This window comes from Acanthochromis polyacanthus, chromosome 23 (assembly GCF_021347895.1).
Source record: "Acanthochromis polyacanthus isolate Apoly-LR-REF ecotype Palm Island chromosome 23, KAUST_Apoly_ChrSc, whole genome shotgun sequence".
In the NCBI taxonomy this organism is placed as follows: Eukaryota; Metazoa; Chordata; class Actinopteri; family Pomacentridae; genus Acanthochromis; species Acanthochromis polyacanthus.
In genome coordinates this window covers 6,331,544-6,577,140 of record NC_067135.1, presented here as the reverse complement: position 1 = coordinate 6,577,140, position 245,597 = coordinate 6,331,544, and the positions used below count along the sequence as shown (strand labels likewise).

Here is a 245,597-nt window from a genome sequence, read left to right as displayed (position 1 = left end):
GTGATTTATGGCGCTGGGACTAGTATATGGTTGTGTGAGCGACTGTGTGCGAGGAAAGGAAAACTCTATTAAGATGACCTTGAGAGGAACTCCTCGAACTGCCTCTACATAAACTAACAATGAAAACTGAAAGTGAGGAGCTGACAGAGTGTGTTTATGTGTGTGTTTGCCTGTGTGTAACGTCTGGCACGGTGTAATGTGAGGGGATCTTGTACTGTGAGTATGGTGATACCTCAGATTCCTGGAGTGATATGAAAACCTGCAATATTAATACTGTGTTTCAGACAGACGTATTTATATAGATGTATTTACTATGGACTGTATATATCCACTGATCTCCTTAGAGTCTGTGTGTGTCTATATATTGGCTAAACAAGTAATTAAAAAGCTTTCTGCTTCTACCTTTACTTCTCACTTCCTATTGGATTCCTTAGTTTTTCTGTCATTCCATTTTTCCTCGCAGTTCCTTTGCGTCTGCCTCCCTCCCCCTCTTTGTTTGTCTGTGGTAATGTGCTCTTAGTATATTGCCAGGGGAGATCTGTCCGTTAACCACTGATCACCCGGTAATAAACACACTTCATTAAACCACAGCCTCTCATTCATCAGTAGCCTGCTTACCTCCTCTATAGGAGCCCGGCTTAGACACACACCAATCATTTACCGATAGATGTGTGCAGCTTCCTCCTGGTGGGACGTCTGAGCCCAACTTGATGATTTATTTGCAATTCTGACCATGTGCTTCTCTGGTAAATGCTTGACTTTGAAGGGAAGGATTACTTTCTGAAGCAAGGACACTGGGCAACAAGCCTGAGAGTGACTTGGCAAATGCTTAAAGTCATTGTGGAGTGATGGAGAAAGTACTATTTGAAAAACTGTTGACAAATAGCCAAATTTCATGGCTTCAAAACACCAGCTTGGTAATATGAGTCGTGTTCCTAGATGTTGGATAGAAAGGTTATTTTTCTTAAGTTTGCAATTTGCTGTGTGTCTTTTCTTTAGGATTTGGTTCAATACACACATACGTGTGAAGATATTGTGTTTTATACTGTATATACAACGCAGTAGAGACATCTGAAAACATAATCTGTTTCCATAGAAATGCTTTCCGCAGAGGCCGCTGAAACAAACCCACACCGAAAAGCAGTGAATGATGGAAATAAATTACCTTAAAGGAACAGGGAAACTTTTCCATGAATAATATAAGAGTCAGTCAGAGCACACAGATGGATTAAAGGCTTTAGATTGACAAGGACGCCTCTCAGCGGGGTTATTAGCTTAAAGAGGCCATACTGGCAGTTTTGCACATTTTAGCCCATTAACTACAAATCACATATATTTCACACCATTTCCAGAGTGCATTGTTACTTTGAAGACTGATTTCCCACCTCTCTAGCGCTGCAGCTGTGAGCACGTCTGCGTTTATAATTCTTTGCTGTTGTTGAATTCAGGGAAACACTGACCAAAACATTTCACATTTTCTTTCTTTCTTTTTCGCTGTTATACCCAACTACTCGCCGTTTTATTCATCTTAAGGGTTTAATGAATTTCTGAAAGCACAGCTTGTCAACATAAAGATTTTCAGACAGCTCACCCTCAAGTCGAGGGGAAAAAAGTGGTGGTTAAATAATTATTTTTCACTGTCAAATAATCGCATAGCTTCTCTCTCAATTAATCAGTTGATATGCTGTCAAAAAAATTGTGGAAATTTTTGTTACTATTGTAGATGGACCAATAAGGCAATTGCAATTTAATCAATCAGCCAGTTAAAGGGAAAATAACAGGGTAATTGTTTATTTTCTAGTTCTGTTTGAAGACACAGCTCGACTTCACAACACCATCTGCCCAACAGTGATGTGTGCTCTGCTACATGTGCTGCAGACAGAACTGAGAGCATTGTAAACTGTGGCATTTGAGCCCCATATTTCTAAAAATATAACACACACAAAGATATGTATTCAGATGTCAAGAGAATTTATATTAATCGACTAATAGTTACAATTGTGCATTTAAGCTAAATGGAATCTACATTTGAGAACTTGTGCGTTAAAGTTCCTTTGAGACGTGCACCTTGTTGGCAATTTAGCTGGTTTCATGTCTAAATAAGCATGAAAATGTCGTAACAGAGTAACATTTCTGCGACATACGTAACAAGCCAAAGCTGATTGTCTTCGCAATAATGTACCAGCTGCAGCAGCACAATGTGAAATACAGGAAAGATATCTATCAGATACCTATGTGACTTATAGCAAAAGACTTCACTTTACCAGACAGATGGAGTAGACAGTGTTGTTTATGGCATGTCTGAAGAGGGCACTAGAAAGGCATTGATTCCAATAAATAAAGCAAAATAATACCTACACAGTAAATACAAATTGCTGGAAATAGTTTGTGCCCTTTGTTCTAATAAATATGACTGCTATGTCCATATTCAACCCGGTCTCACGGGGATTCGTGAAACTGTCACGTAAATTTTTGTTTCGGTTTCGTGCGCACCAACACGATTTCGTCATGTTTTTCGTGCCGCTCACCACAAAATGTTTTTCGTGTTGCTCACAACGAAACCCGCTGTGGTAATCACATCTGAAAGTGGTTTATACCGGCGGATTCATGACGATCTAAGCTGTCCATCGGCGTATACTGCTTGTGTGATCGCGTTTGCGGCCGTCGGACATTCTTTAAATTCCTATGCAAATTGGTAAGTGTACCACCGGGTTATGGTTAGGGTTATGGTTAGGTTATGGTTTGGTTATGGTTAGGTTATGGTTAGGGTTATGGTTAGGGACGATGTCATGCAAAATATAGCGTTGGATTCGCCACGGTTTTACATTAAAAATATAATATACCCATTCGTTTGAAATATGTTCTGAGTGGCACGAAAAGTCCGCCATTTGAAATACATTGGTGCGCATTTCGTGGTGAGCGGCACGAAAACATAACGAAATCGTGTTGATGCGCACGAAACCGAAACAAAAATTTACGTGACAGTTTCACGAATCCTCGTGAGATCGGGCTGACATATTTGTTACCGAGTTGTTTGCATTATGTGTACAGTAGGCGTATTACAGTATTTGTAGTCCACATGTTTCTAAATGCTGTTCTAATGTGTTCTGAACTCGTCTCTATTCAAACCAGGCTTTCTGCTTCATTCTCATCCCGGCATGACGCATAGGCCTGTTTTGATTAGACAAAAATCTGTTTGAATGGCGTCATTGATTGGGTGGGAAGATGGATGGTGGTCAGACAGCAATTTAACGTGACCCCCTCCCCGGCCCGGCCCGTGTCAGAGTTAGAGCTCACAGTAAATCACAGACTTGGCTGAAGGCAGCATAGATCACCGCTAACAACACTGCATCAACAAGCAGACAAGCGCAGAATAAATACCACAGGAGACAGAGAGCAACTTTAATAAACATGTTTTTTTCTTTTTTGATCTCTCTCTGCAAAAATGTCAGCCTTTAAAGGTCAGCTAATGTTTGGATGGAATTGTTCCACTTTATTTTTTAGATTTTTTTTGTAGCATTTTATTGGGATGAAATGATCACGTCTTGAATGAAATCAGTGTATTAGATAGAGCGGTTCAATCAAACCTGGTTTCTTATTAATGTATCTTCCCTGTTTCTTCTGTTGAAACCTATTTTCTAAGCACTGGGATTCTGTAATCCCTCTGTTTACCGACTGAAAATCCCATTTTGAATAGTTTGCTTTGTGCTCTTCCAAGCCTGCTCTGTCTGTGTGAAACATTTCTGTCCATCAAAATAAAATACTATTCAGAGAAAACATCCCAGGGGTTGTCAAAGATGAGGAAATGTAGTCAAAATCAATACTGGTTATGCTCCATCATGTTTTGTCTATCTAATGTAAAAAAAAAACTATAATCAAATCATATTGTAAAGAGGCGGCTTTTTAAACCTAACTGATTGAATTACATCCCTTTTAGTTTGTTCTCAGCAACATGGGAGCCTGACTGAAAGAGCCTTCTCCTAATACAAGCCAAAGCTACTCATATGAGACAATGGCATCAAATGCTGCCACTCATCCATGATGCTATTGAGAAAGCCTTAGAGAGTGGAAAAGGAATATTTAGCGGAGGGTTTCTTTTTGTTTTACCAGAATAGGTTTCCATTCCGTTCTCTTGGAAGGCAATAAAAACAAACTGTGGATGTTAGTGGGCGGGGGAGCCTCATCAATTTATCTTGTTTATGGAAGCGACAGGAGACTGCTCAGCTATTGTGTCTGCCTCTCTGCCACAATTGGTACAATACTCAGGACAAGGATTTAACCAGCTCCATCTGCCTCCTCCTGCACTCCACTCCGTCTCACTCTCTAACTCCCCATCCCACTCATTTCTCCAATCCCAACCATGAGCCTTCTTTCTTTCTCTCCCTCATCCAACCCCTCTCTATATCCATCTCGGTTCCATTCCTCTTACTGTACAGACTCTATCCCGTCTCTCTCCTTTCCCTCTTCCTCCTTCCTTCATTGACTCCAGTGGCTCCATCATTGACTTCTCTGACCCTCTGACAGCCCTGACTTGACATTCAGACATCGTGTTCATCTCTTGTTTGTCCACGTCAACACAGCCCAGGGTATTTGATCCATGCACAGACTGTCAATAGGCAGCACAGCACGGTCTGTCCACCTCTGCACACGCTCTCTGGAAGACATCTATACTTCAAACTGGCAAGAACCTAAATCCTTTTTTCATACAGCTGTGAGCTGCTGTGACCTGTTTTCTGTGTCAGAGGCTCAGATTTGTAGAGCCACAAGCTGAAGCTATGGTTTATTTGTACTTTATGTGTCAGTGGTTCTTACTGGTGAATTAGCTACTAGGATTGCTAAAGCGCTTGCCTGAATCGAGGCTGTGCTTTTTGTCAGCTGCTGTGACCTGTAATGTAGTGAAGGGTAAACTGAACAATGCTAAGTTTACTTTTTATTTGCAAAAATATAACTTAGGCTGCTTTTAAAGATGATACATAAGAGGGTGTGGGCCTTATAAGATATTAGTGAACAGAATTATATGATGATGGTGTTTTTATACAAACATTTGTTGGCAAATTGCAACACAATTAAAATAACAACTCACAAATTAAAGAGATTAGCCTGGTCTCCTCTTGATATACGATTCTCCTCCCCTCCCCAGCAATGTTTTCCAAACCCTCTGGGGGAATCCTGAGGCGTTCCCAGGCTAGATGAGATATGTAATCCCTCCAGTGAGTTCTGGGTCTACCCCAGGATCTCCACCCAGTTGGATGTGCCTGGAAAACCTCTAAAGGAAGGCCCCCAGGAGACATCCTAAACAGATGCCTGAACCACCTCAACTGGCTCGTTTCACCACAAAGGAGGAACGGAGCTCTCCTCCAAGCTCCCTCTGGATGTCCGAGCTTCTCACCCTCTCTCTAACGATCAGCCCAGCCATGCTACAGAGAAATCACTTCCTCAGCCGTTCCAATTCTCAATCTCATTCTTTCGGTTGCTATCTAGAGATGTGTTTTTATGTGAAGCCTTTACAATGGTAACAATTTTTTCTTTGAAATTACTTGCAAAGCATTCAGATGCAAGTGAATTTAAGCTGTCATCATCTGTTTGTTTCTAGCTTTATAACCGAATACAATGAAAGTATGACTGCACTTGAAACCAGGAGCACGCTGGAGCAGACATGATCTACGTGCATCACACTCCTCATCTGTCCTGCTGGATTCTTTCCTGCTCTTGACTCGCCTGTCGGCTGCTGTGCACCAAGAGGAGGAATGAGAGACACCATTGACTCAGACTCTCCACAAATAACAGACTTCACATTACACTATTGATTGACATCATCATCAGCTGGAGCACCGTGGCGGACGTGTTGAATAGGAAAGGTAACAGTTTGCAACACGTGGCGCGCTCTTGGCTTTCACCTTTATCCAAAATATCCAGAAGGGATTTTGTTTTCTTGTGAAATGTTCTGGCGAATATTGAGACAGACAGTTAGTCATGGCACGCTGCACAGGCAACACAGGAGACAGTCTGATGCTACACAAAGGCTGTTCAATGTCAACATTTTTAAAATTACTTTTCCATTGTACATAATGTACTGCAGAATTATCCAATATGAATGTTATTTCTAGGATACTGGGTTGAAATGCAACCATGTTTTAAAAGTCAAACTTGTCTCCATACATCTGCTGTCCCTGTTTGCACTTCTCAGTCTGAAAACAGATAAATGGAATAATCACAGACAGGCACAAGACAGGTTTTAGAATGATTCTAGCATGGCAATCGCTAAAAACAAAACAGGGCTGACAAAGTGCCTGAAGTTCCAAACAGGATTCTAAAATAACAAATCAAATGAAAGCATTTCTAAATGAACTCTTATTTATTTAAAACCAGCAGCGAGCTAAAAACACAGCAACACACAGAATGTTATTTTTTGACAGCCTGAACACTAATGACAGTCGTTCACTTATGTTATATGCAGCATCAGCTAACGACATGAGCTATAATTTCAGCTACTTTCAGACACGCGCTCCTTCCCATTAATCTGACAGCAACTGACATGTTGTCTTCATGTCCCATTTAAGCACCCTAAAAACATCACAGAGAGGAAGAGACAACCCAAACCATACAACATATTTCTGCTTTCTCTGCAATCCCACGTCTACTGCTAATTGAAAAGTCCATAAAAACAAATCTGTACCGAATCTTTTAATGAAGACAGAACAGGTCAGATGAAGGACAGCAACACCGAATGGCAGAAAGACGACAAGAGCAGAGGATTAGTTTGTCAAGAAGCTGTTTGTAGGAGTCTTTCCTCTGAGTTTATTGAATACTGCAGCATCAGACAGCAGCCGGATCCATGAGAGCGTCTCCAAAGAGGGAGAGCTGTGTGCACTTATTTGCATGGAATATTGAGAACTTAATAAATTCTTTATCGTTTTAAATTAGTCTCGACATGGAGACAGGATCGATCAGGATCTAACAGTAAAGTCTACTCGTTTTATGTAGCAGCCGTCTTCCGGTTGAGTCCTGAGCTAAGCCACAGCTGTTGGGATATTTTCATTTCATTGTTTTTAAAGCAGGGAGGTAAGAAACCATGACACATAAATAGAATTTCCAGTGTTTAAGCAAACATAAATTAACTAGCCTATTAGATATGTGGACAGTTTGATAAGTTGCTACTAGTTTAGATTGAGTCTTTTGTCTATTAGTGCAGCGTTACTTATAATACATCACTAGATGTACTGTCCAATCACGCGTGAATGACAAATATTGTCCCGTGGCTCTGTGTGTCACTGTGGTGGGAGCATTTGAATAAAGCTGTGAGGAAAGGCGACCTTTGTCTGAATGACAAAGTGTTGTCACTTCAACAGACTGATGAAGCAGCAATGTTCTATATATTATGCCTGAAAAGAGCTTAAAAGAACTGCTAATGTTTGCCAACTGCAAAAAAAAAAGCAGAATAAAAAGCAGCATGAGATGCAGCTGTCGCAATTTACAAATAATAGTGGTACAACATTGAAGATGTGCCGAAATAGGAACAATGTGGCAACCCTAAATTTGTCCTTATCCTTTTTTCCAAATGTACCATTACAACACTTACATTCTAGCTTTTAACCCTCTTGTCCTCATTTAAAGGCACTGAAAAATATTCTTTCGTCGTCTGAAAAAAATCCAAAAATTCAGAAAAAAAAAAATACTCCAAATTTCTGAAAATTTGCAAAACCTTCAAGAAGAAAATTTCAATAATTCCTTAAAAATTTCCCTTAAAAGTTTTATTCTTAAAAGAATCCCCCAAATTTGGCAAGAAAATTCTTGTAAATATTTTCAAATAAAGGGTAAAATTCTTCCAAAAAAATCCTAAAAACATCTAAAGTGATTACATATATATCAGCTAAACTTCTAATAGTTTCTTTAAGAACATTCACAAAACAAATCTGGATTTTGGTTTATTTTTTTGTGAATGTTCTTAAACAAATATTTTTATCATTTCTTTTGTCCACTAAAAAAAATGTTCAAAATGTGGACATCAGAAGTTTCACTGTGAAATTTTTTTTTTTCCCCCCACATTTTCAAACTTTAAAATGAGTCAATTTTGACCCGCAGGTCAACACAAAGGCTAACTTGTTCCTGATCTTGCAATTCACTACATGTCTCTACATACATGACTTGAGACATTTCCTCTTTCTCGCAGACCTGTTGCTCCACCTGCCACCACCATTACACATCTTGTTGTTCTTGTCCACTTTTGGTACTTTTGGTGCCACAGAAAAACAAGTACCTTCATGTTTTCCAAATTTTGGTAAAAACCTGGTACCAAAGTGCTGGTTGTCATCCATAATAAGAAGCTTCAAAAAACATCGGAAACTGATATCAGTGTTATTTAGGCCACAAATCGCACACAAACAGCAGCTGAAATCTCAACTCCCAAACCCATCATTTTTCATCCGGCATCAGTGCAACCTGTCAGATCCGTCTTTATGCCACATTAAAATATTTGCTGGGAAGCACTACAACATGGGCTCAACTCCGAGCTGTGACAAAGTAGCATGCGTGATGGCAGCACTTTATTTCAACTAAAAATATCAGCGCAAATGCAGCGAAATCAAAGCTCAGGTGTTTTTCACGGCACCTGAATGCAGATGTGAGCAGCACTTCCGCGCGGGGGGACTTGCGCTCTATCTCACTTTTCCATATGATAAAACGGCGTACGATAAACACATCGAGCCGCTGAGTGACACGGCAGATCAGTGACGAGACCAAAAGACATTTCTGCCAAACAGCCAAGAGAGCTACAGGTAAATACACCCAAGATAACAACCTCCATCTCTGCTTCTTTTTTCTTTATTGCCACCTACTCTACCTCCTCCTTTCTCCCATTTCTGCCTCGGTGTCACCGTACCCCCTCCCTGTGTGTTGTCGTGGCAACGCTGCAGCCACCCCATTATAATGCCTGCGTGTTTGTAAGTGGAGTTGCTGCTTTGCCGCTGTTGGTTTCTCCCTTTTTCTCTTTGTCCCTTTGAAATAGAGAATAAAAAACGGGGGCCGACAGACGGGGGAAGAGGAGGAGGAGGAGGAGAAGAAGAGGAGGTAAGGGAGGTAGGTTTGGAGGGGAGGGGGTAGGATGATGCAGGAGCTCTGGCAATCATTTAGCACTTTCCTCTCTTGCTTTTATCTGTCCTCAGAGCTGCTTTCTACATTTCCTTTTGTCTTGGAGGTTGGAGGCTGCTCGCTGCACCCGTAAAAGTGGCGGTGGGAGAGAGCAGCTGTGAAGTTTATTAGGTTGATCACGCACACAGGCACGCACTTTTCCCCCCTCTATTTCCCTCTCTCGCAGACGCACGTATGTACTTTGAAACGCACGCTCACCATCACAGAGAAAGACAGTGTATGGAGCTATTAGATGCATTGATGAGGATGCCCGCATCAAAGAGAATCCACAATGAGAACAAACATACAGAGCAGATGAAACACCTCCTTTGTGTCTGACTCCAGGAGCACAACACCTTCTAATGAGGAGCTGCGTGCACGCGTACATGTGTGATTAGTACATTACTTGTCTTATATTTGTCTTTTTTGTACACCGTGAGCGTGCATCTTTTCACAGTTGTGTCTGGAAGTGTGTCTACAAGAGCAGACTGACAGGTGTGTGTGTGTGTGTGTTTGCATGTAATCTCCCAGATAAGGTAGGCAGATAGAGAGAGCAGATAGACAGGGGCGTTGGGGATGAGATTGCAGGAGGGGCTTAAAGTCGAAGCTGTAAATCACTTAACCTGGGGCTAATGGGCTTATAGGCTGTACTACAGTGTGCACACACACACACAAACACGGCGGTACACAAACACAAACTCAATCTCAGTTGCCCTTCCAAACACATGCACACACACAAAATAACTTCATTTCTGCAAAGTTGGGCCTCAAGGCCTCAATAAGTCTTATCTGAAATGCTAACTATTAAATCATGTCCACGCTGAATGTCATATTAAAAACTGACTAATTTAGAGCGTGCCAGTGATGTATTGCTCCACCACTTTAGATTGTGTAATGAATATTTGCATGCATGTGTGTGGATGTGCCGTTTTGCTCCATTTATCCAATTCCCCACCATTTGCATTGGTGCTGCGTCACGACGTGTGTGCATACGCTGGTGTCTTCATTTCACATGAATATGTAATATAAGCTTATATCTGATGTACATGCAAATCACAAAATGAGCTCGATGAAGTAAGTCTGTGCTTTTTTTAAGGCCGACATGTGAGTCATCAAGTCAACACACTCTTCCTGAGGCGCTCATGGAGCATTTGTGCGGCAGCATTTGGGGCTTTCATCTATAGTCACTTGAAAACCTGACAGTCGAGTTAGTAACCGATGCTGACGGAGAGCACACACACACACACACACATACACACACACACATGTGGAAAAGGAAATTGCTGTGAAAACGTGATGCAAGGCAGGCCTTTCCGTTTAAACACCCCCAAACAGACTCGCACGTACAAATAAAGGTATACAAACACATCCTTCCTTCATGTCGGGTCACATATGGCAGGCCATTCTCCTGGTCAGCAGCTCATTACATTTCTCATTATGTCTTTGCACACATTTGGCCGATCCTCTGCACCTGTTGAGGTGTGATATACCGGCTCCCTGTTTACACCTGCTCCTTCTCCTCCTCCTCCAGTTCCACCCTCCATCACTCAATCTCACCCTCTTGCCCTCAGTCTCACACTTCTCTCCCTATCACTCCATCTGTCTACCTGTCTCCCTGCCCGCCTCTTCATCCTCCCCGTGCATTCGACGGAAACCACGCTGTTGCCAAGGCTACCGCAGCCATTGTGTACCCGGTTGCCAGGTGACTGGTCGCCGTGGCAATGATCAAGAATTCTGAAGCACCGTCGCCGCCGCCGCCACTCCCCCTCCTCCTCCCCTCGACAGATAAATCTTCACCATTTTTCCTTCCTCTTTTTCTCCACTCTGTCGCCGTCCTTCCCTGCCTCCTGAAGACACTAGTCGAAGAAAAGCACGGCGACCTTTAAGTGGAACTAAGCAACAATAGAGGGACGGGATGGATGATGGCTTGTTTGTTTTCATTTCCTAGGTCTCTCGCTCACTCTCTCCCTCTCTCTCCCTCAGCCCCTAACTCAATTTTTCTTTTCCCTTCATCCATCTAGTCTCCAGCTGTCCAGCCTGCCTAGTTTAATAATGAATTGTCTCTGCTTTCCTTCTCATTTCCCTCTCTGTCCGCTTGTTTGATCACCCCGCCTAATTCTTCATCTCACTCTTCCTCCGTCCCTCTATTTTATTTCACCAAACAGCAGACCACAGAAGGCTCTCTCGTCCTCGTCTTTGTTCGTCGTGGCACTCAGGGCAAATCAGCCTTCTTCAGCCTGACACGCACACACATTTTTATGCTATTCACCTTTTTTTCCATCCCCTCTGCTCCCTCTATCCCTTTCTTTCCTCATCAGTGGACGATTTTGTCGGGCTTGTAGCGATGCTCTTATCCTTTTAATATGCTTACTCTAATGCAATACTTAATTCCTGCTCCCCCATCACAAAGAAATACGATGGCAGATAAAATTGGTGTGCGGCAGAGTTTGAACATTATGAGTTTTTTTTTTTTTTCAAAGACTGATGAGTATTTTTTTTTTGTCATTTCCATTTCCATTAGACTATTTGGCCTGAAATTCATTTTACATTTGACATCCCTCAGGCCAAGAAGAAGATAAAAGTATCCCGTTTTTTTGCTCTCAGAATTTTATTTGTGGCTTCAAGACGATGTGAAGCTAACCTCTATTCCAGGCCAACATGATGGCGAAGAAGAAGACATTATCCGCACATGTGGAATCTAATTAAAGTGTGAATCATATCTCATTTTTCATCAAAGGCCTGAATCGGTTCTCAGCAAGCTGATGCACTCGCTCAACCCAAGTGGGGATCAGACAGAAAGATCAGGGCAGATACGACAACACTTGAAACATAAACTATATTTATTGCATTGACAGATGTGCTTTCATGGCAAGTCTTAATAAGGAAAGGCTAAACGGAGGCCAGCTGTATATGAGAGGCAAACAGACAAACTTTATTGCTAAAAGTATGTGAACCCCCAAAAAAACACGAGAAATTGAACAACATCGTTTTTTTCCCGGGCAAATATCAATTATTGGCAATCAAGAAAGGCTGATAACTATTTGGAACCAATATACATGAAATATTATTGTCAAATAGCATGTGATAACAGATAATCTGTAATTTCTAACTAGATTACTTCATATATGACTGAGACTGAACAGTGTGTGAACACTTTCTTCTTCTTCTGCAGTTCCGTCTGCTGTTGTCTTAATCTTTCTCTGTTCTATTGCGATTATTGCCCACAAAAGTCTACGTCTTAAATCAATATTTGTTATTGTTTTCCAGACACCTTTTCGGGGTAATCTGTGGCTGCCTCCTAACTTAGCTGTCAGCTGTTAGTTTAGCCTTAGCTCCCATAGAAGTAGCTAGTGTCTGGATTTGTGTCGATGGATGTGCTTCTTGTTCACTCCTTGCAGATTGTGTCTCTGCTAGAGACACGTGTCTGTCACTTACAGCAGATTGTTAAAGTTAATCTTAATGTAAGAAGATGTTGGGGTACTCCAGATAGCGTAAGCCATGGGCTAAGAGGTGCAGCAAACCTCTTAGTGATAGCTTTAGCACCGCCAGCAAAATAAACCACATCGACACGAATAAGGAAAATATTGGGCAGTTTTTTTTGTGTATGTGTGTGTGTGTGTGTGTAGCATAGAAACAAGATATGTTTGTGTACGATTGTGGTGTTTATAACAACTTCACAGAGAACAGGCTGCATCGGAGTCAAATTAGTGCATTTAATTTAATTAGCAATAATCAATCAATAAAAATAACAATACCAAATGGTAAAGAAAATGTCAAATATCTGCCTCGATAATTGGTCCGTCCCTACAATACACCCATATATAGTGATTTTCAGTGGAGTTGGATGTTGGGGAATAATAATTGTAGTTGAAAATACAGAAAAGGGTCTTTTTGTAAGCACACTATTGTCTAAAACTACTTTGTATGATGAAAATTTAAAGTTTCTCTTCAATGAACAGTTTGACATTTTGGGTAGCAGACTTTTTTTGCATTCTTGCCAAGAGATAGATGAGAACACTGATACCACTCCATTGTCTGTAAATTCAATATTTATCCCCGGCCAGCAGCTTCAGTTGGCATAAAGAATGGAAACAAGGATAAATTATTTTGTCTGGCTTTGTCTAAAGGTAAAAAGAAACTGTACCACATATCTACCCAATGATTAAAATAATCTTCTTCAGAGTAGCATATTTACATTTTTTTGATATTAAAATAATCAAGTCTTACCTTTAAATGGCTTAGCTATAATTCTGCATCATTGCCTCTTTTCATTACTCGCTGCAGCTCAAGCACACCAGCTCACCCAACACTGTAAAACAATACAACTACTCTATGCTACACAATGAAATGTTGTAATATTGGAGTAATTCTGATCCAGGCTTTTTCGCTGCTTGGAAATTTACACATCTCTCATTTCCCATGACTAATCTACAAGAGAAGTCTGTCTGACAGAACATCATGTACTTCGATTTAAGGACGTTTGGATACACTGAGGTTTTTTGAAATGTGCTTTAAAAGACTCACAGTTTGTTGACTTGCTTCTAATGTGCACAGCAAAATAAGTGCATTGAACAGACTAGAAATACTTAAATTGAAGATGTATTAAAAAGCAAACTTCAGTTGTAGGGCTGCACAACTGATGGAATATTAACCGTGATTGTGATTTCGGCTTACCACACCTTGAAAAACATGATCAAGTGCAATACTGATGGTTGAAACGCTACGCTGATGGAAAACAGTTCGCTTAGAGAACGAGCTGAACTGTTGTTCTGCAGCAACCAAGTGGAGACTAGAAGGTTCTCTGTGCAAAGACAACTAGCTAGCATCTACTGAAGCCTGCATGTGAGGCGTTTAGGGAACATCGGTAAATTGTAGTGCCTATCAATAAGCATATGTTCAGCAAGTGAAGCATTGCTGGTACAGTTGTATTGATAATTTTCCTCAACCGAATTCAGGTTAGGTCTTATTTTGATACAGATTTGTACATTAACAGGGATGTAGCACAACATGGAAGTCTTTATTTAAATATGAAAGTGCAATAAAAATCAGTAATTGTGATGAAGAATTGTGATCTCAGTACTGATTAAACAGTTGTGATTATCATTTAAGCCATCATCATGCAGCCGAAGTCGGTTGTGTGCAAATATTTTGTCTGAAGAAAGAAAGATGATGTTGACCAGGAACAGGTACTCTGCCAGGTCATGCTACTAAATGAAGCAAGAGGACTAATTTATTTAACCATTTAAATCAGCAACACAAACTCTGCATACTGAGTGCAAAGCCAAGTTTGAATGCCATCTAACCAAAAAAAACAAAAACAACACCATTTCAGCAGCCTTTTGCAGAATAACACCATATGAGAAATGGTTCTCAGTAAAAGGTCACTTTCCAGCTTTTTTGAAATGCTTTTTTTTTTAATGTAGATGCACTCCCCGACAAAATCACCCTAACCTTTCTACAATTATTATTTCCAACTACAGCTACTAAAGTCTTCTGGTGAAAATTCTAGTATTTTTTAAATATTTCATATTTATATATATGCCGCCCTATTTCAACCGTTAAATATGAGGTTAACGTTAATGAACGTTTGAGGTGGTGGAAGGTTGATTATATTCGTTTGACGCAAGGGTATTTTCCCATTTTCGGTCTTTATGCTAAGCTTCGACAAATCTAACACACACACACACACACACACACACACACACCAATGCTTCCAGGGTGTTCCTTTGCCTTCAGGGGCAACTTGGGGAGCTTTCAGCTTAGCAATTTAGGGGACAACCAAGCTCTGCCACCTGAGCCACGGCCACCCAGTTCTGTTAATTAGAAAGTTGTCTCACCAAATCAACCGTGAACACCGTCATAGCATGCACACGGCGTTGTCCTTGTCCACATACTTCTGGCATATAGTCTACGGCGGAGTAATCAAACTGATTCGTTTACAAATCTGAGGTTTTCAGAAAGTAATCAGTACAGCACATTTTATTGCAAAAATAACCTTGCCTGCTCACTGATCCTGTAGACGTGCTATCATCAGCCAGCTGGCTTCGTGTGTGTGTGTGTGTGTGTGCGCGACACAGTGTAAAGGGCAGATGATTGCAGTTTCCTGTGCCTGCATGTCGTGATGAGATGTGTGTGTGTGTGTGTGTGTGTGTGTGTGTGTGCAGCTTCATCGCCTGTGTGACTGGGCTTGTCCCCTGATGTGTCCCCGAGCTTAGCCTGACGCTCCATTGATTTGTATGGAAATACTGCCTGTTCACACAGCAGGTCGAACGCCCTCTCTCTCTCGCTCATCAGTGCCCAGCTGTGGGACGCTCGCTGTCTCTCATTTGATTGTGAGTGTGTATGAGTGTGTGTGTGTGTGTGTGTGTGTGTGTGTGTGTGTGTGTGTGTGTGTGTGTGTGTGTGTGTGTGTGTGTGTGTGCAGGAGAGTGAGAGAGAGATCTATGTGATTGAGTGAGAGTTACAGTATGCGGCTGAAAGGATCAGACTGTGTGACTGGCATATGAGATCATCAGATGTGTGTATGTGCGCGCACGCCGCATACAAATTCAATGTGTTGTGGTTTCGATATAAGTGTGTGAACTCACATCTGTCTCCTGGCGATACTGTTGATCAATTCTGGATCTGTTAATTCACACACACACTATCTCCCTCTCTCATATACACACACAAGTGTGGCCATCCTGACAGAATCCATGGGGTGAAATATAATGCCCAGAAGCCCCATCCAACATCCTCCTATCGCCATCATCCGTCCTTTTGTTTACTAGCCATTCTTCCTCTTCCTCCCTCGCAATATGAGTCACTCCTGCCCTTTTTTATCCTCTTTGTCCTTCATTTCTTTCTCGAGCTCTCCTCCCTTCTCTGCCACCTAAATGCCTTCTTCTTTCTCCTTCATCTTCAATCTCTCTTCCATCCTTCCTCCCCTCATCTTTCCCTCCATCCTTCACTCTCCTCCTCCACTCCCGTCTCTCAGAGTATTCTGTTAAAGTCACGACCCTATTCCGTTCACGTGCTCATCACCAAATGACAAACCAGAGACGGCTTCCGCCTCTTAAAGGCCAAAGCGAGATGTGTGCAAATCTATGTCTCCTTCTCTCAGCCCCTTTTACCGCTCAAACAATATGTGTTTTTTTGAGCCACCCTCGGCTTCACTCTGTCAAAAACAACAAGTAATGGCACTATTCTCTTTGAGAAAAGACCACACAGAATGAAAAGGTCTTACCGGAGCCCGTGTGTTTGCCTTCTTTAAACTTAATTTTCCGTGTTAAAACACTAACAGCATGTTGTCCTCTTTGGAGGCAGAAGTAGGATGGAAGCCATTTCAGCTTTTGATCCATGTTGCAAGCAGAAAGAAAAAAAAACCCCGCTTAATCTCAGTATACACCTTCTTATTTGCTGTATAGAGTTTACCCGTCTTTGGAGGCTGACATAAATATTTATGAGATAAATTCTTCATCGACATCACAGTGAGTATCATCAAACAAATGCAAGTTATACGAAGACAGGCAGTTTTAAGGGAGCAGACGAAGAAATTGAATTTTGTTTACATTGGTTGTTGTTAGTCTCATGGCGCCCAGACTTTTCCATTTTCAACCGCATCACTGCATAAATCATGTTATTAAAAACACCGCTTTAATGTTGGCTTGTTTTGCCGGGAACAATATGATGCGCTTTTCGAACTTTACATGAGCCAATATTTTCTTTCTTCCCGAGTGACATCCAAGTGATAATTCCAACAAAAATATTTGCATGAGCGCTACATAAAGTGATCAGATAGGGTGTCCTGCCTACCTGCTCCACAGTAGGTAATCAGAGAAAAAAAAATATTCTCATTTATGCTGAGTTGTTTGGAGCTGCAGACAAACCTTTGAAGAAGATGGGCCAGTATAAAAGTGTATTATCGGTTTACTGCTGCACTTTGTACTGTAGCAATAGTTTGATTTAAATATACAACTGTGCTCCTGCAAATACTAAACAGGAGGCGGTGGAGCTCAGAGCAGCTCTCAGTGTGATTCAGAATCTTGTGGCCCAGCCTCACGGGGGTTAAAGAAAAACAAAGCTTTGAATGATAATGATACTGAAGACGTGGGGACGTCACAAGACTTATTTTTACTTTGCTATGTTACAGAAAGCACAGGAAGACTGGGATTTTCTCCAGAATGGCGTTGGCAATGGCAGGTGGAGCAGCAGGTTCGCTACAGAGAACAGCACACCAAAAAAACCCCAAAAAAACCCACAATGTATGGAGATATAATCATGGAAAAAAATATTAGACCACCCTTGTTTTCTTCGATTTCTTGTTCATTTTAATACCTGGTACAACTAAAGGTACATTTGTTTGGACAAATATAACGTTAACACAAATAGCTCTTAAGATTTTAATTTAATAGCTGATATCAAGCCATCTTCATGGTTAACACCCAAAATCCCTTAACTTCTTACATCAATAGCTATGGCATTCTACTGCCAAAAACAGCTTTTAGTTATTCCATGATTCCTTTTCCATCTGTTTTAGTCACATGACAAATGAAAATTTGGATTCATCCCTGAAGAGAACCTTAGCCCCATCATCAACAGTCCAATCCCCCAGCAAAGAGTAACTGGGCTTTCCTTTGCCTTTCGTTGATGAAGGGCTTCTTCCTGCTCTGTGTGACTTCAGACCAGCTTCAAGAAGTCAGTTTCCAACTGTCCTTTACGAACAAGTCACATTTCTCCACAATGTTCACTCATTTTTAAGGTCCCTGGAGGTCTGATGATGATTCCTGACACAGGAACGGATGAGTGACGGTCATCTGGTGGGTAGAAAGACGTTTCCTGCCGCGACCAGCAATTTGGTAGAACCATGTTCGGCTTGTTTTTTCTTGGTGGAGATCTTCAGTTTTTTTGGCTACCTGTCTCTCACTTACGCCAGTTTCCAGCAGTGCCAAGATGGCTGCCTTTGTGGCTTCCCATAATTCTTTTGTTTTCGGCATCATGTGAGAACTGACAACTTCGGAGTTGTGCTACGGCTTGAACGTCAGCAGGAAACCATTGTAGGTCTTTGCATGTGCAGTGCTGCTTATGACATGAAATGGCCTCTTATGTATTCTGGGAATACATTAAGATTGAAACGTGTCAAATATGACACAAAGGATTGCGTAATCAGCTGCAATTTTTGTCGTGTTCATCTTCAGGTAATATACCTTTAGTGGTATCAGGGATGAAAATGAACAAGAAATTGAAGAAACTAATGGTGGTCTAAATTTTTTTTCCATGACTGTATTTAATGTGTGAGCCAATGATTAGGGGTAAGTGATACACACTCAGAGTCACAATGCAAACAGCGTCCCATTTGGAACAAACGGAGAAGACACCCTAAACTGAAACTAAGCATCTCAAAGACAGACAATCGATCTATACATAGAATTCTCGGTGGAAGTGTTGCTACTTTATCAATCTAATAACTGGCTGTGAGCCATTAGGGATCTGCTCCACCTTGTAATTGGCACCTTACCATTCATTATGATCTCTGACAAACAGAAAGCAACCCTGATAAAGTGGGCAATCTTTTTGACTTTTGTTGATAAGTGCATGCAAAATCTTCAGTAGAGTCATACTTCTGTGGCATGTAAAGCAACAGGATGTATTTTAAACTAAGCCATGATTATTTTCTTAATCTAACAAGCAGTTTTTGGGCCCAAACTTAAGCAAACACAGACTAAAAAGTGAGTAAAAGCAAAAGTCAGAACAAGACTAAATTCAAAACCTCCAACCTCCAAATACAGACTTTTGTTTCTCTTTGTGAGCGCAAAATCACAGCTACCCCACCATTAAAGAAGGTAATAACAGAGTTCTGTTAAATGGGGTGATAATGGCCCACTGAGCCTAGTAGAAGCTGGAGGAGGTCCCTACTGGTCCATACGTATGGGAATGATCTGCACTGATAATGGGCCATTTAATGACACAATCCAAAACATCTGGATCCGTACATAGAATTCAAGCTGATGGTGTTTCTTTCTTCTGTCACTATATTTTAACGTGTCGTCTCAATGTTCACATCCTGAAATGTTACTTGGACGGATTGTTCTGGCACTTTTACCTCTGTAACTTTAAGAGACATCTGTGTTCCTTTGTTGCTGATGGTTTGTGGCATTTAAAAATTGACTCTGGCAACTCCCACTCTGATTTATCGTTGAATAGATCTGAAACGCTGCTCAACCGATTACCTAATGACAATTGTGCGCCTGGTTTAGACTGAATACATACATTTGCCTCACTTCTTTGTCCGCTTCAGTAGTGTTGAAATGTCTGTTAGCAACGTTTATTGTCTGTGAATTAATCAACGAGCTTCAGCCCCCTTTTGTACTCTGGAAGTCTGTTACCGTGACTGTTGGTGAACTGCAACAGCTGCATCTGTTGTTGCAATGCTCCACGCACAATGTTAAAGGCTAACTTAGCAGTAGCTCATCATTTGAGCTGGATGTTGCTGCATTCATTAGCGGCTTCTATGCTGTTCAATCTGTCCAAGCATAGCTGTGTGTCACTGGAAACTTTATCTGTGGCTTTGTAGAGACTCATAAAATATGACAAAAACACACATCAGCATCCTCGGGGAATTGGATGAGTGAGTTTTTAAAATATTAAATATTTTAAATACTTAAAAGCTACAATCCACTATTTTTGTGATGTCAGTTCTTTATTATATATTTATTACACCTTGTCTAGTTATTTAAGTTCTCATTTTCTTATATAAGGCAGATGGCCACTGCAGTAGAAGTTGTATTTTACCATAAAAAAGCTCTTCTTTTTGGCATAATATTGTTTTAAATAACAGTAATGTCTTTTTTATGGCTTGAAAGCTCCATCCCAGTTTTTCTCCTGTAAATTTTATGAGTTTATTTTTGCAGTTGTTACAAAACTGTAATTGAGAATCACAGAATTTGTTCTATTTTTACAGACTACCAGAGTATTGTGACGTACCCAGAAAGATGAGACACTTAGCTCCTACATGTGGCATCATCTCATGAAGTCATCAGGACATCAATATAAAATGATGCTCTTCCAATTCCCTCTGCTTCCGCGCTATTATCCAAACAGCATTTTCTGTTTTTATTCAGAACTCGGCCTGTTCAGCTCCAGCCAACCATCATTTATGTATGATGACATCAGAGAGAAATTCACTTTATAGCTCAATTTTATGCCGCTACTCCTCTACGAACTATGAAGTGTGCACAATGGGATGAAGTATAAGACAAATATGACCCTATGTGTGGCTGTGCATGGAACTACAGCATAAATCGAACCATCATAAATTTGGTTTATTGTGCTGTGTCTTTCTATGTTTGTGTAAGCGTAGGTAGACTGGGTTTTTACTATCCTGTGACACCAAAAAATGCCCCTGTGGGAATAGACAACCCGAGGAAAGTGGTCTCCTGTGAGTCCTTTATCGTGCACTTTATTAGAAAAATGTCTGTTTTTAGGATTGAGAGTACAGGTTAAGGGCGAGGATAGTCCTTACTAGTAAATTAAATCGTGTGTATTTACTTTAGTTAAACAGAAACATGTGCAAGTCAAACACTTGAGCCAAAACAGTGCAGGAAAAAAAAACGAAAACTTGACTCTCACTGTGGCCTTTGGTGTGTGTGCGTGTGTGTGTGTGTGTGTGTGTGTGTGTTTGGGAGTGAGTCTAGTATTAGCTGGTACTAGCTGGCAGCCACGTAGCTCAATAGTGGAATTAGTGTGATATTGGATATTGGATGGACTGCAACACATTACACCACTTCACTGTCATGGACGGCTGAGTGCTTATAGCAAACATCACTTACTGCACACACTCAAACATGCACTCTATAAGACACACACAAACAAAGTCTGACACATGATAACATCCATTTAGCACACACTCACACGCACAGCTTTTATGATATTTGGAGCTTAACCGGCAAACGAGGAGGACATTTAAGATGTTTTTCGGGGAGATTTAGGGAAGGAAAGTGCGTACCGCACATTAAGCATGTTCTTTCTTTTATGCAAGCTGCATAAAGCTCTTTTATATCATTTTAGATAATTTCTTGCTCATACAAGCTCCAGCTAAAGCGTATTTCTCTCCTTTTATCAGCTTTTTTTATCGCTCCATCCTCTTTACAAGCATTTTCCTGTCTCCTTTTGCTAAGTACAGCCTTTTTTTTTCCTACAGCCTCTCTTCTCTCCCTTTCGTCAGTCTCTCATTCACAGTCATCGCACACACACTCTTTTTGTCTTTCCTTTCATCATCAGTCCAGTCCTCCTTCAGCATTTATGTACGTTTTGCATTGCTGACATGAAATAGTGTAAGTGCACACTGTCACCAATCAATCCTGACCTTTTGGAGTGCATAATATAATCTTTGTGATGTTTTTATGTGTTTTTAATGCTTTCTCGCAGTTATTGCTGCCTGGGGAAGAATAATGGAGATTGAATTGTAATGTTTGAAATTGAATCTCGTCTTCTTTCTCAGCTTTCCAATACGTCTCTTGAGACTCCTATCTCCTGTCTGTCTGTTTTCTCCTTTTTCTTTCATAGCCTTCATTCACCTGTCTGTGAGGTTGAGCTCTGCAGATACCTGGTTCTTAGACTCGCTAAGCTCCAAGGCCAACAAAGGAATATTTTAACTTTTCTTGCTATTTTCTAGCTAGCCAAGAGAAATGCATTATTCAGGCTTCTCATTCTTAGCTGGCGCCAGCGATCAGCTTTCACAGGTCAAAATGACAAACACCGGTGGAAGATTGTTACAACTTCAGCTCATCTAATTCTAAGAAACATGGCAACCCTAAATATATCTATATATAAGGATAGACAATGAAGTTAACAAAAAGTTTACTTCAGGACCACGAAGGGACACAAACTTTGGTCTTCTACAGAGCCGTCCACCACCTGGACCTCCAAATTCTGCTCTGCTATTTAAGGGGTACTTCCTGTGTTTGCACTGAAAGTCAGCACTGGATTTGACAAAATGTGTGTTTGGTCAAGAATTAAGCACCACCTGTGCAACCAAAAGCGGAGTGTGAGGTTGTTTTTTTGGCAGAAAACGACATCGCTCCCCAGCTGATCGACTTCCTAATCAGATGTAGAGTTTTAAGTAGAAACAAGTCGCACGAAAGCACATGGGTTGTTCATTTAATGTGTAAAATTCATTCTCAATCCCCATGATTGGGCTGAACTACGAGTAATTGAAATATTATTGAAAACATAAATGTGGACAATCGCGATACTCAAATCACAGGAGCTGCAATGTTTTGATTAATGTAAAAAAATGTCACAAAATACTATTAGAAATGAAGCATTGTGGTGCTACTTAGACGCTCCTGACTGCAAATTATATTCTCCAGACATAAGAGAGCATGTTTGTTTGGTACACATCATATTTTTTTACATTTCTATTAGTAGAAAAGAAACTAAAAAAAGCATCATTCACACCAAAATCATAACTAATATAGACATCTTTGTCAGAACAATCCAAATTATGCTTTGTTTTATACTGCTCAGCCCTACATGGTATCATTTGCTGTTCATTTCATTTTCATGTCATAGTAAGAGCAGGTACGCATTAATTAGCCTGACACTACTAAGTGTAGCTTTTTGCTTTCACAACAAGCAAAAGCTGACTGCAGATCTCATGTGAATGCGAGTTCAGTTACTTGTAAATTTCACTCTCTGAAGCGGGGCTGTGGGCTCATTTTTCACTGATATAAATTTCCTGTTTGAAAACAGCACAACCATGGTTAAATGTAGAGAGAATGCAGAAATGTCCTCAGTGCAATGACAAAATTATAGCGCCATAAAACATAAAACAACACCATCATGAATCAATTTCTTCAATTATTTCTTTTATAAAAATTTAAAACAAAAAGCAGATTTGACATTTACAACCTTTTCTAAGTGTCCACAGGTGTTACCAATACTGGGGTAAAAATGGTAATGGGTATTTTCTAAGTTACATTTTTGATTTTTGTCCTCATATGTGTAAAACACAGCCTGTGATTAGCTAAAAGGTCTTCGAGTTTCTGACATACTGCTGGTCACAGCCAAGTCAGCACTGGCATTCTGATATCACTGACGAATGCAATTGGTTTTTGGTTTGTTTTTTTTGTTTTTTTACAGGATTTGACGCAAAGGGTTTATTTTTTGGGAATTTTTCAACGATGAATTCACAATTAAGTGATTTTTTACATTTTTTTTACATTTTCAGCTTTAGCTTAGGTAAGTTATTTGACAACAACTTCTCACAGATGAGTAGTTTAAGTAACATTAGAAAGCTGGGAATCAGCTGTTTTAGGTTCTGATAAATGATGTAATTTTGGCCATTTTTTCAGACAACATGGTTTCCAAGAGCTATGGGGCTCAGACAATTAAGGTTGAAAACAGAATCTAGTGTGATTTTAACAAGCACTGAACCATGATTGTACCTAGGGCAGGGCGATAAATTGAATTAATTCGATTAATTCGCCTTTTTAAAACCTGACGATTTGAAAATTTGCCTCATCGTAAAATCGAGGCAAGCTTAAATATATAACAAGACAGATTCTTCTTCTGCCTTTCATGACTTGTGCACTGGCGTTTGCTTCCGCCTCTCATTTCCTTCCACCAAAACACTCACACCCCCGTCATGGCGGACAGAACAGCAGACGGAGTGTTGGTCGCGAGAAAAGGGCCTCATGTTGCATCGATTATATGGAAGTGGTTCGGCTTTGACAAGACTGACACAGAGCAAACTACAGTCATGTGCAAGGTTTGCAAAAGTACTGTGAAAACGAAGAGTAGCAGCACAACTAACCTCTTTCAGCACCTCCGGCAGAGGCATCCTAAAGAATGGGAAGAGTGCTGCAGCTACGGGAGTGCAGCATGGCTAGCACTAGCCATAGCAAACAGACTGCAAAGAAACAACAAAAATCGATTAAAATCGTAATCCTCCAAGATGACTTAAAAAAAAAAAAAATCGAGATTTTATTTTTTGGCCATACTGCCCAGCCCTAATTGTACCTGACAATATCTTAAAATTTTGCCTCCTTAAACCATGTTGTGTTTACAGACGTGCAACAAATTTAAGATAAAGCCAGCATTTGGTGTCTTAGTAAGCTTGTGGGCGACTAGCAACAGCTTCGCTGCACCTTAGCATTGGCCCTCCAAGTCTCTGGAACTCTACTGGAGGGAGTGTGAAGGTCATGACATATGATTCACATAATTTTCCTACTCGTCAAAGCCTTCAGTGGCCTCTCGTGCCCTATGGACGGGGGCACTGTCATCCTTGAAGAGACCGCTCCCAGCAGGAGAAAAATATCGCGTCACAGGATGAAGCTGATGACTCATAACAGCTTTGTACGGACCTGAAAGATGCCAGCAAAATGGTCCCACAGCGTAACAGAAGCATCATATCTGGGGTGAAGGGTTCAGGTTTTTGCAATGATTTGTACACGTTTGAAATCCACTATTATTTGCTTAAATTTCTTAAAAGTTCATGCCGTGTTGTATCATCATCTAGTGAGCTAACCTTCTGCTTCTCCCCAAATTCTTTTTACTTCTTACTTCTGTCTCTACTTCTTATGTTCCAGTCTTATTCCCTCTTTGATAAGTAATACGCTGACCTTCTTTCCAGGCCTGGATCTATTGCGGGACTCGCCTCACCCTCTCCCCCCCACCTCCATCATATCTGAAGCAAGGGGAAGAAATGGGGCAGACGCTGCATACATTTAACACACACACCCATAAATACGCACAGGAAGTGACAGACAAGGGAAGCGTGGCCACAAGGGACGGGCAGAGAGAGAGTTGTGTGCGTCTTTGTGTTTGAGCGAGAGAGAGAGGGAAAAAAAAAGGACAGGCAGATAGCTGACACCAATATGGTGTTCTGTTTGTCTGTTCGTACTAGTAAACACCACCTCATCTGACTTTAACGCTGTTTTCACGGTGACACCCGGAGCATAATTATGACACATTGTCCTGCCTCTTGCCGTTTTTCTTCGGCAGCTACCACATGCTCATCATGTCACACACACACACACACACACAATCAGACGTTGTTGCAATCTACACGCGTGCACACTTCGATAGGGAACAAAGTGCAAACACAGACACAAACACAGACGCACAACTAAACAAACACACTCACACGGTGACTCACACACACAAGCATGTCACACTTGTCTTGCATTGTGTTTGCTTACTGGCTTTGTTCCATCCATCACACCATGACAGCCAGTCACTGTGGATTAGAGCCACATCAGCCTCAGCAGAGAAATCAATGGTGAAATATATAAATAAGAACACAATTAAACCAATTGAGTGGAGGGGAGGCAACAAGTGGCCTGCTGAGGCGGCTCATCCAGCCAGCAGAGGGTGCTGATGAGCTTCCAAGCGTCAGTGGAGGGAGGCAAGAGGGTGGTCTGAGGTTTTCTTTGTTAGGTCTCCATCATTGTCCCCATCGCCTCAACTACAATGTGCGTCTGATTGGAGAGAAATATCCTTGTACGCATGTGGAAACTACCGATAACGACTTCACCCTCATATTATTTTCATCTGAACTTGAAAAAAGTTAAAGAACATCCGGTAGAAGAAGAAAAAACATGCAACCTTGTCTCACACAATCGATCACTACACAACGCTCAAATGCACAGTAGGACCCTTGGGCCCCAGGCAGCATCATTCAGAGGCCTGTCTGATCATGAATAAAAATGATTCATGTGTTTTGGGGTCGGTGAAAAGCGAAGCGTCTGGCCTTGGAACTCTGAGAAGTCGGTGAGTTTTTCGAACCTTGCAAAAAAAAAAAAGAAAAAGAAAAGAAAAGTCAGGGATAGAGCACAAGACAGGCAGACAGTGAGGATATAAACCAAGAAATGCACAAAATGAATGCAGGAAACTAAAAATAGAGAAAGAGACTCGTGAAGAGGCAACTAGAGTGGCCTGAAAAGGAGAGAAAAGAAAAGGAAAAAGGGAGAAAATGCCGCCAGCTGCTCCTGATTCCTGGTGGAGGAGTTGAGTGGCATTTTTATGAAGAAAAGGCACGCAAGCCAGGACGTCGAACTGCGCCCACTTCACGACAGCCTGACGCACACACACACACACACACACACACACAGATACACTCTAGGGGTATAAAACGGCCCGCAACACTGCACACACACTGCTCAGTGCATGTGTGGAAGTGTACGTGTGTTTGTGCGACTAGGAGCAGGAATGCACTCAAAAATGCTAATGCAAACCACATCTCTGTAGCCTGCATTTTGGTGTTTGCGGAATTTCAAAGCTTCTTGTTTACGGCTCTTAGCAAGTCACTTTCAAATCAAATCTCAAACGGTCAAACACACACACACACATATTCAATAAGTAACAACGCGGCGTGGTGTTGCTAATAGCGCTAATTAATAGGCTAAATTCTGCTAATTGAACTCGCTTATGCTGAACCTCTCTCTTCCTCCTACTCCTCCACTCGTCTTTCATTCTCTCCGGACTTCAAGACCACGCTGTTAGCTTTAATTTAAATTTGCATGGTGATTACATTACTGTTCCACAGACTAATGCAATCGCTGTTCTTTCATCATTACCGTAAATAATTCCCCAACACTAATCCCGCATTCACCTATTTTCAACCTCATTTTTAGCATTTTCTCTCCCTTTCTATATGTCTCAGTGTCATCCCCTACGACACACACGTTGCACACACACATACACCTGCTTCTGTTTGAAGCCGCGAGGAGGAGAGAAGAGCAGCAGCAGAGGCAGCAGCAGCAGCAGAATGAGTAGAAGAAGAAGAAGAAGAAGCAGTGTTCAGTTGAATGAGCATGGTGTGGAGGAGAGGACAGGATCTGGGAGGGATGCAGGGAGGGACAGCCATTAGCCACGCCAGCTGTTTCTCTTGCATATTAATACGCAAGCAGGAAGGCAAACACACACACACACACACACACACACACGCACACACGCCAGCAAACATGCAAACTCATGCTGTGTCTGCAAAACCTCGGGTGAGAAGCACAACATTCAGACAAACTGTACTCTACATTCAACATCAAGTCATACAAGAGATTTATAATGCTGTACATGCTGCAGATAGTTACTGTATGAGCACGTATGCACACCCACACGCTTCCAAGACGAATGGAAAAATCACAAATGCATAGCAGAGAAGTGAAAAGACATGTCGCAGATTTATAACAGATATGTCCATATGCATAAGAAAGCCACCACTTGCATGCAAGGGTGCACGCAGACATTCGGGCTATAAAGACCATCCCAGGAATCACATGCATAAAAAACAGATGCATGAGATTTACAATGTCGAGACATGCTGTTCAGATTCGTAGCAGATACAGTGGAACCAGCACACACACACACACACACACACACACACAAACCCAAGCCATGAAGACAAGCGTAAAAATCAGACATCTAATATATATATATATATATATATATATATATGTATGCCTAAAAACCTGAGGAACACACTCACACAGGAGACACATGCTGTGCAGATACATAGCAGATGCGGCAGCACACACACAGACACACACTGGAGTGTGTAAGAGGAGGAAGAAGGCAAGCAGTGCGGTGTGATGGGCAGAGAGAGAAAGAAAACAAAGAGAGGAGGAGGAGAGAGAGAGAGAAAGAGGGCAGAGGCAGGCAATGATTGTGGCTGTGGCTCAAAGAATTCCCCGAGTGAGCATTATGTATTGAAAGGGGGATAAAGTGCAGAATTGCCTCTTTCCTTTTCATCTCTGTTGTATTTCCGCCAGAGCGAACAAACACTGTCACATCCCTGAAAGCTTTTCATAAATGCTGTGTACTATATGCTACTATGTAATATTTTACGCCACACATAATGACATTGTAGTGTACAGAACACATTCAGTAAAGAATGAACATATTGAACGTAACGTTTGTGGGCAAGTGTGGAAGCTGTGAAGAGTTTGTAGTGCTGCTCACTACTTTAGCAAGGGTAGACTGTTTATTAGAAACATCTCTCAGTGTAAGATAATACAGTTACGCAGCAACCCAAAATACATCCTCCAAAATGACCACTAAATTGAAAGAACACCTCTCAGTGCAATAAAAAACTGAACATTATAACCTTGAAGGTAGGTGAGATTTTTTTGCCAGACTGCATTACAGAAGTTAGACGCCTTCCAAGTGAACATCATCTACAGTACATGTCAACAATAATGAGTCGTTTAACTACAGCAACACAAAAGCAGAATGTTTTTCATAATATTAAAATGCATGTGCTCTAGTCAAGTTCCACATTAAATCAGTGAGGCAGCAAGACAGCCAACATTAATAGTATTAATTGCAGCTGTGTTTTTCCTACAGTCTCATAGGAAATGTCTTTAATGTAGACATGATTATGATTAATTGTCAATCCATTATTTCTGTTGTTATTTAAAGCGAGAATTTTCTGCACAACAGCAGAAATCCTGTCAGAAAATGTGCTGAACATCTGCTGTAGTACCTGGTTGTTCCAACAGATGGAGCCTCTTATTGTTTAAAGAGATGGAGTTACAGGTGTGTTGACTGACCACCCGTACAGGTCACATAAGACTAGTAACCCTCCCTGCTGTTTAAGGCCTGTGCTGCAGTTACCACATCTGCAAGGGTTCACATGATGTAAATTTTACCATCTCAACAAGTCTGCACGAGCCTGGACCAAAATTTGCGTTCGTGTGGTTACAAGTGTAGTAGTAGACATGGTCTGAACATAAAGATACAACCTACTGCTCATATATGGAATGGAGTTTTTCGAGCGGACTCCCATGAACTTCTCAAGAGGAAAATTTACTTCAAATTTTTCTAACAACGCTGACGGAGACGTGTGGAAAACACCCAGTCTATGGGAGAACATGGCGGAAGAACATGAGCTCCTAGCAGCAGAAGTTCAGAAATACATGCATTTCTACAATTCATCACACAGAGATCACCGTGATAACCGGGTTATGAACAATTCATGCAGTGAAATTTAAACTAACTGATGAAATGCAGCTATTTGGTAAAATGCCATGTTGGTGTAAACAATTGCAAACTTCTACTCTAGTTTAGTACCGTGGTAGATGTGTGTGTACGATACACTGTCACGATGAACGGAGTATAAAAGCCACATACGTTCTCTCGTGTGGATTCCGAGCGTCTCATTTCCGTGCATCACGTTCTTGCAGAAAGCATAACCCAGGCTTAAGACTCACCCTGTCAAACACTGGTCAGGAGCTTAAAGTCTGTCAATAGAGAGCAGCGAACACTAAAGCTGCTAATGTTCAGGAGCAGCAGTACTCTGATTGCACGATAAAATTTTATATTTTAGACATGGCACTATATACTGACAGATTTTGTGGACGGATGAGAAACGTGCCATAGTATTAGTGACATCTGCTGCAGCTGGATTAACTACAGAGAACAAGTCGCTCCATCATGTAGATCAGGTATTAGGATTATTTTGATATCAAACAGCTGTGAAGACATTGGTAAGGTTATTTATAAACACCACAATGGGTCAACTTTAAGCTATACTAATTTAACCTGTTCTACGAAGTCTGTAACTAATGTAGTTCTGTGGCAAACCATCAGTGGTTTAAAATGGTTTTATCAGAATAGATTTTTGATTATTAATGTGTCTATGGAAAGTGCTTTCATCTGTACTTCCATGTGAAACATATTTAAAATTTCAAATAGGAAGCAACTGAGACCCAGTACTGGCATCTGCTACATCCTGAGGAAACTTTACATATGTCAAGATGTAATATTAAGCATAACCATGAGTGCTTAGTGCCACACTGAAACATCTTCACAATACAGAAATGTCAAATGACCTTTATATGACATAGCAGATTAATAAGCAGCAACTGTTCTGCATCAAGGACAAGAGCTAAGTATAACCGACTAAATACGCTTGAGGATTCTCAGCCAAAATTCTTGCAGTTTGTGTTCATGTTGAAAGATAATTAGCAGCTGAGATATTGGCATCAGACTTTTCCAACTCAAATGTTGACATCAGTAATGAATGGGTTCTTATATATACATATATATACATATATATATATATATATATATATATATATATATATGTATATATATGTATGTATGTATGTATAAGCCATAGAAAGAAAATGGAATGTACACTGTAGTAGATATGGTGGAAATACTCCCTTATGCATTTCTGCTGCATCATCTATAATGCATTAGGAGACTGTCTTTTTCAGTGTTGTGTAGGAAAGTCACATAAGTATATTGAAATATAAAACTGAAGCTTCTTTCAGCCTCCTTCCATGCCATTCCTTGTGACTTCTGACAGTTAAAAAGAGAGGAAAGCCTGTTTTTACCAAGCAATTGCTCAAGGGGATGATGCAAAAGTGTAGCATTAGTTCAGATATCATGTGGCAGATAGCATCAAGACCATAGAGACGGTGCACCCAAATGGCAGCGATAACAAACAAGAAAAACACCTGGATAAAAGACAAAAATAGGGAAAGATAGACAGATAAATGAGGAAAAATAATATGCCACCTTACCCTAGACACAAAGCAGACAGGCTTATGAAAGAAAGGATAAACAAAGCGACGGAGGGAGGAATTCAAAGCAACTCATATTCAGAGGCTCCAAGTATGCTTTGTGGCAGATGTATGCAAACACACACAAACATGAACACACACGTCGCAGAAAGTAATAAGTGTTGCGACACAGACGCAGAGAGAGTGAGACGGGGAAAGAGATGATCGGTACGTTAGTAGAAACACACACTCAGGCGCGCACACACTCGTCTCCGGTGTTAGCTTGACTTATGAAATCCTAACTGTGGCTCAACACCGCAATATTGTCTGAAAATGTCAAGGCTTAGATGGAAGCCCCACTGGGACAAAATGTACTGTCAACACACACAGGGCTCAATCTGTTCTCGCAAAGACATATGGCTTTCATTTATCACATTCTATGCTGAGACAAATTGTTTTCCCAAAACCTCGACGTGCAACACAACAAGAATGGTAAAGATTAGGGATGGAGGAAATGTCACAACAATGGAGAGGAAGATGGAGAACAAAGTCAGGGTTGACAGCGTTCCTGTGTAACTACACCACTAATATGTCAAGGTTCTTAATGTATATCCAGTTTAAAGCTGCACTAGACTGGAGTTTTATCTACTGATATGCTATGAGCAAATTAGAGTTGTATTTGGTTTAAATCCTGCAGAAAGCCACATATCCACATGCTGCTTTAGGTACAAAATATGAAATAATAGGTGAAGCGAGAAAATTAAAAACAACTCAGAAGGCTTTTGCACTGGGTTGTGTATTTGTCCCTAGGGAGACACAAAACAAATCTGATTCTAGTCCTATAAACTTCAGCTTAGCATAATGCCTTTGTGCTCTTATAATTAACCTTCTCTGCTGTATAAACCAGTTAAAAAGTACATACAAAAATAGAATCTGAGCATCAGCCCAGACTGCAATCTGCCCTCGGCTATTTTTTTCTGTTATGCTTTCCAAGCATCAGTGACTTGGCTTTAAGACGTTATAATCTGTCTCCATATACCCATAAACCCTTGCGTTCCGAAGCAATTTCCTGTTCAGATTATGTTCTCACTCCTGGTACAACATGCTGCAGTTGTCTGGGGCAGAGAAAGCTGCGTTTTGAGGCGTTTCTGTACAGTCCAATGCTTCCATCTCACCTGGACAGGCGAATGAAACATGAATGAGTTCAAGAGTTCAAATAAACTTTTGCGCTCATGCTTGATGTGACCCAAAACCATCCCTGTGATTCACCCAATTTGAAAATGAGGGTTTAGGCTTATTCACCCACAGGAAGTCTTTAATCTTTCAGTTTATTCCAAACATGTGAGGTGCCTGTTTAACATGTGCAAACTCTGACAGCAGTGATAGCATTACCTGAAACACCACAGGGATTCTGACATACCTTACATACTGTGAGCAGAACGCACTCACATACACCATATGTGCAACACACACAGCTTCATCCCGACTTTAATTACAGTTGCCTATATTTCTCCACTCAGTTTCACACTAATTAGACAGAAGTGGTCTGTCACGAGATAAACGATCCCATGTGGCATCCTTATTTTGACTTTTATCACAACATCGCGCTCGCACATGCATGTGCACGAACACACAACCCAAATGCAGCAGTTGGTGTGCGCATCTATGGAAGTGTGAACGCACACCGGAACGGACAGCTGCACACGAGCATTTACGTAAGCCTGCACACAAACTCAAATATGCATGCGCACAGGGTGGATGGTAATAAGGACGTGCTGGTTTTGATGTTTATAAAAAGAAAAAAAAATCCATCAGCAAACCTCAGTTTCCTGTTGAGCGAGGCTGTTGGACTTTAAAGCGCCTTTACGGGCTCTCATGGCAGGGAGGTACAACACGCTGACTGCATGACGCCAAGCTCATAAGGCTCACCGCGGCGCTGCCACTGTCGCCACCAGCCTCTAACCTGTCCCTTCTCCCCCTCCGCACACCACCCCGACGCTGGCCGCAGGACCGCACCCTATTCTGGGCCTCTGTTTATAGATGGGAGGTGAGCGCTGTGTGTGTGTGTGTGTAAAAGCTTTCACTTTCTTCTCTTGGAGCAAAGTCTCGCATTGTGACTCCCAGCTTGTGAAAGCCTGCGGTGTGGCAGCAGGACACTGGAGACACTGAAATGGCACTGGCACTTAGGTTTTATTTGCCCTCAAATTGATCCAAGATGGCAGCAGAGATTCCTAACGAACAGATCGCTGACTAACAATGCAGATGTGAGCCACTGTTGTTCATTAAGAGAGGCCATATTGGTTTAGCCTCAGGTTAAAGCACAGGAGATGACGAGGGATATTAACTTTGGTCTCCTTTTCAGTGGGGTCTTAACCTTCCTCCCCCTCCTCCTCGTATTCTCCTCTTTCCTCTCTCCTGACCTCACCCTCTGCCAGTTTCACTTCACTCGACCTCTAACCTGTCAGCTCCACCGCGGCCCTCCGTGTCAAACACCGTCTGTGAAAACACCGCTGTTCAGATAAGCTAAAGAGAGAGCGGAGGCCAAACAGAAGACAACATTCAGATGTAGCAAACCGCAGCAGGGCTCCAAGACCCCGCGGCCCTCCTCTAACGTGGACAACACAGTAAGATAAGCCTAGTCAAGTATCAACACTGTGGCAAAACCGATGCAATGTTGAGAAAACACTGCACTGAGATAAGAGGAATAAAGTACCACACATTATGACTGCGTTTATTTCCAAGTCGCAGATAACAAGATGCTGCTGGCTGGAAGATAAGCTGCTGCAACTAGTCAGGCAAACATATAGCTGTGAGGCTCCATGCATAAATGCAGAGTACAACACAGTGCTGCAGGAGGAGCTCTGGGCCGGTCACATGACACGATACACTTCATTAAAGGGATTAATCAACTATTTCAGTTTTCTGTTTTAAGCTCAATTTTGCCAAACTGGGAAGTGGAACCTTTTTTCCGCTATCCGGCTTTAGCTTCTCCTTAACATTGCGACCATGAAAGTGCATCCTCCCTGACAAAGTCCTCAGGAGCTGAAGTTTGCCCAATCGTGCAGGTTCAAATCAGATTTCATTTTCTGTTCCTGTGAGGACTTCCAATCCGATCTCCTCACTTTCACTAACAATTTCAACCATAAAATGTCCGAGCGTGTTGGGGAAAAGCTCATTATAAATTCCAAAAGTCCAAAAATATTCTATTAGTAATGATTTAATAATGAGAAAAGCAGCATATCTTTACATTTGAGAAGCTGAAATGACAGTTTTTCTTGTACATTACTTAAAATGATTTCTATATTAAAACCATTTCAATCAATTTTCATCTTCCAATCAAGTGTTTTTCAGCCCTAGTAATGTGTCACACAGTCTATTGTCGATGTAGTATTAATTTCTTTCGTAAAGCAGCACGCTATTTAAGCAATTTTAGATATCACTCTGAAGCTGTATTATCACTCCCTTCATTTTCTTCTGAATTACCAGTCAATCTCCTCTGCTGGGTTCTCCCGAAATTGAAATAAAAATATTCCTCCGAGCTTGCATTGGGAAAAGAAATACTATCAGTGTTGAAACGAACAAACAGAATGAGTCATGTGTCACTTTTTTCAGGTTTACAAGCCCAATGCGGCTCCCTGCTATCCCCTTTAAAAGGCAAAAATGTCCCACTCTTTCATTCTGAATAAGGAGACTCCAACAGGTTTCTGTCACTGGGATGAAAAACCAAAGCCCAGACACTCACTGCTCTCAAATAGAGAGCCTTTTAAATCCTCTGACAATGAGCGGGACAGATAAGGAGAGGGAGAGAGAGGAGGGCAAGAGAAAAAGAGACACACAAACAGAGGGAGAGAGAGAGATAGAAAGGTGTAAAATGGAGAGGATAACGAATGAGTGCGCCGCTGAGAGGGAGCCTTAATGATGTCAATGTGATAAGTCTAAAACGAGGTGAAAATTGAAATGAGTGCTGCCACGGTGGTGGTCGGCGGGGAGAGTGAATAGGAGTTTTGCCGAAGCCGCCGCCGCTGCATTCATTCGCTTAGATTAGCTGGAGGAGAAAATAGAGAAGAGGTGAGAAAGAAGTGAGAAGGAGAGGAGGCGGGGAGATCTGTGAACCTGTAAACGGAAAAAAAATGCAAAATGAAAAAGAAAAAAGCAGGTGACAAGGAGGGGACACAGTAGGGGCCACAAAGGGGGGGGGGGGGGGAGAGAAGCAAGAAGGGGGAGAAAAAGAAAGAAAACACAGAACATGGGGTGAGACAAAGGGAGAGTAGGAGCTCTAAGTTCAAGCCAAAGTCAATTGAACAACTAATGTGAATCGATTTGTTGCCTCTGCTTTGCTCTTTCGGGAGCGAGTGACATTTTAAAGGCATATTTTATTATTGGGGGGAGGCGGGGCTGTTTGCCTGGCAACTGAACACACTGACAGCCTGCTGACAGCTGGACGAAACACACTGAATAGAAGAAATACTGCAAATGGCCTGTGTGTGTGTGCACTCTGGGATCCATTGTGTGTCTGCTCACGCGCATGTGTGTATGTGTGTAATATGTCAGATCGCATACAGCAGGAACATGGAAGTGTGTGGGAGGGCACAGTTGCTTCTGTGTGTCGGTTTGTCGGCATTCCTGCATAAGACCTGAGCCCGTGTGTTTACTTAGATGATAAATACCGCAAATGGCCTTCGTTATAGTGGCCGTGTTGGGTCATTAACAAGCATGTGGGCATGTACAGTGGTCATATTTTATCAGGTAGGAAAGCACGCGCGCTTCCATATGTCTACTGTGGGTTTCATACTTCCACGTGTGTGTTTCTGTATCCATGTTATGTGTACAAACACGTATATGTGTCTATGTGAGTCTGAGCATGTTCTGTGAGAATAATTCATGGCAGCGAGTGAGTGAAATGTGGTGGCCGTCCACGGGCAGCCTGGAGTTCTGCCAGTATGGAGGGCCAGCATTAATAATTAAAAACACTTTTACAGGGAGGATCTCTGCAGCGTCTGTTGTCGGCTGCTCTCTTCAAGGGCACATTCAGGACAATCACACAGAGAAAAAGTTTGGAAACACTGAAGAGAAAAAAAATACTCCAAAAGACAGTTGTGTTGTATGGAAAGGTCATCATGGGGAAAGGCTCCAAAACATCCATAGAACACTACTTTTGTGGCTTTTTTCGCCACAGCTATTTGGCTTACTGAGTAATCCAGCCCTCTATTTTGTCTTTGTAACTGATTCAAGGTGTTAAGTCAGGCCTTTTTCTTCCCCAGTGAGCATGCAATCATTTTTTGCTCAGGACAATGAAAACCAAAAGAGGCGTCTTAGGAATTCACTCATTCGCTAGGACCTACATCCAGAAGCAGGGCGCCAAAATAAATAATTGAATCGGAGTAGTCTTAGCAGACCCCGGCAGACCTCATCTCTCAGCAGTCTTTGGTCGGAATCCAGTGAGTGTAGTAATCTACTTTTCATGGTATATGTAATCCTGGGGAAAGTCTTCCAAACAGCATGCTGTGCAAAGGAGTGGATCAAAACAAACAAACCAACATAGCTGTTCACCAGAGTGGCCACGTTCCAACCCAAAGGAGTCATTCTTAAGCCCAAATGGCTGGCCAAGTATCTGCGCTGGGCCAATCCTCAGTTTATTGGAAACACTAATGACTAGCGAGGGAAATCAGCTTTCGCATATTACAGATTCTCAACCACACACATTATCGCACATTGTGGATGCTGGCGCATTATTTTTTGATATGCAGCTAATCAAAAATTAGGACATATTCTCCTTAAAGTCATAAACAAAGCTTTTTAGCGTTGTCTTGCTTCTCTCATTCAACATACTTGCATCGGAAGGCAGGATGAAAATATTAAACGCGACTCGTAGCTTTTAACATTTTCAATAACAACTTACATTAAATGTACAGATATTATACAGATTTTTATCTCATGTAAACAGCGTATAAATTAGATTTAAAAAATCAACATATGTGTGGTGAAAGTTTCATCAGCTGGTCTGCTACAGTTAGCCAGGTTTTGTCGTACTATGAAGGTGCAGAGTGTAACATCAGTCCTCACCACGTTTGTCAGGTCATTGGATTTCGGGCTTGCAAACATCATCTGTGGCCGATTCTCCCTCTGATGTATATTACACTGGTGGAGTTTCCATTTAAAACGGTCCTTTGCATCATACACACCGGATGTTGCCACCTTGATGTCTCACACAGAGTGCAGTGTCTTCCTCTTTTCTTTTTTTTTTACCAACAAAATGACACAGTTGAACACTGTTTTTTTTTTTTTCAAATTAAGTGTATAAATTATTTGGCTGCCATGTCTTTAGATCCAACAGGATTTTACAGATTGTTTCAGGGTGATTCAGGTGAGCATCAAAAAGCGTTGACGTGTACACATTATCTGTCCTAATCCTAACTCAGTCTTAGCTGACTTAATCAACAAGGTCAGTAAACACAAACACTCATTAATGCCCCCAGCATTTATAACACAGATCCATGATCAGTCCTAAGCAGACTGTCTTTTTGCCCAAACCTTCCATCCATTTCTAGTCCTGTTTGGCTCTTGCCTGCATTTGACCTCTGTCTGCTCATCTGGAATCACATGTCTCTTCTACATATAATTCTCTCAAGTGAACTACTGGTGGGCATTTACCTGCCTGTCTCTGAGTCGTGCATCTTCTGAGCCGTGACAATCACCAAAGAGCTCACCAAGCCATATCAACCTTGTGCAGCCAATCTCAAACTCACCGAGATCTGTGCAGAGCTACAGCTACTGTAATAATGGGGAGGAAAAAAAAGCAACCTGAGACATAATGTCATGTTTACCAGCTATTGACTACAGTTAAAGTTCAATTCATCGGGCTTAATGATGAAGCTTCTGTGACATTTTAAATAGAACAGAGAAGTCTACAGTCTGAAACAACAAAAGAAAGGGGGAAACACAAGAGGGAATTTAACTTGGGAATAGTTTCTGAAGTTAGGCTCCTTTGCATTCTAAGCAGACAAGCTGCCAAAAATGGAAGTCTTAGCATAGGTTCAGACAGGAACATGAGGTCGTTCAGTGTCACTCACTCTCAGCAGTTGATTAGCAACTCATCAGCTCCTCTCCTTGTGCAGTCAACTATTCACCAACAAAAACAGACTACATTGTATTTTATACTTTAATGTCCATACATCTTTTTGCTACTGTTGTTTGTGTGCTATTAGTGCTAACTGCAGTAAATCACCAGTGGCTGCTACTGTGCTAAAATCTGAAATACACCACCAATCATCCAAGACTTCAGTCACACAGCACATTATTTACTGAACATTATTTGCTGATAAATACACACTTGTAAGTCGCTGGAAAACATGCCTTTCATACACTGAAAGCTGGAAAAACAAAACATCCACCGTCCAAACCTCCAGCTATCTTATTCAATTTATGGTGCTGCTCTTGCAAACTGCTATTGTTGCTGCCAACATACTATCAGCATCCACTGCTGCTCCAAATTCACATAACTTAATTTGACCTTATCGGTGTATATGACATTCCAAACATTTGGAGGCATATTTCATCGAGCATGCTGTCAAAAATAACGGTGTTTACACAGAGGATGTAGGTTGAGCGGCCTGTTAGCAAAGCAGCAGCTCCCAGCGTTCCTTCCTGTCTGCACAGGATGCAATCAGACACAGCATTGAGTCGTAGGCCACCTGCATTTTGGCTCAATACGCAATCGCCAAGCCTGTCATCCCCCAAAAACGACAACATAAGTCATTGTGTAAGCAGCATATTACAACCTCCAGTTAGGTTTTAAAATTAGGCAACCTTCAGCAATCATGTGAACATAGAAAATCGCTGTTGTTGCCGTCACCTTTTTGTCATCATGGTAACCTAGAAAATGAAGCTTTCTAGCATGTGGTTAACAGTGATATGTCCCCAAAAACTAAGCAAGTAGTTCCTTGAATAAAGCTAGTCATGCATGGCTAGATCTATGTCCACAATGTTGTATGAAAAATGTATAAATGCACCTCATTGTAATTGTCTCTATTCCTTTAAATCAGTCACTATTATCTTGGGCAAAATCGAGGATGCAGCAACAGTGTTCCTGCAAAACAGCAACAGGTGAAACATTTGCATGCAGGACGGCAAGCATTACTATTAAAATGACTAATTCATTAAAAGAACAAAGCAATTCAGTCTTATTGCATAATCCAAATCCTTGGTAAATCTGTCATTTCTGGAGTGTAGGTTGCTACTCGGAGGTGGTTTTTTTCGTTTCCCGTAGCAAGACAAAGAGAAGCGGAGAGAAATCACTAAATGTTGAGCAGATACCAGAAGTCTATACTTGTAAAGTGAGAAAAGACAAATCCTTAGCTTTGACGCCTAAACCTAACCAAACCAAGTAAAAACAAAACTTAAATCAAAAAGTAATACAAAACTATTTTCAAAAATTTAGCTTAGCCACATAATTCACATTCGGATACAGGATTTATTTTGTTCATGCTTTAATATCTGATGCTCTTTTTTGCATTGCAGGTGAGAGCTACTAAAATGCAAATTTCATATGTCTCAACAGGTTTATGACCAAGGTGCAGAGAAGTTAGCTGGCTGTTATTGTGAGCTTTAACTCTAATGCATCATAGTTAACCAAGCTACAACCCTCATTTTAACCATCACATGAATTGCATAGAAAACATCAGCACACATCAAAACATATACAGCGATATTCATTTAACACCGCCAATATATATAGTGAAAATAATACTGAGGGCTTTGCTTGCTTAGTTTATGGTACCGTATACGTTGGAGCTCATTTAAATACCTCAGGGGAAATGCTATCTGTACTCACAACTCAGTGGAAATGCAGACAGTCAGTTCAAAACCTTCCTGGTTATTCATTACAGTGCGCTTCTCTAGAGCATCTCCCCTGCAGCCCACTGTCAATAAAATTCACAAGCTCGAATAAACTTCCTCTATTTTAACCATAAATGTTCACAAGGTTGCAGTTTTCTAATCCACTCAGAAACTTGACGAGAAACCAAAGTGCTTCCCACATGCAGGCACTTTGTTTTAGCAGCTAGTTAGCTACCAACAGTCGGCACTTTTGTTCCAATTTAGCACCAACACGGACAGAAAATCCTCCAAACACACCTCAGTCTTCGATTTTAACATGGTACGCACTTTTATAAAACTACCACCTTCAAACCTCATTAATAATATAATCATTTAACCATTTAATTACCTTGCTAACAGCGATTATCGTCTTTATATTTACATTACATTACATTATCCACCCACATTTACAGGAGTCCATGCAGACTCCTATGCAGACATCTATCCATCAATTTGCGACTGCGTGAACCATCCACAATATAAACCTGCTGTGCATGTGCCAGGAAAACAAAAGGTGCTTAAAACTATTGTTTCTTATGAAGAGAAACTGTACAAGGTGATTCTCCAGACTTCAGGGATGCTTTGATTTGTACATGCTTTCCATCGATGGAGCCCAAACACACTTAAATGTCCTAAAATCCCAAGATATCCTGTGTTATGTCCACCCATTGTGCTCTACACAATGCAGGAATAGTCACATAAACACGGTTCAAAGGTGTTACATCCCTGTGTATATTCCTGTCTTTGAAATGAGGGGCAAGGCGACTGCCTGCACAGCAGACCGACACATATCTATTATAGTATGAATAAAAGTGCATCCAGGTTCGCTTTCTGCTTTCAAAAACCACATAAGTCAGCACACATGGACATAGAAAGCATGAACTGGCCGTGATAATGATTTGAATGAAGCCACACGTCAATATTTTCATATTATCATCCATCATAATCAGAAGCTATGGCGTAACATAACACTTATATGTTGTTCTGAAGTCAAATTTAATGAGTTTTACAAGGAGACTGGCTTTCTGATGGGATACACGACAGCCGAGCGCCACCTTTTCTCACCCACTATTGTCTAGCAGCTCTTCTGCTTGACATTCTCCTGATGTCTGTAAGGTGAAACAGAGGTGTGGCTGCGCAAGTTTAAAGGTCATATCGACTTATTGTTATCGACACATCAGTAAACTGAATTAAAACTGTACCAGCACCGGCATCATGGTTCATCATAGTGAGTGGAGGAGCCTTGTGTGTCAGGCAGCTATACATGTGTGTGTTCAGTAATAGGCACAGATGTTTGTCAAATGTGGATCTCGGGGAAAGAAGAGAGAAAAAAAAAACACACAAACATGTCAGTGCTCAGAAGAGTGTGATAGAAAAGCTGAAAATGAATCCCTTTTGCACACACACAGACACGCAAACACACACACTTGCATCCATTACCCGCCACCCGAGCCTCCCTCCCCCCGTTCTCGTGGGTGTCGGAGTGAGAAATTAAATTTTTCTGATGAGAAAGTTTTTCCTGCCCCCATTCCTCTCCTCCCATTCTCTCCTCCCATCCATTCTTTAATTTATTCGCTTATTTATGAACTATTAATTTATTCACTGAGAGAGAAATTAACAGTTGTGCAGTCAAGTGTTCGGGCTGCTGCCACGCTCACAACTGATGATCATCACCGACGGACTGGCATGAGTCACACACACACACAGTCACACACACACTCACAGAAGCGCACCATACACTCACTCAAAAGCCAGATAGGTGATGCATATCAATTGGAACTGTGATATCAGTTTTGCATAGAGGAAACAATAAAGTTCCATTTGGTTTTAATTATTTCTCCTAGACCTGGGTGCCATTATTCTGATAGTGTGAGAACGGAAGGTGGCGCAACATGTCTAAAGTGAGGAAATTAAGTGAATAAACTGTTTCTCCCACACACTTTTATTACATTCTGTTGACAATGTGCTCACTATCACACTAAAGGCAGAGGAGTAGAAAAACACCGAGTCTGTCAACACTTCTGTGGTGAGTAAAGACCACAGGAACAGTGCAAAGTCCACTTCTTTGGGTTTTGTGACCATGAAAGTATGCTTGATTTTTTTCCCCTCAAAACAAAAAAAGCAACCTTTTAAAATTGAACCGAATAAATTTTCAATTTCACAGTAGTCTTAAAGCAAAACTGCACAACCCTCAGAGGAAACACTAAAATAGTCACAAGATACGCAATAATCATCTCAATGTCCTGTGAGTCCATACAGGAATATTACATTATTTAAGTGATTCTCTGCTCTGACAAAGTCTTTCTCAGCTATACTGCCATCTACTCCTTCCCACGCCAGTCTACGCCCATAAGCTCCGCTTAAAGTTCCCACGCCCACGCTATCCCAGCATGCTACATGTTTATCCAGTCAGTCATCCAGACGGTCAGTCAGTAATTTAGTCGCTCAATTAGGTGAAGCAGTCCATCAGGCAGTCAGCGTGGGCGCGAATAAAACCAACACGCAGACAGGTCGGCCTTCCCTGGTGGGGGCGGGCAGTCGAACACGACACGACCCGTGCCGCCTCATTAGTAGGTTAACTGGCACGTGTGGGCGGCCAATGACTGCGTCTACGTGTGTGGGCAGTTAGAGAGGATGGGCGGAGCTACAAGTGAGTGACAGCGGTGTGGGCGGTGGGCCGCATTTCGGTGGCCCCCGAGGGAAGGTGACAATGTGAGTTTAAGCTTGTGTCTGTCTGTGAAATTGAATGCATTGGGTTAGTCCAGCTGTGGTGGCGGCGATGAGGTGGTCGGTGAAAAAAGCCATAGGCGGACATGCTGTCTGTCGAACATTCTGTTCCCGTTTAACTCGGACAACCAGGCCAACGCAGGGCACCAAAGTGACCATTAGGACCGAGCGCTGACCCCCTCTGACATGCTTCAGCCTGAGGTCAGCTTCAGTCAGCATGAATTTGTACCTTTCAGTCTGATTTCAGAGCCTGCGTCTAATGAAATCTTGGATGTCGTGGTTAAAAGTATCACGACAATCAGTCTTTAGAAATATAATTTTCCTTGATTTTGGCTTTGCAGAACATTTTCCTCCTTAAGTTTTGATTAGCAGTGGAAATCAGAGTAACTTAGGATAAGTTACTATCGTGATACTTGCACATGATAACGATTCATGTCGGGTTTATCCAACGATCTATCTGGCAAATTATCAGAACTGATATTCAGCATTTTGTAGATTATTGCTATTTTGTTTTTTAGCTCCTGATAAAATCCCAAAATAAACCAAATAACCACATTTAAAAATGGGCTATTTTTACTCTTTCTTATTTGTAGTTGCCATTCAGTGGTCTCAATGAATCCAAGCCCCACCCACAGCACTGCCTGATTGGCTACCAGCCACAAGTAACAGCCAATCAACACGAACAGATAAACTGTAAAAAGTTATAGATTAATTTTTCATCAAATGTAAAACAGAAATGAAAAGAGGCACTCAGCAAAGTTTTGTGTTCCACTTTCATCGCAAATATACATGAATCTAAATATTGGTTGTTGATCTCATTGATTATTAATAATCAATACAAGGTCTGACAAAATTGTATCGCTCAATCCCCAATATCCCAATACAGCAATTCTGTGATACACTGTAAGACATATATCGACAATACATCACAATATATGTGAAGGTGAAGAAGAAAAACAGGTAAAGAGCAACATTTATTCACTGCACTATGGTGTGTCAGTATGTGGGTGAAGCATCATTATGATTCAATATTAATTATGTGCGAGTTCAATAATTAGCTTTCTGATTAGCTTTGAGTTTCTTCTTCACCACAGGTTAGCTAACTTGTGTTGACCCCGATTCATTTGATAAGTGCCACCACAACGAGTCGCAAAGTGGATTTCTAATCTTGGTGATCCTTTAGATATTTTGTAGCACCCCCACTTCATGTGGAATCTTTCATCACAACTTCAACTCACTGCAAGTCGGCTAACAGTGCTGAAATGTTTGGCTATAGGAGGGGTATAACCTAATATGGCTAAATGTTTATTATAATGGACATATTTGATTTGAGCCTGCCAAATTCTAAATAGCATCTGCTTTTTTTATTCAGCTGGTAGTACACTGATGCTTTTACAAAAGCTGTGCTGTGTTAAGAAAGAAAATAAGGAGCAGCATCCAAGTATTACGCATTCTGCAATCAAATTTAAGTACCAGTAATAAAAAATAAAATCTGGGTCATCCTTAACTTTTGAAGAGTAAAAAGAAAGATAAAAAATTCAGTAACAACCTTGTGGTCTTTTTTTTTTTTAGTAAAATATGATAAATTCTAGCACATTAAGTCACTATGGAGTTGATAATGCTGGTAGTGAAACAGTGGAAGAGGACATTTTTCAGATTTGTGCTTTAAAGCGGCTTTCCAAATCCGCCCTGTCACGAAACTCACCTGAATTATTTATTACCGTTAAAATATTTTTACTTTTTGAACTCATTCAAAAGTGGACATATAACTGGTGGGATAATTAAAACACTAGCCTTTGTTGTGTTTATTTGAACACGCGACCTGCATAAAGCTGCTGTTTTCATTATTTAATGTCTTTTATCCACTTTATAAAGCTGCAGGTGGTCGCCTAATGGTTCTTTTGTTCCAGCCGTTCCAATTACAGGACCACATGGGAAAATTTGGATGATAAAACACTCCAACTTCCCTCTACAATTAATGTCAAAGTGCCCTTGAGCACAGCGGTGAACCTGGTAGCGAGGTTGAACTGGGCGGCGGCATCAGTCGGCCTGCGTGTTTGTGTACGTAGGTTTCCCAGTAGTTGACCTACAAGTCAAATAAGGATGTTTCTTAAGCGACCACACCCATTAAATTAATTTTAAAGGGCAAAAGAAAGTCTGTTTGATTGCAGGATTACTGGCACCTGCCCATATCGTTCCGCCGTCATTAGCATTTCTAACAAGGAACGTGAACTAAGTGGAGCTCACACATGTGCACAAGACAGATGGGCTGAGCAGACACAAAATATCTCATCCGCATAAACACACACACACAAGAACATAAGCCCCTCCAGCGTCCTAGATAGGCAAGGCCAGACTGGACCTGTCCACACTTTGATGATTGACGGCTTGGCCCAAATGAACTGCTGCAGAGCTCCGAGCATGTGTGTGTGCATGTGTGCGTGCTCGAGTGTGTTTGAGTGTGCAGAGCTGAAGGGGGCTACCAAAGTCGGTTATTGATCCACAGGGCCCCTTAAGGCTACTAATCAAATGAGGTGGATGCTGAGGGGACACAAGAGGCACTTGAAAGTTTCTCAAGTTTCTTAGACTTACAACACACACACACACACAGTCTGTCAATCTGTTGTTCAGTTTGCCTCGTGTGTGTGTGTTTGTGTGTCCACATGTACCCCGACAACCTCCCTGTCTGTCTGGGCAATCCATCAGCCGCAGTGACTGATGGGTTAACTCCAGTTGGTCTGCAGATGGACTTTTCCCCGCCGCTGAAGCCCAGAGGGAGAAGCAGTCACTGGGCAAGGCCTCTCAGAAAGCCTGGGAGTCTGCACAGGCACCCTGTAGCTTTGGAAGTGACAAAGAGAAGGATCAATGGTAGACTTTGAGAATCTCAAGGCCTAATAGAATAAATGTGTGGATAGGGGCGACGGTTGATGACAGATGTGAATGTGTTAAGGATTGAAAAGTAGGATGGATAGACAGAAAGCTGTGATGTTGACAGTAAATCTATGAGACAAAATGAAGACGATTGCAATTTAAACATCAGCGAGATATGACAGAGGTGATGAAGGAAATAATGCACAATGCCAGCTGACAGAAGACTAAACACAAATCAAGAGAAAATTTAGCTCATGACTCAGTTTGATGTCAGTCTATTTCTCCCAACCTCCCGGCTGCAGAATAAAGAAGAAAAAGATTTACAATAATCTCCAGAAAGAATAGCAAATTGCAACCATTTGCAAAAGACTACCCAGTGTGTTGCAATATGCCAGAGTGCAGGGCAACAATACAGCACAATCACTGTTCCCACATCTGCTGCCGGGGTTAATCAATGACTATACAGTGACAGCGAATAGACTGCTGATTCCATATGCCCAGCAAAGAATAGACAATCATTGACTAATCAGAACTTGATAGAAGCCACATAGGATGGAGAACAGCTGCTGTGCCCAGTGAGCTCAATTGTAATCACATTATATATTATTGATCTGCTAAACTGAGGATTATGGCCACTGATATTTCTGCCTGGAATGAGGACAGTCACAGTTCTCAAGGTTACAGGTGGAAAAATACAGAGCTGGGACTGTACCAGCGACCTCTGGGACTGTTGATATCAATCCAGAGCAAAGCCATATAGCTCATTTCAGTGGATATAATTATTGATCATTTTGAAAGACCTATTTTTAAACACAAGCAGAAGAAAAAAAATGGTTGTTTTTACTATTTAACACCTTACTTTAGTTATGATTTTAAACACAACAATTATAAACACACAAAAATAAATACATTTACACACATTAATACGAATACAGGAATGACCTCAGCTTGACACACAAAGAAAGAAACAAAGTAAAATCAACTTTGAGCTAAACTCATTAAATGTTTAGCTCAAACATTGAATAATTGAACACCATTTACTGTAAATTAAGGCTTCTTGGAAACAGACTTTTGTTTGTTTGTGCGTTTTACTTATAAGACATGGAGTATTTCTGACATGCAGGCTCCTCATGTGCACAGCAAAAATGTTCATTATTCAGCTATTTATTAAAATATTTTGTCTTTTCTATGCAACTGCACTGGCCTTCAAAATCACTCCAGTCATTCTTGAATGAGTCATTTTTTTCCAAATAGTTATTCAAGTCATCTGGCATAAAATAATCCAGTGTCTTTTTCATATTACAATACATGTTGCCACACAAGGAATACATTTAAAAAGTTTTCTTGCTTTTAATGAATGTCTAGTACATACTGCTGTTGTTTCATCATCAGGGTCTGTGTTAAAGAGTTTCACCCATGCTATGAAATATAAAAAAAACTACATCCACTTCTGTGTTGCATTGAGAGGAAAGCTAATCCTAATAACTTTCCAATTGTCCTCTCACACACATCTAGAAGCACTGCTCTCTGTAAGTTTACACTTGCATAAAGCTAGACACTCGGCTACTTGGATATTAGAGGTGGTTCTTCAGGCGTTAGAAGTGTAGCTGCAAACTGTCCACACTGCACTGCAGAGATATTGATGTCTTAATACAATAAAAAGCAAAATAAACATTATTATCCTGATCGTTATAATTATCTTCAGCCCAGAGGCTCAAACTGAATTATTCATAGAGTGCTTAATTAAATGGGTAGACGAGGCTGTGTGTAGATGTGTGCGTGTTTGTGTATATGTGCCTCAGCTGCCTGTTGTCTTTTGGACAGTAACATTAAATGAGAGTAAATATTCAATCATTCTGGGACTTAGAAAGATGATGCTGTGACAGACAGAGCGGGGGAGAGAGAGAGAGAGAGAGAGAGAGAGAGAGAGAGAGAGAGAGAGAGAGAGAGGGGGAATGGATTACATACGCATCCTCGTTTGCCCTTCACTGTGGTCCCTGTCAAGGAAAAGGAAGACAGACAGCCGTTTTAACGTTCCAGAGCGACAGGGCTTCTCTGTTTTTTTTTTTTTATAGGCTTCTTACATTTAACAGCTGGCACAATAAGCAACCAGTCGCTGCACTCCACAGAACGACTCATAAGGCCATTTCACACACACACACACACACACACACACAAGCGCATAACGAAGCCGAACGCAACGCTTCTAATGCAGTCGATACTGAAGTCAAGGCCACAGTAGTTAAATGGTGGCGTAGTCGACAGTTATTACTTCTCCCTCGCTGTGATTACTGTATCAACCACTGAATGAAAGCACTTCCTCTGGCCCTGCTACTGATATTACTCCGGGAAAATGCAGATGGAGTCACAAAGCCAATAAACAGACACACATCTACGCCGATGCACACACACACACACACACACACACACACACACACACACACACACACACACACACACACACACACACACACACACACACACACACACACACACACACACACACACACACACACAGACAAAGGTAAACTTGCATATACCTTTAGACAATACATACATTCACTGTATATATTTGAATACTCTCAGTGCAGGTGTGTGCCTTTATTTGCACAAATAATATATTAAACACATCTATGAGATCTTTTACTCAATCTTTCCCTTCTGTCTGTCACACACACACACACACACACACACACACATATATATACACACACACACTCATGTTGGCATACTGTCAGCACTAACTTTGTTGCCGTCATCTTTTCCTCAGATATTTCATTCAGGGTGGCTGCACACGCACACATATATAAAAACCAGTGAAGAGCTGATGTGCCAACAGGCGTAGTCTGGATGCTGTGGTAATGTAACAGACCATTCGCTTTATTATGCATTAGTACCCGGGCTGCTTTTTCATTACACCCTAATGACATTTGGTAGGGTCCACTAATCAGACTCAAGGGACCCCCGCTGACTCCCCAAACCTATTACGCTCACACTGTATATTAAAGCAGAGACGTGTGCACACTGCTGCTCGCTCAAAGATATACTTGAAGACATGCTGCCAGGCATACAAGGACATATGCGAGCATAAAGGTGGAGAATACGTGCATTTATGGCATGCATTGTAAAACATAGTTAGCTCATAGAAAAAAAGCAATTTTGAACTGTCCTCCCAAGGCTACAGTGCATTTATTTACACAAAGAAGCCCACGCAGTAGAGGGGGGCTGGCATTGCTGGGGCCCCTGGGTTTGACGCATTATTCAGGTCCCTCCTGCACCATGAAATGCTACTTTACAACTCCTTCATATGAGAAATGTCATGCCAACAGGATGACAGAAATCCTATGTGAGCGTATGCTAAAGCTTCTGGGTGGACCTGAGACATTATGGTAACAAGACATGTAAACGGCAGCTAAGATGATGAAATAAATAATGGAATAGACAATCAGAAACTTGCACAAACGTATATCGGGAACGTGGCAGAAAAACAACAAAGTGCATGATTAATTGATCCCTCTGCAGAGAGACAAACACTCCAACAGCGTCTGACTGTCAACAGCAGTCCTCCAAGCATGCAGTTTCTAAGAGGGAAAGAAAGCAGCAGAGTCGAGATGGAAAAAAAAAAACCCGCCTCAAAAGACACAAATACCCGCAAGTCATAAGTAGCCTGGCATCACTGAACAAGTCGATAATGTGGTTCAGGAACACAGCAGTTCAAATGATGGTAATAAAAGCATTATTTTACCTTTTAGACGGGGTGTTTTGCAGAAATTTGAAACAGTGAAGTTCCTCAAGCAGCATCAGTCAGTGTTTTAGCTGCACTTTGTGCCGCTGTGAAACATTTACCCCATTTCTTTCTTGACTGAACTCATGGTCGAACTCTGGTGCAATGTTTCCTCATATAAACGGTGGCGTGCCAAAAAAAAGTGATCGCCTGCCAAAAGCTAATTGCCATCCATGGGCCGATTATCCTTATGTCTGTGTATTATTTTACCTGCTTTGTGCCCGAGATTCTAACCGATCCAGTTGTTTTTTATCAGCTGAAGTAGCTTTCAAGGACCAATTCAAATCCAATAGTGCAGTTTTCCACCTGCTTGCGGCTCCTACATGGAGACTGAAATGTTATTAATTCATCAAGACTATTTAATTCAATCCATGAGGGTTGAATTTTAAAGAGATTATTAACAAAAGAGATCATTTCTGTGCTTTATGTGTGGAATAAAGCACAGAAACAAGGTCAGACAAACCAAACACATAGAGCCTAAATATTAGAAACAGTACTACAGTAGTGCTTCTAATCATCCTAATGTTATGCCTGGTTTCAGTAAGAACTGTAAACATTTTTTGTTACAAGAAGCATTTTTTTCCTGGTATTGATCCCTCACTTTCTGATTGGCTAGCCCCAACCAATCAGGAAGTTTTTAGTATCCAATCACAGGATAAGGACATTTTCCTGATTAAATATGAAGCCTGCATTTTCTTTGTCAAGTTATTTGAACATGTAAGAAATTTCAGTATGCACGAAAAGAAATAAAATTCACCGAAATCGATGAAAATGTATTATTTTTGTTATTTATGCTACCCTGGGTGCACATGTGTAATATTCAAATATTTCATTGCGATCATCACAAATATATTTTACTTTAAAAACAATTTTATGTCCCAATTTGCCATGTAGTTTGCTTAATAAACTCTTTAAATATTATTTTTATCAAACGTAGGAGTATATTCTGCACATTTCTGCATTCCAGAGAGACCTTAAATCCAGCCCAGCCCACATATACTGCATAGCCACAGATACAGACACATACACTGCACGCTTTACCCAAAAGAAAACACATTACAGACAGGATATCAACACCCCGTCCAGTAGTTTACTTTGATGCTGCTACACCAGAGTTCTACACTTCCTAGATCCTGTACTGAGCTCATTTAACTACGCTGGCCCATTTGTTTGGAATCAGTTTGCAAAATTGCCCGAAGCTTAAAGAGCTGATCTCCAAAATGAATTCAAAGCAACTTCACATGACTTGGAGGCATTCAGATGCACATAATATGACTCACTCGCATTGGCCCTGCCTCGTTGTCCTGCGTGGATAGATTTCTATCAGCTTTGCACATCTGGACACTGCAATCGTACCCCGTTCTTTGCAAAACTGCTAAAGCTCCGTCGAGTTGCACGGGAATCAAGATTGAGCAGCTCTTTTCAAGTCCAGCCACGAATTCTCAATTGGACTGAGGTTCAGAGGCTCCGACTAAACCAGTCCAACATTTTATAATTTTAATTAATGGACATTCCTTTGTGGAAATCTGTTTTCACTTTGGCTTGAAAGAGTCTTTTTTTTTAGTCAATTCTGGTTTAAAAATCCAAATTATATTGATCATGATTCAATATTAAAAAGCAATAAAAGGAGGAAACTTCTAAGGGGGGTGAACGCTTTTTATAGCCACTGTATATTTAAGTGATTTTATGATACTGTAATAGACTCTAAAACTTTATATAAACCTTATTCAAACTGTTTATGCTGGTTAATTTGTGCTTCTGTCTGTTTTGCTCCCGTTAAAGAGATTCTTAGCGGCATTCAGTGATGACAAAACACAAATAAAACACCAGTATCTGCACACAAAAGTGGGACACGAACCTTTACCATGTAAGCATAGGTGCAAGGCATCTGCTTACATGCAAACACAACTCCCTGCACACACAAGAAAAGAAAAGTGTGGTGAGACTAGGCTGGCTGAGTGCAGGAGTGTGGCCTCCACTGAGAACCCAGTGATTAGGTTTAGAGTTTCAACCTTGGGGCGACAGCAGGCAGGGTACATAGGAGTGCCTGTTTATATGTGTTTATGTGTATGTGTGTTTGCCGTGCCCGAGGCCAGAAGCATTATTGTATCAGGGCTGAGTGTATTGTTTCAGCCCTGAAGTGTTTCTGTAAACAGCGATCTGCTGACCCCTACGTGAATGCTCTTAAAATTGTTTTCACAGCCAAAGCTTCGGCACACTTTCCCATAACCACCCAGAGAAAATGTATCATTCTGAGGGCGGCTTCGCCAACACGGAGCAGCAAGGACGTTCTTTTATTGCACTTTTATTCCTCTTCGTTGTTGTTGCCATTAATTTTGTCACTAATACCCGAGTCTGTTAACAGCAGTATTAGCAGTCTATAATGTATGAGCTCCATTGTCTCTTAACTCTGTTACCTTATTCTAAACATTAACTTTAGTGCCTCTCAGCTTAACTTTATTACTTCTTCCCATTAATGTTGTGGTAAATAAAAAAGGGGGCTAATCAACGGCAATTTAATCGGGAATAATGAGGCTAAAATATACAGTTTCAACTACTAAATGCTTTTTTTCTGCTCCTCTTTAACATCAGTGCAGTTTCTGGATGTTTTTTGCTCCTATCACATCTTTATTCACTCATTTTTGATGTCCTGCACCTCTTCAGAAACAGGACAACCATGAGAGAACTCAAAAATATCTTAAAAGAAATCCAATAAACGAAAGAAGAAAGGAAAGCTGAATTTCTTTGATTATTTATTTGACAAAAACTGAGTGCCCACAGGTCTGGCCAATACAAAGAAAAGTTGGTGGCTCACTATTTACATTTTTACAACCTCTACCAGTTACGCGGTTTTCACACAACTCTGCTCAAAAAGACGTTTCACCACGCAGAAGGTATCTTTCAACAACTCTCTGACAACTTGTTCCTCTCTAAACCCTTTATGAGCCACGTTTCATTCATTTTGATCCTCAAATACGTTTCCTTTTGTTCTCAATCACTCTAATTTGTTTCCATACTTGTCTCCTCTCTGCTTGTTCAAACAGGGCCTGTGGTTTCCAACGAACAGTCTTTGAATTTTTCCCACGTAACTGTTGGTCGCTGCCGAGTTAGTCATGACTATTTGTTTTTGCCGAGGAATTTTGTTTGTTTGTTTAATTTTGGAAGATTTTTAAATGAAGAATAAAATACAATAAATTGCTTTTAGTTTCAGATTTGGGTAATTTTCCTGATAAAACCGTATGGCACACATGATACATTCAATGACCGTTGGAAAGCTGCATATTTTGTGATTTTTCCTTTTTTAACTGTTTCCTGTTATGTCAAATAGTGTAATTTTCATGATTTTTTAAAAAAAGACAACATCACAGGTTTTGGAACCCAGAGGGTGAATGCTTTGTAGCTTAATAAATATAACAAATCACAGCAAATCAATCAAAATATATTGGATTTCAGCCAAAAACATAAGATAAGATAACCCGTTATTAGTCTCACAGTGGGGACATTTGCAAAAAAATATGCCATTACATTCCTTTTCTGCAACTGTAATGGCAGATGAAGTTGGTTTTGAAGGGTGTACCTAGCCTCACATGGCTTGTTGTTACAGTTTCTTTAACCACAATGCTCTCTCAGCGACATAAATCATCGCTGCAAATTCAGTTGTGTTCCAATAGAGCAGAGACAACAGCCACCCCAAAGCCAATATCATCTCTTCCTTTATCTCTCTGGAATGCCCTTTCTTTGTTTCTCTTTTTCTTTTTTGTTACCTCACATAGTGCAATAGAGCTAATCTAATATTAGCTCTGCTCAATGGAAGGAGATGACCTTTGAGTCGGGGTACTTTTAAGTCCACCATGACCTGAACAACTAATGGCGTATGTGTAGTCTAAGCAAGCGGGCACAGAGAGCTTCATTGGCTACTTAATGGTGGCTGTTTAATCGAATCACCCCCCCTCCCTCCCCTCTAATTCCTTGTATCTATTTTTAATGGTAATGTTTTTTCAAAGGGAAGGATCCACTCCACAGAAGAAGGCGGAGGTGGGAACCAGATGTACACTCTAAGTGTGTGTGTTTGTGTTCGGGCCCCCACGGCTCGAAGAGGATAAGACAATGGTGTTTGCTGCTGGCTGCCTCCTCAACTCGCACACAAACACAAGCATATATGCGCTCAGAAACAACACACTCCAGCTGGGACGCGACCCAGTGACAGGCACTGGGAGTCACAGATGCCCAGGTGGTGCAGGAAAACCCTGGAGCTCTGCCCAGACTGGCATAGTAGGAGACACTGCCTACACACTTAAAAGAAACACACACTTATAGGAAAGCATACAGTGGCGGCGGCGTACACACACCCATAAAGCTCATGTTCCACACACACACACACCCATGCTCGCTCCCCACCTTCTCGCAATTAACACTGCTCCTATAGCTTGAGGCGCAGAGGAAATGAGGTTTTGGTTTTGTAACTGTGTGTGTGCGAGAGGGAGAGAGAGTTGTAAGAGGTAGAAGGATTAAGGAGGAGGTGGGTGGAGGGTTATGGTTGGTGGAGGAAATATAATGTGTGGCATGGAACTATGTACTCAGGGCACGGTAATGACTGTGCACGGCGAGGCTCTGGTGTGCCGGTGCATACGAGCGCCCGGATGTGCGCATGTACGTGCATTAAGCCGTTCCCACCCCGTTCCCTCTCCAAGTGTCGTGTTCAGAGGCTGCAGTTCATTCCTGTCTGTCTGATTGTGTTGTTGTGCAGTCATGGCTAATTACCTTGATAGTCTGTTGACAGCGCTGAGACAATTAAACAGCCAAATGGAAAACAGGAGGGGGAACTTGTCTGAAATGTCCTCTCTGAGAGTCGAACTAAAGAGTGATTCATCTCCAACATGTGTTTATAATAGGAAATCGTTTACAGGCGAAAGGGATGAAGTTTGTTTAGCGGATTGGAGGATGCCTGCTCCGGCGTTGGCTTCGGAGTCGCAGTGATTAAGGTTTTGTTTGTCTTGCCGTTAAGACATCTCGGTGTATACATCTTAAGCGGGGAGAAGAACAATACTGTCAACAAAATCATCCATAATCATGAACTCCGGTTTGATCTGCTGCTACCCAATACATTACATCCAGCATGGTTGACCACCAGATGAACAGATACAGCCCAGCATAAGACAAACCAAAACATATAAAAGAGATCCGTCCAAAACAACTAAATTAAACAAAACCTGTTTGTTTGATGCAGACTCACAACCACAAGCATTCAAGCATTCCAAGTGAGTATTTAGAAATCAATTTTAAGGCTTTCATCCATCCATCGATCCATTGTGGTTGGCTGGAGCCCACCCCAGTGAGACGTGGGATACACCCTGGACAAGTTCATCCCAGGTTGAACACAAAAAGACACACTCGCTCAGTTTAGAGTCACCAATTAACCCAATGCAGGCGCCTTTGGACTGTAGGGGAAGGCAGGAGCACCTGGAGAAAGCCCACATCGGTCCAGGGAGAGCAACTTCTTCCACAAAGAAAAACCTCCAGTCGACCAGCAGGTTTGAACCTGGAGGCTTCTTGCTCACTAATTACTGCAGCGCTGACACTGAGCCACCAAAGTAGCCGAAAACAAGCTCGAAACTTTATTCTGCATTTCTCTTCTACTGTTAGCGGTAACCAAATCCTGTAAAAATAAAAAAAATTCTGGCACAACTAACTTAACTTTTTAGGGTGAACTGCAGGCTGTGTAGCAGATAGGAGGCAAGTATGGGAACAAACTGGAGAGCATGAGGGGAAAAGAAACGCACTTTAACGCACAATTAATTAAAAGCGGCATGGCTCAAAAATAATGTACAGAGGAGCATAACGCTGGAAAATATGTTCAGCATGGTGAAATATCTTGAGCTGATGTACAGAGTAGAGTGAAAGACAGAGTTAAATTGCCTATCTGTTGTATTTGGAGATTTTTTTTCCCAATTTCAGAAACACCCATGCAAACTTATATATGTTGATTCCCATTTTCCAATTTTTAAAAAACAAATAATCTAAAACATACATAACAATTTAGATCTCTTCTTCTAGCTATGGCTGTGTCTTTTCTCTAGAGGTGCAAGACATTATATACCACAGTGAAAAACAAATAAAAATGTGATGGGGAAAAAAACACAGACAAAGCTAGGATTCAGCGGGCTAAACTGAAGACCTGGTTTTTAAAAATGTTATAGGATATTTTAAACTTGTTGTCAAATATTATTTATTTTTGTTTTTGTCTTACTAGAGGCGTGACTCTACGAATGGCAGTTCATGTCTGCTTGTTGATTCATCACTTTGGCCAAGACTCCAACATCACAACAACTCTTGAATGTATTTAGAGCAGACATTCATAATCACTAGATCCTTTTCACTTTGGCGATCCCCTGAATTTTCACCCCAATATTTTTGGCTGATGGTCAAATACCTGCAAAGCTAATGGCATGCCAATCGGACTCAGCTGTACTTTGTGTTTAGCACTAATTAACTAATTTTAACACATGAAGATAAAGCCTTTCAGTTAGGGATGTCCAGTATTGTCTTTCTTGCCAATAACCGATATGCCGATATTGTCCAACTCTCAATTTCCGATTCCGATATCAACCGATGCGGATACTGATATATGTGGTCTATTTAACTAATTTTAGGTAACATCACATATCTCCTGTTGATCAACACATCATGCCTAATTTTAGTGTGATGCCCCATTGGATGCATTCTCAAATGCAACAAGGCTTTCCAAATGTAAACATTGTCTGTGCAAAATAAGAAAACTACTTCAACCTAAGTTATGGAAAAAGTGCCATAATAATAATTGTCTCAAACAACAGTTCACACTCTCCCTCCTTCCATCAGTCCAGCAAATGTCGGTGAAATCCAGAAATTATTTTATTGGTTTTCATGATTGGCAAAAAAACGATAACGATATTGACCGATATTACATTTTCATGCCAATATCGGACCGATAATGTTGGTGAGCTGATATTATCGGACATCCCTACTTTCAGTTAATGTGACAGCAACTGAATTTGTTGACTTTATGTCTGAATGATCAGGACGGTCACTTTTCCATTTAAGTTGCAACAGCATTACATACAGCACTAGTCTGTTTTGTTTTTCTTTTTCATTTTTGGACTAAACAGGAGCTAAAGTTCAGTTTGTTGCTTCCGGCTGTTTGTAGGAGTCTTTCCTCTGAATTTACAAAGTAACTGAAGCATCAGTAGTAGGAACAACAGAGTCTGTAAATTCATTAAATACGTATAAATCGTAAGTGACATGGAGACTGGATACTCAGGATCTAACAGTATGAGAGCTATCTTGTACATCCCATCGCTTTGTCCAACACAGTGAGCAGCATTAGCATAGCCGCTAGTATCTAGTATCTGTAGATTGTTGCCTGGTCTTTAAATATGCAAAGCCTCACCTATTTTTCAGGCCACCCTTTTGAGATTTTTGTGAAATATTTAACTCCTCTCATTTGATCAGCATCACCTAAATCGCTTCAACTATGACTTTTCTTGCCGAACTCAATCTTTAAACATGAATCTACACAGCACCCGAGGTTACAGTACGTTCTTTACATAATCAGATTTGGAAGCCGAGCTTGTCTGAAATACACATTTCACATTTCTTCCATCTGCAGACTCCATAATCTTTCTCAGCCTCTCTGTAATAGAGAAAGCTGCATATATATAAGGCCGGTCTGTCCCATAGGTGATAGCAGCATTCATTATATACACATGCTACATACAAATAGAATTTGCATAAACATGATTAGGGAATTAAGAGGGTTAGGGGTTAGTGTCATTTGGAGGTGGGGGTTGGGGCTGAGAAGAGGTTTACAGTTGCATTATGGGATTTCCAACAATGATGTTTGAGGCATTGCTCATGCATTTGATACAAACATGGGAGAAATAAGAGATGACATGCATCAAAGGTTGTGAGCAGAATGTGCAACATCAGCTCTAAACGGTACATGTGTCTGCTGAACCACCACTTCACCCCTGGGAGGGAATAAATTGCAGGTGTGCACACAGAGGTTCTCCCGGCTAATGCTTGCTTATGGAAAACAATCTCTTCACAACTTACTGCTCTCAGCGTTACACAACATCCAGATTGATTTTGCTCTGAAGAATACAAATATTCTCCCAACGATTTGCAGCTTCATCAAACGCATTTTAGAAAAACCCTCTGCGGTGTGCACTCGGGCTTTGTGCGGTGAAATAAGCACGAGCACGGCCGGCAGCAGCAGGGGCGAGCTTGGCACCGGAGCTGTCGCCGATTCCAGATTGGGTCTTCGGGGGTTGTGGGGTGGATGCGTGGTGGTGGGGGTACAGTTGGCAGGGGTGTTCACACACTTAGGGCCAGGCCTGAGGGTGTGTGTGTGTGTGTGTGTGTGTGTGTGTGTGTGTGTGTGTGTGTCTGGCTCCTGGTGTGTTGGCAGGATGTGTGCTGGCAGAACCCCCGTCTGACACCACTACAGTTGGTCCCCTCTGGATATCCTTTGCACCCCCTCTGCTCTCCTGTTCCACAACCTGCCCTCCCTCCCTCTCTGCTGGGGAAGAATCTTCCCCCTTCACCCTTTTCTTCCTCCTCTTCTTCCATTGTCTGTCCCCATCATCTCTAATCCCGAAAAGCCTAACATTTTCAGCCCAAACGTGTCCGATATTTGGATTATTTATAGCCGGCATTTAAACGAAAAATTAATTCACCCAAAAATATAACTGAACAATAAAATAATGAAACATAGCCTGCACAGAAAATAAAACTTTACTGCAGGGTTTTACAGGCTGTTTTCGGGGCAGCTGTGGTCAGAGAGGAACTGCCATCATATTGGCAGTGGATGCCAATATATGATACGTAATAAAAAAGCAATAACGTCTTGATGTAGCTGCAGATCATATATCTAACTAACTATAACCAGATTGGCACAGCGGAGTCATCCACTCTGCCGTCGTTTCTGTTCAGGAGCTGCGCTTTGTGCACCCAAAAAGTTTCCATGAAGCCAAACTTCCCATTGCCTGGAACTGATTTTCTATTAATATTTACAAGGGAAACCTCATATCTCCAAAACTAACCGCTTTGTAGATCGAAAATCTCACATTTTAGATTACAAAACAGTGTTTTAGAAACACTTAGATAAGTCTGCAGAATTAGGCTGATTTAGTGAGCAACACAAAAAGTGGAGATGCTGGGTTTTTACGTGGCAAAGTTCCTCCTTCCCCCATCAACTCTCTCGTGCCTCTTTGTGACGTCTTTGTTCCCTCCTTGGTCCTCATCTGTTCTACATTCAGGACAGTAGTCGGCCTGCTTCCCTGAGTATTTCCTTTATTTACCAGAGGAAGCCTGAGACGGATCCAGTTTAAAGGAGACAGCGGACAGGAGGTTCTGGATATATCAGCCCCAGGCTAACAGGAATACATTTTGTTCCTGAGGTGCGCGCGCGTGTGTGTGTGTGTGTGTGTGTGTGTGTTTCAGTGTGAGTGTGTGTTGCAATGGTAAGAAAAGGAGTGGGGGGGAAGTAGTAGTAGTGCAGGGAGAAAAGAATTAGAGGGGGGTCTAAAACCACTAAAACTTCTCCGGGCACCAAATGGCACATCTGTGCAAAAATGAACTCAAAATTCACCGTGAAGACACATTCTTTTCTTCAGCTCCGTTCTGTCCCGAGTCGTGGCTTTACCCCGAAAACCGTCCCCTCCTCCTCCCTCCTCCCTCAACACAACCTCACCCTACCTCACCCCCTCCCTCTGTGCCTCTCTGTGGCAGATGGGCACTGTGTGTGACAGCAGGGTCATCGGGTCACATCCACATGGGGTAGGGGTCTCCTTTTGTGTGTGAGTGTGTAATTTGACCTTTCTTTGCGAACACACATGCGCGTGTGTGTTGTTTGTGCCTGTGTGTAGGTACACAGATTTGTTGCGATGCTTTTAAGTGTGCATTTTTGTGCATATGTGCTTCGAATACACAAAAACGCTGCCACTGTGTGTGTGTGTGTGTGTGTGTGTGTGTGTAAGAGGGTATCTCGCACAATCATACATATAAGGGAACTGGTTTGTAACCTTAAGTAGCCCCTTCTAGCCTCACTACACACACAGACACACACATATACACACTCACAGATACACACATCCACTTCCCTGCCGTGTCTCCAGTCTCAGACATGATATGCGTGACTGTGTCTGTGTGGCACAGTCACGCATGTTTTCATGAGTGTCTGAGCATGTGTGCATCTGAGTGTGTGTGTGTGGGTGTAAAAAAAGAGAGAGAGAGACATGGACTGCATGGATGAGAGTATTTATATGCGTGAGGGTGTGTGACAGAGATGGAGTGTTTGTGTGTGCGTGCATGCGAGTGTGAGTGCCATTGTCTGTGAGACAGAAGCCTGAGGGCATGCTCATCAGCAGAGAGACATAGATTTGCATAATGAAATTCCCTCTATCGCACTGCCGCAGAGGACAAAATAAAACAAGACCCTTAACAAACCCTTTAAACACCGAGGTGAGCACAACAACGCACACACGTACGCTCACTTATCCGTCGGTCTTTCGATTGTACCTGGAGTCTTGCAAGTGGCTTTGGGGAGTTTGGTACTACAGGTAGGTGTGCTGTGACAACAAAGCTTTTCTTCTTTTGCACTCCTGCTCCAGCATGCGTGTGTGTTCCTTCATAACTCAAGCAGACATGAGGAATCAGGAACCTTTCGTGGCTGGAGTTTTCTAGAAAAAAGAAATCATGCGTTGATTCAGTCAGTCGAAGATTCTCCCCTCGAATGAGTGTCATGTGAGTGACCCAGTCATGTCTGGCTGTCTGTGCGTGCTGGGGAGAGTCTGCGGTTTGGCGTGCCACGGTGCGATCAGTGTATCTGTCAGCCGAGATGATAAAGGCAACCCGGGACCTTCACATGTGCACGCCTGGCAGACAGGAAATCTCCCATCACCACTGTTCTCTGCCTGCCTGCCTGCCTGCCTGCCTGCCTGAATGTAATGTGGTACACGCTTCAACTGCAGGGAGGGTGAGGGGGAGGGAGGAGGTTCAACTGGTCGATAGAGGAGAGGAGACTAGAGGAGGTGAGGGCACAGAAGGAGATGGAGAAGGAAAGATCAGTTGTTCCGGACACGCATCATTTTTCCTCCAGAAGACACTGGCAGCTGTTGTGTGTAATTGGGGTGGGAGTGGATTGAGGGAGGAGGTGGTGGTTGTTGGACGGACAGACGAAAGAGAGGAGAGCATGTGTGTGTGTGTGTGTGTGGGTGTGTGTGTGTGTGTGTGTGTGTGTGTGGAGGGGGGGAGACGGGGATGCCGAAGAAGCATTGGGAAGGAAAAGCCTCCTTTAGCTATTATGGAAGAAAACCTAAAGGGAGTAGAAGTGTGGGTGAGGAGAGGAGCGAGGAAGGAGTGGGGGAGGAGGAGGATTTATACAGAGACCACCTGTTTCATCCGACGGAAAAACAAAAACATAGATCGAGCATGTCGGCAAACAAGGACAGAAGCAGCCGAAGGATTTCACAGGTCTTAAGGATGTTATTCCTCCGTGTGCTCATAGGCAGCGTTTAACTCCGGCTGGCAGCAGGTCTGTTGAATGAGGCCTTCCATACGCACCCGCTTGGCATTTTCCAGCTCCCCGAGAAACGGAGCTTTTCCAAAAAAACATTTAAAAATGTGGATGAATTCATATTGTAGTGTGGGTGAAGAAAACAAAAGCTTTTTTCCCGAAACACTGTGAAATCTCCCCGACGCGATTAGGTACTTCAGCGTGGCAGCCGCGTTAAGGTTTCTGTCGGCTCCAGCTGTCTCCGTGATTGCTCATTTTTTTATATCAATAAAGGCAATCATGAGGTCTCACTGCAGCGACTCAGGAACTACTGTCAGACCGCATGGAATAGTGCAGCCACGTCATTCATTTCAATAAAAAAAATGAGAATGGCCACAAAAAACAGTCATCAATTGCATTTATTGGTGATAAAATCCTTCTTTGTACTACTAGTTAATGCTGTGCGGTGTTTTAGCAGTGGATAAGCCTTTAAAATCAAGAGTCCTCCAATGTTTCCACACAGGAGGTGCATTTTAAAAGTGCTAAGAACCCAGATAAACAAAAAAAAGGCCTAAAATATACTTAAATGATAAAAATACTCGCATTATCCATCTGACCCGTGCAGACAGCAGGATTGATTTTAAAAGAAGCTTATCTGTTCGGTCAGACGTCCATGAGACAGACAACTGAAAAATGCAGCAAAAACACCATCTATGTAGACTTTTCAATGATCCCGATTTGGATTTCATGCCAGCAGCTGACAAACCAACCCTAAGCAATGCGGGCCAAATTGCGTTTCTTTTTTACCACATGCGTATTTTGGTCTGAAAGCTTTGGTTGTTTATGAGCAAATCATTCGATACTCATCCAACATCAAAAACCAAAAGACATGAGAGCAAAGCAGCGTGTTGTTCTCTTACCTTGTTGACATGTCCATATGGTGTCTTTATGCTGCAAGACATCATGAAAAAAACAGACATGCATGAATATTTCAGCCTCAAAACTGCAGCACACCAATAATACCAATGACAAAATGTGGATTCAAACTTCCAGGGTTTCATTGAAAACAAAGTTAAGGAGCTAATCCTTTCAGAATGAGGCCCTTTCTGTCTGGATCAAATATCTATGGCTGGATTATGCCACCTCTTGTGTAGTGTAGAAAGTTTTTTTTTTTTTTAGCAGAGCTGTAGGTGAGCTGTTGTGCTGAGCTGCAGCGAGTGCAGTGGGCTGGACATCATTTAGAGTTACATCTAAGTCATATTAAGGCAGGAAGGGAATATTTTCACAGAACAAATCCTCTAAATATGTAACTTTACAACACAAAGATGAGTTTTTAACGGTTAAATCAGTGACCACAGAGGAACTTTAATTGGTTGTTTACTGTTGAAATGTGAAGTGATTGCAGTACAAGTATCCACATCCAAAAGTGAACATACACACGTGGACAAAATTGTTGGTACCCCTCAGTTAAAGAAGGAAAAACCCACAATTCTCACTGAAATCACTTGAAACTCACAAAAGTAACAATAAATAAAAATTTATTGAAAATCAAATAATCAAAATCAGCCATCACTTTTGAATTGTTGATTAACATAATTATTTAAAAAAACAAACTAATGAAATAGGGCTGGACAAAAATGATGGTACCCATAACTTAATATTTTGTTGCACAACCTTTTGAGGCAATCACTGCAATTAAACGATTTCTGTATTTGTCAATGAGCGTTCTGCAGCTGTCAACAGGTATTTTGGCCCACTCCTCATGAGCAAACAGCTCCAGTTGTCTCAGGTTTGATGGGTGTCTTCTCCAAATGGCATGTTTCAGCTCCTTCCACATATGTTCAATGGGATTCAGATCTGGGCTCATAGAAGGCCACTTTAGAATAGTCCAACGCTTTTCTCTCAGCCATTCTTGGGTGTTTTTTGGCTGTGTGTTTTGGATCGTTGTCCTGTTGGAAGACCCATGACCTGCGACTGAGACCAAGCTTTCTGACACTAGGCAGCACATTTCTCTCCAGAATGCCTTGATAGTCTTCAGATTTCATCGTACCTTGCACACTTTCAAGACACCCTGTGCCAGATGCAGCAAAGCAGCCCCAAAACATTACTGAGCCTCCTCCATGTTTCACCGTAGGGACAGTGTTCTTTTCTTCGTATGCTTGGTTTTTGAGTCTATGAACATAGAGTTGATGTGCCTTACCAAAAAGCTCCAGTTTGGTCTCATCTGTCCAAAGGACATTCTCCCAGAAGCTTTGTGGCTTGTCAACATGCATTTTTGCAAATTCCAGTCTGGCTTTTTTATGAGTTTTTTTCAGCAGTGGTGTCCTCCTTGGTCGTCTCCCATGAAGTCCACTTTGGCTCAAACAACGACGAATGGTGCGATCTGACACTGATGTACCTTGGCCTTGGAGTTCACCTTTAATTTCTTTGGAGGTTGCTCTGGGCTCTTTGGATACAATTCCAACGATCCGTCTCTTCAATTTGTCATCAATTTTCCTCTTGCGGCCACGTCCAGGGAGGTTGGCTACTGTCCCGTGGGTCTTGAACTTCTGAATAATATGAGCCACTGTTGTCACAGGAACTTCAAGCTGTTTAGAGATGGTCTTATAGCCTTTACCTTTAAGATGTTTGTCTATAATTTTTTTCGGATGTCCTGGGACAATTCGCTCCTGCGCTTTCTGTTGTCCATGTTCAGTGTGGTACACACCTTTTCACCAAACAGCAGGGTGACTACTTGTCTCCCTTTAAATAGGCAGACTGACTGATTATGAGTTTGGAAACACCTGTGATGTCAATTAAATGACACACCTGAGTTAATCATGTCACTCTGGTCAAATAGTTTTCAATCTTTTATAGAGGTACCATCATTTTTGTCCAGGCCTGTTTCATTAGTTTGTTTTTTTAAATAATTATGTTAATCAACAATTCAAAAGTGATGGCTGATTTTGATTATTTAATTTTCAATAAATTTTTATTTATTGTTACTTTTGTGAGTTTCAAGTGATTTCAGTGAGAATTGTGGGTTTTTCCTTCTTTAACTGAGGGGTACCAACAATTTTGTCCACGTGTGTATCATGTAACACTCTTAAGGCAACACAGTGCTTCCATAACAAATTTTAAAGTGCATTTGAAGTCAGAAAAAGTTACTGAAATGGTCAAATTTGAAGAACACTTCTTCAAATTTTGACAGAAACACTTTTAGTGATGTAGCAAATATTTAACGTACTCTATTCTTTCCACTTCTAGTGACTTCAGACAACATAAAACATGGTCAGAACCATCTGATCCAAAAGAACAAGAACATCTCACCCAGCTGAAGAACACTTCTGAAGACCTCCCCTCATTTTTCTGTCCAAGATGACACATCTTGTTCTCCTTCTTCTTCCACAGTTTTTGGTGCTTTTCAAACATTTGGTTTAGGTTCCAGTTCATGACCTCCACTTCTTCTTCTCTGCTGTGTAACGTTGCCTCAACTGCCACCTACTGACAAAGCTCCACAGCTCAAACCAGTTAATGGGCATTTCAAAAGTTTGCTTCAAATTTGCTTGACAGCTACAAGAAACCACAGCTGCTGTTGCCTTACAGTAAGAAGGCTCCTGGTATCAACCAGCTGGCCAGCCAGGGCTTTCCTGACTGGAGTGGCATTGATTTCCTTATAGTTCAAGCTCCATCTCACAGCCCCAAAACATGCAAAAAAGGTCTAAATTGTCGATAGGTTGTATGTCTTTCTGTGATTGACAGCTGGGATAGACTCCAGCCCACTAACAACCCATCCATGAACAAGAACGATGACACTCAGATCTAAAACTGCGTTTCTCCCTTACATAACTATCACAGAGCAACTATTACACAACAAATGTCACCAATTCTTACTTCTTGTATCATCTCACTTCCAGCCAACTTAAATGATCGGGGAGCGACTTTGGAACAGAGCGTCTCGATTCTGCTCAGGCATTATAGTTTTAACACGAAAGACGAGCTGTGGTAACGCAAGTGTGGATGAACGCACACAAAGTATTTTAAGACGCACTTAATGTGAAAGTATGTTGTCTCGCTCAGCCTGTATGTGCCTTCTGCAACAGAAACTATGTGTGCATACTGTACAGTGTTTGGTAACATGATTGCATGTATAATTGTGCACACACATGACCACCATATGTTCAGTTCATGCACATATGTAAGTGTACATGCAGCATTTGCAGGTAGGTCTGTGTAATTATGAGAGCACCTTAAGCGTCTTTGTGATGTGTTCATGTTTTTGCATAATGCATTTGATGGCACAACAGGATCATATTCCATTACTCCTGTGTACCTGCGTGTGTGTTTAGTGTTTAAGTATGCACAAGTGCTTGGTGGAGGCTTGTGTTGGTACATAAGTGTGCTTGTGCATGTTGGTGCATAATATCCTCCATGAATATATCAATGTATGTATTTTGCTGTGTGTGTATGTGTGCATGAGAATTACATGTTTTTCCAGCACCAAAGTCCCACATGCATGTACTTCGTGTGAGCGCATACCAAACATTGCCTTTGTAGATGCTTTATTTGAGCTGTTTTAGGGATTTTCACACCTCTCTTCCCCATTTAGAGACACTGGAGTGTTTTTTGACCTCCATCCATCTCATCCCATCAACGCTGCCCCCGTCCCAGAGATAAAAAGTCTACCCAGCAGCCAAACTTCTTAACCCGCGCCACTTCACAACACTCTTCTCCTGCTATTACCAACCACTTACCACACCTCACACACCGGCTAGAAAATCAATACTTTTACCGTGTGTGTGTGTGTCGCCGTCCCTCCCCAGTTTGCTTTCAAAGCAAAACACCCTATCATTGAACCCCCACCACACACACACACACATTCAAAGTCTCCACTCGACTACCAACACCCCCGCGCTCTCTTCCGCCCCTGCAACTGTTCAAACACTCACACACACTCGCCCGCATCTTTGAAACAAAGCACGGCGAACACCTTTGTCCGCGGCCAGCTGCGCGGTGTGCAGTGTGAAATGTGCGGCGTTTGAATGCGGGGCACGCACACATGATGACACACTCACACAGATAAACTTAATGAGGCCTCGGTGAAAGTAAGGCGCTAACCATACTGATGTCATTGGTACAGTGAGGACGAGAAAGAGGAGGAGGCGGCCCCCTTTGGTATGCTGGCCACACACACTCCAACACACACACATGTCCCGATACTGGGCCTTGTGTTCTGTTTCCTTTGGCAACGGAAGTTCAGTATTTAAGAGCGCTGCTAGACAAAACAAATACCCTTCTCCTCTCTTCTGTCCCATCGTCCCCCCCACCTCTCTCGCATTCTCAACCTCCTCTAACCCGGCCTCCTGTACGTCTTTATCTCATCATCTTCCCCTCTCCTCATTAGTTCTCTCATCCAATTTCAATCTCCATCATTTGTCTATGTTTTTTTTTTAATCTCCCTCTTTCTTATGCCCTCTCGCTGCCCAGTTCGCACACAAACACGGCTCAGTGCCTCCCTGGACACACACCATTCTCCATGCTTATTGTTCCCCCTGACAGCTTTTGTAGTAGCAGAGAAAAAGCGACTTCTCCCCTCCTCCCTCCGCCTCCCCAAATTCACCATCCTCCCCCACCTCCTCCCTTCTCCATCGGCCCTCACAACCACTGGTCCACATTCCACAAGCGTAAAAGGTCAAAGGGTGCAGCTGCCTCAATAAAGAGATGGAGGGGGGAGGGAAGAAAAGAGGGAACAGAGGGGGAGAGAGAGATGGAGAGGGAGGCGGGTGACTCATTCACTTTCCTCCCTTTCTGCAGTGGGCAGAAAGAGAGTTGGAGTGTTGGGCTTCTGGTTTTTTTTTTGGAGGGGTGAGTCGGAGGAAGAAGGGGGGAGATTGGCTCGTTTCTTGGCTCGCTGTGTGGCGTTTGGAATAGCGGTTGTTGTACCTCTTTCTCACACTCTGTTTACTCTCTTTGGCTGCAGCAGATGTAAACACAAACGGGTTGGTTACAGCCATTTACAGGACAGGATTCTCCGCCGCGCCTTCTTTTGTGTCAATGACGACCAACATGCTGGATCCGTTGTTGGCTAATGGACAGAATCCTCCACCGTTTGAGACTCATACGTGGGGCTGATATTAGCCTTCTGATGGGATCTCAGCTGCCAGTCGAGACCAGTTAGAGCAATATCTGTAAAGGCAAACATTTCTATAGAATCACTAAATACTGGAGAGAAACTCAGGTGTTTCCCTCCACTTGAGTTTTTCCCTTTCTGCTAAAGAGCTCTTAGCATCATTAGAGTCTCAATAGTTTCTGTTCCAGGACAGATTCCGATTAGTACTAAATAGATGGTTGAGGGTTAGCAGGTTTCCTCAAAGACTTTAATAGAGCCTTGTGAGACCACCGGAGCATGATCTGGAGCTTCATGGAAACCCAACATGCAACTTATCCTTTATGACCATAGACTATATATAAAGATGGATGACGTTGCCCAAGATGTAATGTGGCGGCTCCAGGAACAACTGCAGTTAAATGTTTGTTACAGCCTGTGATCTGCCTTTTACATTGCCATAGAGGAATTTTAACCAACTGTTCTCTACAGTATAGTTTTAATTTGGCCTCATTAGATAGTTTCCGAGTATGAATTGACCTTTTAAGGACTTGCCACAGCATCTCAGTTGGATTGCAGTCTGAGCAGTCTTGGCAACTCCAAAACCTCAATTTAGTGGACTTGCATGTGTGCTTTGGGTCATTGTTATGCTGCATAAACCATTTTGTGTTGAACTGATGGGTGGATATTCTGATAGAGAACAAAGGGGGGGAAATACTTTTGCATGGCACTGTCACTTTAAGTCATAATACAATTGAAATGGCTAAACTATATAAAAAGTCACCCCTGCACTTTTGTCATTAATGGGAAAATTATATATAAAGACCAAAAGTACCAAGATGTAAACATGTTTATTTCCACTGTAAAACTGATGCATTTTAACATGGGATTGCGTGGAGATTGATTTATGTTTTGAGTCAGCCTCATGTGGCCATATGAGGGACTGCAGTTTTTGGATCATGCCACAATATTCAAAGCACAGACAGGTGTCAATAGCAAAATGAATCCTGACTGAATTCCACTAAGTTGCTTCAGGTTCCTGGAGTTGCATGTTGGATCACAGTCACGCTGTCAAGGCTTGCTGGGGCGGTTGAAAAGAATAGAGGCTTTGTAATGCTATTAGTATGTCAGGTCAGAATGTCCTGTGGCACTGTGTCTTTTTCTTTTTGTATTTTAGACTTTAAGTGAAAAGCTTGCTGCATAAAAACACCCTGAGTCTGGTTCTCATGTCAAAAGGGAGTTTTTCCTCCCCACTGTTGCCAAGTGCTCGCTCAATGGGATGCTGTTGGGTTTCTCTCGAGAACATTGCCAGTTCTTGACCTGACTATGTCAAATGCCCAGAGATGACATGGTTTGAGGCTTGGTGCCATATAAATAAAATCAGATTTACACAAGCTGACATACAATAATGTTTGTTTTTCTTTTTTTTTTTACCTTGATGACATGTCCATATGGTGTTTTTATATGCTAAAAGACAGATCATGAGGAAAATAAGTCACCACCATGGAGGTTTACTGCAATATTACCACTCACCATTGTGGAGCATAAAGTAGTTTTAGAGTGTCAGAATCAACAGCCAGAGAAGGACTTTCACTATTCTGTTACCACCCATGCTCTGTCATTTGTTATGATTTTTTTTTACTGTTTTGAAAATGAATAAAACCCTAGTAGTAAAATAAAGCTGTTGTAGATTTAATGTGAACTACTTTACAGGCCCTGTAAAGAGAGGGGTAAAGAGAAAGCCACCGTTGAAAAAGCCTCATATTAAATATAGACTACAGTTCACCAGAAGGCATGACTTCATGTCTGAAGTCAACTGGAAGAAAGTTGTTTGGTCTGATGTGATTTTTTCTAAAGTGGCTTTCTCTTTGCGACTCTCATAAAAGTTTGATTAGTGAAGAACAAGCAGCAGTTGTTGTATGAACAGTTTCTCCCATCTCAGCCGCTGAAGCTCCTTCAGAGGACTCATTGGAGTCTTGGTGGCCTCATCAACAAATCTTTTTCTCAGTTTTGGAGGATGGCCTGTTTCTCGTCAACAGACCTGCTTGTGCCATATTCCATGAGATTCTTAATGATGGATTTAACTGTGTTGGTGGAGTTACAGTCTGTACTGATTCACCAGTGACTGGACCTTTCAGATAGAGGTGTCTTTATACTACAATCACTTGCGACACATTCACAGCAGTCAGATAATCTCCATTTCAATAAGTACCTGGAGGAGGCACACGTGTTGAGTTAAATGAGTCATTTCATGGTGGAGAAGACTTATGTACTTATTTTATGTTTTTAATTAATTGACACTACTTTCCAGAAATCTCTTTTCGCTCTTTTTTTTGTAAATGTTTGTTCAAAAAGCAAAATTAAATTGAATATTTCAAAAAAAAAGGAGAACATTTCCAAGTGGAGATACTAATTAGGCGAGTGACTTTAAGGTGTTGAATTCTTATGCAATCACTTATTTTACATTTAGAAATAATTTACATTACTTTGTAGAAATCTGTTCTCACTTTGAAATGAAAGAGTCTTTATTGTATTATTTTTCCTCAAAAAGCCAAATGAAATGGAACATTTAAAAATAAAGGGGCAAAATTTCAAAGGGAAGTTATTAATTTGGTAAGTCACTTAAAGGAAGTAAACTGTTATGCAATTACTTATTGTACATTTTGTGATTATTTGACATTACTTTGTAGAAATCTGTTCTCACTTTGAAATGAAAGAGTCTTGCTTGTAAATTTTTGTTCAAAAAGCAAAATTGAATTGAACATTTACAAATAAAAGGGGGAAATTTCAAAGAGGGGGTTTTAGAAGCAAAAACAGTTAAAATTATGTGGTTGAATAATTACAATCCATAATATTATAATAACATTCACATTGGGCACAGATACACTCTAAGCTGGTGTATTATCAAGAAGCCAAATAAGCTTTCTTGCCAGTTGTGCAGAAAAACACGATAAACATGAGGATTCAGGGGGGGGTTTAGCCCGGGGACAACAGATTTGACTCACATGTAGCCGCAGGACAACACTACAAACCTGGGAGTGATAGTCACTTTCTCAGGTTGTTGGCTTCTCCTGTCTTTGTTGACGCTTTTCTTCTCTCGGTGTGAGCAGTTCAGGATTCGTTGTGGTTTAAAGGAGTGAATGGCAGAGTCCACAGAACGGTTCCAAATTTAAAAAAACAAATCAAACTACTCATTCCTTCGGGATCCTCTTGATGTGGCTCAACTCAACATCCTGACGGCTGAGTCTCTGTGATGTGACATGCCTGGGAGAGACCAGACATGTCACATCAATGCTTTATTATGAGTCAGATCCACAACTATGGGTGCCATCACTTTAGACCCTTGGATCTCTTCATGCTGTCATCTAAGCCAAAAGACTTTAATGCAACATTCAAGTAATGTTAAAGAGGGAAAGGCAAGTAATGTTCAGGTTGTGTCAGTTTTTGTCCTTAAATTTGTATTCACTCCAGTATTCCTACAGGGACGGATGGCGCCTCTGGTCATTTTAAAATGACGCACTAGCCTTTGTAATACTGCCGCAAACTGTCACAAAATGATTGATATCTTTAATATCAAAAACACAGCGGGATGCTAGTGAAGATTAAATATATTAAATTGAATATCTCTGAAAACACCTGTCACTGGTTTACAGTAGGTGTCCAAAGACTGTAAGCTCCAAAATCAGGGAATGAGCCGGAGAGCTGTGAAGAGAGAGAGAGGGAAGGGCTAGCATTTTGAATAAAATTCCCACTGACTGCTGCTACCTGCAAAAGCTAATGGGAGGCTGCCACAGCACAAGTGGTGTGAAATCCTTCTTGATGGATTGAAAAGTGTCTTTAGGGATCCAAAAGCTCGCCTTCTTGAGCATCTCAAAGGGTGTGGTGCTAACCAGGATGACTTTGGCATGATCACATTTAGACTTGACTGAGTGAAAATGAAATCAGATTTCCTTTGAACAGGATTCGCTTTGAACTCTGCCCAGGCATCATTTAGAGAAAGGTCTCATGACACAATTTGATCGTGGAAATGTGTGCAGGTAGAAATCCGCCTCCCTGTGGTTAGTCCTAAACTTTGAACTTAACATGAAAAACTTCCCAGCTCTTCATGCAACCTCTCATCTTGTTATGCACATACTTCCTCGCGGGCAATGATGATGCATTAAAGACTTGAAATAGGTGTGACATGCACAAATTGGTATGATGAAAACCCTTCTGTATCTTGCATGTTTCACATTCTTTTGCAAAAAAAAAAAGAACAAGTCTGTCATTGTTAATTAGCCTGCTTTTACAGTACATAAATCTCCAGCACATATTTGAACTGAAATACGGCAGCAGCTGTGAATTCTGGTAAGAAAAATTCTGCCTTTTCTTCCTCCTCTGCAGGAAGGTCAGAAGTCAGGTTCTGGTGCACACTCACATCCAGAATCACCAACAATGCTTTGTGAAGGGGCATCTGCATATTTTTTTTGCGCTTCAGTTGCTTGGACTATATGTGGAGGGTTTTTTTTTTCATTGCAGTCAAATTATGCAAATCAAGTTGTGGCACAAACAAGCCCTAGAAGACGAGCACTGCTCATCCAAGAAGCCTCCTTCATCACCGATCGCGAGAGCAAATTGCGTGCTTCAGCTGTTAAGACTAATCCAGCAAGTCTGGCACCCGTACACCCAAAAGCCCCCACGTAACTAGGGCTTTTTCTGATCTGATTGAGGATTCTAAGAAGGAAAACCTGTTTTCTATTGCTTCTCTGGCTGCCACCGACGGAGATTTTACGATGATGAGAAACAATTCTGGATGCTTCATGCTGGCATTTATTACAGAAATATGGTGCAACCTTGATTCTCGATTGTCCCCTTTGCAAACATATCTGAAGTATTTCGTGAGTTTATATTTGAAATACTGTAGTTTTAATCTGTTGCATTCCCCTGGCTGCGTATTCATCTGACTGAATAAGGTTTAAATAAGTAAAACGTGCAATAAGCTTGAGTGCAATCACAGACACAATTGCTGTAAAGACTGTCCATTTTCCAGTTTTGCGGTAATGTGCAGTTAGTAATACAAATGTTTATTTTTGTACATTAAACCTTTAACTGCGCTCGATATGCAGTGATTGTTTCATCATTACTTGACTGGCAGCGCCTTGGGCTTTTGTGTCCCTTCATATAAATTTCCTTCTTTATAAAGCACAACAGCAGCCGTGTGTGAAGCAGTTAGACCAACTACAACTCTTCTCACAGGTTTGTGCAATAGTCGTGTAACACCGTGAAAGAAAATCAGCCTTCACCATTGATACATGCTTCCATACTTTCAGATTTGGTCATTTTGTGTATTCTTCCTGCTTGGAGAAACTGTGCAGCTCCAGCGTCTTGCTCAAGGACACTTCAGGCGGGTAGATGTTTGCGAACAAAGAATCCGCGATCCTTCGGCGAAACCACAAGACCACCCCGATGCCGGGAACACGGCTTCTTTGTCAGAAAGCGAGAGCATTCTTACAGCTTCACAATGAACTTGAAATCCAATCCATAAATGAGGTTCCTGGTGAACGGAGGGATGAAACAATAGAAGGGTGTTTTGGAAATAAACTTCAATCAGGACACACCAGTGTGTGAAGGGTTTGTTTTGCTGGGTTAGATTGGAATCTCTCCGAGAACGCGGTTTATGTAAAGTCTGCTCGGCTTTGTTTATCTGCTTGGAGTGTCTCTGTGCCAATGTGGAATGTATTTGTGTACAATATCATGTCGTGCTGGAATAGTATATTGTTGCTGTGTGTGAGTGTGTAAGTGACACCTACAGTACGATCACGGTGTCGGCTGTTGAATGAAAATGCAATCAGTGATATAATCAACCTTTTTGGGGGTATTAAAATTCAAGTAAAGACCAAACTGTGGAGTGCTGTCATGTGCAAGCAGCAATTTTATGTAAATTTAATAAGTTTCAGTACAGTTTACAGTGATGAGGGCAGATTTTAAATTTCTATTATTTTAGAAACAGCAGGTCTCTGACTTTGTAAAAAAGCAGACAGAAGGAGGCGTCTAATTCATCGCCATTGGTTAAACTGTTGATTTTGTCGAAGTGACATCTGTTGCCCGCAGATTTTATCAGCTGTAGATAGCTAGCCATCTTTGGCAATAAAAAGAAACCAATTTAAAAGGGCCTTAAATCTGAGGGATGCACTTGACATGATGCTAAAAGACTGAGGCACAAGCGTCAGCATCGACACCCGCTGATGATTCACTTAAAAGATGTGGAAATAATTAGAAGCAGCTTTTTTTCTAATATTATGCAATGGATTTAGGATGAACAAGTATTACAGTGGAGGGTGCCAAGGAATACAAAGATCAGATTAGTTATTTTGAGGTTTAATTTGATGTTTTCCTTTGATGAGGGGAAGGCTTTGATGGCGAGGGTAAACTGGTATGCTATTTGGCAATGAGTTTGGCAGTGGTTGCTGGAGTGTAAACTTCAGGGCAGAGTATCAGAAACTCAGATGAAGTCCCACTGACTTCCAAATCTCTTCTAAAAGAGAGACCTCACAACATAGCGGCAACATACACCAATTGGATACGGAATCAAAACCACTGATTTGAAGTGTGTAACATTGCTCATCTTGATAAATGTGACGTTCTGCTGGGAAACATGGAGTCCTGGCCGTAGACTGTATACAAAGATGGGTGAAGCTTCCATGATGGCGTGCAATGGTTTCTGAAAGAGTAGGCTGAACACAAAATGACTAAACAGGTGGAATGTGTGGAGCTAAGGTGGGCTATGCAAACGTTTCTGGGCCACGAACTCTCCTTTGATGAGTCTCAAAGGAACCACACACTTAATTATTTATCATTTTTAACCTTAATATAACTGAAGCAGATGAGTTATATAAAAAATTCACCCTCAGGAAAAGTGTCATGAATTCTGAAATTAGCTATAGGGAACAAAATAGTTTTTTATACCAGGTGATAAACTTGTGTATTTCTGTTGTAAAGTTGGACATTTTAACATGGAGGTCTATGGGGATTGACTTGCTTTTAGAGGCAGCCCCTAGTGGTCACTTGAGGAACTGCAGATTATGATTGCTGTTATTCACAACCATGCAAAGATCTACTACCAACATCCCAGTGCAAGAGCTCAGGTGGGGCTAGCTGGTCTAAATGTTGTGTCTCATCCATGTGTAGTACATTATACACAAAAATCCACGGTACAACAAACAAAAGCAGCTAATTAAATGCTGTGGCCTTTCCTGGAAAACATTCATACCTCCTTCACCACATTCTTAGCTAAATTTAGATCTTCCTGCAGATTCCAAAAATGCCAAATAATGCAATATTAAGGTAAAAATAACAATACCGTCACTCAGGATTTTTGTTTTTTGAAGACGCCTGTTGTTTGCAGCCCTGTTGCTACGCCCTATGCACACCAGAGAAACCCACAGCTTGACAAGGCTGCCATGCCTAGTTACTGTAAATTATGATTGGACAATTGCCGCTCATGCGAGGGGTTTACCAAACTGTCAATTTGATGTAATTACTCAGCCGAACCGAACATTACGCTTGTCTTCATTTTTTAAAAAAACTATTTGCAAGCGAAGACAAGTAACTAAAAGTAGTTGGAAAATGATGTCCCTTCTAAAACAGCCGATGATCAAATTTGGACGCAAAGCTCTGTTAATTGAACACAAGCCACTTTGTTTATTTCCTTCGGCCTCGGCTATGCAGGAGAGAGGGAGGCGGAGGGGAGGATGTTTGCGTGACAAGCAGAGGCATGGCGAAACTTTAGCGACTTCAGTGCTGCAGTGGCTCCATCCACTCAGGAATATTAACAAGCTAATCATGTGAAATTAACGCTGTTATATCCTGCAGCCAAACACATAATGTACAACATGTCCCCTCTGCACCCCCACCTACTGCGCAACCGAGCTATTTTCTAAGTGTTTTCCCCTCCCCTCCCTCGCTCTCTCCCCATCGGCTCTGCATTTGCACATCGCAGCTGCACTTGTCATCGCGCCTGTTATTAAGCGTAACATTTTTCTCACTCGGAGATGGAGGGAAAGGTACAGAAGGAGTGAAAGATTCAGGAGAGCAGGAGAGAAAAAAAAGACAAAAGACGAGAGAGAGTCAGGTGGTGAAAGAGAAAGAGAGAGGGAGGGGAATCTTGAGGCGCAGAGAAGTAGCTGCCAGCATCGCTACTGTAAAATCATGGATTTTCTACTGATAATTCCTTCTCTGCTGCGGTTTAATTACTCTCTGCCGGAGCTATCTGTCCGCCTCCAGATCTGGCCACACGCACTGAAAGGCCTTTGCATCCAATCAAACAGCTTGACCTTTTAACCCTCCGTCTCTTCTCCAATCATGACGTGACATTTCAGGTCTGTCAGGTGAAAGCCATCCCCGCTCTCTGCTCCCTCTCCTCCTCCGGGTGTTAAGGCCCTACACTACATTAATCACACTGACATTGTAATCACAGCAATTTCACCCCGATTCCGTATGCAGATTCCTGGGGTACATTTCTTTGATTTAGAGCATCTCACTCCCTCTCCTCACTTCTCCCAGACTCTCCTCTTATCCTTGACCTTCGCCCATTCCCATGGTAAATGCGTCTTACTCGAGGATTGTTTCGTTGGTAAGTCAAGTGGGCCAATCCTTGAGTTTTAAGTTGCGCATCAGCAGCGAAGCTTTTCAAAATCTAATTTAGGGGATTATCTCTCTATTGATTTCACTTAAAACTGATTCTTTTCTCTTTCCTGCCTTCTGCGGCTGTGATAAAGTATCAGGGAGAAAAGGAGGCTGGTGTGCTGCTGTGTGTGCGACGTATCAGGCTTTTCCTTCCTCCACGGAGTTGAAGAGGAGGCTCAGCCGTCTCACTTGGCAACACACGGGGAGCACGCAGGAGTGTGTGCGAGGCTTCGTCTTAGTGTACGGCGTCGCCGCAACTTTCGGCGCCTATCTGCATCCGTCTGTGTGTGTGTTCATGCGGCGCACACACACACACACACACACACACACACACGCTGCTATCATCCTCCGTGGCATTAATATTCATCTGTGTGTGCATTGAGCAGAACAGATTAGCAGGAGTAATGATGAGCATGTAATGATAAGGGGACCACAGCAGTCCCGATAGTCTAAACAGGCCTCTTTTAAACCCGACTGGAAAGAAGCAAGCAAACTCATTACGGCTTAACAGTCATTAGATTAGCATTAGTTCCTCTTTGAGGCGAATATTGCTGCTGGTTTCCATGGATTAGCAACAGTAGTGAGCCATTCAGGGGACATTAAAACTACCAGTTTGGTATTTGAGTTAGTGATTTGTTGGCAGCTACTATTTGCTTGATTGTTAGCAGCTATCCAGTGATGGTTGGTTGCTTTAGATGAGCCTCTAGGTAGACTACATGCAGAACTAATCGACTGCTGGCGTATTTTCTGAACATCGCAGTGCAAAAATATGCCAAAATGATTACTACATACTCTCTCTATATATAGAAGCTCTGAGCTATAGCCTTGCTGTGAAGCACCAGACACGGCGGTGCTTCCCCTGAGGATGTGAGAGCTACTTCTTCAGTTCAGTTTTTTGGAAGAACATCACTCTTTCTTGATATTTACTAAAACAACATGAATCATTTGCTGTCCCAAACAGGTTCACACAGCAAAAACGTGCATTTCTTTGATGGAAAATGCAAACTTTGTTACTTTCAGTCGCATTTCCAGATTTTGCATCCTGTATAACTGATGGTTAATTTGTGGAATCTGTGCCTCTAGTTTTAGTACATCGTGCTCAAACTCCAGGAGTTTTGGGCCACAGCTTTACCCCTCCTGATATTTAGAGAAGAAATCTGGTTTGGGATCTCACAGATTATTTGATCACGTGAGGGATTTAAAGATCCAGTCCTCACTTCCCGAACTGCTCCGAAACATGTTTGACATTTAGGAATCAAAATGTGTCCAAGCAACGCTAAACATTCAAACTTTTGAGGCTAACAATAGTTAAATCTTATCTCAAGTTCAAAATGAACAATGTACAATCTATAATGACCACATTTTCTCTTGCAGACTAGTTTAGTCTTGTCCTTTATTGTTCCGCCACGGTCTCCATTTCATTTACATCTGCTTCCCCCCATGAGATGCCAATAATCTTATTAATATCCTGTAGTCTCTGATGCACCATTATTTTCCAGTCTTGCAGTGTGTGCATGCCTGAGATTAGAGAGAATATCTGTCAAGTTATTCTTTATGTGCATGACGCAACTTCAGGTCAAAACCTGTAAGGATTTTAAACTCCTATAGTCTGAGCTCGGCATTAAAACTCTCACATAGATGTTTTTTTATACTTCCCCTGAGTGATTAGCTGTGTTCAGGCTGAGGCTAAACCAACACAAATACATTTTCATTTACAAGTGCTTTACCTCAGTTTCTTCATGCATAATAAAACACGCATGTCATGTAAGCATTCAGGCACACTGGGAGGATGAACAATAATGGGTGAAAATGAGACGAGATTTCCTTAATTGTACAACAGCTGATTGCAGAAACAACAAGGGAAAGCCTGAAACTGGGTAGTCATGTTGAATTAACCACCGGTACTTAAAGCTGAGGTTCTGCTTTCTTGTAGAAAACAGCAGCACGATGAATCAGGGAACCAAACGATGAAAATTTCAACGTTATTAGGTGTTCACATCATGGTTTCCGGAAAAATCTGCCCGTCCACACCAAGGAATGTGGATGGAATGGGGTCAGGAGCATTTCAAAAAGTCTTAATCCCAGCTTTTGTACAGCTCTTTGCATAGACGAAACAGCATTTTTTAAAAAAGGAAAATGCATTAGTGTGGATGCAGCAGCTGATGTGGAGCTATGCAGAGTATATATATGTATGCATGTGTCATGAAACTCTTAAATAATACAGGTGCTGGTCATGATAGTAAGTCGATCAAAACTAACTAGAGAGACTATGTGTGTGTTGTTTTTTTTAATAACTATAGATCTCGGTCAAAACAACCATATGGGGCTTTAATATGTCTCACTTTTTCTTTAAAAAGATGTCATTCCTTAATCAATATGTGTCACATTAAGCCTGAAGCAGATGTTTATAATAAAATGGATGCCGGCTGAATTCCATTTAGCTGCTTCAGTTTTAGGGTCCCTCCCGGCATGTTGGTCCGCTACAACGCTGTCATGATTTACTATTAAACTGTCTGCTGTGATAAAGGGTCTGTGATAGCAGCAGCGGTTAGTCAGATAAATAGACACTGCTGGACTGGGCCTAATTAGAAATCTGTTTTCAATTACACTTCTTCGACAGAGTAAATAACCTTTTTTAACAAGCAAGTTATACTTAAAGTTTATAGCATGATGGCTGGCTGGATACTACCTGCCGGATTGTAAACACAAAAAGATGGAAAAGGGGATGAAAATGACAAGATTGCTGCAGAAGGAAGCAGTGACAGCGAGTGCAGGTGTTTGGTAGATTAGCAGCCTTAGCAGGGTGCAGCTGAATGGATGTTTACTGTTTGCCAGCCTTCATTGTACTTGGCCTCAGTTACAGTGACAGGTTGTCATGGCAGAGGCAATGACAAGTGTCTCTCCGGATCAATGGCGGTGTGTGGCAGTGCATAAGATTGCATTTGTGCAGTGTTTGCGTAGGTGGGGTCAGTGAATGTGTGTGTGTGTGATGACTTGTAATCTACTCTCACACATCACAGATCAAAGGGCAAAGGCAGCAGCCTGGTCATCTCACCCCGGGCCACCCTGGTGGCACAACTCGCTCTGGAAGGGGCTTGAAAAACACACAAACACACACAGATACACAACCGGATGAAGCAAATTTTGGAAGGGAGCAAAAGACGCTAATAGTTGCCATAGAAATTGTGCCACAAAGCTAGAGGGAGAGAGAGAGAGAGGGGGAAATCGAGGAGGAAAAGGGGTGAAGAGAGGGAGACAGGGAATGAAATCAGCTCTGTCAATACGTTGCCAAGCAACACTCAACACTAACGAAGCTGGGGCTTGATAACTTGTTGATAACACCGGTGGGAGAGCCTCCATGTGTGTGTGCGTGTGTGTGTGTGTGTGTGTGTGTGTGTGTCTGAAATGGCAGTGTTATTAGCAGAGGCAGTGAAAGAGCCCCTGCTGAGACAAGCCCAAAGCAGAGATAAGGGGAGAGACCTTCTATTAAAGGCAGGGTTAGCGGGCCTCAGGAGCTCTCTCTCACACAGACACAGGCAGAACAAAAGACCTCAGCAGACCCTCACACAATAATGAATCACACAACAGGACCAAAAGAGTGGTGCTTAAACATTTTTGTTTGTTTTTTTTTATTCAACCTTTTTTTTTTTCCAAACCAGGAATGTACTAGTTTTTTCCTCTCTTTAGAGGTGTGTTGGAGGGGAGGGGCGGTGGGGAGGGAAATGGGAAAGAAAGGGAGGATCAGGGGTCGCCGTGATGAGTAGACAAGAGGAGGGGGGTGAGGAAGAGGAGGAGGAGGAGGAGGAGAGAGGAAGAGGAGGAGAGGACACAAAAAACCCTTCTCACACAGAGGTGTCCCAAATACAAAGTCTCAACACATCACATATGAGAGCCACCTTCGCTCTGCGGCCTCCGATCGCCGGCTATTGGCACAAAGAAACACACACACACACACACACACACACACACAAACACACACACACACACACTCACACACACACTTTCACCAGCGGAGAGGTGAGGGAGCTCGGCAGTAGCTGCTTTTTTCCTCTCTCTCTCTCTCTCTCTCTCTCCGGTTCCATAGAAACAGCACTTTCTTCTTTCTCTTTTTAACATGACAACCAGTGGCCGTGTCCGTGGTTTTCAGAAAAGCCAACACGTCGAGTCGACCAGTCAAACACAAACAGTGAGAGCCAGAGACACAACTTTTGAAATAACATCGACATGAAAATCAAACAATCAAAAAAAGAGAAAAAAAATAAAACAAAAACTGAGTCCGAGAGATACTTGACATTCTGCTGAGAGGGAGGGGGAAGCGGGAGCGAAATGGACTGAAAACAGGACTTTTTAGAGTCAGAGTTTTGTTTTGTCCCCCTCGCGGCGGCAGCAGCGGCCATTTCTGAACAAAAACAGTCATTTTGGATTCGAGTGCTCCAAAGGGTCGCAGAAGTTGTTGAAGAGAGAGTAACAGACACTTCATTTGGCTTGGAGGATATTTTAGGTACTCTGAGCATGTTTAAATAGACACAGACTTTAACAGCATACATAAAAAACACAAGTCGGTAGTTACAAAATAAAAGAAGAACTGGAGGTGTTTTCTCCTCTGGTTTCATCTTTGACATCAACTTTGATAGTCAAATACAATCCAAAAACTCCTCCATGGCATAAAACAAACAAACAAAAAAAGAACATCTGAACGTCATCATCATGTGTTGAACAAAGTCATATCAGACGGCCGTGACACTTTAGTATGAAAGATATCTCATTATATGATGTTAGATACAAAACACAGCTGAGAAATGTTGTAAGGTCCAGATTCAACACTGGCTTCACACACAAAACATGGCGACAACACTGGAGGCTTTGTGTGTGCGCGCGCGTGTGTGTGTGTGTGTCGGAAAAAAGTATAAGCTCGCCACTGCCACCCAGTTTACACATAAGCCATAAACATGTTTGAGCAACACAAAACAGCTTTATTAGTATGCACATGTGAACATATTGCACCTCTGAACACAGCGATGTGTTATTGCCCTCCGAGGTTGAGGTGCCGGGCACTAGTGTGTTTGTGAGAGAGAACGTGTGTGTGTATGTGTGTGTGTGTGTGTGTGTGAGGGCGTGGGAGTATGGGAAAGAGAGGAGAAAACACGTCGCACACAGTCACTCTTTTCATCTCTCCCATATCCATCGGGTTAGTCTTAATCACAGAAACACAGAGTCATATGAAAGTAATCAGCGTGTGAGCGAGTGTGTTTGCGAGAGTGAGAGAGAATGCATGTCGTTTAATGCAATCAGTAGGCATTTGTGACAGTCATTAAAAGGTGTGATATTCGTGTTAGGATGTGTGGGAGAGTGTGTGTGTGTGTGTGTGTCGAACAGAGAGAAAGCACTGACTGCCGAGGGGATTTCTCTCGTGTGTGTCCGTAGCTAGCAGCGTACCGTGTGCACTTTCGTAATAAACGAGAGTGTGTGTGTGAGATACACAGAGATGCGTTTCAACACAAATTTTGGCGGAAAAGAGGAACAAATCTGAAATGTGCCACCTCACGTTAACGTAAAGTGTGACCGAGTCACAGTGGATGCGTGTGAGAGAGTGTGTGATGTAATCTCTCCGTCCCGTGGTTAGAGTTCAGCTCCTCCAGAAATCCGTTTAGGCTGTCGGTCCATCACCTCCGTTCAGGAGACGCTCCGGTCAGAGAAGAGGTTTCTCCTCTTCGCCAGCCACTCTTTCATCTGCTCTCTCTCCATCCTCCCTTCCTTCCTTGGGATCCTTCGTCTCTCGCTCCTGCCGCTCCCATCCTCCCCTCCCCTCAGCTTCTTTTCTTTAGTGTGCAATTCCTTCACAGTCTTTTCTTTCCTTCGTCTCCCTCCCTCTCCCTCTGTTTCTTTTTTTTAAAGTTCTGCATTCAGACGCCGCTTTATTCCTCCTCCCCAGACAGCACTCTCTCTTGCCCTTTTTCCTTTATTCTTCTTTTTACATTTCATCCCCTCTCGCCTCCCCTACCCCACCGTCACCACCTCTCCCCCACCCCTAAATTCTTTTTCACTTCTGCGTTTTAAAAAAAAAGCGTTTAAAAAAAACAAAACAAAAAAAAGAACTTTCATAGATGGTTCTACCTCAACACTTCCACAAACGAGGTCTAAACTTCAAAACTACGGCATAGTACAAGGAGCTATAAAAATATACACAGAGTTCAGAGACCCTAGAGGGGAGGGGAGGTGGGGGAGGAGGAGGGAGGGAAGGAGGGAGTGAATGAGAGAGAGGGAAGAGAGGAAGAGAGAAACAACCTCTGTTCACCGGGAAAAATGTGTTTTAAAAAAAGGGGATTAAATTAATATGCAACGCAAAGGGAACGGGTGGGAAACAAGGTCATTCTAAGGTGTGAAAACCCAAAAAAACAGCAGATAAAAATGTCTAGCAACAGAAGTGTAGTTTAACAGAGTGGGTAAAAATAATAAAACAATAGAAAACAGAAAAAAACATCTAGAAATTATTTACTGGATATTCATATATATAATCTATAAGTGTTGATAGCGATAAAAATCTCACTTTTTTGATATTCGCTCACTATTTTGTGTTTTGGTATTTAAGACAAGTCTAAACAACGCACACACAATCACTCACACATAAAGCGCGCACGCGCACACACACACACACGCACACGCACACACAGACGAAACCCCAAGCACGCTTATGCAAACTTGCTGTACTGAAGCCACTAACTGCACACACATCTCTAATGTGGAGCAGCAGCGCCATAATTATTATCCAAGTCGTATGCACACTCGCACAGTCGCACGCACACACATTATTAAAATATACAAGATTCTGAGTGTCACCGATTGGTCAGACCTCCTCAGGCCTGGGCTTGGTCATGTGACCGCCGCTCGGACGTGCTGATTGGGTGAGTCCAAGGCCCCTGTTTTCTCAGGAGAAACAAACACAAACAAACTAGAATCCTATTGTTGAGTTAGTGGCAGGGGCCGGTCTCCGGTTGGCTGATGGTGCTCTGAGGGGCGGGGTGGTGGGCTAGGCAGGTATGGCCTCTGCGAATCAGAGTTCTCCGGTGCTAAGTGGGGTCAGGAGTGTAGGTTCTGTTTTTTTTAAATATAAGTTGTAGTTCTTTCTCTTTTTTAACTTTTTTAAAACATCACAAGTCCCAACGCCAGGTCCGTACTCCTATGAAAAGAGCGAGTGCTGCACAAGCACGCTGGCGTTTAGGGATAACTCTTCAATTCAGCACGAGTTGGGCTCATTTAGCTCCAAGTTAACAAGAAGGGGGCACTCAGAGGCTCTTGCCCATTCGTAAGGGCCTTGTTAAGAAGGGCTACGTACGGTCGCCCTTAACACACACTTAGTGGCCCAGTTGTGTGAGGATGGGGTGGGGTGGTTTATTCTGCTAGAAACATGACTGTGTCCCGAGGGTGTGGGCTCACAGGGCGGTGAGTGGGGGTCTAGGGGGACAATACTGGTAGTATTGAGGGGATCAGGGTTGGAGCTGTGATGGCAAGCTTTGCTGTGGCTTCATTTGGAGCGGGGGGATCGGTTGGCAATGGGTGGAGGGAGGTGGGTGTGTCCAGTCGGCCGGAGCGGCGGCCGTCTCATACTTTGTAGTAGATGTTGGCCGGGCTCTGAGGCGGCATCTCCTGGACTATGTAGACGGGGTGTCCGTAGTCCCCGCTCACCTTCTCGTAGTGCGGGCAGTAGGCCGAGTCCGACGTCCGCAGAGGGATGATGATGTCGCTGGGCTCGGAGCCGTTGTTGTTGGAGCTGGTGATGCCTCCGCCGCCTCCCCGCTTGGGGCTGGTGAGGGAGGACAGCGACAGCGGAGGGTGGTGGGTGTCTGAGTGCTTCGCGTGCCGCCTCCGGTAGCACACGATGCAGATCACGGCGGTGACCAGCAGGAGGAAGGCAGAACCTCCTGCGGCGCCGGCGATGAGGGCGATGTTGGAAGGTGGGAGAGGCCCGTTCGCACCTCTGCCATCATCTCCGAAGGGTCCTCGAGGCTGGGTGGAGTTTCCTGCACCACCTGAAACAAACCACAGAACAATCTTACTCCAGTATCAACGGCATCTCAAGCTGCTCTGAACATATACAACAGAAGTGAGTATACCGCTTTGCAAAATCACTTAAATGTCAAATGATTGACAGTGGTATCACGTTCCTCCTCAGAATGAAGCATACCAGAGTTGAACGAATTTCTAAAGACATGTTCCTGCGATCCTTTAAAGACTGATTTTTTCCCCCCTTTTTCTCAAAGGTGTTCTATTGGATTCAAGTTAGGAGACATGCTTGTCCAGCCATTGTCACTTTTCTTTCTTTAGAAGCCTTTGTGTGATTTTGGCTGTGTGCTTTCAGTCATTATCATGCTGGAATATTCCTCTTCTGCAAAACTTCTTCACACTGGTAGTCATCTTGTCCAAGAGTATTTAGGTATATATCCACAGGCATTCATGATGCATCTATAAATGTCATCACCCCAACACCTTTTGCACTTGTGCAGTCCCATATCACCACACTCTGTCTGGATGCTGCACTCACTGTGGTTATGCTGGTAACATACTGAGCCAAACTAATTTATATTGGTCCCATCTGATCAGAGTACTCATAGTATTTATCAGGCTTCTTTTAGTAGTATTTAGCAAAGCCTAATGTGAGAAAGCTTCGGTTATTTTCTTCAACCCCATCCATAGATGTTGACCTTATGCATTTTTACACCACCTAAGCTGTCAAAGAAACCCTTATTTCCACTGATAACCAGTATGCCAAATCTAAAGTATCTGTCCATCTGTTTTTAAAGGTACATTGTGCAAGTAGTGCACTGTCAGAGGCATCATTTTAATAGAACGATCACTACAGCTCTGATTAGTGGCACTATGACTCGTTCTGTACTTCCTGATTACAGCCGCAACTGTGTTTCCACAGGTATTTAAGTGGTCACACAAATCTCTATATCCGTCTGAGTCTTTGTAAAGTCTCATAATCAGATTTTGAAATATAATCTGGCAACTCTTATCCATGTGGAGCCACGATGTAGACAAGCAGATAGACACAGCTTATGTTTGTATTCACCTTTGTTGTATCAAGTATCTACACAAGCACTTGTATTTTTGATACAGTCTTTCCAAAGCATTGCTTGATTGGTCCTTAGAGAAAATACTTGTTAATTTGGAAATAATACAATTATTGAAAGATGGTACAAGTTTGAATGATTTGACATTTAAGTGATATTGCATGAGGGTGGACACGAATATCCGAATATCTCCCCCTCCCACGCTGTATCACATGGACCTACTAACCCTGACGTCATGCTTCACTTAGTAACCACAAGACAAAAGCCGAAGACGGACTCTGACGATGAACACTCTGAGAAGCAAGATGAAAGTTCTCGAATATGCGCTTCAACCCCCCGAGCTGAATATTCGTTATTAATTGGGCCCGAATATCCGGAGCCCAGAAATTGCTATTCGGACCTGCCCTATATTGCACAGGGGTGTCCACAGTTCTGTTGTGTACTCGATAAAGTATGTGTATTAACAACAACAACAAGCAATAACACTGCTTGATTTCACAACTTGTGTTTCCATGAGCTTTTACATACCATTCCTTATGGCTCTGTACCGCAATAACATGAGTAATAGTCTTGGTTTAGTTCAGCTAGCTCAGACTTAACCCAGTGGAATGCAGGAAGTACGCAGCGAGTCTCACAGAAGCTTATATGTGGTCTCTTTACTGATGTGATGAAGTGGACAGCAGTGCATATAAAATGGAGAGGAACATCCATAGTGAATGTGAGCGCACTGTACAGTATATACTCTTGTGGACAGTCTGGCTAAGCCGCAGCGGGTATCAAGGTAACACACTCTATTTCCCTAACCTTAACAACTGTATTTACTTAGTATTACAGCCAGCCACATGAAGCAAGTCTCCCCACTCTGCTTCTACCGCCAGACCACACACTCCGCCTGCCTGCTGGCCTTCCTTCCTGCCTGCCTGCCTGCCTGTCTGTCTGTCTTTTTATCTGTCTGTCTGTTTATCAAACTGTCTGTCACGCCATCTATCTGTTTGTCAGCCGATTGCACCCTCTGTCTGTTGCGTGTCTGCCTGAAACCTAAGATCTTCACAGCCTCGGTTTTCTGTGCAGGAGGTCGGGTCAGAACTCAGCAGGTGAATGATGGTCGTGAAGCGTGTGTGTGTGTATGTGTGTGTGTGTGCATCTGTGTGTATGTTTATGGAAAGAGGGCGGTGTGGATGGCTCCGACACCGAACCGTGTGAATGTGAGTTGCGAACTGGTTAAGGCCGGTAATGTGAGTCTCTGCTATAGAGCCTTTGGATTGGTCCATCATTATTCTTGGCACATATCCCTTTCTTTTCTCCCTGTCAGTCTCTCTCCTGCGTCTCCGCTGTTTCCTCGCCCTCCCCTGCTCCGTGGTTCTCTCTATCTTCGGGTTATTGTAGCTGTAATGACCTGCCTCGCTTTGAGCTCGGCGCCTCGCAACACAAACACATATGCAGACACACACACACAAAGACACGGACGTACACATCCGAGTAAGAAAATACACCTCATCCTCCCCCCCGCGGCTCTGCCCCCCGTTGCGCTGGACTGGATGGGAGCTAAGCGCTAATGCCGGACGTCGATTACTCTCCCTGCTCCTCCTCCATCTTTCTTCCTCCCTCCATTAACCCACCATCTCTCATTCTCCAGCACCATTATGACGGCCGCCTTTCACCGGCTCTCATTATTACATCCTGGTTCTTCACCTCTCCTCCTCCACCTATAACTCCCCCTATTTTGCTCTTTTCCCACCATTCTATGTTCCCCCATTTTTTTATCGCACAAGTTCAGACTTTGAAGCCTTATTTCCACCTTTGCTTCTATCTACTTCATGTCATTAGTGGATCTCAACTCAGAGAGAAACATGCCACAGGTCAGAAATGAAAGAACGGGTCAAGGTGATAACACAGTCCTATCCTTGTTTCGGAGGCAGCTGTCCTCTCTCTCTCTGCGCTGTACTTCTTGAGTATAATTCACATTTCAGAAAGAGAAAATTGGCCTCACATTCAGTTTTTAATATATTTTTGGGACTGTTTTATAATGCTAGGCACACATGCTTCCGCTAAGCTGTTGCACATGTATGCAAATTTCAGAAATTTTGTCAAAATAAAGTGTGAATCAATGCGTGTTTTCATCAACAACCTTCGTATGAATACATTCAAGAGGATGTGACAAAATTACGCAATTACTGGCGCAGCAGCAACTCATGCATTATGGCATCTCATTGCAGCTTCCCACATAACATGGATTTTTATTTTTTTTTTTGGAATTAATTTGCCTCTTCCTACCCCTGTGTACTTGGTGGTGATACAGAAAGGGCTTGTCAGGAATCACACCAGGAAATGACACCCTTGCTGTTTCTATTCTGTGTTTTTTTTTTGTTTTTTTTTTTGCTGCGATTTCTGAAAAAGTGAGGGCATTATATAAATACCTTCCTTTACATTAAGGGAGGTACAGGCAGTGTATTAGAAAAATCAATGTCTATTTTAAATAAAGTGCAAAAGAGTAGAACAAAACATCATTCTTATGCCAGTAGCACTGATAATAGGAGATGAAAATCAAATCATGTCTTGACCAATGGCTGCACGTGAAATCACACAATTCAACTGCAGTGACTTAAATTTGGTTGGATTACAATCAAAGTATACTCTGATCACTTTTATACATATTTGAATGTGAAATTAAATGACCTAACTGATCATGTTTTAATCCTGACTGTGTTCCTTTATCCTATGGAAGGCCCTGTCTGACAAACTGAAGTCATGTAATATGTCATAATAATTAAAAAAAAAAGCTTTTCATAATGAGGATTTTGTAACTTACAAGGATTAGAAGCAATGCCTTTGACATGACTGTTTTTAGTAATAACAATATGAACTGAAATATGAAATAATATTAACTTTTTTTTTCATAATTATCACAAAAGTGTTCAAAAGAAGGACTTATAATTTAATAATAATGGCAAGCTGAGTTTTGGGATGATATTCTAAGTCATTATTATGAAAGCTAAAGCCATAATTAGAAAATAACTATGTTGATACTATTAAGTCTTTTTTTTTTTTAATTGTAGCTGTTTCTTTCTCCCCTTTGCCGCCGAACCAAACCAGTCGAGGCAGATGGCCGCTGTCCTTCAACCTGGTTCTGCTGGAGGTGTCTTCCTCTAAAAAAAAGCAGTTGGCTAAAATGGAAATGTGGATTTCTCTTCAGCATGCAAATTCAGGTCTTCACCTCAGTATGTTAAGTGCCCTTAGTGCTGCATCTATAAAAAAAAAAACTAAACTGAATTGAACTGAAAAATTATGACATAATAATTACGAGACACTTCACACTACATTGTTATGCATATTATTATACATACATACATTATTATGGCATATTGCTCTTTTTTTCAAGTGGCAGAAATGGGCTTCTATATATTAATAACACTACAGTACTGATAACCTTATACTTTCTAATGAGGAGATTATACCTTCAATTTGTTTTCCAAGTGGTCGAAGCAGGCTTCCACACATCATGGCTGTCACTTTTAAACATTTCAATTCCCTTTTTGAGACATTATACTTTTTCTGTTGAGTCGGTTTGAAAATGGCACCAAATACCCATGAGTCCACCAACCGGTGCCCTTTCTGAGGTGAAGATCAGGGCTGTAAAGCAAAGCTGCTACTTGATAATGATTTGTCTGTATTTGTTTATTGTATGCATTTTGATTTATTCTGAAGGCAACTAAGCGTTCCCCTGCTGAACAGCTCTGGTGAAAAAGGATGAATGTCTTAATGTAAGTACACTCCTATGTTTTAGGACTGTAGAATTTCAGTGTACATTGTGGCCAATTTGCATCGTGAAAACCGAGCTGCTTTGGATACTGACAGCTCGTCTTCACAATATAACAAATCATCTGGAGCCTCTTTCTCTGATTTGAAACTAATTTATGGATGTCTATCCTCGGTGGACATCTGTAAAGAGTGAATTAGCAGCGAGTATATGATTGTTTGTGTGTTTTGATTTGGCTGAGTTGAGTTTGTCGCAAATTGGGTGATGGAGAGAGAAAGAAAAAAAAACTCTTAAAAATTCCGACGCTGTTCACATATTCAGAGAGCATTACTTCTTCATACCCCAATAATGTATTTCTATTTGTTTACATCCCAAGTGAGGATCGGATGAGACAAACAAACACAATGAGAAGCTGTGCATAACCAGCAGTATTCCAGTTATTAGCTGGGATGATTTCACATGAGGATTAGAAATTCTGCCACAACTGTTGTGTCAGGAGTCAAAGCAATCATTCTGGATATGTTGTTAAGTGTGTGTTAATATGTGCTTGTCTGACAGTCAAAAATGTGTAAAACCCCTTGTTATATATGTGATTAAACCATTCTGGTCGGGCGAGTTATTTCCCTCATTTGACTAAAAACAATGCATACTATTGTTGCTTGCTTCACACATACAATTCTCACCTATATGAGGTATGGACAAGTGATTGGAAAATGTGCGAATGGCCCAATTCACACATTTGGCATAGTACACAAATTCACCACCGCCAAAAAGGAAAAAAAAAAAAAAAAATGGAATTAACACAAGTGAGCGTGAATCATGTTCGTTCTCCTCCACTGAATAACTTTGAGGTGGTGCATGAATCCAGCCTCTCTGCATTTACATCTCCTTGTTCTATTCCCCTCTCCTCTTTGCTTTTCAATTATTGGTTTCTTTCTCCTCCTTATGTGCCTCCCACTTCTACCCACTCTGCTGCACCACTCCCCAATGCTTCTTCTTCTTCTTCTTCCTTCTCCACTCATCTTTCAGTAATTCTTATTTCTTTCTTTCTTTCTTTCTCTCTCTCTCGACTAAACTACAGAATCCAGGCCGCCCAAACTAATGACAATAATAACTCTCTGAAATGTGGCCGCCGCTCTTGCCCTCTCTCTCCTCCTTTCTCCTTCTGCCTCTTTCTTCATCCCTCTCTTTTCTTGTCCTTCTCCCAAGGTAGCTATTAGCCATCCATTCCCCGCCTGCAGCACTTAGCTCGAAGGGCCGGGTGCAGAGATGAGGAGGAGAGGGATCGAGAGCAGGGGGAGAGAGAGAGAGAAATATGGAATTAAACAGAGAGATCCGCAGATGTCACCGCTGCACATTCTCCATCTGTCGCCTCCTCCCTCCCTCTCCCCGCTGCTTTTCTTTTTTATCTACCAGTCTTTGCTCATTCCCTCCATCCATTTTGTGGATGGATCTGCCGTGGATTATCTCCATTTGGTTTCCCGCTTACCTGGGTTTCTGCTGGTGGTGCGTCCCGCTGGCGGCTCCTTCTTTGGAGGCAGTCCATATGGACCTAGGGATGAAAAATAAGAGCGGAATTACGGAAATACCGAGGCAGGCTCCATCTTCTGCAACAACCCAAGCTCTTGGAATTGGAACCAATAAGTGACATGAGCAAAGAGAGAGCCAGCCAGAGAGAGAAATAGAGACAGAAGAGGTTTAATAAAGCTTCCCTCCCTTCCCTTCCCATTATCGGAGAGCACATATTGATTGGGCTCCGATGTGCAGCGTATGAGCACTTTTCCATTTGTTTGAATGGGAAACTAAAGAGAGGCCGTTTGTTGTTTTGGCCTGAGTGAATTTACACAAGGCCATAACGGCTTGTAATCTGTAGTCGCTAAATCAGGCCATCTGTCTAGCAAGCCCTCAGTAATGGTGATGGCATTAAAGTGCGTTTATGTGACACATGCAAAGGCATACACACGCACATGTGCGTGCACACGCACACACTCACACAAATCCAGCAATTGTATAAGTGCTACTCCTCAGAGCTGAAAGAGAGAGTTCAGAAAATACTAATTTGGTTCTCTTCTGAGCCATCTGGCCTACAGTAGCCTGCAAGGATAGCTTTATGTTGGGCTGTGACAATTAAGCGCCGCAGTTCATGCAACACTTTAAAAAGAAAATCTGTTATTGGTCATTGTAGCAGCAGGGGAGAAGAAAATAGATATGACCATAGAGTGCTTCTGGATGAAACTGTACAGTAAACCTACAAGTACACACACTTCACTCATGCACAAACTAGATTGTGTGTGTGTGTGTGTGTGTTAGCGCACAGGCATCAACCTATATATACTGACATTTAGAAAAGTATAAGGCTATTGGCTGGCGGCTCCCTCTTGACAGTCGACCAAACAGAAGTTGGGGCGGTGCAGGCTGGAGATCAATAGGAACTGCTGTGTGGTCAGCAGGGGCGACCAGAGGGAGGTTCAGGCTGGATGTGTGTGTGCATGTGACAGATCGAGAGAGCAAGCAAGACAGATAAAGAATAAAATAAGAGAGGACAGGTCAATGCATGTGTGTGGGCCGAGGGTGCAAGTGTGTGTTTTCCGAGTGTGTGTTCCTCGAAGCGGAGCAGAGAGCCGTATCTCATCAGAGATCGCCATGAGGCGGCACGCCGCTTATTTAGACGACAAACAACACAGACGTGACCTTTCAGCCACAGAGCAGATAAGATGGAAAGACAGAGGAAAAGAGTGAAAATAACAGGGAGGGGGATTCAGAGGGAGCGTTGTGAGGAGAGATGGCCGGCATGCAAAGTGAAAGGGAGGTGATGAGGACGGGGAAACAGGGAATTTGTAAAGGAAGCAAGCAATGTTGTTTGAATGAAAAGAAAAAGGCAAATGCAGAGGGAATAGAAAGGAGGTAGGGGGGAAGGACAGAGCAGAACATAGAAAAGAACAAAGAAACGGGAAAGAAAGATGGAAAATAATAAGGTTTGAGTGTGTGTCTATATGTTTCTTCTTTGGATTTATGTAAAAAAAAATGTGCGTGAGAGAAAGGTAGCTTTTCCAATGCCCATGTGGTGAAAGAGCCAGGGGAAATGAAGTGTGTGTGTGTGGTGGTATTTCTATGGAGCTAAGCTGACTACGCTGATGTTATGGGCTGATAGAGCCACAACAGCGCCACTTGGCTCTTTGCTGAAGAGCACCTACAATACACAAGGCCTGATAACACAGCATAGATCAAAGAAACAGAAATAGGCTGGTGTGTTTGTGTGTGTGTGTGTGTGTGTGTGTGTACGTGCGGCGGGTCATGTGAAGGACAGGTGCCTATTATGTGTAGGAATGCGCAGGTCAGTGAAAATGCTTAAATTAGCCCTTTTTTCTGCTGCTTTTCTCGAAAAACCTCCATGTGAGGGTCATTACCTGTGAATATTTTCCAAACAAATTAGGAGCGTGTGCAGCCACGAGTCATTAAAAATCACTGACTGTGTGCTTTAACAGTGAATGGAGTCATTTTGTTATCATGCGGTAGCTGGCAGGTCTGCTGTGTGGGGGGGAAATGTGTGTGTTCTGGCGTGTAGGTGTGTGTTCGTTTCCCTGCATGGACACCTCAGTTGCATGTCCGCGTCCATGCTGCGTGCTAATGTCCTCATGTCTACGCACAGGCAGGAGTGTGTGTGTGTGTGAGTGTGTGTGTCCAGCGTGAGTCAGTAGCAGTTAAAAGGCAGAGTGAGAAGGGAGTCAACAGGGCTCATTAGAGCTGACTGATCCCACACTTCTCCACTGTTCTCACCACTTAACGAGCCCTAATATCCTCAGTGAGAACACACGCGCACAAAGAAAGGTACGTGTGCGTCTGTATGTGTGTGTAAGAAACGGGAAGATTAGAAAGATGGCTTTAAAGTGGAAGAAGCCGCACGCAAGATAAGGTGCACTAATGAATGTGTGCCGCTCTGTTCCGTACAGATGTGAGATCATACCGCGATTCCATTGTGTGTGATGCATGAATAGCAATGCACGTGCTAGTGAGCGGAGGAAAAGCGCTCCACACATGGGCTACATATGGGAGAGCTAATGTGTGGCTGCCTGAGTTGTTGCTGCTGTTGTTGTGTGAGAGAAAACAGAGAAAGAAAGGTGAGAGAACTTACTCTGTCCCACTTTCAGGACCACCTTCATGCCTTGCGTGGCACACACTCCGCCTCTCATGCTATCCAGGCCTTGACGCGTCCCATCTGACGTAGCTGGAGGGATGGAAACACAAAATTGCATAATTAGACAAGTAGCAGGGAGGTGTACAGACACACAGAAGCACCCCCACTCATCGGTTCAAGCCACAGATGCACTCGCTCTCTTCTCAATCTACAGCTAACACCAGCCTCTATTCATACGGTCAGCCGTTCCAGAGAGTCGGCGAATGACATTTGCAGAGGCAGCGATTTAAAACTCTACCAGAAGCTCTGAAATGTCAAACTACGTGGCGGCAGCGCTTTAATAAGTCCTCATTTAGCAGTCTGCTGGAATTCATTAACACCCCCGCTGCGCTGCATGGACTCAACCACTTGCAGTCGACTGGAATCGCTGCTTGGGCTGGAGAAAGAACAGGAGAGGGGGGGCACTGGAGAGAAGCAGAGACTGGCTATGGAAAAAAAAAAAAAGGGACGGTAATCCAATCAAGAGCGTATATGAAATAAAATGGAGCCCCAGAGACACAAATCACTGTGATTTGAGTGAGAAACTGGACTCGATTGGTAAGAATACAGACTGTGACGGAAGAGTTAAAGCTCCAACTGGTAATACCTCATTACTATTACTGCTTATGTTTTAATTAAGAGAATTAAAGAGATTTTTTTTATTTAAAACTCAAGGACTGATGTGTTAATACAAGCAATGGGGGATTTAATAGCTAAGAAATAAAAGCTTTTCTTACACTGGAAGAGAAATGCAACAAATGAAAACAGTCGAGGCACAGTGTCAAACTTCACATCAGCATCGTAACCTGCTCGAGAATCAAACAAACATGAAGTTACAAAGGAAGGCAAAAGGAGTTTAAACAATGCTGACATAGTGTACAGACAAGAAGTGTGTGTGGGCAAGGATTACTCACTCAATGTGGGGACCAACATGAGATAGTAGACTTACTTTAGTGGGACTTTTCTTTCTTATGGGGATGAAAAACCAAGTCCCCTTAATGCAGATAATTAAATTTTAAGATGTTTCAAGGTTAAGCTGAGGTCAAAGTTAGGGTGAAGCAAGTAGTTGTATCTGTGTGTGGGTGTGTACTCTTCACATTGTGGGGTCCTAAATATGTTTACAGAGTTTTTGTAGGGGGGCTTGCCTTAATGTAAATTGTTAAATTTTAAGGTAACACATGTTGTAAGGATACGCTGAGGTCAAGGTTATGTTAAAGGCATTATGGAGGATGTTTTTTTTTTTTGTTTAATTTGTCTGATTCACATAAAATGAATATACTGACCTTTAGTGGACTTGTATGTATGGTCTCTAAAAGAATTAAAAAAAAAATAACTGTGGACATGGCAGGACCTGAAAAACATCAGACAATCAAAGCGCTCGGACCGAGGCGTTTGCTTTGCTCCCTTTCCTGTCACTCAAAAATCTTCCGGCTCAGGCCTAGTTACGTAGATTACGTACGCCTTGGACTTACGTGTTTTCTGTATGTGTTGCTTTGGTATAGCTTCGTAGGTAGCTGGCGACTTGTTTTGCTCATCTTTTTTTACATAATGGCAGATAAAGATCCAGGGGGACCCAGCCGTAAAAGACAACTTCACGAGTCCTACGCAAGTTTCTGGAGGGGGGGCATTTCTTTGTAAATGTTAAGAGGGGGAGGTTAGAGGGGGGTGAGGGAGAGGTTGTATGTGCGCATGTGCATGCTACGTTCAAAGTCGTAGGAAATTAAATCTCCTCTAATGCATTTAAGGCAAGTAGCAGTAGTACTAGTAGTGTGTGTGTGTTTGTGTGCTGCGGATACTGCTGATGTGGAAACCTAAATGTGTTAATTGAGTTACATTATGGGGAACTGTACTTCATATAGAGACAAAAAGCTCTAAATTTTCAGCTGAGGACATGTTTTAAGGCTAAGGGTGCATGCAGATAGTAGCTAGTGTTGACGTTAGTCTCTAGGAAATGCATGCAAGTCAAAGTAATGTCCTCTGAAGTCACTGAAACAACAGTGCATGTGTGATTCCCTGACACTAACACTTCCAGCACTGGCACTTCTTCTTACATAAAGCTTGTCAGTGAATGCATTAATGATCGCTGGCCTGCAGGTCACAAATGGTGGCAGCGGAGGAGGAGGAGGAAGAAACCTGCAGGGGCAGCTTCAGGATGGAGGAAGAGTAAAAACAGAAGGAGAGAAATATGATGAGACAGTCAGAGAGGAGGGAAAGAAAGATAGAAGAAGTGAGGGGTGAAGAGATGAGAGGCGCTCATGGTGAGAATCACACCTCTGCAGCCAATGTACCATCGGTTGTGCAGCCGGTCTCAATCATTCGTACACAAATGTTCTCTCAGCCTCTTGTGCTGCTTTCACTCACCACCCCACATCACAGCCTTTACGAGACACAAACTTCTGTAAGTGTCTTTAAAGTTTGAGTAGACGCAGAGGCTGATGAGAGACACAGTGGCTCAGAAAAAATACTGTAAATATATTCTTCCTCCTTCCACCACCCCTGCACACATCACCCATCTATCCTTATTTTCCCTGTTATAGCCCTCGGGGCTAACCCTCACCTCTTCTCCTTTTAAAAAAAAAATAAATTATTTTCCCCGTCATTTCCCTTCAGGCTATAGATTAGCCTGTCTGAAGCGAAGCAGAAAGGGAGGGATGGCGGATGGCTCGGGAGGGAGAGAGAAAGGTGTGAAAAAGAGGCAGCTTTACTTCTAACACCTCCCTCTCTCTCTCCCTCCATCCCTGCAGGATGCAGAGTGTGAAAGCAGGAGGAGGAGAGAAGCAGGCGGAGGTCAAGGCGAACAGCAGCATGGTGGGAAACCAGGAGACAGCGATGGATGAAAGGATATATAAAGAAGGTTTAAATAAAGTGCTGTGAGAAAGTTTGTACATTTCTCAAGCTTTTTTCACTCTTCGGTGTGTTAGAAAATCATTGAAATCCTCGTATTTTTTTATGCCTGAGACGTGTGAATATTTTCTTTTACACTAATGTAGGAGGACAGTTTCATTGATTTTAATGAAGTTCATACAAATGGAAAGAAGTAGAGTGTGCTAAATTAAGTGCAGCATTTTCATCAAAGCTGTCATTGGAAAATCTATTTTCCTACTGTCTTTGGCTTAGATGTCATGTTAATGTTGTAGCAACACACTTTGAACATGATCCATCATCCACGGAATTTGAGGATTTATTCTGTGCTTTTCATTTTTTTAATGAAAGAAAAAATAAATATCATTTCAAAAAGCAAGCTGAAACAGCATTTCCAAATCTATTAATCAAAAACAGAATAACCAGCCGAGTGAGGAGAAGTGACAAAAAATACAGAAAACTCTTACTTACATGGAAACTTGATATTTTTATTCTTGTATAGCTCATATAGAACTATTTACCTCTGATACAACACTTGTGAATTTTTTACTTTTATGTGTGGCCTTGGCCCTTTTTATATACAAATACTACTATTAACATTCGTCTTCTGAGCAAAAAATAAATTGCACTGAATAATGTATACAAGTATAATAATTTAATAAACTGATTCAATGCAGCTGCACTACACAACATGTATTTTTTAACATAATTAATTACATATTCATGTCCTGCGGCACGTTGTACTTGAAAACACGATTCTGAAAATGAAAGATATGAAACATAATTATCTTAAAACTAGAAAGTAGATCATTATATGATGAGAACAGGAATCTTCTTACAAACACTGCTCTATATGTAGCTATTTAAACATGCCCTTAATGGACCCATGAAAGAATTAAAGGTGATGATATAAGAGAGATGACATGAAGGGGAGATAAAGCAGGACTGTGATAATGAAGGACTGTGGCAACTAAAAAAAGACAGAAGGGCGGAGGACAATGATTTCAGAGAGTAATAACTACTGACACACGAAGGAGGACAAGAAGGTGACGGGAGATGAGGGAGGTGAGGAAGATGAGGGAACCGAAAGAAGGAGGAGGAGGTGGTGGTCGCTCAGCGAAGTGAGGCGGGAGACTGATTGCCTGTGACAAGCTGTTGGTGATATGATGAGGACAGGAGACTATATGAGACGATAGAGATGACCCCGAAGCCTGGTGGACAGGGCCGGGAGGGAAAAGGACAAGATATCCAGAAAGAGTGAGGGGAGAAAAAGTTAAAAACAGAAAGTAAGGAAAGAGTTTAAATGACATGATAGACAGCAGAGAGGTAAAAAAGTCTAATGTCTCCATTATGGAAAAGTGGAGCGGTAATGGATACAAAGAAGAGGGAGAGACAGAGAGAGACAGGAGAGCGAAATTGAACCAGGAGAGCTTCCACAAATGTGATTTTGCAAATGCAAGCTATTTTTTTTAACATCACAATCAACAGGTCACAAATATCACAAAGGCAATTTTTGTTAAAACAGTGAACCGCATTATGACAAATCCTCTTAAATCCATTAGACATGTTACAGGTGCCACTATTTCTGTGAATCTCAATTTCACAGGAACAAAGTGAACAAAGAGATCAGAGCTGCTTTGCCCTTGGATTGAAAATATTACCCTCCCAATTTTTGGTTGCTAAACATGGAAAATGCTTCAAATTTCCCCGCACTTGAGGGGGAGGAGATATCACTGAATCAAGGTGGAAATAATCACAGAACATCCTGATGAGAGACGGAGATGAGAGCGGGAAAGATGGGGGAGATGTTGGAATTGGCGTGCTTCAAATCTTTCCCACCTCACTTTGGGGAGGACGGAGATAAAAAAAAGAAGAAGAGAGAGAGAGTGGGGAGGAGTGTATCGAGCAATTTAGGTTTAGATAAGAAGAGAAAGTAGGAAGAACAGCGAGACAGGGGAAGGAGAGGAGGGATGAGTAATTGAGACAATGATCAGCAGTGATGGGGGGGGATGTGAAGCGCCAGAGGACAGAGGAGAGGAAGGGCGTCGCTCCGCCACCCTCGTTCGACAGAAAGACAGGAGGGAGAGGCGGAGGAAGTGGAAAAACTTAATTAATGAAATAATACTGCAGTCAACCTCAATCAGACTGCACAGCATCATGGCCTTGCACACAAGGAGGCGGCAGGCAGGGGGAGGAGTGTGTATGTGGACCGTAGCAAAGATCACACAGCGGATGAGAGTCCTTCTCTGTGTTTTTATCACCAAGGGCAGAGCCGGGCCAACACTCTCCTCTGCCTCCACCTCTGCTCAAGTTTGCCCACAGTGTTGAAAAAGTGAACGATGACTCCACTGGAAGCACATTGTTCATTCATTCAGGGACTTAAACCCCAGGTCTGACTTGACACTTGCGGCGATGGTCTATGCAAAGTTACGGCATTTGCATTAAGGCACACTGCAGACCTCAGTGTTTGCCCTCCCACTCTATTCCGTCTCAGCTCTCCTGGTTATATATTCCACACATGCTGAGTGACAGCCGGCCGTCCGCAGCAAAACACTTGCTTCCCGTGTGAGTGATGTGATTTTGTGTACATGCTGATGTTTGAATTTCCGTCACGTCCTTTGGTCTAGTTTGGGACACGAGTCACATTTCACTCTGCTCAAAAGTCATGAGAAGTGCTATTTTATTGCCTGATTTCCCATATTTCTGGTTAAAATGGGATTTTGCTCTGAGACAGCGTGAATATACATTCTAGCTCTTGGTGCAATATGCTATTGTGGGAAACTGATGCATATTTTTGGGTGGCATTTAAACCTAAAATGTATCCTTGAATGCAGTGTTGGATTTTTAACCCTCCCAATCCCAAAACCTGCTTGAAAGGCATGTGGTTTGATTTTTGAAAATCACTAAAATAACCCCATTTATCACAGCCAGAAACTGTAAAAACACAGAGAATTGTCAGAGTTTCAATTTTCCAACTGTCATTGAACTGATCATCTGTGACATGGTATTCTGATGGGGAAATCTAAGCTTAAAATTATGATAGTTCATCAACATCACTTTATTTTACATGTCTCAGTTTTGAGAAATTGCCAAAAATGGAGCATTTGTTTTATCCAGATATTGTAAAAAATAAAACTTGTGACAAACATTCTGAGTCTTTGCAGCTGAAGAGGGCTAAACTGTAGGCAGGTGAAAATAGGATAAAGGTATGAAAACAGATTAAAAATGTAACTAGTTGAATATCTATAAAATGTATAGTCCTAATTTTTTCTAGTAAAAATTGCAACTGTGGGCACTTAGAAAATGTTGTACATGTTGATTCTGTTTTTTATTGCGTAAAAATGAATAAGCAAAGCAATTTAACTTTTTGTTTTTTTTTTGTAGAATGCACATAAGACATTTATGAGTCCTCTCCATTTTTAGCCATGGTTGTGTTGTTACCATAGAGGTGCAAGACTTTATATTCCAGTGGAAAAAATAGTGCACAGTGAGTAAAACTGTGACAGAAAGTTAAACAGATGGAAGTGGACAGCTACCTCAGAAAAACAGGAAATGAGGTCTAATAAAAACACATCATTATTGATGCACTAAACGCTAATGAAACTCCATTCAGTTCACATTTAGATACCTCATACATCCCCTACCCTACATTAAAAAAGACCAAAAATGTTTGCAAATTTGCTCCTTTATTCTTGTGTTCAACTGATAATCAAATCCAGCTTTTTTTTTTTAATGAATACTGGATAAAAAGTTTTTCGTTTGCAAACATGGAGTAGTTTTCCCGCCTATGGAGTGACTATGTTCTTTCTTTCAGGCTGCAATTACATCCTCCACCAACTCGGAGGATAGGACAGCAACTTGCACAAACCCTGAAAGGCAAAACCCAGGGCAAGGAACAACTGCAAAGCGCTTAGTGCTGCTTGAAAAGCTTAGATTTGTGATCAGACAGCAATAATATAAAGTGACAGACATGAGCACAGCCACATTTTAATACTTTTTTTTCTCTAAACTGAAAGATAGTGGCTTTATAGGATGAGGATTATTTATAGACATTTCCATAAAATAAATGAAAAAATTATGTGAAACAATAAAAGTGAGGGTGACTTGCTGCCCACATACTACTTTGTGCCACATCTACTTTAAGATTGTGGATATTACTAAAAAAAAAAAAAAAAGGATTTTGCTTTAAGATTACAGAATATAAAAGACACAAAGAAGAAGAGAGGGGTCAACAAGGGCCTAGAGTCGTATTTTCCCCCAGGGCCCCCAAGCGGATTAATGTGACTCATGTCATTTGAAAAGTTATGAAAGTGCTGTGTTTTTCAGTGTGTTTTCAGAGGGATTGTGATGCAGTTTTCTCCACACTGCTGCTGTATATGAATACTGCATGTGTGGCCGAGCTATTGCAACAGTTCAAGCTAGCTACTGTACCGCACTCTCAAATTACACACGCGCTTTGTGAAGTGGCGACGTCTTTTTCCGATGACAGCGAGATTAAAGGGAGCAAAAAATGGGAACGTGGCGCGCAGCAAAAGACCAGATTAAACAACAAACGGAATAAATAAAGAGCAACCGAGTGCCAGCAAGGAACAAAGCTCGCTCGTGCTGTGCCGTCTCTTGCTCCGCGAGCACGGCGGCGCCCCCGCTAGCCTCTGGTGGGTGATGGTGTGTTCGCCACGTCACGAGTGTGTCAGGCTAATGAAGGCAATGATCGAAAATGCAAATGCAACGTGAAAAACACAAACGAAAGTGGGTGTTTTTGTGTTGCTCTGGGCACAGTGTGGTGCATGTTAAGGCTGGAGTGTGCATGTCTGTGTGTTTGTGTCACTGCGCGTTAATTGTTCTCATCTGTGTAAATCGACCAATGTAGAATCCTGCTTTTAGTTCCACTTGATGGGTTTTTGGACCACGCTAACCGGAAACAGCCACAAAACTAAGTTTGTCACTCGGGTGGATTGCGAGGTGTGTGTGTGTGTGTGTGTGTGTGTGTGTGTGTGTGTGTGTGTGTGTGTGTGTGGATGCAACAGGGTCCTGGAGGTGAGATTTACTGAATCCTTCCTGTTTAAATTTGTAGTCCTCATCCTCTAAAGGTTCTATGAGGTCCATGTGTGCCATCGTGATGATGAAGAGCATATAACCTGATCCCCTCTCCCTTGAGGCGCAGCTCAAGGATTCATTCCCGCTCCCTCCTCCTCTGCGTCCCCTCCTCGCCTCAAAAATCCAGGACCTCGCCACTGAAATTTCCTGTAACTAAAAACGTCTTCATAAATCTCCTATGGCGCTTTTATAACCTGGCTATGACGCATTAACGAAGCTATCACAAGCCATTACCTCGCCGCGGTGGCGAAGGCATTAAGTTGTGTACTGAGACAGAACAGGCATTATTTTAGCTCCCCCCTTTAAAAACACACAAAAAAAACACCAACCCAGTATTATTTTCACTCGCATTCCAACTCCAAATACACAACACACCATTACTTCCAATATAGCATGAGGTTTTCCAAACTTGTTTTTCTGCAAAGGGTGCAAGTTTTGTTTTCTATTGTTGCAGACAAAGGCCCACTGTTGACTGTGTTGTGGCTGCACTTGATCCAAAATGGGAACGGCTCAAAACAAGGACAACACAAAGACGTCTGCATGTTTGGCGCCTCAGTGACAGAAAGGTATGTGAGCGGTTTGGAGAGGAGTATGATACAAGTATGTCACATGAGGTATTAGAAGAATGGTAAGAGATATGACCTGATAAAAGACTTGTATTGTGGAAACATTGGTTTGGTAACTCATGCTTTGTGTCACAGCCAAAGCTCCTCTCTAATATTGATGTATGATGCTGGTTTGAGTGGAAAGAGCATTAAAATGTAGCTTTGAAAGATATTTTGGTTGCTATGGTGACTCATAACTATTTAAAAGTCGACTCTGCCCATTAGTGAACATTTAATCGGCGCATGCAGTACTGCGTCTGGGCAAGATAAATCAAATTACTCTACTAGTGCATGAACAAATTAAAGCCATATTTCAAATTTCCGCCGGTAACCAAATTGGCTCATTTCTGATGGGAATTCTTCATAATTTGTATTCTGTAATAATGCGACGTTAATTGCAGACAAGTTGGACTGTTACAAAACAAATGTACTAATTTAGTCTGCATCCTTTAAATGTGTGAAGAGAACCGGAGGTGATGGAACCTGGACAGGCCGACTTTGGGAGGCGAGTCGTGGTCACAGGTTGAACTCGTGATGTGTCACATGTCGACCGAAGGGAAATTCACAGAAGGATCTCACGCAAAGCCCCCCAATTTCACACATGCCTCCACACAGGAGACACCATTACCTTAAAACTCAGCTCACACGTGCACCTCGCATCCATGCACACGTGTAATCCACCAGGGGAAAATGATCTCGGTGTCTTTGCTAGCATGCCGTTGATCTCTCCTCTGTGCTCGATGACATTTTAATTCTCAGCAGTTACTCTCCTTCCAACCATCCCGTTCTATTACAATCACCACCACCCTCCGCCCACCTCTTTATTCGCCCCATCTCTTTCTCTCTCTACCCCTCCCTCCCTCCGAGCCTCCGTCTTTCGATGTCCCCGTGCGTTTGGAGGGTGGGCGACTCCGAATCACATCGTATTAACCTCCAGCACCAAAACACACACACAACAAACTGGGCCGCGGCGCAGCAGCGTCCAACTCCCCGCCTCCTTTGCACTGCCTGTCAGAGCTCCAAACAAAACGGGGAAAAAAGGAGGACTTGAAGTGAGGAACGTACCTGATCACTACATCTGACACACATGCACACGAGGCGCTCACAGCAAAAGTCTGATTGCATGTGACAGATTTGTTGCCATTTCTGAGGCGCACAGCGACGAACGGAGTCAGAGGCCTGAGAATTGCCGCCGTTTGCTGTCACACTGTAGCATCCCTTTGACTGAATCCACATCATAATTCATTAGACAGCACTGCCTGTGCCATACTGATCATCCAGTCGGGGATTGTCGTGTCGGATGTGTGCGTTTCATGTATGCAAGGGTCAGCGATGTTTACACGTCACTGTGTGCGTTTGCATGGCAGATCGTCCGGTTCGTAATCTGGCTTGATGCACCGCAGGTTAATGAAAGCTGAAGATTGCAGCATTAAAGCAGCATGTGTGTCTTTTCATCAATAAACAACGCATGCATGACCTCTTAAAGCGACTTACGGCCTCTATAAGCGCTGTACAGTACATAGGAGGGGACTCAATGTCAGAGGGGAGGGGAGTAGAGGGCATAAATAAGGGCATGGACACAGAGGCCGGTTTCCCCCTCGTTCATTCTCACGTTAATTAAATGACGAAAACACGTCATTTAAGTGTGACTGCCCAGTTTGGAAAATAATCCACGGCAAATAAATGTGACCGCCGGAGCATAGACGTGCATAATGGACCAAAAGAAAGACGGGCAGGGACAAAGGCGGGGGGGAAAAAAGCAAAAGCAAAAGAAAAGAGGGAGCAGGGCCATTAAAGAGAGGCCTAGTGACTGGGTGGATGAGCCTTGTGTAACGTCAGTAAGTGCTAGCCATGTAGGACAGTCACGACCAATGTTCCTTACAACTGGGTCAATGTTCCCGTCCTGGGGCAGCGAGGGCATTCTCTGTGGTTTTCTGTGAGTGTGTGTGTGCAGCGAGTATCTATCTGTTAACTTCCACTAACCTGCTAGAAACTGCCATCCCTGCAATCCCTGTCAAGTGCACCTCCGAGTGGACCTCTATGCATATTGAATGACTACTTCAATGACTACTTATCAATACTTAATGAATACTTATCAGTATCCCTGAGTGACTTCTACAGCAGTGATTTTTTTAAAGCCTTTTAAAAGGCATGCGAAGCCTTTTTAGATGCGGCTCAGTACGTAACGCACTCCAACGCTGGCGGGGCAGAAGAGAGGAGGCTGAGCTGGCACAGCGGGCCAGCGAGTTCATGGTCGCGTTTGAATGTCTGAATGTGATATTTTCCACTGTCGGCTGAGGTGATGCCGGATTTGCCGCAGTTGCGCAGACTGAGAAGTAACACTTGAAGCTATCATGGGGAATCTAGCCGTCTGCAGACCCCCGTGTGTGTCTGTGTCTGCCTCTGTGTGTCCTTGTCTGGTGGTGTCTGGCGGCGTGTGTCCGTCTTAAGGATTGTGTGTGCATGTGGGTAGCCGTTCTCCATTATATCAGCCACAAGATTGGAGGCCTGGAGAAATGGGTCAGCGGCAGCCTTGTCGTTCCTTCTCACTGTCTCTCCTGCTCTTTGCTCGTGTTTCTTTTTTCCCAGCCTCTCTTATTCCCAAGTTGCTCCCAGAATAAAAACGAAACACCTCCGGTTGTCCACTCCTCCTACGGCTGCCTGGATCTGGGTTAAACTAGCAGAGTCCATCACTTCTTTCCCCTCCTTTTCTATCTCTTTTTCGCTCTCGTTCAGTTGCATCTCTAAGAAGTCTCCATTTGTGTGTTTTGGTAATCTTGTATGTGTGAGGATGAAGACATACACTGTAATAATGTGGACATTCTGAGGGGGAAATAAGACGTCCAATTTGTGGAGTAAACAAGGCGAGCTTTCATGTGTGGGGAGACGCTTGCTGTGTCTTGACATTTAGACTGCAGAGGTCATGAACACGAGGAGTTACAATATCAGCAAATCCTGCCAAAATCGTAAGATCAACAATGATTCTGATTAAAAAACCCTCACAGACCTCAGACCATTCATTTATAGTAGCTCAGGGAATGGCTCATAGGGGCTGTTGGTGTTTCATCAAGGTGGTCACACTCGCAAACACACACCTGTTGCCACACCACAGGTAACAGGATAGCACAGTTGTGACTAACAGCACTGGAGCGACGTGTCCCTCTTTTATATTAACACCTCCATCATTCATCCTCTTGTCATTTTTGGGCCACTAAGTCGCCCTCCCCACCCCCAGATCTCATCACACACACAGGATTGCACATCTACACACCTGTACAAGCACACAGTCACTCCATAAAAGCCCCCAGTCTCACATTAGCCTGATTTACTGGCTCAATTAAATCATGAATTCTGCGCAGTGAAGGGGAAAACAAGAGACAACTACACCTAACTCGCACCTAACGTCTCCTGTCACTTTGTCATACTTTCATCACAGGGGAAGGGAAAAAAAAGCCGTCTGTGGCAGCAATCACTTCTCTTCAGTAGCAGCTCTTGCTTTTCCTCCTCTCCGACATTTCGCTCTGCCTCTCCTTTCAATTATTGCCTTTATGTTTCCAGCCTTCCTGCCGTCCCCCCTCTTTGCAGGGGCTTCCTCTCAAGCAGAACCTCGCTGTGACATTGTTTGTCATTGCAGGATTACAGCGCTGGCGCCTCGCCACGAACATGCCGAAGACGACCCTCACCGCATGGCTTCTGCTCTGCCACAGGGTGCAAACCCTTCGACGATAAAAACAACTCATGAAACACTGTATGTATCTGCAGCCAAAACTTCCCCACTGGGACACTGAGCAGTCAGATTTGCTCACTGTAAGTGACTTTGAGTCAACTTTGTAGCTGGTGGCGACTTTTAGACAACAGATATTGTTGCAGAATTGGCGTGGTACACTTATTAAGGTGCAGTACAACTATATTTGGGTTGAGTTTTTGGCTGATATTTTGATACTATTTTGTGTCTTTTCTATTTCTTTTAAAGCCAAAGCAAATCACAGCGTTCAGTGTTCCCTTGAAATTTCATGGCAGACTACAAAATGACTCGAAAATATGTGAAACAGTACTTTGAGCTGCTTTATGTGCATCCAACACTGGCGAATATCCATTTTTAATAACATCAACCATATAAAAATAGTCAGAAAACCAAAAAAAGATAGCAGCATCGTGGTGAAACATCATACGCAAAGTAATTTGGAAATCATTTAAAAACCTCCTGAAGGACAGACTGTCTAATAACTTGAGGCCGGTTTCTTGCTTTTGGGTTTGATATGTAGGTTATGCGACTTTTGGTAAAATAGAAATTGGGAGAAGAGGGGAGCAGGAAGGGGAGAGAAGTTGCTCGAGTGAAGGGCAAATGTCTGGTAAAACAGAAAGCTAGGAATGATGCAGAAAAGAGGGAAGTGGGTCAATGGTCTGAAGGGAGGGATGTGACAGCGATCTGTGACATGTAGCAGGAGAGAAGGAAAGTGAGAGCAAGTGGGAAGATGGCGGCGGCGAGAGGGGAGGGGTTTCTAAATTAAGAAGAAGGGAAGCAGAAGGGTGTGAAGGAGGAGGAGGAAGAGTGAGGGTGAAAATGTGAGAAAAGACGAGATCCAGAGGAGGCAGCAGGGGTTGCTGGAGAGAAGTGCCTCAGAAATGTCACACCTATCTGGGTGATATTCAAGTCAAATCAAAAACTCAGAACTTACAGGAGGTTAGGGCTCTGAAACACACACACAATCACTTGTGCGAACGCTAGAAAACACAGTTTTTTCCCTTCGAACAATGACTTTTGAAAGAAGGCAGTGACGGAGTGGGCCTGCAGAGGAGCTGTACATCTTAAAGACTGTAATTACACATAACTGTCAGTCTAATTAAGGCTTTTAATGAACTCCACGAGAGCTCAGAAAGGACAAAAGCCGCCAGCCGCTGCAACACGAGCGTGTTTGTTTGCGTGTGTGTGTGTGTGTGTGTGTGTGTGTGTGTGTGTGTGACAAGTGATGCGCTCAAGGAAGAGCGTGCACACAAACACCAACACAATCAAACATTTTAATGAGCCCGAATGCAGCTATGAGGTTCACCATCTAATAACCATGCTTACCTATAAGGGTCTTTCACCTCTTATTGCAGCACATTCGCACAATAACACACACAGAACTAATTACTCCTGTCGCTTTCGGTGGTGATTGAATGCTAGAGTCCGGCCCACTGACTGGACCTATAGGAAAGACCTTTGGAACAATTGGATTTGCCATTAAGGAAAACTTTAAGATTTAGCTTCACAACAGAGCTTTAATCTACATTATACATCATTAAGCTCTGCTGCTAAAACTCTTGGCTGCCCTCTCTTGTTGGCTGGCCTGGCATCGGAAAATAGATTGCAGTCAAAGCCTGGAAAAATGTTAGGTCTTGATCTGGTGGCAGATACAGAGCAATAACCGAAATCAGACGAGATTTTCTCGTGGGTGGGCAACCTCCATTAACGATGGCTTAGATAGCACTATGTTGTTCTGCTGCGTCTTTGAAGTTTTTAATGGAAACGTGCAAATTCTACATGCCTATTTTTGACAAAAAAATAAACTTTTCACAGGTTTTGTGGTCAATCCAACACAACACAAGTAGCGAGGACTTCAACAGCAACATTTTTGCTTTTATGAAAGATAAAATATAGAACATATTGTCAGCGGCGTTCCCATGAAAGAAGAAAGTTTTATTTTATTTCTTGTGTTTGAAACGTGAGTGCTGGCAAGCTGCTGGTTAATTCACAGTGCTGAATCACTAATTTTCAACATTTGTACGTTATTACTCCTGACCGTATCGTTCTAATAATCACTATTTGCTGCAGAGACTAAAACCGCTGCTGCTACAACTGTACTGATAATAATGTGATGTGACTATATTTGCACAGTGCACTTGTATTAACACATTTTCTGGTAGCTTTGCAGCATTGTAGCCGACTCACAACCCCATTTTTCAGTAGCGAGCTATTTATTTAACTGAATAACTGGGTAGCACAACAAATGCAGCATCACTACTTTTCATTTTCTTGTGCAGAAAAAAAAAAGAAATCAAAGGCATTACTGGGGCCTTTTATGACTTTATTGGATAGTAACAGTAGAGAAATGAGGGGAAACAAGGTTAGAGTGAGACGGGGAATGACAACAGGTCCTCGGCGGAACAATAATCAGGGCTGTGCGATTCGTGATTGGCGCATTAACCCCTAGGCCACCAGGGCAACCCCAGCATCGGTGCATTAAACTACTTTTTCTGAGCATCCCTTTTCTACAGCTTTCAATAAAAGCTCAATATTGCTGTAGCTTTACCATTCCTAATGATGTGTAGCTTCAGGAGCGACATTAGCTTCCCCAACACTGACTAATGGACTTTGGCTCCTCGGTTACAACTCCCTTTTCTTGATATAAAAGTCATATTTTGACAATCACTGCATTATTCCACTTCCATTACTCTTACTTTTGTGCCATTACAATAACAATTTCCTTCTCTTTCAGGAGCTAAAGCTATCAGCACTATCCATTTTAAGGCTTCAAGTCGGAGGTAAAAGACACACTGGTGACAGAGAAAACAGTCTCTTTGCTTCTCTCATTGCATGCCATTCCTTCAACCGGCGGCTATGTCATACCCTGTCGACACTGTGTATGCAGGCACACACACACATACACGGGAGCACTTTAAACCTGGCTCTGTTTTAGTGTTTAAATGCACCAGCCAAGACTCAGCTCTAACACAATCCTGACGATCATGGAGGTCCTTCTAATGGATCAACACGGATTCGATACAATGCGCCAGTGTGTGTATGCTTGCCTTAAATGTCCTTGAACCATGACTATAATGCCTGAGTACGTAGTTGTGCCTCTGTCTGTGTGTGTGTGTGTGTGTGTGTAAAACGTAAGTATTAGCGTATACGTTGAAATTCTGAAACATTTCACTAATCTTTACCAGAACAATCCTGTGCCTCGTTTTTCGACACCCCCCACCATTATTCTCGTTTCCAAAAGAGGAAAGCGGGAGAAACACACACAGTCACATGCACACACACAAACACACACACACGCACAAAACATGAGAGCCAGCCAGCCGAAATAATACATCTTGACATCTGTGCCTGCACACTGCTCGAGGGAGAGAGAGAAAGTGGAAAGAAGAAGGGTGAGATATGAAGGGGAAGATGATGGACAACAGAAAGCATAGGGCAATTATATACGTCATACGTGTGTGTGTGTGTGTGCGTGTATACCGAATGTGTGTGTGTGCATATTCCGATAAATGTGCAACAGCGAGAGAAAGAGATTGATGACAGTTGTGTTTGCTTTGCTCCTCTGCGATTAAAGCAGCCTGCTAAAAAACTGTGTGCTTAGCTGTACGGCAGTCTGTCTTGTTTTTTTTTTTTACTGGCTGTGCGAGTGTGTGTGCGTTTGTGTGTGTGTTTGTGTACACGTTCATGCATGTGCTTGTCTCTGCTTTTCAGAAAATGCGGGTGTATTTGCACTCTGCATGTGTCAGTCTGTCTTCAGTTTGAGTGTGTTTAGGTTTGTGTCTTTAATCTTATTTGCCCGTCATGAGTATGTCTTCAGGTTGATGCACCGGAGAGGGTGTTTGTGTGTTCGTATGTTACTGTGTGTGTGTGTTGCGGTCTGTCTCCTCCCCCAAATGTGTGTTTTAGTGCCTAATCTCCCAGCTCGCGTTAGCTTAAGTAAAATCATCCACGGATGTCTGGTGCATGCAGGACTGGAAAAACCTGTATGTGTGTGTGTTTCTATTAGTGCATGGTTTTTCCTGGTTTGTTTGCATTCCTGTCTGTTTTGATGGAGAGTTTATTTCGCCTGACAGCTAAGAGATATCTGTCTCTTTCCGTCACCCTAGTTTTCAAGTTCAACAAGCTTTATTAGCCTGATAAGATCATTCTCACGCTGCAAAAATAAACCACACAACAACCAGCCCGTTGAGACGGATGAAAACAAGTGTGTTAAACAAATCTGTGCAACAACTGTATCTGTGAAAAAAAAACGCTCAGCGGTGCATTCCTGCAAGTCAAAACTATTTATGGATGGATTAAAAATGACTATAAAATTATACTTGAAGGATCGGAGAACTTGACAGTGAGTGATCCACGTGACTGACCCTTAAAAGAAAAGGCCAAAGGGCTGATCGTGTGTGCAGGCAAAAGGCCCATGAGGGAAATACTGCACTGTTCACTCAGCACGGAAATCCTTGAAATGATAATATTTCATTTCTGACTTTATTTTGTTAGCAATAAATCATCATGTCTTGCTTAAGCACACTTCAGCAGCTTCTATTTATTCCCTTACAGATAAAGCTGCTAAAATCAATTCACATCCATTTGCTTATTTCTATTGTTCAGGTCAGAGAGATTTCATTAAATATAACTTCTTCTGTTTCGTGTGTATTTTTTGAGGATAATTTTATCACTATGTCCTGTAAATATAGAGAAATGTCTGTTTTGTGCTTCCTCTTTTCACTAATGCATGCGAAATTTGTGAAAACTCCAGGGTTTTTTGGTACACCTGACAGCAAAAAGAATGCATGTATCTGCGCCGTCTTCGACTTGCAGCAGAAAGCTCAAACAGGGAAGGAAGAGCAGCATCTAAAAGAGTAATAAGAGAGAGAGAGAGCTGCAGACGGAGTGACAGACACAGAGGATGAGACAGAGAGGCAGAAGAGAGTTTCCCACCTGAGTGAAACTTTTAACAGGGTCAAGTGTGAGGTTCTGGTGTAAAGAACAGCTAGGGCTAATTCATATTTTAAATGTGCCATTCACACACGGCGCTGACAGCACACCAACACGCCAGGCTCCCGCAGGATCACAAGCCCACCAGTCTTACCTCCAAGGACTGCTCGCAGCTCTTTTAAAGGCCCGCTTTGCCGCGGCATACCAAAACACGGCAGATGGGAGAAATTTCCGCTCACAAACGCGCTGACAAAACCTCACATAACAAGAAGTGATTACTTGGTGGAAGGATTGATATAAGTGTGATGTACTCTCTACACTCTGGGAGCAAAAAAAGAGTGCACTTGAACGTCTTCGATGAGGGGCACTTACCTAAAAATATCAGTTCCACAGGAGTACTCGGTGATAAAAAAAAAAAAGCCAGCAGAAATCCCAGCAAATAGGCAGAATCGCGTTAACATTTCATGTAACACGCGAACCCTAAATAAACTGTGCCTAATTTGTCACTCGGTGTCATGTTTGTGGGTTGAGCGACCTTTTTCTTCCCGAGCACCGCCGCCCAAACTTCTTCGATTACTTTATCTGTAATCCGTTTAAAACGCCGCGCTCCAAGTGCTGTAAATCTGTCCCGCTCCTCTAATCTTCAATTCATCACACATTTTCTAATCACACTCCAAAAATAACAAACCTGGAATTACTTAGTCTCTTCTTTCTGTGCAGCAAGATCTGAGCCAAACGCAAGCTATCAAAGGTTTATGGCGTGCATATGAATCACCAAAGACTAACAAACTGCCCCGTTTGCCCTGTTAAAGGGTAAAATAAAAGAAAAAAATAGGTCTCTACTCTTAATTCAAGCCTTAGATAATTTGAAAAGAACCTCCAATAATGTAATAGTGCTTTTTTGGCAAGGTCAGGCTTGTAAAAACAGTTCTTAAATCTTCAAAGGGACAAATCTGGATAAATAAAGGTTAAACCAATAAAACAGACTGAGCATTCTCCATTAAACTTTGTCTTTCCTCCCAGGCGGCCGGCTTCCAGAAGCAATGGCAGCACAACTGTTTCTATAGATGAGGTAAGACGCTTTTTTTTTGCCACAACAGGGCCCTCTTCTCTCGCAGCGCCACCAAGAGAGCAACCAAGCAAGGCCTGGAGGTGCCAATGAATTAGTTCACTGTTTTCACTCATTATACCGAACTGACTGCCTCACTTTTTCTCTGTCTTTATTTACACCCTTTTCTTCATCTCCGACTTCTCTGGCACCACACACACACGGCCAACAAAGACCCCGCTCATAATGAGGGCATAGCGGTGTCTGAGTGTGTGTTAGTCATTGTGTGGCTAGCTGTGTGTGTGTGTGTGTGAGTGCAGAGGGAGGAGGATTATGGCAATTCCAAAGCTGTGAATAGGGGCCAGGCTGGGCTTTGGCCCTGGCTGAATTAATTACTCTAATTAGCTTCTTAATTGCATATATTAAACCAGTGGTTAGCAGGGCTGGAGCCGTGGTTAGGGCCTGGATCTGAAGCTGGAGTCGGGGGTGGGTGCAGGCGGACAAAAGGGTATTACACACACTCATAAACATACATACGCACACACACAGAAGTGGAAAACCGGCCCCACCTTCCCCCACCCACTTGAGATAGTCTGAAGTGGAGAAACGAGACCAAGCGCTCCCCTCCATGATGAGGGTATTCAATTATCCCACCCCCCCCTCATCAATATATAATCAGCGCATACTGCAGCAGCAGATGTGTGGTGCTAATATGGATGATAAGCCCCCCCAGAGGGAACAGAGAGGATTAATATTGGAACTACAGGGACTACTTGAAGTCGTCTTCATCTCAAAGTCTCCACTGTATCACTTACTCAGCGCTCCTCTCCCCGTGACATTCAAGACGCCAAACCCTGCCGCTGATTTGTGGCCATCGAGCCTCGCCCTGTCTGGCCCTGCAACACATCACACTCACTCGCATGGGCCATGAGGACATCGGGACCATTAAGTTCCACCGACCGTCCCAAATCCCCAGCTTTTTTTTTTTTTTTTTTTTGGCTCGCAAGTTTTGTGCATTCTGAACTATTATCAAACCCTTGGCTCTCCGGAGCGGACAACATGCATCAAATTAAGCTTTTTTGGCTTCAGTTGACCCTTGAGTACAAAATAAGCCAAACTGAGAGCGAGAGAGGGGGAGAGATCCTCAAACCAGTGGAGGTGGAGTGTGTGTGTGAGTGGGTAGGAGGGAGGATTTAGGCTCTGATGGTGGGAGGCGGGGGTAAAAAATTGCCGAAAATGCCTTGTTGTATTTGTGAAATGCACCAAAGTATCTCACAACAATGACGATTAGGGGGAACAAGTAAACAGCCAGTCCGCTAATGAATCTCCCTTCAATAAACAAGTGGAGTACACGTGCACGCACGCACACAGCGTCCACGTGCACGAGGAAAGAGTGATAATGATGTTCTTTGTGGGCTTTTTTGGGGTAATTAGGGCTGCTTAAATGGTGGTTAAAAAGGATTTGCGGCTGATTGTTTGTCCTTGTGTCTTTGAGCCATGGGCCCTCCTGCTCTGCTGAGTGTCAACACCGTCTTCATCCACTGTCTCCTCGCAGCACACAAAAATCCTTCTTTCGTCATCCCGTCCGCAGCCGACCCTTCCTCCGCTTCCCTCAATTCCTCCCCTCGCTTCTTCTGCGTGCTCGAATTATTCCAGCTTGTCTTTCCCCTATAATTTCGTCGATCCCTCTCTCACTTTTTCTCCTCCCGCTCCTCCTCTTCCTCTCCATCTACTGAACAGCTGCTGGGTCCAATCATTCTCCAAGAACACCATAATCTCCCTCGCACATGCCAAAGATCACGCATGTTACTTATAGACACACTCTTCCAACAGACGACATCAACAGCGACTCTGTGTTCTCTTCAGGGAATGACTCAATATTTTGGTAAACATGCTAATAGGAGCTCGATGAGAAGATTGAAACCAGATTCATGCAGTGAGGACGTGGTCAGCTTGGCAAGTGGAAACTGCAAGCCCAAAGCTCGAACATTAACTTTCTAACACTTCAAACTTCTTTTATTACATTCAACACCACAAATTAAAATTCCTAGCAACTGAGAGTGGAGATGTTGCCACAGTTGGTGCAAGTGAAAGCGGCATTAGATGACAGAGGGCTGTGCTACTTGTCCATTAGCATCAAAAAAGTGCAAACAACACAGTTTGCATGCTTTCAGTTAATGGAAGGATGCACACAAATTTATAAACAGGAGCTTAAGTTGAGTTTGTTGCTTCCAGCTGTTTATAGGAGTCTTTCCTGCAGCGTCAGGATCCACATAAGCATCTCCAAAATGAGAAAGAGCACAACCCAACACATCTGTAGCTTCTTTAATGACTTCATAGTGACAGTTTTGTATTTGTGTGTGTGTGTGTATGGATGTGATAGAAATTCTGATGTCTCTTAGCTTACAAAATATGGCAACAGGCAGTGAAAAAACAGAGAAAAGGTTGTTTATGTTGAGTTAATTATCATCACACATGTAAAGAATTTTCAGTGTTGAAATAACCAACAAACTGTGGACCTTATGGGTGAACATTTTCCTTAAATACTATGCTGAAATGCTGACTGTATCTACGCTAGATAGAAACATTAACTGCAATTATAATGACAGTTTTCATCTCGCCTCTATGCTACAACAGCATAGTAGAATTTCTGAAATTCTAGTGATGTTTTTTTCTGTCTAACTTCAACCATCTCCTCAGTTTATTCTCGTAAAGAAGAGCAAATATTTCTCCATAAATACACGGCAGTGTTTTTGTTTAGGTTCCGACAGTCACAGCGAAGCGGCTTCCTCCTGTCTCCAGTCTTTACGCTAAGCTGAACCGACCATACGTTAACCACAGGCAATTTCTATCCCACTCTCAGAAAGAGAATGCGTGTATTTTCCAAAACGGTGAACCATTCCATTAAACGAAAACAGGAGGAGGACAGATGGGTTATTGAGGAAAGTTTCGACACAAAACAAACACACTCACATGATGTCTGCATGTCTGCGTGGAGGGTCACACATCTGTCTGTGTGAACACGTTCATTATGTTGATCAGGGGTCATGTTTGCGTGAACCTGGGCACTAAATCAAGGCTATATTAGCAGGGTAATACGTTCTGCTGATGGCAGAGGTCAGCCGAGAGGTGCGCTTGTTTTACACCCCCTCCCCATGCCTGATTGCTGGGTAACACATCCTTCTGCGAAAGGTTCCTCAGCAGAAGGCAGCAGCACAATGACGCCTTTGTTTGTCAAGCTGCGAGAAAAAGTTTGTGTATCTGTGTGTGAGCGCGTTTGTGTACGTGTGAGACATACAGGCGGTGTAGGAAGGTTAAATGAATCATACAATGTTAACCAGGCCCAATCCAATTAGGGTGGGATTCTTCTTGTTTGACCTTTAGCGGGAGACGTATTCACACTCACTCACGCAATCAAGCCCCAGCCCACCGCCACAACCGCACACACAAGCTACACCGCTGCACAGAAAGACAGACAGACACGCAATCACACGCAGACACCCACAAATGCACCGGCTGCCCACACACACATAAGCTCTGAACCAACATCGCACACATACCAAAACACACACACACACACACACAGCCAATCTCGCAGACAGTAGCGCAGCTCTGATTGCTGACCTAAATCGGCCAGGCGATCTGTCACTTTCTCTTACTCACACTCAGCACACATCTTTTTCCTCCCCTTTCTCTTCTCTCTCTCTCCTTTTTTTTCTTGCCCAAATATCCCTCGCTCCCTCGCAGTGTCGCTTCACATCAGCTCATTCCCGCCCCTCTCTCTTATTATCTCTACCAGAAATGCCTTGGCCTTATTTGTATCGCCAGTATAGGTGTCGGCGTATGGTGCGTGTTTAGAGCGGCCTCACAGCGATCTGCAGGCTGTATTTAAGCATGTGTGCACAGACTTATGCATACAATAAAGACGCTCATAAAGAAGCTCGGGGGAATAGCAGACGTAATAATTTAAAACACTTGAGTCGACTACTGTTATTTCAACAGAGCCATGCTTCTACTATTCACTTCCTCTTATCCACAGAGAGATGCAGATAAACTTTATCTCTGGAGGGGAAATTAGTCGGATCCGTTGCACTATATCCCCTGCTGGCCTATTCTATTCCATTTTCCACTTTTGCACTTTATTTGAGGCTATTTTCACACATGAGGCTTTAACCGAAAACCCCAAGACTTCGATGTGTTTAGTGGAGTGTGAAAAATGTGTTGCGGCCTAGAAGAGCAGTCTCAGGTCCACCTCAAAATAGTTGTCGGGGGCTAGCTCGGAGCGAACTCGAGGCATGTCCCCCGAGGGCCGCAACGGATGTGAAAGCATAAACACACTCGGATTTGAAAAACGTAGAACACAGGTCTATTCCGGGTGGTCAGGATGGGAAAGCTCTCGACTCAAGGTGTGTATTTTTAAGTTGTAATGAAGAAATTAAATCTGTAAACTGTATTTTTTGCAGAATTTTTGCACACCAAACTGTTAAATTATTTAAAATTAGCATTACCTTCTAGTAATTGCATCACTTCGAAGTAGAACAGAAGGGTAATTGCTCTTGTAGTTTTCTCTTTTGTCTTCTGTTGAAACTCTTGTGTGGTTTTTGGCAGTGTGTTTTGGCTCGTTGTCATGATGAATATTTCTCTTTTGCCAAGCATCTTCAGACTAGGAGTCATCCTGTCAGTCAGTAATTTGAAATTTAGCACAGGCATTCATGGTGCCATAGATAAATGTTATCTCTTGCACACCTTTTGCACAAACGCAACCTCATATTATCACACCCTCACCTCTGTGCGTCACTGTCAGGACGATGCATTAACCGAGGTAGTCCCGATTTGATTCCAGACTGCATCCAAATCTGACTTTCTCTTTCCTCTGTCATTGCTTTTCCATGATTCAGACATGACTGACACATCCCAGAGGTTCAAAACTGATAAAAATCCTGATGTTGAAAGATTATTTTAAAACAAAGGCTGATTGGAAAGCACAAGTATTCTCAATTTGGAGTTTTTTGCGGTCACATGTTTTCTAACATAGATGCTTTCACTTGTTTTTGCACTGAGCTGATACATAGGTTCTGTCTTTTAGTATGCATTTCCAAAGTATTTGTTTTTGATTACTTATAAATAATGCAATTATTGACAAGTGATACAATTTTATAATTATTTGGCATTCAGTTGAAATTGCTTCCGCCATCTGTTGATAACCTACAGTGTTTCACTTTCTAAACCTTTACATTCAGATTTATGAAGCTTGCCAGATGAAGATCTCCAGCCTGAATCATCAGAACTACACAAAGTTAGTACAAGTGACTGACACTGTGTGGGATTTCTGGTTCTCACTTGATGAGGAAAGTACATAAATAAAACATATCACGCCCTTAAAAAGCCATGCAGAAATGGATGAGGAGGTTGTTGCCTAATTTAGATAAAATGTGGCTGAATCCTGATTTGACTTTTCAGTTACTGGTTAAACTAATTCAGCTTTTTCCAGCTATGCCATGCTATGCAATTATTTCCGTTCCTGTGCAAAAACAACCCCTACCCCTGCCCGAATCCCCTCACTGTGGTCATCTTGTTTCTCCCCTCTTTACCCTCTGCTCCTCCTCCTTTCTGCAGGTCTTCCTCTTCTCTCCCTTGTGTCTGTGCTTGCTTTACAGCCCGGCAGGAGGTTTAAATCAGAGGGCTTAAACTTGATCAAATATTCAGGAGATATAGATTTCTCAGAGTCCCTGGATTCCCCACCTCTTTCACCCAGCTGCTTTCCATCCCTCCATTCGTTCCCTCAATCCTTCAATTTTTCGCCCTACTCACTGCAGTCACAAAGTTGTGCTTGGCGCACACGCACGGCCATGCACGTCTGCACACGGGGAATCATAAAGTAACAGGCAGAGAGGTGCAGCTCATTTAGGCTGCAGTGCAGTGTTTCTCTACGCTTCCTCTCCTCCTTTGTCTGTCCTCCTCCCCTCTCCTCGCTGCTTCGCTGTCGTTCTCCATCTTTCTCTCTTCATCTGTCTCTCACTCTTCTACTCCGTCTCCACTTCTCTTCGTCCTCCCTCCCTCTCCCCCATCTGGATTCTGTGTCATTTATTTCAGCTTAACCCTGATAAATAAACCAGTGAGTACCTCTGCATTATTGAACACTTCGACATTGCTGTCTGCACGCGTTATGCCTGCCCCTGCGCTGTCCAACAATTAGACCACACACACGTAGCCCCACCCTGTCCAAAGCTGCACACAGAAACGCCGACCGAAAACTTTCCATTGAATGCTGTAAGGCTGCAAACGCAAAATGAGCCAGAAGAGAAAATAAAGACAGCTGCATATAGAGAAGAAAGATATACACAGTGACACAGAACGGGAATACAATATCAAAAGAAAAGGAAACAAAGTGTGCAGAATGGAGGGTGACAAGCCGTGGCTTTGCACAAAATACACACGTTCGTTAAACCCGCTGTTAACCCTCCCACAAAAAATCACAAACTTATCCATATGCACACACATGCAAACATGCACAAACACACATTTTTCTGGGTTTGCAGGCTCCAGTCTGCTCTTCTATTATTCATATTAGCAGGGTGGGGTTGTTTATCTCTGCCATTGTGCGACTGCAAGCACCGGGCTCTCTGCAAAGCCCCAGGGGCCCTGCACCATAAACACACCACTGGGAGCCATTCATGCACACACGCAAACACAAAAGTGCCTTCATGTCCATCCTACATATCTATACATGCACCTGCTGGCTGCATAGGCACACACACGCACACACACAAGGCAATTTCATACCTGTATCTGCCCTAAAAGTGCGCAAACACACACTCACACCATCTGTCTCAGTGTGCAACAACAACAACACTGCAGTCCCGCGGCGGCTGACCCATTCAGAACGACAGATCTGACCAAACTTTGTGTGTAAGCGTACATATGTTTCGGTGTGCGAGCTATTTCGAGACTACTTTGTGTGCGTTTTCAACCACAGGCCCGTGTGTGTGTCAGTGCATACATTTATGAGAAAGCCTCTGTGTATGGCGATGTGAGCGTGCATATGTTATGGTGAGCACCAAGGAAAATTACTGACATGTGCATGTGTGTGTGTGAGAAAGACGGAAAGAGATCAGTCACATATGAGGTCACATGTATGTTGACTGGAAGCCTGCAATCATTCACTGCACGTTGCTGTTCCATCGTGTGTGTGTCCTAGTCCCATGATGGCAGCGGCGGTGATGGAAAGTGGCCGCTGTGTTTCAGTGTCACCCTGCAGATGAGATGGAGTGGTTGTGTATCAACTGACACTCACATCTCATTCACATCAGCCACGCACAAAACAGAAAATCCATGTCTGTCTATTGTCATCTTATTTCCCCCTCTTACTTTGATCCCTTCATCCCCGAACACGTGAAGTATATATTAAAATTTCTTCGCACTCTTTCCCCTCCTTCTCGGCCTCCTTGCATCTTTCTGGGATTCACTTCCGTCACTTAACCTCAAAAGAATATTATTAACTCTCCTGTTGTATTCAATTATGGGCATCAAAAAAATATTGTTTCCTCGTCTGAAAAAAATCCAAAAATTCAGCAAAAAAAATTCTGCAAATTTCAGAAAATTTGTAAACCTTCAGGAAGAAAATTTTCCAAAAAAAAATCCAGAAAATATCTAAAATGTTTGAATATATATCAGTAAAACTTCTAATATTTTCTTTAGGAACATTCACAAAAAAAAATCTACCTAAATCCAGCAAATTTCACTGGATTTTGGTTGATTTTTCTTTTTTATGAATGTTCTTAAGAACCATTTTCAACATTTCTTTTTTTCCACCAAAAAATGCTCAAAAAATTTCCCAAAAATGTTGAAAATGTGGACATCAGAAATTTCACTGTGAAAATATATATTTTCCCCCCACATTTTCTAACTTTAAAACGGGTCAATTTTGACTGCAGGACAACTCGAGGGTTAATATTTGGAGAATTACAGGCAACTATGTTTAACCCTCTGAACCCCAAAATGCACCGATGTAAGGCTTGAAAGGTATTTAAAACCATCAAAACTACACCATTTGTCAGAGCATGAAACTGTAAAAACTGTCCATGAACTAATCACATGCAGTTCCATCGTGGAAATTAACCAAAACTGAGCTCAAAATCGTGATCTTTCATCAAAATCACTTTACTCCACGTGTGTCATTTAAAACTGAGCCAAAAACAAACTGTTTCTTTGAACCAGATTCTGTAAACAACAAGACATTTGGTGCTCTTCAGTGCAGAAGCCAGGAGTGACTCACCAATGACTAACAATCACAAAACAAAACTTCCTGACTACTCAGCTGAACTGCAGGTTGTGTTTACACAGAGCAGTTACTACGCAGTATTTTTAACACCCTGGAAAAATAATGTAGTACATGTTGATTTCATGGTTTTTGCATTTTTGTACAACAAAAAAAATCAAAGTTAAGGAATTATGATATACTCTAATGTATTTTATGATTGTTTGTTTTAATGATTTATAGCATTATAACATTTTATAGTTCACAAAGGACATGTTGGAGTTTTTGTTGTCTCCATAAAGGTGTAGAACTTCATACTGCAGTGAAATCTGAGCCCACAGTGAGCAAAAAAAATGAACAGAAACTGCTTTAAACCCTCCGTCTAGTTACACACATGATCATTTTCTTTCCTCATCCTTCTCTGTAAATACATTTTAATATCACACTGATTCTTTTTGGGAGACAAACATTTGAAAATAACACAGTCTGCACCATGTCGTTAAAAATTCAGCGCCGGAAAGCCGCATGCTTAAGGACACGTTCACCGAAATTACACAAAGCTCTGCATAATCCACAATACACGTTGCCAGTCAGGTTTTACAAGGACTGACTGTTGCTCCACATAAAAACAGTTCACAGTGAGGTCAGTGGATTATGCAGATTTACAGGGGAACTGGTCCTGGAGGTGTTGTTGATCGCGTCTGATAAAAATCAGCAAATATGTGAAAAGAGCTTTCCACACCTGAGCAAACAGAACGAGAACGTAACACGGTTCCACTGACGCTGAATGAACTGGCCCTTTAACATGAACGGATCCTGGGCCAGTCTTTCAAGCTGCAAGAAGATGGTTTCCTCCTGACGTTCTCATTCAGATGATGTAGCCTCTGAGCGTGCATGTGTTTGTGTGCGTGTTGCACTAAGCCCAATTTCGAATGATTCATTAAAAGCAGTGAAAGGCTTGATCTGCAGATTGAGTGCATGTACTGAGCATGTCTCTCTCTCTCTCTCTCTCTCTCTCTGTGGCAGGATTTAAATGGTGAAAGAGACGAGGAGAAAGAAGGGCGGAGAAGCTGAAAGAGCGACGTAGACAAAACAGAAGGCCAGAGAGGGAGCGAGAGAGTGACGGAGAAATGGGTTTATATAAACTCTGACCTCATGTTATGAATGAAAACATCCATCAATAAGTAGAACTAATCCATTTTCCCGCTCTTTCTCTCCTCTCCCCAGGATGTGGAAGTAAAGAATTACATTTAATGGGTTTCAAGTAATGTGATTACAAAACAGTGGCAGCTGTGCGGCATTAGAGAGAGCAGAGTCTCATGTAAGTTTCTTTTTTTGTCTGATTTTCTCAAGAATCGAACGTTAATTCCTCTTGAAAACATCAATCGTGCTACTTGTTGATGATCAGAATGAGAACATCTAATAAAACAGAGATTTAGTATGTGTTGACCAGCGACAAACCGCAAAAGCAACTAACCCTCCTGTGTTGTCTTCACTTACGGGCAGCAAAAAATATTGTTTCCTTGTCTGAAAAAGATCCAAAAATTCAGAAAAAAAAAATCCCCAAATTTCTGAAAATTTGCTAAACCTTCAGGAAGAGAATTCCAATAATTCCTTAAAAGTTTTATTTTTAAAAAATCCTCAAATGTGGCAAGAAAATTCTTGTAAATATTTTCAAAAAAATCCTAAAAATATCTAAAGTGATTACATATATATCAGAAAAAACATATTTTCTTTAAGAACATTCACAAAAAAAAAATCAACCAAAATCCAGCGAAATTCGCTGGATTTTGGTTGATTTTTTTTGTGAATGTTCTTAAAGAAATATGTTTAACATTTCTTTTATTCCCACCAAAAAATGTTCAAAAATTTCCCAAAAATGTTGAAAATGTGGACATCAGAAGTTTCACTGTGAAAATAGATATTTTTGTCCACATTTTCAAACTTTAAAACGGGTCAATTTGACCCGCAGGACGACAGGAGGACTAAGCAAGTAACAGGTAATCTGTAGTGGGTTTAACTTTGAAATTAACCTCCCCTGCCTTGTTTCCGCCTGCTGTTCCACCAGCCTGCCACTCTCCCATACGTACGCTCGTCCTGTGTGCCCAGTCTGCTGCGTGCAAATTAAATCCCGCTATGCTATAGGTTAATTAAAACAAGATTTCCCCGAGGCTTCTGCATACATTGGTGCCTTTATGCACACATGCACAAACATGCATTTATTCAAACTGAATTCAGGGACGAATCCACAGTATGCTCGGTATGCACGAGATCCTCCCAGTAGGGCCAGTTAGCAGACAAGCTACAGCAGATACGTGGCTCTAAATCAGCAGCAGGATTAACAGTTATTAATTATCTCGCAGCCTCGTTAAGTACACAGAAGCTGCGGCGAGAGACTCCATGCAATTCTTCATTAAGGACACATGATCAGAGGCCGATACACAAGCGATCCGCGGATGTCATCAATAAGTTATCAGCACCGAATGCTCCCTGCGATCAGCTACTCCCCCGTCTCCTCACCCCTCTCTCTCCCCCTTCAAATGTGTGAGTAAACCTGGGTGAAAGTGAGAGCGCCGGTGTGACCTTGCGTTGCTGCCGTCATTGATTAGGCTGGAGCTGTCAATCGATCAGTCTGGTCTGTGCGTGGAGATAAAAGTGTCTCCGTCTCTGGACACCTGGCTGTAAGGTGGGGGTAAAGAAGAGAGGCGAGCTACACAGAGCTTGTGGGAAACGAGGGGCTCTACACTTACGGGATTCTGGTTAGAGTTGGACAATAAATCCAAATATTATTGAAACTGCACGATAGCCAAGTGCAATATCCAATTCGTGGGAGCTGCGATGTTTCTGATGGAGATAAAAATGTGCTGAAATATAGCCTTATAAATGAAACATTGCGGCGCCGGAGCCTACAAACCATATTCTCTGGACGTAAGAGAACATGCTTGTTCTGTTCAGACCGCAGCAAAAATCACATCATTATCATTTTTATATATATTTTTTTTGTAGGTGAACACGAAATGTGAAAACTTCCGCTCCCACTAAAATCGGGACTCATATCGCAAATGCAAGATCTGTAAAAATAGCCGCGATTTTTTTGCACATCACTGAGCTCTAATTTTGGTCCTCCTCATCCTTTAGGAGAGACTTTAAAACAAGGGCCAAAACCGGCCCTCCAGAGGGTCCAATCGGCCCTCAAAGTGTAAAAATTAAAGAGAAGACATTAACTGCAAATTGTAAAGCTATAAATTTAAAATAATTTCTACACCATGACAAGTTGTTTTGATCATAGAGTAAAATACAAGATTGCTCATTGTTCTTTTGTCATTTTGTGTCTCAGTTTTGTACTATTTTGTCTTGTGTGTGTTGTTTTTTAAAGTAAAACACTACATATTCAGTTCCAGATACCTGTGACTAGAAGTTTTGTACTTTTGTCGATACTCTGTGATCTGTAATGTGTGAATGATGAACTGAGGCATAATGTTGTTGAAATTGAATTTGTTTTCCCAACAAATTCAGTTTGTTCATAATCTTTTTAAAAAAGATATTTAATTGAATGTGAAAATTTTCAGAACACTTTTTTGCACTAAAACAAAGGAAACATCTGGAGTTGTGGTTATTTATAGCTTATTTTGCTGTGATTTTGAAACTCGCCGGTATGTTGTGCTCGATAAGCAGCTGACTAGGTGTGTTGGAGACATTATCACTAGATTTTCCATCACGGAGGCTGATATTTGAACACTGGGCACTTTGAACATCCTGTGGTTTGCACAAAGGGAGAAAGAAAACAAAGTTGAACTCTCCCTTAAAACAGCAACCCTCTTGTGACTGTGCGTAACTGGTATGTCGTCAAGTAGCTGCCAACAGTCAAAACATACGTTTCTATGGAGGACTCTTTGTGACTGTAGGATTAATGCAATCTCGACATGACGAATCAACATTCAAGCTTGTTGTGCTGTGCTGTGTTTGACATATTTCTGGACATTTAAGCAAGAACTAATCCTACATTATGCTTTCCTGTGTGAAATCTGAATATGGACAGCACTAAAATCATGATTAGAATTAACCCTCGTGTCGTCCTGTGGGTCAAAACTGACCCGCTTTGAAGTTAGAAAATGTGGAAAAAAATATATATTCACAGTGAAACTTCTGATGTCCACATTTTCAACATTTTTGGGAAAACTTTGAACATTTTTTGGTGGAAAAAAGAAATGTGAACAGTGTTTCTGAAGAACATTCATTAAAAAATTAACCAAAATCCAGCAAATTTCACTGGATTTTAGGTGATTTTTTTGTTTGGTGAATGTTCTATATGTAATCACTTTAGGTTATTTTTGGAAGATTTTTACTTATTTTTTAAATATATATTTACAAGAATTTTCTTGCCACATTTGGGGGATTTTTTTTTTTAAATAAAATTTTTTGAGAGAAATTTTTAAGGAATTATTGGAATTTTCTTCCTGAAGGTTTTGCAAATTTTCAGAAATTTGGGACATTTTTTGCTGATTTTTTAAAAATGTTTTTCAGACAAGGAAACAATATTTTTTGGTGACTGTAAATGAGGACAACAGGAGGGTAATTAGAAGGTCGCCAGTAGAGAAAGCTGCTGCGCCCACATCAAGTGAAATGTTTTGTGAGCTTTTGTACAGTAGTGAGTGCCTACCAGGCTTTAAAAGATACAGTATAGAACGGTGCACCGAAGGATTCTAAATCAAGACCGTAGTTAAATTTAACCATCTGAGACTCTGTTTAATGTCTCCTGTAAGTGGTGGTTTCTTATATTTTAGGGCTGTTCAGGCTGTGCTGCTAAACATCTGTCAGTCATTGAATCGGGTATCAGCGGGTATCAGATTGCATTAATTTTCTTCTCTCCTTATCAGGCCTAAATTCCTGGATCATTGGATCCCTGGGTGTGCACACACACACACACACACACACACACACACACACACACACGATGGCTTGCTGCACCACCGCATGCTCTCTCACCTCCTCGTATCTAATCTGTGAGAAATACTTGTATGCTGATACTGATGCAGGGCGCAGGAGAAACATGCCCAGTGCCTCACCTCTCTTCACAAACACGACGGCTTTAAGGACCGATAGCGAAAACCGAGTGTACCTGAAACCCGACAAACAAATATAGAACACAAAGAGGCAAGAGGGACTTCACAGACTTGCAGAGATCTCGTATTCTCTTTGTCTCACTCTCAGACTCTACCTCTGTCTCTCCATCTCTGTCCCAGCTTCCTCTTCCTCCTCCTGGCTCTACTCATTCTATCGTTTTTAGGTTGTTGTTTTTTTTCCAGCAGCAGACGAGAAGAAATGAAAAGAGCATTTGCGCACCTGAGTGAATAGAGCTCGCAGGTGCGTGGGAGGAGAGCTATGGGAATCAAACAGGGTCTCTCTCTTTTTGTCTCTGCTGTTCACTCGCTCACTCCTGAGGTGTTTTTTTTTTTTTTTTTTTTTACAGTGATTGTGTTTGTATTGGAAACTTGTGGGCGTGTGGGATTGTGTGTACATACATGCACGTGAATGTTTTTTCTGTGTGCAGCGCCGAATGCTCTTGGCTCTCAGGCTGCATTTAAAAACAAGCCATAGGTTTCGGTTGGCACGACCTTTGCTTGCAGATTGTTCCGTCCGATACAACCGCTTGGCCTGGCTCGCCTTGATGACCTCATCGGGTCTCCGAGCAGCCTAACTCCAAACAAACCTTCTGAATAAACCAAAACAAACTGCGCTTCGCCGTTTGTGGTCACGGCGAGGCTGGCAGTAACAATAAACAGGCTTGAGGCCAGCACGGCAGCCGAGCAGGACAAAGACATGGCAATGACAGACGCACTCTTAGAAATGACACCGAGGCACAATTGTAACCACACTTCGCTAAACACAAAATCCCACACAAGAGGCGAACCCAAGGACGCTGCAAGAAACGAAAAATAATTGAGAGTGAAATATTCTTTTGAGACCTGATGTGTGTTTAATTCCACAGCGGTGAAAGGAATGAAACTTAGCGGGAAAATCTGCAGCTGCCGCGAGATTTTGTTTGGGCAGAAAGACCCCCAAAATGTGACAAAACCTACATCTGGTCACTTTTTGCAGCGTGGTGTATCCGCCTGTGGCCCCGGATCACACACAATCCTCCAACCTAATTACTCTAAACACGCCCGCCCAATCAGCACCATCATCACTGAAATAAACAAACACACTCAAGCACAATCAGAAATCAGCCATGCAATCATAACAACCCCCCCACCACCACCACCACCACCCACACACTGCAGTAAGGCTCAGCACACACACACACACACACACACAAAGACAATCTCCTCATTTCCTAATTTGCAGTTTGGTCCGGTTCCTCGACTCACCGATGATGTAGTAGTCGTGCATGCTCTTGAACTCGTGGCCCCAGAGGTTGGGCGAGAACTCCTGGAACTTGATGGTGAAGCGACGCTCGCGGCTGGGCTCGTCGCAGGTGAGCACGATGTTGGGGGGTCCCATCACCTCGCAGCGGTCCGCCTGCTCCCGTGACGACACGAGGTAGAGCTTGTAGAACTCGTACTCCGGCGTGGACCTGGCGGTGTCCTGCGGAGGGCAGATGAGGTCCAGCCGGTCCCCGATCTGAGGGTACAGAACGTAGCCCTTGTCGTCCCTGAACCTGGAGGTAGGAAAGCAGGAGAAAGGAGAAATAAAGCGAGGAGCCAGGGGAGAGGAAAAGGCAGAGAATCATTAATTAAAGTCTCTATGAACCAGTTCAGAGCCACCTGTCCACGCTGCAGAATGAGCAACAGATGGGTCCTTTAGCGCTCTCTCGTTTCTCCGACTTCTTTCGTATCTTTTCTCCTTCACAGGGAACAGGTGCATTTACAGAGGAACTGCTGTGCAGTCAACTGCACAAATAAATTTTTACCACACCAGCTCACGCAATCCCCTGTTGACCCTATGAGGTGGTGGAGAAAAACGCAGGAAAATATAAACCACCAGTTGATGAGCCACGCAGGGAAAATAACCACTGGCAAGGCCAAAAAAAAGGATTTAGCTATTGGAAAAGCATTCATTTATGTCCTTTTCTGTCATAAACTCCCAAAGAGAAATGACCTCGAGTTCAGGGACATTTCTGTGTGAGCAAAATCTTATTCACTTTCACGCTTAACATATACCAAAGCAGTTATATGTATGCAAAAGCAGGAGGAGTGGAAGTAATAAAGCGTGTTCCATCTTAGAAATGACTCATTTTGACCTAGATCACTTCATTGCATGAATTATTTTTTTTGGACAGGGATAGTGCTCATTTATCAACAGAAAACAGAAGTAAAAATGAATCACGAGTTAGCCCGAGAGCTTCATTTCCATCTGTTGTCGCTGGTCATATGCAAAGTTAATCTTTTTATACCTGTATCAAATAAGGAGAGTATTATTTTGAATGATACTGATGTGTCATTTAAAGGTATTTCTACTAAACACACATATATTTAAATGTTAAACTCAAGATATCAAAAAGAAACTCTGATCCAACTGACAAACATTATATTTCAGCCACACAGAATTCAAACACACTTCATTGCAAGCAAATGCACACAAAAAGACTTCCGCATATGTGAATGTATGCATAAGAGATAAAACAACAGAGAAGCATTTACTTTCTCTTTGCGATGCACATTTTCCCTCTGAGCTCGGTTTCCTTTTTCAGCTCTCGTATTTGGAAGTGAGAACTGAGGCATGTCCGTGGAGGAAGAAACAGGCACACAACTATCGCTGTAGATCAGCACAACAAAGCTGCCGGTGCCAAATCTCAGGTATGTACAGCTAATTAGTTTGCTAATTAGCTGCCTTGATGTCAGCCTGTCATTGCTGTGAAGGATGTGCTGTTTGTTTGTTTACAGCCGAACTGACAATTTGACACCTGTCATGTATGGAAAACCCGCAGCCTGCAGTGACTCTAATCCAACAGGAGCGGGCTAAATTCCACAAAACTACGCTTATTATCATTATTGTGATATTACTACGGCTTCCGGTGAGCAGCTTTGATGTTGCGTGGCCTTAATGCTCTTAAATGGTTTTCCTGAGCAACTTTTGAGGAAACATTTCACATGAAAATTGAAATAAATTCTGCCTACGTGAGAAAGCGTCGCTGCAGTGTGAGAGCTGGCAGAGCTCAGAACATGAAACACAGCAGTCAGAGAGGCATAAACTCAACAAATGACTCAGACTCTGCCATCCCCCTCACAGCACAGGGCCATCTCTTGCTGATAAGGCCAAATAATGCGAGTTATCACCGTAGCTCCGGAGGCCTACGATGACTTTAACGCGCCGTGCTAGCCTGCTTGGCTAACAGTGGGAAGATAGAAAGTCGTGGATGCACGCCGGCTGCGACTATATCTCAGGTTAAAATAAATGTCACAACTGACAGGAAGAGGTAGAGTGTTTATAGCCAGTTCGAATGGAAAAGGAGATTTGCTGGATTTTTTCTACTGTTAGCATTCTCACAGAATCTTAAGTGACACTTTGATGTGGATGTGGGAGGAAGCAAATGCCTGTAACGTTAAGGAGCCCATTTTCTGTTACCTCTGACTCAGATGCTGTTTCTGTTTCCAACAAATCCTCATGAACACATGGGAGTCACCGCACTAAAACCTGCTTAATTATTCTCTCTGTTCTGCTGTCAGACAACCGTTTGAGTATTAAAAGTAAACAATGCAAGATCACAAAGTACACGAAGACAATGAGCGATGTTACATAACTGTACTGTCAAAAAAAGGACTAAATAAATCCTGCCGCTGTCACATAAGCAACAAGTGACAGTTTCATTTGTTCAATTAAAAGAAATGTTGTTCATCTTTCAGCGACGCGTCGTCCAAATCAGTGGTTATCAAGGTTGTGTCTGACTTTGTGACAATTAATTATGAAGCACTTCAGTTGTACAGATTGAGGTGGTTCAACAGCAATTTAGTTCGAGACAGATTTAACTATTTAAACCTCAAATTAATCATTAATCAGAGCCAGGAGCTGAACGAAAGATCAGATTTTCCCCAAATCACTTAACTAAAATCATGCGATGTGTAGTAAATTAACTAAATATAAGCTTAAAATTCTGATTTTTTTTCCATTTACTACACCAAAAAGTAACATTTCTGCAGCTTCTCAATGCAACCATGAAGCTATTGGTAACTGAGCTGAGGAAACATCAAGCTGAGCCGGGCTGAACTGTAGGATTCATTTACACAGATTATGGAAGAAAATCATGGAAACAAACTAAAATGTAATAAGTAATATATCTCTAGTATGATTCCCACATAATTATGAAAGTTTTCTTTTCAAATATTGCTCCTTCCAATAACTTTTCTGATATGAGAATGCAAAATGCACAGAAAATTACATCATGGGAACACTCCTGGCGGCGAATTAGCTCTGTAGGCTAGCACTGGCCACGCAGTGTACAACAGGTCTTGCAGGCTTATGTTTACTAGTTTTGGTTTTAGTGCTGTATTCTAAGAGCAACACTGTGTAACCAGACAAAAATACTGTCGCTACCCAGGGCAAATCAGAGGAGTCGGTTCTTTTTCTGTCTCCTTTTGTTGACACCATCCTCATCCACCGAGCAGGCTAGCAGGCTCCAGCTACCTCTTAGCGCTGTGAGCAAACAGCCTCACACCTGCTATAAATTGAGACGTGAGCTTTTATCTGTTGCCGTGTTTGGCTGGCGGCGCACACCGGAGGGGAACTGGAGAATGCAAACTGAGTGGCAGAGGAGCTTTAGCTGAGGCGGGCCCAGAGGCCTGCTGGGAAGCCACTGTTCCACTTCTCATTACCCAGGTCACTCGGGGTTATCAGGCAATACTTATACTGGAGAGGCAGGCACTCAGCTTCACTCAACACACATATTTCACCCTCCTGTCGGCTTCAGACTGGCGAGCACATGCACCCGCGCCATTTATAGAGTACGAACTGTAAACATGGTGGTAGTTCCTGAGGCTTCTGCAGCAAAGCCTAAGCTGAAAAAAAATCTATTACACACATACAGGCCCATACAAATAATGCCCTTCTGCTAAACACAAAAGATTTGCCCGAGCACATCCACCCACATCCAGGTTCAGTTTTCCCTAAACATGAAGACTGAAACCGGCTGACACACACACACTTTTTTTTAAAAACACAAGCACCTTTTGCTTCCTGCATGACGCATTCTGTGAGTGGTATCTGATGGTACCCTGAGTCAGAGCTGAGCTGCAATGCAGAATGGCAGCGAACACACACACACACACACACACACATAGCGTGGATAGTGTAAGAGGTAAAATGCCACTGGGCAGGTGCAGTGCTTGGAAAGAAGAAGAAAAAAAGAACGACAGAAAGAAACGAAGAGGGAGAAATCAGTGAAGTGAGAGAGAGAGAGAGAGAGGAAGGGGTGTGGAGAAAAAATGTAACATGTTGGGCAAGGTGTGCAGCAGCAACAAAGAAAGGTGGTGAACAAGCAGGGAAAAAACACACAGAAAAAAGGAAAAAGACCCCATGGAGAGCAAAAAAGATCTTGAAATACAACACGGAAGAATTGGGGGGAAAACATCGAGGTGAAAAGAAAGGAAGAGTGAACACATTCCTGCGACAGAACTCAATTTTCTGATGGGCTCCATGTTCAGGGTGTCAGATTTGCAGAGTTAACCCAGGTTAACCTGGTGTGTGTGTGAGAGAATGATAGTGTGTGTGTGTGTGCACTGCAAACATGATGGTGTAACCGAGACCTTGTTCCAATCTAATCACGCTGGAGAAAAATAGCGCATTTATCTCGAAATTCCCACTTTCCCTGTCATTTGGTGAGGCCTTCACTGTCAACAGACCTGGACTGCATTCAGTAATATACAATCACTTACGCTGTGTTTTATTTGGAAGTGGACGTATTAAATTTCCCCTTAAAGTCCGGTCAGAAGGTGCAGGCTAGTTGGCGAGCCTCGTGAATCTCACAGCTGCCATAATGTTGTAAAACTTCCAGCGGAGAATCACAGACGAGAGGGGGAAAAAAAGTGGAGTGAGGTGAACTTATAAACAACTTTATGGAGTTCATCTGTGACCACATCTAAATAAATCATCCCATTCAGTCGCAGCAACGTTTTCCCTTTTTCTTTTTGGCCACATTTGAGAGACGCTCTTCTCTGTCTCGGAGTGTCTGCAGGTTTTTTTTTTTTCTCTTTTTCTAATCCTCTCTCATCTCTTTTCGCTGTCCACTCTCCCTCTCTTTCTCTCCCCTTCCCTTTTTCTCAGCCGTTAACAATAGCGCCATTCATGTGGCCACACTTTGAAACATGGCGTGGGAGGTTGGAGGGGGCCAGAGGTGACACCGAGGGGGGAGTAGGAGAGCTGGAGGGGGAGGGAGAGGAGAGGAGGGGTGAGCTTTCCAATCTTTTCTTCTCTGAAGCTCTTTTATGAGGGCAGAAACATCATTTTCTCAACCCAAGCGTCGCCCCGCCGCGACCCCCGAGCTGAGCTGAGAAGACTCAAGTGTCAGTCTCCCCGACCTCCCCACCGACCTCTTACACCTCCCGCTTCCCATCCTCCCCCATCCACTCCTCCAGTCCCTCCTAACTTCAAAACTTTCCCAATAAAATTCGCAAACGCTGACATTTGAGATCACATAGTTAGGTGAAAACCCTGCAGCGGTATCTTCTCCTGGCCATGTGCGTTGCTTTTGTTCTCTGCGCTCTTGTCCGTCTGCATGTTGTCTGCAGTTCTACCTGCTCTGGGCGGCACATCGGACAGCTTCAACATTTCCCAGATTCCACAGCGGCAACCCGAGCCATGTCCAGACCAAAGCCGGGCACACAGGTGCAGCCGGCGGTGGTGGCGGAGGAGGGAGGACAAGGGTTCGGGTGTGTGCGAAATGTGTGCGAACATGAGAAAACCGAAGGGGAGACGGAGTGTAGGGGAAGGGCAGACGAATCCGTGAGAGGAAAAATCCAGAAAAAGAAAGAGGACGAGGTGGGATTCAAAGTGATAAAGCATCAAAACAAACACATAAGGACAAAAGAGAAAGCAAAGAACGTGGACAGATTGCAAAAAAACAAATCAAGGCTAGGGCAGAAAAACAGGAGGAAATAAAAAAAGGACATTGAAGTTGCCAGAGAGCACAAAAGAAAATGAAATCAGAGGGGAGGTTTTACTCGAACCTCTGCTAAACTTTGACCTTCCCCATCCTCAGAGGGGGGTTTGTCCTTGAGCTAACCGCAACCTGGAGTGAGCAGAGAGACAGCAAAGGACCGATCTATTAGAGAATAATAAACGACGGCGGTGCTCGGTTCTGTGGCGGGGGAGATTTATGGCGGGCCCTGCGCATAAAGCTGTCCGCACTAATCTCATGGTATACACAGCGTAATCACACACACAGGGGCTCTGAGTGCACAACCCACACCCTCCATCCTGCTTTAATGTACACACACTGTCAGACGCGCAGCAGGAGGCATGCACGCTAAAGAGCAGCAAACCGATCGGCTACGGGGCGAACGTACACTCCATAGGACAAGCGTGCACGCACACAACACCCACTGAGCCGCAACACCTGCAGGCCATCTAGTAGCTGTCTGAAGTAAATCCGCTGGGCCTCATTTACTGGAGAGGTGCTTTCCAAAGAGCGCCACAATGAGCTAACGCACACACACACAGGGGCGGAAAACGTCCATTTTGAACATGTCATCCGAGCCCACATCTCCAAACCTCGCCTCTGATGAAACAAGCGAAACTTTCAGCCTGAGCCGCACTGTAATTAATTTTTCCTCCAATGCAATTTAATGAATTTCCGATTAAATAAGTGTTAAAGGCTTGGAAGAGTAGAAAAAAAAGCTCCTCAGGTATGAATAAAATGATTCAAAAGATCTGGAAATGTAAAATTATCTCACTCCAGTGACAGACTGTTTTACCTACTTGAAGGAAAATATTATTTCAAGCCTCAGCGCTGGATTAAATCACTTGCTACGATGGAGATTTTTCGCAGAGCACCCACACAGAGAGAGGACGGCGGCGGCTATCACTTTCCACTCTTCTGCTGGAGCAATCAGCCCAGAAACACCAACAACATATAATGTAAAACATATGGTCGCGAGTACGGAAAACATGAATTCACCTAATGTGCAATCCGTCTTTGACACCGTATTTGTAGGAACAGCGGTTCAATCAAACTGACCTGTTGCGCTCGGCACGTCTTACCTACATCTTTTGCCTGCCGCTCAATCAGATACGTTTACAATAAAAGATTCAGGAGCTTTTAGATTTCTACTCGTGTTGTGCTCTTTCATCTTGACCTCATGTTTGATCAGCTCTGGAACTGAAAGGGGCTTTTCACTGCGTGCGCAAGCTGCTCGAAACCCATTTTGCACGTTGAACTTGAGGCCTTGCTTCAAAAAACACTATTATCATCTGCACCCACATCAATGCGCGAGGTCATCCTATTACATCTTACTCAATTAATGCAACGGTCAGGCTTTTATACATTCACGATATATCAGTCTAACAGTAATAAAATGAAGTAGAAACTCCTTTGTTTCTCGCTGCGGCTTCACAAGTAAAGAAATCATCTAATCCCTGCACCTTTGACACGCTATTTGTCACATTAATCTGTTTTAGGAAGTAATAATCAATGCTTATAATTAAGCTATTTGAAATTCTGCATCATCTGACAGGGCTTCTAGCATGCAGACACAGCAGCTTCAGCTTCCATCAGTGCACAGGGCAGACAGACGGTTTTTAAATATCCATAATCATTATTACTGTCTTCATTAAAGAACCATATACCCTGGAGAAGAGCTGCAGAAAGTGGTCTTTGACTGTGTGTACAGAGCTGGAGAGAGATAGGGATACATTTGTATGAGATAGAAGGAGACAGAGAAGGGTTAGGAGAGGACAGGGAGGGGGAAGAGAGAGCTATAATGTAAATTGATGAGAGTTTGAGTCTCTCTCTAAAAGGCATGGCCCAGATACCTCTGAACATTTCTATTATGGATGAAATGGTGGAATGGATGTGAGTTCAGAGAAGAGTGGAAAAGGCAGAGTGAAAGTTACAAGGCCGGGTTTCCATCGGAGAACTTTTGTTTTATCGTATTATCATCAGTTTGGTTAGACCAAAAAAAAAAAAAAAGTGGATGGAAACACAAAGCTTCTTCTGTATTGCAAACCAAGCTTCTTCAACTGCACTGCCTCACTGGTGAGTCAGTCAGTCAGAACAAACGCTGGGCAGCTAAACTTTGCTCAAACCCACAGGATCTTATTTTAAATTCTAGTGGAGATCCTGAAGATTCCAAACATACCAAATATGTCAAAGTGAATTTGGGAAAAGGAGCCAAAACAAAAAAACACATGGAACTGTAAAAAACAAAAAACAAAAACAGCATCTCTGGCATCAATGCAGCATCGATACAGACATTCAAAGTACACTGTCATTTTCAACCACAAGTAAAAAACTATTTCTAAAGAAAAGAGAAATGAACGGTTCCTTCAGACTGTTTGCAAATGAATTAGCATCATTTTTGTGCACTAATATACAATAAACTGTCCGGTCCAGTAGGTGGCAGTAACGCAGACGACTATACGGTAAAGGGTGGAGCCATATGAAGCAAAGAAAAAGCGAACAAAAGTGAGCAGCAAGAGATTGAAGTCATGCTGGTGCTGATTGTGATGGTGATAAATGGGGAAACTGACCAATCAGAAACATTCACCACTGCACACTTCGCCCCAAAGGCTTCTCCAAGCACTGACTTTTTGAAGGTAAAACGTCGTCTCTGTAACTTTAGTTTAGACATTGGTCACTGCTCCAAAAGTTCCTAAACTTTCAGAAAGTACTTCCTCTCCAATTATTGACTTGTCAAAGGTAAAATGTCTCCGTAACTTAATTTAGATGTTGGTGACTGTGGTAAAAACACACCAAGTTCCTCCAAAAGTCCCTGGGTACAGCTCCTGCAATAGAAATGCAGTTATAATAGAGAATCTAGCAAATAAAGACCTAAATATGTCCTTGAGGAGGTGGTGGAGACCAAAACGGAGGTAAAAGAAAAGCATCTAATTGCTTTTTTAAGTTTTTGATGCTGCATCCCAGTGGCAAAAAAAATGAAAAACCGAAAACAGCAGTCTATGTATAAGGAAGTAAAAGGCGGATGTTTAATGGTTAAACTAGAAAAAAAGAGCGAAGAAAGAATGAGCGATAAGCCGGCTATGAAGAGCGGTGTGAACAAGCAAGGGAGCACAAGGTTGATGTAAAGTCAGTGAGCACTGGAAAGCCCTCAGGAATGTTGGTGGTGAGAAACGACAACGGCTGTAATAGTTTCCATATGGCGAGAGACGGAGGAGGGAGGGAGGGAGGGAGGGTGAGGGATGAGAGGAAAAGAGGTGGCGAGGAGAAAGGTAAAGCTAAAGTGATTAGGCTTAGGAGAGAGAGAGAGATGGGAGGAGGTAGTCAGCAGGTAGGGATGCAGAGCCTTGTTTGAATAGTTAGCTGGTATCATGGGACTTTGAAGGTAACTGTGTCCTTGTCATCACTCACACACAGACACACACAGACACACACACACACACTCATCCTCTTGTCCGGAGGCGGTCCAGAATGCTGCAGCGTCGGTGTCACATCCAGTACATATCACACCCTGGATAACCAGCGAGACGCGGGATGGAGGCACGCTGGACGCCTTGGCATTTGCAAAGAGCACGTAGACACACACACTGGGAGAGACGCACACTGTGTTTGTCTCTCATAAACACACACACACACACACACACACACACACACAGATCCTTCATCTCCCTTGTTGCTACACTCCTGCTGCGTTCAATGCATTCCATAGAATACAATGCAGCAGACGAGCGGCTCACATTAAATTGAAACTTGTAGCTGCGTCCTGAAGTGAAACTAGAACTAACTAACCGACTACGGGGGAAGACTTCTTTGAACAAAGCCGAGCGACGCAGCCATATTCAGGTCAACAGAAACTTTTCTCAAGCAAACATCCCCCCCTCTCTTCTTCCTCATCTTTTTCTCATTTGCATCCTTGTTCCTGTTTTTCTTTTTCTATTTTTTTATGCTCCGGCTCCTGCATCTCCAGCTCAGAACTTTTGTTCTGTGGCTTCTTTTGACTCCACCAAACATTCACTAGAAGTGAGTTCTAGCTCTGTATTCGCTCTCTTGTGCCTCCCCTTCTTGCTCTACTTCTCATTTCTCCACCTCTACGTACCTTTCTTCATTACCTGCTTTCTTCTCTCTCCAGCCAACCATATGTCACCTGGCTTGTGTGCAGCTTTCTTTTGTAGATTTTTGTTTCTTTAAAAGCGTGGTAGTGGTGCAGAAATGGAATAAATAACCAAGGAAATGTGACTTGCAGCTAAAATTATATGTGCATTTACAATTCCACTGCATTGCACTCACATTTACTATATGCTAATGTGTTTTTATTTAGCCTCTCATGATATTTTCTACATATATGCAGGTCTGTGAAATGGGAAGAAGTTGGAGGATTTTCTGCAGCAGTAAAGAATGGCATAATTTTCCACCTTGAATAGTATTTTTTGAACAGTGTTGGTTAATATTAACAGTATTTTAGGTTTCTCTCAGCCTCCAACCAGATTTTTTAAAAAACAGCTCCACAAAGAAACTTAATCTTCCCGCCGGGCGATCACATGAAGCTGAAATCATACTTCTGACTTCCTTCCTCACCGATACACTCCTCCCTCTCTCTCTTTCTTTCTGTCTTCACTCTTCAAACCATCTCAAACCACCATTTCTTCCTGCTCCTATATCTTTTTCCTCTCGCCTGCCCCCCTCCTCCCCCCTTCTCCTTCCTCCGTCTCCCCCGTTTTCAGCATGTACTCCGGATGATTTGCAGCAGTCTGGATTGGTCCCATTAAGGTGGTCTAGTGGAGGTGTGTGCTGATGGAGTACTGCAGGCCCTGACAGCCCAGTGTGTGTGTGTGTGTGTCACAGGGGAAGAGATTGAGAGAGCCCCACAGTCCACAAATGGATACACCTACGCATGTTGTACCCCTCAACAGAGGCCAAAGGAGACCCTTGAGACGCAAACGCACAAACACACGCATGCTGCAGACCCCCTATAACTCCCACTGAGGTCTTTAGTGCATTTAAGTATATAGCTTATGATGACATATACACACACACACATACATGGAGAGTGGCAGCTGCTGTTTACTCCCGGCGTGTGAGAAGTCTTTGAGCTTAGACTCATTCACTCCGAACACCTCACTAATTTAATTAGGTCACCCAGGGCTCTGGAGGAGCGAAGGTTCTAACGCATGCAGCGGCTCTCATTCTCTTCACAGAGAAAGAGAATCATCCACTATTCATCCCACTGGGAGGGAAGGAGTGAGGTGAGACGCTGACCCGCCACAGTGTGGGTCACCTACATTCTCAGAGCTCCCCGCATGTGTGTGCGTATTTGAGTGCATCCACATGCGATCATGCATGTAGGCGCTCTCCTGAGGGTCCCCTCTCCCCCATCTGTGACCCGTGAGGGCCGGTTGTGTGTGTGCAGAGGTTCAACTTTGCTCCAGAGAGGCCACAGGGTGCACACAGTCTGAAACTTTAGCTAAAGGCGACTCAACTTAAGCTCAGTCAGGCCATAGTGTCAGAAGTGAAGTGTAATCCATAGGAGGCCCCTAGGGGCCACCAAGTATGCAGGACTCCTGGGACTTTTTTTTACCCAAGCAAGCAAAAGTAATATTCTATGTTTATTTGCATGAGGACATCTATCTACTTTAGACTTTTAAAGGATAAGGCTGATGTTATTCTAGCTTTCATTATTGTCAGAATAGCCAATGAAAACACCAAAACCAACACTGCAGTTCTCAATATTTAGATTACGAATACTGCTCAGAGTCTAAAACATCTCGGCACTTTAACAAATGCTGCTCAAACAGGACTACATTTGTTTGGGACTATTTTCAGCAGTGGATTAATACATATGGTGATCTAGTGAGTATCTATGGCAGCAGGGTAGCGTCTGTGAGTCAAAGCGTGTCCATTATCAGATCTATTGTGATGATGGAACACGTCTCCCACTGCAGCAGAGTGACTCACTGATGGGTTTTTGGACAACAATGGCACAGAGGACTCACACACAGCAGGATCTGGATTCACTCAAAATACTTTGGTCACATCAGGTGTTTTGAATTTATCTAATTTAGTTTAAGGATTCAGAGAAAAGACTTCTCGAAGTGGCCAAAAAAGCTCTCTGACCACCGACAAATAGTCCACTCACTTCTTATAAAATCCCAACTTGTCATCTTTCCATTTCTGTTTTAAGTTTAGAAGTTTAATAATATATGTTTAGGTAAAGGGAATTAGAATCCTCTAAAGGGGTAGTCTGAGGATATGTGTGTGTTTACTGTGTGTATCCCAACAGGGGCCTTGTGTATCTGCAGCAGTGCTTAATCCACCATTGGAAATGGGAACCTGGCTTCCATTCGGTTTCCCTACAGGCTCCGAGCAGTGCTACCCGACTCCCAGATTCTCAGCTACTCCGACTCCAGTGGAACGCATCTTGAAGCGATTTGGGGCTCAAACCCTTCTGCTACTCTCTCCCTCTCTCTCTCTTTTTTTTTGCCCTCCTCCTTGGCTCTCCTACCCACCTCACCCACCCAAACGCCTCCTCCCGTTCTCAGCTGAGGGAAGATTTAAGGGCTTAGGGGAAAGCGCTGGAGCGGCAGTCCTGGCTCGACCCAGGGGTTGTGGAGCCCCGCGGTAAAATCAACAGTTAGCCCGCTGCAGGAGCACAGGCTCGGTTTGGAAAGGGAGCGATGCGTTCACGAAAGTAGGACAGACGGGGTCTAGGGCTCGCTGATGGCTGCCTCAATTGCACATAAGTCCAATAACACACACATACACACGCCTGCACACAAACATGCTGAAAGAGAAAGCCTCCGGGTCATCAAAAATCCTATTCACTCCCGTCAGGATATTGAAGAGTGTCATGCCAATATTTCAGCGCTGATAGCTTCGCCAGAATGTGTGTGTGTGTGTGTGTGTGTGTGTGCATTAGTATGAGTGTACACGGCTGTGTGTGGGCGTGTGCTTGAGCACATCCGTGTGCGTACCTCGCCACTTCTCTGCCTCTTTATTTTCAAAAGAGTGGCTTTTTCAAAAGTCGCCCGGGTATTTTCAAGGGGCCTGTCTAATTCATGCAGGTGAAGTGTTTTAAAGTTCCATTCCCCCACGTTTACCTGCGGGGCCTGATGAAAAAAAATCCACAACAGAAGGGGTTGAAATATCACCTCCTCTCCTCTGTCTTCCCTCACTTTTATCACAACTTCTATCCTTTTGTCCTTCACTTTCCTGCCTGCCGTTCCTCCACACCTGCCTCCTTCCCCTTTCTTCCCGTCTTATCCCTCCTTCTCGTCTTTGCTCCTTCGCTCCCCCCACCTCCCTCCTCCATCCCTCATCCTCCCTCATCCTCCCTCCCTCTCTGCCTCTCACAGTGTTTGAAGCAGAGTGTTTGTCTCTAGGGCTGGATGATTGACAGCTGAGAGAGAGCCAGGCAGCTCTCTGGTGACAGATAAGGACTTTGGCTCTATTACTCACTGGGTCCCACAGACACACACACAAACACACATATAAACTCTCACCCATCCTCCCACGTGCACACGGATTCACTTACGCACGCACACACACACACTCGGGTGGAAACACACACTCCGGGTCCCATGCTGCTCCCACAGTTCGGCAGGGAGCAGACAAACCTATTTGCATTAGGAAGCAGCGTGTAAAATAAATAAAGAATCGGATGAATCGAGGAATAAATAGACAGGAGGCACTGCTGGGGATGAGTGTGACTGATTTGCAGGGTGTGCGCATGCATGTGTGTGTGCTCTCTTTTTCAACCTCTGGGCTCCCGAGTGAGGAGAGCGGCAGTGCAGGAAAAGAAACACCCTGTTGAACACACACACACACACACACACACACACACACACACACACACACACACACACACACACACACACACACACACACACACACACACACACACACACACACACACACACACACACACACACACACACACACACACACACACACAGTCAAATATAAATGAAAAGATTCTACAAAGCCCAAATCATTATGGTAATGAAAAATGAAAGGGTCTAAAAATACTGTTTTATTCCTCCCTTTGTTTCGGGGGAACTCCGGAGAGACCGCTGGCTGACAATGAAAAAGGGAAAGAGTGAGGTGGTGGAGGAGAGAAATAGTTTTTTCCCCTCCTATCTGCTTTTCCGTGAACATCTCCCTCTACAGCCACCCAAATCTCTGGATTGCAACACTCTGCTCGCTTCAAAGAGAGAAATTGGATTGCGTGCAACTGGTTCAAATTGGGTACATGTTTATGTTCTTGGCAACAAAAAAAAAAAAGAGGAGAGAGAGTGAAGCCTTGGCGACTTGTTGATTGACAGCTAAAAGTGAGAGGAAGATGGTGAGAAAGAGAGGCAGCCGGCGCATAAACAGGTGCAACATCAGATAGGAAGAAACAGAACAAGAACAGGAAAGGAGAGCAAACATGGAATTAGAGAAGAAGAAGAAAAAACACAGAGCGGGTTCTTTACTTACGTAAGTTTGTGCAAGAGTGGAAAAACAGGCTGAAAATTCGGAGATGCAGAAGGGGAGAGCGATGGCGAGAGGAGGAGGAGACGCATGCTGAGTTACAGGTGTGAGGAGAGATGAGGGAGGAATAATTAGGTCGACCTCCGGCTGAGGAGCGTGGCAGGTGAAAGGACGAACGGAGGGAACGAGGGGAAAGATGGATGGACGGTGGGGAGACGAGGGAGGAAGAGGGGTTGAAGGCAAGGACGCTGTGACATAGTAAGGGAGAAAGGAAGGAAGGCATGACTAAAGAGGTGGCAAGCTCAGCGTGAGAGAGAGAGAGGCAGAGAGCCTGGAGAAAGAAGAGAAGAAGAAGGAGGAGGAGGAGGCAACAGAGATAGACGCCGAGCATGAAAATGGCCTTTGTCATCCCTTCTCAAACACAGAGCCGGAAGACAAAGGGAGCGCGAGCTGCTTTTTCCAGCATCTCTTAGATGACAATAGCTATTTGTCTCCTCATCAGAGAAAGGAGAGAGAAGAAAGTACAGAACACAGTGTTCTTCTTCTTCATGTCTGTTCCTCCTCACTCGCTTCTTATCTCCATACTCCTTAGTCTTGCTATTTTACAACCCTCCTCCTTCCGCCATCTCCATGCCCATCCCACAGATACACCCTTATTCCTCCTGTTGTCCTCATTTACAGGCACCAAAAAATATTGTTTCCTTGTCTGAAAAAAATCCAAAAATTCAGCAAAAAAAATTCCCCAAATTTCTGAAAATTTGCAAAACCTTCAGGAAGAAAATTCCAAAAATTAATGAAAAGTTTTATTTTTAAAAAATTTCCCAAATTTGGCAAGACAGTTCTTGTAAATATTTTCAAAAAATTAGTAAAAATCTTTTTTTTTTTTAAATCCTAAAATATCTCAAGTGATTCCATTTATATCAGTCAAACTTCTAATATTTTGTTGAAGAACATTCAGAAGAAAATCAACCAAAATCCAGCAAATTTTGCAGGATTTTTTCGGCATGTTCTTAAAGAAACATGTTTTTTAAGATTTTTCTTTTTTCCCCCTAAAAATATTCAAAAAATTTCCAAAAATGTTAAAAATGTGGAAGTTTTCATTGTGAAAATTTATCATCAAAAAACAGTTTCCCTTAAAAGTATTATTTAAAAAACATCCCCTAAATTGGCAAGAAATTATTTTCAAATAATGAGAAAAAATCTTCTAAAAACTTAAAAATATCTAAGTGACTATATATATATATATATATATATATATATATATATATATATATATATATATATATAATTAAAACTTCTAATATTTTCTTCAAGAATATTTTTTAACATTTCTTTTTTCCCACCAAAAATGTTCAAAGGTTACCCAAAAATGCTGAAAATGTGGACATCAGAAGTTTCACTGGGAAAATATATTTTTTTTCTCCACATTTTCAAACTCGATTTTGACCCGCAGGATGACACGAGGGTTAAACACCGTCTGCATGATCTAAATATCTCTGGCTCTTCTCTGCTAACAGAGGTCTGGATGGGTGTGAGTGGGTGAGGGGCGACTTCTCCACCCCGCCTCCCCTATTTGAGGTTGGAGGTCAGGGGTCACGCTTGAGTGCTGATGGTGCATCCAGGCAGACAAAGCAGATTAACGCGCACACACACAGAGGCCAGAGCAGTGGTATGTCACCCTCCTCACCCTCCTCACCCTCCTCACCCCCCTCCCAGCTTGTTCCCAAGCCGCCCCCGTCTCATTGGGCCAGCGAGCATCATATGTTGCAGGTTGCTCCAATGGGAGGTCAACGCCCCGGTTGTGAGTGCGGTCAGCGGTCAAACCACCTCTTGCCGCGGGCGGTGATGTCACAGCCGATGATGCTATTCATGACAAACAAGCTGCAGATTAACGCGGGGCATCGTTGGGTTTGTGCAGCCTTTTGCTTCGCCGTGAAGTGCTGCTTTCTATCCATCTGAAACGTTTATCGTATTATCATTGCGGCACTGGTGCCTCCTCGTTGAAGACCAAACCTTCTGAACTCAATAAGTTGCTGAAGAATGTTATCAAGCTGTGTTCAACTCATTTAATTTTGTCATCTTATCTTGCAAATATAAAGCAAAGATGAAATTTTATTTCCTCACGAAACAACCTGAGGTCTCCACTACACAAGGACACTTTCTCAAGCCATTATTCCCCGATATTCTAAAAGTAGAATTGGCAAGTAACTTTTTTTTTTTATTTATTGTTGACGCATCTGTTAATGACTTTTAACCATCATAGCATAATTAAAAAGAAAAACACTCAGAGAGCGCAGTACTCCACCAAGGCTGTTAATTCTCCCATTTGGCATTGAACCATATTTTTGTAGAAATGTAGCATTTTTTTTTATTAGTGTTAAGCAACATGAAATTTACATGTCCTTACTCATTGTGCTTTGAGCCATGCTTTTATTCTGAAGGATGTGTGTACCGATATGCAGAAGTGAAGTATTCTGTGAGTGCTGGGAAATTGTTACTTGTTGTTTTACCTGTACCACAAAGAAGCCCGGAATTGATTCTTTAACAATTAGTTATTGATGATCAGAAATCCCGACATAATAGAAAGTGGCCATTTAAACTAAGTGTATCCACAAACAAAATTACCTTGCGCTGAACACAGGCGTGTGTTATGCATGTGTACATTATGTGCAGATACCGAATTGCGTGACTGAAATATGTAGCAGACGGCGGGAATTGATGGGACACGGAAACACCCCCACAATTTAATCAGTTGTTCCTTGTATCATTTTGTCATTTAGATTTAGTTATCATTAGTCCGTTTTTGAGTAATGTTGCTGACAGATAGATGAATTCACAGACAAACGTACGCCGATCGTCTCATAACTCCGCTGCGTTCCTTAGTTTATTCAGTATTTGATCTGTTTATAGTAAATTATAGAAAAAAAATCAAGCAACTGCGAGTCTAGATTAGAGTCGGTCTCGAACACCAAAGATCCCCCACTGGAATAAAACTTCCATAAGAATTCTCCATGAGCGTGTGTATATCTTAATCAGGAAAGACTGCTGCTCTAGAATCCAGTTTATTTTTATTGGAAGCAGTTTCTGCTCTTAAAGGAACTGTCTGCAGACAAAACAATGTGAGTTTTTGGGGTTTTATTTTTTTTTAGTAGAAAACACACAGCTTGAGAAAGAATTTGAAACAACAGCAGATCAATTTAGACGTCCGTCATTCCACTGGTGATCTGTGTGTGAGGTCCTCCTTCTGATCTGGCATCAGTGGGCAGCTCTGTCAGTGTGTTTAGAAGTGCTAAATGCCCCCCTGACCTGCTGCAGTCTGTTATTAGGCCTACCGACTGCCAGGCCCAACTCACACTGGCATCAATGCCCACGCCTGGCAACACACACAAGTCGGTCAGATACACAAACTCACATGTGCAAACACTTAGAGGCAACATGTTGCACACACGCACACACACACAGACACCCGACGGGCTCTCAGCAGAGGGTGAATCGCCAGTGATCCTCCTCCTCCTCCTTCCGCCTTATCAGTGAGTCGCGTTCCGCCTTAGCCATGCATACTGTACAGTCATTAATCATGATTCTCATTAATTATCTATGCACCCGGCTGGCTAATTAACACATCAGCTCAAGCAGAACTAATGCTGCATGCTAGTTTCACCTCCCACTCATCCCCAACACTCCCACACACACACACACCCGGTGAACGAACTCCAACCCTGCTTCCATCAAACTTCAGTTTCTGTCAGCTGCAAGGAGGACACGTGAGAATAAAAGCTCTAATCTTACAATATGGTTCAGGGGCGAAGAGGACGGCATCGAGACAAACCGGTAGCTGCCTACTGAGGGAACATTCGGTTGCGTGTTCTCCATCTGTCATGTGTGATGTCTTCTGCTGTAATTTACACCTTTTGGTGAACCCGCATTTGCTCTACTTGTCATGTCCTTTTCGGTAGTTTGCTCCAGTCCATTTCCCACAATGTATTTCGACAGACTGAATAAATGGACATAAACTGCATTTGTCACCACGTAAAGGCAGAAAGCACAGCTCACAAAAGCATCTAGCTTGAATAAAAAGCAGAAGATGACACACTATTTACAATCTTCAGTCAGTGCAGCTGAACCGTGCTGCTGAAGAATGTTAAGTCGAGCACCTATTTAGCATTTCAGTGCTAATTTACATGCCTCCACTGTGTGTATGGATCTCTGCAGTAGAGGTCAATATCCAGACTGATTATTAGTGATCCAGTAGTAACTGATGGCATTTAAAAAAAATAAAAAATTCATGTCAAACTTCAGATATTTCTTTGAAAAGAGAACTTTTCAACATGTATCTTTTAGAGTTTAAAGACTATCACTTGGGACCTGGAACCAATCAGATTGAGCAGATTTTGCTTGAAACGGAGAGAGGAAGCTGTAGCAGAGGCAAAATCACACCTTTAAAACCAAATTATGGTATCAGGAATCATTCAACCCTCATGTCGTCCTGCGGGGCAAAATTGACTCGTTTTAAAGTTTGAAAAAGTGGAAAAAAATATATTTTCACAGTGAAACTTCTGATGTTCACATTTTCAACATTTTTGGGAAATCTTTGAACATTTTTTGGTGGAAAAAAATGTTTTTAAAAATCAACCAAAATCCAGCAAAATTCACTGGATTTTGGTTGATTTTTTTTTGAATGTTCTTAAAGAAAATATTAGAAGTTTTAATTATATATATGGAATCATTTTAGATATTTTTAGGATTTTTTTTGAAGATTTTTACACATTTTTTGAAAATATTTACAAGAATTTTCTTGCCAAATTTGGGTTTTTAAAAAAAATAAAACTTTTAAGGGAAACTTAAGGAATTATTCAAATTTTCTTCCTGAAGGTTTTGCAAATGTTCAGAGATTTGAGGAATTTTTTTGCTGAATTTTTGGATTTTTTTCAGACAAGGAAACAATATTTTTTGGTGCTCGTAAATGAGGACAACAGGAGGGTTTAAAGTGAAGTAACACCACCAATAACTGGAAAAATGTCTTAATTTTGTATTCAATAACTTCTAGGTGACCTCGATGCTACATGCAGGCAGAGATCACAGCTTACAGCTCACCAAGATATGGAACAGGTTAAATATAAAGCAAAAGATATACAATTTGCAAACTCTGTAAAAGCTGGGAAACATGTTAGATGCTGCACTTAATGAATGTTCGGTGTCTTGTTTGATGAAGGACATCTGTGTTGTTGAGCAAAGTTCTGTTGAGCACTAAATTACAAGTCATTAAAGTACATCTGGATCTGATGCAAAATCGACACTTAAAAAAATAGACCTTGATGATTAATTCAAAAACACTTCATTTCTAGCCTGCAGTCTCTGTGTAGTCCAACAAGGAAGATAATAGGTGACATTGTTGACATGAAACAGATCAAATGCAAACTTTTCCTGTCTTTACTCCGCTTTCGAGCATCTCACACCACAAGGACCCAATTTAAATTTGGCCATTTTTGGAGGCTCTCCTTCTAGATTAGAGCATAAAGGACACATGGGGGCAGAAGGAGATAAGACACAATGAGATTGATCCCATGGAGAGTACAGGAGAAGAGCCACATCCCGCTGGGATATCTGGCCGCTCCATGTGGTTTATATGCTGGTCCAGCTTCCACAGTATTTACTCCCTTTAATCTCCCATGAGGCCTCGGGCTAGAGTGAGATATGTGCCTGGGGGTAAAACGGAGGGTAATTCACACTCAGACATGGAATTATAATGTTTCCATGCATGAAGCCTCTGAATAATTTACAGCATTCAATGGCTTAACATTACTCAAGCTACACACACACACACACACACACACACACACACACACACACACACACACACACACACACACACACACACACACACACACACACACACACACACACACACACGTCTGGAACCGCCCAGGCTGCGGCGCAGATTTAGTCGTCGCCCTCGCCTCACCAATCTCTCACTGGTGCATCACTAAATACAGCCCCCTCATCTCATTCTTTCTGACAGGCTGTGCAGCATATAATTATGTCCCTCCTGAAACCAGGGCGGTAATCTCACACACTTGTCTGGCCATTATTACATCGGGCTCTGGCTTCTCTCTGCCCACACCCTGCCTCCCCGCGACCTCTCTCAACTTCTTCTCCTTCTTCCAGCTGATTTCTCTATCTCTGCTTCTTAGTGTCCCCTCTTTCTTTCTCTCTCTATGGGCCAAAAAGCCTGAATGGGAGGGGGAAAAAAATGAGAAAGAGGCGCTCTGACATTAACGAGATTGCTCGTTAAGAAAGGAGGGAGGGGGAGAGAGAGAGAGAGAGAGAGAGAGAGGAAGGGAGGTGGAAAATGGAGTGGCTGTAATTGGGAGGGTTTTGAAAAGAAGAGAAAGAAAAGACAGAATTAGGTTTCCATCCACTGCCTGTCTGAAAAGAGAGTGTGTGAAGCAGATAGAGAGGGGGACTAAATATAAGGTGAGACTTGTTGATTTCTCAAGAGGTGCTAAAGGTCATGCGCACCCATCAATCCGGTTCAAACCCCCTCCTGCTTTCATTCTCGCTCCCTGCAGCTCCCTCCATCTCTCTTTGGAGACAAAGAAACACTTTACAGTAACAGGCTTCTGGAGACTATTTCCTCCCAGCGCTCGTGGCGGCTGCACTGTCAGCAGGCCCATTACAGAAATGCATTCCATTGGCATTTCGCTTCTTGTTGGGCGGGGAGGCTGGAGGAAGCCGCTTCACAGCTACCAGACGCATCCTGCAGAGACAGCCTGGTTTATCGGAACATAAAGAAGAAGAAGTTCCCTCTCCGCATGGATAAAAATATTTACTCTTTCTCCGACATATTAAGCCTCAAGGAGTGATGCGCCACGCAGTGTGTGTTTTCTATTTGAGGCGTCTCTTGAAAGTTTTACGGCGCATAATACTCGCTGATAAATTTACAGAAACTGATATCCTGGTGTCTGCAAAAAACCACCCCAGAATAAAGTCCGTGTGTGGCTGAAAGCGTGGGGTTTTGCATTTCTTAATGTGCAAATATGTGCCAATAAATGTGTGTGTAAGTCAGTGTAATCCCTCGCTATGGGACACCCTCCCTTCTTCCTGTGCCAGATGAGGAGATATTCTGCCAAATTCGACGGGCAAGTGGGCTGCCAACTGCGAACATACACTCGCAACCGCACAGCGAAAATCATACACTGGCATGTGATGCGTGCATATAGGACACAAAGAGCTCCTGTGTGTGTGTGTGTGTGTGTGCGCGTGCAGAAAACACACCGCTTGGCTGGGTGTGGGCAGGTTTATTCTCGTCTATAGGTCTGGAAGAAATGTTGGGGGAGAGGATTAGGGAGAGAGCCCACAAAGAGGTAGATGGAGGAGCTATGAGAGGGATCGAAGGATGAGGGAGGAGGGAAAAAAAAGACGAAGCAAAGGAGAAAGATGTGAGGAAATTAGATCCAGAGGCGTGATGCTGGAGGAATAAAAGCGAGAGAAAGCCGCCGCCGCTATGAAACAGTTAACTCTATAGTTTATACAGCAGGATGGATTATCTCTACCTCTGTTTCTCCCCCCATCCTGCTCCAATCTCTTCATTGTGCACCACTATAAAGCTCTATGGAAGCAGCGGTGTACTGTGGGGTGGGGTGGGGGGTTTGAAAGAAATTCCCTCTCTTTCTCTTTCTCCAGCTAAATTAATAATATGAAGCTCTCTATCCCTCTCAGTCTGCTTTATCCTTCTATTCGCCCCCCTCCTCTGCTTTATCCTTGATTCTATTATTCCCTTAGCTGCATGCTGGAGTTATAGGAGTGTATGCCGGTGTGTGTGTGTGTGTCTGTGTGTGTGTGTGTATTCAAAAGCAAGCTTGACAGGCTGCACACCAAACCGAACATGAGAAGTTTATTGCTGGTGAGAGACTGCAGGGTATGAAAGACGGGAAAGGAGTGAGAAATGGTGAGAGATGGATATAAGTGCGACAAAAGCGGGGAGTGTGAGAGGGGGAGATGATGGGAGAGAATGGGGGGGGGGGGAGAGAGAGAGAGAGAGAGAGAGGGAAAGTGGCATGCTAAGGCAGAGGTGTGAGATGAGACCAAATAGATCAGAGTCGCAGTTTCTAATAAGACACATGACACATCTTTTACCTTTCATTCTTAACCCTCTTCTCTATCAGAAAATATACTCTAAAACTGGCAGCCTGCACAGAGTACAAAGAATTATCCATTTATTACTGAACAAAATGGAATACAAATACTGCTCCGTGAGCACAAATCACCTGCTGGCCCTCTGTGCAACCTGTTTATAGATTTTGGAAAGCATTAGTAGAAATTTTTGCTGTTATCCTGCAGCTTTTTTTCTTTTTATTACTGACCGAACCTGCATTTTAGACCTCGCACCTCCTCTCACCTATAACCTCTTGTGGTTTGTTTAAGCGGGAAACATTGCAGCGCTTTAATTGTGCTAAAGCATGCCAAGCTGTGAGCACTGTGTTTCCACTATGGCCTTCTCCAGCAGGGGAGAGCCACGCTGAGCAGCGCCGTTGTGATCAACCTGCGACAATCTCCCCCCTCCAACAATCTGTTTCTTGCACTTTTTGTTCCAGTAGCTGCAAAGTAAATCTCAGTTACTCGGCCCTTTTGGTCTGTTACTGCAGTAGACTGTAAATAAAAGATGGATTTCCCGACCGTAATGTCACCCTTTTGTTTGTGGGTTTCCTAGAATTTGGTCATCACTATCTTTTCCTTAGCTTGTTAGCGTAGCAAGCGATCTGTGGATCTGATTCCTTTATCATCTATTTTCCTCTAAATTCGAGCATAATTTACAAAATAAAAATCATTCTGTATTCAAAAGATCTTAAAAGTAGCAAATGAGACCATAAACTCATTAGAAAAATGTTTACCGATGCAACAAAACAAGTGAGAAGCAGGTTTGTTTTCTCATAGACTTCAATACAATCTGACTTCTTTTTGCAATCACAAGAGTCGCCCCCTTCTGGAAATTTGAAAGAATGCAGGTTAAAGCTACATCCATCTTTATATAAAGTCTGCGGTTGAAGTTTTCCTCTATAAAGCACCAAGTGGTGAAATGGTATCATATTAAAGTGTTTCGTTTAGTTTGTTAGCACCTGTTCAGGCTGAAATTGCAACCCAAAGAGCTGCTTTTTCAGAGTGTGTTGACTTTGGTTCTGGCAGGACATGAAATGCATTCCAGGGAGTCAAGTCTGAGTTACGGATCTGTGAATTCGAAGGCTTATTAGACACCGAAACGTTTCACAGGTTAAGGTACTCTGAAGCGTTGGCCACACATCACGGGTATTTTTTAAACGGAAATTTTTCAGCATTTTTTGGCCTTTCTTCCACACACAAGTGGCCTTTTGAAAAACTTTTCAGAGTTTTTATTCGCAGTTCTACCATGTAGACCAGAAGAAATGGCGACTTTTTGGACACAGTGATGCAGACACCCATGCTTGTTTCCTGATTGGGTTGTATTAATCACTGTGTCTTTTCATTGCATCACGCGATACTAAATGTGCATTTTCAGGTGTGTTAGTATAGACTGAGATTATTTCTGTAACTATTCTAAAATGCTTGTTGGGATAAAGATCATTTTCATGTCCAAAATAAAGTAAAAACATATGAATGTGGATGAGTAATCGGGAAATATTTCATCTTTTATCGAGACAACCATGAGGTAATCTGTTGAAATTCACATACATCAGGAAAGACATTGGAGTTATTGGCTTCTAAAGCACATTAATGGATGGCCCTACATTCATTGTTTTTTGGCATTGCCACCTTTAAATAGATGGTGAGGCTATTTTTTGTCCACACAGGACTGAATCTGATCTGAAGGTGGAGTTGATATTAGCTCTACTCTTAGATAAAAAACTGATCTACACAAGAAGAAATGGGCTTATTCTGTACTATTTACCCAGGAAATAAGTTTCTACTCCTATATGGTGCAATTATGCAAGCAGAAATTGCATATTAAGTGGTAAAATCCTACATTCATCCACAAAAATTAGCCCTAATGACTGGTAGGTAATGACACTTAAGCCAGTGTTCCCTATCAGCAGGTGCAGACCCGGTGCAAGCTCTGCTCCTCACCCTCTGTCCCCCCACTTCCTCCCCCCTTTTGTTTCAGCATCTCCGACAGTGGAAGTCTTTAATCAGGACGTCAATCAGAGAGCGACACGTGTAAGAGAATGAAGTTAAATCCAATATGAGATACACAAGATAATACAGCTGTTAAAACTGTCAGCTGCCTGCTAGATAACAACCCTGTCACCCACATTAAGTCTCTCCCTCACTTTCACTCTTTGTCGCCGTCTAATCTCACTCTCTTAATGGCGAAATGAATGGCTGTTAAATCTCTGCATCTCTCCATCGCTTCTTTTTTTTAATTGAAGTCTCTTTGCATCATACTCTTCTCCAGGCTTATTATTGTTAACAATAAGTCTAAGTCGAGCCATGAAAAACACTTTTGGATAAACTGAAATGAGATTTATAATTACGCCACAAATAAATCAACTTGCGGAGAGTCGCAGCTTCACTTCTCCCTGACTGCCGACTGTTGGATTAACGCAGCGCGATTACTCACAGGATTGAGGCAGATTAACAAGTTAAAGTGCCGCGATTCTCCGCGACCTGCTGGCCAAACTCCACAGATTATCGGTTGAGCGGGGAAAAGGCAGGAGGCGCATGCAAAGTGGGGAGTCAGCTTAAAAACAAAAGGAGACAGCGGGGAGATAAAACAGGACCACAGGTGGGAGAACCGGTTAAAGGAGGCGAGGAGTGAGCGCTCGTCTTTGCACTGACGGACGTTTAAACTAAACAGACGTCTAACAGACAGATAGATTTAGAGATAGCCGACGAGGAAAGGCGGCACAGGGGGAGGGGCTTCTGTCAGCACTTGCAGGAGCTTGGGTTTAAAACAGCATGTTTAAGGACAGAGATAAGATAGGGCTGCCAGCCATTTATCACATTTATGGGAAAGGTGACATTTAGCCAGACGACAGCTCGGTGCGTCTATATTATGAGGCCATGAAAAGGTGGGAAAACGGTGGCTTGCATGCAGAAAAACAGTCAGGTTATCTTCAATTTGTGTTGTTCACTGCAAAAACTCAAAATCTTACCAAGTCTACTTGCCTTATTTGTAGTCAAAATGCCTCATCCCACTTGATTTAAGACAAATTCATTCAAGAAGTGACATTTCAGCAAGATGGAGGGACTTGTGCAAAGACAATGCATCTTAAATATCTTGTTAAGTCAAACAATCCTGAAATTATCTTGTTTTGAGTTGTATTTTACAAGAAAACTCAAAATAATAGGAGGCTACATGAAAGCAAAAATCGATTTTTGAGTGGAAAACTATTTTTTTAGCATGTCTGGCCTATTTTAAGACACCTAAGCTTGACTATCCTGGTGAAATATAGCTTAAAATAAGATTTCCCAGCTAATTTTAAGATCTCAATATTCTAAATATCATATCTTATTTCAAGAAATCTTACCAAGCTATTTTTCACTTGTTCTGGTGGCAGATTTTTTTTCCACTTATTTCAAGGTGAAAGTTCCTTGAAATAATTTTTTTTCTTGTTTTGAGAGGGGCATTTTTTTCCAGTGTTGTCTGCAGTTTTTTAACTTGACAGTGCAATTAGTTTGTAGCACCACACTGGCAGTTTGTTCTTTTGTGTGCGAGGCCAATTTCCTCAGTCCGAGTTTAGGACACCTGTCAACACGCACACACAAACACCTGTCCCCTTGTCTAGGTGAGAAATAACGCACGGGTGGGACGAAGAGATAGAGAAAGAGCGCAAAGGGCTTTAGCGGGAGCAGAAATGGGGCTTACGGAGGACAGAGGGGGGACGGATGGAAAGCTGGAGATAAACTAAGCTTCACACAGCGAAGCGAAATGTGTGTTGGAAGAAAGACGCACTTTGTTGTGGGAGGACGGTGGACAAGGGGACCGACGGGCAGGTTTGAAGGTGGAAAAAACGGAGGGAGAGGGGAGGGATGCGAGAGATGGCGATGGGAGAAAGAAGAAGAGAGGGGAAAAGGCAAAAGGAGGGAGAAAAGAAGGGGTGAGGGAGACGAGGGGAGGGTCCGCGGGTTCATAATCCCCTTACAGACAGCTTTGTTGAGTGATTGACAGCCCAGCGCGCCACGTTAGAGCCCGAGCACAGGGGGGCCGCCATGACTGGAGGGATTATCTCTCCCCTTGGCTTTACAACCCACCCACCCTCCCACATCACCTCATCACCACCTAATCACCCCCTCCGCCCACCCCTTTCGATAGGGTCAAGTGGTACAGGCCAGTTTCTGTTGTTTTCATGCTCTCTCTCGGTGTCTGTTTTTTTTTTCCTTCATCAAACCGTGGCTTTGTGCTCGCACGATTGTGTTGTTTTGCAAATAATGCTTAATGTGGTGATGGATGGGGGGGGCAGCAGAGGAGGGGAGGAAGGGGGGGGGGTGTACACAAACCCACGCAGGGCATCTACACAAGCGCACACACCCACGCATGACGCATGCCCGACATCCACACAATCATACACAAGCAGACACACACACATATATAAAAACCCCGTCTATTCAGCATGCAAGGGCATCATGAGGGTGCCGAAGCACTTAAACAAGACCTTGAGTGAATTCTTTTGTTCTAGCTAAGTACCGCCATAATGGAGTTAGCTCGCCCGTCACAAGAGTGATTAAATTTAAGAGGAAACATAAGGAGAAAGCCGAGGTTTTGATTAAAAAGAGATAACATTAAAAAATACAGCTGAATTGCCGCACTTAAGCATGATAGCGGGATTGTTTGGCCGTAATACAGCGGCTGCATTAATTCTTCAAGAAATCAGATAATATGTGCGATTTACTCAGTGCCAGAGTACACCTCAGAGGCTGGATGTGTTGCAACGCTCAGCTGTGTACACACGTATATAACGGCCACCCAGGACCGAGGCTCCAGATGGGCTCGGCCTAACTGGGACCAGTGGCTTTACTGAAACACACAAAATAGGGAACCAAACACAAACACCAGAGCAGCTGCGTGTTCGAGCCAGCAAGAAGGACGGATGCGCTCTCTTCAAAAAGACCACACAGTCAGGAGCGTTGTGAACGTTATCAGAACAGAAATAAGCATCCCTCGTACATTTACACCAGGTACAGGAGAGCACATGTTCGGCACGGTGACCCACAGCGGTGCCACTCATCCATCAAGCGAACAAGAGAGATTCTGTCCAAAAGGAAAAAGGCTTTTGTCCCGTCTCACCCTCCCTTCTTCGCCCTCCCTGAACATTCTTCTGGCTTTCTTTGTGGGGAAGGAGGGAAGAAAGAATGGAAGGATGGAAGAAAAGAAGAAAGGAAGGCTGCTCCATCTGTGTTTTTCCCCCTCCTGAGGCTGGGGACCTGCAATACAGCTGCCATCCAATGGAGACCGATAAAGAAGTAAGAAAAAGAGTGATGTTTTTTTGGAAGGGAGGTGACAGGACGGGGTAGCTAATGAGAGAAGGGCGTCGTGAATTGAGCGTGGAGGGAAACTCTCAAACTACTTTGACACCACACTGATGGGGCAATCATGATTATTCATTCTGCCTCAACTACAGGGAGTCTATTTACGGCCGGACAGTGACGAGGGAATGACAAGAAACAGAGGCTACGGATCAAAAAAGAAAAGGAGGAGATGAGAGCAATTTTTAGACACAAAAAAAAGAGGGCATAAATTTTATTGTCTGCCAACCAGCTGTAACATGATAACTGCTTGGATATGTAGCAAAGGAAACTTACCCTGGTGGTGAGCCAGGCAATAAGAGAGAGAGAGAGAGAAAGTAAAGGAAAAGACAAAAGAAATGAAGGGGGGGATTAGCGCCGGAGAAGTGGACTGGGTTTTTTTGCAGACGACGAGAGGGCTAAAAGTGCGTGTGGGAGAGAGTGTGAAGCCGAGTGTGTGTGAGGGCTTTCAGTGGAAGCTCTGGGAGGGGAGCTCTTTTGTTCACGGCGAGTCGAGGGAGGAGGAAGGAGGGAGAGAGGAGTGGAAGACGGGATACTGACGAGAAGGGTGGAGGAGGGAGGGAGGGAGGGCAGGCGGCGGCTGCTGGTGGTGGTGGTGGTGGTGGTGGAGCGTACCTCAGAAGAAACTCAACCCCTCCACTTGGACTTTTTCCAGCACTGGGAGCAATAACATTTTTCATCTGTGCATGCATGAGTATGTGTGTGTGTGTGTGTGTGTGTGTGTATACAAGCCCTCCACTGTGTGCATGCATGCCTGGATGTGTGTTTGCCAGAGTATATATATGAATGCTGGTGTGTGTTAGCGCTGAGACATGAGGACAAAGGCAGGAGAGACAGAGCAGAGGAGGGTAAAACCGCTAGAAAAGAGTTCTGTCGCTTCACACACAGTCATGTATTATAGCCAAAGCCGGGGTATCGGATGATGGGATGTGGACGGGGCAACAACAATCCACTTCACCGCTCTTTTCTATACAAGATGGATCTGGTTAGAGTTGCTTGTGCTAGACAACAAAGCACCACAGTGGACTCCATATGCTGCAAAAAGAAAAAAAAAAAGGCCATTTGGAGGCTGGTTTACTTCAGCATGCGGCCTTAAATCATCGCTTCAGGTTGAAATACTTTTATCGGCAGCACGTCTGCTTTTCAGGAAGACCTGTTTCACTTTGACAACCACGCATTTTTGAGTTTATCCATTGCAGGACTGAAAGGAGTTCAAGCAGCCAGGATCATTTTCTCAGTCCAGGAGAACAATGTAGCTCCTCAACTCAACTCTATCACATGTTCTTCTTACAAGTGAAAAGTTGAAGTAATAAGATGAACGCTTCCTCAAGTAAATACACCCAGGGATTATACTACAGCCTAACTAGATCTGGCTTATGGTGCCTAAAGTTAGCAAATATTAGCTAACTTTAGGCACCAGCTAACTAGTTTTGAACTTAAGGACTGAATCTGCAGCACCATGTTGAAGTATTTACTAAGATCCTTTAGCTGCACTTATGGATTCAAAGGTCAGTTTGGTAAATATCACATTCTGGTAAAGTTAAAACGTAGAACTGAGGAAAACGTCATCCGATTTGAGAGTGATTTTCCTAACAAAATATACAGTAAAGCTAGCTGATAGCATGCATCTACAACCAGCAATTTAGCAATTAGCTTAACATGCAAAAGAGATTGCAACAGAAATCTTTGCAACATTTTAGAATTAAACAAATCAGACAACCCTTTATCCTCCAATATAACCTCACCCCAACCAGTTGAGTCAGGAGTCAGGCATCAGCCCTACCTGAGCCTGGTTCTGCCTGAGGTTTCTTTCTGGTAAAGGTTTTTTTTTTTCTCTTCCACTGTTGCCAGCTAAACTCAATTGAATTGAATTATGCTAAGATGCAAATATGAGTACAAAGAGTTCTTCAAGATTAGTTTATCTATTCCATCTACATGAATGAGGAAAAACTTGAAAAGTTTGGTGATTTTGCGCCAAAATGGGGTTTAAAAGGGTTTTGCCTGTAGGTTATATGTCTACAGTTAGCAACATTGCTCTTGCAGCAATGCAACTGAGGCAAGTGATTGGCATTTTGTTGAGAAGGGCAGGATATATGTCATACAACTGTTATCTTTGACATTACAGAAGTCTCCTATAGATACAGATATATTCAGGATTCTCCGAGTTGTGTGACTCTCCTCTGTATAGTGTATCTTTTCATCTAACTGCAGGCAAGAAGCGTATCTCCCAAAATGTCAAACTATTCCTTTAAAAGAACAACATTTGAGGCCAAAACTGAAATTAATATGAACGGTGCACACAGTATTTTCCACTGTTTTTCTTCTCTTCCCAACATCTTGAGACAAAACCTTTCAGTCGCAAGTGAGAAGTTTTTAAATCACATCAACTTAAACAGAAACATATGGCATTTGCCAAATTCCATCTCGGCCTGCGATTTAAACTGAAATAAACTGACATGAAGCCTGCACATGGAGCCCAAACATGCATCCCAAAACAGAATACTTAATCTTAATCTTACATTTCCATCATAATCTTGCTTTTTTAACATCAATTCCACTTAAATTATACTTTATGCAGAAGCCAGGAAATGGAGCATGATTTTTTTCCCCCCTCGCAGCTAGCCAAGGTCAGTTTCCCCACAGACTATAACAACGATGGGCTAATGCCAAAGCCAGATGGACTACGCTCACTGTACGGTCTTTTAACTCCTAATTAGAACGATGCATATGTGCACACACACACACCGAGACACGCAAGCATCTGAGCAGAAGAAAGCGTGAAGCCTGGAAAAATAATCAAATGTGGTGAGAGTCAGGCACGGAGAATATTGCAAAAGATCTGAGGTGGAGAAGTCGGGCCTGTGCATATATGGAGCAATAAATGAGTTCGTCTATTAGCGAGCCAGGTTTCAAGATGACTGGTTGTTATTGCAGCGGGGCAGACCAGGACGGGGTTCCCCACCAAAGCTCCTTAGCATGAGGATCATCTCTGACCCATTGTAACTCAACGGGGAAAGATTATCTTCAAGCTAAGATGCTTTGGAGTAACAGGCCTCCACATCTCTCACCGAACATCTACCGCAACGACCTGAGGACCCACGACCCTTCCAATCACACACAAATGAAGCCATGCGTCATTCTGGAGCTGAACAGTCGCTCTGCTTTGATACCAGGCTCCTTGCAGGCAGCATGATTCATGTCTGCTTACTTTTTGCGGCTCTGTGTGTTTCTGCAAATCTCTGGATAACAGCTTCCTCATGCCAAAAATACAACCATAAAAGAAGATATTTAAAGAGAATTCCACCTGTAGCCACTTCATCACTCGCAAAAAGCAGCCACCAGCTCTGTGCCTCGCATTTTTAGGCCCATTTTCATGTCTGACGGCGTATTTTTGTTACCCTCGACATGACTTAGTGAGATCGTGTTCCACCTCGGCTACAATGGAGCACAATGAAAGGAGAGCTCTCCAGTAAATGTTGGGTTTTGGAGTGAGTTTCGTGGAACCAAAGACTAGACTCACAAACAGTCGCACAAGGAGGAAATTCATCAAGCGGAGACACCATTCGGCTGTAGCCTCAATGGACCCGAATGCCAGTTGACTTTTGAATAAGAAGCTTATACGGCTCAGGAAAAGTTACGTTTGTGTTATTATTTTTGCTGCCTCCGCCTACACACACAGTACTAACATCAGCACACGTAGAAAAAGCAGAAAGCTTAAGAGGAAGTAGGCGATCCAAGTAGAGATAAAGTGGGTTCGCTGCTATATGTAAATTACAACACTTCATCCCGGAGCGAACTGAACTTCAAATATTGATTATGCAGCGGAACAGTTGCTTTCTTTTAAAAGGAATTGATTCACCTTTTGGCAAATTAACTCTATCAACACATTGTTCTGCTATGAGGCATTATTTCCGCCTCCTGCGTAGTGAAGTTTCACGCAGCATCTCATCTTATCATATGAACTGTAGTCAATGCAGAGAGGGGAAACAGCTGCCAGTGTCTTAATCGCTCCATGCTACGGTGATCAAAGAGCTCATTCTGCCCAAAAAGTCAATGAATTCTTTTAAAGCTTACCAGGTTTCATGCTGGACTTCACAGGGATAAATATTATGGGACGTGTCAGTAATGAGGAATGAGGGGGCCGGCTCGGTTGTAGCGGTGCAGGAAGCAGCTAGTCATGGTGGTGACCTACAGATCATCCGTCACTCTGAGCCGTGTCACATCAGCCGGTACCACTGTCAAACCTGGCCGGCCTTCCAAACCATCCATCTCTCTCTTCCCCTCACTGTCTTTCATGATTTTTGTTTCCTTCAGCGAGCCTGTCAGCTCCCCGCTCTCCTCTATCTTTGCCTCATCTCACCCTGACAACACCCACTTCTTCCATTTTTTTTTTTGCCCTGCCGCTCATATCGGTCGAAGATGTTTGCAGAAACTTCGGCGGTGACAAGGCGCAGCTGTCCGCTGGCGAGCCCGCTCATTTGTCTCTCTTGTGTAGACTCGTATACGCTCTCTCTTTAACATTCAGTTACAAAACCATTTCAGGCCTGAGTCCAATCAAAGCACCGCGTTGACGTCGGCTGGCAGACAGCGAGGGGAGAGTGATGGAGCTTCAGTGCCAAAGAAAGTGACGGGATATAGGGGCTGAAACTGGAATGAACGTTGGCGGGCTGGGACAACATTTATCTTTTTGTTTTGCATTTTACAACTTCTGCGTAGCCGTGTGTGGGGAGATGCAAAAGAGGACTCCACCTCGGTGTAGCTTGAGGGGAGAACAGGTGTAAAAACAGCAAAAACATGCAAAAATATTGTAATTAGCGGTTACTTTAAGCACTAAAAATCTAAAATGTGAATAAAATCAGCAAACACACGAAGAAAAACTCAACTTGAATTTTATTTTTCCAAAGAATTTCTTTCATATGTTTAGATAAACCTCAATAAGAACGAGATTTTCAACTTGGAGCGCAGGGATTTCAGCGTGCAGTTTAGTATTCGCGGCACAAACGCTCACATGCCAGCCCATTCCGTCACAAACCAGAATCTAGACACACAAAATAACAATAGTGTCAGCTCCCTCCCGCTGCTTTCTTGTTTATCTGGAATGATGCCGGAGCCGCAGAAGCCCGACTCGTGGAGATGTTAGCAGAGTCGGGAGTCTTTAAACCGAGGAGCAAAGCAGGAGGTCGGAGGAAAAAGGGCCGCAGGAAGAGCTAAAGAGGCTGGAGGGCGAGCAGAAGAAAGGATAGACGAGGTGGTGAACTTACACCGAACAACCCTCTCGCCGATAAAGGCTAGACATACTTTCATACAAGCTTCTCGATCTAGCAGTCTGCCTGTGTGTCACCCAGGAGGGGGGGAGGATTGACCTGGCCCAGTCCAAATGCTGCCAGGAGGATTGGATGATCCTGCTTAGGAAGGGTGTGCTGTGAAGCAAGCTAATGAGAGGCCAGTGTGTGTGTGTGTGTGTGTGTGTGTGTGTGTGTGTGTTGGCTGGCATTACTGAGAGGCTCTGGGTTCAGCCACCCGAGGGCAATCTGCCCAGTGATGCTGGGACACATATGACCCCTCCAGCCCTCCGTCCTGGATTACTGGTACCACTACCAGCCTTGCGAGCGTGTAAGCATGTACGTTTTTGTGCGTGCACAACCCTTTGAACTCGTTTTTTAATCTCCTCCATCCTCCTCATCAGCACTTTTAACAATTACCAAAATCCCAAAGTCACTCTTAAAGCCCGGGGGACTGGAGGAAGTAAATTAGTTCTTTAGCTAACCCCAGCATATTTACACCGCCGCTTTATAGCTGTTATGATGTTGATGAATGTGCGCTGCCCCCTGCCAAATAAACTCATAATCGAGTGATAAAATAATGAATGAATTCCGAGTGGAACAACGGTGCGTGACGCCTGCCAATTTCCTCACCTCTGCTGTGTATGTGGATGTAAGTGTGTGTTTAGTGTCTGGAGGTGGCGGCGTGTTTAATGCTCACTCGCACATGCAACAAAGAAGATACGCTCGGACCACACAGCCTTTACACATGTGTCCGACAGACACGGGAGGCGAGGTCGAGGCCCCCCCGAGGCTCATTTATGTGAACGTGTGCAGGCATCTGTGCAGCGCTGTGATAGATCTGTCTCCTCACATGTCTGTATTTTCGAGCCGCATACCTGCGTGCCCTGCGAAGAAAGGAAGAAAAAAGGGGGAAAAGATTGCAGCCTCTGGCCCGATCAGCTGCCTTCTTTTTCCTCCTTCCCCTGGCCTTTCCATTCTGCCACATCAGCTGAAACCCCTTTTCACAGCTCCTGTTGCTCTCAGCTCGTAAACTCACACACACTCCTCTTTTTCACCGAAGGGAGAGGGGAGGTAGGAAGAGAAAGAGAGGCTGCCTGCATGCTTTAACAGGCAGCTCCAGCAATATGGTTCATATTCTTTCTTCCTTCTTCTTCTTCCCACCACTACATTCCTTCTTTTTGTTTACACTCCCTCCTAAAACAAAAAAAAACCTACCCAGTGGATATTGTCTAATCATTTCGCCTGAGGATGCGCGTAGGCTTACCAGGCTGCTGCTTACTTATCCACACAGCCCAGAAAACCCTCAGTGTGTGCATTATTCATGAAGGGAAACCCGGCAGCCTGGGTGAAAACGGGCGTGGAGTCGAAAACAGTCGGGTGTTGGAATGCTGCTCCTTTGCTGCGACACCCCGTTTGACCCACTAACACTCATTCTACTCAGTGTCCCTCGCCAAGAAGATTTCTAGCGATTCCAGTTTTTTTCCCTTTTTGTAGTTGAAACACTTAGCCTAGTTAGCTAGTCTTTTATCCGGCACCAATTAGCCAGCGATTAATGAATTATTGAGAAACTGGAAAGGGGGGGATTAAATTTTAATGTGGATCTTAGGGGGAATAGTTGTATTACAAGTCACCGCGAGCGGCGAGCGAGGAGACGCCCACCGTCAGCAGGCGTTTACAATAATCTACAGTCGTTTACTGAAGTATGGAAAAGAGAGAAAAAGAAAAAGGAGGGGTGAACGAGAGGTTTTGGCCTTAACAACAGACGCTGAAATCAAACTTGCAAAACTGCCAAAAACTACAAAACTCCATATGCCGTGATCAGAGGAGTGACCAAAGCCAACATTTTGCTCGACTTGAATTCATTTTCTGTGTGTGTGTTTGAACCCATGTGTGTGTGCATGTGGAGGAGGGGGGGAGGAGGGGTGGAGGAGGGGGGAGGAGGGGGGGAGGGGGGGGCTCTGCCACAATAGCACCCGCCTCCACCAGTAATGCAGGATTCGATCTTTCATTAGGGCAGCCGTGTTGGCCGATAACAGGAGATGCTGAGATAAGGATAATGTAAGTCTGGTGGTGGTGGGGGAAGATCCTCCCAAGGTGATCGTTCTGGTTCAGTTCCCTCTTCCTCAAGCAGAACCTGTATTGGCACTTGAGACTTAACTGGTATTGATTTACTTAGGGTTAGGACTGTCTCTACCCCCACTCTGCTCTCCCTGCCGCTCCCTCTGTTTCTTTTTCACCTCCCGGCACCTGTCTCTGTTTATATTCCTCCTCTGAACACTCCTTCTGTCTCCTTTCTTTCTGTCAGGCTGCAGGAATCTCAACTGATGGAGCAGTCAATAAAAGCGTGGATGTAGCGGCGCATGACTCCCAGCGTTCTGATGTTGCATTTTGTTCTATTTAACATGTTTTCCAGGAATTAATCCGGCGGCGGAGTCTGAGGCAAGTGCGCCCATGGATGCCTCTTCACCCCTGTCATTCCTAACACATTTTTTGGGTGCGTCAGCGGCTGCTGTAGCGCCATAATTAGTGGCTGGATGTGACACATGTTTCCAATTTGCTACGTCTGGTCACTGCACTGAGGGGGGAGAGAGAGTGACGGAGCGAGGTGAAGATAGAGACAGACGGAAAGTGACAGGAGGAAGAAGAGGGGACGAGGGGAACGGAGGATGCACGAGAAAAATACAAGAAGAGGAAGAAAGGTAGATTGCTCACACAGGCGGAAAGAAAGATGGGAGGCGAAGTGGAGGGAGGCTGCAGGTGGACGGTCTGAACTTCAAAGCAGCACATCCAGTGAAGGTCTAGAGGTTAACAACGTGACAGTCCATTTGCTACACAGACTAGATGTGAACCATGCATGTGCTGCTGCTGCTGCTGCACCTGATTGATACACGCTGCTGCTCCTGCTTTACTTTTCGCCTCATTTCACCGGTACAAACCAGATGTGTGTGGGCTCCACGGGCTCGTCCTTGGAAGATGTTCACTTTTCGGACAAGCACGGGCTCTTAACATATTTCAGCCCAGGGCCAAATACTATTTTGCCCCGAGGCAGCCGATGCTAAAGTACCTCTCTTGTCATGTAGAGAGCAAGGAGAAACAAGTACATGAAAGTATGTAAAGAGGCCAAGGAAATAAACTGGATGAATGACTAAGCTGATTAACGATGAATAGTAAGCTTCAAGAATAAGCTTCATAGTGTACAATAGGCTTTGTATTTTGAATATATGAGTGAGCAAATCTGTGGAAATGACTACCAAGTCTGGCGTCGAAGCCACCACCCCTCTAATTGCCAGGCAGGCCCGTTCGCTAAGCCCTGACGCCCACCTAACACTGAACTCCATTAAGAGACAATGGCGTGGAATCACCTGTAAGGCCTCCAAAGCTCCCGGCTGTTAGCTTCTCAGTGGAAATTACCCTCCCGTGTCCAACTCTACTCCCTGTTGGGTGAATCCACCCACTGCTGACAAAAAGCCCTCATTAAGGGCTTCATGCCTGGCTCCACAGCGGGGGCCCACGCACAAGTCACATCTGTGGGGAGGTGGAGAAAGCGGGCAGGCCATCGCCGACAGCACACGGACGCATTAAAAACCTGTTAGGTTTGGAAAAAGCCTCTGGCAAGGGTGTGAGCCGAGGAAGGACTGGGACATGAGGGAGCTTAAATTTGCTTTTGTGTTTCTACACACTTGCAAGAATCCATGCTGATAGTTTGCAGCGTCCTACCAAATGTGTGCCCTGGAATGCAGAGAAATAGATCCCGGTGTCACTACAAAAAAAAATAAATAAAAAAATCCCCCTCATTCACCTCCATACAAGCTGCCTTGTTATTCTCCAGCCCCCCCCTGCTCACACACACATCCACTCAGACACAGGGAAATTGGCAGAGGTGTGAGAAAGCTGGTGTCGGCAGTTAAGGCCGGACGACAGAGAGGTGTTTAAAATGGCATTTCCTGAGCTAATGCCTGACACCTTCTCCAGAGGAAAGGAAGAAAAAATGCAAATGAGCGTGGCCGAGTGGGCACACTGGCTGTTTGAGGGGGGCCCGAGGGCCGAGGCCTGGACTTTAATCAAGGTCATCCAGCAACTGCAATTAAGAGCATCACACAAGTCTTTATTATCCCACACACAGCTTCAATCCTTCTCCCTGCAGCTCTACACACACACTCTGGCCAATAAGGAAGAAAGTGCAGCTGGATTATCCACAGTGATCAATGTGAGGGTGACCAGCTGTTAAACAGAGTGCATTTATCAGATCGCACTGTTTAGTTTGAACTCCTGCTCAACTGCAAACAACAGAGATGGACTGCTGTTGTTTGGGGAGGAAAGTGCACAAATGGAAAGCTTCATGGGAGAGAGTCTGCAGTGGGCCTGCACTTTGCAACAGAATCCAACTTTGTGCTGGTTTGTGTGCCATGTTGCATTTGCAGGAGTTGCATTTAGAGCATGCACTTAAACACAAATACATTTTCTCTCTCTCTCTCTCTCTCAAGCTGGAAAACTTCAAACCTGCAATTAGTCGAGCAGTGAAAGAAAAAAAATCTTACCTTTCGTTCAGGGAATTCCAGTAGATGGGCTCCATATTGCTGGCCGTCGTCGCCAGTAAATCCAGTAAGAATACCAGCAGGATCCCCAATCCATTCCCACTTCCTCGACACGCCATTTCAACCCTGACACCCAGCATGTGCAGCCCCATTTAAACAGAAACGACCAATATTCGCTCGTGTTCTGTTTTTTTTTTTTTTTCGGACGCTGCAAGGAGACTCTCAAAAACAATGGACTGCAGCCGATCAGGCTTTTTTTTCAAAGGTACAGACAGTCAAAGTGTGAAGTGGAAGCCTGCTGCTGCTCTACACAACTTCATGGATCCGAAATTTAGCAATTTGCACAGGATCACACCGGGAAAAACAGCGAAAACGTGCAGGAGAAACTTGTTCAATCCGTGCGTCTGGATCTCCAAAAAAACGCCGTTTTTCTGCGCGTCCACGCTCGTACTATTTCAATCCCATGACTTTCCCATTAATTTGTCATTAGTCGTCCCCTTTTTCTCCCAAAGCAGCTCTCCTCAGCTCGAATATAACTCCAACAGAATGAGAATTTGTGAGAATTCTCGCCACCCAGGAGCTATTTCTGTTGCCTTTCGGTGCGCCCTAATTGTCTTTTTCCGAACAATGTTCCCTTGTTCTCTGAGCCGACTCTGTGTGATTTCTCTCCCATTACCTTGTTTCCTCGCTAGAATATCTACCTTCCAACATGTCAGGGTGGACTGAGGAGGGAATATTGTCAGTGTGTTAGAAAGGACACGGTGGAGATGAGGCCAAAAAAAGACAGAGAAACGTTTTAAAACGGAAAAGATGTCATTGGTGTCCACAGCTCCATCTTCATAAAGACATGTTGATGCTCGGCGGGCTCAGTCAGTGCGCATTACAATCCTTCTTGTGAGAAAAATAATAAAATTCAGCTGGAGTATGGGTTGTAAATCCTTCCCAAAAAGAGTGGAATGAAAAAAATCAAGATCCAAATGGAGGATAAATCCAAGAAATCAAAACTGAGAGGAAACAAACCAAAAGAGCTAGAAAAGCATCTCCACTCTCAACAAACAGGCCGACGGCAAACTTGCGAAGTGGTTAAAAAAATAGAAAGCGAATAAAATGTGACTTGTGAGCATCAGTCCCCTGTTGAATGCTGATAATAATAATAATACAAAAAAAATCTAGCCAAAGCTGCGCATCGTTTGGAGAGCAGGACGCGGCGCTTCGTTCGTTATCTCATCCGTCTCTCTGCTTCAAAATCCCACTGCTTTGACTTGCCCTAATGCTCGCAGCACATTGACAGACCGACTGGCTTGTTTGAGAGGAGGAGGAGGAGGGAAAAAGGGGACGTGGATGAATGGAGAGAGAAAAAAATCCCCATCCTCCGACTGGCAGGCAGGGCGCACTGACGGAGCGCAATTCTTCCAGGCGTTTTTTTTTTTCGGTGGGGGCGGTATCGAGTCCCTTTCAGTACCTCCTCTCTCCTCCCTCCTTCTAAGAGTTTCAGGGAGGCCCCCCCTCCACCTCCTGACTCGGACCTTTGGACTCCCTAGCGCTCTATTCTGCCTTCTTTCAAACGCAGAAGAAGAAGAACCCCCACTTCTCCTCCTCCTCCTCTCTAAAAGCACCTTTCTCCACCGTGCGCTCTCATGGAAGAGCAAGAGCGCCCTCAATGCATTTCCAGGGCATCACATGTGGCTGTGGATGCAATATTATGCAAATGTCACAGCAAAGCAACATCCTATAGGAGTGTTTAGGGTTTATGATGCCTTCAGGAGCACTGTGAGCTCCAAGTGGAACTCCTGCTGGATGCGTTAGAGAGAAAGTTTTGGAGAGCTTTTGCGCACTTGAGGAAAACAGCTCCACTGCTGGACAGACCTCACCCCATGCATCTGTCAAAACAGAAAGAATCCCCCCCTCCAAGTGTGGGAGGATGTGGTCTCATCTCCATCCCCACCAGAGCCGGAGGAAGAGCCGCAGCATCCCGCATCAAAGCTGGAGCTTCTGATGAGTTGCAGGACGAGCTGGAAGACAGGAGCCCAGCCGAGGGGCCACACATGGTTTATTCTGAGGCCCTGGTCCTGCCACTGACTCACACACACACTCACACACACAGGACTGTCAAAGCTGTGGCTGTACTGCCCCCATGTGGCAGGAAGAGGGCATGAGCCACACAGTGGAACCAAAATGTTGTTGCTGCACCTCTCTTTAGCAGGTTATTGAGCTGCTCTATTGGATTTCATTGCACCAGAGAATAAGTCACGCTACTCCAGCCTCTCCTGCTCAGGAATTAACAGTTGCTTTAAAAATCAGTTTCGTCGAAGGGCCCAATTTTATACCCACTGCTCCTTTTCTTTCTATAAAGTCACATAAAGTATAAAATGGCATAAAGGTGCATGAAAATGTGAGCCTTCTCTTACAAAAAAGTACATTTAAGGGGTTAAATCTTGAAAATGAATGAATATTTGATAAGGATAATCAGGGCTGATGTTGGTTAAAAACTGAAGTCAGTGAAAACAGAAAATAATGTAAATTAGTAATATGTTGATATTTTGGTGTTTAAGGTTTTCAGTTCACAAAACAGTGACGAAAAATGATGTTTCAGAACTAGTGTTGTTATCAATCATCTTCATTTCACAGGCTGTGATGTATCAGAAATCAACGCACCACTTATTCTACAGAAAATAATGTATTTTTTGGGATTTTTTAAAATAAAAATGTGTCATCCTGTAAACAAACTAGTATTTAAAAGGAAAAAATCCTGAAAATAATCAGTATTTGGTAATTATGATTAAGGCAAGTGTTCGTTAAAAAAATAACGCAGTGAAAGTGTGAAAATAATATTAATATTGAATATTGTGATGGTAGTTTTTATGTCGAATTTTGTCTTTAAGGTCCTGAATGGGAGTTTTGTTTAATCTGACACGGCGCATAAATAATTATGCATCAGAATCAGTGTTGCTGCCAGTTTAACAAAAAATAAAATAAAAATAAAAAATCAACTTATCACATCGTAAATGGAAAATGATTGATTTTTTTGGTCTTTTTTTCATCCCCCCCAAAAAAGAAAAAGGAATGGCATCATCTAGGACTGATGCTGGTTATAAAATCAGTGAAAACAATAATAATACATTATTTTTATGGCAGTTTTTATGTGGGTATTTTTGTCTTGAAGGTCCTCAGCGCAACACAAAAACAACAATGCACTAGAATCAATGCTATTGCGAGTATTTTAAACAGAAAATCTATTTATCATGAAAAAGTCTACATTTTTTTGTATGTTTTCCTCATAAAAGACCAAAAAAAACAGCGACATCATGTAAACAAACTGGCATTTAAACGGTTAAAACCCTGGAAATGAATAAATATTTAGTAGTTGTAATCAGTACCAGCACTGGATTTAAAATCTAACTCAATGAAAATGGAAAATAATATTAATATATGATATTTAAATGGTCGTTTTTTTGGACGAGGACATTTTTGTCTTTAAGGTCCTCTGTGTAACTCCTCTTTATGGACACCTAAGGGTTAATATTTTGCACTAGTGATCCATCTTTTCCTCAAACTGCATCTCAGTGCTACAAACCAATAAAAGGGACAAAAGGGATTTTTAATATTTTTCATTGAAAATATTTCACTTTGCAGCAGCAGAGAGGGGAAAACTTGACGCGCCATGCAACAACCGCCTGCTGTTCCTGCACAGCCGGAGAAAGAACGGAAATGAAAGTGAGACGGAGACGGAGGAGAAAGCGGCAAAGGAGGATGAAGAATTACAGAAAAGTCGCTTCTACAAGAACTGCAGGCCTGAAGTTGGAAGTGACTCGCTGTCATGCTCAAGGGCACTGCGGCAGAAGAGATGAGTGATCATGCAGGGGCCGTCAAAGCCGTCCGCAGGCTGAAGGAAAGGAAAGTGCAGACATATTTCCTCCGGATTGCAAAATTACAGCATGCTTTCGACTAGAATTGTAATTGCAGGATACGGGATCCAAACAAGAAACAAATACAGTGGGGAGATTTTTACAGAGCTGGTCAGAGACAGGGAAAAAAAAGAAAAAAGAGAGCAGAGATGGAGCTGTTTCTGTTGCGCTGACCTCCAGAAACCTTGGCAGGGCAGATGACAGAGCTAAATGTAGTGGAGGAAGATAGACTGGTTTAGAGACAACAGCAGTTCAGAGGTGGAGCTGGCATGAAAAACAAACCTTCTGCTCTGTCTGGGAAATCTGTGTGGGAAAACTGGCTGCCTTGTGGCTCTCGTTCTGCTTGTGCGAGGAAGATGAGTCGTTTATTTTTTATTTTTTTAAACTGCAGAGCTATAGGATACCACCTACATCAGATGTGAACAGCTGAATGTACTCTCTGGAGCGAGGGAAGGAGTTTGGAGATGCTTTCTATACGCTCACAGCGGCTATGTTGGTGTTTATTATCGCTCATTTATTCAGGCTGACCTCATTTACTGCACCGACCTTCAACTCTTCTTCATAACCGCATCCTCTCCCTCGTGACTCTGCTACACTCTGCAACAGCTGCCAGACAAACACACACACACAATAAATATACATGCAAATACACAAAAACAAGCATCACTTTCACACAGCATGTATGGCAAAAAAAAAAAACATAAGCAATTACAGTAAGTGCACGGTTGGCATTATGCATGCGGTGCACAGGTTAAGGTTAAGGACAGACACGTGTACGTGCACACACAGACCGGCGCAGACAACCCACAGCGGCGACAACACAAAGACCTCAGACAGGAAAACATGCACCCTGATGGGAATGAAATTCACACCGAGGGTGGTGCAGATATGTGAGGATGAGGGTCGTTGTCAGAGCACGCCACCCCTTCGCCCGCCTCGTAGTTGATAGATCTCAGCTGCGTGTCTTTATCCTTCAGCATCTGTCTGTCCCTGTGAGCTTCCTCCTCCTCCTCCTCAGCAGTAACACACCTCCTCATATCTTCCTGTGACAGAGGGAGTCGCTCTCTGGGAGGCAGAGGAAGGGGCTGAGCAACATGTGATGTGCAGATCACACGTATGGATTGGAGAGAGAGCGACTCGCTGATTCTGCATCAGTGAATAATTTGGACCTGACAGCTGACCTCTCTCACACTCACATTTGCATTCTGAAGCAGCCTCTGTGTGTTTGTGCCGCTTTGGCTTTGCTCAAATTCCAAAAATAGCCCCAATTTACTCAAATCTAGTTGGAATAGAAAAAGCTTTAACGTTGCAAACTAAATCTGCTTGATTCCTGAGTGTTGTTTGGCACAGCTGTCTCACAAAGCGATGCACAGAAATGGAAGTAGAAGAACAAGTAGGTAAGACGCAAAGAAATGCATTTAAAAAGACAAAAAAAATATTCTATGGGAACCAAATTTGGTGCCAAACATCAACATATCCCAGATTGTGAAAATAAAATAAATTACAAATAATTTCTCATTATTTTTTTGTGTTGTTATTTTAATAAAAGTAAGTAAACTGACATTTAAGTGGTTAAATACTAAAAATAAATAAATATTAATCAGCACTGATGCTGGTTTTAACACCTAACTCAGTAAAAGTGCTAAATAATATAATAAAATAATATATTTTTATGAGTTTATATGTGGATATTTTTGTCTGTAAGGTTCTCACTGTGAGTTGTTTTTAAAAAAAAATCGGACAAAAAATATCGTCAGATTGAATTTTGTTGCCCATCAAGGACATATGATGATTGGCAACCAATCAGCATTATTCTTTGATTTTTATTGTGACTTCTTACTTATTTTATGGGACATAATGTAGCCTTTGCGTAATTAAAACAAAAAAAAAGGCAAAATCAAGTGGTATCATGTACACAAACAGGCATTTAAACGGTTAAATCCTAAAAACGAATGTAGCTATGACCAGAACTGATGTTGGTTATAAAATCTATGACTTTGTAAAGCGTAAAAATGACAGAGAAGACACTACTTGAAGATTGCAAATTTGTAAAACTATAAATTTAAAATAATTTCTAGACCAAAAGTTTGTTTAATCATAAAGAAAAATATTATATTGCTCGCTGTTCTTTAGTCATTTTGTGTGTCAGTATAGTAATATTTTGTCTTGTTTTTGTCGTTGTTTATCGTTTTGTTTCCTTTTTGTCTCGCTTGTGTTTTTGTCTTATTTTGTGTTTTGCTGTATTCGTTGTTTTGTGCGTTGTTCGTATTTTTTTTGTCTCGCTTGTGTTGTCTACTTTTTTGTCATTTTCTCATTTTTGTCATTTTTTGTGTCATTTGTTTGTCTCGCTTTTGTCGTTTGTCCGTTTTTTGGCGCTCCGTCACTTTTTTGTCAAATTTTTTGCCTCCTTGTTGTTTTGTTTTGTGTCGTTTGTCTCATTTTTGTCATTTTATGTCTCACTTTTGTAATATATTTGACGTGAATGATAAACTGAGGCACAACATTGCTAAAATTGAACTTATTTTTTAAAGAAATTTCATATTGTTCATAATATTATGTAAAACATTTTCAGAATGTACTCTTTTGCACTAAAACAAAGAAAGCATCAGGGGTTGTTTCTATTTAAGGCTTACTATGTTATGATTTCACTGCTCTGACCCACTTGAGATCAAACTGGGCTGAATGTGGAACCTGAGTTTGACACATCTGCTTTAAAGTTTTGCATTTTGCAGATTTATTCTAAATCTGCTTATTTCTGAGGAATGTTTGACTCTATTGTCTCATAAAGTGAAGCACAGAAATGGAAGTAAAAACACAAGTAAGAAAGAAACAAAGAAATACATCTGAAAAGACATTCCTCCTTGCCTTAGTGGGAGATTTATTGGAAACGGCATTCCTCAACCTCACTTCAACGTCCCTCTGTGCCGCTCTTAACTTGCGAGTCTCTACTTTCTTTCTTGTAGCGTTCTCGGCTGGGAAGGGATCAAAGCCATCGAGCGGGAGTTCCTGGATGGCTGGACAAAAATAAAACAGGCCATTCACATCGGACACCTGAGACCATCCTTGAACAGAGACATGCATGACCGCCTGCTATCACAGCACCTAAAAATCTATGCTTGGGTCATGTGATAACAAACTAGACGTCTCTTTTGACAGCTGAGCGGCTCCATCCGCAGGGGAAGGCCAAATGTGGAGCTAAAAGCCTGTTTTAAGGTTGTTTTCTTCCCAGAGTGTCAGACTAAAACTGAACAGTGTTTATATGGTAACAGAATACGAGAAAGAAAATCAATACTTCAAATACTTCGGATTATGGGCAGTTTAGACTCAAATATTCACATGCAAGACAAACATGTAGTCAATTTGTATTTGACAAGTCTTTTTTTTTTGCCTGGAAATGACAGAGATGTTAGTAATGCATTCCAGCTCCTTCTATCTGGGTTTCTTCTCTAGTTAGTTGGTCGTCAATTACAAGTCATGACTAAAACCAAAGAGCTGCGTTTTTGTAATATTTTGTCTTATTTTTGTAGTTTTGTTGCCTTTTTTGCCTGGCTTTTTTCATTTGTGTCATGTTTTTGTCATTTTGCATTTCCTTTATGTCTCACTTGTGTTGTCTATTTTTTCGTCGTTTTGTTTCTCGCTTTTGTCTTTTGAGTCTCATTTGTGTAATTTTTTGTCGTTTGTCCATTTTTTGTCACTGTAACTTTTTTGTTAAATTTTTTGTCTTTTTGTTTTGTTTCGTGTCGTTTTTCTAATTTTTTGTCATTTTGTTTCTCGTTTTTGGCGTTTTATGTCTAATTTTTGTAATATTTTGTCTTGTTTTTGTTAATTTTTGCCTTTTTTTCCAAGTAAAATACGATACCATTCAGTTCCAGATAGCTGTGGCTAAATGTTTTCCATCTTTGTAGACACTCTGTGATCTGTAAGTTGTGATGTGTAAATGATAAACTGAAGCATAATGTTGTAGAAGTTGAATTTATCTTTCTGAAGAAATTTCAGTTTGTTCGTAATGTTTTGTAAAAAGATAGTTGATTAAATGTGAACATTTTCAGAGCATACTTCCTTGCACTAAAACAAAGGAAAAAATTGGAGTTGTTGTTATTTATAGGTTATTTTGTTCTGATTTTAGTTGTCCGGCCCACTGGAGATCAAATTGGGCTGAATGAATTTGACACCTCTGCCTCTCTTTTCACTCGACGTTCACTGCAGCTGGAGCACACCAGCTCACGACTCCAATCAAACACTGTACAAGTCGTGAATACATTCTCCGTATCTTTATGAGGAACTTTGCTGCAGGACACACACATCTATCCTCACTTTGATTCGGTCTTTCATATCCTCTGTGTCTCCATCTCCTCCTCCTCTACGCACCTTCTCATTTCACCAGCAGGACGCCTCCTTACTGATCCTAATCTCCTCCTCCATCTGTCTCCTCAGCGCCCCTCGCCAACCTGCTCCACCTGCTGCCACCTCCATGACACCACAGAGCCTCAAGTGCTCCGCAAACCTCCCTCTTCTAGCCGCCGTGAAGGGGGCGAGGACGGGCGGATGCTGGGACCGGGGTCGTCCACGCTGCAGCCTGGGGGCAGGTAGGAGGATGAATTTAGGCCCACACTGCTTTACCTTTCCCCAGAGTGCAATTACGCGAGCAATTACTCTCCCCGGGCATCGCACACCCGCTAAACCGCCAAGATCACATCCAATCTATCAGGGCCGGCTGGGATACTGGATGCTTAATGTACTTCAATAGGCTCGCTCTCATGATAACTAGCTAGGGAGATTGCCAGAGGGAATGTGTGTAAAGCAGGAAGAGGAGATTGGGAGAGGATGAGGTGAAGGTAGAAGCACACACACTCTATTCTATATGTATGAGGGCTTCTGCGTCCGTGTGAAATATCAATGCAGAGCCACTCGTCGGCACTTGTCGGCAACAGTGGAAAATGATACGACACATCTTTACTCTGTATTAATCTTCGCAGCTATTTGAGATAGATATCCGAGTGCTCGCTTCCACATCTGGAGTGAATAGGAGGAGATCAGACCGCGGAGTGAAATGAAACCTCTGGCGCTGTGCTTTCTCCCTGGCTTCAGAGCATGTGCAGGAGTGCAGGTGCCAATTATTTTCACATCTAATGTAAACCAGAGAACAAGGACACGTCAATCACAGCTGCAGCCTTTCGGAATGGAAATGGGATGTATTCATAGGAACGCGGCTATTTTGGCGGCTGATGAAATGGGTTGGCTAGGACTCATAAAAATATCCCCGCAGATTCAGGCTTTGGAAGGGGAGGAAACCTAAAGTCATCTGAACTTCACACCGGTCCGTTTATAACGAGCGGGAATTGTGGCGACGTCAAAATGACATCCGACTTTCTGTCTGTGAACAGTGAGGTGTTTCGGTCTCGAGTCGTGAAGACGTTTATTATTCTGGGATTGAGTTGCGATCCTAATGAGTGTTAACAGAGGAAGACATTGACCATGAGAAGGTACGAGACTGAAGACGCGGCCACAACTCGGCCATGTGAGGCCCTGCTTTCTGGTGTTAAGCGAGTATATTTACCAAGTTCTCTTCTTTTATGACATGCACTGCTGTTGAAAAGTTTGGGGTCATCCAGACAATTCAACTCACACTTTTATTCATGTGCTACCATAACTGCACAAGGGTTTTCTAATCATCAGTTAGCCTTTCAGGACCATTAGCTAACACATTGTACCATTAGATCACAGGAGTTTTGGTTGCTGGAAATGTTCCTCTGTACTCCTATGTAAATGTTCCATTAAAAATCAGCCGTTTCCAGTCACACTAGCAATGTCTACACTGTATTTCTGATTAATTTATTGTTATCTTCATTGAAAAAGATTGATTTTCTTTCAAAAATGAGGACATTTCTAAGCGACCCCAAACTTATACGGTAGTGTATATTCACCAAACTGTCCACTCCAACAAAAACATCCAGAAAACTACATTATCTCACACTGAAGAAGCCTCTTGGATGAGAGGTGAAACAACTCCAAGAACCTACAAGAGAAGTTCAGCTGATTCCTACTGAAACTCCAAGGCTAACAATGATCTGGATGACTGAGAATCTACACGGACACGTTATTTACCAGTTATAAATTAATTTCTCATTGATCAAGGGAAAAAAGTATTTGTTTTCTGGCTTCCACAGATTGGTTAGGTGGTCAAGAGGCACACATATTAGCCCACTTTGCATCAGAAGCTAATAATCTGACATAAACCCAAATACCTGCTTTGCATCTTCAAACTTCACCACAGTGGGCAAGACCAAAGAGCTATCCAAAGACTGTAGATCTACAAACCTGGTGGCCAACCACAAGAAACGTCTGTCATTAGGAACAGCTACTAAAACTTGTTTGGCGGAGGAATCAAAGACTTCTACTCCCTTGATCAACTGGAAATAACTGTTCGACGCTGTGTTTTTCTAGATTTTTTGTTGATATTTTGTCTCTTACAGTTAAAACAAAGTAAAGAAAGACTTTATTTGTTTGAGGCCAAAATCATGAAATATGGAGGAGATCAAATACTTATTTCCCCTACTTTAGCTATCTTTAGAAATACAAGAAACTCAACAACTATGAAGTCAGACATCTTTACCCCAGTTAAACTTTGTGCAGCAAACAGTAGTTTTACGACATTTGAGCAAAATCTCAGGTGAGCTGGTGTGCTCAGGCTGCGGTGAAAAGAGGCAGAAACTATATAGATCTGCACATTCTAGATTATGCAACAGTGTAAAGGACCAATCAAGAAGGGATTATTTCCGTGGGAAAAAACCAGCAAAATAGTTAACTTTCACACAGAGATGAGTTTTAAGGGTTAAATCGACAGCCAGAAAGGGACTTTAAAAGTGGAATCAACAAAAGTATCATGACGAAATAGTTTACAATTCAGCAACTCCATCATTTAAAGGACCTGATATTTTTCAGAGCAGATTACCAGAGCTTTGAGAGTCATTAGAGAGTAAAACCACTCAAATACGCTCAGCCTTTGCTGCCATTTCACTTTTAAATCCCTCTCCAGTCGTTGATTAAATCCCTAAAAATCCATCACTGTGTTTCAAAGTTGCATAATTAGATTTTTTTTCCAATAAAGTAATCCAATTCTGCTTTAGAATGACTTAGATTTAACTCTACTTTGTTGCCTTGCAGATCTACAGCCTCTTTTTTCACTGCAGCTCAAGCACACCAGCTCACGACTCCAATCAAACACTGTAAAAGTTCTCCCTGCTACACAATGGAAAGCTGTGAAACTGTAGTAAATCAGCCACACATTTTCAAACCAGCAGAATAATGATACAGAAAGGTCCACCCTGTGAGTCGACAGGATGGGTTCATTGGATTTGTCATTGCGTTATTGCTAATACACCCTTGATGCTTGGTAAGTGGGTTTCTGATGTCTCTAAAGCTACCATAAGGAATGTAATAAGCTCCCTGATAACCTGCGAACATATGGTTTTTCACACTGTTTCTCATAATGTCAAAAAATGGGCTTTAAGACACTAATGCTGTCCACATTAACCAGACACAGACGTAGCATCTTTATACCTGACAGGACTGAATGGGGGAGTAAGTGTGTGTGTCCTTTATGTGGTATCTGTGTCGTGGGGATGGGATTAGCAGTGTGACGTTGTTAGACTGTGTGTATACGTTGCATCATATCTTCTTATTTTGTATTTTGTATGTATTATTGTGTTGAATTGCCCAGGGATTGCAGATGGAAATGAGCTTCATGGCGTCTTTTCTCCACGAGATCCATGTTTTTGTGCGTGGTCTCTGACAAATAAACGAGAAGTAGAAAGTGTGGATGGGATGCCAGGAGAAAACATAATCCTTCATCCCATTTTGGTGTCAGAAACAGGCCGAGGACCAACGTTATGACTGCTTTACTGATAATAAATGAACACCTATTAATCACAACATTGACCAATGACAGGTAAAGTTCTGTTTCTAGGCAATGTTCTGCTGGGAAACCTTGGGTTCTGGCATTCACATGGATGTCTCTTGGACATGTACTACCTTGCTAAAGATTGGCGCAGACTAAAGACACTCTGACAACATCAAGAATGAGCTCCAACAGGATCTGCCACGCCACCAAAACTGCTCAGAACCAGTTCAAGGAACACGACAAGAAGTCAACCAGGCTTCCAAACTCCCCAGATCTTAATGTGATCGAGCATCCGTGAGATGATGCACAGAGGCCCCACTCGGCAAACCACAGGATCCAACGGATCTGCAGCCAAAATTCAGGCGCCAGACACCACAGGACACCCATCCATGCTCCAAAACGTCAGAACTGCTCTCTCAGGCAGCTGGTTTTAATGTTGTGGCTGGTACACTGTGGCTGCAAATCTTGCTCCACTGCCCAAATGCAACCAGGATGACACACGTCTGAATGCTTTACATTTAACTGATACATTTCCTGGAAGTGTGAGCCGCTGACTGACAAGTGTACCAAATAATGTGGTGGCTGTGAAGATGCTGTACATAATCTATTAACTCTGAAGAAAACTGGATGTAACAACTCCGCTCGGCTGGCGTGTCAGAGCCGGGTCAGGATGAAGCCCTCTGCTAAGCGGCTGCCAAACACATTCAAAGTCTCGCAGAGATAAAGGAGCCGTCCCTTTGACATTTTGAGAAATGCCATGTATGACAACCTCTAAAAGCTACAGGAAATCTGTCCCCTCCGCTTCATGTTCTAAAAAGCCTTTTCCTTTCAAAGGCAGCATGAGAGTGACAAACCAGAGAGCAGTCTAGACATTTTAGCATCTCAGGCTTCAGAGCTGCGCGCTCCTCTTTTCCTCCATGCTAATTCAGCCGGGGTCACACCGCTGAGTGTTTGCTTGAGTGCCTCACTGTGGGATTAGGAGATTCAACAGGCAGACAGCCATTTGAATAATTGTTTTCAAATGTCTTTCTTAATATCAAGATCCCTTTACTTACTATTCTGCACACTCCCTGGTGATGAGCGCTGGAGCTGGTGAGCGTGTGTGTGCGTGGCTGTCTAATGGAAGGCACTTATGCAAGGCCATGGAGACTCACTCAGGATGCGACGTAAATGGAGGCACAGAACACAGAAACACAGAACACTTGATGTGGATTGGCTCATTAACAGCACAAGTGGAAAGAGTACCCTGCAGCCACCTTGGGATGAAGATAACGCCTTCGCTGTCATCTGTGTGACAGCAGCAAGGTTTGGCCTACATGGCTTCAAGAGGCACAGCATCTCCGACACGTATGACGAATCTTCAGAATTTAATTAAGCGCGACTGTTGTGGAGTGTTTCCTCAAAAATTTCATTCTAGGCAGGGCGCACAAGTCGCTAATAATTCATAACATAGTGGGACTTCACTGAAAACCACTAAATTTATTATTGAAATCAACATCAACCACATGCAGCTGATGGTGCTTGCCCAGTGGGGCTATGTTTAAACCATGAAAATAAAACCTTAATTTAACATTCAGGAATGGTTGCACGTTTCATCTGTGATTGTCCTTGTATTAAACCAACTACGGGGCTAAAAAACTGAATGTTAGAGTAAACAGTGCACTGAAAATAACTGTAAAAAAATCAAAGTGCTGAAAGTGAAATGGAGAATTAAGCTCGGCATGAACACTGCAGCAGGTGCTGAGCAGCAATGAAGGCCCGGATTTGAATAAATTCATGATTATTGCGACATGAAGAGGAAAACAAGACAAACCGTTCATGTTGTAATGTCATAATTTTACTGTTAAAACATGAAGCTGGTGTGTATGTGAGGAAACAATGTGGTAAGAATATGGCTAATGGGATCAAAAAGCTGCAACACGGAATTTATCACATTGTAATGCAAAAAATTAACGTTATGTTAAACATTTAATGCTTAAATAAGTTACAATGTGATGTGAAAGCTTATGTCAAATTGTTTACATTATAACGTGTTATTTGTTGTAATACTGCCAAACCTGTTGTTACAATAACTTTTGATATAACAAGTTAAGTTATAATGTTAAATGTTTGAGACATATGGTGTGAAATTATAACAGAAGTTTGTTTTAATTTAATAAAATTGAGAATCGTAATAGCATAAAAAACATCTTAACAAAGTTTTTCATGTTATATAGTGATACTGATCCGTTTTTCTTTATGTGGTGTGACAGAAATATGCTTTTTGTAATGTTTTTGTTTAGTTTAGTCTAGTTTAGAGATGTATTTTGTTCATTTTTACACCCTATATGTCTCACATATTGAGTAAAAATGCTGCATCTGATTATGAGGATCTAATAAATGAACTGACATGGAGAACATGTGAGCTGCTAAAAAAAGTCATGATGTTCACCAGGTATTGGGTAATTTTGTCAAGTCTGATGAGGGCAGGAGGAGTGAATCAAAGCAACGAGCTAAAACTCTCAGATTTGTCTTTTTACATTGTGCACAGTAATCTCAGCCAATATTGGATTTGCCATAAAAAACATCCGATTAGAGAAGCTTCAAATTTAAATACTGTGATTTTCTATTTCATCTGTACTCATACTTGTTGCTCCGACACCTTCAGCTGAGCTTCGGTGCCTCCGGTTTCCTTTGATTATTGCAAAATCAAGTGACAGGACACGATCGAATAAAGTTCTGAATGGATGCGAAATAAAAAAAGCTCACACCTGAGGACAGAACATAAATCCCAGGGTACTGGCCATAGATTGAGGTAATTCAACCCCAAGCATCATCCTGTCATAAGCATTTTCTGCCTCTAAAAAGTCAACAGCAGAGGTGACAGGCAGTGAAATATCACTCATTGCCACATGCACTTCACTCCATGCTTGGGCTGAGATTAAGATGAGTCCACGCCATCAGACAAACAAGTAGCAATCACCACACCACTGGATTATTTATTACACTTGTTTGCCTTTTTTTTTTTTTCCTCTCTCTGTGCCCCCAATTTTCCATCTCGTCGTCTTTCTACCTACTTTCCTCTCCCAAGGCGGAGGCGGTCGCTAAGCAACCGGCACAACACAACAACGTGGCTCTCCAACTTGGCTCTCTGCTCGCTGTGCCCCTGTGGTTCCAGACAATCAAATACACGAGTGTGTGCGCGTTCATACAGAATGCGTGTGGGAAAGGTGAAAGCTATGAATAGTTTCCATCTCATAAGCGAAAGCCAACAGTCCCTTTAGCTTTTAAGAGCTGCCTCTTGGCCCAAGTGTAACATCATCTTGCATTCATTGATGATTTATTACAGGGAATTCCACACCAAACCGCTGTTAACAGAAAAAATATTGGAGAAAAAAATGAGTTAAGACCATGAATATGTTGAGATATGCTTTTAATGCATTCCAGCTTGAATAAAATCACCAGAAAACCACCTGTTGCAGACAGAGCTGTCTATCTAGAGACTGATTTGACATCTTCAAGGCCAGCATGGTTCCTAATGCTTCCTGGTGGCAGCAAAATTCATTAGGTGCAACATTAGCTACAAAACTCATAGCTGCTATTGCTTGGCAAAGAATCTGAGCTCCAGAGGCTTCAAAAATTCATTGATTTTTTTTGTGTCTAAGGATAAAGGCTTTGTCTGGAGCGTGCTGAGCTTCTGACCAACCTGCAAAGAGACTAACAGCAAAGCACACGCCACTAATGGCAACAAAAGCACTGAGCAAATCACTGCAGGATTAACTATTCAAACACGTTTTGTGCTGCGGTGTCACCACTCACATGGGTACAAATGTAATCTGACCACAATCCATAGAAAAAATAAGACACTCCATTTGCACCCACTAATTGAAGACGTTCACAGATTGTTATGAAGTTACAGTAATCGAGCGAGCTGCTTCTAGAGTATACATTCGAAAATTAGAATCGTGGTCACGGCTTTACAAAAATAGACATTTGTGGGCATGCACAGAGCGACACGACTTGGTGCATCCGGTACTTTAAAAAAACAAGGTAAAAACAGGAGATCCCCCTCGGTTTACAAAAGCAAAGCTTAAGAACAAATGGCACTTACTGTAACTAGAGCAGTGAGGAATCTCAGGGGCAGCATTACAGCCACGTACACAAACACTCCCACAGACAACTCAGACTGGAGACGCTGAGCCGCTTCACATCAAGGCTTTCATTTCAACTAAACTCATCCATCTCAGGATGGAGACTCCATATTAAATAAGAAAGGTAAACAAAAAGGAAATTTGTCTCCGTATCTACTCTTAACAGAGCCCATCTCTTATCGCAGCCTGAGAAAGGTTTTGAAAAAAACCTCCTTGCTTTAAACCATAACCTTGGCAATTCCTTTTCACCAAATTGGCATTAAAACCACGTCTAGTCTTCTGGCACAGACTGCTGAAGGTCTGTTTTGTACTGTCTAGATGTGAAAAGCTTCTTAATCCTTTCATTTAAGTCATTAAGTGAGAGTACGGTGTCTGTGCAGATTGTAAACTTGCAGGTGATATGTTAAGACTTAATTGAATCTAGTCTAAATATATTTGGACTGTAAATGTGTAGAATATAAATCGACCCGGTGATGCTTTTTCGCCTTCATGTTTCTGCTGGCGGAAAGAAGAATGTGACTGACCCATAATTAGCTGTACGCACACCAAACATTCCAGAAAGAAATATCACATGGCAAGTGTAACTCAATTTGTGTCGGCTGGCTGAACTAACAGAGCCTCAGGTCTCCTCCGCCGCCGTGTTGCGGTCCTGGCTCTCCTCGGCAGCAGGGCCAAGAGGTCCGGCCCACCACAGCGTCAGGGCGTTGTCTTGCCGGACCTCCTGCTGCGACATCACCGCTCCGCCTCCCTCGGTGTCGGAGGCCGAGTCGCCTTCGCTGTCGCCCGGCCACGGGAACTGCCGCTGGCCGCTGGATGTTGCCAGCAGTGGCATGAAGGGATGAATGCTGCGGAGGAGAAGAATATGAAGACAGACGAAAAGAAAATGATGGAAAGTCAAGGGTTTAATGCAAACATTAAGTGTGTTTTTTATAGGAATAGCAGGACCTCAGTGATTCATTTCACCATCCAAAAGCAACTGAACTGAGGTTGAAATGTTCTTTTTATTTATTCCAACACATTTACTACCATGATATATACAGGAAACTGACTTTGATTAAAAATAAGTTCCTTTTTTTTTGCCACTTTCCTCCCTTCTATAGAAAATTGCACAAACATTAAGTAAATTGCTACTTCAACAAACACTGGATTACACATTCAGGAGATGTAGTTATTGCTCTCTGTTCGCACAAAGCAGCAATATGCTTCACTAAATTGTAACTCTGAAATTAGAAGCTGTTCTCTCGCTGAAATGTTTTGGATCATTTGTTTGTCTCTGCTCTGCTTTTGTGAGAAATGATTAGAGGACCCGACTAGCATAACACAGCGGGGCGATCAGGCGGAAAAACAGACTCAACATAACTGAATTACCAAAATTTGACAATTGCTTACTTTCATCTGTTCACAGTTGTTGTTCTGCTATCTGTTTGTACTGAGGCTCAATACAAACGTTCTCCATCGATATGCCTAATATTTGTAGCCAGAGCTGGAAGTGGCCATCACCGATTCGCAGTAACAGCACTTCTACGTTTCATTCTTTGTACATCGTAACTGCTCCTCACAGCCCAAGAGCTGCATAAACTCTTTTCTGTCCTCTCCATATCGGGTTATCTGGGCGACTCATAACGCCCCTCAATAAACCACCGCATTACCCAGGTGACGCTCAGTTCCCCTTCTCACCTGTCTGCTTATTCTGTTGTTGGAAACAAAAAGGGGAAATTATTGAGGGAATTCACTGGCAGATTTGGCGTCTAAACATGACAATAAATTGGACGTCTTTGCTTGCGGTGCGTCTCTCTGTCTTGCTCACCTCGCTGGGCAGAGCATCTTCATATCTTTCTGGCCAGTCACTTCCAGAGCGGCGCTGTGTGACTTTGTGCCAAACGTGTTCGTGTGTGTGTGCCGTAATGCAACTGAGGTTTTCTAGTCTCACAAGGTTAAGTTACAAATCTTTAAAAATACTGCAAAACTGGACTAGTGAGCAGGCATCAGAGCCAAATCTGTTTGATTCAGTTCATTTCTACATCGTCTTATTTAGTTAATAAATATTGCATTGAATAAATAGTGTTGGTTTATACCTAATTCTGTTCCGTACGGCTTTATTTATTCTTAGATGCACAGATGGAGTTTTAAAGGAGGGAGGATAGTCGTGTGAGTGCTGGGGTGTGAGGTCTGACTGTGTGGCAAATGGTGTACACAGTCGACTGCTCAGGTAGGTGGGAACTTTAGCAGGAGTGTGCCCTGGGAGGTCATGGCTGGAAACACAAGGAACTGAGGGCATCCCGACCTGATAACTTCATCGCACCACACACGAAAGACAGTGTTTATTAGAACTGCACTATTAATGACACGTGTTAGCTTCACCTTCACCAATGCAGCATCTTGTACTTGGAAGTATTTTAGATTTAGGGCAAGTAATGTCAAGCAAGAAACTTGTTCGGCCACCTTAAAAACACAAACTGCCACGTGTGGGTCGAGAAGAATAGCGTCGCTCATGTTTCCGTCACTTAACATTCGTCCTTGTCCAGCATCAACAGAGTGAACTGCACCGCGTGAGAGTCAAAGCAGCTCTGTTGATTTTCATGCAATTTCATTTTCTTTGCTTCTAGGAGATGAACAGTAAATACAGACCGCTCTTATTCTGATACAAAGGTTTATAGATTGACATTAATGCAGCACAACATGGGCGAAATGTAAAATCAATCAATAACAATTAGCATTTTGGTCATAATAGTGCAGCCCAAGCGTACATAAGCATTAATTTTTTACTAAATTTTTAAATAAATTTCTGTTGTGAATGTTATTAATATCCTTTACTTACAGTAGAAATAGCAAACTAACTGAATGGCAGTCAGGAACAGTTTTAGAAATGATAAAACTTCAGTCAGTTGTCATTACTGAAGCTGACAATCCTGATTTCTTGTCTTTTGGGTTATCAGCCAATGGGATGGGCTACAGTTTATTGGCACTCATACCTGATGCCGTTGGTACAGTCCCAGTACGCCTGGAACCTGAGCTGAGGTTGCAGCAGTTCCTCGTTTCCATCAGGAGGAGCTGTGTGGGTGTCCCATACTGACACCACTCCCTCTGTGTCTCCACTCAGTAGATACCTGCCAGACCTGCAAGAAACAGAAGTGGACATAAAATACAACACAGCTGCCAACAGAACACAGACTGCTACACCTGTTGAGAGTGAAACTTCAATGAAATCATCAAGTGAAGAAACGGGATGCACAAAAACTGGATGAATAACTTCTGTCCTTTAAGGCAGAGTCACCATTTTGTGACAGCTGAAGCTCTCACAGACGACTGAGCAGAGTTCCGGTTGGTCAACTTACTGGTCTAGGTCAAAGTAGATGCGCTGATTCGTGGCCACGTTCCTCTTAAGAGAAAACACAACTTTTCCAGGCTCTCTTAGGTCCCAGCACAGGATTTCAGGATCCTACATGCGCACACACAGACAGGCATGTTTTTTTCCCCATCACGTCAGAGGACATAACATTCACCACATTCATTTCCTGGAGACTTAACCATTGCGACTATTTAGACCAAAGCCTAAATTTTACCCTGACTGGGGCTGCTACTTATAACTATTTTGCCTATTAGTCTATTAATCTCAAGAATGAATTTTCCTCAAAAAAAAATTTATTTTATTTAATTGTCTTTTCTGTATACTGTATGTCTATTTATAATGCAGCACAGTAGGAATTGTAAACAAATGTTAACATATCAAACTGTAGCGTAAACTCAAAACTCCAATAGGATAAATATGAATTATTTTTAAGTCTGTAGTGTAACTCTAAAGGAAATCGAAGTTTCTGTCAAATTTCTGAACAAAGCGAAAATGTTCAGTCTCTACATTAAACAACATGAAACGTTAGACAAAGCCTGACCCTGTAAAATACGCTTTTTCCCCTCTGTGTGTAACTGTTCTCTGACTTACAGTCAACATCACAGCACAGCCCATGTACACGATGCATTTGTTAGAAAATGTTGCAGTTACAAAAGTGGGATTTTAGCAGCAGCAAGTCGCAACCTGGAAGTGACTGCTGGTTAATGTGTCGTCTCAAAAGGGCCTTGTTTCGGTCTGTAGTTCATGCTCATTCTGTTGTCTGACAGCAGAAACAGAAATATCTGTAAATGAGAACAGTTTTACTGGGATGTCAGCTCTATTACAATACACTATATGTGAGGGTAGAGTAAAGGAAAGAAGCAACTAAGTTGTAAAGTGAGTGCTTCTGCCCCAAGTAGCTAACCTGGCAATAGCCAGATTAATAATTGTGTAGTACTTGATAGTACTGCACAATATCAATCTGGGACCGCTCCATGTAAATCCGTTCGGAGGAAAGAGGCACGGATTGGACAATGCAACAGTATGTCCCGCCTCTGACAGGTCTGTTTTTAGCCAATCGCGGGATCTTCACAACGAGCGGAGCCAATTGGTAGATTAAACTCTTACCAAAACCCGTAGGTAAAAAAGTACAAACATCTTTACCATCCAGAAATGCGCAAAGCGCCTCTCCTTGTTCTTCCTTCAAAGAAGCGATAGGAGATTCAGCTAAAACTGACTTAATAGCAGCATCTACATGATCGTTGTCCTCCGTTGCCATGTTTGTTTTGATCGACTGGCGCTTGGTGTCGTCTTCACACCCGGATATCCCGCCCCACACACGAATACTGCTGCGTGATTGGCCCTGTCAACTTGGCTCTGTACGAACAGTGAATGCGGGAGCGGAGCAAGATGGTTTCTTGAGAGATTTGTGAACTCACAAATATCGTGAGAAATCGACTTGCTGGCAAGGTTACCAAGTAGCACCTGTGTGTAGAAACCAATGCTTAAAGTAAACACTCCGAGAATCTAAAGACGTCCTTTCAAAGCCTTAGGAAGCTTTTATGCTGAACCAAACAGGACTTAGCTGCTGGAAGATACCTGCTGCGAACTAATGACAGGAGCCAAAAACAACCTACATGTTGGAGCAATTGTACACTTCAGAAAAATAAGTTTCGCTGATAAAGATTACATCAGCATGACTTCCTATTTACCTTCAGATCCTTATCTTACTTTTACTGACCTGATGATGTTTTCTCAAACACCCACAATGCACCCTATAGGTAAAATGTACAGTTGGTAGTGTGCCTTTCACAATGAGCAACTTTTTAGATGGTGAATGGTTACTGAGTGAAAATTGAACCCGAGCAGACAGGCAGTGTAATTTCAGTGTGCGATTTCACTTTAATTCATGCTGAATTCATTGTGGCGCTTTACGCTACCCAATTATTGACTAGTAAAATAAAAAAAATTGGGCATAAACACTGTAGAAAACTATTTACAAACAGCAAATGCCAGTCCACATTAACGCTCCTGTAACATGGAGGCCCTGCACCACCTTCTAAAAAACACAGTCAATCCTTTAGCTTTTGACTTTTGCCATCATAAAAAGCCGTTATGCAAAACCTTGAGAATGCTTAACACACAAAACCCACCAACAGTGTGTGTGCAACCCATCAAACAAAGCAGCATGAATACCTTCAGGTCTCCTCTCTGCATGCTGCTGCGTGCAACAGTGTGTGTTTGTGTGTTGATGTGTTCGCACCTTGCGCCCGCCGGTGTACAGGTAGTTGCCATCAGGGGAGAAGAGCAGATGGGTGAGGCCTCCGTGGTGGCGGGTCGGCAGCAGAGCCAGCAGGGTGCCGTCTTGGCAGGAGTAGAGGCCAGCGCAGCGGGAGTAAGAGCCGCAGGCGTAAACAGACTGGCAGGGGCTGAAGCCAAAGCAGGAGATGATGCCACTCTGGCCTTGCTTTTTCACTGCAGCGAGGACAAGAGAGTGGCATTTGGCAGAGCTTTCAGCCTTTTATAGTTCACAAGACACAATTTCCATTCATTTGTACTCAAAGTTGACTTTTCTGGCAGCTCCTAAACTCGTGATTACATCTCTAAGAGGAGCACATTTCTCAACAATGCACAAACAAACTCAAATTTGGATGATCCGTTTCGATGTTTGGATGACTCCTTTCCAAATCATCCTCCTTCGCACACAAAAAACCAGGTGTGAGGGTTTGACGTGCGTGCCACATAAAGCACATAACCTATTTTTGAGACTGAATACAGTTTTTCACAATTTCAAGTTCTTAGTTATCACACAGTGTTAAAGGAGTCAAACGCTCAGGTGACTGTAGACAGCAATGATCTGTTGGAGCAGGATGTTGAATTATCACCCAATGCACGGCTGAGAAAAAGGCAGAATAAATAAAACCTCATTTCAAGCATTTGTTGCCAGATTCGCTGCCGCCTGTACACCCCTACACAATATACAAACATGAAAGATACGAAAACTCAACCTCTGGCTTGAAAAATAAAGCTATTTGTTGATTGCATCTTGATGGTTTAGAATATTCAGCCCATTAACTACAAAAAAAGGTACCGATTCAGTTCATTTCAGCACATTAAAAACAAAACCTTTCAGCGAACTGAAGCCGTTTGACAATGATAAGGAATTCAACACAGTAAACAGTGGCTTCTCTTTAGTGTTTGTCTGAAGCACACAATAAAAACTCTCCTAGTTGGTGTGCTCAAGGTGACTTCAGCCTGCGAGATGTGACAGCCAGCTGTCAAACAGCAGCTAATTGAAAAAAGAAACAAATGCCTTCGCAATATGCTTTTCACAACGTCTCTGTTTACTTATCGTTTGTCTGGGGCTTTGATTTACAGACAGAATCGTCTGTGAATGCAAAACTGTGTGGAGTGTCCTCCAGCAACAGAGTTTTCTAAACAGTTCCCGCTCTCAAACTGCAATAAATACTTCACATAACTCATAATTTATTATTTGTTGAAACTAATAACACGTATAACCATTATCATCAGTCATCATCTAAGAGGCATTAGTACGCAGCAATGTGGGAGCAGCTTAAGAGGCTATTAAGTCTTGAAGTGAAGGAACTACAGTCAATATGTCTTTAAGATTACACCCTTGTTTTAAAAAGTACACATGATTTGCAGTCAATCAACTAAAACGCTCAAAATCACAGCTAATTTGCATATTGTGAAAAATGCAAATTCATAATTTTCTCGAATATAGTCAGCATGAGTCCTTAAAAGCTCATTTAGCATCCTTTGTTTATGGTATTGTGTAGTTTTAAGTCATTTCCAGTCAGAATTATTTATGTATATGTATATATTTCAATGGCAAATCTAGTGGGTCTTTGTCTGTTTCACATTATTTCCTAAAAACCAATATCGACACAACTAAACCTCCTTAAATCTTTCTTCTTCTATACTTCTCCCTCTGCAGCCTCAAAAATAGTTTCATTTTTGCTTTCTCCCACACTCACACCATGTCCTCATTATGCTCTGACTGCATGTCTGTCACTTTTATCCTTTGTAAAAGATCAACGTTAAATCTTGTGGCACAAAACATTTCAGCATAAAGTCGTGAAATGCATCTCTGACTTTGAATGACATCTTATTTAAGGAAGAGCTGCATTTAGGCAAAGCACACAGACACCCTAATGCTTTGGCCTTTATAAAAGCACTCATTAAACCAGAAAACACTGATATGAAGTAATTAGGAAGAATTTATTGGACAATGTGATGAAAAACTGGAATGACAGGAGAAAGAACCTGTGAGACCTGGCACATCAGTAGGTTTAAGGTGAAAGCATGTGCACCGAGATGATAACTGACCTACAGTTGGCCGCTCTTCACAGTCTCTGCCAGGACGCTCAGTGTAGAAAACCCTGACTGTTTTGTCAAAGCCGCAGTAGAGCTGAGCTCCATCTGGCGAGAAGCAGAGGGAATGAGCTGCTGTCAGCTCATCCAGGTGATTGTAGGGTCGGAAACTGGCTCGCACCTCGCCATAAAACGCATCCCACACATGGACTGGGTTGTCACGGCTACTGCTGGCCAGACTGCGGAAAAGGGGGGAGAGGCCAGGTGAATTTATTGGCTAAGAGGACAGGAAATTATTGAAACATATGGCAAAAACAGCGGAGGCCGCAAGAAGCACAGACAAAATTATGCAAAATAATAAAAAAGGTAGTAAATACTTTAAGTGCTTAATTGTCCCTGAGGACAGCAAGCAATTAACGACGGTTATTACAAACTTAAACAGGCTGCTTACATCTTTCTGAGATATGCATTTGTTGAGTATGATCAAAAAACTTTTGCTTCATTTTCTAGTTTCTAATGTCTAAGGCACCACATCCACGTGAATACATCAAAACAAACGCAGCACCAAGCTATGCCTCATTATAAAGACAAGACGACAGCACGGTCTTATTGATTCAAATCAGGGCCAAAGACTGAGCCATGCCTTTTTAACTCTAATTATTGGGAGCTGAACAAATGCTGAAACATCACTGCAGCTCAATTAGACAAAGGAAATTAGCCCCTACCGCTGCTGCCGTGTTCTGTTATGGCCCCTCTGAGCCGCGGCTTTATTCCAGAGCAGGGAAATGCCCAATTATAATGCTAGACTGCTGCTAGCTTGGAGCAATGCCTAGAACTCAGTGCAACTTAACCGAGCCATAACAGGGGCCCTTATTCCCTCTCTACAGGAGGGGCATCAACAACACACAGCTTTTGGCAGACAGAGAGTTCAAGGAGCGCAGGGGGAGGACTGTGAAACAAAATGACGATGTGAAAAGAGGGAGAGAAGAACGCAGGCGGGAGACAGAACAGGTCTGCAATAGATGTTGTTAATAATCAACCACAGTCTTTCATCTGGCTGCCACAGCACTTAACGGTGTACTCCGTCTGACCATCTAGCTGTGCGCTGCAGGGGCTCCCCTCTGAAAGGTGGCTGCGATCTGAAGAAGATCAAGAGTATTTGCTGTCAGCTCCTATTGACATCCTGGATCTAATGACAGGCAGGTCTTTGCATGGCGTTGGCATTTACACACAGCGCTCTGAAGCGGTTCATTATCCACGAGACATTTGTTGATCATTTAGCTGTTTACACAGCTCTCATGTCCTGATGTCCAGCTCCTGACCCCCCGGCCTCCTTCACACAGTGAAGGCTGTTTGCCGTTAGGATGGAGCGGTGCCAGCCCTGGGCCTTGATCAGAGGGAACTGCCGGAGGGTGGAGGTTGTAACTGGAGGATGATGGGAGTTGGGGGAGGAGGGCAGCATACAGTGAAAACTGTTGGCAACATGACCTTAGCTCGTTAGCATGGCCCTACCTCTCCTACCACAGACCATCAGCATTCACCACGACGGCCGGGTGTTGCTGATGCTGGCTTCACTTCACAGCGTTCAAACCCGTAACGCAGTGATGTCATAATTGCCACGACTTAAAAACCTGCGGGAGTGCACGGCTGCACACACAAGGCAAGGAAGGAGATGAAAAGGAAAGCCTTAAGTCAGGGAATCATGACGGCCGTGAGGTGTTGTCTGGACTCCGGAGTGTTGTTAGTGGGCTGAATAATGCTGAAACACATCGCGGGCCTTAAACAGCCGAGCGGATTGTGACAGAGGCAGACGAGACGAAGGCCAACTCTTCACTCATAATGAGACACATCAGAAAGCTTTTAAAGCTTCTCTCCTCTCCGGCAGCCAGCTCCCATGACGAGTGCAAACCACTGGGATCAAAGAATGAGTCAGAAGCATGAAACAATGTCTTCTACATTCGGACAGTCTATTAGACATGCTCAAGAACACAGAAAACCACACTCAACACGAATCCCAATTGAACCAACTGAGACGTAAATTAAAAACCAAATCCACACCATCCTTTACCATCTGTCATGTTAACTGTAAACCTCTCATCTATCCAGCTGCTGGGTGCTGAGGTTGAAGCAACGGCTTGGCAAAGACCAGGATTAACTCACAAGCATGTGTCTGGCTCCAAAGAGTTCATCTTGGGGTACCAGCAGTAGTCGTAGATGGTGTCTCCTTCAGCCATCCTCAGCACTGGACTCTGCCACAGGATGACGGAAAGGAAACATTTACTCAGGAATGTAAGAGACTGAAACACACAGTAGCAAGAAATGAAGGTACAATGACTGATAGGATCCATCACTGCTGAGGCTGATACTAAATAGGTGGCTAGAAGGAAACATCACAGGCTCTTCTTCGCAATGAAATTCAATTTCGAAAGCCAGTGGCAACTTGTGAGAAACAGAGCAATCAACGTTCAATTTTCTACCCTTATCACAACGGCTGTGAGATCTCTGTAATGGAAGAAAATGGATTATATTTCAATTATTTTTGCTCAGTGATCCCAATCTACCAGCTTGTAATACAATTAAAGGATTGGCTTGCTACTTGATATGTCCCAAAACCCATAAGACAGACTGTCTATTTTATTCCAGTGATAAATCTTCAGTAATACATTCTCTCCAGTGGGTTGCCTTGAAAACCTAACTGATGAAAACACAACAAACATGCACAACTTGTGCTCAACAACCTGGCGCTATTGTACAGAACAGACCTCAAATCACTTTTCTAAAAGTGAATATTTTAACTGGCATACCTTCAAAACATTTACTTTGTCATTTCAGAAATATATGCCGCTTTTTCTGTCCCGGAGAACCCCTGAGGACCAGCTATCTGTGTGCTCACCATCTCAGGAAGCAAGTCCCAGTTGTAGCTGTAAATCTCTGGAGGGAGGTTGTACACACGGAGCACGTTGTCCGCACTGTTGGTCAGGATACAAGAACCATCAGGGGCCCTGAGTCAGGAGAAGGATGAGGCAGAGGTGACAGTGCATTAACCGCTTTGAACTGAGGACAACATGCACTGATGATATTGCAGGACGGTAACATGGAACAGTACAAGAGTATTAAAATTTCACACTCAAACAACATCTATGGGGCTCCAACTTACACCAGGGGCAAAATGAAATATATGCAGCTGCATTTTAGAGAGCAAGCAGCTTATACGACAACATTTATAGCATTTAAGCAACGATAGCATTGTGTGAGGTATTGAATCAGGGTTTCTGCAGAAATCAGCCAGTCAAATTCAATCCTTTTTAATGCTATACTGTACAAAATTTAATGCCACGACTGTGAACTCAACAAATTACACGGGTTTGTTTTTTTTTTTAAATATGAAATCTGTCCCTTACATTTCACTATTTCTGAATCCGGAAACAACCCCTGACCACCCACGGGCTGCAGTCATTCTCTGAAATCCACATTTTCTAGCCATTTTTGCTGGAATTTGCATTTCTCCATTTCCCAGCTATCCTCCACCTGCTCCAACCTGATGGCCACTTTAAAAAAAATATTCAGTTTTTGGAACAATTATCCCAAGCATCGGCACGTTTACGCAGATGCACATATCTTACGAATCACAGTCTATAATTATATATTCTTACTGTCAAATATTTTTCTTGAAAACTGCAGAAATAATTTTTAATGCCACTGAGAATAAAATTTAATGATTTTTAATGCCACTTAAGGCCTTAATTTTCGCAAAATCAACTTAATGACTATTAATGCTTTTTAATGCCCTGCAGAAACCGTGTGAATTACTCTTGACTACCAGATCAAGATAAATCAACAGCTGAGCCATTTCCTTCTGAAGAAGATAGTGGAAGTTCCCCTTTAATTTCAGTTGAACAGCTAGTGAAAGAGATTACCATTTGCAGCCTTTAAGGTAATTCTCTGGAAAGTTGGAGTATTCAGTCCAGGCACCAGTCAGCATCTGAGGGTTCTGGCTAAAATCTAATCCAAGCCTGGAGACAGAACGGAGACAAGAACGAGTCCTCAGTCAAAGATTTTACAACAGAGGAACAATTAAAGCACACACCAAGCACACCCGCTCCACTTAAAATGAAATCTTCCGTTTCATTAGTGTTGAGAGAACAGAGGAGTCTAATTGAATACAACTTGTCTTGCTTTAATTAAGGTAAATTTCCTATCCTGGGACAAATATGTCACTGAATAAAAACCGCAGTGTGAACTTGCACAAAGCTCAAGAGCAAAATTACTGGTGAGTTAGACCACTTTACTTCCAGGTACAGAGCTGCTCTATTTAAACACACTGTTAATTACATTTCACACTTCTGCAGGTGAATTTCAAAGGCCTTTTCAGACATGCACTACTTTCCATTAATCTGACAACATCTAACAGTGTCAGCTTTGTTTGCACTAGTTTGGACCAAGTAACATTCAGGAATCGCTTTTATCGTAACACAAGCGTGAACTGCATGCACTCTCATTAGCAGACCTTTAGCAGTTAAGTCGTCACTGTTGTGGGTATGTCTGAATGACAGAATGCCGTCATATTACCACATTTGTAAATTTACATATCTCAGGTCTTAAAAGGGCTCTACTGTTTCAGTTATTATAAAGATTGACAGTGTTAAACATTTAACTACTTAAAACTGTGAAGCTTTTTGCTCTTACACTTCAAGATGAGCGCGATAAGAAAATGTGCTGAGGAAGTGGAGTAACATCATTACACACAGACTGTTATCAGAATATTTAAATTACAACTGGAACACTAACTGTATGAGCCTTTAGCTATTTTCAGGATAATTTCACTTTACTTTAAAGTTCTTCTCTTGCTTTTATAAGGGCCAGCCACATGTGCTGTATCTGGTTATTAAAAAAAAAAAACAGTCCAGGTTGTCCAGCTCTTCTGTCTTTTGATATGATAACATTATACATTAGCTTTTAAATCAATGATGGTGCTGCTTAGATAGATTAACGTATCTTTGCAATGCTGAGTTACTTGAATGAATAATTTAAACAGAGTAAAAGTGTGGAGATGGATGCACAGCCCTTTGCAAGTTGTAGCTCTGATTAAAACTAAATTTAAATTGCTGCCTACCAACAATTTATTATACAAACAAGCAACTAACATTTTTGAAATGCTCAATTTGTGTAGTTTCAGTTGATATGCGGTGCTATTTGCTGCGATAAATACTGTGAGAGCTCTTCAACTAAGGCAAAGTGTGATGTGAATTTGGACACAAAGTGCTCCCAACAGGCTCTGAGGGTTATGTTGCTCTCAAGTTGTATAATATGTACAGTAAAAAAAAAAAATCATTTATTGACATCAATGGAAAGAAATTATTTTGTATGTGAAATAGATCATGTGTTAAAGCCAAAAAAATTACCCACTTTGGCCTGATGGGGGCATACTTTCTGTGCAAAAACAACAATAAGGGCTGAAAGTAACAGAATTTTTAGTTGATTTACGTGAAATACAACTTTCATTTACATAGTAAGGTGCAAAAGACACTAAACAAGTTTGTGAAAGACATCAAGTTTGAAAGAGTTCTTGCTTTCGGTTGCTACAATCTCTCTCTCTTTGCAGTGCATGCCCCTCTTCCTCTATTTCACAAACATGTTTAACTCAAGCCTGCTTGAAATAGCTCAGTGAACGTGTCTATCGTATCTTTACTCAACCTGAGTTATGCAGACACTGAGGTTAAAAATAAACCTTCTTCCTCCACTCACTGTTGTCCGTCACTGGGGCTGTCTGCAGATCCGTTACCGTTGTGCTCCTCCTCTGGTTTTGCCTCTCCTTCTAAGGAGCCATCATGCCCTTGATCTCCATTCTGATGACATTTTTCATCACCTTCCCCAGCAGCTGCTACCTCTTCCCCTCTCCGACTGTCCTCCGTACACGGTAGCAGTTCTCCCGTTCCTAGCAATACAAAGTAGAGTCAATGAAAGCCACGATTTGACTTTTAAAATCTTTAAGAATTTCATCTGACACATGCAACATCATGAAAACATGACGCTACTTTGCTCTGGTGGGGCTGGATCTTCCTTTAGCAAGTCAGCCTGTGCTGGTATTTCTTCATGCACCTTAACCTGCCCTGGCTCCTGTTCCTCCTCACTCATCCTGGACCGCTTGGCAGATGGTGGGTCCTCGTCCTTTGAGGTCTCCTGTACTTCTAAGCTGTCCCCCTCAGGTAGTAAAGGTGGGACCTGTTGAGGGGGCTCATTATCAGCCTCTGAGTCCTGCCCTGCACCTGCAACACCTCCGCTTTCACCACCTCCAGCCGTGTCAGACATCTCTCTTTGTTTATCAATCTCTCCTGTCAAGTGTTCAAGTGCCTTGTGTCCGTCGGGTGGCTGTCAGACGTGGGTGAGGTAAGTGCTGCTAGGATAGTGCTTCCTCCTGCAGTGTGGATGTTTGAGTCTGTTGGGGTACGAGGACATCACAGCACCCACCAGCCTGGAAAAAAACACAGAAGCAGGCAAAGAAGCGTGTGAATGTAAATTATGCTGCACAGCCGACCTGCTCCAGAAGAGGTTCTGTTCTGAGTTAATTAACTTTAAGAAGCACCGATCTTTCAATTTACCCGATGATTCTCAAAGAGCAATACAGATTCTCAGCTGAGTCAATGTGTTAAATCTGCAAACCTGTTGAGCCTTGCATTTTTAATACCACTGAACAAAGATGTGCTACAGGAGCCTTCATACAATCAGTTGGTGATGCAGAAAATGCTTGAATATGTTTAATTTTTAGTCCTTGTTTGCAACCAAGTCTATCTTACACTGCTACTATTGTAGCCAATAAAACACATATTAGAAAATTGATTTGTCAAGTTGTATTTATCGCAAAAAAAACAGCAGTCAATATGATTAATCTCACTTTTAACCAAATGTATAATGGCTTTTACGTATCATTCATTATAAGACAGTATCAAACCTAAATGCACTTCTTCAGTATCACATTTAAATGAATGAGGCTGAAAGTTCAAAAACTGTAATGTGCAGCTGACTGGTAAAATATATTACCTTACATCATTTAGCCATCTTCTACCAGCATTCCTCTCATGTATTATTACAGTTACAGAGCTGTATACTGTAATAAATATTTATACTTCTTATTTTATTATGTCCATTAGAACACCCTGCTCTATTGACTGAGGTAGTGGGGATGCAAACGGTTCATTTTGTGCAGAAGAAGAGTCAAATGAAGCGTTAAATGCCCCCCCTATATGGAAAAGTTATGCTCCTCTCATCTATGATTGGGGTTTCAGTGTTATATCCTGCTCGCTTACACGAAAAAGCCTGGCCATGTCAAACTTGCTTCTCTGTGCACACCAATAATAAACACACGTACTCGTTAGAACAACGTAGCAGCATTAGGACACTTCTACTAAGACATTCACACGTCTGTGAACTGAAACAAATTTAGATAAACCGGAGAGGGAGACATTACAGACGCCAAACTGCTCTCACAGACACCTGTGGCGAGTCGTGACGCGCAAAGCCACTCCAAACTAGCCTTCATGTCAACTCCGCTAAGTTAAAGCTCAAAAAATACAAGTTACTTACTAAAACCTTACACATTTTACTCCGTGCATGTCCTGCTGACGCTAAAGAGTCCGAGCGGTGAAGGCAAAGCAGGTAAACTGCCTCCGTTTCCTGAAACTGTTCGTTTACATCGGAGTCAACAAGCAGCTCACTCTTGCTCAGGTTAGCATTAGCCTAATGCTAGCAGTCTGATGCTACGTACCTGCAGTGTGGCTTGCCCGGCCTTAGGTTCTGCTGGCGGTATGGTTATAAACACTTTCCTCCTTGTCGGTGTCAAAGTTTCCCCCAAGGCCGGAGAAACCGACAAACACACACAATGAGTCGTTCTGCTTTGGGACGTTGTGCTTCTGTTCACCAGCTCATTACGAGAAGTTGTAAACACTGTGGGCGGCCATGTGTTTCCAACTATCGCGAGAGTTCCGTGGATACCGCTCACATGTGCTCATGGAGGCTTGATTCTAAAGGCAGCAGCAGACACACACCCACTTCCTACATAATACAAATGAATGACAAACACAGAGTCAGTCACAGCTAAATGCTATTTATTTAGTATTTATTTTGTTCTTCAAACAAACAAAAGCCAAACTATTTACACATCTTTCAGTTGTTCTTTTTCCAAAACAGTTTCATTACATATATGCTGTTAGTTTAACAACATTCACAGACTTATTAAGCAGAGAAGCTGAGCTGACTGGGGTGTATCATATTATTAGGGTTGGAACAACAGCTAACCAGCAACAAAGAACCAGATAACTCTATATCTTTGAGTAGACAGACTGGGACGTGACAGGATCTTTTCTGAAGCTGCTGCCAATCGTTGGGGCTTTTTGACGACACAATACTGCAGTTTATCTGATCATAAAAGCCTGTGTAGTGCAGTAAAACAGATGACTGACCACTGATTCATACTACACCATATAATCTTTTAAAAATGTCAAACATAGGCAAGTCATTCACTAATAAAGAAGCTGACAGCATACTCATCTGTATAAAGTGAATTTCTCCGTTTTGGCAACTGACAGCAATAATCTGTAATCGTTTTATTCACCGAGTTAACAGGACTATGTGTTTTTTGGTAGTGGCATACTGAAGCCTACTGTGGCTGCTTTGATTTACAGCTATTGCAAATACCTACCCCACACAAAGTCTGAGTGAATCAAAATGCACAAAAAGCTGGTGGTATTCGAAAATTACCAGGTGCCATTTGGATTAAAAACTGCAAACTGTTTAGTTATTAAGGGTACAAAGAAAAACTATTGCTTGACTAAAAACATTAATCTCTTGAATCCAATAAGATACACAGAATAAGACACTGTCCAAGATTTTTTTCCCCCAGATTAAGACATCCGATTGGTCAATCCTTTATCTATTCAGTGCCATCAGAGATGGTCAGCAGCATTAGCAGAGGCACTGTAGGCCAGGTTGTGACTCACCAAGAGGTTTAGTGTCAAAACCCACAAATATCACAAATCCTGCAAGCTTGCTCTTACAATTACTCTTATTATACAAGTCCGAGTAGTCATCTCAAAACTGTAAAAAGTACCTTGTATCCTTCAAACCATTCAAGTCCCCTGGAGTGTAAAAACTAACCAAATGCACTAACTTGTATCTCAGTTTGACCCGCCAGTCTGGTTCAGTTTTGCTCAAAGCTGTGTATCCAACAATTATCACGCAGCAACAAGTCCGTGCTTGAAGAAAATTCTTTGCATCCTACCCAATCAGTTCAGCTCCTGACAGTACAGACTTGAGCCCTTTATTAAGCCTGCACCTTCAGCAATAATCTAAATAGGAAATCCGAACAAACCCACTCTTCATTTGAATGAAAACAAAAGGGCAACGAAAGCCAACCACCAGCAAAATTAGCTCAATCAAAAAACACTTACTGCTCTATTCTGTAGTTAACTAGTAACTTTAAAGGTGATCAGATGCACATGTAGCAGGTTTATACAGGACAATTCTGTTCACCAACAGAAAACAGTCTTGCTGAAACCTCTTTAACTTTAGAGTACAATTAACAAGGTGGTTTCCAACTCAAATTCGTCATTTAGAGAACATTTTCAGTTAGCCATTCAAGACTGAACTATACAATTTAAGGCATGTTGAACCAAGAAATAAAGCAAAACCCACTATGAGAGAAAAATCAAAACTTGTACATTATTTACAAAGCTCAGCGTTTATACTGATGAGCGTTGATGCTTGTGTGTCTTTGTGTGATTTGATATTGATGCATCCCTGTCGTGTGTGCAGACATGGTTCCAGAGGAGAGCCAATGTAACTTTTGCTGTAAGTGTGCATGTAGTGTGTCTGCCGCTCCTTTGGACTCTAGGATCTATGTGATGTGTGGTTTGTGTTCTGTCATGTTTCAAAGTCTTTTTTTTCTGTTTTTGTACAATTCTTTCAGTTCATCCAGTTCCACAGCTGCAGGGATTTCCGGGGGGCTGAGATGTAATCCAGCCACGTCCACCATGACTCAACCCAGCTCTCCGTCTCTGACGTCAGGGCAGGAGGGCAGGTCTTCTCGTCCCGCTGGTTAGAAGACCTCTACGCAACCTCCCCAAGAGTTTCAGGCCAAGGTGGGTGATGACATCTGGGCCAAACGTGCCTTTTTATCCTGTTCCTCGTCGGAGAGCATGTGATCAAATCCCAAACGTGAATACTTCCAACACAGATGGGATTGATGGTTGATAAACCTGTAACTTCGTCTGGTAACTGTCCAACTGATAATGCCAATGGCCTGCCCAATCTGAGGTCATGAAAAGTTTCTTAGGGTTTAAGTTCAACGGGACAGGTTTAGGGCTAACTGGTTCATTGGTCGGCTGTAGATTAGATCCTCCTTGCAGAGGGCAGCAAATAAAGCACAGCCAGACCCCTATGAGAAACCAAAAAGAAAGAGCACAAGACCTCATCACCACACTGTCCAAACAATGCTGAGGTTAACAAAAGCTAAAGGCATCAAATGAAGAGCATCAAGTAGAAAACAACAGTGTCTTACCAATGCCGAACCCTTTTCCTCCAGCAATCACTTTACAGCTCTCAAGGCAGCCATCAGGTTGGAAGCATCCTTGCCGAAAGCTCTTTAAACCCGTGTCTGCCTCTTCACTGCGTGTGTTGATCAAACACTCTTGGTGGACTCTTCGCAGCCACTGCAACATCCATTTTTGATAAGTAACTATCAGTCAGTCTTGGAGCCACTGTAGCATGTCCGACACACCTCAGTCCATGTGAATTTCCGTTCCGTCCCCGATTATTTCAGGGCTACTGGCAAACTAAAGGAAACTCACAGCGAGTCCATCTCAAACTATATTCAAAAAGATTGGTTTTCATGAAGAACATTCACTCCATATAATCAACGTCTCATGAATTTTCCTTCATCCATTTGCAAATTTTCTTTCTATTTTGAAAGATAATACAAAAATATGGTTATATACAGGAGGTGGGAGAAGACGTGCTTCTCGAGTCTCTTATTTCAGTTTGGGAATATCTTTTCAGTGACTTTGTCAAAGTCGTAGCAATCCTCCTGTTGTAATTGTGCTCCCATCCCCAAAATTGTACCTCACAGCTTGAATGAACAAAAGTGCATAGGTGAGTTGGTGAGGGCAGGGTGTGGGTGCGTAAGAGGGTCGAGGTGAAGACACGTGCACTAACCAGGTGTACTCATATTGCCTTCTCAGTTCCCTCTAGGGTTCTGCAGCCCTGCACTCCTTTCAACAAAACAGAGCCCATCCTTGATTTTTTCCGCCTCCACTCCATGGTTGATGATCAAGTCTCAAGACCCCAAAAGTTCCACTCAAAGGATCTTGTCCATGTTGTTGTGATGCCTGCCACTCTTCCTCAAAAAACCCCAACACCACTCAGTGTCCATATGGCAGAAGCGCACTTGCAAACCCCACCCGTCTTATGTGGGAACAAAATAGCCAAAAAGAAAAAACAAAAAAAGAAAAACAAAACTGCACCCACAGATATCCATGTGGTTTGTAAACAACCAAAGCTCCAGTATGGAATAGAAAGAGTCCTTTCTTTAAATTCTTAGTCACCATTTGTACGACCAGGATTGTAGAGGCAGTGTGTTCAACTGTATCCATCCCGAGTTTTTTTTTCCTTCTCCACCGTGTAAATGAAAAAAAAAAGACCTCGCTAAACTCTTTGAAGCTTTTTTGTATTTTGTTTCCATTTTTGAAATCTTCTGAGGAAAAAAAAATCTGGTATCAGCACGGGTTTCTTGTCATTTTTTTGGAATACATTCAATATTTTCTTAAGAAAGAAATAATACACACTTCACATGGCAATAATGAAACAAAAATGAAAAACAAATTAAGGAAAAAAATTAAAAACACACAACAAAAATAGCAGCCCCAAGTGCTCATTATCTTAGTCCAAATACTTTTTAAACTTTGTATATAATGTATATATTCATATATATTTTTCATTTTTAAAAAAAGAAAACTCGTCATTATCAAATTGCAACAACGAATAAGTAACACAATATGCTAACATTTCATGCACCGTTCTGTGCACTTGCACATTAAGATGCTGTATTTTTTTTTTCATAGTCAGAAACTCGACACCTTTCATTCACAAGTTCGAGAGCTGACAAAAGGCAACGTGATCACACCCCAGGAAAACAGACTGGACTAACCTTCCGATGGATCACCCCTAGACTGAACTAGAAATATTTACGATATAAACTTACATACTTTACATACACTGTGCTGAGCACTGACACACATCACACTCGCTCTCAAAAAAGAGTTAATGTCTCAATGGCCATGCACCCTATCCAAGTTCTTAGGCACAAATGTGCATTCATACACATACAAAACAGCACATGTATTCAAAATGAGTACCTGTAGTCTTAACTCATTTCTATGAACAGTAAATGAACATGTACTCTGAAGACACACGCATACAAAATCTCATTCAGATGCACACACAGAAATGTCCCTCATGATTCGCCATGTCTGCAAGTCCTTCACGGTCTAGAGACAGCTCCCCATGGGGAGAAGCTAAGGGAAATAAACTAGTGGTGGTCATCATGTGATGAGAGCAAAGCTAACATTTACACATGTATGCATTTCTATTTTTTTCTACGTGGGGATGAAGAGCTGGTGAGAGAAAGGATGTGTTGTGCAATTGCCCTCTCTCTCTCTCTCTCTCTCTCTCTCTTATTCAGTCACACTCTCAAAACACACAGATCAAGTCCCTGTTTGGAAAAGGACACACACACACACACACACTCTCTAAACATGAGAATACAAAATCACCATCTGAACAAAAAAGACAAAAATGGCCTCTTATGTTTCATACATCTTGGTAAGCAACAAAAGAAAAAAAAACATTGTGCAGACTGTATATTACTGACACAAACCAATCATCACACATCTGCCACTCGCTCAGTCACTCAGACACATTCACAAAAATATTCACTTCTATAACTAACCCCATTTGTTTTTTTGTTGTTTTTGTTATTTCTTTTTTAGGCAAGTGCAAATCTTCAAGTTTTTTATAATCCATTTTTCAATAGCTTTACTTTTTTTATAAACGTAAAAAAATGCTAAACAAGAGAAATATCAACAGTGTTTGTCTTTTGAGAAAGGATTTGCTCTCTGATAAGGTTTCAACTAAAGGTCCCCCTGACTTTGAAAACCTAACAGCCTGACCATTCACCCCACCGCCTGGTTCACCGCCCCCTTCCAGTTCTGACGCACACAGATGATGTGTGTGAACACATACCGTGTGCGCACTGATTCCGAAATCACACACACACACACACGCATACATACACACATATGAAAAAAAAACTATTCAAATCCCATCTCAATAAAGTGCATTAGTTCAGTATAAGGTGCTTAATCTTTTGAGTGCCAGAGGATACCCATCTTCCTTTTAACCTCGCCCTGCCTCACCCCCTCTCCCCCGCTCTAGTGATCAACTGGTGCAGCAGGGAGCCCTTTTTTTATCCATGCAGAGGGAAAGAAAGAGTGGGAGGCACAGATCTAGGCACCTCCACCCTGCACCTCCCCCTCGCGCTTGCTCCCTTCCAGCCCCCACCCCCTGGTTCCCCCAGCAGTGCACATTCGTCATCAGGTTTGTCTGATTAAAAGACAGAAGGCCTCAGGTAGCTATTGCTGCTGCGCTGCGTCACATCAGTAATCCTCCACCATCTCCATCTCATTCAGGCTCATACAGTCGGCCGTGTTGTGGAATGAGTACCCTGCAGGGAGGAGGGGGGGGAGGCAAGGAGGGCAGAGAGAAGGGATGGAGAGAGCAAAGTGAGATCAGAGGAGGGTGGGATGACGGGGAGAAAAGGCCAAGTCATGCTTTCTGCATCCACCTGAGCAAACCGATGTGGACTTTGAAAGCAGACAGCAGATGCACACGCAGTTCTGTTCATACTAGAACAGCTACGTGTCCGTCTGAGACACAGATGGTTGAATTGTCACTCATATCAAACAGAAAAACTCACGGGGTCGTTTCTGATCGGCTCTATTTAGAGGATATAGCAGGTGGTTACAGATTGGGCTATTGCACAGCGTCAATCTGTTTATTCCTGAGGTGTGTCGAGCACAGTGGGCTGATTTCTGGAGAATTTAGAATTTCTTACTGCGTTCGATAAGCTCAGACGAAAAGCTGGTACAAATCAAAACACCTCCAAAGGTGTGGATAAGGAAGAACAAGCTCACACAGTCTCAACTCTATCTTGGAATGTGCGGTCAGCCTGCTTGCATTGCAGACAGTCCACGCTGTGACAAATTCAGGGTTGTAAAAATACTACATTTACATCACATGTACTCATTTAGCCTCCTGAAGGCATGAACTGACCATATTATGACCTCATTGTTAGCAGAGAATGAAGACACAAGCAACAAAAATGATTTGATAGGCAGAATCCTCAGCTGTTCTGTCAAGGTCGTAATGTGAGAAAAGCTAACTCATACATCTCCAAACTTCAAATAATACATTTGCACTTCTTATGTCTAAGAAGTGCTGTTTAGGTGCTAAACTAGACACTGGTCACGTTTAAGCTAAGTATACAACATATGCATTTAAAATAGAGCAAAAGTACACATGCAACTACACAAAGATCAGACAAAAGCCTACTCTCCCAACACAATCAGCATCAACAGAGGTGCAAACAATTAGAAAGATGAAAGGATTTCTGCAGCTGCTTCAGAAAGCTGCACTTTTTGTATCTTGTACTCCATGTTGTGTTTTCTGCCTAGCTTTAATGCAGAAGTGTGTAGTTACTGACAGGTTGGGTAAACTGAGTTCACCAACGCTGGTCATTTCAGGGACAGAATGTTCAATGCTGGTGAGGTCACATACCTAAGATGCTGGGGTCAGAGTGCAGCATCATGGGCTGTTTCTTCTTCATCTTCCCCCCCTGGTTGTCATAGAGACCAGCCTTGCTCATGTGGTTGGCCTGAAACATGGACTGCAGCGTGCTTGGATTCATACCTCGCATTGAGTCCTAGAGGAAAAAAAACAAGGAAGGGAAAGAAAAATAAAGAGGATCATACATCATCTGGCCATTTGCACTAACAATTCATTTGTATGTATATTTATATCTTTAGTACAAAGGCATAAATTGCTTTTACCTGCAGAGGGAAGTTCATGTTCAATCCAGCCACTTCCTTTGATAACTGAGACACAAACATTTGACATTTTAGCCTGCTAATCGTATGTTAAAGAGCCAATGTTAAGCTGTTGTGATATTTTCATTTTTCTGTAGTGTTACAACTTATTTTGTACATATAAAAAGTCCCAACGCAATGAAAATGAATCCAGTTTCCTCGCAGTTTGCCATCAGGTCTGTTTCCTCATCATGGTTTGTCTTAACCCAATATGTTATCCAAATAAAGTACACAAATTCAACAACACATTGTTACATTAAATACAAATACAGGCAGTACAGACAAAAATGTGGACGGCAACCTTGCTTGTGGCATTCATTCCTCACAGCAGCAAATGAATTTTCACTTTTTCTTCAATCCAAATGTAGCTAGTAAAAATTAAAAGACATCGTAAATTAAAAACCAAAAGGAGGAAGCTTACGTCATATCGAACAAGTTAACCAGACAATACAGATTGGTGTGACTGTCGGTTTTCTGTGGGGAGGTCAGATCTGTCCTTACTATAAGCAAAAAAGCAGCCATCAGAAGGCACGATGCTTCCATAAAAACGAGTCGATGTCAGACTTTCCGCAAGCAGATAACGTCCGCATCTTAAAAGATCCTCTGACCTACCTGTTGCTGCTGTCTCTGTTGGTTGGCTTTCTGTTTGGCACGTCGCTCCAGAAACTGTTTGGCGAACTCTTTGGCTTCCACTGTGTCCCCTAGGTAGGACCGGATGAAATCCAGCACTGCATAGGGAGACTCCACCTCCTTCAGGTATGCCACAATTGTGGCAACTTTACAGCAACAAAAAGTTTAAACAATTAGCGACGCTGATTATGTGATAACAGAAGATTTATGTTGTAACTTGACTCAGAGCGACACACGGCTGTCTAAACTGAGGGTGAATTCTCCACAACGTTGACTTTACTAAATATGCAAAAGTCGATGAGCCTACCATCCAGAGAGGAGGAGGAGTTGTTGGCAGAGGTGTTGAGAGCGTGCAGCATCTGTTCACACCAGGTGGTGAAGCCGTCCTGAGGCTTCATGCCCTGCAGCAGCTTCAGCAGCTTCTCCTCCTCCTCCGTCCGCTTACGACGCATCATGTACTGATCACTATAGAGGATAAAAATGGTAATTACTGCGATCAGCTGAAGGACAAAAATGAGCATCTGCAATTTGCAACAGTAGACATGAAAAAGAGGTGTTTGTCAAAAGGTCGTTATTGTCCTATCACAGCATCCAGCATTGAATTTCATTTGATTTAATCTGACATAACTGACCTGAGTGAGGGGCTGCTGCGGCTGTTCTTTAAGCCCATGTTGTTGTTGCTGTTTCCACGCAGGCCGGTCTGATTCTTCACAGCCTCATCCCACATGCCCATGCTGCCTGAAGACCCTCCACTACCACCCTTACCCTCCATACCGCCTGGCCCACCCCACATGCCAACGCCATCCACCCACTGCCCTCCCATGGAGGAGCTGCCCATCGACATGCCAGGGTGCTGCAAACACAAAGTTAAATCAGGCTAAATGCGTCACCAACTATATGCAATTTTCTACTTTCAAGTTCAGACAACATGCCATCATTATTGCTGTGTGAAACCTATTGAGGTGACACTCACGCGGTCTCTCTGCTGCTGGGCTCTCTGCTGCTGCTGCTTCAGGAGCCTCTCTGCCTCTTGCTGCATTTCCAGCAGAGCCAGAGCCGGGGGCTTTCCTGCCTTACCGAGCCCTGAGGAGGAAGCCCCGCTCCAACTTGAGCCGCCTGCCCCAGGTCCCTGCTGCTGGGGGGTCTGCTGCAGCAATTTCATGATCAGTTCTTGCTGCTGACGACACTACAGGAAGATATGACATTTGTTACTGGGCGTGATCCGTATTATAAAGACGTTTTATTCATGAGGATTTTAACGTAGAGAAGTTCTTGCTCATTTTACGAGCAAAACAAACAAAAATGTCAGCATGTTTGCAGCTCCAAGGCAACATAAAATAGATTCAAAGGCAAAATTTCTCCTTCCTTTATCTCACCTGCTTGCGCCTGAAGAGCTCTTCTTCCTCCCTCCGTTTCTGCTCCTCTTGTTGCCTCCTCTTCTCCTCCCTTCGTTTACGCTGCTCCTCCTCCTCACGCTTCGCCCTGAGTTCAGCGTCTCGCCTCTCTTGCTGGAGCTGAGGGGAATAAATCGTTAAATTAAGTGTACGGTAATTACAGTTGACTAAGTCCTGGCTTTGGCGTTATTCAGCATCATTGTTAATCCATTTTCAGCTCAGCTACTGCCTGCTATTAGTACAAACAACCCTGAAATGTGTCAAATAAGCAACAGAAAATGGTTGAACTCTTTTCACTTCAAACATTTTACTACTAAAGTGAAATACAATAACAATGCAATGGCTAACAGAGTCCAACTTACAAATGAACTCACCTTCTGAAGCTGTTCGAGAGTTGGACCCTGAGTAGAAGGATTCATTGTTATGTCCCAAAGACTGGCTTCACCGCCTACAAGGAATAGCATTAGAATATGTTAGCAGCAGTAGCTACAGGGTCGCTTCATGTATCGCACATGCCAGCATATGAACATACAGCAGCAGTTTATCTTTACCTGACGGCTGTGAAGCTGAGGTATGCATGTCCCACATGGACCCTGTATCTGGCACTGACATCGACCTGTTCATCGAAGGCATCATACCCTGCTCACTGCACCTTGGATGTAAAGCAAAGCCCCAAATATGAATTCAGCTCAAAAATCACACTTCCGCGGATGTAAAACGACACAAACTAAATCGGGCACACTAATTAGTGAAGACCGGTGTACAAATGTGAGGCGAAACTTATATCTCCCCAAAGGCCCACCTGTTAATGAGCTGGAATAGCTGCTGCTGTTGGAGCTGTTGATAAAGAGCTGCTGCTGCCAGCTCCTGTTGCTTTTTCAGGCGCTCCTGGTCCAGGTTTCCCTGAGGAGAGGTTGGAGATCACTAGTCAATATGAAGCATCTTCAGACCCAGAATACAAAAACAAACAGTTCAGCCTAAAAATAGATTTGCTTGTGGCATGTTTTACCAATAGCATTTAAACATTACAATGGTCTATCTTTGTATTTCTATTATCTGATCTACTATGCCACATTCAAAGGCAAACCTGGACACATGACTGTATTTATAGTGTTTGGTAAGTTTATATGCAGCATTATATTAAATGGGAAAAAAATTCCTTAACTTGTCTTTTAACTCAAACTCAAATTAAAAGAAATCTTGCATTATCACAACCTGTCTATTCATGTGCCCTCTCACTTGCATCCTCCCCTCCCCATCCTCTAGGTTGGCTGAGCTCTGACTCACAGTCCCGGCGGGCCCCCGGTTGGGCTGCGGGCGCTGCGTTGGTGGTAGCTGTCTCACCAGCAGGGGCGGCGGGGAGGGCCCTGGGGCGAAGGGAACACGGCCCCACATCTTGATGACGTCCCCCAGGGGTTGGAAGCCTTCATCACAGCCCCGCTTCACCAGCAGGGTCATGGTGAAGTAGCCAGCCTGGAACCACTCGCACATCTCCACAGTGGTAAAAGGACCTGGTTTGAGGGTACGTCAGAAACAGGTTTACAACGCACAAACTGGGCTTACGCAGATGACTTTCCTCACTTTATTCCAACAAAGCTATGTAATATGTATACATGAATGAATAAAATTCCACTGTGTGCAAATGTACCCTGGATCTCTCCCTGGGGGTCCTTGTAGAACCACTTCATGGCAGCCTCATGATTTAGCGGCAGAGCAGCTGCTGTGTTTCTGCTCTCCTGCTGCTGAAGAGCCTGGGTGAAACACTCCTCCTCCAAAGAGGTGTCCTGCAGTGATGCCACCATCTTTTCTGCCTCCTACACAAGCACACACACACAAACAGACTCATTACTTACTGAGATTAGGGCCAACCTTCACTTTGTAATAGACCACTTTCAGTGTGGCCAAACAAGAGTAAATCAGCTTCAAGATCACCTTGGACATGGCTGTATTACTAAACCTTAGTTAAAGGAAGAAGAAGGAGCAGTTAATGCTTTCAATTTGAGCTGGGAAAATACACCAGCAGGTCCAGTGAGCAACAACTGGTATTTCTTCAGCAAAAGTTCCATGAATTGTCCATGACTGACAGGCATCTTGTCAAAAAATAGCTGAAACATACAAATTTAGCCTGGTAGGGGGCAGCAACTATCTGACAGAGCTGAGATGGAAGTAAAAGTGTGTGCATTAGTGGAACAATTAGAAGTTTGCCAAGTAGAAGGGGAGACAACTATTGTCAACAAGTGACAAATCTGTAGCTATTACTATTCCGCTGCAAAATAATCACGAGTTTAATCCCTCATCTCAGGAGAAAATACCGTGCTAATGCACTTTCTGACATGATTACACAATAATTCTGAGACAGATGCTTGAGATGGGCCTCCTGTTGTTTCTACCTGCTGCAGGTGTTTCATGCCTTCATCGTCCTCGGTGTCTCCTCCAGATGGAGGGAGGAGAGGAGCAGCAGAGGAAGGAGGTGGGGGAGGCAGGCTGGAGGAGGTGGCGGTGCTGGGGCTCAGCTGGGCCTTGGAGCCCCCTATGGAAGCAACGTCTGCCACAAAAACAACAACAAGAACAAGAAACAAGAGTAAAACAATGGGTCCTATTTTTAGCATTTCTATTTAAGGGCTAGTGATGTTGGATGTGAGCGCTAGAGCCACCTACTGGCTGTGTATCTGCTAAGAGCTGGAACAGCAGGTTCAGTAAACAAGATATTAAATAACTGTGGCTAAACATATTGTGTATCAAACCAAAATATCCATGTGGCCAAATTTCCCCTCTCACAACACTGTCCTGTGAGTAAAAGGGCGACAAGTCAAGACTCCTGAAGCTATATATTGTTTAGCATTTGACTATTTTAAGTGGCTAAACCCTCATTTTGATCCTGTCAGTATTGCTGCGACATTCTCATGGCTGCTTGAGAAAAGCAAGGCATGAAGGCGTTGACCAATGAATTCTAAGCCATTGCTCATTAAAATGCTGGTCTAAAAACATTTATCCTGATTTTTTCCCCCTCTCACAAATGTATTATTAAATGCTTATTGCATATGAAAAAGAATATGCTGCATACAAGTATTTCGTATTCTTAAAAGAATAGGAGTGTCTGAAACTGTCTAATTATAGAGACAGATATATAATACTGCTGCTGACCTAAATATCTCTATTTGGCCAGTATCACAGAAGTCTGCCAACAACATAACAAAATCCAGAGATCTTTGGAACAAGATACCTTCGCCAGGCGTGCTGTTGGCCTTGACAGAGTGGCTGTTGCTCAGCTGAGTGTTGTCCACCACTTGACCAGCATTGCTAGGCAGGGACTCCAGAGATGGCGGGGTACAGTGGGCTGGAGGAGAGGAGGAGGGTGATGCTGGCTTTGTCTCGCCATCCCCTACAGCAGAGATGGCTTCTTTACTCTCTGAGAGGCCAGGGGTGGAAGAAAGGAAGGAAAACACTTTGAGTTGGATGGCACGATCATTAGTAATCAATTCTTTCTTGGCCGAGTGATCAATGAAGAAAATTGAGTAGCAAAAGGTGCAGCCCGTTCTAAATAATCAAATAAAGAAAGATCAGGTCTTTCCTCACCCTTTTCCTTGTCTCCTTCAGCACTGTTTCTCTCTGTGTCAGCAAGGCTGTCCTCCTCATCCTCCTCTTCCTCGATCCCCTTAAACTCCAACTCCTCCTCCAGGATTGTCTCCTTGCCACCCTTCTGACAAGGGAACACCAGGAGAAGTAGAAACATGTTGATATATGAAGTGTGACAAATGCTTAAAAAAAAAACAACAGTGCCTAAATTTCAAGAACAACTTGTATTTTCAACAAAGTTCCATTTAATCTTTCCTCCTCAAAGCTGTACATACCTTCATCGGCATAAAAGCTCCAGAGGAATCAAAAGTGCCCATCTCCCCATCCTCCTCATCTGTACACCACTCGGGCAGGCCGTCCCTGTCATCCTCTAGTCCCTCGCTGCCTGCACGTCGGCGGCCGCCACCATGACCCTCAGAGTCCCGGAAGTCGAAATCAAACTTCCTCCTCCGACTTTCCCCTGGACCGCTGTGGTCCCGCCAGCCTGCTGAGCGAGGACCACCATCTACCAAACGGATAAACCACAATCAGTGCTAACATTCTATGGAGCAACGCTGAGAACCTAAGCCTTTACAAAGGTAACAAAGTTTTATAGGATGCACGCAATTCAAAGTTACAGAAGTTGTTATGTGGTAAAGTCTTACAGCAACAGCCCCAGGAGGTGAGATATATATCCTGTCACTAGCTGCTTTATTTTCAAGAAAAGAAAGGTCCAGAAAGGGTCATGCAAAAGTGACTGGTGTGTTCACAGAAAATGCGGAAGCTTTCAAGTCCTGATTTAAGCAACATCCTGAACAAAACCCTTCACTGCCACTAGATGTCAGTATGCCTACCTCTAAACTGGAGCTGCTGCCCTACTGTTTAACAGAAGTTTAAGGTCACAGATGTCTACGGTGGACTAAGCAGTAAGATAAATCACTGTCCACTACTCAGGGCGTTTTAATATTTAATGTCCATTATCAGCATTCACCATGCATAGTTTTGCACAACCCACTCCAATATGGAAAAAGTGAACTGAAAATAACATTGTTTCGTCACACTTCCTTAAATTGTAACATTTGGCTTTATATTTCCTTAAAGGCACAGATTATTATTAATTCCATAAAGAACCGGAAAAGTAAACTGGGATGGGTTCCAGATCTAACGTATTTAAAACATAGAACTTGATGATTAAAATTCAGTCTTAGCCAACTCCTCTGTGTTGGCCGCTCATTTAGTTCAGTGAAATTCAGTAGTTTGACAGAGCAGCTGCACAAAATTAGACAGAAAAACTGCTTGACTGCTGCCTTAACACTCTTTTAGAGAGAAAAAAATCATGAATTAATCAATAAAGTTGTTGATTTTTCTCATGTATAGCTTTCGTATTTAACACAAACAGTTCGAGGCAGCACTGCAGTAAATAAATGTTTGTATTTCTCATACCATCCCTGCGGGGTCCAGCAAGTCTCCAGTTGCTGCCTGGCTCCCCCTCGTCCTCCTCCTGCTCCTCCCGGAGGGTGCGCCAGTTATCACTGTCAGCCCTTGTGTACTCCTTCCTCCCCGGACCCCCGGGACCTCCAGTTTCTTCAAAGCCAGGACGCCCCACCTCCCGCCGCAGCGGCTTCTCAAATCGACGCTCACCCCTGAGGAAAGGAGGGAAATGGAGAGAAAATTATATCATTTTGGCGATAAAGAGAGGAAAGCAACATCCAAAACACGAACCAGGACGTATCCCAGAGAAATATGCCCAGCCATCATTTGCATTGCACAACCACAGACACCAAATCATTCATTTAAACCAGAACCATGAAGAAAAATTTTGAAAAAAACACAACAAACTCTAGTTTAGTCTAAGCAGATAAGAGAAGCTGCCTGCAAAAATGAGATAAACTTTCCCACAAGAACTCTACAAAAATCCAAAGCAGATTATAGAGTTTATTAGACTGGATGACAGCTCCACTCAGCAGGGACAAAATAGGCTCTTACTACGCAATAAAGAATTTGGAGTCATGATTGACACGACCTTACCAGCATTTAAGGGCATTTCTGTGCCATGTTTTTTCCTTACCGGTCATCCCAGCTCTGGCTGCGGTGTATCTCCCGGACGCTGCGGCCGAAACCCACCTCTGCATCTTCAATACTTCTTTGGTAGAATCCACCTTCACCACGGCCTCGACCTGTTCAAACGCACAGAGAAGAAGGCGCTTGTATTTACTATATAATCACATGGCTGAGAAAAGTTGTGATCAGCTCAAACGCCTTCCATCAGTATTTAAGGAGCTTGGGTCTACTTTAACCTGCAGGCAGTCAAACTACCAAAACATCCACTTAAAGACCCATCATTCTTCTCACTTGTTTCCTTGGCTGTTCTGAACCGGATAGCTAATGTTTACATTGGCGTGTGTGGGGCGCCATGTGTGGACAAGGTGAGTTCATGAGCCCAGTGGTTTTAGGCAGGTGCGGCTGGACAAAAGGAGGACTATTTAGACAGGCCAAGAGGAAATGTGCTGCATCAAGATGGTGGAAGAAAGAAGGGAAATAAACACTTGAGTTGTCGCCTTGAATAAACTGTTTGACTTTGGCTGGATGAAGGCCATTGTAGTTTCAGCCAAAGGCTTTGGGCAGCGTTTCTGTTGCTGTTGGACACTTAGGCTAAATCAATGCTTTACTTTACTATCTTCTCTCTTCCATTGAGTGTTTTCGTTTGCCTTTACCTCGACCACCTCGCGTGGCCCCTCGTCCACGGACCACTCCAGCTGGGGCAGCCCCGCTCACTCCTTTTCCCATGAGCCTCAGCACTGCCACACTGTTCACAGACATGGAGAAGTTCCTCTGCGGAGTGAGTGGAAAGAGCAAAAGGGAGGAATGTGAGGAATGTGAGCTCACAGGCACATCTGTCAGCCAAACGAACAGCTCGCTTCGAAACTGAGATTGTAGTAGGGCAACATGATAAGGCAGAAACACTTCAGTATTTGCAGATGTCAGTGCATCTGTGTGTTTGGAACAGACCTGCTCCTCCTCAGTGAGAGGCACCAGTGCCAGTGGCTGCATGGGCTCATCTTGCAGAATAGCAGCAAACTCCTTATCCTGCATGTCCTCTGGGACCTAAAAACAACAACAGCAGGATCTTGAAACATCTTTCAAGGCTGAAAAAAATGACTTCACAAGTAAATAAATACATAAAGACCTAAAAACAGGTTTTTATTTTTGATGATGAAAATATTTAAAACGGGAGCAAAGATACTTTAAAACAATATACAGCACTGTACATGGGTTTTCCAGAAAATGCTCGGTCATTTTCAGCCGACAATTTCCGCAACGTTGCTGAAATCCGATAGAAATGAAACATGAAGGTCTGAGAGAAATCAGGCAGCGGTTTCTCCCCACTAACCTTGTTGTCTTTGATATAAAGTGCTAACATCTCCTCTCGGCCGTAGCGGTACTCGGCCAGCTTGTACTTTGGCATGGCGGGGGAAGGAGGGGGGGACGTCACACTCCCCCCACTGGACAGTGCACGAAGCCTGTGTGATGAAGAGCACAGGAGCCATTAGGGTTTAGAATAATGCACTCTTAACATCAACATTTCTTCGTAACCAAGGCCACTGGTCAATATTGCAACTGGTTAGTCACATGTTTGCAGTGCTTCTTCGTAAAACGCTGAAAAAAAAAAAAAACCCTTATAAATAACATAGATATCTATTGTGTAACCTTGGTGGTGTTCCTATTAATGTGAATTGGAAAAAATATCTAATAGCATCCATCTTGCCGCGGAGAAAAAAAGAATTTCCTAAATGTTCTGTAACAAATCAACAATCCTCCCACACAGGTCCCCCTGAATACACTTGGCTCAACGCAGATGATATATTAGCTTTCCAATCTCAAGATTTCATTTTAAAAAGCTATTACTAGCAGGCCAGCTTCCAAGGCCTGCTGTTTAACAATGGCTCCATTCACATGCTTCTACAAAGTGTGTCATTGACTCACAGCCCCACATCAAAACCATATGCAGCTCAGAGATGGAGAGGAGGGTGTGGGGTGTAAAAGGTAAAGAAAAGCAGCACGAAAGACCGGTCGGCAGACGGTAAAACCGAGCGGAGCAGCGACTAATATACATAATAAGAGGAGAGCTGAGGAAACATGACAGTGGGTGGGGTTATGAAATATTCTTGCACAACTGCATCCACTTCACTGGTATTTACCTTAGAAAAAGCTAGCTTCCCTCCTTAATAGGACAAAGAATGGCATCCAGAACATTTTCCACACACTTCAGTCTGGACATTTACGATCCTTTCTGAGAGCCTCGCAAAGGCCGCTCTAATAAATGTTACACAAATCCAAATGCATGGCAGATTGTTTTCATTTTGAATTCTACCACAGTGACTAACATACTCACGGACTAGCGCCAAGAAAACCTCAAATGGTCTAAATAATTTTGTAACGTTAACAGCTTTAAAAGACTTGTAAACACGCTGGCCAGACAGCTGTGTGTGGTGAGCGCAAGAAGTGACCGCTCCGTAGCCGTATTAAAAGGGTACGAGGATAAAAGTGGGCTAGAAGGGCCGCTGAGAGGAAAGCAGCTGCAGATGTGCAAAGAGAGAAGTATTCGGCGAGGCTGGCACTGCACCAAGAATGCACACAGCAGTCGCAGGCCGTTAGAGATGGAGTGCTACCAAACTGGAGACTACGCCCCCCATTAATCGCTACACAAACATTCACCGAGGAGGAGAAACAGCAGAGAGACAGAGCGATGGACACAACGCTGCTGTGACAATAGCTCCAGTTTGGCGTCGGGTACAAACTGTTGTGCCACAGTTAGTGATGAAGAAAAAAAAACATGGTCTTGAAAACATTAAATTGCACATAACACCCCACTGAACTCTGTTGTCACTACTGTGGATAGTTATGGTGATTTACTATCACAGAGATGCTGGCTAGACTATTAGTCCAAAGCAAAACATGCAGCTAACAATTATGTTCACGATACGTTAATCTCCCACTTATTTTCCAAGTTAAAAGCTGTGTCAGAAAAAAGTGAAAAGTCTCAATTTCCCAGAGCTCCAAGTGATAACTTCATACAGCCCATTTTGTATAAACAGTCGTAAACATTGAAATATCAAATTCAATACTGCTATTGCTTTGAAATTATTCAGACAAATTGGTAACGCATCAAAATAGTTACCTCTGAACTCCAAAAAACTAACCTGCAGGTTTTGAAAAGTATATTATCTTCACGTATCAGAGCCAGGAATTACAAGAACAAAAAGAACTTTTAAATTTTCAACTTTTACTATGTGGTGTTTGGCTCTGTTGGCTTCAAATCGTGATCATAAAATATCACTTTATTCTACATCTCATTTAAATGCTCTACATAATAAACGGTTTCATGCAAACCAGATTCTACAAAAACTCAGGCAGGATGCAGCTGAACAGGGCTGCAGGTTGTGTTTCTACAGAGCAGATAAAAGACAAAAGTATTAAAAATGGAAGTTAAATATCTAGAGAATGCACCTCCCAGTATTTCTAACACCCGACGAAGTTATAAAAGTTAAAAAAGGTCTACTTTAATTTTTCTTTTTGGAATGATTTATGGCATTCTAACTTTTTCAAACTGCACTAAAGACATGTTGGGGTTCTGTCTACTAGTCATGGTTGTGCTGTTTCCTTGGAGATGCAGGACTTTATATTGCAGTGAAAAAAGAGCCCACAATGAGCAGAAACGTGACAGGAAAATTCCTTGGGGTTCAGAGGGTTAATACTCTGTCCAATCAGTAAATCACTCCAGCTCTAATCACCAGAAATATGAGCGGTATTTCATATGAATGCTTCAGGCTGTCAAAGGTTGAGCTGAATTTGGTTAAAGTGACCTCAAAAAGTAAAGCCAGATTGCCGCCACATTCACAATGGACACTGTGGTCACCAGAGGACAAATCCCAACCTTTTCATTAACCTTCTGATCTTTCATTGTGCCATCATCAGGCGAGAACAAAGGTTTTTTTTTTCCTGCACTGGGGAATTTTTGGAAGCACCCAAATGGGTTTTATTGGAGCCAGCCCAATGCAAAAAAACACCAAAATGATAAGAACTGAGACGAAAATTACATTGTTCAACCAGTTTTGTTAATTAGGCTTTCATTTACTCCAACATAATATGCATTTTTGTTATCCAAGAGTCAGAAAAAAAGAAATTACATAGATATGTTAAATAAGGTAACACAGGCCTATTGCCTTTACTGTACATGGATCAGTCATGCTGTTATGCGTCAGCCCCTAAAGGCCCACTCTGAACTAGGAAAACCCCAGCAGAATGTTCATTTTACACAGGAAATTATCTTGTAATGTAGGCAAACTGCCATGAAAACAAATGGCCACATTAAGTAACGCTCTCTGTCAGTTAGACATAACAATGGAGCATGCAGATTTAAGCTAAGCTTCTTGATACCAACAGCGAAGAAAATCCTCAAAAAAAAATGCAGATAATAATTCAAATGCTTACACTGCTGCAAGAAAAGTATGAAAGTATCACAACAGGAACCACACTGAATTTCTTCAGGAATTACTTCCTGATGTATTAAGAAACATGATGAAACTATGTTGAAACAATGTAAAGAAATCTGCTCAATTACCATTCTGGGCCGAAGTTAAGAGTCTCAGCAGTCATATTCCTCACGTCCACACAGAACTGAGTATCTGAAGGTGAAGAAACATTTTCTGTTAGATTTTCTGCAGAAAAGCACTTAGTTAAATGTGGATGAGCAAATGGGGCAAAGCCTACTTACCCTGTCCAGATAATCGGAGCAGGCTGGACTGGGCTGGACCAGGCTAGAGCTGGCTGGCTTTAGTTAGGCTTAGGTGACTAGAAGGCTGAGTGGTGCTTAAGCTGTGGTCACAGAGCTCCCCAAACACACAGACACAAAGAGAATAGCTGCCAGTTTCAGGTGCTTGAGGAATACCAGGTTATCAGGTCCTAACTAGGTAAAGGAAGGGGTTTCGACGATAGTTTGGAGAATGGAAGCTCCTGCTACTCACAGCCGAAAAAGGTTGTTAAACATAAAAAAGAAACAAAAAAGAACCTTGGAAATTAACGATGGAACAAAATAAAACACTCTTGCTAGTAATAATGTTTTCTTTCTTTTGTTTTTCTTTTTTTTTTGTTTTTTTTTACAGCAGTTATATCTCACATTAAAGTTAAAAATACGAACTGATTCATCAAAAAAAGTAACGCGGGAACAAAATAACAGCCAAAACAATGAATCGGGCTGCTGGAACAGCTGCCAAGAGCAGACGCGACTCCAACTCCTCTTCTCCTTTCTCTCTCTCTCTCACTCTCTCTCGCTCTGTGCCTTTTCCTCTCGCCCCAACTGAAATGTGGATTGACGGAGACCCTCCAGGTAACTCCTTTATTTCCTGTCCTCCTCCCTTTGCACCACTGGAAAAAAGAAGAGACCGAGACATGGGATCAGAGAAGTCCAACAATTAAAGGAGAAATGGGAAGAGTATCCTGAGAAGTGCACACTTGATAAATGAACTTCTGGTGAGATGCATTTTTACAGCTTGGCAGTTCACCTATACTGTGAGGAGAGGAAAGGAAGTGTAATTTGATTTTCCGCTGCAAAGCCTCGACACACTATTTACACGGTGCACCCTGGGCTCATTGAAAGGTACCGGCCCAGTTCGATCAATCTGTTACAGCACACTGAGCTGAGGGAGAAGCACTGTGGTGTTCCTTCACTGAATAAATGAAAACTACTCCTAGTCTCGCACTCGGTGGAGGACCAACGTCTCTGTTGCTCACAGAAGATTTTCCATCCATAAATGCAGAGAATCTATTTCAGTGATGTTGTCAACCAGCTGCTTCTTAAACCATGCAGCTGGTTGGGGATAGTTTCTGAAAATGCCATGGCAACTAAAACAATATCCAAGCAACTAAAATACAACACATGCATACAGTGTACATATGATGTGGACGCGCAACCATTATGTTCGTACATATTGAACAATTCATTTCAGCTACAGTTAAGCATGAACCATGTTTTCTATTTTTAACCATCTTGAAAGTTGGGTTTTTCACAGTGCTGCTCTCTAGAACAGAACCAACAATTCACCACCACTATCCCTGCTGGGTAAATTTAATGTGTGCTTTAATATATACCCTTTAAAGAGTGGTTGATATAACATCATATGCAATGACATTGATGTTTTCCAAGCTCAATTAAGCATTCGTTTTTGCAGCTGTTCAGCATTCAGGTGTGAGTGCATGCTTATTTTTTTAGTTTTTAATACTTATTTTTACACACTTTTTGAAGTCTCTGGGCTTTGTAGGCTAATTAAAGGACAAGAAAAGGCAGTAAAAAGGTACAACATTTAAATTAGGATGGCCTTTGATCGAGCAAGATGTTAGTCGCGGTTTCTCAACAACACATCGAGGAGAAAATAGTCCCAACCCCAACTGAACCGTTAAATTAAAAAAACTAAGCCTACATATACACATATTAAAGTGTCCTTAAGAGTAATATTTCAGAGGTATCATAACACCATCATTTCCTGTGACTTAAATAACACATCAAAAGCATATTTTATTGGCTGTGCTCAATGACAATCAGTGCTTAAGTTCAAAATAAATGCTTGCTTACGGTTGGGTGACATGCTATATATAATGCGAGCAGATAGAAAATTGTTCACGGTCAGTGATTTGGTGCTGTTTCTGAGGGGGTATGCTCATGTGCAATGCTTCGCATTAGCACAACTCCTAATGGCTATATCTGGCTGGCAGGGCTTTAAGCATCAATAGGATAACATGCCAGAATTCAGGCATTTCAGGTACCTCAGGTATCAATAAAAGATGCTGCCTGTTTTGCTCCTCTCTATTAATAGACTTAGCCACTGGTTCACTGTAAAAACCTGAGAGAAACTGTAGTTTTTAAATGCTAACAGAACAATTATTACATTGGTTTTGCATAAATCATAATAAGCTCTTAATTCAAGTGTGGCTCTTACTGGCTTTTTATAGTTATGTAATTTTCTTTTAAAACAATGTAAATTAACACAGTAGGATTTTCATAAATTGCTGGCCATCTTTTGCCCCTTTTATTGCCAGAGTTGGAGCTTGTGCGACACTGTGCCGGTTAACTGCAACCAATTAGCACTTTTTAACGATGGAAAAGTAGAGTATCTGACAGCCTCCCCTATGAGTAGCTCGAAGGACATTTGCTAACATAATTAATAACACTGCAATACACCAAATGTTTAACACATCAGACAAGTGGAAAAGTGATACCGACAGGTCCAGTTTACGTTCCAATGCACTGTGGGTATAAATTATTAATTTTCCTTTTAGTTTAATCTGCTGGCGGTACAGTTGAAGCTCTGTGTGTTTGCAAAGTGAGGATAAGTCAGTCTTTACAGTAACTTAAGAGACAAGTGGTTGCAAAATGAAGGTGAACTGGAAAAACACGGCCCCTTCAAAAAAAACATTAACCATTAGGATTAGGGCTGCACAACATATATTTTCAGTGTTGACACTGCAATTGCACATGCAATAATCATATAACACATCACGGCATAGCTTTTTTTGTTGCTGTCTGATACAAAAAGAAAGCTTGCAGTCCGACAGAAAATATTTTACACACATTTAAAGGTTCTTAGAGACACACATAAAGTTTGCTTTAACTATATTTACCAGTCAGTGTTTGTTGATATGTTGTGCCACATTTGCAGAGTGAAATTACTGAAGAAAGAACATCTGGTTGGAAACAAAACTCCAACATCTTTTGTATATATTTCAGCTACAGAAAGGATGATGCTGAGGAATTGTCGCCACCACGTGAGAGAGCACAACTAATTTGTTTGAACATTTGAATCAGGATCACACAGCTCTGTATTACAAGTGCAAAGCCACATCTGAATGCCATCCAAAGCAAAAAGCTATTCTGGATGACTCTGCCAGTGTTACACCATATGAGAAAGGTATCCAACAGTACGTTTAATCTTTTATTAAAATATATCTTTTCATTGTCTATGCAATTGCACTCCCATACTCAATCACCCAAATTATTCTAGAAATATTAGATCTTTACCAATCGTTTTCAATGGCGTTTAATTTCTAGGAAAACATAAGTTCATATTGAACTGCAACAAATAAAAAAAACAACTATATTCGAAACATCTGCAGCACACTTGCTGTTATTTTTGTTTTAAACCACTTCATTATTTAAAAGCAGAACACACTGGGCAAACAGTTGACATTTTTAGTCTCCAATACCAACTCTGCACTCTGAAAACCAAAGCAAGGTCACGCAAAAATAAGTCTGCTTGCAGGATATGAAATTTCTTATGCATTTAAATACTTATGCTTTTGAAAACGTGGCGGGATAAACTAAAAAATCCATCTGCTGGAATTCAGCCTGCAAATCTATGTTGCAAGTAGCTTCCACTAAGTGTTAATTTACAACTTTACCGAAATGAAAAACGTCAAAATGTTTGGTCCTAAAGGCGACTAACATTTAGACAGAATAGCTCGAGTTGGCATTAGCTTCCGTTAGCGGTTGCGAGCTACATTAGCCCATACATTGTTCGCCTTCCAAGCTAATTACGGCAGATCGATTTGGGGGGAAACCACGACAAATCAATCGAAGCAGCAGTATTTGCACCGAAATATCATATTTCCGATGCATAACAGAGATGGCTAGCTAGCTACCCTAGCACAAGGTATGCGTTGATCGTAAAGGCCTTGGCTCGTCGGTTCAAATGACACCAGATATGATGGCGGAGGGGGGCGGAGTGTTAGGATCAGACTCCCCGGCCTGCTCCGCCAATGTGCGGACGACCACCTCCACTCCGCTATCGGTTACGAGTCACGGCTACTCGCGTCGTAAACAACACAAATACACACAGAAGACAACAGAGTTCAAAATGTAAGACAACTCAGCGGAAAATGCTAGTAAAAAAAAATCCAAGCCATTCGAGCTGCGGGAGCCGAGGCTAACTTGTTAGCTCGCGTTAGCCACCTAGCAAAAGACAAGCTGCAAAGAGGAACCATGGCTTACCTTCACTGTTTATAGCTACCAGACTGCTTGTCTGCACGCTGCGTCTACGGCCACTATATCGTATGCATTGGTCTCTTTAAACACTGTAAACGTATTCATTCGACAGAATAGTACTTTCAGAAAGTCGTGCTCTGTGTTTTATTTATTAATTTTTCCCCTCTCCTCCTACGGTCGCTGCTGCGTATCAGTGTGTGTGTCTGCTGGCTCCCAGTCGCTGCTCTTCTTGTTGTTTGTGTTTCGGAAACATGGCCGTCCGTGTGACACCACGTGACTGGACATTGACAAGCGGCTAACCAATGTTGTAGCAGAGCAAACACACCCCTATTTACCAGCACCGGACACCGACAGACACTAGTTAAAGCACATAGTCTTTTAAAACGGACGGGTTTAATTTGGTAGCAAGCCGAGGAACGATTGCAGATTTAGCATGTAGTTATATTAAAATAACTGCATGCATGGAGGGAAAAATCTAGCGCAACACCTCAGACTGTACAGCCTCCTTTAGAAATGCACTCCTGTGTGAATCTGAATGTGTCGGCTTCGTATTTCAGTGAACACCCTGTTCACTTTTTTCGGAAATCTTTGCCAAAATCCGACATTTCCGTGTCAGTTTAAACACAGCACAAATGTGAATTGCAACATCACATTAACTCAGAGGCACTAAAAGGTATTTCAAGTTGTGTGGGTCAATTTAGGAAAGGGGTTTTCCGCATTTCAGCATCAATTTTGTTCCATAACCATCACAGAGAAGCTTCATTTATGCCAAAATCACAATTCACATTTAACACTGATCTTGTTTTACAACTTAATATCGTTCACAAACTGAAATGCCCATCAAAATAAACCTTTATTTACAACTTAACATTGTTGGCAAATTATAAGGCCCATGGGGAAAAAAACATTATTTACAATTGAATACTGTTTAGAAATTGAAATGCCCATAAAAACAAACCTGTATTTACAGCTTAACATTGCTTACAAACTGTAAGGTCCATGAGAAAAAAGCAAACAAACATTATTTCCAACTTAACATCATTTACAAACTCAAATGGCCACAAAAATCTTTAATTACAGCTAAACATTGTTTACAAACTGAAATGTCCTTAAAAATAAACCTTTATCGACAACTAAATACTGTTAACAAATTGAAATGCCCGTAATAAACTTCATTTAAAACCTAATATTGTTTACAAAATGAAATGCCCATAAAACAAACTATTATTTACAACTAAACATTGCATACAAACTGAAATGTCCGTAAAAAAACCTTTATAAACAACTGAACATTATTTACAAACAGAAATGCCTATAGAAATAAACCCTTATTTACACCTCTACATTGTTTACAAACTGAAACGCCATCATATTTTTTTATTTACAAGCTGAAATTTCCATTAAAAACTTTATTTACAAGTAAACATTGTTTCCAGATTCGAAATGCGCGTAAAAATAAGCCTTTATTTACAACTTAACATTGTTTACAAACTGAAATATCCATTAAATATACTTTTATTGTAAGGAAAACAGACACTAACAACTTAGAATAATGTTATTCACCAGTAATGTTTATAGAATGTAAAAGAAGCAAGTCTAAACAATACTAACACCACAAATGTTAAAGATATCAAAAAATAAAGCAAGAGAATTCCAAAAATTCACGGAGGCCCCCAGTTATATGTGTGCACCCTCAATACTACAACCTTAAAGAAAGATTCTCTGCAAGTAAATATAGTTTTAAGACTTTTATGTTGTCCCAAGATGTGGGTTGTGGATTGAACTGAATTTACCTCAAACTGAATGGTGTACAGTCTGGACAAGGTACAGACAGTGAAGATGGAAGAGGTCATTAACGGCTCAATTTGGTTTCAAAGCCACCAACAAGTTCATCCAGCAGCTGTGTTGGTGTCTCTGCAGTGTTGTATAGTATGGTATGGTGCAGTTATAAAATACTGCTGTTGTAAACAATGCAACTGACACGACAATTAAAACTGACACCTCCATTACTAATAACCCCTGTGTTCATTCCGAAATGTGGAGTTGTGTCTCCAAATGGCCACCAGAGGGCAACAAACACTATTATATTGGCAAATAAGGTATTCCCTTCTTATTTCAGCCTGTTCCTCTCAGTTCCACTTGATCTATCAGAACTCAAATCCTGAATGCCAAAACCTTGGAAAAACTTGCTTTTTTAAATAAAAAATATATTTTAAAAATCCCCTCCCTGCCTCAAAGACAAGTACATAAGCATCCTGACATTCACAACATTTTCACTTTGATTTTCATGTTATGACACAAACTCACATTATTTATTGACTGTATCTAAAGATATCAAAGATACTTAAAACTTAAATTCAGATATTAAATTATACAATATAAAACAGAATAACTTAAATTATATTATTGTATATACTAGGTCATTAAATCAATATGTACCACCTGGAGCTCAACGCTCAGAAGACAGTGGAGATGTGCTGATGCTGTTGTTGCTCCATATTGACACCTGCTGGCTTTAAATTTAAAATTTAAAATTTAATTATATTATATTTTATATATATGTGTGTGTGTGTGTGTGTGTGTGTTATTTATATTAGTGTATTTGTTTAAAACATGTTACAATGGGTAATGGAGGCTCAGATGCAGGAAATGAACAAGTAGACAGATTTGCACCAACAACAAATTTATTCACAGAACCAGGAAGAATACAGAACTACAACCAGAACCGGAACTAGCTGTACAGCTCAGGGTGAACTCAAGTAACCAACCTAGGAGCCTCTAGAGGCAGGAAGACTAATAACAAAACAAACCCAAAAGCTAAGGTTAACCCACTGTTGGTAACACCAAGGCAGGAGAACTGCAGAGCATCCTGCAGCTGATCCCTGTCCTGATGTGGACACGGTTAATCTCCCTGGAGTCTCTGAGGTGGTGGGTGTTGCTTTGCTTTCTGATGGTAAAGAAGCTGATGCTGAGAGTGTTTCTGTGGAGGATCACAGTGTGGGGATCCGTCCTCTCTTCTCTGAGGATAAATTTGGAGATGACAGAGATGATATTGAGGAGGGAGATGAGGAGACAGATTATAGTGATGACTCATCAGATGGCGATAAGATTTCCGACTGAACTTGATTCTGAGAGTCCGTTATCTGAGAGAGTAGATGAGTCTAATCGGGACAATGTGTTTTACAGTGGTGAAGCAAGGCTTGTTTTTTGGTCATATCTTTTATTTTCTTCCTGTTTAAATACTGAAAAGTAATTTTCAACACTTTTGTGGCATTTTTCATTCAGTAAAACTACTTCTCTTTTGTGTCCTATAACTATAAGTCCTGTAACAATAATTTATACTGTGTGGCCATGGTGCAAATTGTATTATATTATCATTATTAAAATATATAATATGTCAGTAAATCTTGCTGACTTCTCACCTTTTTAAAGTTGCAAGATATTAATCTGATTATTTTATACAAGCCAAATGTAATTAAAAGTGTTCTGTAAGTCACTGAGAAACTTTAACTGTAACTTTAATAGTCCAAGAACTACTGAAAACTACCACAAAAATACATATTTAGATGGGATTTAGCAATACAGATGCATATAAGACATAATGGCTCTTAATCTGGTGTCATTTAGACAGCTCATTCAGTTCAGGTCTGAGTTCAGATGTGTGTGTTTAGGATTTTACTGGGCTCTACAGGATTATTAATTATGGAGGTTAGCCATAAAATCACAACAAATCCAAGCATTTAATTGACTCCCTATCAACAAAATGAATGCCCTGAGAAAAAGAAAACAAAATATGCATATAACCCTCTCTATATATATAGTTTTTCCTGCCACATATGGTTCATTACAGCAGGCTCTTTCATAGCAAAGGCAAAAGAAGATATAGAATTAAAGCATGTGCACTAGTTTATCACCTTAAATGACAAAAATGCAGTTAGCACAGAAATAATTCCCAAGATATGTTAAAATATGAACACAGCCTAATAGACAGTGGTGCAAAGACGCATGGCTGCACAGAAACCGTTGGCTTAGATAAGTAAACTCTTCAGCCAATAGGTCCATTCTGAGCCACGGCTGCTTTGCATGCTCAGTCTGTGTCCAACTGTCATTATACTTCACCGCTCTGGTGAAGGCAACACTAATACAAGATGAGAGCTCAAACAGAGCACACATCATTATGGAATTTCTTTATTCATATTGGTGCATGTCAGGCAAGTACGGTGGGGAAATGCACAAGTTAGATTTTCCAGCCACTCCAGATGTGTGAGGATGCATCTGTTTGGCACCTGCATCCTGTCCTTCTCCTTTCTAGTGATGCTCCACCCGGTGAGCGCCACTGTGTCAAACAACTTCAAAGACTGCAGCCATTTTTTCTACATGCAGACACCACCTGCAGGGATCCGAGGGACAAGCCTGAAGAGGATCTGCCAGAAGTATGCTGATAAACTGCGTTACGCCACGTTGTATGACAGCAGTCTCCGCCTTCCTCTGTACTCTGCCTACATCTTTAAGAAGTCGGATGGAAGGAGGAGGATGGACACTCCCTGGATGTACGAGCCTCAGGTAGAGAGCAGCACAGTATTTGGGTATTTATGCGCAATCGTGACACTATGTCTGACAATATTGTACAAACTCTGCTTGTATCAGTATGATTATTACTAAATACCCAGCAACACAAACTGATACAAGTAAACACACTTTTTTGCTTTCTTGTTGAGTGTCAGATTCAAAACTTGATATCACTTCTCTGTGTGTTGGCTAAATGCAGCAGCCAGTTTGCACAGCTTCCAAAATGATTTTGGCCCATAATAACCCAAATGCAAGAAATAATTTGGGCCAAGTACAGTGTGAATGATGCCCCATAAGAAGCCCAAGTACTCTGACCAAAGTGTGGGGGCTGAATCTGAACCAGGTCTGTGTCTTAGCCAAAATTCAGGTCATCCGTAATTGGTCTAAATGTGGCTACATGGGCCAATTCTGAAGCAAAAATGGACTAAATCCACACACACTGTTTACCATTACTGAGCCAAAAGCAGAACACCTCCTAGTGTGTCAATGCTTAGTCTCAAACTGCCTGATTCAGCCGGCTACCTGAGTGATGAATGGACACATGGACCCAAAGGTAACATAATCTAGCACTGGCAAAGCTGAGTAAGGGACTGCTTAATCTTAAAACTATCTGCCGAAGCCAAAGCTGCTGTCTGCAGAAAATAAGCACAAGCATTGACTTTGACAAAGAGACTGGAATATGTTGAATTGAATCTCATGGCAAACAGAAATTGTATTCGAAGCGTTGCATCCGAAGGTCTTCCAGCACTGGTTTAAATGATTTTGAATTCTCAAAATAATAAACATCCATATTTCTTCTATTTCTCTTCCCTACAGTTGGTTTCTGATGATGAGGGTGGCAACATGAGGGCACTTCCCCTGAATGAAGACACACCTCCTCTGATAGAGGACAGCCAGGCTGTGCTGGACGACTACACAGACGCTGTAGAATACAGACGTGGTCCACTAAATCCTGACCTGCACCAAGCAGAGCCAGATGACAAATCCTCCACCTACACTCTGACCAACGTAGTTCCAGTGATCACAGACTTCCTACATACCTCTTGGAACCCCTACATGGATATCATCCGCCGTCGCCTCAACAACTTCTGCCATGGCAAAGCTTTCATGGTGACAGGAGTGACTGTTTCAGGGGCCTCCATCCAGCGCGATAACAGGGACCGCCTCACAATCCCAAAACACCTATGGCTGGCATACTGCTGCCCATGGTTTGACCGGAACTCACCATATGAGGTGAGGTTTATGTTCCCTAGTTACGGGGGCTACGCACTGAATGAACAGACTGGCCACAGCGTGGTGGAAGTACCTCTAAAGACTCTGGAGAGTTTCCTGAAGAACCAGGCAGGCATAGACAGCGACATGACTATTTTCTACAAGGGCTGTGTGTCAGAAAACCCATTCAAGAAGAAGAGGAGAGACCTGACCAGTATCTCAGCATGAAGGGACGTCTTGACCGCTACCATGGGGGAGTTTAAAACTGTGGATATTTTTTTTTTTGATGATGATGATGATGATCTACTTTTTAAATTGTAAATCTAATTTCTCTATTGACAATGTATTAGATCATAAACACATTACGTTAAAAGAACAATGCATCATGCTGCATTTGTTGTTTGTTTTTTGTCTACTTTGTGCTGCATTTATAATACTCTTCATCTACATTTTCATGGCTGCTGAATAAAAAAATAATGAACGAAATATTATCAAAGTAATGTTATTATCCTGCAGTGCCATTGCAAGTTGTAATTTTGGAAGTTAATTTCAAATGTTGCACCAAAAAGTCTTTATAAGAGATGAGTCTTTGAAAAAAATCAGCAACAACTAAGAAGTTTCTAAAGCTATATACAGTCATAACAGTCTTGATAGTTGCACTGTTGCAGTTTAGTCAAATACAATGTGGGGCCACTTAAACTGAGAGCCGACGCTTATGCTCGGAACAATGTTTACCTGGATACAAATTTTTAAAACATCCTACACTATTTGTTTTTAGCCTCATATCATCTGAGGTTCTGGATATATAAAACTAGTTCAAATACTATGTGTCAACGACAGCTGCACCTAAACATGTAGTCAGTCAGATGTTAACCCATCTTTGACTCTTCTATGTCTTGTAAACTGAAGAATAAGTAGTTCACTCCCTAATCATTACAGCAAACTACAGAGGTAAGACGACCTTTTTCTATCTTCTTCCTCACCTATTAGAAACATACTAAAGTGTTTGCTAATTTCGATTTCATGGACATGCTCCTCTAGCTGTGGGTGGATCTGCTGAGGTGTAAAAAGTGCATTGCTTTGCATACTGGGTCCTGATTACAAAGAGAGCAGAGTGTGAAACCTGTGTCAGCATTTTGAACTGAGCTCCACCGGCAGATCCAGAGAATCATTTGTAGACGACCTTAGAAATAGACTTGACGCACCAGAGTGACAGACACCTCCTAATTATGGCATTTTGGGTACAGATAGGATCCCTGCTTGTCATTATAATGTCAGCAGCAGTAAGAGGGAGAGTGGAAAAAGAGCTGTCTCCAGAGTGCAGAGAATTCCTCTACAGGGGAACACCACCGACAGGACTGGAACACCACTACCTGCAGTTCATTTGCCAGCGTTACAACAAGAAGGCCCGCTACGTGACTCTGTACAACACCGAGGACCACATACCGATCTACTCTGCCTACATCTTTAAACGCTCAGACGGGGAGAAATGTGTGGATGTTCCATGGATGTATGAACCTCAGGTAAAAGAAATTATGGCATGTTTGCAGCAGTGCATCACCCAGAAAAATTTTGTAATGAGATGTTTGTATTCAGAATCTTCACTTTATTCAGATGTTGTGTAATCATATCCAGACATGCTCATTCTGTTTTTTGTTGTGGGTCTGTCTCTCTGCATAGCTATCCACCTCATCTGACACAGATGAGATGCAGCCTTTTCCGCGTGGTTACATGCACATGAACTTTGAAGACGCCCAAGCTGTTCTGGACGACTATACGAATGCCATCCTTTACGAGCGGGGCACCCTCAACCCGGACGAGCACCAGGACGAACCTGACGACAAGGCCTCCACCTACACCCTCACCAACGTCGTACCCATGGTGCCCAACCTCAACAACAGAGTCTGGAACAAACAGGAGCACATCATCCGCCAACGGCTTAACAACTACTGCCACGGAACAGCTTACATCGTCACTGGCGTCACCACCTCGGGGAAGATGATCCGCCGGGAAAACATGAAACGCATTGCGGTTCCCACCTACCTGTGGTCGGCTTATTGCTGCGCTAACTACGACCACAACACACCTTATAATGAGCGCTACAGGTTCCCATCTTTTGCCCACTATGGCCTCAATGAGGAAGAAAACAACGGGGTGATGGAAATGTCCGTCCAGAAGCTTGAAGAGTTCCTCAAGAAGACCACCTTTGTTAACCAGAACTTTCAGATCTTTGCGGGTGACTGTGTGCCACCAGCATCCGGTATAAAGTAGCCACGTGATATGTAAGAAGAAATGCCCAGGTGTTACTGATATCACTAAAAATAGCTGCATCTACTTGAGCCATGACAGTGAGCCAACATGCACAGTATCAGGAGCCATAAACTAAGGCAGCTAAATGGAAATTAGCCATAATTCATTTTATTACCTACATCTGTGCATTTTCTACTGTGGCATGATAATGTGTCTGCTGTGAAAGAGGTATAAAACCTCCAGACCATTTTCATTGGAGACATCATTACTGTGACACTCTGATGTCTCAGAACTGGATCAAGAGAAATGCTAAAGCTGGAAATTGAGAGTGTTTTCTACTTATTCTCAACAACCGCATTGGGAGGTGAAGTGAAAAGTTGGCCATTACACAGAAAGGATAGAACTTGTTTGTCTTATGTTTGTTCTCTCCTCCTTTTCCTCCTTTTATCCTACAAGTGTCTTCTCAACTGTAAAACTGTCTGGCTTAATTAAACACAGTTGTCTTTAATGATATCAGTAACAGCTGGTAAGACATGTCAAAATGCCTGCTGTGAAAAAGGTCAATGAGAAGACATTACATTCAGTGTAGCAAAATGTACCTTCTTTGTCTATTTTGCAGTAAAAAAAAAAATACTACATGAAACTGTCGTTGAAGTTTTATTTCTGACATATTCAGGAAGAACATTTATTCTGCTTCATTCTCATGATAACTCAGAATATTTTCATGTGGGATCCATTAAAAAAAGAATTCCAAAAAGTAAAAGGCCTCTTTGTATTGATTTTATCTGTTTTCTACTGCAGGAACTTGGGAGCTGTTTAGAATGGCTGAAACCTCTTTTAAGGTGTTTTTAAGGGGAGAAAAAGTATCTGTACCAGGGCAGGTTCTTCTCAATGTCTTCGGCAGCAGCAGCTGTATCCATCTTCAAAGTAAATAGGCCAACATAACACTTCTTCATTGTTCTGTTTCCTACATGCTCATAGAACCGGGAGTCAACAGTTGTAGTTGTAGACAGCTACACTGTAATAGAAACAGAAAGACTAAAGAGCCGACTATGGTTCCATTCTTGTCAACATTCGCACCACCTTGCAGCTTCTTTAAGTTGCTGCAATAGAAATCTGTCTTATATTCTCACCTTAAACTTCTATCCCACCTATGTTATGGATCTCACATTATATGAAACTGGAAGACAAGCAAGTGGCACAAGAAGAACTAAATAACCAAACTTATAGAAAGGGGAAGACAGGCTGGCAGAGGAGCACATTAAAGTTGATTCCAGAGTTCCAGTGAGATTCAAAACTTAGTCCAGTAACAAATCCAGGTAAAAACTATTAAAACATGCATCCATAAAGTAAATTAAAGCACAAGAAATCAACACAAGACAAAGACAGTAAATAGCATCAACCAAGATACACGAGAAAAGAGGCTTTCAGTGTAACACAAGAGATAACTAAACTAAAACATAAGAATGCAACAGCAATTTTAGCAGAATTTGCAGCTGTTTTTGTCTATACAATGGATAAAAAAACAAGTACACATACTGTGGCAAAAGAGAGCTCAAAGATGGTCTGTAGATATTCTATATGTCCTTTTGAAAACAGAGGACTGCTGTGGTCTATGTAAAAAGCAGACTTTCTGTAATCTGACGGATAGATTTCTTGTGTAAAATATTCAATTTCTCCTGAACTTGCCTTTGTTAAATCTCTTTCAGTCTCATTTTTACCCTTGAATCTTCTCTCAACTTAAAGAAACCAAAAAAAAAACAACCTTGAATGCAATTATTCCATCACTGAGTGTATTTTTTTCTCTTTACCATTCAATATAATAAAATACTCTGAACGACTGATAACATTCACGACTTTGGAGCTGCTGCTACGACACTTGTGACGATTTGAATAAATGGAAAATACTTTACAATGGGAGACCAGTTCGATTGACGGTCGGAAGGGAAATGCTGAGGGCGATAGAGTTGGACTGAGGCTGCAGTTGTTACAAAACAGTGGAAGGAATACTAGCAGGAGCAGAGAGGTTTAAAAGGGCGTAAAAGACTGAGAGAATAGAGCTGCAGTGATGATACCTACATCTGCAAACGGTGCCTTAGCCCTGGCAGCTGTTCTGATCGGTGTGTTGCTAATGGAGGCCAAAGCTGGGGTGGTTGGAGATTTTAACCATGTGGAACGCTGCAAGGACTCTCTGTACATGGGCACTCCACCCCGAGGATACCTCAGCAACTCCTTTAAGAAGATCTGCCAGAGGTACGAGGACAAACCCCGGTACGTCACCCTGTACGACTCCCACAGACACATCCCCATCTACTCTGCATACACATTCAAGAAGTCCGACGGGGAGAAGAAGGTGGACTTCCCTTGGATGTTTGAGCCTCAGGTTAGTGTCAGTTTAGAGTGATTGAAAGTCTGCCTGTCACTCAAAAATCAAGCTTGTTTTACCTCGAAATATGTCACAGACTCATAATTTACTATATTTATTTGTATGCATTCATCAAGAGTTTCAATCTTTGTACACATAATACAAATATCAATATATTTTGAGTTCAAAGAGTTCAAGCGACTTTGCTACGGGGCAACAATGTAAATGTGAGATACGCTATTTTATTGCTGTGAATGGCGTTTCAGTGACACGGTGTCGTCTTTGCCATTTACTACCATAGTTATGCAAAGTTTCAGCAACACTGTCCCTGTTTCTTCTCTCCTTTTATAGTTGGCCTCAGAGAAGAGCAGCAGCAACATGGAGCCCTTCCCCCAGTCTGCCAGTATGCATATGAACTTTGAGGACACCCAGGCGGTCCTGGAGGACTACGCCGACGTGGTCCAGTACGAACGCGGCCAACTCAATCCCGACGAGCACCAGGCCGACCCTCTAGACAAAGCCTCCACCTACAGCTTGACCAATGTGGTGCCTCAGATCAGGGAGTTCAACTTGGGTCCCTGGACCGAACACCAGGACCTCATCCGCAAACGCCTCAACAACTACTGCCGCGGCAAAGCCTTCGTGGTCACCGGGGTCACCACTTCGGGCCACACCATACGTCGCAACAACCTGGACCGGGTGGCCGTACCGGAGTACGTGTGGTCAGCCTACTGCTGCATCGAGTTCGACCAGAATGCCCCGTACTTTGTGCGCTACAAGTTCCCCGTATTTGGAGCTTATGGGTTGAATGATCGCATCAACAACCACATGGTAGAAGTTCCTCTCAAAAATCTGGAGAAATTCCTCAAGGGAAGGATGGATGTGGACAAGAACTTCCAGATTTTCTATAATGATTGTGTGCCAGAGAGCTGAGAGAGAGAGTTTAAAATGAGTTAGAGATCCAGCACTTGACTGCAGAAAGGTTTAATGTTCTTGCAGTTTGAATATGCATAGAAATAAGATGTGCTGTGAATTTAGATGTATTGCAAGAAATAAAAATTGAGTCTGTCTTTTCTTGATTCATCTTTGAGTCTGTAAAATCTCAGGAATAACTTTTTAAAAGTTAATCATAATATCCCAGAATCTGAAGCAGACATTTGCAAATTGCTTTTATCAGAACAATAGAAAACAAAACAAACAAAAAAGAGAACAGATCTTCACGCTGAAGTAGCTGAAATAACATAATTATTGGCACTTTTCATTAAAAAATTACTACAATTCTAGTAAAACTATGTACTATTTTTCACTCTAAAAGTTTACTTTTTATTTATAAATTTTATTGATTTTTGAAATGCACAAATATATAAATAAAAATAGCCATTGAATTTACTTGCCTAATGTGTACCATTAAAAAATTTAACTCTATATAACACAAAAATATATCCATTGTTTTTAGATTTACATATTTTTTTCATCAACATATTGTTAAAATATATTCTTAAATATGGCATAATTTTGCAAATATTGAAATATACAAATATAAAGCATTATATTTAACATTAATACTTTCAATATTTTTCTAAAATAAAATGATGATGCTATATAAAAGAATTATTACTACCAAAATCAAGCAAAATTGGCTGGATTTTGGTAGATTTTTTTTGGTGAATGTTCTTGAAGAATATATTAAAAGCTTTACAGATATATATGTAGCCACTTTAGATATTTTTAGGATTTTTTAGGAGATTTTTACTCATTTTTGAAAATATTTACAAGAATTTTCTTGCCATTTTTTTCTTTTCAAAAACCTTTAAGCGAAACTTTGAAGGAATTATTGGAATTTTCTTCCTGAAAGTTCTGCACATTTTCAGAAATTTGGGGAATTGTTTTTTGCTGAATTTTTGGATTTTTTTTAGACAAGGAAACAATATTTTTTGGTGCCTGTAAATAAACAGAAGAGGAAGGTTAATATACTTTAATGAGTTTAACCACAGGATGGCACTGCAGCTAAATAAAACAAAGCACTTTGCACAATTTCTTCTCATTCATCCACATGAATAATAATCATTCTGGAGACCTGGAATAGAAATAGATCTATTTTATTCCCTTTGCAGCAGTCTGAGGCATACAGAGATTATAGAACGAAGACTGATCCAGAGATGAAACTCTTTTCCACGCCACCCACCCTCTCTTCTGCAGCTCCATCCTCTCCAGCTCACATCCATAATAGTGAGGGTCTACGATGAGCAGGTAGCTCCCCTTATCTCCGGTCCACACCCCTAGTATCCCCTTAGAGGAGTTGTCCCTGTCCCCTCCCATCATGACTGGAGACCCATGCTTCTCAAAGTGTTGATGGAGCTCCTCCACTGCAACCTTCTCCAGCTCAATCCCTCCACCTCTCACATGCACCAGCTTGCAGGGGATGTCGTAGAAGTAGTCAAGAACCAGGGAGGCTTCAAATGTGCCGATCCACTCCCTGGAGCCTGAGAAGGAGCCTGGCTTGTCCCCCATGGTAACCAGGGCTTGCTGGATCTCTGGGAGGCTCGGTGCAGGCTTGCACTGGTTCCGGCTGAGGCAAAGCCAGGAGGCCATAGTCTGGATGGTGCGATAGCCGCATCCCCAACCTCTGTCATCACATCCATCACAGCCGTAGTGGAAGTACAGATAGTCTCCTCTGATCTGGGAGCATTTCACAGGATCTGAGGGTGGGTTAGGAAGACCGGAGTGTATATTCTTTAACAAGGTTTGAATCTGGTGCGCAGTTTTCCCCTCTCCTGCGCCACTTCCGCCCCAGTCGATCCTCTCGTCTGAAGCTTCGACCTTTTTATCCATTTTTACAACATGTTTCCACAGATAAGTCACTCTCAACCTCCTGTGAATTCAGACACTGTCCCAGCTGTGTGCAACACGGACTACTCACCCGACGGCCACCTGGTGCAACTGCAATAACAGTCCTGACGGCACACTTACAGTAATGATTCAGTTCCGCCTTTTGCATTGGTCCCGGTGATGCTTTCAGGAGCGTTTTCTTGAGCTTTTTGTTGTTGTTGTTTCAGTATAAAATTCAGCCTCAAAATTTTGTTTACAGTGAATTTTTTGGGGGGGATAGTAAACTTAGTTTGGTTGGAAATGGCATAAACAAGTGACAAAATTAGAGCTACAGATCTCAGGGATCAATGTTAGCCATTTTTCTATATATTCAAAAATAAAAAATAACGGCAATAAACAACATAATATTCATCTAGCAAATAAACAACATAATATTCATCTAAAAAATAAACAAATAAGCAAATAAACAAATAAAGCAACCGGAAAAAGCTAGAAAATACATCATTACCTCATGACACAATGTCTGGAAATGTATTTATGTAATTTCCATACAGAAGAAATACAAATTTGGCATGTATATGAATTATTTTGGGCTCATTTTGTCAAAAAGTCAATATAGGCCACAGTACTTGATGCAACAACATGTCTCAATCCTATATTCCTTATGTGTACATTTCTATATGTATACTCATGATGTGATTTCTATATGTATATGTCTTATGTCGTATGTCTTATGTGTGTGTGTATATATATATATATATATATATATATATATATATATATATATATATATTCTTTCTTTCTTTCTTTTGCTTCTTTCATGCCTCATTTGCTTCCAGCTGCTGTATCATATAAATTTTCGCAGTGAGGGATCAACAGCGACATATCATTTCTGAAGCTTTCTGAATTACAAAGTTTTTGTGAGTCTTTGAATGCAACAAAGCCCAGAGCGCAATAAAACACACCTGCACTAATTAATTAGCCTCTATCTTGTCTTATTTCTTCAATAATGGCTTCCTGGATAAAATGTGGGGATGTGGCCCTCTTTTCCATCATTTTTCTGTCTTTTTCTGGTGTTTCTTTCGCTGAAATTAAGGACGTGGAAACTCGGGAGAGTCTCGATATTCAGTGCGGTGAAGTCAAAATGAGAATAACCGTGAAGCGACAGTTTTTCCAGGACAGAGGTGTTCCGTTCAAACCCGAGTATCTTCGACTTGGAGGTAACCTGACTCGGAAAGAGTCCTGCGGCCCGAAGGGACCGCTGTCTGACGGTGAAATGGTCATTTCTGCTGGGCTGCAGGAATGTGGCACCGAGTCTCATGTAAGGAAAGAATGTGGGAAAGTCACACAGGCGGTCAGGCTCATGTTTGTCTGGTGCTAAAAGATGTTTAAAAGAGTTTAAAGCCAGCTGTCAGTCATGAAACAATTTGCTAACACTGTTGGACTGAACTTCAAATGAGTGTAGAGGGAAAAAAATCGCATTTATTTGCCTAATTTATCATGATTTTTTTTTATTGCAGCACTAAAAATGATGGATACAGTTACGTACTAAATTATTCGTGCCTATTTTTTTTGACTAGTAGGTTTCTTCTGGCTAATAATGGCATAAACAAGAGACAAGACTATTAGTAGAGATGTTAATGATGCATTTTTAACTATTTCTATAACCAAACATGTCACGTTAAATTATGTACATTCCTTTAAATTGTCTCAGATATTTAAAAAAAAAATGCAGTTTCTATCCAATTCTACATAGTGCTGGTCACATCTACAGCGTACTAAAACATGCATATAAGCTGTAGTAGTTCTCTAGTCACTTACTAGTTAATTGCAAGTCATTACTAAAAGTTAATACCCTGGTAACCATAAAACCATGCAGTTAAGCCAAGCGTTTTATGAGGTTAAAATCATATTTTAACCCTTGTGTCATCCTGCGGGTCAGAATTGACCCGTTTTACAGTTTGAAAATGTGCGGGGGGGGGATTCACAGGGAAACTTCTGATGTTAACATTTTCAACATTTTGGGAAATCTTTGAACATTTTTTGGTGAAAAAAAAGAAATGTTAAAATGTTAAAAAGAACATTCATCCAAAAACCCAACCAAAATCCAGTAAAATTTGCTGGATTTTGGCTGATTGTTATGTGAATGTTCTTAAAGAATACATTAGAAGTTTAACTGATATATATGGAATCACTTTAGATATTTTTAGGATCTTTTTGAAGATGTTTACTAATTTTTGAAAATATTTACAAGAATTTTCTTGCCAAATTTTGTTTTTTTTTTAAAATAATTTTTTAAGGGAAACTTTTAAGGAATTACTGAATTTTTTTCTTCAAGGTTTTGCAAATTTTCGGAAATATAGGGATTTTTTTTTTTTTTTTACTGACCTTTTGGATTTTTTTCAGACAAAGAAGCAATCTTTTATGCTTCCGGTAAATGAGAACAACATTCCTTTGTGATTACTGTGTTCCAGGTTCACAGTGAGTGGCTTGTGTATTCCAACAAGCTGCACCTGCTTTCTGCTGTGCTTCATACTTCTACAGGCAGCGTCATAATTAAAGGGGCGACTACCATCATACCTGTTGAGTGTCACTATAAGAGGTGAGGCTGATGCTGTAATATTGTATTTTCTTTTGGGGGGGGAGCAAAGTCAAAGGTTGTATTAGGCTGTCATCAATTCTCTGTAATTGTCTAACAAGTGTCTTTTTTCTGTGTGAGTACAGAAAGCAGAAAGTCACAATGGGGCTGTTATCCCCTACCTGGGTACCGCTGACATCCACGATTAATGTCTTTGGCTTTCTGCGCTTCTCCCTACGTTTCATGACAGGTCAAACTACCATGTTGCTGAATCTGAACTGTATCAGTGTAAGATTTCTCTGTAATATTGTTTCTAACTGGAGTACGTATTCAAATATCATGTCTGTCTGTTCCTACTCAGATGGTTGCACCTCTCGGCGTAGTCCTTTAGTGTACCAGCAGGGGGAAGCAGTGTTTTTGGAGGCCAGTGTGGATGCCCCACTACACCCTCCTCTCACTATATATGTGGACTCTTGTGTGGCTACTCTGAAGCCTGACCATCTCTCCTTGCCAAGCTACAAGTTTCTCACCAAGCATGGGTCAGTATTTCCTCCCATCCTCAGTGTATGACGCAAAACTCACATCACAACAACACGACGGTGCTTAATGTAGGGATTCAAGTGCCAGATTAAATCTACTGAATAGATCCTTGGTTTTCTTCCAACATTATTCTGACTAAATCATGTCTAAATCTGATGCAGTTCATGTGAACCTCTCATCAGTGATGCTCCTCCATTGCAGATGTCTTGTGGACAGTTTACTGCCAGGCTCTCCATCTAAATTCTTCCCAAGGGAACAAAATAACAGACTGTGCTTCAGCGTCCAAGCCTTCCAGTTCAACCAGAAGTCAGGGGAGCAGGTAAAAACACCTACATGAACAGGAGCTGATTCAGGAGCATTTCACATAATAGTTTTTGTAATCGTTGCATTGAACCTTGGCTCAAATATGGCTTCATTTTCTTTTTCTAGATGTTCATCAGCTGCCATCTTAAGGCCACTCTGACACAAAACTCGCACACCCACCTCGATAAAGCCTGCTTCTTCCATAGACCTTCATTCAGGTGAGGCTGCTAACTAAGTAAACATCCAGTTTTAAACCACCATGATTTGGTTTATCCTGTCACGTGTATATTTTTAGGCTGCAGCTTTCCAGCTTGGGCATATTATCAGGGTGTTTCTCTGTCATTCAGCTGGCGTGCCACAGAGGGAGACAGTTCTCTTTGTGAGTGCTGTGACTCTGTTGACTGCTCTGGAATGACTGCAGAGAATAGAAGTGGCCACGCTGGACCCACAACTCAACCAGAGACAGGTTGTTCAGCCTTTTACAAGCCTACACAATGTTGCTGAATGCAAATGACGATGGCTAAGCTGTTAAAATGTAAATGTTTTTTTTTGACAGAAAACAAGCTCGATGCTTACAAGACAGTTGGGCCACTTTACACCCTGAAACGCTCCCTGTGGGGGGGGCGTCTGATAGTCAGTCACTAAAGAGACCTCCATCTTTACAATTAGGTGGGTACAAGGACTGTCGCTGTTTAAATAATGCATCCATCGCATAATGTCTTTCCCATGATTCAGAGTAGATATTGGACTCTAACCCATCCGGAAAATTGTATCACTGACTCGTACTGATTTATTCGTGGATGCTTCGACAAAATTCAGTCAAACTCTTTAAAAATGGAACTTATTTTTTTGTTTACCTTCGATCCTGGAGGCTGCTAACACCTGTACTTTTCTGTAGCCATCAAAAACTCTCCTTACTTGTGACAACAGACAGAAAATGTTGGCAGAAGAGATGACATTGTCAGAATGTTCCAAGTGCCAACTTTGAATAAACCAGTGCAAAGAGGAGCTCGTTTTCTCTGGCGTGAGACACATTTATCTCAAATTGTGTCCATTTTAATGATGCTAATTTAGTAAATTTACAAAATCTCTACTACAGTTTCGTGCTGCAAGCTGTCTGAACTCTCTCTCGACTTGAAGTAGAATGTGTGTGTGCCAACGCAATAACTAAAGATGCTTCTTCTAGGATTGATTTAATTTTTGTACATTATACTATAAGCTATAATTTGACTTAAGATGATAAGTTACTGTAATCTATGTAGCCTCTTCTTCAGTTTTTAGCTACGGCTACACTTGAGATGACCAAAATCCTGCAGTGATTTACAGCATATCCTATTTGAAATGTGTCATCTAGGCAGGTCAGTTTATCACATCATGACTAACGAATAGGTAGTTTTTGCATTCAGCCATGAAAACTGAAATGACTGGCATAATAATAAGCCTATGAGGAATGTCCACAAAGAGGCCGAAAAACTACAATGGAACCTAAAATATCTTGTAGGCAGCACGCATACAAGAATAAACAGACACTAGGGGTAAGAATGGGACAGCTATGCGACCATGTATGTGCTTTGTGTCTGGTGTTCGCAGCAGATACACTCCTCTAGTCCCATGAGAGGAAACGTGACGGCCCAGACGGGAAACCTGGTAGATTTCATGGTGCGGTGCCTCATTCCATGACATCATGACTACAGTCTTTATCAGTTTCTCTGAAAATAGGTCATTGCATTACTATACATCAGCAATTCCTTTTTAAAGAGGATCTTTTCTGGAACTGGACCCTGCTGGCCTTTCTCTCATCCAAAATTAGTCTCTTAATATTGTTCCACAGGTCAGTAAAGAACAATGTTACTCTCTAATTAGTGATAATTTTGTGAATAGAATAGTTCTGTTAACTTTGTCAGCTTTGTTGCATAATGTTTTAGGTTTTGTTTTAGAACAGCACTGTGACTTTGGTTAGTTTCTTTAATTCGACTAATAAGTGACGACATGTTTTGGACATTAGTTTTTTTTATTCAGTTTACAGTATAGACTAGTATGCATGCCTGGGAAATATCTGTTGCAAATCATGTCAATAGAGGTGTAAAGCTCAAACAAACCTCAAAAAGTTTCACGGCAAATGTTTTGCTTTTTTTGATTAGGCTCAACACTTCAAAATTGTAATTTATGTGTATATTAAATGTATGCCACATATCTTAAAATGACTTTTATGTTTAGGGATTGATGCCAGTGTAGCAGAACACAACACCACTGTTTTCTTACATCGGTGCAGTCCATTCTTTACCGTTTGTCTCAGAAAGTCGTAATTGTCAGATGGTTGGATGGTCGTTAGTAATTCAGAGATATGCGAGCCTCATTACCCAGATTACATCAATCAGTAAACAGATCAGGTACATTTTGATGCCGAATTGCTTTGCAAAAAAAAAAAAAAAATTTAAAACACATTTCATTTGTTTTCCCTCTAAAATCTTGCAATAGCATATTTGGACTTGCATGACTAAGAATTCAGCGGCTATGTTTAGGGACTGTTTTCTCAAGGTTTGGGAAATGACACAATGTTTGTTAAATATTGTGTCAACTGTGGTAGTCACAGGGGACTAAATGTTTTTTTTATTTATTGACATTTAGCCAAATCTAGGATCTTTGCTTAACCCTAGAGGCGAAGGGGAAACGTATAGTTACATCACTGCCGTCAAAGGAAGCGAGTTCAGCATCAGGTGTGGTATCTTAATTTTAATAAAAGAAAGTTAATAATGTGCATAAACTGAAATCAGGATCGGCAATTTTATCAGAAAGTTTACTGAGATTAGTAGGGTGAGACATAACATACCTGTAGAAGTATGGTCCTTTAAAGTGCAGAAACACAGCTGTATGGAACTGATTTAAAAAAGAGGAAAATCAAGCTGGGTAAGGGCCAAAATTTAAACGAGACAGGCACAAGGTAAATGCACACTGAAGTCCTTCAACAAGGGACAAAATTTAAGAATGCTAAGGTATGGCTAAAAAAAAAAGAGTAGCAGAAGTGGTCAAACAATTATTTAAAGCACTTCTTAGAATGCGTAACAGACATGAAGAGTCAGAAACTCAAAGGCAACAACCCCCCAGCCTTCAGCGCTTCTCTTGTCTTAAGATGGCTGCCTGTATCAAATTTTATTACGGCTGTCAATAAGTATCATGATGGGAGAGGAACTTGAAAATGATATTGTGGTTCCAAGGTAGATGTACAGTCACGTGTTTTAGAACAATTTGGGGCTTCCTTTACCCAGTGTGAGCTCAGCTTCCTCTTATACAGCCTGCCCACCTGTCAGAAACAGCTCCAGGTGAGGTGGCCGTCTGAGGTCTGTGAGTTTCACAGTAAGCTATGTGAACCATATTGTGTTGAATGCTGAATCTAGTCCAGGTAGAAATTGCAGGCGACTATGCTTTTTTTATTTGTTTGTTTTTGTTTTGGGTTTTTTTTTTTTTTTTTTTAGAGACCAAATGTTCTAGGGCAGAGTGCAGGGCAAGCATGACTGCATCAGGCATGGTCTGTTTGGTTGGTGGGCCATATGGGAGAAATAGTTAAATCAGAAGGCAAGTAGCATTTTAGTTTGAATGCAACTAAATCACTGATGAGTACAAACTGAAGTTGCATTGGATGATACAATATACATTACTGTCTATTGGGTGTAAACTTAGACAAATAAGGCAAACTATGCATGTATTGCAGTAATCAGATTATCTCTTAGTGTTATATTGTCTGTCAGCTAATGGTACCACTAAGCTGCTTTTTGTTGTAGTTGAACGTAAATGTGTAATTAATGCAACAAGGAAAAAATGACCCACATGGTGCAAATGTAAATGAGTGTGAAAGATTCAGGAGGAATGTAAAATCTGCAGTGTGAAGCCATACAGGGCATTCAGTCAGGGTCAGCAAATCAGGGGAATAGCTGGCAGGACAGCCAAAAGAGGGGAAAGGGCATGAAGTGGAAATGACAAGTGATGAGAGGCCCGTTAGATAACAGAAGGTGTGAGGCTAGGAGCAGCGAGGCCAGAAAAATACCACTGAGGGCAGGTTGGCAGCAGGGAGAATACCAGATATATAAAAAATAAAACAACTGATGATACAGCCAGAGAACTGCTCAGAGACTAAGACATAGAAGACAGAGGTTAACTAGAATTACTACCTTGTAGTTGCATGTGTCTGCTAACCAGACAGGTTGCAATTTACCCCCAAACTGTCCAGATTCATAATATATGCAGTAATGACTTTGAAGGAATTTATTTAAAGGTGACACTGACTTTGACCTTTCACCACCAAAATATAATCAGTTCATCTGCAAGTTTGAATGACCATCTGTGACAAATTTACACGAAATCAAATAAGTTGTGAAATGTCTCAACAAGTATTGATTGAATATATTGTAAGTTCCAGTGAATTAATGTAATCCTCTGGAATTTATTCCTCAAAGTTTCATTTGCCCCAAATAATACCCACTCAGTAAATTGGCAGAATATTTTGTGTAGACATCTGTGATCCCATTGTAATGGCTTTGGCAATCCCCTGACATTTCACCGTCGACACGTTAACAAATGTGCTTTATAGTGAAATGTCTTAACATCTACTGGATGAATTTCCTTGAAAGTCGGCACACATACTTCCCTGTCAGAACATATAAGCACATCATGTTGCATGTTATCTTCAGTAGAGCCATGAGATGCTAGATAACTTGATTTAACTGCTTCTAAATGTCCATTCATTCATCCATTTTCTACCACTAATCTGGGTTTGTATTGCGAGGACAGCAGGCTAAGTAGGGCATTCCAGACATCCTTTCCTAGTTTTCCAGGGGAACCCCAAAGCATTACCAAGCAGATGACATATGTAATCCCTCCAGAAAGTTGTGTGTGTGTGTGTGGGCCCAGAAAATCTTTAAAGCAGGGCGCCCTGAAGGCATCTTAATCACATGCCTGAACCACCCCAGTGGTGACTCCACTGCTCAGTCTCATTCTCTGAGTCACTATCCTGAACCCATGACTATAGATGAGGGCTAAAATGTAGATCAGCTTGTAAACTGAGAGATTTGCTCTCCGGTTAAGCTCCCTCTTTACCATGACACTAGTACAATGCCTGCATTACTGCTGACACTGCACTAATCCTTTTGCCCATCTCACTTCATTTTTGCATCACTTGCAACACATCAAGATCTTAAGAGATTGAAACTCATTTGCTTGGGGCAGAAACCCAGAGGGAGCAATTCAGTGGTTTCTAGCAGAGAATCAAGGGTTCCGACTTGGACTTGTTGATTCTCATACTGCCTGCTTCAGCAAATACGCACGAATATCCCGAGAAGAATCTGAGTCAAAGAGTAACTTTGGCATAGTCCAACACCCTCTAAAACATGCTTAACTTTGTTCTGAGAATATGCCCACAGCGTCAGACTTTGGTTCTACAGGGAATAGATGATTTGATGCAATTACCCTCCTTGGAGGGTAGTTTTTGGAAGTTTTACCTTTTCAAGGCTTATGGGAAACTCAGCTGGACTAAGGGTCCTTGGTCTGATGAGACCAAACTTGATTTTTTTGGGCATCACAAAAGGCGCTATTTTTGGCGGACACCGAACTTTGCACATCACCACATACACGCCACCCCTACTGTGAAGCATGGAGGTGGCAGCATCATAATGCGGGTGTGATTCTCGGCAGCAGAACTGGTGAAAAGACAACAAAGTGAATGGTTTGAGTCAGAGTCCAGATGTCGATCCAATTCAGAATTTGTGGCTGGACTCTGAAAGGTCTGTTCACTCACGATCCCCTTGGGTAAAACTGCACCGTCCAGATGTGCAAAGCTGACTGAGACCTATCCACACAGGCTGAACACTGTCATTGTGGCCAAAGCTGCATCTACTTAATACTGACTGTGTGTGTTAAAAAGCAGAAAAGGGAGGAAAACTTCCAGAGGGGGTGGATACTTTTTATAGGCACTGAAGTTGCTATTTGTGTTTGAGTAAGTGACGTTCTTAACCAAGTGTGTCCCTTTAAACTCTGATAAATGTCCACGTTTGCACTCTTGATGCACACATGGACTGTGACCGGAAGCATGTCACTCTAGTGCCCACTTGACTTTGCAATAAGTGGGCTTTGGGAAAGATTCTTAATCTAGGCTGGAAAAAGTCGCTTTCCATTCATCTGCACAAGTTGCAGAAGGAGTATTCTGTACTGCTGTGCACTGACTTACAATCATGATATTGTTTAGACGGTTGGATACTTTACTCATCGTCCAAATGACTGAATTCAGTCAGGGAGAAACTCCAGGGATGATTCCTGTCTAAACCTGTGGCCGTTACTATGGGTTCACAATAGGTTGAATAAAATTAGAAGATTGTTATCAGTGTGGATGCCTGTATGCTGAAACAATAACTTCCGACCTTGTCAGTGGCCGCTGCCTTGGCTCCTGCCTCGGCTCCGATGTCCCTCACAGTCGGTTCCCCCATTCTTTTATGTCAGCTTCCTGTCTTGTGTCGCGCCAGAGTAGATCTAGCTGGCTGCGAGCCCAAAACCTGAATGAACACACACACACACACACACACGCACACACAGGGAACGTCACAGCTATGCACTTTCACTGCCTCTTATATAGTACAATGCAGCCTCTTTCCCGTTTTCTTGTTTGCATCCCCCCGTGTCATCTTTGTTTATTAACTAGTTCATATGTAAGTGAGGAACAGGTAAAGTGCACTTGGCTTCTCCCCATCTTTATATCTCCCTGCCTCCTTTAAATCATCCTAAATTCAATAACTGTGTCCTATTCCAAACCCGGAGTCACTGTGACTGGACACCCCTGCCCCCGCATTCCCCTCACATCCCTCACCTCCCACCTCAATGCTGTGCTTTGGTCATGAAGCATGGTTTGCAGCACGTACCTTGTCTCCCTCCACTCTGTCTCTCATGTTGGCTCAGACATAAGCAAACAGCCCTTTGAGCAAACAGTGCAACAATGCTGTCAACACTGTCTTCGGCTCAGCACGGTGGTGACCATGTAGCTTTAAAGCTGAGTCACATGAAGTGGAGGATCAGAGATATAAATATAAACTTAGGAGAGAACACACAGAAAGTTACTTTCACTGATGAATAGTTTATACATATTTAAACACATGAAAGACATTGGAAATTTTGGATATTTTGACAGGAAATAATGTATCCAGAAATGCTGTTGTTGCTCTTGTTCACAAGTATAAGAATTATTGTAAATACTCACACGGTATATCCTTTTTTCTGTATTGTTAATATTCACATCAAGAAAAAAACCTTTTTGCGTTTCAAGTATTTCATGTATTTTCTCGTTTTAAATCATTTTATCTCTTAACCTTCGTGTCGTCCTGCAGGTCAAAAGTGACCCATTTTAAAGTTTGAAAATGTGGAGAAAATATAGATTTTCACAGTGAAACCTCTGATTCGACATTTTTGGGAAATCTTTGAACATTTTTTGGTGTAAAAAAAGAAATGTTAAAAATGTTTCCTAAGAATATTGACATAAAAACCAACCAAAATCCAGCGAATTTCACTGGATTTTGGTTGATTTTTTTTTTTGTGAATGTTCTTAAGAGAATATTAGAAGTTTTACTGATACATATGTAATCATTGTAGATATTTTTAGGATATTTTTTGGAAGATTTTTAATCATTTAAAAAAAATATTTACAAGAATTTTCTTGCCAAATTTGAGGATTTTTTTTTTAAATAAATCTTTGAAAGGGAAACTTTTAAGGAATTATTGGAATTTTCTTCCTGAAGGTTTTGCACATTTTTTTCTGAGTTTTTGTACTTTTTTCAGACAAGGAAACAATACTTTTGGGATGCACGTGTGTTTTGTGCCATACGTGCAGCTTACAGAGGCTTATGAAACGCCATGCATGCAGTCATGTCACCTTGGTCACTTTTATCAGCGTGTCAAGGCATTTCTGCAAATAAAGTTGTGGGTGTCACTTTACATTGCGTGCTGGCACATGGTAATGCACATGCAAACATGCCTTTGCTTCTTGTCTGATGGAAGGCACCCCTCGAAGAAATTTCCTGGAAGCCCTCTCCGTGTGCCACACTGTCGGTTTCCAGGAAATTTCAATATATTGCCTTTACTCTGGCTCCAAACAGGCTGTCAGGGTTCAGGGTGAGGGGAAATTAATGCCTCTGCTTAATTTACAGAAAATAATCGCAGTATGGCTTCTAGAACACATTTCTGATTTCAAGAATATCCCTGATTGCATTGCACTAATTTACATGATATAATATTGCTAACTTTTCATGGAATTTTATGTTGCATTCATAATTCAGAAAATTCATTATTGTGCAAAGTCAAAAAATGTATTCTGGCTCCTCTGTTTGTCTCAGGCTTGTTTGTTTTATGAGGCAGTCATATTGACATAAATCTGGCAGCACTCACGCTACGCATGGACGGACGAGTTTAAAAAATCTGCTTCTTCCTGTAGCTGACACTTTGTTTTGGTGATGGAACAGATTGAGCTTCTGTTCTGTATTTATGTCTTCCTGATGAAACGGTAAGGTTAAAGATCAAGTTATATTCTGAGAGCTTATCAACCCCGGCTAATATGACAAAAAGAGCACCGTTCCAACAGCCAGCCGTGGGGGTGTGCAGGCGCTGATGAACCAGACCGTTTCAAAGACATGCACTCGGTGGATAATTCGAAGTTTGGCGATCGTTGAACTTTCCAGTGACCCCAAAGCAAACATCCAAAGTCAACCAAAGCTTGTTTCAGTAGTTTGTTCCTGGAATGTGTCGCTGAGTGACCATCTCAATCCCTGGATCTGAAACCCATTTAAAATCTTAGGTGGGATTTGCATGGAGCAGTGGCAGTATGGAAACCAAAGAATGTTAGCGAGCTGGAAACTTTTGGACATCAGGAACAATCAGGAGCTTGTAAAAAAAAAATGCAAAGGTCCTAATGGTTGAAGGATGTCATTAAATATTGACTTTGGGGGCTAAATAATTTTTTCAGAGAAATCAAAAATGCAGTTTTCATTGCTGAATAAAGCTTTAGTTGTTTTCAATTTTATTCGCATCTCTAGAATGTCCTGCAAGTTAAATGGCTGAAATAATGTCAGTACAAAAATCTATTCTCCCTGATATTAATTTGCATGAAAAGTCCACTCAAGAGGAAGTTTTCAATGAGAACGAGCTTTGTGGAAAAGGAGTTTCCAGCTCTGCTAAGGGTTGAACCAATGCTGGTTTATGCCAGCATTCAACATTCTTTAATGATTTCTCTCTATAAATGTTTGACCAGCGTTCTCACTGATTGTTAACAGCATTCATCAGTCCATTAACTATACCTGCTTTATCCTGTGGAGGGCCGCTTCCTGTTCGTGAGGTGGGATACCACTGGACACTACTAACACAGAGAGATGGATAACCTTCTTGCTGTGAGGCGACAGAGTTACCCACTCGGTCTCCATGCCACCTGACCTGTACTCTAAATAAAAATGCTCAGGAGAAGATTTTAGTTGGTTACAGGGGGTCCAGAACAAAGTTGTCCCCGTCAGGATATGTTTGGAAACACAACCATAGCATTTTAAGTAATCGAATTACATGCATTGTAAGCGGTGATTATTGGTGCATTTTTGTGTTAAGAAAGATGCCAACAATCCCCAAACCCCCGCACACTTTAGCCCTCAGTACAAGTGTCTAGGAGAGGTGTGTCAGTGGTGGCTGACCTCCAGCAAATTAATCCCCCCAGCAAGCACAAAAGCCTTAGTTTGTGTGTCTTTAGTTAGCAGACGTGCACACACACTCACACACGGTACTCTCAAACACTAAAAATCAACCGTCGTCTTGCAGTTTTCCGATTCTCTGTAAGTTAGGCTATAGATAAATTAAATGCGCTACTTCAAGTCTAATGCAGCCTCCTCTCTCTGTCTGTCGTCACTCTGTGGTCTCAGAAATGTCTCTCAAGCAGAGCCTTAACTAGAAATACAAGCTGTGTCCACAAACCAGACAATTTGCTGCTCTTTCAGTGGCTAAGGCTATGCTAACGACTTGTGTCTAAGTTAGAAGCAGGCACAGATCAACCTGAAACAGGGTTTAGAATACAGTCAGTGATAATGCTTTAAGATGTGGACCTTAGTGGACGATTAACAGTGAAAGAATGAGAAAATACAGAAGAACAGCAGATGTACCTGCAGGAGACAAAATAATCAATCCCACATAAACAGAGGAGAGTGTTAATCACTCCTATTTCTATTCTACGTATTCACTGATGGTCACCCGTATTGATAAAGAAACATAGTTATGAATGACGGGTTCACATGCTGTTAAAACATTACATTGAATGTATATCGGTACTAAATATTGGGTATCGGCCTTTCTTGATTCCCAATAATCGGCATCGGTCCCACGAAATCTCATTGATTCCTGTTTTCCTCAGCTGTTCCTCACACAGCTGCACAGATAAGTCTTCAAATTAAGAAAAATGGATGTAATTATGCACATGGCACGACAGCAGTAACTTTAAGAAGACAGGATCAGTCAGGAGCTGATTGTGAGTAAGGTTTCTGAGATGTTAAAGTGGTAGAAGTGGTTTGTAGTAAAGCTTCTGTGGATGAATCCTGAGCTCCATGACACTGTGTGAGGACATGTTTGTTAAGTAAAGCCATCATTAGGGACAAAATTCAGAAATTCTGTTGTAGAAGTAACATTGTGGAGGTGAACTTCTCAGCAGCTGAGAGAAACCAGAACCTCCTCAAGACTGGTCCATTTAAAGGGTCACTTCACCTCTTTTTTTCTCCAATACGTGTAGTAGTGTGTCTTCATTCAGAAAGGTTTACAATTACGGATCCGGTTAAAGAACTGTCTCTGGATTTGTAGTGTCCTTCATAATGAGGTGGATTTCACTTTAAAATATGTGAACCATAAATAACCAACATCCCATCTTAGTGAGGTGTCACTGATGATAACAGTAATCCCTTTTAA

The 245,597-nt window shown here is 42.3% G+C and overlaps 7 protein-coding genes across 13 annotated transcripts; 3 read left to right on the top strand and 4 right to left on the bottom strand.

The window, feature by feature from the left end:
* Nucleotides 1-78,751: 78,751 nt before the first annotated feature.
* Nucleotides 78,752-164,181, bottom strand: efnb3b (ephrin-B3b). Its single transcript, XM_022194020.2, has 5 exons — nt 162,593-164,181; nt 125,069-125,358; nt 92,113-92,205; nt 89,470-89,532; nt 78,752-83,179 (listed from the first exon to the last, which is right to left on the bottom strand). The coding sequence occupies exons 1-5, from the start codon at nt 162,739-162,741 to the stop codon at nt 82,752-82,754; spliced, it is 1,023 nt and encodes a 340-aa protein (XP_022049712.1). The 5' UTR covers nt 162,742-164,181; the 3' UTR covers nt 78,752-82,751.
* Nucleotides 164,182-177,789: 13,608 nt separating this feature from the next.
* On the bottom strand, nt 177,790-194,151 carry wrap53 (WD repeat containing, antisense to TP53). 3 transcript variants are annotated; one of them, XM_022194023.2, is made up of 11 exons: nt 193,950-194,151; nt 192,223-192,659; nt 191,933-192,122; nt 190,105-190,200; nt 189,081-189,189; nt 188,348-188,436; nt 186,203-186,426; nt 184,116-184,327; nt 181,860-181,963; nt 181,497-181,640; nt 177,790-179,369 (listed from the first exon to the last, which is right to left on the bottom strand). In XM_022194023.2, the coding sequence occupies exons 2-11, from the start codon at nt 192,494-192,496 to the stop codon at nt 179,144-179,146; spliced, it is 1,668 nt and encodes a 555-aa protein (XP_022049715.1). In that variant the 5' UTR covers nt 192,497-192,659; nt 193,950-194,151; the 3' UTR covers nt 177,790-179,143. The 3 variants fall into 3 exon arrangements, with proteins under 3 accessions (XP_022049715.1, XP_022049716.1, XP_022049717.1); XM_022194024.2 differs by lacking the exon at nt 193,950-194,151 and adding an exon at nt 193,769-193,920; XM_022194025.2 differs by lacking the exon at nt 193,950-194,151 and adding an exon at nt 193,780-193,920.
* A 121-nt stretch (nt 194,152-194,272) lies between these two features.
* gigyf1a (GRB10 interacting GYF protein 1a) lies at nt 194,273-218,264 on the bottom strand. 5 transcript variants are annotated; one of them, XM_051943633.1, is made up of 26 exons: nt 217,999-218,264; nt 213,733-214,382; nt 213,580-213,643; nt 210,349-210,478; nt 209,967-210,062; nt 209,672-209,789; nt 209,026-209,134; nt 208,401-208,600; nt 207,254-207,483; nt 206,979-207,102; nt 206,626-206,811; nt 205,793-205,947; nt 205,051-205,216; nt 204,618-204,913; nt 204,205-204,305; nt 203,954-204,048; nt 203,777-203,850; nt 203,385-203,522; nt 202,982-203,194; nt 202,641-202,861; nt 202,316-202,473; nt 201,991-202,154; nt 201,343-201,387; nt 201,071-201,215; nt 196,740-199,958; nt 194,273-196,616 (listed from the first exon to the last, which is right to left on the bottom strand). In XM_051943633.1, the coding sequence occupies exons 3-25, from the start codon at nt 213,612-213,614 to the stop codon at nt 199,891-199,893; spliced, it is 3,267 nt and encodes a 1,088-aa protein (XP_051799593.1). In that variant the 5' UTR covers nt 213,615-213,643; nt 213,733-214,382; nt 217,999-218,264; the 3' UTR covers nt 194,273-196,616; nt 196,740-199,890. The 5 variants fall into 5 exon arrangements, with proteins under 5 accessions (XP_051799593.1, XP_022049713.1, XP_022049714.1 ...); XM_022194021.2 differs by having other exon boundaries at nt 203,954-204,054; nt 217,999-218,263; XM_022194022.2 differs by having other exon boundaries at nt 203,954-204,054; nt 204,690-204,913; nt 217,999-218,263.
* A 6,780-nt stretch (nt 218,265-225,044) lies between these two features.
* LOC110951098 (endonuclease domain-containing 1 protein-like) lies at nt 225,045-228,717 on the top strand. Its single transcript, XM_022194018.2, has 2 exons — nt 225,045-225,296; nt 225,454-228,717. Exons 1-2 carry the CDS (start codon nt 225,045-225,047, stop codon nt 226,042-226,044), a joined length of 843 nt encoding a protein of 280 aa, XP_022049710.2. The 3' UTR covers nt 226,045-228,717.
* Nucleotides 228,718-228,731: 14 nt separating this feature from the next.
* Nucleotides 228,732-229,458, top strand: LOC110951097 (endonuclease domain-containing 1 protein-like). Its single transcript, XM_022194017.2, has one exon. It carries the CDS (start codon nt 228,767-228,769, stop codon nt 229,319-229,321), a length of 555 nt encoding a protein of 184 aa, XP_022049709.1. The 5' UTR covers nt 228,732-228,766; the 3' UTR covers nt 229,322-229,458.
* Nucleotides 229,459-230,348: 890 nt separating this feature from the next.
* ufsp1 (UFM1-specific peptidase 1 (non-functional)) lies at nt 230,349-231,596 on the bottom strand. Its single transcript, XM_022194027.2, has one exon. The coding sequence runs from the start codon at nt 231,218-231,220 to the stop codon at nt 230,483-230,485; it is 738 nt and encodes a 245-aa protein (XP_022049719.2). The 5' UTR covers nt 231,221-231,596; the 3' UTR covers nt 230,349-230,482.
* Nucleotides 231,597-232,010: 414 nt separating this feature from the next.
* On the top strand, nt 232,011-235,629 carry LOC110946477 (zona pellucida sperm-binding protein 3-like). The gene is made up of 6 exons (XM_051944079.1): nt 232,011-232,538; nt 233,692-233,819; nt 233,942-234,334; nt 234,537-234,654; nt 234,765-234,856; nt 234,986-235,629. Exons 1-6 carry the CDS (start codon nt 232,227-232,229, stop codon nt 235,140-235,142), a joined length of 1,200 nt encoding a protein of 399 aa, XP_051800039.1. The 5' UTR covers nt 232,011-232,226; the 3' UTR covers nt 235,143-235,629.
* The last annotated feature ends 9,968 nt before the right edge of the window (nt 235,630-245,597 follow it).

Excerpts from the sequence above, each read along its gene's own strand:
- efnb3b (XM_022194020.2), bottom strand. The coding sequence starts at position 162,741 with ATGGGGCTGCACATGCTGGGTGTCAGGGTTGAAATGGCGTGTCGAGGA. Across the intron at positions 125,359-162,592 it reads TGGAATTCCCTGAACGAAAG|GTTCAGGGACGACAAGGGCT; the intron begins GTAAGATTTTTT and ends TCCTACCTCCAG. Across the intron at positions 83,180-89,469 it reads CACCACCAGCAGAAACCCAG|GTGGTGCAGGAAACTCCACC; the intron begins GTAAGCGGGAAA and ends GGTTTGTTTCAG.
- wrap53 (XM_022194023.2), bottom strand. The coding sequence starts at position 192,496 with ATGTCTGACACGGCTGGAGGTGGTGAAAGCGGAGGTGTTGCAGGTGCA. Across the intron at positions 192,123-192,222 it reads TCCAGCCCCACCAGAGCAAA|GAACGGGAGAACTGCTACCG; the intron begins GTAGCGTCATGT and ends TTGTATTGCTAG. Across the intron at positions 179,370-181,496 it reads GACTGTACCAACGGCATCAG|CATTCATCCCTTCATGCCAC; the intron begins GTATGAGTGCCA and ends TCTCCTCCGCAG.
- gigyf1a (XM_022194021.2), bottom strand. The coding sequence starts at position 213,614 with ATGACTGCTGAGACTCTTAACTTCGGCCCAGAATG. Across the intron at positions 207,103-207,253 it reads GAGCTTTTATGCCGATGAAG|AAGGGTGGCAAGGAGACAAT; the intron begins GTATGTACAGCT and ends TTCCCTTGTCAG. Across the intron at positions 205,948-206,625 it reads CAACAGCACGCCTGGCGAAG|ACGTTGCTTCCATAGGGGGC; the intron begins GTATCTTGTTCC and ends TTTTTGTGGCAG.
- LOC110951098 (XM_022194018.2), top strand. The coding sequence starts at position 225,045 with ATGTCAGCAGCAGTAAGAGGGAGAGTGGAAAAAGAGCTGTCTCCAGAG. Across the intron at positions 225,297-225,453 it reads CATGGATGTATGAACCTCAG|CTATCCACCTCATCTGACAC; the intron begins GTAAAAGAAATT and ends CTCTCTGCATAG.
- LOC110951097 (XM_022194017.2), top strand. The coding sequence starts at position 228,767 with ATGGAGCCCTTCCCCCAGTCTGCCAGTATGCATATGAACTTTGAGGAC.
- ufsp1 (XM_022194027.2), bottom strand. The coding sequence starts at position 231,220 with ATGGATAAAAAGGTCGAAGCTTCAGACGAGAGGATCGACTGGGGCGGA.
- LOC110946477 (XM_051944079.1), top strand. The coding sequence starts at position 232,227 with ATGGCTTCCTGGATAAAATGTGGGGATGTGGCCCTCTTTTCCATCATT. Across the intron at positions 234,335-234,536 it reads AAGTTTCTCACCAAGCATGG|ATGTCTTGTGGACAGTTTAC; the intron begins GTCAGTATTTCC and ends CCTCCATTGCAG. Across the intron at positions 234,655-234,764 it reads ACCAGAAGTCAGGGGAGCAG|ATGTTCATCAGCTGCCATCT; the intron begins GTAAAAACACCT and ends TTCTTTTTCTAG.